The sequence below is a fragment of the Ochotona curzoniae genome, unplaced genomic scaffold (genome assembly GCF_017591425.1).
Source record: "Ochotona curzoniae isolate NIBS_2020 unplaced genomic scaffold, NIBS_Ocur_1.0 contig_3819, whole genome shotgun sequence".
In the NCBI taxonomy this organism is placed as follows: domain Eukaryota; kingdom Metazoa; phylum Chordata; class Mammalia; order Lagomorpha; family Ochotonidae; genus Ochotona; species Ochotona curzoniae.
The window spans coordinates 7,091,039-7,357,001 of record NW_024466004.1 but is presented as its reverse complement, the minus strand read 5'-3'; the positions used below and the strand labels follow the sequence as shown (position 1 = coordinate 7,357,001).

General features: G+C 48.4%; 7 protein-coding genes and 1 non-coding gene across 12 annotated transcripts; 3 read left to right on the top strand and 5 right to left on the bottom strand.

The window, feature by feature from the left end:
- Positions 1 to 29,742: 29,742 nt before the first annotated feature.
- On the bottom strand, positions 29,743 to 48,254 carry TAF8 (TATA-box binding protein associated factor 8). The gene is made up of 9 exons (XM_040983366.1): positions 48,194 to 48,254; positions 47,259 to 47,415; positions 44,385 to 44,483; positions 43,666 to 43,728; positions 42,572 to 42,696; positions 38,193 to 38,340; positions 36,214 to 36,356; positions 31,154 to 31,293; positions 29,743 to 30,880 (listed from the first exon to the last, which is right to left on the bottom strand). Exons 1-9 carry the CDS (start codon positions 48,236 to 48,238, stop codon positions 30,868 to 30,870), a joined length of 933 nt encoding a protein of 310 aa, XP_040839300.1. The 5' UTR covers positions 48,239 to 48,254; the 3' UTR covers positions 29,743 to 30,867.
- Positions 48,255 to 50,377: 2,123 nt separating this feature from the next.
- Positions 50,378 to 145,839, top strand: CCND3 (cyclin D3). 4 transcript variants are annotated; one of them, XM_040983361.1, is made up of 6 exons: positions 131,492 to 131,495; positions 139,125 to 139,419; positions 140,336 to 140,551; positions 143,413 to 143,572; positions 144,098 to 144,234; positions 144,662 to 145,839. In XM_040983361.1, exons 2-6 carry the CDS (start codon positions 139,222 to 139,224, stop codon positions 144,827 to 144,829), a joined length of 879 nt encoding a protein of 292 aa, XP_040839295.1. In that variant the 5' UTR covers positions 131,492 to 131,495; positions 139,125 to 139,221; the 3' UTR covers positions 144,830 to 145,839. The 4 variants fall into 4 exon arrangements, with proteins under 4 accessions (XP_040839297.1, XP_040839298.1, XP_040839295.1 ...); XM_040983363.1 differs by lacking the exons at positions 131,492 to 131,495; positions 139,125 to 139,419 and adding an exon at positions 50,378 to 50,549; XM_040983364.1 differs by lacking the exons at positions 131,492 to 131,495; positions 139,125 to 139,419; positions 140,336 to 140,551 and adding an exon at positions 50,378 to 50,549.
- Positions 109,533 to 109,651, bottom strand: LOC121158854. The gene has a single exon (XR_005884241.1).
- A 1,636-nt stretch (positions 145,840 to 147,475) lies between the features above and the next one.
- On the bottom strand, positions 147,476 to 159,510 carry BYSL (bystin like). The gene is made up of 7 exons (XM_040983360.1): positions 158,945 to 159,510; positions 156,018 to 156,180; positions 151,070 to 151,208; positions 150,674 to 150,807; positions 149,547 to 149,707; positions 149,265 to 149,367; positions 147,476 to 148,898 (listed from the first exon to the last, which is right to left on the bottom strand). Exons 1-7 carry the CDS (start codon positions 159,210 to 159,212, stop codon positions 148,553 to 148,555), a joined length of 1,314 nt encoding a protein of 437 aa, XP_040839294.1. The 5' UTR covers positions 159,213 to 159,510; the 3' UTR covers positions 147,476 to 148,552.
- Positions 159,511 to 159,579: 69 nt separating this feature from the next.
- Positions 159,580 to 201,426, top strand: MED20 (mediator complex subunit 20). Of its 2 annotated transcripts, XR_005884199.1 has the most exons (5): positions 159,580 to 159,711; positions 161,199 to 161,353; positions 163,425 to 163,678; positions 165,360 to 165,871; positions 201,346 to 201,426. XR_005884199.1 is itself a non-coding variant. In XM_040983365.1 (4 exons), exons 1-4 carry the CDS (start codon positions 159,698 to 159,700, stop codon positions 165,573 to 165,575), a joined length of 639 nt encoding a protein of 212 aa, XP_040839299.1. In that variant the 5' UTR covers positions 159,580 to 159,697; the 3' UTR covers positions 165,576 to 166,273. The 2 variants fall into 2 exon arrangements, 1 of the variants encoding a protein (XP_040839299.1); XM_040983365.1 differs by lacking the exon at positions 201,346 to 201,426 and having other exon boundaries at positions 165,360 to 166,273.
- A 40,222-nt stretch (positions 201,427 to 241,648) lies between these two features.
- On the top strand, positions 241,649 to 254,333 carry USP49 (ubiquitin specific peptidase 49). Its single transcript, XM_040983359.1, has 5 exons — positions 241,649 to 243,020; positions 244,486 to 244,690; positions 250,421 to 250,529; positions 251,026 to 251,231; positions 252,166 to 254,333. Exons 1-5 carry the CDS (start codon positions 241,671 to 241,673, stop codon positions 252,351 to 252,353), a joined length of 2,058 nt encoding a protein of 685 aa, XP_040839293.1. The 5' UTR covers positions 241,649 to 241,670; the 3' UTR covers positions 252,354 to 254,333.
- A 3,542-nt stretch (positions 254,334 to 257,875) lies between these two features.
- TOMM6 (translocase of outer mitochondrial membrane 6) lies at positions 257,876 to 259,205 on the bottom strand. Its single transcript, XM_040983358.1, has 3 exons — positions 259,005 to 259,205; positions 258,520 to 258,624; positions 257,876 to 258,355 (listed from the first exon to the last, which is right to left on the bottom strand). The coding sequence occupies exons 1-2, from the start codon at positions 259,130 to 259,132 to the stop codon at positions 258,528 to 258,530; spliced, it is 225 nt and encodes a 74-aa protein (XP_040839292.1). The 5' UTR covers positions 259,133 to 259,205; the 3' UTR covers positions 257,876 to 258,355; positions 258,520 to 258,527.
- A 203-nt stretch (positions 259,206 to 259,408) lies between these two features.
- Positions 259,409 to 264,396, bottom strand: PRICKLE4 (prickle planar cell polarity protein 4). Its single transcript, XM_040983357.1, has 8 exons — positions 264,220 to 264,396; positions 263,615 to 263,651; positions 262,703 to 262,822; positions 262,162 to 262,269; positions 261,487 to 261,624; positions 261,092 to 261,295; positions 260,372 to 260,570; positions 259,409 to 259,946 (listed from the first exon to the last, which is right to left on the bottom strand). Exons 3-8 carry the CDS (start codon positions 262,808 to 262,810, stop codon positions 259,582 to 259,584), a joined length of 1,122 nt encoding a protein of 373 aa, XP_040839291.1. The 5' UTR covers positions 262,811 to 262,822; positions 263,615 to 263,651; positions 264,220 to 264,396; the 3' UTR covers positions 259,409 to 259,581.
- Between the last annotated feature and the right edge of the window lie 1,567 nt (positions 264,397 to 265,963).

Sequence of the window (265,963 nt, the reverse complement as noted above, 5' to 3'; positions counted from 1 at the left end):
ACAGGGAGAAAAAGCCACCCCCACCCGAGGAGTTGACTGCTGCTACTGCTGGGGATGTGTGTTGGCGAGTCTGAGGTAGCAGGACTTGGCTAGCCTGGAGCAGGTGGCCCTACGGCCCTTACTGCAGTGATCTGGGTCAATAGACTTCCTTCCATGTTTATAAGCAGCCCTGGCTTGGATATGTGGTTGCCACAGACTTCCCAGGGGGTGGGATTTCTTGGTTTACTTGGTTTTAGATCCTGGTGGTCTGAATCCTGGAGCCAGGCCCCAGGTGACCTGAGTCAGAGTGAGGGCAGGGGAGGAGGCTGAGCAGGAAGAGCATGGGGTTCAGACGCTGGAAGGAGTATGGGGATGGCAGGTGTGCAGGTGGCCAAGGCCAGCCATCCTAACGGGGCAGGGGACCTGGGTTTGAGAAGTGAATCCTACCCCGACATAGCATGAGTTCTGTAAATGTGTATGTGCCTCCCTGTCTGTTTTATTAAAAGAAAAAAAGATTAATTTGTTTGCTGGGTTAAGGCTTGGGGGTGGTGGAGTGTGGACTCCAAGCTGTATATGGCCTTGGCTGGGAGTGGGGGAAGGCGCTGTGGAGAAGGGCTGGTGTCACTTGGCATGGGAAATAAACAGGTTGGTTTGCACTGGCCTCCAGTACTAAGGGTGTGCAAAGATCGTGGTGTGAGGAGGTGCTGGGGAAGCTGAGAAGGGCACAGCTGTTTGCAGGGTGTTGGGAACAGCTGGAGAAAGCCCAACTTTTTTTTGTTTACAATTTTTTTAAAAGAATTATTTATTTATTGGAAAGTCAGATATATACAGAGAGGAGGAGAGACAGAGAGGAAGATCTTCCGTCTGATGATTCACTCCCCAAGTGAGCACAACGGCTGGTGCTGCGCCGATCCGAAGCCAGGAACCAGGAACCTATTCCAGGTCTCCCACACGGGTGCAGGGTCCCAAAGCTTTGGGCCATCCTCGATTGCCTTCCCAGGCCACAAGCAGGGAGCTGGATGGGAAGTGGAGCTGCTAGGACTAGAACCGGCGCCCACATGGGATCCCGGTGCATTCAAGGCAAGGACCTTAGCCACTAGGCCAAGCCGTTTACAAATTTTTTGTTATTATCACTTTGTGTTACAGTTCCATAGGCCCTGGGATTTCCCTTACCCCCACCTCAAGTCCCCTCCCCACCACTGAGTTGCCCTATATTATTACTGTAGTATTGTTCTTCATAAACAGTCATATTTCCATCGTTGTGGGCATGGACAATGGCACAGAGTCCAGCATCCTATTGTCAAGATATAGTTAACAGTTTCATTAGGAGTCCATCTTTGATCTGGAAGTAGAGATGCATACTGCATCATATCCTCACATCTTGATATGATAATCTCCATTACACAGTTACTATACATCTCCTTAAATGAAAAGCCACATTACAAAATCAACAACAGAAAGAAAAATAAAAAATTTACAATGCCAGGAAGTTCTCAGAGTCTCCATCTGCCCAGATATTCACTGCCAACTGCCAACATTTGGTTGTAGTAGTTGATGGATTTGTTCTGTCCTCCATCCTCTGCCATAGTACCAGGTGTCCTCTGGAGGCTCCAATGTACTGCCATATCCTCCATGTGCATTTGGAGATGTTGTCCACTACTCCTGCACCACCGAGGAGGCCCAGCTCTGACACATGCACTCCATGATCAGACCATGGAACTTGCAGTTCTCTCTATGGTTGGGGTTCTGAGCCCAGTGGTTCATTTCAGGGGGAATTACCAAGGAGACCTCATCTGAGGTGATCCCAGACCTGATTCTTGTGTGTGCTTGTCAATACAGGGTCCGGCACAGTCCATCACCCCAATCAGCTTATGCACACACTGGTAGTTGCAATTGCAGGTTTAGGTCTGTCTCCAGCCCCATGTTTTATGCAAACCAATGGGTGTTGCAGTCCAGCTAGATCCTGCCCACCACATACTTGGCTGCCGGAGTCCAGCTCCAGCTGAGTTCGGAACTCGCAAAGGGTGTGTGGATGAGGCGCAAAGAAAGAAAGAAAGAGACGGACCACTAGGACTTCATCATCAAAATGGACCACGCACAAAAGCTGTCTGCTTTATTTATACAAAATCAGTCAAACTCTGGCTCAGACTTTTTACGTCATGGTCAAGTGGGTGTTTCTAAAGATAACTCTGCCATTTGTTTCACTTAAGGCTAGGGTGTTAACCACCTGGTGCCTGGTACCTAGCGCCTGGCTAGGAAAAAGTTCTCAATAGATGGTGCATATCAATCACTAAACACATTCCTACCACAATTACTCTACAGCTTGGTCTTGAGACAGTCAAGGAAGGAAGGGCTTCACAGGAGGGACCTAAAAGATCAAAGAAAGAGGGAAAAAAAAGATTCCACTACACCTGAAGGCAGAACACCCTTGATTAGCATAGGATCAAAAGGGGAGTTAGCACCCTTGATTAGCATATTGCCACAGGATGCAGCCATAACATCCCAACCAGCCCTACTATCTAGTCCACACTGGTGCCAGCAGGTACCACTATCTGTCTAGCTGTGTCTGCATCTGACAGAATTTGCCCCCTGTGCCAGCATCTGTCAGCTGATGCTACAGCAAAGCCCAACCCCCTCCACACACACCAACTCTGGCTTATACATGTACTAGAAGGTACAGTCAGCCCAACCTGGCTTTTCCCTGAGCCAGCTCACATGTAGGCTATTATATATTGTGGCCCTACCCGGCCTGGTCTTCCCCCATCCCAGCTCTCATGCTCACCAGTGGGATTAGTGAGTAGGGGGCTTTCCCACAGCTCCCCCCACTGGGTCTGTCCCCACCTCACCCCTCGTGTTTCACATGTGCTGGTTGGGTGCTGCAGCCCAGTCTGGCACAGTCTGCCTCACCTCATCATTTGCCAGTGGGTGCTATAGCCTGGCCAGGCCCGGCCTACCCCCAATTCTAGCTCACGCTGGTGGGGACTACAACCTAGTCCAGTCCTGCCAGCCCCCAGTCCCAGCCATTCCTAATGTGGACTGGCTGGTGTTGCGTCCCGACAGGCCTGACCCACACTCCATTCTGGCACTCAGATTTGCCAGCGGGTGATATGAACTGACCCAGCCTGGCCTGCCCCTGATCTGTGCCAAATGTATGCTGGTGGGTACCGTGTTTTGGCCTGGTCTGGGCTGCTCCCCATCTTGGTTCTTGCATTCACCTGCAGGGAGCTTGTCCCAGTAGAGGAGTTTCCAAGCTGCTCCATCAGGATCTCTCCCAACGCCAGATCTCGTGCACACTGGTGGGTCCAGGGCCAGACCTACTTAGTCTACCTCCTGTCTTACAGGAACAATGGCTGTTCCTGACTGGTCCTCATCCATTCTGGTTCTTTTTGTTGGGTGCTACAGCCCAGCCAAGCCTGGTCCGTACCCAGACACAGCTCAATCATGGCTCAGCAGGGTTAGAGACCTAGCCTAGCCTGTCCTACACCCATCCTGGTTCTCACAAACAACAGTGGGTGCTGGGGTCTAACCCAGTCCAGCACATCCCTTACCTAGCCCACACCCATGCCGAGGGATCCTGCAGCCATATCCTGACCAGATCACAGCCCCCAACCTGCCCCTTATGCTCACCGATGGGAATCACACCCCGGCATCCCCTTTGCTTCCCAACCAGGCCTGTTCCCATTCCACAGATCCATGTGTGCCAATGGTTGCTCTGACCTGGCCTGGCATATCTCCTCATCTGTCTCAGCCTTTGCCTTCGGATGCTGCAGCCTGGCCTTATCTAACCAGCCTCCAGTCCCAACTCTTGTTGGCGGGTGCTTCAACCTGGACCTGCTCAGTCTGCTCCCATTCTTGGCTCATGTAAACTAGCAGGTGTCATACCCTACCCCGGCATGACCTGTACTCCAGCCTGGTTTCTGCACTCACCAGTGGGCTAAGGTTTGCTTGGCCCTGCCCGGTCCACCCCCTTCCAAAACCAACCCACACACTTGCCAACAGATGGGGCTACCTTCCTCAGCTTGCCTGAATCCTAGGTCTGGACCACATGCTCACCAGTGGGAGCTATAACCCCGCAGGGGAGTTTTCCAGGTCCCCCTACTCAGCTCACTCCCAGACCCAGATCTCACATGCACCAGCAGGTGCTAGGCTCTTGCCCATCATAGCCTGCCCCTCCATCTTGGCCTTTGTATGGGCTGGTGAATGTTGTGGCCTGGCCCGCCCCACACCCTGCATGGAGATACCCATGCAGGTGCTGCAGCTTGGACCTGCCCAGCCTATTCCCGGCCCCAGTACCTCTGAGTGTTGTTGGGTTCCATGTTCACATCTAATTCAGTCCATCACTACCCCAACTCTTGAGCTAATCAGTGGGACTTATATTTCCACAAGGCTGGGTCCACTTATCCCCCACAGAATCTACCCTTGGACTGCATTCTCTCGTGTGCTGGTTAGTGTCATGGCCCTGCCTGATATGACCCATCCCCTGTTCCAACACTCAGTCAAGTACTGGGTCCCCTGTTCCAACACTCAGTCAGGTACTGGGATATAGCTCTGCTACACAGGCCCCCAGCTATAGCTTTTGTGTGAGCTGGTAGGTGCTAGTCAGCGATGCTCTGCGCTAACAAGCCCATCTCAGGACCACAGTTCCCATGTGGGCTGGTGAACCAGTCTGATGCATACAAATCTTCCAGTCTCTCCCCTCCAAAACCACCAGGTCTCAGTCCCCTCGCTTACCTACAAGTACAGTGGCCCTGTTGTTGGTTGTCCCTCGGGATTCATTCCTCACCTACACATATCGTGGCTTTATCCATGGATGTCCCTAGGCAATAATTCATCACCCCCAAGTCCCCAGAACTTGACAGCAGGCAGATCGTGGCGCCAGTTGGCACTCTGGCCACCCAAGCCAAGATGGCCCCAGCCACTCAGAAGCAGCCAGGCCAGGCCATGACCCCCACAACCAGCTAGAAGTGGTTGATGGGGTGAGGGGACCCATTTGCATGCCCAACCCTTCAATCCCTCCAAGCCGGGTCCAAGATGGCCCTAGCCGTGCCTAGCCTTTTATTTTTTTTCCCCTTCTCTAGACTTCTCAGGGGGAAGGAGCAGGTCTCTCCTATGGACATCATGCCATCCCTGCTAAGGCTACTGTGTCAATTCAAGGCAGCCAAGCATTTCTGAAGCAAGCACCTGAGTTAACAAGTAGGTGCCAGGCAATGTGTAATGATGTGCAGTGGTGACATCACAGCCTAGTGGAAGAGGGGAGGGTGCAAATGCCTGGTGCCGTTATCAACTCACAAGAAGGCAGGAAGGGTGGGAAGAGGGTGTGGGTGGAGGACAGGAAGGACTCCCTTCAGCAGTGTGGCTGGGGAAGGCATTCCATGTAGGGATGACGTCTGTGCTGACTGAGCCAGGGCCCCAGCACACGCCCAAACCTCAGCAGTTGCTCAACATTTGGCATCTGGGGCGGGATCCGCCCCCACGATATCCCGGAAGGCATTCTTGGGGTGTCTTGCTGATCTGCCTCTGGGCACACCTCTCATGGCTGTTCCTGCTCCAGAGGAGGAAACAGAACAGGCTGGGAGTGGCACCTCAAGGCCGGGGGAGCTTAACTCCAAGCCCCTAGAGTTGATGACTCAGTTGCCAGTTGGGCTGCCAGGAAGGGCCTCCCCAGCCTCTCGCATCTTGGAATTTCCTCATTTTCCTCTTTCTCTCCACCTTCCTCTCCATCCCCCAGCAACCCTGCCCTGGTGATGCCTTCATCCTGGTACCATGGAGTGGGGATGATGATGGCTGGAACTCCCAGTAAGACGCAGCCTTCTCTTCCCTACTCCCTCCTTTGCCTTTTCTGGACCTGGGAGCAGGGCAGCAGGAAGCTGTGAAGTTGAACCCAGGCCAGGGGAGACAGGGCGAGAGACCCTGAGCTCCTGGCTGTGTCTGATAGCTGTGTGATCTTCAGCTCATCTGAGTGGTTGGGCTGGGAGGGACTCAGGGAGGGTGAGCGAAAGACGCCCATGCGCACTTGCATGTGCAACCATGATCTGGGACAATCCAGAAACCCTTCCAGATTTGGACTTGGGGAACATCATGTTGCAAACTCCTGGTGTGACGGTAGTAACTGCCAACCTCGCTGTACTGCAACAGTTCCCCTGGTCTCGGTCATACCTGTGCCAGCCTCTAGAGCATGCAGGTCATGTCACTCCCTTGAGTCTGTTTCACAAATGACAGTTCCAAGGGGAGGAGTTGCTCAGAGTGGCCTGTCTAGGTGGAAACTGTCAAATGCCATCACCTCTGTCCCCTGCCAGCTGTGTCCACTCTCATCTGTTTGTCCTCTTACAATTACAACCACTTCCCTACCCCACCCCAAAATGAAACTTTGCAGCCACCCTCACAGTAGTTTGAAACCTAGTCAGTGTGCATGAGGTAGACAGGCGTGGGTGGGGCAGAACACCCCTGGGCCAGGTTAACCACGCCTTGGTTTCCCTCCTGGCTGCTCTCGGGGTGTGGCCTAGCCCCACTGGCCAGAACCTCGCCTCTTGATGAGGCCCAGCCTGAATCAAAGCAGCAGCTGAGGGGGCCAGTGTTGTAGGTTCAGCTGCCACTCGGAACATCCCAGATTAGAGTGTTGGTTTGAGTCTCAGCTGCTCTGCTTCCCATCCAACTCCCTGTTAATGTCAAGAGCTTGGGCCATCCATCACCTATGTGGGAGGAGTTCCAAGTTCCTGGTTTCAGCGTGGCCCAGACCTGGGTGTTGTCACCATGTAAGGAGGAAACCAGCAAATTTAAGATCTCTCTTTAACTCTCTGTCATTCTACTTTTCAAATAAATCTATCTAAAATATGGGAAGGGAAAGCTTTCTCTCACCTGAGGCGCTCGCCGTGCAAAGCTGGGGACCTGAGGTGGCTTTGGGACAGGGAGGGGTGAGGCAGAGGCCCCCTCAGTGCTCAGCTCCCAGTGAACCTGCCCTTACCTGCTTGCCCCACCTACCCACCCCCAGCAGCCGTCTCTCATCCCCGCAGCTCAAAGGTAATTCAAATGGCGTCCAGTCATGAGTCAGCTCTCTGGGCCACTGTCACCAAGCACACAGCCTGGACCTCTTCCCTTGAAAGCCCTAGGATGCCCAAAGGCTGCAGCGAGGCGCTGTGGGCCAGGAAGGTGGGAGAAGGTACAGACACTCAGGCGGAAGTCCCACCCCCAGATGTCTGCCTGGTCCTTTGCCTTTATCCATTGTGGCCAAGCCTCGGCACCTTCCTCTTTGAGGACTGTTCTCTGACTTCTGCTCTCCTCCTGGGGCTCTGCACCTGTCTTCCTGTCCCTTAGCTCCTCTGTCTGTACAGGTGCCTGGCTATGCAAAGGGAATGGTTCTTCCCCTTCTCTCTTCTCTGGGGCTGCGCAGACAGAGCAGACGGCCCCACAAACTATCTTGCTTACTACTCAGGGCCAAGCTCTTCCCCATCCTCAAGGCTGCCTCTCTTTCAAGGCCCAGCTTGAAAGATGTTTCTGCAGAAGCCACCTCTCCTGGCCCGGGTCTATAGGGACTGTTCCCTACTCCTCATTCTCAGTCCAGACATCCCTTCCACACATACCCTGGTGTCTGTTGTTTCCCCCAAGTTTCCAGCTGCTTAGGTGCTCTGCAGTGCGAGGATATTACAGCAGTCACAAAGGCGCTGGGCCAAGCCACAGTGCAATACCTGGCACCTGAAGTTTCTCACATAGGTCCTGAATGAATGTATGTGAACGCTTGGTTAGTTGAGTAGCAATAAAGCACTAGTTACATTCCTTAGGGGCAAAGGCTATGGTCTCGTGCACACCTAATGTGTAACCCAGCATTATGCTGAGGCTAGGTGGCAACCGAAAGGCACGGTTTCAGGGTTGGGTTTCCAGGGTGGCATCGCCAAAGTGCCAAGGTGCCCTTGCCAGGTGTACAGTACAGTGACTTCTGGGCAGGGACATGAGGAACACGGAAGTGGTGGGACCAGGTGAGGCCTTTCCAGTCTGTAAAGTAGGAGGGCGTGGCCATCTCAGAACACGGCCAGGCCTCTTGCACCTTGCCTGGGCACTGACCATTTGGGGCTGTGGCAGAGGCACTGTGAGCCATATGGCTAACCCCACCTGACTTCCTTGTCCTCAGCAACCTTCCTTCCTCCCTGAAGAAAGGATCTCTTCCCACTTCATTGCTGCATTAGCCTGCCATCCTGCTGGGACCCTCATGCCTTCTCTCCTCCTTTTCCTTCTTTTTTTTTTTTTAAAAGATTTATTTTTATTATTTTTTTATTGGAAAGGCGGATATACAGAGAGGAGAGACAGAGAGGAAGATCTTCCGTCTGATGATTCACTCCCTAAATGAGCACAACGGCTGATGCTATGCCGATCCAAAGCCAGGAGCCTCTTCTGGGTCTCCCACACGGGTGCAGGGTCCCAAAGCTTTGGGCCGTCCTCAACTGCCTTCCTGGGCCACAGGCAGGGAGCTGGAAGGGAAGCGGTGCTGCCATATGGGATCCCGGGCGTGCAAGGCGAGGACCTTAACCACTTGTGCCACCGTGCCGGGCCCCTCCTTTTCCTTCTTTTTCCAATCCCTCCACCCGCTTGGCTTACAACTTTCCAGTCCTGGCCCATTTGACACTGTTCCACACAAGCCCAGGAGTCAGGAGAGGTGCTCTTGGTCACTGCAGAAGGCAGACATGCACTCAAGTAACCACTGTGGGGCAGAATACAGAGCCCCCTCCATCCCCATCCACACCACCACCCCACAATAGCCTGGCGGCCAAACCCCATAGTTGACCACACTGAGTGTTGTTGGCCCAGCCCTGTGGCTGGTCACTTTCAGTTCTGTGAGCCTGGTGAGAGCATACTCCTGTCATGGGCAGGGGCAGGAGGGCTGCTATTTGTGTGTTTGCTTTTGCTACACTCAAGATGCTTGGAGCGGGGTAGGGGTTTGTTACAGCCATTAGGATCCTCCTTGGGATCTGCCGTGGCATAGCAGAGTTCCTGGACTGGAGTGCTGGCTCTGTGCCACCTTCAAGCTTGCTGCTTAACATGTGGTCTGGGAGGTAGAAGATGCTAGCTAAGTAAGTGTTTGGGTCCCTGTCAGATTGAATTTGGGTTCCTGGCTTTGGGCTAGCTCAGACCTGGCTATTACAGTCATGTAGAATTAAACCAGTAAAAGGACAGAGATCCTTTTCAAAGAAATTAAAAACAGTGCCTGGAGTGATGACTCAGTGGTTAAATCCTTGCCTTGCACACACTGGGATCCTACATGGGCTCCACTTCCATTGCAGCTCCCTGCATGTGTCCTGGGAAAGCAGTAGAGAATGGTCCAAAGCCTGGGGAACCTGCATCAGCATGGGAGACCTGGAAGAAGCTCCTGGCTCCTGGCTTGGGACTGGCTCAGCTTCAGCTGCTGCAGCCACTTGCGAAATGAACCAGTAGATTTGAAACCAGGAGCCAGGAGCTTTCAGGTCTCCCATGCAGGTGCAGGGTCTTCTTGAAGGCCTTGGGCAATCCTCTACAGCCTTCCCAGGTCACAGGCAGGAAGCTGGAAGGGAAGTGGAACAGTCAGGGCCAGAACTGGCACCCATATGGGATCCACGTGCATATAAGGCAAGGACTTTAGCCATTAGGTTACCACGCTGGGCCCTAAAATAAATCTTTTTTTTTTTTTTAAGATTTATTTATTTACTAGAAAGTCAGATATGCAGAGAGGAGGCGAGACAGAGGGGAAGAGCTTCTGTCCGATGGGTCACTCCCCAAGTGAGCGCAACGCCTGATGCTATGTCGATCCGAAGCCAGGATCCAGGAACTTCCTCCAGGTATCCCATATGGGTGCAGGGTCCCTAAGCTTTGGGCTGTCTTCGACTGCTTTCCCAGGCCACAAACAGGGAGCTGGATGGGAAGTGGACCTGCCGGGATTAGAACCAGTGCCCATATGGGATCCTGGTGCGTTCAAGGCAAGGACTTTAGCTACTAGGCCACGCTGCCGGGCCCCCCTAAAATAAATCTTAAAAAAATTAAAAACAAACACACAAACAAACAAAAAACACTTGGAGAATGAAACCTATATATGGAAAAAAAAAACACATTTTATACTTTTATCTTTTGATGACTCCCTCTTAGCCATTTAAAGTGATCTCTGATATTAACTGTCACCTAATTGTTCCATTCAGTTAGGAGGGCAGTGAGAAGAAGGCATCTGTAGTTTGCCATAGTATCCAACAGAGCGGTCTCAACAGGGTGTGCAGAATGAGCCAGTGTTGGCCAGTAGGTGGCGCTCTGCTCATAGATTCCTGAACAAATCTGTTGAGTTTATGATCACATTTAGGTTAGGTCAATTTCTCCCAGAAAAACAGCACAGAGCTTATTGTGGTCTGATACAACAATTATTCTACTTTTTTTTTTTAAGATTTTGTTTTGGGCCCGGCAGCGTGGTCTAGTGGCTAAAGTCCTCGCCTTGAACACGCCGGGATCCCATATGGGTGCCGGTTCTAATCCCAGCAGCTCTGCTTCCCATCCAGTTCCCTGCTTGTGGCCTGGGGAAGCAGTCGAGGATGGCCCAATGCTTTGGGACCCTGCATCCGTGTGGAGACCTGGAGGAAGTTCCTGGTTCCTGGCTTCGGATCAGCATAGCACCGACCGTTGTGGTCACTTGGGGAGTGAAGATCTTCCTCTCTGTCTCTTCTCCTCTCTGTATATCTGACTTTGTAATAAAAATAAATAAATCTTTTAAAAAATATTTTGTTTCAATTTTATTTGAAATGAGTTACGGAAAGAAGGACACAGAGAGAAATATCTTCAATCTACTGGTTCCTTCCCCCAATAGCTGCAACAGTTGTAGCTGAGCCAATCTGAAGCCAGAAGCCAGGAGCTTCCTCTAGGTCTCTGACGTGGGTGGCAGAAGCCCAAGGCATTGGGCCATCCTCAGCTGCTTTCCTAGGTATATAAGCAGGGAGCAGAATTGCAAGAGGAGCAGCTGAGACTTGAACCGGTGTCCATAAATGATGCCAGCACATCAGGCGAAAGCTTAGCCTGATACCCCACAGTGTTGCACGAGAAGTAGTGATTCTTAAAGTTGGGCATGCCTGGAAGACTTGTTTAAACCCAGGTACCTAGGGGCGGCACTTGGCCCAGTGGTTAAGATGCTGGTTAGGACCCCAGTACTCGCTGGCAGAGGGCCTGTGTATTACCCAGATCCTGCTCTGCACAGCTTCTGCTAGTGCGGGTACTGGGAGGCAGCACCCCTGAACCAGCACTGAGAAGTAAAGCAGCAAATGAGAACCTCTCTCTCTTTCTCTCTCTTTTTTTCTCCTTTTCAAATATTAATAATTTAGAAGTATCAAAAACATCAGAAAGTACTCAGAGGCCCTGATTCAATCAGTTTGGAGCGAGGCTGGAAATTCACTGTTAGATAATTTATTAGAGAGAGGAGACACTCCTATCTGCTGAGTCACTTCCCAGATGCCTGCAATGGCCAGAGCTGGAGGACGCCAGAGTCAGGAGCCAGGAACTCAGCCCTGCTCTCCCAAACAGGATGCAGAGCCCTAACTACCTGAACCATCACCTTACTGCCTCCCAGCAGCTGCTCCGGCAAGAACCTGGAATCAATAATGGAGCTAGGAACTAACCCCAGGTAGCAGCTTCACCATGAGGCTTTAAAAAAATTATTATTATTATTATTTATTTTTATTGGAAAAGCAGATGTGCAGAGAGAAGGAGACACACAGAGAAAGATCTTCTATTCACTGGTTCACTCCCCAAGTGGCCACAACAGCGAGAGCTGATCCAATCTGAAGCCAAGATCCAGGAGCTTCTTCCAGGTCTCCCACATGAGTGCAGGGTCCCAAGGCTTTGTGCCGTCCTCCACTGCTATCCCAGGCCACAGGCTGGGAGCTGGATGGGAAGTGGAACAGCTGAGACATGAACTGACACCCATATGGGAATGCTGGTGCTTGTAGGTGGAGGATTAGCCAATTGAGCCACCTTACTGGGCCCCAGAGAATCTGCATTTCTAATAAGCTCCCAGGAAAGTGATCAGGCCTGATACAGGACCAGCATCCCGAGAGTCATGCTGTGCAGCCACAGTCAGTCACTCCGGCTCCCTATGGATAGCTAGAGTAAAGCAAGTAAGTCCCCAGGGACTAAGTGACCTTGCCAAGACCACACAACAGGAAAGAGCACCTGTTCCCCAGCCCTCTGCCTCCAGGGCCCTGTGACTGGGACAGGTGAGTCAGCACTTCTCCAGGGTGGGAGTGCAATAGAGAGTGCAGAGTCAGGATCAGCAGAGCCCTGGGAGGCAGTCACGGGGCCACTGTTGGGATGGGGGCAATGTTCCAGGTGTCCCCTCCCCTTGACGGCTAACCTTAGGAGTAGCACAACATTAAATAACTGGATCCTGTGCCCTTACCCTGAGCCCCTCACACTTTTCAGGCCTGAAGCTCTTGCTCCCCTGGCGGCTAGCAGTGCCGGGCTAAGTCCCCCCTTTCTCCTTGCCACCCTGTCTTCCCATGTATGCCACCACCTCTCCTCTCACTCCCTATGGGTGGCCCACATTCCCTGGCCAGTCCTTCCCAGGCTCTCAGCAGCTGGCAGGTGTAGGTAGCCCAGCTTTGCCCTCAATCCCGTCCCTCCCTCCCTGCTCAGGTGTGCACCCTGAGGCACTAACACAGAGATCCTGACCAACAACAGATTTGTGGGGACCTAGCAATGTTCTAAGTGCTTGGTAGGTATTCCTTCCTGGACTGCTCCCCATAAGCCCAGAAGGAAGGAGGCGTTTTTGCCTAACCAACAGCTGTGTGATTCGCCCTCGGTCACAGACTTAGCAGGTGGAAGAGCCTGGATTCCTGTGTGAGCAGTTGAGCTCAGGGGCTATGTGTCTCCTAAAACATTCCTGTGGTCTAGGCATGCAGATGTTAAAAGGAGAAAGCAGTGACAATATGTTCAGATTTGAGGGTCTAAGAGCCTCTGCTGGTCCTAGCCGCCCCTACTGCTGGTGCCTGAACGGTCTTCGTGCCTCAGGTCAGCTCTGAGGCTCCTACCCGGGGATGCTCTTGTGCCCCCAGAGGACATGTGGCCATGTTGCATACTTTTTTCTTGCTGACACCCCCAGGGGAAATTCCAAGGACCTCGAGGAGGCAGAGGCCAGGAATCCTGCCAGCGTCCTCTAGCATCCATGGCAGCTACGCACACCCAGCCCTGAGGAAGGGGCTGTGAGACCCTGAAATCAGCTGGAAGCTTTGTGACCTGGCTGCTGCTGCTTTTTTTTTTTTTCCAATTATTTATTTTTTTCCATTTTTTTATTATATTTTTGACAATCTTCACATAGTTAGATAGGGCACAAAGGCTCAAGGGCTACAGGAAAGTGGGTAAGACTATTATTTGCACATTGTTTCCTTCATGTATCTGAGGTAAAGAGGGATATTAAGGGGAGAAGCCCCGCCCAGTCTCCCACCCACCCCCTGTCCCTGATGTGGGGCGTGCTCCGAGGGTCTTGCTCAAGTGGTTTTGATAGTTCAACAGTTATGAATTGCTGCCAATCTCACCACTCCAAGCACGATGTCTTTGAAGAATCCACTAATTGACATAGTCCATCTTAGAGTCTCCATTTGACCAGTTTTTCACTGCCAACATATAGCTGAGGTGGTTGATTGACTTGTTCTGTCTTCTGTCTTTTCTTGGTTAGGGTTCTGGGTCTGGCAGTTCGATTGGGGAGATCCCCAAAGAAACTTTGTCTGAGGTGTTCCCAGACCAGATTCTTGTATGTACTAGCAAGTACAGGGCCTGGCACAGTCCATTGTCCCGATCAGCTGGTGGTTACAATTGCTGAGTTGGTTCTGTTTCCAATCCTGTCTTCCAGTGGAACCAATGGGTGTTGCAGTCCAGCCTGGTTCTGCCCAGCACACACTTGGCCCTCACATAAACCAGTGGGAGCTGCAGCCTAATCGGAGTGACCCACAATAACCCCCACCAGGCCTGCCCCCTACCCTGGTTTGCCAGTATATGCAACAGACTAGTCCAGTCTGTCCCACATCCCATTCAGCTCTCGTACATGTCAATGGGCATTGAAGCCTGGTCCCATTTAGCCAGCTCCACTATCCAACCTGGCTGCTTCTTTCCAGTCCCGGGGTGGTGGTGAGGCGTCCCTGTGACCTGCCTTGGTGAAGGTGGTCAGACACGCCTGTGCACAAGGGTGAAGAGAGGGCTTGGAGGGTGCAGCTCCTACTCACAATCCTGGAAGAACACACCCTATGCCAGGTTGGACCCAAGGAGAGCACAGGCTCCAGCAGTTGACATGTCCCTTTTCCCTCCACCAGGTGGCCCTCCTTGTTGTTCAGCTGACCAGGCCCCAGTGCTCCCACAGATAGGTATGCTAGGCAGGGATGGGGTAGGATCCCTGTTCCAGAGCACGTGGGATAGGGCTTCCAGCTCAACCTGGTCAAGTCAGCCTATGAGATAACAGGGGCTCAGAGCAGCAAGTCTGCCTTCCCGGCTTTCGGCCCTCAAGCTCCCCCAGTACATCTCATTTCATAGTTCCATGACAGGGCCACAGGATGACGCTTCAGTGCTGGGGAAAATGGCGGTCAACACTTTTCCTTTTGTCTGCCCCACACACCACGGTATGTATGATTCAGTAAGGGTCAGGAGAGGAACAAGAGGTGCCAGTCCATGGTGGAACAAAACAAAGCCAAAGAACATCAACACAGCCTGAAGATGCAGCCATTAGCTGGGACTACAGATGCCTGTGGTTGTGGGAACCCCGGCCCACCCATCCTTCCAGACTAGCTATGATGCATCACAAAGCCAGGCCTGGAGAACACAGGTGATGACCTAGTCTCACCCACACCGAGTGACAATCCCAGTGGAACCGCTACTCACGGAAGCAGCCGTTGACTCAGCGCTGCCACATGGCCTCCTAGGGCATCTGGGACTCAACAGGTACACAGCTGAGCTCCTGAGTCCCTCTGGGCCACCCCATCCCCTGTCCTCTGCATCCTTCCTCGGCCATTCTACTTCTCAATCAGCAAGCCCATGTTTTGTTCACTTCTTTTTCAAAACAAAAGAATTGTTATATTTTCCTGAAAAGCAGAGTTAGAGAGAGAGAGAGAGAGATCTTCCATCTGTTAGTTTACTCCACAAACAGCTGTAACAGCCAGGGCTGAGCCAGGCTGAAGCCATGACCCTGGAGCTTCTTCCTGGTCCCCCATGTGTGTGCAGGATCCCAAGGATTTGAGTCATTTTCCATTACCCAGGCCAGAAGTATAGTACCTGGGACTCAAACTGGTGCCCTTATGAAATGCCAGTGCCGCAGGAAGCAATTTTATCTATTATGCCACAGCACCAGCCCCTCTGGGTCAATTCTTACATCCTTCTTGGTCTAAGATAACACTCACCTGCTCTTGCTCCCCCTGCCATGCTCTGAATCTGTTGTACCTCCTTAGGGATGCAAAGCTCACAGCTGCCTCAGGGTACCTTCATCTGCTGTCCTGGGCCACCTGTGCTCTTTCCTGCCTCTCTGAACTTAGTTCCAACCTCCAGAGGAGGACCGGCCTGCCTGTAAGGAGCAACTCACACAGTGGCCCTGAAGACTATGAGAGCCCGCCATCTTAAATACCTGCTTCCCCTAAGATTAAGGCCTCACTTACGGAAGCTTCATGCCCTTTAGATTTAAACTGTATTCTCCATCAATCTGCTGTACTTCATGACACCATATGTGACGGCCTTGCTCACCAATCCCCTGCGGCACTTCCCCCAGTGTCCACTGACAGCCACGTCTGCCAATCCCGCAGCCCCGCACTCCCAACGCCCACGTCTAGGCTGTAAAGTCACCTTCCCTTTGTTCCCCCCTCTCTCTTTTCCTCTTCTCTCCTCAAGCACTCTCTCTGTTCCCACTTTCTCTCTGCCTTGTGGCTAGAAAGAATTCTTTATCCCACTGGAATAAAGACCTCTGGTGTGACATACTGTGTATTGCCGTCTTGGGTTTGTGGTGAAAATAGCCAACACATTCTCACTGTCTCCTAGAAATAGTCTCCATTTCCTCCAGATAGCAGATTGATCTTTTTTAAAAGATTTTAATTTTTAAAATTTTTATTGGAAAGGCAGATATACAGAGAGGAGGAGAGACAGAGAGGAAGATCTTCTAGTCGATGATTCATCCCCCAAGTGGCCACAACAGCCAGAGCTGAGCTGATCCAAAGCCAGGAGCCAGGAAACTCTTCCGGGTCTCCCATGCAGATGCAGGGTCCCAAGGCTTTGGGCCATCCTCGACTGCTTTCCCAGGCCACAAACAGGGAGCTGGATGGGAAGTGGAGCTGCCAGGATTAGAACAGGTGCCCATATGGGATTCCATTGCATGCAAGACGAGGCTAACATGCTGGGCCCAGCAAATTGGTCTTAAGTGAGGGTAACACATGTGCTGGAGGGGTTGGTGCAACAACTCAATAGGCTAATCCTCTGCCTGTAAGCACTGACATCCCGTATGGGTGCCGGTTCATGTCCCAGCTGTTTCATTTCCCATCTAGCTCCTACTTATGGCCTGGAAAAATAGTCCAGCATGGCTCAAAGCCTTGAGACCTTGTACCCATATAGGAAACCCAGAAGAAGCTCCTGGTTCCTGGCTTTGGATTGGCTCAGCTCTGGCCATTGTGGCCACTTGGAGAGTGAACCAACAGAAGATGAAAAATCCCTGCAAACCTACCTTTTGGGCCCGGCAAAATAGCCTCACTTTACATGTGCTAGGATTTCACATGGGTACCAGTTTGTGTCCCGGTTACTCCACTTCCCATTCAGCTTCCTGCTGGTGGCCTGGGAAAGCAGTGGAGGATGGTTCAAAGCTTAGGATCCTGTACCCAGATGGGAGACCTGGAAGACGCTTCTGGTTCCTGGCTTCAGATCAGCTCAGCTCTGGCTATTGCAGCTACTTGGGAGGTAAACCGGCTGTCAGAAAATCTTTCTCCCTGTCTTTCCTTCTCTTTGTAAATCTGCCTTTCCAATAAAAATAAATACATCTTAAAAATTGTTTTTAAACAAAAAACATTTTTGAAAACCTTGCCTTTCTAGTAACAATAAATAATTCTTAAAAAAGAAAGGAAGGAAGGAAGGAAGGAACAGAGGGAGGGAGGGAAGGAAGGAAAAAAAGAAGGAAAGAAAGAGAAATCAGCATTGCAGGTCACCTGTTTGGAGGGAACCTGGTGTCTTGGAGTGGCCTCTCCCTCCCTGTGGAAGTGAAGGCTCTGTGTCCCATGTCCCCTAAGCCTGGAGAGAGGCAGTACCTACCTCCCCACCCCCAGTCAAATGATGAGCCTCTGTGGCCTGCTGCCCTGCACCGGGCACTGCCTGGTTAGGTGAGGGCAGAGCCAAGCTAATCAGCAGCCCAGCGATTCCATACGAGACACTTTGCCTCTAAGTCCTGGTCGTTTATATCAACAGCAACAATAAACCAGATGATCCCTGTGTGAGTGAGGATAACAGGTACACCCAGCTGGTGAGGGTCCTGGGGGACTGGCAGAGCTGGGCCATGCGGAGTGCTGCACTGGGGACCTGGTTTCCCAAGTCACCTTGGCTTCTCATCTGCCCTCCTCACCCCTTCATGAACTCTCCAGGGAGCCCACCAGGACCCTGGGGCCTACCTCCTGACCTTCATGTCCCTCGTTGGTGGGCTCTCTTCCTCTGCAGCAGGTTTCAGCCCCCGAGGTGCACTCCCTGGAGCCCCGCCTGCTCAGGAAGAGTTTCAGCTCCCTCCTCTGTGGCGGGGACAGCTCCCTGGCCTAGCCCCGTAGGTGTCATCACACCTCATGCTGTGTCCCCCAGAGCCAGCTGATGCACACAGACCTTGTTTTTCTCAGTATCAGAAATAAGAAAAACAGAACCAAAACACTTGCATCTACTATTAAACCGTATCAAGCCATCTCTTAGGGTGGCAACATGTGGCGACTTCCGAGACATGGGAGTGGTGAGGAGTCAGGGAAGAGCGTCAGCCTGGATGGATTCTGAGACCCGCGTGCCTGCCCACAGCTGGCAGGCAACACAGACTGCTATGACAAGCACAAAGCCATTATGGTGTCAAGTACTCAATACAGCAAGAGCCAAGGGGCCATCAACCGGGGCCCAGATCAACAAGCTCTGGTGGGGCCATATCATGCAGCCAGGAAACAGAGAGAACCTCTTTATTATAGACAGTGTCTGTACAGAAACTATATACATGTATTTGCATTTGATACACACAGGATCAAATCTGCAAGAATAGATAAGGTCTCACTTATCTAATCACAAGCCAATAACCTGGATGGGGTTGGAGGGAGTGTCCGAGAAATGGGACAGGGGTCAGTAGCACAGTTAGCAACATTCTCTTTTAAATGTTATACTATACACATATGTAGGCTATTCCAAATTCATCCAAATCTTTTAACAAAGAAGGAAAAGAAATACTATTCATGAAGTAGAGAAAACGAAAAGTCACATGCTCCGAGAGGAGGACAGATACCTTGGCTTGGTCTTTGTGCATGGAAACGTCCATGGGGATTCTTCCTCCGTGGGCCGCCACTTGCCACTGTGTGCTGTCAGACCACACTGGGCATTAGGAGGCTGCTCCAGCACGCACCTGGGTGAGACAGAATGGCAGACCCACCGTCAGCGGCCGGAGGCCATGTGTGTGTGAATGCACAGCGGAGTCTAGAAGAGTCAGAATCCAGGGCCCCCAGCTCTTGCATTTTGGCCCACGGCTGAGGCCTCGGGCTGGTCCTCTGTGACTTCTGGGAGTCTCGAGGGATCCTGACCCTCTGTGGAGCAAAAAGCTGTCAGAGATGAAGTGTCTGGGAGAGGAGCTGTGAGATAGGGTCCCTAACACCTCTGGATGTCAGGTGACCTTGAGTGGAACAGTGACCAAAGGAAGGTGCAGGTAGACCCCTTGGCTTCAAGGGACCTTTCCTGGAACTCACTGAAGCGAGGGGATACCCATTTCTACCTCCCCACACAGGGTACTCTGGGCACCAGTGCCTCTGAGGGGGCCTCTCCCAGCTGTGCCAGAGAGACAGCTGTGAACCACAGGAACCAAGGGGCTCTGGAAAAGCAGTAACAGGAGGGCACAGGAGTGTCCAGGGATGCTCTGGGGGTGAGTGCCAGTTGCCTTGGCTTTGCGCCTGAATCCTCTTGGGTTGGCTCAGATGATGCCCGCCTCCCCTGCTTCCCACACCAGGACCTCAGGCCACCTCTCCCTCCTTACTCACCTCTTCCCGAAGCTTCACTTTCTAATCCCTCCTTCCCCTGTTCAGGTCTCAAGCCCAGGTTTCAGCCCTGGAATCTGTAAGGCCAATCTGCTCTGGCCAGCTGTTTTCCTGCATCCTGCTGAGTATAGGTGACAGTGTTTATCTGTCTCTGTGTTTATCTGTCTCCTTGACTACTCTGTCACCTTCCCAGCGGGAAGGGAGGTATCTGGTTGTCCAGGGGTTTGTCTTTCCTTCCCCCTCCCCAGGGACCAGGCTCAGGCTGCAGGGAGCAGTTACACTCGGTCTTGCTGATGGGCTGGAGTGTCTCTGGCCAGGGCTACTCTCCCTTTAGTAGCCCCTTTGCTGACTTCATGCTTGGCTGGTGTCAACCATGTGGAACTGCTGCTGTCTCCCATATGCACTTCAGGCCACAGGGATCCTCCCATCTCCTGCTATCCCCTTGCTGCCTACCACCTTCTGAGTAACCTACAGTGCCCTCTGGCAGGCCAGGGAGGCTTGCTCAGAGGCCCTGCTCCCAACCTCCTCCTGCACCTCCTGCTCCTCCTGCTCCCTCTGCTGGCCACATGCAGTCAAGGCATGTACATGTTTCTGCCTCCTAGTAAGTGCATTCCTTTCCTCACTCAAGATGTGATTCCAGGCAGCGGAGGATGCCCCAAGACCTTGGGCCCCTGGAGCCGCATGGGAGACCAGGAAGAGGCTCCTGGCTCCTGATCGGCTCAGCTCCGGCTGTTGCAACCATCCTGGGAATGAGCCAGCAGATAGAGGAGTTTTCTCTCTTTCTTTCCTGCTCTTCATATATCTCCCTTTCCAAAACAACAACAATAATAATAATAAATAAATCTTGTGCTTGTTTCGGCAGCACATATACTAAAAATAAATACATCTTAAGAAAATAAAGAACATTCCCTGGAAAAGGATTACCCCACCCAGTCTGCCATTACTTACCCTCTCAGAAGTCAAAATTTGGGCCTGGTGCGATAGTGTAGTGGTTAAAGTCCTCGCCTTGCACGTGCTGGGATCCCATATGGACACCGGTTCTAATCCCGGCAGCCCCGCTTCCCATCCAGCTCCCTGTTTATGGCCTGTGTATGCAGTTGAGGATAGCCCAAAGCCTTGGGACCCTGCACCTGCGTGGGAGACTCCGAAGAGCTCCTGGCTCCTGGCTCTGGATCAGCACAGCACCGGCCATTGCACTCACTTGGGGAGTGAATCATTGGCTGGAAGATCTTCCTCTCTGTCTCTCCTTCTCTCTGTATATCTGACTTTCCAATAAAAAAAAAAAAGAAGTTAAAATTCATGATTTGACATTATACATCTGTTGTGAGCTAGACCATAAGCTCAGGAAAGTGGGGCTTTCAGAGGGTGTGGGGAAAATATGTACTATTTTTTTTAAAGATTTATTTTATTTATTGGAAAGGCGGGTATACAGAGAGGAGAGACAGAGAGGAAGATCTTCCGTCTGATGATTCACTCCCCAAGTGAGCGCTACAGCCGATGCTATGCCAATCCGAAGCCAGGAGCCTCTTCCTGGTCTCCCACGCGGGTGCAGGGTCTGCTTTCCAGGGCCACAGGCAGGGAGCTGGAAGGGAAGCGGGGCTGCCGGGATAGAACCGGCGCCCATATGGGATCCCGGGCGTGCAAGGCGAAGACGTTAACCACTGTGCCACCGTGCTGGGCCTGAAAATATATACTATTAAAAATATTCAAGAGGAGTGGGCATTGTGGTGTAGCAGATAATCTGCCACTTGACATCACCCACATCACATATCAAAGTGCCTGGTTCGAGTCCTGGCTATTATTTATTTATTTATCTATTTATTTATTTTTATTGGAAAGGTGGATATACAGAGGAGGACAGTAACATCTTCCATCAGATGGTTCACTCCCCAAGTGGTCACAAAAGCTGGAGCTGAGCCAATCTGAAGCCAGGAGCCAGGAGCTTCTTCCGGGTCTCCCATATGGGTGCAAGGTCCCAAGACTTTGGGCCGTCCTCAACTGCTTTCCCAGAACACAGGCAGGGAGCTGGATGGGAAGCAGGGCTGCCAGGATTAGAATCAAGTGTCCATATGGGATTCTAGTGTGTTCAGGGTGAGGAATTTAGCCGCTAGGCTATCGTGCCAGGCCCTATTTATTTATTTTTATTGGAAAGGCAGATTTACAGAAAGAAGGAAATACAGAAAGATCCTCCATCCACTGGTTCATTCCACAGTGAGTACAATAGCCAGAGCTAAACTGACCCGAAGCCAGGAGCCAGGAGCTTCTATCCAGGTCTCCCACAGGTCCAGGGTCCCAGTTGGGCCATCCTCTACTGCTTTCCCAGGCCACAAGCAGGGAGACTGATGGGAAGTGGAGCAGTTGGAATACAAACAAGTATTTATATGGGATCCTGGCACGTGTAAGGTACACGAAATTAGGTGCCAGGCTCATACTTGTTGAAAAAGTAGAATGTCGAACTATCCCAAAGAAACAATGAAGTTCGATGCCAGGTTGTACCCTGTGGATGCTGAGTGACAAGCAGAGGGGAGAAGATGCAGGTCCTCTTGCAGGGGACAGAGTGACAAATGAGACTTTGTAGGTCATGGCCCTGGGGCCTGGCCCCAGCAAAGGACCCGGCATTGGCTGCTCTCCTTCTTTCTGTTTCTTATCTGCCTAAAGTGGAAAGTGCAAGGCAGGTGTGGGATGTGTGTCAGTGTGGAGTCACACACCTGACCCCGTACTGAGAGAGTGACAAGGCACTGCAGGCTCCTGACAGCTGGCTGGAATGACTGGGGATGGAGTGTTGGGTAAAACCCCCAGAGGCATAGGCTGCAGAAAGTGTCATGGAAACCAAGATGCCAGGCTGGATCCAAGGGGCCAGGACCTGGAGCAGAGCCTGCCACTCTGCCAGGCCAGGCTGGGAGAGCCCATGGTGCAAGGTTGTCAGGCGTCAGTGTTGACATAGGACTGGTTGCCTGGCCCAGGGAGGCACTCCTGCGCATACCCCTGGTGCTCGTTTGCAGTAGACTGTTGTTCTACAGACCCACTTGCTCCTCCTTCCTAAAGCTGACCTAGACACAGGGTCCCTTGGTAGAAGACCAGTTTCCCCAATTCCTTTGCAGCTTGCCAAGGGCCATGTGACTGACAAGGTACCACCCCTGGGTCTTGCTCCCCAGGGAAAGGGGCAGGTCTTCTTTATACATACACACACCCCGGCTCCCTCCTCCTCATTGGCAGCAGCATGGGCCTGGCAGAGGAGGTGGCAACCATCTTCCACCTTGTGGTTTCAAGCAGTCTCCAAGATGACAGAGGAGCCAATAGTCAGTGTCCTGACTACAGCAAGCCACCAAGCTGGCCTGGGCCTTTCACAGCAGGTTCCTGACTACGCGGCTGCACTAGGTGGTGGGGTGACTTATTGCTGGGCAGCCTAATTCCCCTGGGGGGCATGCCACCTTACTCAGCAGAAATGCCACCCAGGCTCCACACCAATAGCTGCTCAGCCCATCTCTGCCAGGGGCAGCCAAGGGGCAGTGAGAGAAGCCACCAGCCCAGTCCTTGGCAAGAACCTCACTTCCCACACGCTAGGAAATCCTCAGTCCCCCTAATGACCTCTTACAGAGCTGTGACAAATGGGTCCAAATCCTTCCTGGCCCTTGTCTCCTCTTCCACTGTAACCAGGTTTGCATGAGGCCAGGGAGTGGCAGCCCCAACCTGTCCCATGGGCGTTCCATCCTTACATGGCTCCTCATGCTAGCTCCCCCTTTCCATCCCATGCACAGGGCCATGAGCACATGGGAGCACGGCAGGTGCCACCTCCCACACCATGGCAGGTAATGCAGTGACCAGGTGGTGGGGCCATGGGTTACAGGTAAAGAGCCCGGGGGCCGCGGGTAGACTGCAGGTGCAGGCGGGAAGATCCTCCGTTGCAGGACAAGAGCCAGCAGGCGAGGAGGTGGAGAGAAGGGAAGCTGGCACAGTTAGTGGAAATGTGAATTCACAGTCCCAACGGGGAATGACACAGAGGTATTGCAGACGACTTGACAAAGAGCCACTCTCTAACCCAGCCATCCCTCTAGTGGGTACATCCCTGGAGGGAAGGACATCAGGATACTGAAGAGATGTTTATACTCTCCAGTTTATTGCAGCACTACTAACCACAGCCAAGAGGCGGACTCTGGGTCCCCCAATGGACACGCTGATGTACATATATTGAGATAGTATTCAAGTTTTTTTTTTTCAAAGATTTACTTATTCTTATTGGAAAGTCAGATACACAGAGAGGAGGAGAGACAGAGAGGAAGATCTTCCATCTATTGATTCATTCCCCAAGTGGCTGCAACAGCCGGAGTTGCACCAATCCAAAGCCAGGAGCCCCTTCCAGGTCTCCCATGCAGGTGCAGGATCCCAAGGCCCTGGGGCATCCTTAACTGCTTTCCCAAGCCACAAGCAGGGAGCTGGATGGGAAGCAGGGCTACCAGGATTAGAACTGGTGCCCAAATAGGATCCCAATGAGTGCAAGATGAGGACTTTAGCCACTAGGCTAATGTGCTGGGCCCAGTACTCAGTCTTAAAAAATAAAATTGTGTCACATGGGACAGCAGAGAGGGACCTGAAGGATATTACTGTAAGTGAAACGGGCCAGACATGGAAAGTAGCACATGATCTCTCTTAGACAGGACTGACTGACTTTATCTTTATTGTAAAGGCAAATTTACAGAGATGAGACAGTCAAAAAGATCCTCCAACTGCTGGTTCACTCCCCCAGTGGCCACAACAGAGCTGAACCAATCCAAGGTCAGGAGCCAGGAGCTTCCTCTGGGTCCCCCATGTGAGATGGGTTCCCAAGGCCTTGGGCTGCCCTTGATTGCTTTCCCAGGGCACAATCAAGGAGCTGGATGGGAAGTGGAGTAGGTGGAACATGAACCAGCACCCATATGGGATCCCAGCACGTGCAGGGCGAGGACTTAAGCCACAAGGCTACCACACCAGGCCCTGACGGGGACTTTGGAGTTACTTACAGAAACAGATGGTAAAACAGTGGTTACCAGACACTGACCAGAAGCAAGGTGGGAGGGACGTAGTGCAGGGAGAGGTCAGTGACTACCAAGGGACACGTACCACAAATATGCAGTTAGTACCTGTCCATCAACACCTTGCACGACCTGCAAGGTGGTGCACAGGCTAAAAACCCTCTGCCTGCAGCACCAGCTTCCCAAACAGGTGTCAGTTCATGTGCCAGCTGTTCTACTTCTGATCCAGCTCCCTGCTCATGGCCTGGGAAAGTGGCAGGGGATGGCCCAAGTTGTTGGGCTCCTGCAAGCACACGGGAGATCCGAAAGAAACTCGAGGCTCTTGGCTCCTGACGTTGGATTGGCTCAGCTCTGACAGCTGCAACTGTTTGGGAGTGAACCAGCAGCTGCAAGATCCATCTCTTTGTAAATTGCTCAAATAAATAAATAAATCTTAAAAACAAAACAAAAACAAAAACAAATGGATCGACTTTTGTGGCTCGAGTGACAGCAGCCTTCCACAGTGGTGGCGACCCGCTTGCAGAAAGTACCCGAGCCAGGTCGAACCCAATGCCCGGGACTTGGCCCATGCACACCGTCACCACATAGTGACTGATTCCTGGCTGCTGGGACACCAGAGAGAGAGATTTCTCCCCCCACCCCTGTGGTGAGTACACCATGAGGAAATCCTGGGATGGGTGACAGCAGCCCTCCATAGTGGTGGCGACCCACCTACGGAGAGTACCCGGGCCAGATCAGACCAATGCCCAAGACTCGGCCCATGGACACCGCTGCCACATGGTGACCAAGTCCTAGGCTTCGTATGGCCAGTGCGCCTATATGGTACAAGACTCTGCCTGCCAGCCGCCTGGCAGCAAACTCTAGAGTTAGGTTATATAATTGCTGTCTAGGGACATCCAGGGATAAGGCTAGTGTGAGTTTAGGTGAGGGATGAATTCTGAGTAATTTCTAGCAATGGGGTCACAGAACTTGCTTGCAAGCATGGGGACTGAGATCTGAGGGTTTGGAGGGGAGATTCCATTTGGGATCTCTATTTGGGCCAGACTGATTTACCAGTCCGCATGGGAATCCTGAGACGGGGTGTTAGCATAGAACATCACTGACTGCCACACACCAGTCCACACAAAAGCTATGGCTGGGGGCCTGTCTGGCAGGGCTAGGTACCAGTACATGACCGAGTGGTAGAACAGGGGATGGGTCACACTTGGCAGGGTCAGGACACTAACAAGTCCCACTGGTTAGTTTGTGAGTTGTGGTGATTATCGGCTGAGGTAGGTGTGAGCACGGAATCAGTCATCACTCACAGGTAAATGAACTGACAACAGTCTGGCCAGGTCAAGGCAGCAGCACCTGAATGTGCATTCTAAAACAGGATGTGGGGTGGGCCGAGCTGCAACTGGAAGGGGGAGGACCGGGCAGGGCTGAGCAAACCTTAACTCACAAGGAAGAACAGAAATCAAGATGCAGCACAGGTCCGCTGAGCTAGGCTCTTACACCAATTGGTATGCATGAGCCAGGGATACTAACACACAGCAATGAAGACAAAGGCCAAGAGAGGTAAAGGTCTATGCCAAGCTGGGTCAGAGCAACCACTGGAATGTGCACGATCTACGGTTGGGAACAGGCCCAACTGGGAGCTAATAAGACACCCTAACTGGGTTGGGGTTCCCACCGGTAAGTGCGGGGGCTGGGGTGGAGACTGCATTCTGGTCTGGACATGGCTGCAGTTTCCCTTGGCACAAATGTGGACTGGGAATGAACACACCAGGCCAGGTCAGACTCCAGCACCATCTGGTGCTCTGGAGGACCAGGGTAGATGTAGGATGGACTAGGCTAGGTCTCTGCCCCTACTGAGCCATGTGTGAGCGGTGTCTGGGTATGGACGTGTTTTGGCTGGGCTGAAACATCGAACAGTAAGAACTGCACTTGATCTTAGCCAAAAGACCAAGAAGCGATGAACAGTAAAAACTGGAATGGGTTGAAGGCCAGTCAGGAAAGGCCACTGTTCCTGCTAGGACAGGAGGTAGACTAAGTAGGGCTGGCTCATGGACCCACCGGTAAGCACGAGATCTGGCAATGGGAGAGGCTGATGGAGGAGCCTGGGCAACTCCTCTGGCAGCAGATGAGTGCAAGAACCATGATAGGAAGCAGCCCAGGCCAGGCCAGGCCAGGGAAAGGCACCCATTAGCATACATTTGGCATAGGTTGAGGGCAGACCAGGCTGAACCAGTTCACATCACCAGCTGATGAACCCAAGCACCAGAACAGAGTATGGGATCGGCCAGCTATCGTTGCAACACATACCAGTGCATATTACGGCTGGGATTGGATGCCTGGTGGGCTGAGTTAGGCTATAACCCTCACCAGCGTCAGCTGGAATTGGCAGTGGGCTACAACACCCATTGCCAAATGCCAAAGTGAGGTGGGCTGAACCAGACTGGGCCACAGTGCCAATTAGCACATGTGAGAACCAGGGAGGGAGGGTGCAAAGTCAGTAGGGGGAATGCGGAGGGCTCCCCTGTTGGACAGCCACTCCCACTGGAGAATGAGAGTTGGGATGGGAGTAGACCAGACCACACAGGGCTACAACACCTGTAGGCCTCATGTGAGCTAGATGAGGGAAAAGCCAGGCTGGGTTGATTGTTCCTACTGGTGCAAGCATAAATTAGAGTGGGTGAGGGTTGGTTGGGCTTTGCTGTAGCATCAGCTGGCACAGGATAGCACTGGGGGCTAATTCTGTCAAGTTAAATCACAGAACCATCTGAACAGTGCATAATCTGGGAATGGGAGTGACCTAGTAGGGAAACAGTCTCTCTCTTAGGAGACTGGAAAGCATGAAAACCAGGATTAGGGCAGGGGTGGCTAGACAGAACAGCACACGCCAGTATGTGTGTGGGCTGGATAATAGGGCAGGTTGGGTTGCACTACGCCTCAATGCCCATTGACATGTACGAGAGCTAAACGGGATGTGGGATAGACTGAACAAGTCTGCTGTACATATTGGCAAGCATGGGAACCAGGGTAGGGAGCAGGCCTGGTGGGAGTTATGGGGAGTCGCCCCAACTAGGCTGCAGCTCTCACTGGTTTGTGTGAGGGCCGAGTAAGAAGTGGGCAGGATCGAGCTGGACTGCAACGCCCATCTGTTTGTGTGGAAGACAGGGCTGGAAACAGAACTGACCCAGCAATTGTAACTACCAGTGTGTGCATAAGCTGATTGGGGTGATGGACTGTGCCAGACTCTGTACTAGAAAGCACACACAAGAGTCAGGTCTGGGATCAGCTCAGATGAAGTTTCTCTGGGGATCCCTCCAACTGAGCTGCTGATTTCAGAACCCCAACCATGAAAAGCTATGTCAGCCAGTGGATTGTGAAGAGACTTCATCATGCTTGGAGCAGCGAGACTGGCAGCAATTCAGAACTGTTTAACTACCAAAACTGCTTGAGCAGGACAATCAATCGGAGCGTGCCCCACATAGGGGACCTGGGATGGGTGGGAGCTTGGGTGGGGCTTTTCCCTTTATCTCTTCCCTTGTCCTGGATACAGAAATTAATGTGAAAACAATGGTCTTACCAACTTTCCTGTAGCTTTTGACCCTTTGTGCCCTAATCAACTATGTAAAGATTACCAAAATAAAATTAAAAACAAAAACAAATGGAGGGGCAGGAGATACATGGATAGAGAATGGAGCAGGAGTTATCACTGGGGAAGAGAGAGGCGGATGTGGTTATAAAGAGGGCGGGTGAGAGAGCTGTGGTTATTACTGTGTCTAGTGATGGTGATAAAACTGCAAATACATACACACACATACACACACGATGGCACACACCCAATGTCTAGGCTGTGTAAGCTCTGTGGCGTGTACCACTGTCGAAGTCTTGGTTTTGACATCGCAGTACTTACGCAAGCTGCTGCTCCTGGGGGAACTGGGCAACAGGTGTATGCACGTGCGTGTGTCGGGTGTGTTTTCTCTTGCAGCATCCTGTGAATGTGACACTTCAAAACTAAAATGTGAAGCTCCATTAGAGGTGCACAGTGACACATTTCCAAGTTAAACGACACATGTCTGGGGTATGGTTAAAAAAAAAATAAAACACTCCTTATGGAACAAGAAAAGAGGTGGGGGGAGAAACAGAGTAAAGAGAATTGATAGAATATTGGTAAGTATTAAAGCTGGGTGAGGAAGACATATGGCTTCAGATAATTTCCTGTGTTTGAAAACGTCCCTCACACAAGTTTGATAAAGTTCCCAGAGGTCTAACAGAGGGGGTGAAGACTTACATTTCTGTCCACAGAATTTTACAATGCTAGAACCTTTGAAAACAAATCAAGAACAAAAGTTTACAGTTCCGTTTATTTACACAAACCATAAATTTTCCATCTGGCTGTTTATTTCCTATCCAGCAAAGTATCTCCTAAGGTTATTAAAAAAAATAGAAACTTATAAGTACACACTGAGCATTATGCAATTCTTGTATTACAAGAGCAGTAGAGTCAATGGCTTAAGCTATCTGTTTCCCAGCATTTCCCACCCAGGACAGAACTACATGGTGTGGCCTCTGAACCCTCTAGGGCGGCTGCAGCAACCCCCTTCTGCTTTTCACCTAATCACATGACACAACAGGCATCCAACAGGCACATGATGATGAATGGGCACCTGCAGGGGGTGACCCGGGCGACACATTTTGAAGACTGTGAGGGCAGTTAGCTAGGCCAGCATCTACTAGGCCCATGTCTGAAGCAAGTGGCCAGCTCCAAGGATCTGCCCAGGCCCGGCCTGACTGCTTTCAACCAGACGTTCCTAAAAGCTCCTGTTGGGTCCAGATGCAGCTGTCTCCCTGGTGTTACCTCTTCCAGTTCCTGACAAGTCATTCTTCCTTCCAGGCAGCCTGGCAGAATGCCCTAGAAAGACGGTGAGGCCGGAAGGACTTGGTGCCCATGGTCACGCCACCATATTTTTTGAGTTTTCAGTTGCTGAGAAAATGGGAACAAAAGGCTACTGTGGAACCCAAGTGGAGGAGTGAGCAGAGTTCAAAGAAGACCTTAAAATTCTGACCCAGAGAACAACTTGTTTTTCCTATGTGAATGTCCAATGTCACTGGAGTTTTTCTTCCTTGGTTTGGCTTTAAAAATTGTGTCCTTTTGAGATTAGACCAAAGGTATTAGCATGCTCAGCACTCTGTTTAAAAAACCTGCTTCCTGGGGACAGGCCTCAATATGCTTGGGATGCCCACATCCCTCAGCGGAGGGCCTGATCCCAGTCCTGGCAGCTCCATGCTTCCAGTCCAGCTTCCTGCTCATGGACTTGGGAAGATAGCAGATGATGGCCCAAGCACTTGGGGTCCTGGTCCACCCCACCCCACACTGTAGGAGACCAGGATGGTGTTCTTGGCTCCTGGCTTCTGTCTGGCCTTCCCCCTGACTGTTGTGGGCATTTGGGGAGTGAACCAGCAGATGGAACATCTGTCTCTCCCTGTTACACCGAGAGATCTTCCATCTGCTGGCTCCTCTCCAAATGCTCAGCAATAGCGAGGCTGAGCCAGGCCAAAGCCAGGAACCAGGAACTCCATTCTTATTTCCTACATGGGTGCAGAGACCCAAGCACTTCAGCCATCTTGTGCTGTCACCCCAGGTACCTCAGCAGGAACTGGACTGGGAGTAGTTGAGACATGAACCAGTGTCCAGCTAGGATACTAGTGATGCAGGCAGTAGTTGGCTCAATATTTTTTCTTAAAACATTTTTCTGGCTTGCAGAATACAGTAAAGTAATGAAATCTTCTCTCCGCAGGTGATGATGAGGTTGAGCAGATTCAGACCTGTTTCCTGAGGAACACTGGGGCTGGGCCTGCAGGCTCCTCTCCGCTGACTTTCGCTGGCAGGTAGCAACAGGGCCTTCCAGCAGACCAGCTGTCCAAGCCTGGTCCTACCCTACCCTATTCTTATTGTCTGACTCTGTGGATCTCCCGTGAATCACAGACACTACTCCAGGTTTCTGTCAGGAAAAGTTCTCTTCCCAGGAGAGAGCATGCAGTCGTTCCCAAGCCCAGGGTCTGGGGTGATGCCTGGTGATGACTGTCACACAGAGCCACGTTGCTGTCGCCTCAGCCACCCTGCTCTGTGTCAGTGGGACACTCCTGACTCCTGCCAGCCCCAGATCAAGGCTGGGCTGTGTGGGCCACCCACTTCCAGAGTGATGAAAGGGTGCAGGGTCACTCTCCATCGTCTTGCCAGGGTCCCGGGGACCCAGATGAGGTGAGCAGTCCACGTGTCCGGGATGATGAGCCAGCATCTCCCAAGAGTGAATCCGTAAATGAGGTCTAGGCATCCCGGCATGGATACCGGGGCAAAGCTCTGCTGGTGCAGTGAGGCAGCAGTAGGTCCCCTTTTTTCAGATGCCTTCCCTGGGCTTGCAAGGGATCCGGATCCTATGACAGCAAATGAAGTCTCTGGCCTAGGCTGCGTCGAGGGCTGCGGCAGTACAGGGAGGTTGACTTGGAAGCCTCCTAGGTGCAAACCTCCCGCAAGGACAGGTAATGGGAATAAAAGCGGTGATGTTAGACCCACACCCCATGACAGTCTGGCTTAGCCAGGGGGCGTGTCCTCCTCTTCAGCCCTTCAGTGAGTTTAACTCCCCAGGAAGGTGGTATCCCGGTCCCTGTACAAGCCAGGCTTCCTCCTCAGCTCACGACAGGGACCTAGAAAGAAGAACAACCATGGAGCCTGTCCGCTCTCCTCCTAGGCTGGGACCAGGGTGGGCCATGGCCCCTCAACCACCTAGGAATGCAAGGCACATGCTTGGGTTGGGGAAGGCGGGGTTCCTAGGAGGGAGCGTGGTGGGGGAAGATGACTTCTTCTCAACACAGTGGCTCTCCTGGGGTTCAAACCCCTGGGTGAGCTCTCTTTTCTGAGAGTAGAAAGATCTCCTCGGGTGGCCGCACGGGACCCCGGGGCACCTGGCTCCGACTCACTTCTTCCTGCGGATCTTGGGCTTCTTGACGGGGCGCAGGTAGGGGTTGTCGATGATGGTCTCCTCCCCGTTTCGGCTTCCTGACAAGGAGGGGGGCTGCTGCAGGACAGAGGTGTTCTCCTTCTCGGCTCCGGCATCCTCCTTGGAGCAAAATCCCAAACAAAGGAAAACACCAGCGACATGAGGAGAAGGGCTGTGCCCGCCACGGGAAGCGCATGCCTGTCACCACAGAGCAAGCAAACCTGGGGGCCACCTTCATCCAGGGTTTCTGTCTCTGCCCCAGGCAGGGGCTGGCTACGAGCATAAGGCGAGACCAACAGCTTCATTGCAGTGGAACACACAACACACAGCCATGGGCCTTCGGAGACGGCAGAGATATGAGTAAGAAAGAACGGAGAGCTGGGGGAGGGGAGGAGGGAGGGATGCTTCAGGAAGGAGCCCAACTAGGCGGGGAGAGAAAAGAGCAAGATGACCTTGGTTGGCAGAAGCAGTCACCTGCAATGCCACCTCCTAGCCCAGAAGGACAGAAACCACCACAGTCCTCCCCCGACATCTCCCAGGCTCTGGTGTTCACAGTGTGGCGGTGGCCGGGTTATCTCAACAGCAGCTAGAAACTTCTTGAGCCCTGAAACATTCTAGTTATCAACACATCACATCATCTGCATGCGTTATCTGCAACCTGTGAGCTGCATGTCTTGGTCTGCTTTTTTTTTTTTTAAGAAAAGGAGATTTTGGAGAAAAGTATTATAAATTCATGTATATTCACTATGATTCTGATTAAACTTTTTAAAATCACAAACCTGTGCAGACAGAACAAAAGGTAATATGTGGAAATTTTACAAATGGCTTGGGTGTGTGGGGCAGTGGGAGATCGAGTCTCCTTTCCTCATTTATACAATGTTTTTTAGCACGGGCAGAGGCTGCAGGGCGCTGGCAAGGTGGGGTGCAAGTCACACCTAGAACCCGATCCAGTTCAGAAGTGGCTGGGCTGCGCCCCCTGGTGACAACCCTGAGTTTGCATCAGAGGAAGAAGCCTTGAAGCACAGTCCAGGAAGCTCCCCGTGACCTCAACAACCAGAGGCAACTGCTAAAGGAGACAGCATGGCGAGGACCCCAAATTGGTCTGCCCCACCTTCTACCGTCCCTCAACTCTGTCTTCTCCAGCACCTTATCAGCGAGTGCCCCAAGGCCAGTGTAGCCCATGCCGGATCAGGCACAAACATGAACTCCATGCTCCAGGCCTGCCTTAGGTATTTGGCTCCAGAACTTCCTGAAATCCTTAAAGAACTCATCCCCTCCCCCCAGGAAGTTCACATTAAACGGGTCTCAAGTGCTTTCTGAACTCATCAGGGCTGCTGAGAAGGGACGTTGTGGGTGGGACTCCAGGCTCCCCCTTCCCCAAATAGAGTTTGTGGGAATGGCACTTGCTTATCCCCTGCAGGTACACACAGCAACAAAGTCAGGCCACAGCAACCCAGAAATCTGTCAGGAGCTCCTCAAGCCCCCCAGCCAGGCCCCTCACCAGGCTCGCTCCCATGCCACTGCCCTGCCAAGGACTCCTGCAGAGCCCTTTCAGGCCCTTGGCTCGCCCAATGGCTCCGCTCAGGGAGCAAACCAACACACCTGAACCTCCCCGAGGCAAAGGCAGCCCTAACCAGGAGCCCTCTCCGTAACAAGCAATGGCAACTCTGAATATATATATATATATATGTATATATCTGAGGGCCAGTCCAGTGGCTCAAGTGGCCAATCCTCCACGGCCAGTTTGTGTCCTAGCTGCATCCACATCTGACCTAGTTCCTTGCCTGTGACTTGGGAAAAGTGGAGGAAGGCCCTAGGCCTTGGGATCATGCACCTGCGTGGGAGACCTGCAGGAGGCTCCTGGCCTCAGACAGCTCCATTCCAGCCATTGCACCTACCAGGGGAGTGAACCATGGATGAAAGATCTTTCTCTATCTCTCCTCTCTGTAAATCTGCCTTCCCAATGAGAAAAATAAATTAAAAATACATAGTGTACCCTAATTTAAAATGGACAGTTCCAACAAAGAAAAAAAGACCCCAAATCCAAAATGGACAGTTCCGTTAAGTTCAGATACATGGAGAAACTGAAACTAGGTTAAACACGTACTGCCTAGCAACAGTCCCTGAGATACCATCGATTTCATGTGCTGCAGCAGCGTCTGTAACCGCAGGGCACAAAGTTGAGCGGTCACACCCAGACCCTGGAACACCATGGAGCTATAACAGACAGACGATCTTTATACACACATGTCAAGACAATGCCAAGATGTAGTGACGGGGAGAAGCAAGGTTTGTTAGTGATTAGCTGTTTGCATCTGCAGCAACGGTAAGAAAATCGCCTCCAGAAGGACCCAGGGAGGCAGGGGAGATGGCTGCTCCATGGGAGGAAAAGTATATTGACAAGAGACCACAGACTTGAGGAGGCAGAGTGGTCACCCCGTGTCTCTCTACATATTCTGAATTTTGAAATGCAATTCCTGGTCCAGCAGAACATTACCAAGTGAGGGGCCAGGAGGCAGCACTGGCCACACACCGGCTCACTGGCACTCAGCTCCCCGTTCTCGTTGGGATATTTGCTTCTATTCCACTCCATTTGTACTTCCCAGATGTTAGGGCTCAAAGCCATGCACCCGGAAGGTGGCTCAGCACGGATGTGAAGCAGGACCAGTGTGGCTCGAGGATCAGGTCTTTCGGTGCTATGCTGGCCGTGACCATGGCTCGGCCTCTGCATACCGAGGAGTACTGAGTCTGGTCAGCTACCCTTGTGAGCTCACATCCGCCACTAGCTGGAATCCTAGGTTACATGCGTGCAGGCCCTTTAACTATACTGCACCTACAAAGGAACAGTGGTGCTGACTGAGGAGAGGCCTCCTCTTTATGAGCTGAACCGGACCTGTCACTGTAACAGCCCAAATGAACCAAGTCCCAAACATTACAGTAAAAAGTTTCTCCTCTGCTTCAGGTCAAGCCACTGGCCCCAATTCCAGAAGGAGTAATTCTATAGTACAGATTTTCAGCAAATATCCTCTGAAGCAGCTGGCAGCCATGAGGTGTGCTGCATCCTGGAGAACAGGAAGCACACTGGGTGTGCTTTATGGCCACTAAGGCTGCGAGGCCAGCTCTCATCTCCAAGCACTCCTGACAATGCTCACCGAGGGCAAGCTCCTGCAGGCACAGAGGAAGCAGCGTGGCAGGCTCCGCAGCCTTAGGGGCAGCAGCGCATCCTGCAGATCAGTGTTGCTCTTGACACTTTCCCTGCAGCTGCAAGAGTTAGTCCTGGTGCCCAGCGTCCACACCCAGCACGGAATGCCCACGTCCCCTCCCCCAGCTTGGCCCTAATCCTATCTGGGTCTGAAGTGTCCGTGGAAAGACCGGGCCTGTCCTCACTCTTAGGCACTGAGTAGCACCATCCCCGGCCACGTCTCCCCAAGCACTAGACTCCCTCGTACCAGCCTCCCTGTGTACCACTTCCTCAAACTGTTGCACAGGTATTTGTCTTAATAGAGGAAAACCAAACCCACAGCAGACCTCTCTCAAGTCCTGACTTTCCGACAGTCACCACCCCTCTCCCCTCATCAGCATGCTGCTTCCAACAGCTGTGTTCACAGAAGTGGTCCTACAGAACCTGGGATGCCAGTGAGCTCGCTACTGCACCATCCCTGTGTGGCTCGGGGACCCCTGCGGTGTGGCCAGGGACACTGGGGAGCCGCTCTGCAGATTCACTGCATTGTAATCCAGATCGGCTGCTGTGGCTACACTTACCTCCAACCTCCAGCCCCTCAACCTGCTGGGAGCTCCGCGCAGACCTCCGCTCTTGTCCTCACTGGAACAACTCTCACCAAGTTCACAAATGGCAGTCACACCAACAAGTCAAAGGGTCTGATTCTCAGGCCTTGTCCTGTGGGAACCCACTACAGCTCTCCACACTCCTCCTGGCCTCTCCTGGCTACCCACATCCTCCTCAGCACCTCAGCTCTGAGCTGCACATCTGTCATGCTCACTCTCTTCTGGGAGAGCTCATCTAGCCCCATGGTCTTCAATACTACCCACAAACCAGCTTGTCAAAGTCCAGCATGAGCATCCAACTCCACATGGTGTGGCCAAAAAGCATCTCACAGCTAATTCTTTATCTACACCACAAGTCCTGACTTTCCCATACACATGTTCCCCCCAACAGTCCTCCTGATCCGGGCTAATAGCAACTCCATCTTCCTTGCTGATTCACAAAACCTCCTGCCATTATCTTTGGCACTCATTCACTTTCTCCCTCCGTTCCTTACACACATCTCTACTCTATCAGCTGGTTCTACTCTGAAAAGAATCAGGGCAGATAATCCACACAGCTGCATCTCGTCACCTGTTCTCCCATCACCTCAGCTAGCCTGTTTTCCCTGCCTCTGCCCAGCCCTCCCGTGGCATGCTGACTGGCCCCACTGTGAGCACAGTTGCATCTGATCCTGACCCCCCTCTGCCTGACAGCTCCCCCGGTGCCCACATCACTGAGCAAACGCCCAAGTGCTTAACACAGCTTTCGAGCTCCTGTGAGTCTCTCTCTCCTATGAGCTGACTTCACCCACTTTTTCTCTCCCCCTTGTTCACCCCACTCTGGCCACCTGGGCATCATCGCTGTTCCCTCAACCCGACAACAACCTTCCACCTCACACCCTGGCACCTGCTGTTCCCGGTGACTGTAGCGTTCTACCCCCAGAGCTAGACAAGCCTTGCTCCCTTCAGGGCTTGACTCAAATGTCACCTCCTCAGACCCTTTAGTACCATACCTCCCTCCTCTCCAGCTCCACTCCCCATCCCCTATCTGACTGTCGTTGGCTCCATCTGTGTTGCTTCCTCCTGAGTCCCCAAGCAGGAGCTATGCCTGTCCTTGGCAGGTGCCCATTCAGGACCTGTCTCCCCAGAGCACCAGGCGCACACACCATGTGGGGCGAGCTAGGGAAGGCCACATCCAGCTCCCAGCATGACAGGTAGAGAGCGAGACAGGCTTCACCAGGGGGTGCGCTGAGGCAGGCAGAGGGCGAGACCCACCGTGCTGATGTGCAGAGCAAGGTTCTCCGTGTCCGTCTGCTCATCCTGCTCCGAGGAGTCTGTCTCTTCCATCTGCTGCATCTCCAGCTCTGACGGAAGCAAGGCTGTCAGGTAGGGGATGGTGAACGGCCTGGCGGCAATCACTAGGGAAGTGCAAGACAGGCACGGTTTCATTAGCAGCAGTTCCCTGCAGCTGGTTTAGAGCCTTACGGCATACTGGTGAGCAGCACCAGGGCAACACCACCCACTGCTCCGGGCACCGACACGGTGTGCCTGCCCACGTCCTCGCTCGCACCCTGTTCGGCACATTCATCACCCCTATTTTACAGAGGAGAAATCTGGGGCTCGGAAGAGTTAAGCAACTTCCTCAAACACAGAGAAAACAGCAAAGTGGGGAGTTTGAACTCAAACAGTATGACTTCACAGCTCACTTGCAACAAATGCAAATGAAATCAGATAGAATTGGGATTTGCATCTGATTAGCTGAGATCCTAACAAGGCAGTCTGGTGATCTTGCAAGTGGGATCAGGTGATCCCTCTGAGCATCATCCAGGGAGGGAGGTTGATCCTTTCAGTACAAAGGACCCAGGTTGAAAGACGCAACTTGAGGACTCTGCCTGGAATACCTCCACTGAGCCCTAAGACATGCCTAGAAAATTAGTTTCCAGTTTTTCCAACAACAATAGCATGAGAAGAAATCAACTAAAAACAATTAGGATGTGGATACTTAGCCTAGTGGTTAAGAGACCCATGCCCCAAGGCCATCATGGTGGTACAATATGCTAATCCTCTATAGTGCCAGCATCTCATATGGAGACTGGCTCAACTACTGGCTGTTCACTTTCGATCCAGTACCCTGCTTACGACCTGGGAAGGCAGCGGAGGATGGCCTAAGTCCTTGGGCACCTGCACCCACATGGGAGACCTGGAAGCAGCTCTCAGTTCCAGGCTTCAGACCGGCCCAGCTCTTGCCATTTGGCCATAGAGAAGTGAACCAGCACATGGAGGACCTCTGTATCTCTCCTTCTCTTGCTGCAACTCCGACTTCCAAGTAAAATAAACAAATCTTAAAACAACAATAACAACAAAAAAAAGACATCCGTGGTCCACAGTGGAGTATTTGGGTTTAATTCCTGGCTCTAGTCTCTGATTCCAGCTTCCTGGGAAGGCCCACCTGAGGGGCAGCTGTGATGGCTCAAGCCATTAGGTTCCTGTCACCTGTGGGGAAGCCTGGATTATGTTTCCAGCTCTTGGCTCTGACCCCAGCCCAAGCACAGTTGCTGAGGGCACTTGGAGAGTGGACCAGTGCATGGCAGCACTCTGTGCCTCTCAACCAGAAATATAAAATGACAATAATTAAAAGGAAGCCCCTAGGTGTTCTGGGATACAATGTGACTGTAGGAGAGAGTCAAAAACTATTTTACCCACACCATGTCCTATAGTCAGACAGGGTCAGGTTCAAATGCTGCCTGCCAGCCTGTGACCTTGAATGAGCGCCTTCCAATCTCTGTGACCTGTAGCTTCCTTGGATGAGGGTGATGTCACCGTTTCTAATTCATGGGCTCACGAGACCACTAAATGAGATGACGTGTTGGAAGCAATGAGCACAGTGTCTGGGGCTATTCACTGTCGGCAGTCATTTCCCCAGAGTGAACACGCAACAGGCGTCCCACGTAAGCTGCACGAACATGCCACCTGCACCACTATTCCCCATCTATTGTTGCACGAATGGCGGGCTGTGGAGGCGGAGTGACTCAGTCAACATATAGTTCAACGAGATGGGACCTGGGAAAGGCTGTGGTGATGTCCCTGGCCCCTAGCACAGGGCTCCTTCTGCTAGCTGACCTGCCCACCTCTCCTGGGTCAGCCTGACTTTCCTCGAGGTCACCTTGATCCAGGGCCCCTCAGTGGCCCAGCCCAAGAGAAGCCATCACTGCTTTGAGTCATTAGAGAAGGAGAAGGGAGGGAGTGGCTCTCACATGGGAATGTGCTGACGTCATCTTTGAACAGGCTCTGGGTCTCGCCTGTCTTGGCCATGAACCGGGTGAGTGCCCGCTCCACGTCACGCCTCTGGGTTGCCGCCTTCTCCCGTAGGACTTGGTAGTCTGACACAGGCTCCCGGTACGTCTACAAAGAGAACAGTAGACACCAGGTCACGCTGAGGTTACCGCTCCGCTCAGTGCAGGTCCCCGCCTTGCTGTGCCATGTCCTGGCGTTCTCCAATGATGCAGTGCTGGTAGTGAGAGCAGAGACCGCCAAGACATGAGGGAAGGGCAGAAACGGACTATGTACTTACGATACTACCTCCTTCTGAAATGAAGACAAATACAAACGTGCACTATAGAGACTGACCCGGGGCCTCCACTCAGCGCCCTGATGGGTGGGAGTCCTCCCAGGGAAGCCCAACAGGGACCACTGGTTTCCATCAGTGTAATGGGACATCTCTCACTAGGTGGATTTTTTTTTTTATTTATATATTTTATTGGAAAGTCAGATTTATAGAGAGAAGAAAACAGAGCAAAGATTTTCCATCCTCTGATTCATTCCTCAAGTAGCCACAACAAATGAAGCTGAGTCGATCCAAAGCCAGGAGCTTCCTCCGTGCCCCCATGCTGGTACAGGGTCTCAAGGCTTTGGGCCATCCTCCACTGTTTTCCCAGGTCACAAGCAAGGAGCTGGATGGGAATTGGAGCAGCCAAGATACGAACTGGCGCTCACTGGGATCTTGTCAATGCAAGGTGAAGTCTTTAGCCACTAGGCTATTGTGCCGGGCCCTAGATTTTTTCTTTCTTTTTTGTTTTGAAAGGCAGAGTGACAGAAGGAGAAGAGACTCAGCAAGATATCTTCCACCTGCTGGTTCACTCTTCAAATGCCCACAAAAACTGGGGTTGGGTGAAGCCAAAGCCAGAAGCACGAAACTCCAAGCAGGTCTCCTACATGGGTGGAACAGGTGGACCACCATCTGCTGCCTTGTGAAGGGCATGAGCCGGAAGCTGGACTGCAAGTGGAGTGGCCAGGACTTGAAACAGGCACTCCAACATGGGATATGTCTGAAGCTTTGGCTTAACTTGTTGCATTGCAAAGCCTACCAAACTGGATTTGTGGATTGTACTAGCCTATTTTCTTAAATCAGCTCTCACACAAAGGGTATGTAGTATCAGAAGATTTTCCTTAGAGACTGACGGTATTATTGTTAAGTGCAAATGAACAAGAGGTTGCCATCCCTGATCCTAACTTTGAAGGTGGTGAACTTCTTAATGAAGTACACATGGTTACAATTCATGCATGAGGTGGGCATCTCGTTAAGGCACCGCTATTCCCCCAGCAGAGTGCCTGGATTTGACTCAGCTCTGCCTTGATTCCAGCTGTCAGCCACTGCAGAGGCGGAGAGGCAGCAAGCAACTGGGCTGTTGCCACCCACATGGAAAAGACCTGCATTGAGTTTCTGCCTTCTTGGCTTTAGCCTGGCCCAGCCTGTTTGGAAGACTGAGTCTGTAGGGCCCGGCGCAATGGTGCAGTGGTTAAAGTCCTCGCCTTGCACACCCGGGATCCCATATGGGCGCCAGTTCTAATCCCGGCAGCCCCACTTCCCATCCAGCTTCCTGCCTGTGGCCTGGGAAAGGCAGTCCAGGACGGCCCAAAGCTTTGGGACCCTGCACCCGCATGGGAGACCCGGAAGAGGCTCCTGGCTTCGGATTGGCTCAGCTCCAGCCGTTGCGGCCACCTGGGGAGTGAATTATCGGATGGAAGATCTTCCTCTCTGTATATCCGCCTTTCCAATAAAAATAAAATAAATCTTTAAAAAAAAAAAATTAAGGCTTTCTCTTTAAAAAAAAAAGACAATCTGTAGACAGAAGCTCTGTTTCTCAAAAAATAAATAAATAAAAAAAACATTTAAAGTCTATTAAAGTTTATTCATGAGAGGTTAGCCAAACATTTAGATTATAATGTTGTAATGACAAAGATAACATTCTAACAAGGACCAAGAAAGTAAATACCTTTCATGATATGAGGACGGGGTTTAAAAGAAGCGCTTGGAAAATCTCCCATCAGTTACTGTCTCTTCTGCTATCTATACAGATCTCTTATTTAAACACAGAAATGGTATTTTCTGGCATGTCTAAAATCCTCCTCAGATGATGATGAGCAGATATTAAACATACTTTTTTAAATTACAAAAATGAAAAATCTTGTAATTATGTTTTAGATAACTGTTTGACTTCCCCTAAGTAAAAAACTGAATAGAAAAATGGAAACAAAACTCTAATCAGTAAATGAGAAAGAAAAAAACCCTGTTTTCCAATTCTTTGATGACAACCATTGCTGATGCGTATCTTTGTGATGCAACCCTTTTAACAATGAGAGTCAGGGCCCGGTGCGGTGGCCTAGTGGCTAAAGTCCTCGCCTTGAATACTACAGTATCCCCTGTGGGTGACAGTTTTAATCCCGGTGGTCCCATTTCCCACCCAGTTCCCTGCTTGTGGCCTGGGAAGGCAGTGGAGGACGGCCCAAGGCCTTGGGATCCTGCACCCGCGTGGGAGACCTGGAGGAAGTTCCTGGCTCCTGGCTTCGGATTGGCACAGCACTGGCCACTGTGGTCACTTGGGGACAGAAGATCTTCCTCTTTCTCTCTCCTCCTCTCTGTATATCTGACTTTGCAATAAAAATAAATCTTTTTTTTTTAAGATTTATTTTTATTATTTTTTCATTGGAAAGGCAGATATACAGAGAGGAGAGACAGAGAGGAAGATCTTCCGTCCAATGATTCACTCCCCAAGTGAGCGCAACGGGCCGACACTATGCCGATCCGAAGCCAGGAGCCCCCTCCGGGTCTCCCACGCGAGTGCAGGATCCCAAAGCCTTGGGCCGTCCTCAACTGCTTTCCCAGGCCACAGGCAGGGAGCTGGAAGGGAAGTGGGGCTGCCGGGATCAGAACCGGCGCCCATATGGGATCCCGGGCGTGCAAGGCAAGGACCTCTAACCACTTGCGCCACCGCGCCGGGCCCAAAAAATAAATCTTTAAAAAAAAAAAAAACAATGAGAGTCACTGAAGTTGCCAACCTGGTGGACCTTGGAATGAGACCACCCACTCCTAGTTCACCAGACACAAAGCCAAGACTTCCACAACTCAAAGGCTCTCACTAAAGAGGCTGCTGAAATGTGAAGAATGGTGACATTTACTTAGTATAGGTTTACAATATAACAATATATACAATATATACAATATATTGTATATATAATATACAATATATACAATATATTGTTACAATATAACAATATATAAGTAAGCAAACATACACTGAAGTATTTACTTTGTATTCTTACTGAGAGGGATATGCTATAAAACATGAACCAGAGAAGCACCGGGGCTGAACGGGCTCTCACAACTGAAGGCCTAGGTTTGCTGAAGTCCCAACCTCAGTCCCTCAGAATGTGGTCACTGCAACATTGCGTTAGTTAATATGAGGTGACACTGGCTTGAGGCCGGCGAGGGGATCCCTAAATCCTGGCTGTGTGGACACAGAGCTCCCAGGGAAGCTCCGTGAGAGGACAGTCCTGGAGCGAGGCACCCACACACTGCAGCACCAGCACACCAGCAGCTGATGGGTGAGGCAGGTTCCCCTGCAGGCTTCAGAGCGGCTGTTGTATGCCAGCCCTGTGAGCTTGCACTTCCAGCCTGCACGACTGAGAAGCACCACATTTTTGCTGCTCAGAGTTACCTAGTGTATGGCTCTGACCTCGGTAGGCCCAGGATACCCCAGGGACACTGCTGATCCCAAGCTAGGCCGTGTTGTATTACACAGGCAGCCAATCACCAGCTCCTCCCCCTGTCCTGTATCCTGGGCTATGCAGCCCACAGTCCTTGCTCTGACAGCCCACACCACACAGCACCTCCAGGTAAGGTGAACCTGCAAGGCTGGAAAATCTGTCCTCAAGGACAACTCAACATCTCTTCATTCACACCCGGAGCTCAGTTAGGGTAAATTCTGTTGCCTGCGTGTTACTAAGCTCTTCTAAAGGAGATAACTACTTGGAAAAACCAGAAATGCACACACAGAAGTTACCCATCTCTGCACCAAGAATTAGCATGGACATCTGAGCAATCTCTCCCACTCTCGTACCTAGGGCGGGGGTTGGTGGGACAGGCAATAGTGAGGCTGGCTTCAATCTGACCATGCTTTTGCTGGCAAATTTGCAAATAATTGTCATTTGTCAATCTGCCTCTCAGGGGGAAGAAGACATCCTGAGCCCTAAACATTTCTCTGATCCACAGCTTGTAAGACTGGCCCAGTGGTCAGCAGGAACAGATCTGGTGATTTCCATCTGTCACGACCCCCAGCACGGCTTCATCACTCACCGGAGTTTTGATGTAGGTGTGGGGGTCGGGGAACTCTGGAAAGTGGCTGGGGATGTGCGGTGGGTGAGGCCGGTTCTGTCCTGCCGTGAGGGCCTTGGGGGTCACGGGCTGATTGGTCACGGGAGCTGCAACAGAGTCACAACAGGTTATCCTTGCACTCAGGGTCCTGCTTTCCACAAATTACAACTCAGTCCAAACCCATGCCATCTTTACAATAACAGACACATCATCACTCTATCACAGCAAGCCTTTGGGGGCTTCAGAACTTGAGAAGGTTGCCCCTGTAAGGCCCAGCACTGCCGCCAACCTCGGTTCACAGTCCCATCTGCCATCACCTGCAAGCGTCCTAGGAGGGGAATGTGGGTGGCTGTGACCACGGCAGCTACCTGAAAGAGCAGGCTGAGGAACTAAGGAAGTTGATGGCTACTTTTCTTTTTAGTGATCCCAGAATACAAAGATACTGTGAACTTGGGGAAGCAGGAGGGAACTGAAAAATGTTAACTTTGACAGGGGAGTTCTGAAAAAGAAGCCAATGAGAAAAAACTAATTTAATAAAATGTAATAAATTCTCCCCTGGTCCTATATGTCCCAGTTACTCCTTATTCAGCCTGTGGCACTGGTTTTATCCAAGGCAGAGGTCATCAAACTTTTTATATGGAAGATGGGATAGTAAACATCTTAGGTTTCACAGTCCATACATACTCTGTCACAACTATACTCTGCTACTATAGCACAAAAGCAACTAGCCATAGGGAGCAAATATGTTTTTGCTACAATAAAATTTTAATCATAAAAACAAGCAGTGGGCCATAGGCCACTGTTTACCAATCTTTGCTCTAAGGGAAAATAAGAACTTTTCAAGCATTGTCAAATATCACTGTTTGCTCTTCTGGGGGCAAAGCACAAGAATGACAGTACTGTTCCACTAGAGGGGCTACCTTCCGGCCCTGAACACCCAGATGGTATCGTGCCAGCCCAGAGAGTGGCTACACCAAGAAGAGCAGCCACCAATCCAATCCCTGCCCTACTCAACTGATACATTCCCCAATTTGGAATGGACAATTTGCTGAGCGCCTTGGTTCAATGTCACTTACGGGCGGTGATGACCATCCTCTGAGACCGTTTTGCATAAGCAGGAAGAGTGTCCACATTGAAACCTAACACACAGGAAAACAAAGGATCACTGCCAGACTGTGGATAATGAGTATGGAATGAGGGGTAATAATATGAGCAAATGGCTTAAACCCCCAACTTAGCCACATTGCTACCACTCAAGATTTCCCAACAGCGAGTTAGCAGTGTTCTTACATGGATTCAAAACCCTCTCCTGGGCCCGGCGCGGTGGCGCAAGTGGTTAAGTCCTCACCTTGCACGCCCGGGATCCCATATGGGCGCCGGTTCTAATCCCGGCAGCCCCGCTTCCCTTCCAGCTCCCTGCCTGTGGCCTGGGAAAGCAGTGGAGGACGGCCCAAAGCTTTGGGACCCTGCACCCATGTGGGAGACCCGGAAGAGGCTCCTGGCTTCGGATCGGCATAGCATCGACCCGTTGCGCTCACTTGGGGAGTGAATCATCGGACGGAAGATCTTCCTCTCTGTATCTCCTCTCTGTATATCCGCCTTTCCAATAAAAAAATAATAAAAATAAATCTTTAAAAAAAAAAAAAAAAAAAAAAAAACCCTCTCCTGACAAGTCTCACAATCAGGAGAACACAAAGCAATCGAGAACACTTGGCTGACACAGTTCGTCCCAAGGGACTCCACACACGCTTGGAACCCAACTCAGCTGCACCCACGGAACCCGAGTGGTACTCACCCATCTCAACCAGTGTGACCACAATATCTGACAGGGTGGGCTGCGTCCTGGCGGTGTGCTCACAGTAAGACTTGGCACTCCTCCCGATTTCTGAAATGTCTAGGAGGGGATCAAAGGCACAGTCTCACTCCCAGGACACAGAAGTACCCAACCTGAGGGCTGGCCACTCTGCTTCTATGGATATATCTGAACGACCCAGAAGTGCGGATTCAGGCAGACACCTGTCCACCGGTGTTCACAGGAACAGTATTCACCACAGCCAGAGACCTACTGCCCATTGGTAGTTGAATGGGGAAACAAAGGTGGCACAGACAATGGGAGACACATCCTGACAGGGTACAGCATGGATGAACTTGGAAAACATTATGCTAAGCAAGACAAGCCAGATACAAAAGAGCCAACATTTAGAGATCCTACTTACACAAGACACAAGCTACTGTTGATGGGCTTTGAGGTCTTTCTGGGACGATTTAAGGTCTGGAAATGGATAGTACTGATGGTTGCATAGCAGCACAAATATACTAACTACCATGGAACTGCACTTTCAAAAGTGGCTTAAGTGATGAAATCTGCAACACATGTTTTACCACGTCCCTAAACATCTTATTTCATGGTGGGCAATTTTTGTTTCTTTTGCTTAAAGCTGAACCTCTACTCAACAGTCACTCTGAAGCCCCGGGGGGCCCGGGTCAGGGTGTCTAAGATGGAATCAAGGCAGCGGAGCCAAGTGAACGCGCTGTGGGGATGGGGAGGAAGGATGGGAAGTGCCATGAACCTTTGGACACAGCACTGAATTCAACACACAGGAAAAGATCTTCTCTAGGAGTGTGTTCTCCATTTCATCAGACGATCAAAGGGATCCCAAAAGGAGCCCTTGCTCCAAGGACCTGGTGGCTTATAAAAGAAATGTTTGACAGCAAAGATCTACCTGAAGACTACTCCCCACTCCCCTGCTACCCTCCAGCCTCCAGACACAACCTTCAAACTCTCCAATCCAAGACCTTCTCAAGAAGTGAACTTTTTCCTTTAGGAATCATTAGTCTCTTCCTTTAAGGCCAAAGCTCTTTAAGTGTGGCCTGGGAACCCTCGGTAGTCCCCAGAAACCCCTCTCAGACTCTGAGTCTGCAGGTCACAGTCACATTCTCCATACAAAGGAAATCATTCTTTGGCTTTCCATTGTCATTCTCTCATGGAGTTGTCCAGAGGCTGCATGACTTCTGACAACAACACTGCTCTGATGAAAAGTAGAATATGTGATTGTACATTCTTATGTTTTAAAATTGAATTTTGCTTTACTTCTTTCTTTTTAGATTTATTTATTTAGTTGAAAGGCATCACTGCAAAGACAGGAGACAGAGAGCTCAATCTTCCATTTGCTGGTTCACTCCTCAAACGGCTGCAGAGGCCAGAGCTGGGCCAGTCTGAAGCCAGGAGCCAAGGAGCTTCTTCCAGGTCTACCACACAGGTGCAAGATTGGGGCATCCTCTGAGGCTTTCCCTAACCATAAGCTAGGGAGCTAGATAGGAAATTGAGTAGCTGGGACTTAAACCCTGTAACCAAATGGAATGCTGATGCTGCAGGTGGAGGCTTAACCTGTTGTGCCATGGCGCTGACCCCCAAAATTTATTTTCAAACGTGGTAAATATATACATGTGTTTTATATATATGTATATGTGTGTATGTGCTATATACAGATGTATACATATATAGTTTGCACATATGCAATAGTTCCTTGGGGTTTTCAATGTGAGTCTGGAAAGAGTTTTGAGACTAAAAAGTTAGAGATCATTGCTTTAGGAAAATATTTGGTACCCAAAAGTTCAAGCGTCAGGCATTTGCCAAAGTAGCTAAGGTGTCCGCACTCTATATTGGGGTGCCTGGGTTCAAGTTTCGGCTCTACTTGTAATGCCAGCTTTCTGCTAATATGCACCAAGTCCTCAGGCCCATGCCACTCATGTGAACACCCTGGGTTGTTTCTGGGCTCTGATTGGGCCCAGCTGTGGCTGTTGCAGGCATTTGGGGAGTGAACTAGCAGATGGGAGATCTCTGTGTTTCTCTCCTCTCTGCCTTTCAAATATATTTAAAGAGAATTTTTTTTTTTAAAGTTTCAAACATGAGCTGCAGAGAGTCCCACTGTCTGAGATCACAGCCTCCCTAAGTTGGCACACTTGGTGTCTGATTAAGACCTAAACACAAACACAAGGCCTTCTCTCCTTAGGGGCAATCATTTCTCCAGGGGTGCCCAACAGAGAGCCAGTTCTTTGGGCTGCCTTGCAGTTCGAGTTTCCCATTACTTTTCACAGGTGTGGGTCCTTGTGAAACACATGAGGAACCTCCCACCCACTCCTTATCCAATCCCACCCTTTGGGCAGTATTGAACAGATAATTGTGTTACACAAGGAGAGAAGCCCATGGGAGCCCACAAAGGGCACCTAAGCCTCAAAGTTGTTTTTCCCATTCTAGAAAATTTATCCTCGCTCCAGGTGTCACACAAAATAACATTTAATTACTCATGTGACAGCAACTGCTCCACGGGGACGAGTCCCAACCCCTCCCCTCAACCAAGGTGTAAGTCCTCCAAGAGGAAAAGCAGTAATAAGGGCACCGACAAGTCCCCAGCACTGGGCGTTTTATGTGCTCACAACGCTATGAGCGTCCAATGACTGTCCTGTTTCACACACAAGGACATGGCCTTAGTCACTAACTCAAGCTATTAAGTGGCAGCATGAGGACATCAACCCATGTCCAAGGGGGGAAGGGTGTAAAGCTGGAGGTCACTCCACCAGGTTCTCATCTCTCTGATGCCAGGGCCACGTGGTGCTGGTGGTGGTGAGGGGGGGGGACCCAGGCCTGCCCCAAAAGCCCCACACTCACAGCTCTGCAGCATCTCCGTCAGTGTCTCCACGGAGGCTTTCTCCGCGCTCTCAAACCCGGCCTCTGTCAGTAAGGAGCTCACGACCACCTGTAGGGTCCTCCTCCGGGCCAGGTGGTAGTTATCAGCAGGGTTCGTGGACTGCTTACTCCCCGACCTCTGTGAACAGGCAGCCCAGGGAGACAAGTGTCATTGAAGGGGCAAGGAGGAGGAGCAGTGTTTGTCATCCAAGGAGCAAGGTGTGTGGGCAGAGGGGGCGGGACAGCGTGGCGCTCACACAAGGCCCAGGGCAGGTACACGTCCCGTGCGAAAACACCTCCGCTCCAGGCTTTGTCATAACTGCACCAGATGACTCCTAATAGACTCGGTTCCTATAACACAACGTGGCTGGGCTCTAGTCGTGGCTGTCCCCCCACCAGCTTTCTATCATTGGTCAGATGGTATCCATCATAGCATAAGGCACACTTAGTGATACGATTGTATTAAATCTATCTCCTAGAAAACACAAAATAGGGCTTTCTATTCCTGTTCCTCCCATTTCCAATGAAAACTGTAACAACACACGAAGCCCAGGAGACAGAGGACGCCAAGGCGACAGCTTGCACAAGTAGGGGAGCTAAATATTTTGAAACCAGAATCCCTCCCTAACTTGGCCTGGCCAATAAAGAGGTGAAAACGGCCTCTTCGGGCCAATCACGAAGTGTTCCGGGGTCCCAACCCGCCCCCAACAGGGAACGACCCAATCAGGACACGGGTCCACCGACTCGGGAGGCCGCCGCCAAGTCCCTTGGAGAGGAGCGCAGACACGCTGAAATGCCCCTCCTCCACTCGGAGCCCCTATAGGGCGGGGTATCTGGGCATAAGCCTGCTGCCCAGGCCAGGAGGACGATGCAGAATACCCGAAGTCCTTGGGCGCCTCCCCGGCGCCTGCCCTTACCGTTCCGGAGGTACCAGCTCCGGCGGGGGCCGCTGTGTCGGCCATCTTGCTCTGGCGTAACGTGCGTGAGCGCGGGGCACGATGGGACTTGTAGTCGAGCTGGGGGGAGGCGCTGGACGCGCGCACGCCCCTCCGGCTCTATCCGACGCTGGGCTCTGCCGTGGCGCGGGGACGAGGGGGATGCGTGGAGGGCTGTCCCGACTCACGTGACCCTTTCTGAGGGAAGCATTCGGGTGGGGGTCTCCGTCTCTGTGAGCTTGGGCGGTAAAAGTGTGGTCGTGGTTACAGTGAGTTGCAAGAAGCGTAGTTGACTATGAAACCCTTTCTAACGAGGAAGGAGCCAGAGGTCGTGTATACTCGCAGGCGTCTTGTAAACACCTCTGATGGTAGGCCACACCTGGCTGGGCCCAGCACGGTCCCGAGTGATCCCGCTGTGGGAGAGGGGCTTGGGAATGTGTGAGGTAACGCTGGGAAGCTCCTCTGGGCACCCTCCTGACTCGCCCGGGCCCCGGGGGCGTGTCCGGCTGCCCTTTGGCGTGGCGTCCACGTGGCCGCCATCCGTTTTGTCCCCTCTGCCTTGGGTCCGGGGGGATTGCTGAGGCGAGGGGACCAGGTCGGCCTGGCAGGACACGGACGCTGAGTTTGGAACCAGGCGTGCATGCACCGACTGCGGGACCTTAACCGCTCTGTGCCTCAGTTTACTTCTCTATGAAACTGAGGTGCCACCCGGAAGAGGCTCCGGACTCCTAGCTTCGGATCAGCGCAGCTCTGGCCATTGTGGTCGCTTGGGGAGTGAATCAGCGGACGGAAAATCTTCCCCTCTGTCTCTCCTCGTGTATATCTGCCTTTCCAATTAAAAAAAAAAATCTTAAAAAAAGGAACCAACGTCATCAGAACAACGACCACGAACCACGATTTGTCATCAGAATCAGAAGAACAATAGACTTCCCTCAGAACATGGGAGAACAGCCTTTTCCAGTCCTTGCCTAGTTCCAGCTCTGGGCCTCCACCCGGTACAATGACCAACAAGGTTGCCCCAGAATCTCCTCCCCCTCAACACACCCACACACACACACACATTAACACACACACACAAATAGGAATAGATAAGCAGAGAACAATAAAGAAAGATAGGACATCAAAGACTCACACATACCCTGTTAGATAGAGCATAAAGAACAAGTACCCATCACCAAAGTTTGAGAGATTTCTCTGTAACTCCCCCCAAACCAGTTATGCACCTTAATTGTTAAAATGTCATTGGGGGTGGTTCCCCTGCTGGACAGCTACTCCCACTGGAGAGCATGGACTGGGATGCAGACCAAACTAAGCAGAGCTACAACACCTGTGCACCTCATGTGGCCTAGATCAGGGAAAAGCCAGGAGAGGTGGATTGTTCCTATACTGTCTCAACCCAGATGTTTTGAAGAATTGAACTTGCATTATTTTTAACATATTGTTTACTCAATACTATGTCAATTAATTCCATAACGTTGTATATTGATGCTGATGTTTTGTTGGGGCTTTTAACTGACCGGAACTTTACTCTGTTAGCTCTACTTTCAGACCAGAGAAGGTCTCCCCAAAAGGCCACTGAACTTATCTGGACAATAAGATACTGGACTTTATGCTAGGTATATGCTTGCAATGAAGGAATCTCAACTGAACTTGAACTGTGGTTATGCAGCAAGGTGGAGGAATCCACTATGGGGGGAGGTGTGGGGGGAATCCCCAGTGCCTATAAAACTGTATCACATAATACAATGTTAATAACAATAAAAAAATGATCCATTTAAAAAGAATAAAATAAAATAAATACTAAAAAAAAAAAAGAGAAGAAGAAACTGAGGTGCCTGTTACAGACTAGGGGAAAGGGAGACGGGGCGGAGGTGTGGGTCTGGCCCGGTGCTCACTCGAAGCGCAGTTAAAACTTCAAATCGTCGCGCCCTGGGCGGTGGGTGTCCTGAGGAGCCCCCACGGCCGAGCCCGCGCACGTGGAGCCTGCTGGCAGGGCGCACCTGAGCAGCCGACGCCGCCCCTTTACCTGGGGCGCCCGGGGTGGGCGGGATCGGGACCCAGCCTGGGCCCGGCTGTGCACCAGCCCCCTTTGTCTCCCCCGCCCCTTCTTCCCCACTTCCTGCCCAGCTTCAAACTCGGGATCCGCAGACTTTGTAAACACGCCGCGGCCGCGGGGGCGGAGCCTCGGTCTGTTTGGGCGCCTGGGGAAGGGGGTGCGCTCGCTCCCCACGGCAGCGCAAAGTCGACCACCCCATCCTGCCTCGCCCCACCGGAGGCCAGAGGCAGCGGGAAGGGGCGTCTGTCGGTCGGTACTCCACCGGTCTCACCTGCCAGTGAGGTAGGCTTGGGGGTTTGGCACAGCCGGGAGATGTGGTGTCGCCGTCCCCTCCCCGTTTAGGCTGGGCCCGAAGTGTGTGGGAGTGTCCGTGCGAGGTTTGGCTAGGGGGTCGCTCCTTGCCTGGCGGACCCTCACCCTCTGGTGAGGACGTGGACTTGAGGGAGGGTCTGCCCCGTTTTCACGTCGGTCCGTGGGTCCTCAAGGGATGGTTTTTTCGCCTTCTGGGTGCGTTTCAGAGAGCGGTACTTGAGGAAACAGGTTGGCTGAGCATCTGCCCTGTGCCTGGCCTGGGATGCCGACGGCACAGGAGCGCGTGTCCAGAGCCACTGCGGGGGTTAGCGCGCGGTGGGGACAGGAGCTGAGAGCTCGCACTGGCTGGGGAGGCGGGGTCCCGTCGGAGAGAAACGGAGCTGGGAGTTGGACTCAGAAGCAAGGATGAGTGGTTCTCCAGGTCGGGAAATTGATGGGAAGGCTTGAGGAGCAGTTGTGGTGTTGGGGCGTTGGGCTCCAGTTTTGACTCAAAAACGTCTCCTGCTCTTGGTAACGCACTGCCCAAGGTATGAAGAGGAGGTGCACGTGAATGAATCCACGGAAAGGCCATTTTCTGAGCTGGTTCCCATAAAGCCAGGAATCCCCCAGCTGGGTGCAGTGGGAAGGTTCTTGCCGTGCTAGGTGCCACATCCTGCACCTGGGCTCCCGGCTGGTTCCTGGAACAGGTCCTGGCTCTCTGCCCCTGATCTCCGTGACCCTTGGGTGCATACGTGGCTCGCCACTGCTTCCCTGCAGTGCTTTCTGCTCTCTGCTTCCTGGCACAGGCATTGGCGAATCCTGAGGGTACCTGTTGGCTGTGCCTGGCCAAGTCCAGGTGTTGGGGGGAGGGGCAGGTGACCTGGTAAACCGAGGGAGCGTCCATCCATCCCTCTGGTGTCTGAAGTTGAAAGTGGATCTAGGAATTGGAGTAAATGGCTCAACTGGCTAATCCTGCCAGCACCATACCATATGAGTGTGTTTGTGTCCCAGCTGTTCCACTTCTCATCTAGTTCCCTGCTTGTAGCCTGATAAAGCAGTAGAGGATGGCCCAAACCTGGTACCCTGTGGGAGATCAGAAAGAGGCTCCTGTTTGGGCTATTGAAGCCGGTTGTTGGCGAATGAACCAGTGGAAGACCTGCCTCTCCTTTTCTCTGTAAATCTGCCTTTCCAACAACAACAAGCCACTTCCTGCTAGCTTCTTAACAAGCTGTAGCTTAAAAAAGAGAAAGAAAAGAAAGCATCTCTGAGGATTCCAGCAAGGTCCCTGTCTGTCCCCAGGCTCAACATTCATTCCAGGCATCAGGATTAAATGCAGAAACTCAGACAGGGGAAGCTGAGTAAGCTACCTAAAGAGGATGCAAGAAATAAGTGGCAGAGCTGGGACTTAAACCCAGACCGCCCCACTGAGGAGACCCTGTGCTGATCTCTTAAGGTAGTCCACAGTGAGCCAGGGGCTTGGGGGCTTCCTTTGGGCCCCATAGTCCTTGGGTGACCCAGTTCTGTAGCAGGGGTGGGCGATGATCTTCTGGTGGCAGAGTGTGGGTGCTAGCAGTGTTTACAGAGAGCCCAGCAGGCTCTGTGCACCGAGCATTGTGTGTGTGAGCCACACCAAGGAGAGGGAAACAATGTGTGACAAGCAACCGCAGCCAAGTTCAGGAGCATGAGAGGACTCAGCATGGCTGTGATGTGCCGGGATCAGGAGACATGGGAAAACTGAACCTCTGGTTTTTTTTCATCTTTTGGTAGCAACCCTCAGAGTCCACATTCCAGGAGGAACATTCTAGCGAGGTGGCCGAGGGAGGAGGGCAGTCTGGAGAGGCATCAGATCCTCACCGACTCTCTCCTTCAGCTGTCACATCCCAAGCTGCTTTTGTGTCTGGGGCCAGCACCTCCAGCAGGCCTGGACGATGAGGAGAGCCAGACCACAGGGCCGGGACTCCAGCCTTTCTCCACCTCCTTCCAGAAACGAAGTTGCTGGCCAGGGCCCTCCTGCCACCCCTGGCACCTCTGAGAGAGGGATTGTGTTGGGGGTGGCCCCTGGAGATGTCAGGTAACAGGACAGGAAGGTCCAGCACTGTGCACAGTGCCCCTTCCCTGTGTGGGCAGGATGCACCTTTCTCGCCAGCAGGGTGGGGTAAGGGTGAACCCTCAGGTGCCTCCCACCCACCCAGGCAGTGGTGTCCCTGTACAGGACAGGTTGTACTCTTGAGAAACCGCAAGAGGAAGTTGAGAGAGGTTTGGGGTGGGGAAAGTTTTGGGGCCCTTGCCAAGTTTCCCTTTTCCTGCCGAGCAGTGGGTTCTGTTTATCTTGCCCACAGAGACATTTAAATTTTAAATCTTGAGTTAAGCTGTTGTCTGTAACCCATGTGCCCACTGATTTCAATCCCAGCTGCTCCACTTCCAGGCCAGCTCTCACCAGGCACCTGGGAAAGCAGCAGACAGCGGCCTGGGGAGTTGGGCCCCATCACCCACGAGGGTGACCTGGGTGGTCCACTGGGCTGCAGCTGGCCCAACCTAGCTGTTGCAGTGTTTTGGGAATGAACTAGTGCATGGAAGATATCTTTCTTTCTCTTTCTTCTATAAGATTTTTTTAAATTGAAAATACAGAGATACAGAGAGAAGGAGAGACAGAGAAAAAGATCTTCTATCCACTGGTTCACTCCCCAAGTGGCTGCAGTGACCGGAGCTGAGTTGATCTGAAGCCCCGAGCCAGGAGCCTCTTTCAGGTCTCCCATGTGGGTGCAGGGTCTCAAGGGTTTGAGTCATCCTTTGCTGCTTTCCCAGGCTACAGTCAGGGAGCTGGATGGATTGGTTCAGCCAGAACATGAACTGATGCCCATATGGAATCCAGATACTTGCAAGGTGAGGTATTAGTCATTGAGCAATCCCACTGGGCCCAAGGTATCTTTCTTTCTCTTGCTGTCTCTCTCTGTAATTCTGCCTTTCAAGCGGGTAATTGGAGCTTACATATTTATTTTGGCAAACCTGCATTTCAGAGAGCTACCAAAACCTGCGCTTGACTGCTGGTGGCCAGGGACACCCCTAAAAAAATGACCAGTTCCAGGAGGTCTCCCTCTCTCCTCCTTCATGCCCCCCCCCCCAGAGAGTTCCCTACAGCCCCTAAATTCAGAGGGGCTCACCTAGAGCCCCTAGCTCACCTAGAGCTGAATGGCGTTTTGCACCAACTGTGTCATTAAATGGCACGACTGCAGGTAGTAGATCCTCCAACCCCAATTCACAGACCAGGATACTGAAAAGTAGGGAAACTTATCCAGAGTGAGTGGGAGTCCAGCACATGAATCCATCTGATCCACAAGACTGTCTCCTTCCAAATGAATTCCCTGCTAATGTAAACAACAGCTTCTCTGATGTATTGTGTCTTCAACAATAGGGAGGTTGAGATCTAAAGACTTAAAAAAAAAAAAGATTAACTTATTTATTTGAAAGCGAGAGACAACTTCCACCCATGAGTTGACTCCCTAGGTGGCCACAATGGCTGGGGCTGGGTCAGGGCCAAGCTGAAAGTCAAGAGCTTCATCTGATTCTGCTACGTGAGTGGCAAGGGGCCGAGCACTTGGGCCATCTTACACTGCTTTTCCCTGGTGCATTGGCAGGGAGGTGGATTGGAAGTGGAGCAGCCTGGATGTAAACCCCGCCTACATGGGATGCTGGTGTCACAGGTGGCAGCTTTATTTATTGTGGCACCTCTCTGGCCCATAGATGTTTTTAAAATGATGCTTGTAGAAGTGGGCATTTAGTTCAGTAGTTAAGCCATTGGTTGAGATGCCCGCATCCCATATCAGCATGCTCGGGAACGAGTCGTGGCTCTGCTCCCATTCCAGCTTCCTGCTGATGCGCACCCTGGGAAGCAGCAGGTAATGGCTCCAGTGGTCGGGTCCCTGACACCCACATGGGAGACTTGGACGAAGTTGCAGGCATTTGGGGAGTGAGCCAGTGAAGGGGAGACCCATCTCCCTGCTTTTCAAATAAAATAAATGACACTGCTTGTATCGAGTGGGGAAAGCTTGGGGTAGAATTGGAAAGGACAGAGCGGTGCTGTGGTATAGCTGATTAAAAGTTGCCTGTAGGGTCAAGTTCCCACATGAGCACTGGTTTAAGTCCTGTCTGATCCACTTCCAATCCAGTCCCCTGCTAATATGCGGAGAATGCAGCAGTGGAGGATGGCTCTAGTGTTTGGGCCCCTACACCCACGTGGAACACCCATAGGCAGCTCTTGGCTCATGGCTTCCACTTGGCCTAGTCACTGCAGCCATCTGGGGATCTAACCCCCACTCCCATCCCTCCCTTTCTCTCTATAACTCTGCTTTCAAATAAGGAAAATAAATCTATAAGGATTCCTTAAAAGTTCATATATATTTTGGACCAGGAAGTTTGTTCAACTGGCTAATACTCTGCCTCTGTGCTGGCGTCCCATACGGGCACCAGTTTGTCCCGGCTGCTCCACTTCCCATCCAGCTCCCTGGCTGTGGCCTGGGAAAGCAGCAGAGGATGGCTCAAGTCATTGGGACCCTGCACTCGTGTGGGAGACCCAGGAGAAGCTCCTGGGTTCTGGCTTTGGATCACCTCAGCTCTGGCCATTTGGGAAGTAAATCAGCAGATGAAAGATCTTTCTGTCTCTCTGTAAATCTGCCTTCCGCTCCCCCCCCCCCCAGTAAGGAACATATATGTTAATATATATATATATCCATGTGAAAAGCAGATGCAGCGTTACATGATTGAAGTCAGGCTCTGGAACGCAGATGCATGTGGAAAGATTTGGGGGAACTGTCTTCAGCTTGGAAACCTCTCTGGGCTGGAGGGTGGGGGGCAATAGGAGCTGATCACACCGACTGACAGGCCGTTGCCCAGCCCGCATCCGAGATGTGAGTTTCCATCTGGGCGAGGCCAGCGCGTGTGCAGTCTCTCCCCTGGAAGCCCCTCTCCTCTGCCTCTGTCCCGTTGCTTCTCCCTTGCTCCTGGACTCGGGCCAAAGCAGCTGTCCCGTCTGCCCACCAGGGGGCGCCCTTGCCCAGTGTGTGCTCCGAGGCTGCTGGGCGGTGTGGAGCACGCCACCTGGTCCGTCCCTCGGGCGCCAGCTGGTTTCCGGAGGCCTCTGTCCCACCCCATGGCCGCGTGTTTTCACGTAGGGCCGCAAGAGCCACGTTTGGCCCGACAGCGGCCCTATAAAATGTGCTTTTGGGTTTCCTCCAGGCTCAGCCCTGATCTCACGTTCCCTCCCACACCTTGTCTTCCTGCTGCCTGACCTTCTGCTGCCCTTGCGGTAGAAGGATTCCTGTCTAGGGCAGAGGGCAAGGCCATGGCCCCTGTGGGGGACCCTCCTATGGCCTAATCTGCACCCGGTGGCATCTTAGAGCCCCACCTATTAAAAACTATTTGTTCTGTGCAGCCCGGCCGGTTCTCCCAGCCTGAATGAACTCCCCTCGCCCTCCCCCCTCGCTCCCCAGCCACCCCCAAGGCAAGAGAGCTGAGGAGGCCGTGGTAGTGTCTTTCGATCTGCTCAGTCGTCCTGGGACCATTAGAAAGAGAGAGACAACCGGCAGGATGAGGATCGATCAGGCAGAGGGCAGTTGCAAGCCCCCCAGCTAGAGGGCAGCATGGAGGCCTGGCCCAGAGACCAGGCTGCAACTAGTGGTTCCAAGGATCTAACACAGTATAATAGCTACTACAGCCTTAGGAGATGCACAGCTGTTAAACACAAAGGAAACCTGGGTGCCAAGAGGTTAAGTGGCTCGCATGCACATCTGTGTTGCTGACCACTGGCATAACTGGACCCACCACTGCCCAGAAAGTTTACAGATGTGGCCATAAGTCTGTGCTGTCATGGCGTGGCCATGAGGGTTTTGCTCTGTGGATAGATCACCTTGCGTTGGGTCCTGGGCAAAACAGCTCCTCTGTGAAGTGGGCAGAAGCGTAGTCCCTGCTTTCCCAGGACATGGCAAGGATAAGCTATAGCCCATACCAGTTGGAGGCCAAAGCTAGCTTTTCATGTCCCCATAACAGTCCTCTGAGAGGGAGCACAGGACCACGGAGTCCACACTGCCCTTGGCTCACGAGAGAACACGCCAACCCCTGCCAAGGGCCCTACATGGGTAACAGCTGCTGCCATTGTCGTCATATCCCAGGTGGCCCTCCTGGGGTAGGCATGCTCTCTCCAAGAGCAGAGAGGCAGCCCTGCTTTCCTTCCTCGCCTCCCCACCTATGGCTTCTCACGCTGCTTCTAAAATCAAAGCCAGCCCACACGCTCTGGCCTGTGGTCAGGAACTTGGATGGAATCCTTGAAGCTGGGGTTGTCCCAGAAACTCCCAGTTCTGGCCCCAGCACTTTCTGCTCCAACTCACCCTCCCTCTTGTACTCTGGCCTCTCTGCTCTCGGCTGCTCCTCCCCGTGCCCTCCCCTGGGTTCCCTGAGTTCTGGGAAAGGAAGCTGGAGCCCGGGGGGGCCCCCAGTACATGCAGAGCCTGGGCTCCAGGGGGAAGGCAGGATGGGGGTGGGGGAAATGAGACCTCCACTCATCTGCCTGTTGCTAGGAAGGTCTCACTCACTGAATCTTACATCAGCCCCTGTTTCTTCAGTAAGCTTGCTACTCAGGGCCGTGTGGAAATGACCATGAGTGAGGCCCCGGGAAGGGCTCAGTCTCCCCTGGCCAGCAGCTGGCCAGAACTATGGCTGGATCTTGGTGGAGGTGGTGAGGGGAGGTGGTGCTGCTTCCCGCAGAGCAGTGCCTGAGATCCAAGGCCGCTGTTTGCACCCTGCCTGCTTTTCTCTGAGCACCCTCTGCTATGGAGCCTCTGATGCACGCTGAGTGAAGGCGGGGTGTAGAATGTTCTGGGTTCTCCAGGCCCTCTCTAATGTTCTTTTCAATCAGCTGGTGCCAACAGGTCCTGGGGGCAGTCTCCATCTTTTCCCTGATTTGACTTCTGAGCTTAGGATTGGCTGAAGTTTTCTTGCAGGCCTCTTGATCTCCAGAGGAGACAGTCTTTTTCAACTGGCCTGGGTCTGGCCTCTGCCTTACAGCCACTGGACTTGAACCTGGTGCTTCCTGGGTGGTCCATTTTTCTTTTCTCCTGCTCCTTCCAGGCTTGTCCTCTGACCCAGCTCTGGGGAAGTCATTTTGGTATCATTTGTGGAAACTCAATAGTGTGCATTTTCTATGAACCTTCATCTCTTTTTTTTTTCTTTCTTCTATCAGATTTATTTACATGAAAGATAGAGTGATAAGATCAGGTCTTCCACACACTGGTCCATGCCCCAAATGTCTGCAACCCCTAATGCTGAGCCAGGCCAAAGCCAGCGGCTCAGAGCTCCACCTGGAATCTCCTGCGTGAACAGGGGACTGGGCAGCCATCTTGTGCTGCTTTCTCAGGCGCCTTTGTGGGGGCTGGATGGGAAGTGGCATCCAAGGTGGCGTTTTAGCCCTCCTGCCCTGTAGCACCTGCCCTTGAGCCCTCATCTGTTTCCCTACATGTGGCTGTTTCCCTAAAGACACGAGTGGTGAGAACAGCCTGTCTTCGCACCACACTTCTATGAGCCAGATCCAGAGGTAGACTCATTGTCTGTACCATTTGTAAGTAGCTGAAAGTTTATTAAAGAATATATATATAGATACATATATATATTTGTTCATTCATTTCTCATTTCTTCCTCATACGAAATCCTGTTTCCTTAGTTTACAAAGAAACTGAGATCCAAAGGCTAAGTAACTTGCCTGAAGTCATTGGTTGCGTCACAATGTGAGCTTTTGTGTGTGTGTGTGTGTGTGTGTGTGTGTGTGTGTGTGTGTGTGTGTATGCATGAGCACATGTGCAGGTGTGAGTCCGAGACTGTCCGGAGGCCCTGCTCCTGGACCAGTAAGGCAGGCTGCCAGGCCCTTCCTGCTCTGCCTCTGTGTGGGACGCGCACAATGGGAGCATTTTGATATGAGTCCACCAGCAAGCTCAGAATCCCCCTACAACCTCAGTGTCCCCCACTGGAACCCCAGGATGTTCCACGGAACCAAGTGAGACAAGAGGGAAGGAGCAGGGCCTGGCCCAGCCCTGCCTCAGCAGGCCAATCTGGTGCAGGAAGCAGCAGTGAGCGCCGGTGACGCTGGTGACCGTGGGCTTTGCCAGGTGGAGCTGGAGCCCTCACCTATCTGGCAAGCCCTGGATGAATCAGCCCGACCACAGCCACCCCAGCTGCCGTGACAGTGCAAACAAGCCTCTCCCCTCAGGCTCCCAGCCAACAGCCATTGTCCTTTCCCTGCCCGTCCCCAGAACTCCTAGCTCTGGGAGGGGTGTGGCACCCAGGGCAGCAGCCAAGGGCACAGCTCTAGAGCCAGTGGTGAAGCTGGGTCCTAGTGCTGGATCCGTGACCTTGGTCTTCAAGGTCCAGAAGTGGGCAGAGATAACCCTGGCTTTGAGTGGATGCCACAGGCCCTGGGCCAGAGGGCAGTGCTTGTCCGCTTGATGTTTTCCTGCAGCTGTGTCTGGGAGTCAGGCCCGGGGGGCCTCTCCTGTGTACATTCATTCCTTCGGTACAGCAGAGTCACATGCTATGCAGGGTTGAGTTTGGAATGCAAATCAATGTCACCGGGACAAGCTCCTTACACTGCTCCCAAAACACAATGTGGCTAAGCTGGGCGCCCCTCCAGCAGGGCCAGTGTGCACGGAGGAGTCTTGCGTTGAGCGCTGTGTTCAGCCAGGGTTGGAGGAAGGACGCCACCTCGCACACACAATGCTGAGGTGGTTGGAGTGGCTCGACCCCCACCCCTGTCGGATATTGTGGAACCTGCAGCAGTTCACTGTGTGCTCATGCGGCTTCCACCTGCATGCTGTGGGGGGCTAACCTGGCCATGGCTGAGGCATGAGCAGTAGGGCTGTGGCAATCTGGAGGGATGTGTGGCTGCTTGGGGCTGGGTAAGCCGGGTTTGTTCCCGAAGGTGCCATTGGAGGAAATGAAAGAGGCATGAGTTTGATGAGAAACTACTTAGAAGCAGTTTTAAGAGTTTTTGTGCTATTTTTGCTTCTCTGAATGTTGTGAGCATTCTCCTGAAAGCCAGTCTTCCAGAGAGTTCTTAGTGTGGGCCTAAAGCAATGGCTCAGTGGCTAAATCCTTGCCTCGAACGCACTAGAATCCCGTAGGCATGCCAGTTTGTGTCCTGGTTGCTCCACTTCCCTTCCAGCTCCCTGCTTGTGGCCTGGGAAAGCAGTCAAGGATGGCCCAAAGCCTTGGGACCCTGCACCCAAATAGGAGACCCAGAAGAAGCTCTAGGCTCCTGGCTTCAGGTTGACTCAACTCCGGCTGTTGTGGACACATAGGGAGTGATTCAGTGGACATAATATCTTCCTTTGTGTCTCTCCTTCACTCTGTAAAATCTGATTTTCCAATAAAAATAAATAAATAAATAAATATATATATATATATATTTAAAGTAGAGTTATTGGGCCTGGCGCTGTGGCCTAGTGGCTAAAGTCCTGTCTTGAACATACTGGGATCCCATATGGGCGCCGGTTCTAATCCTGGTAGTCCCACTTCCCATCCAGCTCCCTGCTTGTGGCCTAGGAAAGCAGTCCTAAAGCCTTGGGACCTGCACCAGTGTGGGAGAACCAGAAGAAGCTCCTGGCTCCTGACTTCAGATTGGCTCAGCACAGGCCATTGTGATCACTTGGGGAATAAATCAAGAGTCGGAAGATTTTCCTCTTTGTCTCTGCTCCTCTCTGTATATCTGCCTTTCCAATAAAAAAAATAAAATAAGTCTTTAAAACAAAGATAGATTTATTTATTTAAAGAGTGATAGAGAAAGATCTTCCATCCACTGATGCACTCCCCAGATGGCCTCGATGGTTGGCATTAAATTCCAAAGCCAGGAGCCTGGAACTCCTTATTCATCTCCCACTGCTTTTCCAAACACATTAACAGGAAGCTCGTCCTGAAGTGGAACAGCCAGGACTCGCACTTGCTGGACCACATCACAGGGCCTCTGGTGGTTCTTTCTGTAATTATTATATATACATATGTGTGTGTGTGTGTATATATATTTTTTAAAAGATTTATTTTTATTGTAAAGTCAGATTTACAGAGAGGGGGAAAGACAAAGAAAGTTCATCCATCCACTGGTTCATTCCCCCGAGGGGCCACAAAGACCAGAGCCAAGCTGATCCAAAGCCAGGAGCCAGGAGCTTCTTCTGGATCTCTCATGTGGGTGCAGGGTCCCAAAGTTTTGGGCCGTCCTCGACTGCTTTCCCAGGCCACAAGCAGGGAGCTCTACTGGAAGTGGAGCAGCGAGGATATGAACCGGCGCCCATATGGGATCCCAGTGCATGCAAGGTGAGGACTTTAGCCACTAGGTTACTGTGCCGGGCCCTTTAAAAAGTCTTTTGAAAAACAGCTCTGTTCATTTTATTTGAGAGGCACAGAGAGAGACAAATCTTCCATTTCCTGACTCATTGCTTAGCACCTGTGACAGCAGGGGCCAGGTCAGGCTGAGGCAGCAGGCCAGGACTCCCATGTGGGTGGCGGGGACCCATCACCTGTTCACCTGTTGCTTTCTGGGTTGCACATTAACAGAAAACTGGGATGGAGAGCACGGGCGGGACTCACACCCAGGCATTCTGATATCGGAAGTAGTTCTCTCCAAAGGTAGCTTAACTGCTACACTAATGTTTATCTCTTACTGTTATTTCTATAATAATAATTATTCTTAATATGACCACATCTTAATTTTGTTTTAAAGTCTAGCAATGCATTGAGGCAAAAAGAATACAGAATGGAGAGAACAGGTCATTTTAGACTCCATGTCTGCATAAACTGGCATGTGAAGTGTCAAACGTTCTGGTCTCAGAAACACTCTGTACCCTAAAAAATCTCGGGGATCCCAAAGAACTTCTTAAAAAACATTTATTTATTTTCATGGAAAGTCAGATATACAGAGAGGAGGAGAAACAGAGAGGAAGACCTTCCGTCCGATGATTCATTCCCCAAAAAGCCACAAGGGCTGGGGTTGAGTCAATCTGAAGCCAGGAGCCTCCTCCAGGTCTCCCACATGGATCCCAAGGCCTCGGGTCCTCCTCGACTGCTTTCCCAGTCCACAAGCAGGGAACTGGGTGGGAAGTGGGGCCTCAGGGGTTAGAACCGGTGCCCACCTGGGATCCTGGTGCGTGTAAGGTGAGGACTTTAGCTGCTAGGCTACCGTGCCAGGCCGAACCTTTGTTTTTATAGTCTTTTGCTATTGGTATTATTATTATTTGCTTATTTAAAAGATAGAAATGAGCAGACAGATGTCTCCTCTCCCTGACTCATCCCTCACCCATTCTGGATCTACTATGTGGATGGGTAGGCACCGAAGCATTTTCACCTGCTGCTTCCCGTGTGTGCATTAGCAGGAAGCTAGATGGGAAGGAGAGCCAGGATTCAAACCCAGGCCTTCCAGTTTGCAGTGCAAGTGTCCCTAGTGGTGTCTTAGCTGCTCTATCGAACGCCTGCCCTGATTATCAATTCCCTATAAAAATAAGAGAAATATTATAAGTACTTATTATTTGTTTTAACAGTAAAACATGTTGCTTATTAACATGAGCATTGGAGTTTTGGTAAGATGGTGATTCTGTTTTGCAAAACAAGAGTAATGAATGGGAAGCATGGCCTGGTTTTGCATTTTTTGCAAAACTTTTTAAGGCTTGACTTTATTGAAGATAGCTGGATTGTCCTGGCTGATTCTACTTTAGTCTGTTGCACTGCGTGCTGCTGCCTGGGAAGGCTCAGACGAGTCACTGGTAAAGGGGCACCACCAGCCTGGGGGGACATGGCCTTGGAAAGCACGTTTGGGTTCGTGATGAAAAAGCTAAATCAACGTGTGGGTTGGGAGTTTGGCCAGTTAGGAAGTGATGTGATCATAACTGTTTTAAGATGATTTTATTTTGTAAGGTTTATTTTATTTCTTTGAAAGTGAAGAGTTATGGCCAGAGAAAGAGGTCTCCCAACTGCTGATTCAGTCCCCGGATGGCCTCAACAGTCAGGGCTGGGCCAGGCTGGAGCCAGGAGCCAGGAGCTTCTTACAGGACTCCGGCCTGGGTAGCAGAAACCCAAACATTTGAGCCCATACTTCACTGCTCTTCCCAGGCTGTTAGCAGGGAGCTGGATCAGAAATGGGACAGCTGGGATTGGGACTGGCTACTATATGGGATGCTAGGGGTTGCAGGCGGCGGCTTTACCCACTGCACTGCAGTGCTGGTCTGAAGATGATTTCTTGGGCAGCGGTAGAATAACAGACTTGGCAAGAGTGAATCCATGTGCAATACCAAAAGGGCTGTAGAGGCCAGCATTGTGACAAGGCAGTTAAAGCTGCCACTTGCGACACACTGGCATCTCATATGGGTGCCAGTTCCAGTCCCAGCTGCACCTCTTTGAATGCAGCTCCCTGCTAATGTATCTAGGAAAGCAGTGGCACATTGCCCAGTTGCTCAGGCCCATGCACCCATGTGGAAGATCCAGATGTGGCTTCTGCTTCCTGACTGCTGGCTGTTGTGGCCACCTGGGGAGTAAACCAGCGAAGTGGGAGCTCAATATCTCTGTCTCTCGCTCTGCCTTTCAAATGAATCAGCAGATGGAGGATCTGCCTTTCTCTCTTCCTCTTTGTATATATGATTTTCCAACAAAAAGTTTATTTTTATTGCAAAGTGAGATTTACAGAGAAAAGAAGAGACAGAAAAATGTTCCGTCTGCTGGTTCACTCCCCAAATGGCCACAATGGCCAGAGCTGCAATGATCCAAAGTCAGAAGCCAGGAGCTTTTTCCAGGTCTCCCGCATGGTGCAGGGTCCCAAGGTTTTGGACTGTCCTCTACTGCTGGGGAGCTGGAAGGGAAGTGGAACAGCTGGGATGCTAATTGGCGCCCATGAGCGATCCTGGTGCGTGCAGGGCGAGGACTTTAGACACTAGGCTACCACACCAGGCCCTCAAAAAAAATATAACTGGGATGATACCAGGAGAAATGATCATGAGTGGGTGTTTTTGGCAAAGTTCTGTGATGGGAGAAGCAACATGACTGAGTGATTACTTGGTCGGAAGGTATGAAGACATCCGCCCTTGCCCCGCGAGGTGCCCCGCATACTTCTAGGATGAGGCGTGGGTCCCGTGTTCAGGTTGGCTGCTCTCATCCCTCCTCCTTGGCTCTGTGCCTTCGGAGATGTGTGGCAGATGCACAGAGCAGAGAATCCCAGGACTGTCCCTGAGTTGTTTTCAGCCTGAGTGACTGGCAGAATGATGGTATCATGAATAAGAATGTTTAACATCAGGAGAGAAAAAAACATCTGTTTTCAGGAGGCACCCTTAACTAAAGGACAGTGACAGTTGTCAAGCTACAGATAGATGAGAACTAGTGGGTGGACCTTGTAGTATGTCATGTCCAAGTGTCGGGCTCAGCAGGTGACCAGCAGAGGACTACCTTGAGTCCTGACCACGCTGCTCCCTTCCCAGCTTCCTACACATGTATCCCGGGAAGCCGCAGCTCAGGAGTTCAAGTCCGCGAGTCTCGGCCGTGCACAGGGGAGACCTGGCTTGCATTCCAGGCTCCTGGCTTCTGCCTGGCCCAGCCTTGCAGGCGTCTGGGGAGGGAACTAGCAAATGGAAGACCTCTCTCTCTCTCCTGCTCTGCTTTCCAGATAGATGAAGAGAAATAAACATTGAAAGGAAACATATCTTTTTCTTGGCAAGAAAGTATGTATACTTGTATTTAGTGTAGGCACGAAAGATATGGGGGGAAATACAAGCAACGTGTAGGAGAGAGAGCTCTGTTCTTCGTTTTCAATCACCTCAAGCCTAGCTAGGATTTTAGTTTTCAAAACTGAGATGTTCTCATTTTAACTCATTGTATACACACGCATACCAACACAGCAGAGCATTAAGGAGTGTTTGGGGGTAAATCTTGTGGCCCAGCATGTAAAGCCGCTTCTTGAGATACTGGCATTTGCGGCTGAAGTGTCCATCTGTCCAAGGCTGTCAACTTCTGTTCCAGCTCCCTGATGAGGCACCTGGGAAGCAGCAGATGATGCCTCAAGTTTCTGAGTACTTGGAGCCCACGTGGGAGACTAACTGGAGCCCCTGGCTCCTGACTTTGGGCTGGCCCAGCCTAGGCTGTTGGAGCCATTTGGGAAGATCTCCTTTCCTTTCTCTCTCACTTTATCTTTAATTTTTTTAAAACTATGTTTCATAAATTTGTAGAAATGGATTAGAAGAAAAGCTTCTATGGACACAAAAGTTTGAAATTCATACGTAGTTTTTTCATGTTACACACTTTGCATGAACTTTTAGCAGGTGCTGTGAGTATGCAGTTTCAGAATGTTTATACCAAACTACACCTTCGATTCTGTGTCCCGCGAACTTAAATCAAGTACCCATATGTGTACAAGTTTCTCTAAGTAGTATTTGCTCACTATTTTCTCTTTTACTCTACACTATTGTTTCATTTTTAAAGTTTTTAAAAACTTACTGGTTGGCTTCCTGACCACATGAGCCGGTTAAACGTCCCGACTCAGCAACCAGAAAATGCAAAGCTAGGCAGGTGTCAGTCTTCTCAAGGTTAGAGACAAAACTGGACCGTCCCATTTAAGGCGAAAGGAATTCACTGGGAAAAGGCCAAGAACTGAGAGTCATCTGGAAGACTGGTGAAAACCAGGCTTGGACATGGGCAGGAACTGCTGGAGTGCCTAAGGGCTGGGCAGAGGAACCGGTAGGAGGTGAAGGCAGCTAGCTTAACCCAGCTGCCCGGCTGGGCACGACAGGAACTGAAGGGCTCCGAGGAACAGGCCTGCCAGCCTGGCTCCTGGGTGTGCTCTGGGGGAAAGGCAGATTTCCCCGAAGGAAGCAGCAGTACAGTAACCAAGGGGATCGGACCTTACAACATCCAGAAAGGCACCAAGTGTGTGATAGGGCACATATATGCAAAGGTATGTGACCTGAGCCATGTCTTACACAGCAGAGAATCTGTTGGTGTTCGTGTCCTGCTGGTGGCCTTCTTGGTAGAAAGTTATAATTATGGTTTTTTGGGTTTTTTTATTGGAAAGGTGGATATACAGAGAGGAGAGACAGAGAGGAAGATCTTCCGTCCGATGATTCACTCCCCAAGTGAGCGCAACGGCCGATACTCTGCCAATCCGAAGCCAGGAGCCTCTTCTGGGTCTCCCACGCGGGTGCAGGTTCCCAAAGCTTTGGGCCGTCCTCGACTGCTTTCCCAGGCCACAGGCAGGGAGCTGGAAGGGAAGCGGGGCTGCCGGGATAGAACCGGCGCCCATATGGGATCCCGGGCGTGCAAGGCAAGGACCTTAACCACTTGCGCCACCGCGCTGGGCCCTATAATGATGTTTTAGTTAGTGAATTGGTTTGAACAGCAGAGTGACAGAGATATCTTCCGTTGGCTGGTTCAGTCCCCGAATGGCTTTACAAAGGCTAGGCTGGACCAGTCTGAAGCCAGGGAGCTTCTTTGAAGTCTCCCGTATGAATTTAGGGTCCCAAATGGGCCATCTTCTACTGCTTTCCCAGGCACATTAGCAAGAAGTTGGATTGAAGTGAAGCAACTTGAACTTGAACTGGCACTCATATGGACTGCCCATGCCACAGCCAGTGGCTTTACCCACCACAGTGCCAGCCCTGGGAAAGTCTGAATATAGCAGTTTAGAGCTAGTTGTTGTGGCACAATGTGTTAAATTGCAGCCTGCTACACCAGGCACTCATATTGGAGTGTTCCCAGTTCAACTTCCTGCCCCTGTGGCCATTTGAGGAATGAACCAGCAGATGGAAGATCGCTGTGACTGCCTTTCCGATAAGTAAGTGAAGGGAAGGAGTTCAGAGGACAGAAGAATGACCCAAAGCCTGGGGACCCTGCATCCCCTTGGGAGAGCCAGAAGAAGCTCCTGGCTTGGATTGGCTTAGGTCCAGCCATTGTGGTCATTTGGGGAGTGAACCAGAGGAAGGAAGAGCTTTCTCTTGGTCTCTGCTTCTCGCTATAAATCTGATCTACCTTACCAATAAAAATAAACAAATCTTTTTAAACGTGTTTTAAAATCATTGTGGGAAGGAAGGACATTTGGCCTAACTGTTGGGACACTTGTCTGCCATTTTGGAGTACCCATGTCCAGCCCTGCTTCCAATTCCAGCTTCCTGCTAATTCAAACCCAGGGAGGCAGCAGGTCATAGTTCCTGCACGGATGTGGAGGCCTGGATTGAGTTCCTGGCTCCAGGCTCTAGGCTTCAGCCTGGTCCAGCCCTGGCCATGACAGATATTTGAGGATGAAATAGCAGATGAGAATGCTGTCTTTCCCAGCCTCTTAAATAAATAGATACTTTTTCTTTTCTTTTAAGTTGGAGGGCCATTGTTGTAATACAGTGAGTATGCTGCTTGTGACACAGGATCTATATTCGAGTGCCGGTTTGAGTCTGGGCTATTCTGCTTCCCATCCAGCTCCCTGATACTGTGCCTGGAAAGGCGACAGAAGATGGCCCGTGTATTTAAGCCCTTTGCCATCTATGTGGGAGACTTGGCTAAAGTACCTGGCTGCTGGCTTTGATCTGGCCAGTCCTAGCCGTTTTTGTTTTTTAAGACTTATTTATTTATTTTTGTTGGAAAGGCAGATATACAGAGAGGAGGAGAGACAAAGAGGAAGATCTTTGTCCAATGATTCACTCCCCAAGTGACAGCAACAGCCAGTGCTGCGCCAATCTGAAGCCAGGAGCCAGGAACTTTCCTCCAGGTCTTCTACACGGATTCAGAGTCCCATGGCTTTGGGCCATCCTCGACTGCTTTCCCAGGCCACAAGCAGGGAGCTGGATGGGAAGTGGAGCTGCAGAGATTAGAACTGGCACCCATATGGGATCCTGGCGTGTGCAAGGCGAGGACTTTAACCACTAGGCTACAGTGCCGGGCCCTCAGTGATTGTTTTTGAGAGTGCTAGAACTAAGTGAGAGCTTTCTTTTGGTTTTTTTTTTGTTTGTTTGTTTGCTTGTTTGCTTGTTTTTAACATTTTCCCCCTTTTTCAAATGTTCCAGTTATTGTAAATAGAAAATGGCACTAGTTATGTTTCCATAAGTGCACAGGACATTGGTCTTATTAGTTTTGTAGCATCTCCTGAGAAACAGTGTAGGTCAAGTACAAGGCTGTGGGAGGAGTGCAGGGCCTGGGCCCAGAAGAGAGCTTGGTATGGTGATGGCAGAGTGGGGGGCCTGCACAGCTGCCTCTGCCCCAGTTTCCCACCTATGCCAGCCCTTTAAGTCCTGAGGCAGTGCAGAGTGGGGGGAGGGGAGACTGAGAACTAGCCCACCCCAGCTCTGTGTGTGCAGTCCTGGGCGGAGTTGGGGAGGGGCCAGGTGTCTGAGTACTGAAAGTGTGTGAAGTGGGGCAGGCATTTTTCCTTGCGCCTTGGAGCAGGGCCGGCAGTTAAGGTGGCTAGGGCAGGAAGTAGGACTGTATCCTGCAGTGTCTGCCTCCCCAGCCCAGCAACAGAGAAAGGAGGTGGAGCCTGGATGGGGCCCCCAGATAAGGCCTTCGCAGCAGCTGCCTGGGAGATCAAAATAAACAGCTGTGCCCCCAGGAGAATGAGTCCACATTCCATGCTCTGATCCCACCCCTAATTCCCACTCCATAAGGCGCCTTCCAGAGTGCAGCCCCCTTCCCCCTCCTGTGCCTGCACACCCAGCCTCCGCTCTGGCCTTGGCTTTCCAGCGCCTTCCCACACCCCGCCCCCTCAACCTGGGGTTCCAGCCAGAGGCGTGGGGAGGGGGCACTCTCCAGCTGTCTGGAAGAGCTGAGGCCTCTGGACAGGTGGCCGGAGACGGATGCAGAAGGGGCCTCTTCTGTGGTCCGGCTCCACCTGCCAGACTGGGCCACCCGCAGGTCTTCCCCCAAGGGCCACTCCAGAAAGGCCTGGGAACGAAGGAGAGCTGGGCAATGCGGGTGCAGGCTGGGGAAGCTGAGGCAGGAGCCGCAGACCGTGGGACAGTGTGAGTGGTCTTGGAAGCCAAGGCTACACACAGCTGGTCAGCTCTCGCTGTGGGTGGGCCCCACTCTCCATGACCTTGCAAGGTCACTGTGCAGCCCAGCAAGGTCACCGTGTTCCTCCTGGGAGAGCTGTGAAGGCTCCCTCCTCCTCAGGCCAGCAGGAGGACCCCCAAAGCCTCTGGGAACCCCTTGGAAGGCTCCATATCTTCCAAGGATTCAAGTCACTGCCCCAAACACCCCAGACTACTTGCTAGGCTGGCGTTTTACATCTGAGAGCTGGAAGAAGCAGACCTTTTCCATCTGCTTGGTCTGTGCTAGCTCTTCAGGCCACTTAAGCACTTAGTCATCTGCTCTGCTGCTCTCATGGCAATTCTGACTTATTTTTTCTTTAAGTTTATTTATTTATGAAAGGCAGAATTACAGAGAAAGGGGGAGTGGGAAGCATCTTGCGTATCTGTTTCGCTTGCCAAGTGACTGCAGTGGCTAGGGCCTGGAACCTGGAACTCCATCTAGGTTTCTCACGTGTGTGGCACGGGCCCAAGCTCTGGGCCGTCTGATGAGGACTTGCCAGTTGCAGGGAGCTGGGTCAGAAGCGGATCACCTGAATTTGAAACCAGTGCTCCTATGGGATGCCCGTATTACAGGTAGCAGCTTAGCCCACTTGCTACAATTTCTTTTGTTATTGTTGTTGTTGTTATTTTTTAATATTTATTTGAAAGACAGAGTTAGAAAAAGAGACGGACAGAGTAAGAGAGATCTTCCATCTGTGAGTTTATTCCCCAAATAGCCATTGGGACTACTAGGCTAAAGCAGGAACCTGAAACTTCGTTCTGCTATGTGCATGGCAGGGCCGTAACACTTGGCCCATCTTCCACTGCTTTCCCGGACACAGTAGCAGGGAGCTGGATGGGAAGTGAAGCAGTCAGGACTTGAACTGGTGCTCATAAATAGTGGCTCAACCCAGTGTACCACAATGCTGGTTCTAATCTGTCCACCAGGTTCCCACTGGATCTGGACACAGAGGGACTTGGGGGCAGTTCTGTTTTTTACCATGCACTACCTATGTCCTGAAGCTATTGCGACCCCGTCGGTCTAACTTGTGTATTCCTGGGCCCACACTTGGCCTCTGGCCTGGCATATAGAAGATGGAATCCAGAGATGTGTTGTACAGGTGCTTGCTGTGAGGAACCTCAGACACCTTTGCCCTTGGTAAGGTAGGAGGATGGCAGAAGGTGGCTGCCAAGGTTGCCTGTTTGACTGGCTGGGCAACCCCCAGCCCTAGTATCCAATGAGAGTGTGTGAGCATCTTGCTATCCTCCTCTCTGTCTCTTATTGCTAGCAGCATCCTATACGAATGTACTTAAATGACTCCCTTGGGACCCCTGAAGCCTCTGATGTCCCATGTTAACAAAATATTGATTGGATCCTACCTTGCATAGCTACTCTCAGCCAGCCAGCAGATTCAATAACCTGCACTGAAATTAGCCAGGAGCAACTTCCTAATTTGCAGAACCCTGCATTCAAAAATCACGAAGAATTCCGTAACAGTGATCCCTGGGCATTAAACCAAGTATGAGGGCAGTGGCACTGTGGTGCAGCTGGTTCAACCACCACTTGCATTGCCAGCATCCCCTTTCAGGGTGCTGAGGTCACCCCATTCTGAAGTGCTGAAACTCAGAGGCTGACCTTTTCCCCAGCGGCCTGGGTGGCAGCCCCAGCAGGAGGGAGGTTGCTGGCGAGGGCAGTTGCTTCCTGTCCCTCTGCTTCTGCCATATCAGGGACAGGAAGGAAGATGAGGCAAGATTGCTCAGCTGATGATGCAGCAACAGTGGGGGGCGCTGGCGGTGAGGGAGCCTGGCCCAGGCAGGAGCACCGGGCGGAGACAAGAGATGGGCCCAGGAATGGTGTGACCTGGTGGCAGCTGATAGACACCACAGCTGTGTCCTCCACCCAGTGTGGGCATTGCAGAGAGCCCCTTGTCCCTGCTTCTCCTGATGTCACCTCCAGCTCTGCCTCCCTCTTCCTCTTTCTGTCACAGTTGCCTCTCCCCAGTGGTCTCCTCCATCCCCTTCCCTATCCAGGGGAGTCCTTACTGTCTCCATATTCCATCTCCATGGTTCCAATGGCTGTGGTCACAGCCCCTACTGTGTGCCAGCTGTGGTTGCCAGGGACCTTACACATGTATAATTTTGAACACAAAAAACCTGTAAATGATTCCTTTAAAATTATTTATTTATTCATTTATTTATTTGACAGGCAGAGTTATAGAGACCTTCCATCCACAGGTTACTTCCCAAGTGGCTACAACAGCTGGAGCTCAGCCCATCTGAAGTCAGGAGTCAGGAGCTTTTTCCAGGACTCCCATGAAGGTCTAGGGGTCCAAGGACTCCAGCCATCCTCTGCTGCTCTTCCAGGCATATTAGCAGGGAGATGGATGGAAAGTGGAGCAGCCAGGACTGAAACTGGTACTCAGGTGAGATGCCAGCCCTCAGGCAGCTCCTTTCCATGCTAGCCATATGCCAGCCCCCTGTGAATGATTCTTACCACCACCGCTTTATAAGGAAGAATCTGAGGTCAAGGTGCATAGTTTCATGGCTGGTGGGCAGTGGAAAGATGACCCCACACGTCTTTTCCCCTCCTCCCCACCTTCTCTGTTGTCATGCAGGATTGTCTTGATGTGGTGCAACTGATTTGATGGAGCAGGAAGGTGTGGGGCTGAAAAAGGAGGGGGAGGAAGGTATCATTCCCACACTGCCAGCCACTGGAGATTGGATGGGTGGGTATGGGGGAGGTTGGGTTAAATAGCTAACAACCCCCAATGGAGTGGCTTAACTGAATGGCAGCCCTCATGTACAAGGCTGGGTAGGTGACTGACCCTCATGACAGCATTGGAAACCTGTGGGATTGCTCCTTCATGTCCTCGGATGTGGGAGGTAGTATGCCACTGTGTCTCCTGTTCAGCCAGCAGGAAGGGAGAGAGAGACAAACAGAGGAGACCCTGCCCAGCCCTTCTTCCCGGGACATGATCTCAGCATTGCCAGAGCACTTAACCTTTCCACCCAAGTTGGTCACCTGCTTTGCCTGGCTACCGGCTCAGCACATCCAGGGACCTCCAGGACAGAATGGATTGTGAGTGGCAGCTAACAGTCTGCACATGACATCTGAGTGGGGAGCTTGTGTCCAGGAGGTGAGGATGTCTTGCCTAGGTGGAGAGATTCTGTTCGGGTGCACTTGTCTTGGGTAGGCCTAGCATGCCCGCAGCCCTACTGGCAAGGCACCCCAGATGCCTTCCTGTCTCTGGCCCAAGGTGGAAGTTGTGGTGCTCACTAGCCCTGGTGCCTTGCAGATCATTCTGAATTTGAGGGTGAGGTACACTGAGAAGTGCCGTGTTCCCTTCTGGGAGACCCTGGTCTTCTCCAAGTGGACAGAGGGACAGGAAGTGAGCAGGGATTGGGGATTGTTGAGGATTGTAAAAAAGAAAAAAAAGAGGGAAAAGTTTCTATTCTCTGGACAAGACCATCTGTGGGGCTGGATGCTCCTGTGCAGTCTTCTGGGTCCAGCATGGAGCTATTTGTTCATTTATTCACTCATTCATTCATTCGCCTATCCACTCAATGTCTGTTTACTGAATGTAAGGCACTGTAGTCAGTGCACTTTGAACGGAAAAGATGGAGCCAGGTACTGAGCAGGCTATTGTAGCGCAGTGTTCCAAAGGCCCACGGGAGCCCATGAGAGCACATGTGGGCTCTCCACACCCAGTGTGATGAGGAGGATACCCAGTGGATCTTTGTGCTGCCATGTCACTTCTCTGTTCTCCACCAGCAAAATCTGTGACTGTGAACCTCGGGACAATACCCTCCATCACTCCTGCCTCCAGCCCAGCTGTCCCTCCAGTGTCCCGGGTCAGAAGCAGTTCCTCCTTCCCATTCACCCCCAAACCCATTGCCCCAGCTGCACCTGTTAGCTCCAGGCAGCAGGCTGGAGGGAAGTGACCATGTATCTGAGTGTCTCCACTTCCTCTAGGAGGCCTTTGGTGACCAAGCAAGGCTCCTTGCTGGGACCCGCCTCCTTGGGCCCTTCTTAGAGCCCGCAGGCCCTTCCACCTCCTTACGGAGCTGCCATGGCTCCTTGTTTTTTCTTGCAGCCTATTCTAGATTCCCCTCCTTGAGCCCTAGCCTTCCTTCCTTCCCTGGGACCCGCCCTTCTCCAGGGCCTGCTTGCCTCCTGCGCACCAGCTCCCAGTACCTCATGCTCTCTAGCTGGAGAAGGTGCCAGTGGCATGGCTGAGGACAAGTAACCCACCTTGTAGCTAAGGGGGTCCTGTAGTCTTACAAGATGCTGGATTTTGGGGCTGGTGCCATGGCTCAACAGGGTAATTAATCCTCTGCCTCCAAGTGCCAGCATCCCATATGGGCGCTGGTTCAAGTCCCAGCTGCTCCATTTCCCATCCAGCTTCCTGCTTGCGGTCTAAGAAAACAGTGGAGGAGTGCCCAAAGCTTTGGGACCCTGCACTCATGTGGGAGATCCAGAAGAAGCTCCCGGCTTCAGATCAGCTCAGCTCCAGCTGTTGTGGGTACTTGGGGAGTGAACCAGCAGATGCAAGATCTTTCTCTTTCTAGCTCTCCTCTCTGTAAATCTGCGTTTGAAGTAAAAATAAATCTTAAAAAACATATGTATGGATCAGCAAGTGGCATAAAGCCTTGTGGCTATGTGGTCAGGGTGGGTCCCTCATGCCTTTGCCACTTCATGCCTCAGTGCTTTTGTCTGTAAAATGGGATAACAGCAGCATCTACAGGTCAGGGCCAAGAGAAGGATCCCAGGAGTCACAAGGAGGCTTGTCTGTAGCCTGTTTTGAAGCCATGTCAGCACTGTGTCAGGATGTTGCTGTGCTGTTCACTTCGGTCTACTGTGATGTGAAACAGATCCACAAAGTTTTAGGTTCCAGTGCAGGCATATAAATGCAGCAATCCAGGCCAAATAAATGAAAGTAAAACCTTTAGTCCAAATTTTAACAATACTATAGTTTTAATGATGTGTGATTACTTTAAAGTCAACTGACTATGGGTGAAATGGTCATTTCCCGTCCAGCTACTCTCTGTAGCCCTTGTCTATATTCCCATTAAACTAGGGTCTTCTTACCTTTTACTCGATAGACTTCTTGTTAAGTGAAGCATTAAATCTTTTGACTATAATATAAATTTAAAATGATATCTCAAGCTAAAATGAAAGAATGGAGAAGAAAAGAGGATGAGAAGGAGGAAAGGAACTATTATTATGTTCATAGAATTATATCTACAAACCATATTGAGTTTGTTAAAAACTAATGAAAATTTTAATAAAAAAAACTTGGCAGAAAGAACTTGTTTTGTTTGCTTATTTAAGATTGATTGATTTGAAACAGAATGATGGAGAGAATGAAAGAGTTCTTTCATCTGCTGATTTACTCTCCCAAAATGGTAGCACCAGCCAGAGATGGTTTGGGCTGGAGACTGGAAACTAAAACTTTATCCAGGGGCCCAGCATGGTGGCCCAGCAGCTTAAGTTCTACCCTGCATGCACCAGGATCCCTTATGGGCACTGATTCTAATCCTAGCAGCTTCACTTCTCATCCAGCTCCCTGCTGTGGCCTGGGAAAGCAGTTGAGTACAACCCAAAGCCTTGGGACGCTCCACCCACGTGGGAGACGTGGAAGAGCTCCTGGCTCCTCTTCTCTGTAAATCTGACTTTGCAATAAAAATAAGTAAATCTTAGGGGGGAAAAATACCTTTATCCAGGTCTCCTGCATGGATGCAGGGGCCCAAGCACTTGGACCAACATCTGCTGGTTTCCCAGGCACATTAGCAAAGAGCTGGATCTGAAGCAGAGCAGTTGGGTGGAGTTATTAAGGTGGTCAGTGGCAGGGCTGGGGACCCTATCAGCATCCCATAGGCTTTTAGTGTGAGCTGTTGTGCTTTGCAAGTGTTCAGTAAATGGTGGGTGGTGAATGGATGAGTAGATGCCAACTGTTTTTCTTGCAGAGAACCAAAGATAACAGCTGCCCAAGCTGTGAGTTTTATGATATTTGAATACAGCCACTTCTCACCTGTGGTAACTAGTTATGTTCTATGCAGTCAGTGCAAATGCTGAGATGATAAACGCTGAGCCGTTGTTCATGGGGGAAAGTACAGGGTCCAAATTCTGAGAGCCTCTGGTTCACAACATGTTGATCAGCTCACCGTGGGTGATCAGGTTTTGTGTTTCTAAATAGGGACATCAATTTAATACATGCATTTATAAAGTTTATATGTATGTATCTCTAGTTGATTCATTAACATTGAACTTGTGATCAACAATACTACAATTCATGTCTAAACAAAACTGGTATCATCTTGTGCATAGAAGCATTGAAGATCAGGTCAGCCTTGGGCTTGGGGGCTTTTACTCATTTTTTCTTTTATTCACCTGACACACACACACACACACACACACACACACACACACACAATGTACCCATCAATTGGTTCACTCCCCAGATGCCCAAAACAGACATGAGGAGCTGGGAACTCAGTCCAGTGCTCTCCTGTGGGTGCCAGGAACCCACATCACCTGTGTGACCACCTGAGGTGGTGTTCTACCAGGAACCTGTAATCCAAGGCCATGGGCAGAGATTGAACCTGGGCACTTCCATGGGGGATGTGGGTGTCTGAACTGACGACTTCACCATTAGGCCAGATGGCTGCCTTGGGGATCATTTTAAACAGTGAAATGAACACAAAAGGCCAAATGTGGAGAAAGTGGCACTCAACAGGCTGGAGAAGGACTTGGTTATGGGATCGGAACTGGGAAGGGCTGGGCATTGCTTGCCTCCTCCAGTCTCTGCTGGGAACACACATGCTTCTGTGAATGACTAGGAGCAGCTCCAGTGTTGCTTTGGAGGGGGTCTGTTTGTGGTGAAGTGAGTAAAAACACTATTTGTGACATCGACATCCCATAGAGAGGCTGGCTTGAATTCAGATGCTTTAGTTCTAATCCAGCTCCCTGCTAATGTGCCTGGGAAAAGCAACAGAAGAGGGCCCCTGCATGAGAGACCCTGAAGAAGTTCCTGGCTCTGGCTTTGGTCTGGTGGCCGTTATACAGTCACGTTGGGGAACGAACCAGAGCATAGAAGTGCTCTAAGCCTGTCTTTCTCTCTTTATAACTCTGCCTTTGAAATAAAGTCAGTCATGACCTCCCTCCCCCCAGAAATGCTGATTTTGGCATTGCAAACAAATTGTAAAAGGTAGGCAAAGTTGCAAATATAGACAATGTGAAGAGTGAGGAGCAACTGTACTTTTTTTTTTTTTTTATTAATTGTATTGCATTATGTGACACAGTGTTATAGGCACTGGGATTCCCCCCACCCCTCCCCGAACCCTCTCCCCATGGTGGATTTCTCCACCTCATGAGCAACTGTACTTCTAACATGGGTTGATATGTATCTGCTGGCTAGGTCCTACCTCCCCAACCCAGTATTCAAGACTGACTGCCTGTCCCAGCAGGTGGCCTTTGCCCCGCCTTGTCTCTGCCTATCTCTCTGCCCTCCCTCCCGTGGGGGGGCACTGGGAGTAGGGTGGGGTGGGCGGGAGTGCTGAGTGTTGCTGCCCTGGCCTGCTCTGGCAGGCACTCAGGAAGCCTTACTTACCTTGCTGCCCTGCCCCCTTCCCCTACTTCCCCAGCTGCACGTGGGGCCTCCCTGCCAAGCCAGCCAAGCACACGCATGAGAGGAGCCGGGGATGACACGACGAGGCAGCCACCTGTGACTTCTGTAGGCCAAGTGCTGCATCAACACCTGGGGAAGACCTCCCGGCGGTTTGGGGGAGCCTGTTTTGGCTTGATCTCTATTTATCCTTCACAGAGGAAGTAAATAAATAGCTCGGTGTGTCTGTGTGGATGTGCCGGTATGCCCTGCTGGATGTGGCTGCTGCACACCGTTAAACACCGTGACCCAGCCCCAGAGGAAGTGGTCACACAACGATTGTTTGTTTTATTTTCCACTTGCTCTTTTCTTTCTTGTCCTCTCCACCTCCACCCTCTTTGTGTGTGCCAAAGTGTTTTTTTTCCCCTTGGCCAACCTGGGATCTAGTAATTGATTCATTTGCATCTTCATTCGTTCATTCATTGAGTGGGGCTTCAGCCATCTGCATGCTGCATACTGGAGCAAATGAGATGGGGAAAGGAGAGGAGGCTTTGGTCTTGGGATTCAGGCTTATTTGGATTCGAACCCTGGCACTGAGAGAGAGAAATATGTTCCATCTCATGCTTCACTCCCCAAATGCTTAGTGTCCTGGGCCTTCTCAAGCCAGGGAGTCAAGAGCTCCATCTGTATCTCTCCCATGGATACAGAACCCAAACTCTTGGCCCAAGTTCTGCTCTTTTACCAGACACATTAGCAGGGAGCTGGATCAGAATGGAACAGCTGGGACTTGAACTGGTACCCAGAGGGGATACTGGCATCCTAGGAAATGCCTTAACCTGTTGTGTCGCAGTGTTGGACCTGATACCACTCTTTTCTTGTCTTCAAGGACTCTTTAGGGGTGAAAGTTGATACAAGAGTGATTTTCTTTTAAGATTTTTTTTAAAAAGATTTATTTATTTATTGGAAAGTCAGATATATACAGAAAGGAGGAGAGATCTTCCGTCCGATGATTCACTCCCCAAGTGACAGCAATGGCCGATGCTATCCTGGTCCAAAGCCAGGATCCAGGAACTTCTTCTGGGTATCCCACACAGGTGCAGGGTCCCAAAGCTTTGGGCCATCCTCGACTGCTTTCCCAGGCCACAAGCAGGGGGCTGAATGGGAAGTGGAGCTGCCAGGATTAGAACTGGCGCCCATATGAGATCCCGGTGCGTTCAAGGCAAGGACTTTAGCCACTAGGCCACGCTGCCGGGCCGCCTTTTTAAGATTTTTTTTTATTGTAAAGTTTTATATATACAGAAAGGAGGAGAGTCAGAGAGGAAGATCTTCCATCTGATGATTCACTCCCCAAGCAGCTGCAATGGCCGGCGCTGAACTGATCCAAAGTCAAAAGCTGCTTCCGGGTCTCCCACATGGGTGCAGGGTCCCAAGGCTTTGGGCCATCCTCGACTGCTTTCCCAGGCCACAGGCAGGGAGCTGGATGGGAAGTGAAGCTGCCAGGATGAGAACTGGTGCCCATATGGGATTCTGGTGCATGCAATGTGAGGACTTCAGCTGCTAGGCTTCGATGTTGGGCCTGAACAGTGATTTTCTTGTGGTCAGCACTCAATATGTTACTCTCTTCCGTTATGATAATAATCTGGGTGGGGGTAGGCATTTGGCACAGCATCTAAGATGCTGCTTGAAACACCTGTGTCCCATATTACAGTACCTGTGTTCATCCCCTATGCACCCTGGCAGGCAGCAGCGGCTGGCTCTAGTAGTTGGTACCCATGTAGAAGACCCAAAATGAGTTGTGGGCTCCTGCTTCAGCCTGGCCCTAGTCCTGGCACAGCCTAACCTAGCCCTGTAGGTATTTGGTGAGTGAACCAGGCATGGGAGATACTGCTTTCTCTCTGTACCCCTTTTCCTCTCCCTCTCCTTCTCTCTAACCCCTACACACTCTCAGATAAGTAGAGTAAGTAAAATGAAGTCTACTTTAAAACTATAAATATAGCTGGGATGGTGGCATGTCACACTAAGCCACCAGCATCCCACATGGGTACCAGTTAAAGTGCTGGCTGCTCTACTTTAGATCCAGCTCCCTGCTCATGGCCTGGGAAAGCAGCGAAAGATAGCCTAAGACCTTGGGCCCCTGCACTCACCTAGGAGACAAAGAGGAGGCTCCTGGATCCTAGCTTCCACCTGGCCCAGCCCTGGCTTTTGCAGCCACTTGGGGAATGAATCAGAAGATGGACGATCTCTGTGTCTGTCTCCCTTCTGCCTGGTACTCTTTATCTGAAAAATGAAATGCTTTGCCTGACTGAAATGTCCCATTGATTAGGCAGAATTTTCAGAAAAATTGTTACCACTTAATATATGCTTTAAGTATTTTAAAAAGCAATGGGAAATGTCTTTTTAAAATTCGTTTTGGAAGAAAAAATTTGTTTTGGGTGTATAAATTAAAGGGAAAAGGTATTATTCTTGAATTTCTCAAATGCCTTAAAACAGCCTGTGAAATGAACATTTTATTGCTGAAATATAAAATGCTAATTGTAGCTTTGAAAAAAAAATTAAAATAGCCAGTCTTTGACTTCCGCCTGTGCAGCATTTTAATAAGATGTTTCTGCGTTGTCCCGGGAAGATCAGATTCCACCTCTTTTTAACTCCATCATCGCAGGATGTCCACAGACATTTCCTAAGCTCTGGGCCAGGTCCATGAAACCAAATGCCTGCTTTCTGGTTAGGGACTCCTGCACCCGACCCCTCCACTTAACCTGGGACCAGAGAGTACTAAATCTTGTGTCGGGTGTAGGGGGAAGTTGGGGTAGTGAGGGCTGGGGTGCAGTCAGGGAAGTTCTGTGCAGCCCAGACATTTCCCTCCTGGAAGTTGAGAGACAAGCAGGCGCTCCCCCACCAGGAGCTGGAGGACCGAGTGGGGGCTGCCAGTGACAAAGTGACTCACCATGAGCAGTCAGTCACTCTTGGCTCTGCTGGTTTGTCTCTGCTTTTCCTTTGGAGATGACAGATTCTGCGCACAAGGACTCCAGCTGTTTATCAGGGGCCCTCCCAGCCTTCGAGTGCCAGGGGCTCCCACTCCCTGCCAGAGAGGCTGTGGGGCCCTGATTAGGGAGACAGCTGAGGCAGGGAACCTCAGGCAGGGGTGGGGAGAGACAGAGAGAGGGGTGGGCATGAAGAGTTGCAGTCGGGGAAGCCATGCTGGGGTCAAGGGACAGGCAGACATGCCCTGCCTTCTGTACCGTAACACGTTCCCTAGAGGCTACTTCAGATGGCACTTCCTCTGTGACTGCATTCACCTAACATTTCCTGTTGGCATCACTCTCAATGAATTCCTCTCCTTTGCTTAAGGAGCAAGTCATTATGTTGTGGTTGAAAGAATGTGAACTTAAGGGCCCAGCGCAATGGTTCAATTGGCTAATCCGCTCCAAGCGCCAGGATTCCATATGGGTGCCAGTTTGTGTCTCAGCTGCTCCACTTTGGATCCAGTCCTTTCTTAGGGTCTGGGAAAGTGGTGGGGGATGGCCAAGGGCTGTGAGACCTTGCACCCGCGTCAGAGACCCAGAATAAGCTTTTGGCTCCTGGTGTTGGTGATCGCAGACATTTGGGGAAAGAACCAATGCATAGAACTGTCTGTCTCTCCTTCTCTCTGTGGATCTGCCTTTCCAATAAAAACATTTTTTTTAAAGATTTATTTATTTTTATTGGAAACTCAGATATACAGAGAGGAGCAGAGACAGAAAGAGCTTCTATCCATTGGTTCACTCCCTAAGTAGCCGCAATGGCCAGAGCTGAAGTGATCTGAAGCCATGAACCAGGAGCTTCTTCTGGGTCTCCCACATGGGTGGCGGGGTGGTCCCAAGACTTTGGGCCATTTTTTGCTTTCCCAGGCCATAAGCAGGGAGCTAGATGGGAAATGGAGCAGCCAGGACATGAGCTGGCACCCTTTTGGGATTCTGGGTGTGCAAGGCGAGGACTCAAGCCACTAAGCTACTGCGCCGGGCTCCAAAATAAAGAAATCTTAAAAATGAAGGAAGCCTGGAGAGGTGGCCTAGTGGTTAAAGTCCTCACCTTAAATGTGCCAGGATCCCATATGGGCACTGATTCTAATCCCAGCAGCTCCACTTCCCATCCAGCTCCCTGCTTGTGGCCTGGGAAAGCAGTCAAACATGGTCCAAAGCCGCGTGGGAGACCCAGAAGATGCTCCAGGTTCCTGGCTTCGGATCGGTGCAGCTCCGGCCTTTGCAGTCACTTGGCAAGTGAATCATCGGATGGAAGATCTTCCTCTCTGTCTCTCCTCCTCTCTGTATATATCTGACTTTCCAATAAATAAATAAATCTTTAAAAAAAAAGAAAGAAAGAAATTTGCTAAGGGTAGATTTTAAGTGTTTTCACTACCAAACAAAAATTGTGGTAATATACATGTGATTTGGCTTGATTTAGCCATTCCACAATTATTTGGAGCAGGGGTTTAACCTGTGGTTAATATAGATATGTTGCATATTGTCCTGACACCAGCTTCCCACCAGTAAGTCCTTTGGGAGGGGCAGGGGCAGGTGATGGCTCAGGGTCTTGGTTGTGATTCATGAGATGCAGCACAGCAGAAGGAAGCTTAATCCATTACACCACAGTGCTGGCCTAGAAAAACTTTTTGAAGCTCCTAAATATCTCTCAAATGTGTTTATTTTCTAAAACTTTATTTTTATTTATTTGAAAGGCAGAGCAAAAAGGTAAGGGAGGAAAAAGGGGATCAATCCTCTGCTGGTTCACTCCCCAGTGCTCTCACAGCTGGGAGTGCGGCAGGCTAACGCCAGGAACCAGGAGCTCTGCCTGTGTCTCCCATGTGAATGTTGGGGACCCAAGTACTTGAGCCATGTCCTACTGACTTCCAGAGTGTGCCTTAGGAGAAAGCTGGATCAAAGCAGAGGCAAAGCTTCCAGAAGGCTCAGCTAGGGAGCCGAAGAACTGATTAGTGGAATTATTTTGATGTGATTTTAGACTTGGGGAAAATAATTGTACAAAGGGTTAACATTAGCCTCACAGTTTTAAGTCCATATCCCAGGGGCTGGCTCATTGGATCAACTGGCTAATCTTCCACAACCAAGTACAGCATCCCATATGGGCATTGGTTCAAGTCCTGGCTGCTCCACTTCCCATTTAGCTCCCTGCTTATGACCTGGGAAAGCAGCAGAGGATGGCCCAAAACCTTGGGACCCTGCATTTTCATGGGAAACCTGGGAGAAGTTCTTGGCTCCTGGCTTCAGATTGGCTTAGCGCCAACCATTTTGACCCTTTGGGAAGTGAACCAGTGAATGGAAGATCTTTCCTTGGCCCAATGCTATGGCTCGGTGGCTAAACCCTCTCCTTGCATACTCTGGGATCCCATATGGCCACCAGTTCATGTCCTAGCTGCTTCACTTCCCATCTACTCTCTGCTTGTAGCCTGGGAAAGCAATAAAGAATGGCCCGAAGCCTTGAGACCCTGCACCTGCATGGGAGACCCAGAGGAAGCTCCTGGCTCCTGGTTTCAGACTGGCTCAGCTCTGCTGTTGTACCTACTTGGCAGTGAATCAGTGGGCTGAAAATCTTTCTCTCTCTTTTGCAAATCTGCTTTTACTATATAAATTTTAAAAATTTCTAAGAAAAAAAAGTCCATGTCCTACACCTGGTGTCTGGGTCTAATGCTGACTCTAGTTTCTTGCCAGTGGAGTCCCTGGGGGTAGCAGCTGATCACAGTTCAATAATTGAGTCCCTGCCACCATGCCATTATGGAGACCTAAGATGAGGACCCAGGTCTGATACTGTCATGACCATCGTGAGCTTATGGGGAATGAAACAACAAATGGGAGTTCTCTTAAAGAAAATTCTTTATAATTTTTATTAGGATTGTTCAAGTTGACTTTGAAAAAAAAGATTTATTTTCTTTTTATTGCAAAGTCAGATATACAGAAAGGAGGAGAGACAGAGAGGAAGATCTTCCATCTGATGATTCACTCGCCAAGTGACTGCAAAGGCTGGAGCTGCACCAATCCAAAGCCAGGAACCTGGAACCTCCTCTGGGTCTCCCACGCGGGTGCAAGGTCCCAAGGCTTTGGGCCATCCTCAACTGTTTTCCCAGGCAACAAGCAGGGAGCTAGATGGGAAGCAGAGCCGCCAAGATTAGAACCAGTGCCCATACGGGATCCCTTGGCGTTCAAGGCGAGGACTTTAGCTGCTAGGTTACATTTTTTAAAATCACATTTGCTTAATCAGTTTCTGTTTATATGTTGTTTATTGTAAGTTGCAGTGAATGTCCCTTAAGGTTAAACATACATGTGTGTATGTATTCTTGGAATAAAAGCATCTCTTGTGTAACTCAATAGAATTATGAAAACCAGGAAACTACATTGTTAATGCAGATGTCTAATCTATAGACTTTATTGAAATATCACAGTCATCCTAACAAGATCACAGATTGCATTTGATCTCCACATCTCTTCAAGTTTCTTTTAGTATAGAATGGTTCTTTCGTTTTTATTTCATTACATCTTTATGTTCATTTGAAGATTTTTTTTATTTGAAAGGCGGACTTATAGGATAGAAAGAGAGATACAGAGAAACAGAGAGAGCTCCAATCTGCTGGGTCATACCCCGAATGCTCTGAAAGCAAGGGCTGGTCCAGGCTGAAGCCAGGAGTCAGGAGCTTCATCCAGGTCTGTCACGTGGGTGGTAGGTTCCCAAGTACTTGTACCATCTTCTGCTACTTTCCCAGGTGCCTTAGCTGGGAGCCAGATAGGAAGTGGAGCAACCTGAATTCAAAGAAATGCCCTTGTGTGATGCTGGCATTGCAGGTTCAACCCCTTTGTAACCAAAGAATTCTTCTGCAAAATCTTTTTATTATTATTACTATTATCATTTTATGACACAGTTCCATAGGCTCCTGTTATTTCCCTTACCCCAGCCCCAATTTCTCCCTGCCCACACACATAGTTCCTCTATATCATTACTAAAGTATAGTTCTTCATACACAGTCATATGTCCATCATTACGGGCATGGACAATGGCACAGAGTCCAGCATCCTATTGTCAAGGTATAGTTAACAGTTTCATTGTAAGTCCATCTTTGTCTGGAAGCAGAAATGCACACTACACTGCACTCTCACATCTGGATGTTAGTCTCCATTTCACAGCTACTGTACATCCCCTCAAATGAAAAGTCATAAAATCAGCAATAGAAAGAAAAATAGAAATTTACAATGCCATAAAGTTAAATAACATGTTACTAGATATGACAGTCTCCATTACACAGCTACTATACATCCCCTTAAATGAAAAACCACAAACAAAATCAACATCAGGAAGAAAAAAGAAATTAAAAACACTATGAAGTTAAATAACATGCTACTGAATGACTAACTTGTAGCTGAAGAAATGAAAATCAAGAACCTTCTTGCAGAAAATGATGCTACTGTATGATCTATGAGTCATTGAAGAATTTAATCAGAAGAAAGTGTTTTGAAGAGATGAAACTAATAGAAAACATCAAAACCCATGCAATATAGTTTCCACTGACTTTTTTTGGTGAAATGTGTCTCTTCTAGACAACAAATAGATGGGTTTTAATCCAGTCTACTAATCTATGATGTTTGATTGAGCTTAAGCTATTTACATTCAGGGTTAATATGTATGGGTGGTACTTTGGTCCTGTCATTTTAGCAATGGGTTGTTCATTGGTTTAGTCTTCTGTTGTCATTTTACTGGGATGTTCTTCACATTTGCCTTTGGTTTTGTTCGGTACTATTCCTCTTCTCTGTCAAGAGAACATCTTGAAGTATCATTTGTAGGGCAGGTTTGGAAGAGGCAAATTCTTTTAACTTTTCCTTACTGTGGAAGAATTTTATTTCATTTTCAAAGACAAAAGAAAGCTTTGCTGGATATGTTATCCTAGGCTGACAATTTTTTTCTTTTAGAATCTGGAATATGTCACTCCATTCTCTTCTTGCCTGTAGTTTCCTGTGAGAGACCTCCTGTGAGTTTAATTGGCATTCCTTTATATTTCAATTGATTTTTTTCATGTGCACATTTAAGGATCTTTTCCTTATGTTCAATTGAAGAGAGCTTGATAATCATGTGTCTTGGTTAAGATCACTTTTGATCAGGCCTGTTGGGAGTTCTGTGCCCCTCCTGGATCTTGTTTCCCAATTCTTTCTCTAGATTAGGGAAATTTTCCCTTATTATTTCATTAAATATATTTGTAAAACCAGTTTCTCTTTCTGCACCTTCTGGGACTCCCATAACTCTTATATTTGGCCTCTTAATAGTGGCCAAATTTCAACTCCTAATTTCAACTCCTAATTTCAACTCTTAATTTCAACTCCTGAATACTGTTTTTGGCCTGATCCAGCTCTGCTTCCAGCTTTTTGTTTGCTTCCTCCTGATGACAGGAAATATCTTCCAATCCTGAGATTCTTTGTTCTGCTTGCTTCATTCAATTCTGGAGATTCTCCACTGTATTTTTAATTTGCTCTGTTGTGTTCTTCATTTCTGATATATCAGCCTAGATTTGCTTTATTGCTGCTATTGCTTGTGTAAAATATTCCTTAAATTCTTTGAATTCTTGTATGTGCTTCTCACTTTTTATCAAAAGCTTTAAAATGAGTTTTCTGAATTCTGTGTCCCCCATTTTCTTGATGTCTTCCTCAGTTAACTCTGAGGTTGGCATAGGGTTTTGCTCTTTTGCAGGGGAGTCTTCAGTAATATTGATTGTGCCTTTGTCTCTTCTTTTGCTCTTGATCATTGTATTTCTGGTTAGCAGAGTCTTCTCCTTGGGGCAGGTTTCTAAGCTGTGTCACCCACAGGTCTACAGTTCTGTTTTACTTATTGCAGTTGGTACACAACTCTTTGCTTGCAGCCACTTGTGCCACTCCCTCCAGTGAGTTCCAGGTCTGCGTTCTTAACGTTAGATTTCCACAAAAAACTCCGTAGCCCCATCTCCTGGCTCACCAATCTCCACCTCCTATGATACCATGCCGAGGCTGTATCGTTGTCTGTACAACCTTTCTCCCACTTCTGGTTGAAGCAGGTCCCAGGATTAGGGAGACACCAGGTGTCCTATATAGCTAGGTTGTTGGTGGCACTGATCTTGCTGGAACCTGTTGGACGTTAGGTCTAGGTGCCACACGGACCTATTTTGACCTGTGCAATGCTACAGTTGGTATTATTTACCTGCGGGACCAGTGCAATTCATGGAACTTGGTGAGTTCTTGCAAGTTCAGTACATTCGCAGTTCACTGTTGTCCCCTACAGTCCTAAAGCTTTTGTCACAGTGTACAAAATGGTGCCCGACGTACCACTACTAGAGTTCTTGATCTTCTGTTAGTCAGGTCTGAGGGCTATCCAGACCTGTCATGGTTGGAACCTGTAGAATGCCACATTATTGCAGTTCACTGAGTGAGAAATGAGTTCACTCCTAGCTCAGCTCAAGCTCAGTCCTTTCCCTTGCCTTTGCCTCCTTATGCAAAATTTCGCCCAATTCAGCTCTTGGGGGCTGACTGGGCTGTGAAATCCACCCTGTTCTCGCACTGTCCATCTGGGATCTGCTGCTGCGTCTGCTCCTGGTCAAATCAAACGGACCAGCAGGATGGACAGTTCTTTGTCTGGGCTCACCTCCCAAGCTCCCAGTTAAAGTCCCTTCCCACCAGTTGCTGGTGGCGTTCCGGCTGCTGGTGGAGTTCAGATCGCTGCCATTAGCTGAATGCCGCTGCAGTATCAGTCACTGAAACACCACACCACTGTGCCCGCTGCTTTCCTGTGTCTGTCAGTCTCCAGGTACCCCTCTGCTATTGTTCTATCCTCTCCTGTTTCCTGGAATGTGTCCTCTCTGCTTCATTCTGATTAAATGTTTCTCCATCTGTTTATATGTGTCCTTACCCTATTCTACCATCTTGATTCTCTTGCAAAGTCTTTTTAAAGCTACAAATTTGAGAGAGAGTAGGAGAGCCCCCCATCTGCGGATTCACTCCTCAAATGTTAGCAATAACCCGAGCTGAGAGAACTCAGTCCATGGGTCACAAGGATCCCCATTACTTGAGCTATGATCCCTGCTCTGCGTTTGTAGGAAGCTGGAATTAGGGATCTCTGTGTATGGCATCTTTGACTTCAGTTGTGTGAATCTAAATCCCTGGGCTACCTGTGTAAGGTGTTATTCGATTATCCCACCCTGGACCCGGCGCCATTTCCTTTTCCTCACAGCTCACAAAATTTGCACCAGTCCAGCCATCCACCAATCAGATGTAACCTAGCATTTCACCTTAGAATCCCACCCCAGTCTTCCAGTCCCTTCCCCAATCCCGCCCACTCACCAATCATCCCTAGGCATTCACCTGCAGGCACCAATCCCCTGGGACCTGCCCTCAATCCTTCCCCATTCCCACCCCCACACCTTGCAGACAAAAAGTCCCCCAGGTGCTGCTCTCTCTCTTCTCCTTCCCCTTTCCCCCCTTTTCCTCTCCACCATCTCCACCCCATTCCTCCCCCCGCTGGAATAAACCTCCTAGTATACTTCGTTGTGTCTGGGGTTTTCAGAACCAGGTTGCGGGAAATAGCTGCGCGTAATAATATCGTACGAACATGAACTTAAACCTGTTTTAAATAACTAACAACCTGTCCTAGTTTATTGTTTCAGTCTTACTTGGGGGGAGCATCTGGTGTGGGATCTGATACGGGATACCTGTATATCACAGTGCCTGGTTTCAATGGCTCTACTTTCTACTCCAGTTCCCTGCTGCTGCACCATCCTGGGAATGAATGCCTTAGGGCCCAGCGTGATGGCCTAGTGGCTCAGTCCTCACCTTGCCAGCTCCGGAATCTCATTTGGACACTTGTTTGTGTCCAAGATGTTTCACTTTCCACCCCACTCCCTGTTTGTGGTGTGGGAAAACAGTAAAGGATGCTCCAAAGCCTTGGGACCCTGCATTCATGTGGGAAACCTGGAAGAAGCTCCTAGTTCCTGGTTTCAGACTGAATCAGCCCTGGCTGATGCTGCCCCTTGGGAAGTGAACCAGCAGATGAAAGATCTTCCTCTTTGTCTCTCCTTCCTTCCATAAACCTGAACTGCGATTACAAGAAAAATAAGTAAATCTTTTTAAAAAAAATTAATACCTCAATTTCTTGGACCCCTGCACCTCATTATGGGAGATCCAGATGGAGTTCCAGGCTCCTGGGTTGGATCTGATCCAGACCTGGCAATTGTAGGCAATTTGGGGGGAGTGAACCAGCAGATGGGAGCTCTCTCTCTCTCTCTGTCTCTTTGGTTCTCTGCCTTTCAAAGTAAAACAAACAAACAAACAAAACCAGAAAACCCCGCATATTTTAAAAGTGATTATTTCCCTGTTCAAGACGCTGTTCCCGGTAGAATCCAAACACCCACTACTGCTGCTGTAACAAAGCACTGCAAACAACAGGAGTGTGTCCAACCCATTTTGGAGGCCTCAAGTCTAAGATCCAAGTAGCCTGGATTGGGTGGTTCTTCCTGCGCAGGAGGTAGGGGAGGACCCCACCCTTCCTTTTCTCACCCAGCTTCCGGTAGCCCCAGGTGTCGCTCAGCCCCTAGCTGGAGCTCTCTGATCTGAGCCTCTGCTGTCACAGGACACTTTCCTTCTTTGTCTCTTCTCCTTAAAGGACCCCAGCTGTGGCCGATCAAGGGCCCACTCTCCTCCAGTAACCTCTCCTCCTAACACCTGCAAGGACCCAACTTCCAAAAAGGCTGAAATCGTGGGAGCTGTATCATCAGCAGATCTCAAGAGGAACACAATTCAACTCCCAGCACTCCCCCTCCTCTTTCCAGGGTCTGACCTGCCCCTGGGGGTTCCATCCTCCCTGGGCTGTGCTGGGGAGGAGGGACTGCTGAGGGCTATTCTACACGCACTGTGTTCTCTTCACCCTATTTGGCTGGGACCATCATACTCCCCCGGCCCCCGCTCCCATTTATGGGCAGGCAGGCATGGAAAAGCCAGCTAGCCCAAGACCTCACCAGGCTCCTGTGACATCTTCCTAGCCCTTGTCCGCGTTGTCCTGAGTCTTCACTGCTTGGCTGTGGAAGCAGTCTAGGGCACTGGGTAGCATTCTGGTGGTTTGGCCTCTCCCTTGGAGATACTCGGGGTCTGCAGGTGCCTCCTCATCTCCCCAACTGTCTCAGTTTTCAGCTAGCCCATCCTCCCTGTCTATCTGCTGGTGTCCTTCCAAGGTCTGCACCCTGTTCTCCTCTCAGTGTGATGGTGGTGGTGCTGGGAGTCCTAGAGCAACCAGTGGGCCCCATTACCCAACCTGCCCCCAAACCTGCATTTCTGGGTGGGGCCCTGGGTGTCAAATGTGTCAGCATTGCCCGGAGGAGTGTGTCAAAAAACCCACAGTCCTGGGTCCCACCCCAGGGGCCTGTCTTGAGCTTGCTCCATCAGTGGATTCCCAGTGAGTGTGACAAATTTGAGCATGGCTGTTGGAGCCTTCATTGGCTGCATCTAGAATGGCTGATTGGCTGTGGAGATGAACTGCAGTTTCCGCTGTGGAGGACAGAGCCACAAGAGGAAACTTACAATTTCCTCTCCATTTTCATAGCTCAGTTTTGCTGGGAACCTAAAACTGTTCTTAGAGATGTGTAGCGTTTTTGTTTTTGTTTGTTTTTAAGGGGTATATTGTTGGGGGGCAGTCGGTTAAGCTGCGATCTTGCTAATGCAGGCATCCCATTTGAGTACCAGTTGGAGTCCCAGCTGCTCCACTTCCAATCGAGCTCCTTGCTAACGCACTTGGGAAAGCAGCAGAAGCTGGCCCACATGTTTGGGTTTCTGTCACCACATGGAAGTCCTGGATGGAGTTCCAGCTTCTGGTGTCCTCCTCCTGGCCAGCCCGGCCATTGTGGCCATTTGGGGGAATGAATCTTCTCTGCAGTAGATGGAGTATCTTTCTCTTTTTCTTTCTCTGTGTCTCTCCCTCTCTCTCTATAAAAGATGTATTGCTTGATTTAAAAGGCAAAGTGACCCAAAGAGAAGTCTTCCACCCCCTCCTCATTCCCCAAATGCTAGCAGTGGCCTGGTCTGGGGCCAGTCTGAAACCAGGAGCCAGAAACTCCATCCTGGTCTCCCACCTGGACCAGGGTGCTGGATCGAGAGTGGAGCAGCTGGGACTGGAACCAGTACTCGGATGTGGGGTTGGGTGCTGGTGTCTTAAGTCACCCTAATTCAGCCCCCCAAAGTACAGTATTATTGAAGGAGGAGGCAATGGCTATTGCCTATAGAGTAGCTTCAAGGATGTTGTGGAATGTCTGCGGCAGACGGGAGCCTCCTCAGTCTTGAGGCGGCAGTGAGATTTTAGGGAGTCAGCTGGTCTGGAGCAGGCCTCACCCGCCCCCCCTTCCCCCGCGCACACTCACAGCTTGTCTGAAGCCGGAGAGCCTGGGGGAGGGGTGGAGACCAAGACAGTTGCTCCACCCTGCGGAGGAGCCCAGCTGTTTCCCCCCAGCCCCTCAATGAGCCACCTGAAATCATTCACAGTTTTCCTGTCAGTTAACCCGGGCCCTGCTGCAGTGTGGGAAGGGGCCCCTCTCGGTAGGACGCGGCTGTGTTTCAGTACCACCGGGCCTGGTGGCTCCAGGTGCCTCAGTAAAAAGAGGACAGCTTTCCCCTAACTCCCTCCCCCACCAGGCCACACTAAAGCCACGAAGCCACGTCCCATCCCATTTCCTCCTCTCATTCAAGAACTTCTCTTCCCTTAGTTCTGCAAGGGGCAGCGCCCTATAGGCGCAGGCGCAGTGCAGGGAAAGGAAGGGAGATGGGGGTGGGGCCGAGATAGAAGTGGAGGTCCCAGGAAAGGAGGGGTGGAGAAGGGCTCTCCGGGGTCTGTGCAGACTTCTGACTTGGCCTCACACCCTCTCAGCTCAAGAAAGAATTTGGCCAACTCCTCCCCTTGCAGGTCTGACTTCTGCTCTCCTAAGAGGATGTGTGTGGTGTGTGTGTGTGTGTGTGTGTGTGTGTGTGTGTGTGTGATGGGGAAGATGAGCAAATCAGAAGGGAGCTACACGCAGAGAACCACTATCAGGCTCCCCTTGAGGTTTCTGATGGGGTGGGGCAGGGGTGGGAGCTAGCCTCTGTATAGCTGGGAGAACAGGCTGGTTCCCACTATTGGCCTCAGGCTTCAGTCTTTGTGTGTGTGTGTTTGTGTGTATCTAGAGATCGATTTGTCTGCTTGAAAGGCAGACTTACACAGAGTAAGATGAGAGAGAGTAAGATGAGAGAGAGAGAGAGAGAGATAAGGGATTTACCATCCATTGGTTCATTCCTCAAATGGATGCAATGACTAGGGCTGGATCAGACCAAAGCAAGCAATCAGGATCTCCATCACCCGTCTTCCATGCGAATGCAGGGGCTCAAGCACTAGGGCCATCCTCCACTGCTCTCCCAGGTGCATTAGCAGGGAGCTGGATGGAAAGCGGAGCAGCGAGGACTGGAAGCAGCACCCTTGTGGCAACTTAACCCCACCCAACCACAACATTGGCCCCCAAAGCTCCAGTCTCAGTCCTCCTCACTTGCAGCTCTATGGAGGCCAGCTCCGGCCTAAGAGAAGGGAACAGAAGGAAGATCCTCTGTGTGTGCCCACTGCCCCCATTGCCAGCCTCGTTCCAAGCAGTGCCTCCTGCCATCTTGGATCTTTTCCTGCCAGTTGAAGGGCAAGAGATGCATCTGTATCCTTTCAGTTGTGTGCCTTGGCACATTAGGCAGCTGTTCAAAGCAGGAGAATCATCTATAAATGCAAACGTGGGAGGGACTCTCCAGGATGTGCTGAAGAGTAAAACTACTCAACCACTAGGAGAAAATGTTCTTGGTTTTTGGGGAAACAAAATAAAAAGCAGTCATAAAGCTACAGCAGGAAATGAGATAGGTATGGAGTATTCCCATGCACATGAAGTCCAGAAGGACCCTGTCCCATGTAGCAACAGCAGTTAGCCTGCTGGGTGAGAGATTTCACGGGTGATTTTCTTTGGTCCTGCCTTTGAATACTTTCTGCACTTTGTAATTGAAGACGAGTGGCTGGTGGAAAAGGGACCCACGTGGCAAGGGACACATGGGACTGCGGGCACTAGGGACCAGGAGGCGAGGCTGAGGGCTTGCACCCTTCTAGAAGTTTGTGGAAAATGCAACGAAGACAGGTTCGCCTGCAGAGATTTTTTTTTTTTTTTTTTGGAAATCCATGCAGGCTTTTTCCCCACTCCAGGATATGTATTTCCTGTGAACTTTTTGGAAAACTGTTTAGAGGCACACATGTATGTCTGGACCACTGGAGTTTGTCCCCAGGAAGACTGTTAGGAGTGTGTGTGTGTGTGTGTGTGTGCTTTAATTAGAAAAAAAAAAAAAGAGAGAGACAGCAGCCATAAAGGAAACAGAGCAGGCTCCCCTGTGCCCTTTCCTGCCAGCCCTGGGTTTGCCCCCACCAGCTGCTGCCTCCAGCCCGCATCCTGCTCCAGCTGCCATGCTGTGTGCGCTGTCTTCATCGCTTCCTGCCACTGTCAGGTTTACCCATCGAGTGGCCCTCGCCTTCTGCCTCCATAGCCTGAACAGCTACTCTTTTTGAATCTTAAAGAAACATCACATCTTTTGGCTTCCCCCGAGTGCCCGCATTCCAGAAAGGCAAATCCCATGGACAGACCAAGGCAGTCTCGGCGAACACAGCTTGATCTGGCCAGAACCTCTCAGCTTCCCGCGGCACACGCACCTCCTTTCATGATTGTAATCTGCACAAACGCGAGTTTGTGTCTGTAGTGTTTTACGTCACCTAATTCTGTAAGCTGGGCTATGTATGGACACAGCATCACTTCTTCTCTGAATGGTGCTGTGGTCCTTTAGCCAGACACTGATTGTTAGGCCTTTGGGTGCTTTCCAATTTCTTGTTATTTATTCATTCGCCATTTAACCCCTTGTTTTGGGGCTCCAGCTTAGGCCCGTCTATAAAAATGGCCTTCTTCAAGGTCACTGCAACGGGTACTTCATCCAGGTCTAGAAGCTTCTTCTCAGTCCCTGATGGTAACTGAACTTGGCCTTGTTAGCCACCCTCCCGAACATGCACCAGTTCATCTATCAACCTCTCCACAGAATTCTAGCTTCCTTCCTTGGCTTTTTGCTTGTATTGTTCAATTTTGTTTTCACAAATACAATCATTTTTACATTTCTATTGTAAAATATAAATACAGAAAGTCTATCATATATTTTGTTTTAAATTTATTTAAAGATTTATTTAGTACTTATTTGAAAGGCAGACTAGTGAGAAAGGAGGAGACACAGAAAGAGAAAAGATGGAGCTTCTGTCTGCTGGTTCACTCCCCAAATGCCTGCAACAGCTGAGGCTAGGTCGGGCTGAACCCAGGAAGGTCCCTGGGGCTCCATTCAGGTCTCCAACATAGATGCAGGGGCCCAAGCACTTGGACCATCTTCCATTGCTTTAGAAGGGGGTTGGATTAGAAGTGGAGCAGCCAGGCCCAGTGCGGTGACTAGCAGCTAAAGTCCCTGCCTTGAATGCACCCGGAATCCCATATGGGTGCCGGTTCTAATTCAGGTGGCCTCTCTTCCCAGCCAGCTCCCTGCTTGTGGCCTGGGAAGGCAGTCAAGGATGGCCCAAAGCCTTGGGTTCTTGGACCCAGGTGGGAGACCTGGAGGAAGTTCCTGGCTCCTGGCTTTGGATGGGTGCAGCACCAGCCATTGCGGTCACTTGGGGAGTGAATCATTGGATGGAAGATCTTTCTCTCTGTCTCTCCTCCTCTCTGTATATCTGACTTTGCAATAAAAATAAATAAATCTTAAAAAAAAAAAAAAAAAGGTGGAGTAGCCAGGACTTGAACCTGTGCCCATGTGGGGTACCAGTATCACAGACAGCAACTTACCTCACTGTTCCACAACACCAGCCCCTGTATTTTCTTTTTAATATCATCTGGTTTATCTGCTTCAAATTTATTCACGTAAAGTTGTTCAGAAAGTTCTGGTCATTTAAACCTCTGCTATAGCTTAAAAAATGTCAATCCAGGGCCCAGCTTGGTAGCCTAGTAGCTAAAGTCCTCACCTTGCACATGCCGGGATCCTATATGGGTCCCGGTTCTAATCCCTGCAGCCCCGCTTCCCATCCAGCTCCCTACCTGAGGCCTGGGAAAGCAATCAAGGACAGCTCAAAGCCTTGGGACCCTGCAACGATGTGGGAGACCTGGAAGAGGCTCTTGGCTCCTGGCTTCAGATTGGCTCAGCTTCAACCATTGTGGCCACTTGGGGAATGAATCCTCTATGTTCTCCTCCTCTCTGTATATCTGACTTTCTAATAAAAATAGGTACATCTTTTCAAAAAATGTCACTTCAAAAATCTCAGACATTGGGGGCAGCTCAGTTCATACCAAGGGTGCTCTACTTGCAATCCAGCTCTCTACTAATGGCCTGGGGGAAGGAGAGCAAGATGACCCAAGTGCTCGGGTCCCTGCCACCCACGGGGGAGACCAGAAGCGCCTAGCTCCTGACTTCATCCTGGGACAGCATTGGGTGTTGTAGCTATCTGAAGAGTGAACCAGCAGATGAATGAGCTCTCTGTAACTGTGACTTTCAAATACATAAATAAATACATCTTTAAAAAAAGAGGAATGGGGCCCAGCACGATGGCGCAAGTGGTTAAGGTCCTCGCCTTGCACGCCCGGGATCCCATATGGGCGCCGGTTCTAATCCCGGCAGCCCCGCTTCCCTTCCAGCTCCCTGCCTGTGGCCCGGGAAAGCAGTCGAGGACAGCCCAAAACTTTGGGACCCTGCACCCGTGTGGGAGACCCGGAAGAGGCTCCTGGCTTTGGATTGGCTCAGCTCCAGCCGTTGCGGCCACTTGGGGAGTGAATCATTAGACGGAAGATCTTCCTCTCTGTCTCTCCTCTCTGTATATCCGCCTTTCCAATAAAAATAAAATAAATATTAAAAAAAAATGATCTCAAACATTGTTATTTCTTTGTTCCTTTTCATGATCAATATTTCCGAAGCTTTTTGTGTCCATCCTTCCGATGTCCATTTTTTTAGTTTATTGAGTTTCTCTATTGTTTTTTTTTTTCTGTTTCATTAAGTTTTATTCTTATTTTTCTTTCTACTTTCTTAGGAACCATTATTCTTTTTTCTCTGTAACATATATTTATTTTCATTGGAAAGACAGATTTATAGAGAGAAGTAGAGACATAGAGAAAGATCTTCTATCCACTGGTTCACTCCCTAAATGGCCGCAATGGCCAGAATGGAGCCAATATGAAGCTAGGAAATCACGAGCCAGAAGCTTCTTCTAGGTCTCCCATGCAGTTGCAGGGTCCCAAGCCTTTGGGCTGTCCTCAACTGCTTTTCTAGGCCACAGGCAGGGAGCTGAGTGGAAACTCGAGCAATAAGACACAAACTGGTGCCCACATGGGATCCCAGAGCTTGCAAGGTCAGGATTTAGCCATTGAACCATCATACTCGGTCACAACCATGCTTTCTACGAGATGTAATTGTGCTTTTGAAAAGGACACATTGGGCCCGGCGCGATGGTGCAGTGGTTAAGGTCCTCGCCTTGCACACCCGGGATCCCACATGGGTGCCGGTTCTATCCTGGCTGCCCCGCTTCCCATCCAGCTCCCTGCCTGTGGCCCGGGAAAGCAATTGAGGATGGTTCTGCACCCGCATGGGAGACCCGGAAGAGGCTCCTGGCTTTGGATCGGCATAGCTTCGGCCGGCCGTTGCGCTCACTTGGGGAGTGAATCATCGGACGGAAGATCTTCCTCTCTGTCTCTCCTCTCTGTATATCCACCTTTCCAATAAAAATTAAATAAATCTTTAAAAAAAAAGGACACATTAAAATGTTATTTAGGGCCCGGCGCCATAGCCTAGCAGCGAAAGTTCTCACCTTGAACGTACTGGGATCCCATATGGGCACCGGTTCTGGTCCCAGCGGTTCCATTTCCCATCCAGCTCCATGCTTGTTGCCTGGCAAGGCAGTCAAGCACAGCCCAAGTGCTTGGGACCCTGCGCCGCGTGCGTGGGAGACCTGGGTGAAGTTCCTGGCTCCTGGCTTCAGATTGTTATAGTGCTGGCTGTTGCGGTTACTTGGTGAGTGAATCATTGGATGGAGGATCTTCCTCTCTGTCTCTCTTCCTCTCTGTATATTTATTTAATAATAAAAATAAGTAAATCTTTAATAAAAAATGTTATTTAAATGGAAACTTGCAGTCTACCTCCCTGAACTATGAATCATTAAAATGATACTCTGTGCCATATGGGAGGCCACTGCTTCAGAGTGGAGAATTAACCTCTTGAGTCACCGCACTGGCCCCAGGAGCTATTCTTCTTAAATTTGTTAGCTTCCTCAGTTTCAGTGCTTAATATATCCATCTTGAATGTTTTCTCTTTTCTAATTAATAGATACTCTTAAGGCTAAGTATTTTCCCACAAATGTTGTTTTAGCTGCATGCTGAAGATGAATGCCATAAAATGCATAGCTTTTAAGACTATTTAGTCCTCTGAATTTTGACAAACGCAAACGCCCATGTTGCCACTATTTAAATGAAAATATAAAATATTTGCATTGTCCTAGAAACTTCTAAGAGCCCCTGTTGGATCAATCTTCCCCTTACCACCAGAGTCAACACTGTAAGAGTTGTAATCACATAGGGCATCATCTAAATGGAAGTATGTAGTACATTTTGTGTATAGCTCAGCAGAATTGCGTGGTATGTACTTTACATTTGCTTTCTTTTTAAATTTTATTGCCACATTGTAATCCATTTTATAGATTTACATAAACGTTTTTAAAGATTATTTTTATTGGTAAAGCAGATCTAAAATCTATTCTCGTGGATGTGTGTGGATGTGTATCAATTCATTTAACTGCAAAGAGTTCCTCCTTCTGTTGGTTCACTTGCAAAATGGTTCCCAACAGCTGAGGTTGGGCCGTGCAGAAGCCAGGAGCCAGGAACTCTATCTTGGTCTCCCGTATGTGCAGAAGGAGGCCAATTATTTGGGCCGACTTTAGCCACTTCCGCAGGTGCATGAACAGGAAGAAGGCACGGAAGTGGAGTTGTGGGAGCTCAAGTGAGCACCCAAGGACAACATGATGGCATCACAAGTGGCAGCCTAACTCACTGTGCTGCATTGCTGGGCTCACGTCTGTTCTCCTGTCAGTGGACCTCTGGAGTATTTCCAGTTCAGCTGTTAGCACCTACGGACCATCCTTTACAAGCCTTTTGTGGACTTACCTTTTCATTCCTGTTTATGTAAAGATGAAATAAGTAGGTCTTAGTGTAGACATCCTGTAAACTTTAATGCGTGGTATTTTCATTACCAGTTAGTTCTAGTTCTGAAAAACTTTCCATAAAGACTTTTTTGTTTGACTCATAAGTTATTTGAAAGTATGTTTTAAAATTTCCATAAGTGGGATTTGTTGATGACTTATAATGTAGTCTCATTCTGGCCAGCAAATACACTAATTTTACTTTCGTATGCTTTTGTACATATGTATGCTTAATAATAATGTGTGTTCTCTAAAACATACATGCACGTATAAAACATTTCTATTTACTATGTCTTTGATCAAGTTTTGTTAATAGTACTATTCAGATCTTCTAAATCTTTTTCAAATCTTGGCTGCTCAATCTAATACTTATTTAAGAGGTCGTATTAAGAAGCAACACTGTGGGGCCCGGCGCGGTGGCGTGGTGGTTAAGAAGCAACACTGTGGCATACCTGGCAAATCTGCTGCCTGCCCTTCCAGCATCCCATATGGGCACCAGTTGGAGTCGCAACTGCTACACTTCTGATCCAGATCCCTGCTAATGCACCTGGGAAACCAGTGGAAGATGGCCCAAGTGTTTGGGACTCCACACCCATATTGGACCAAGAATAAACTGTTAGCTCCTGGCTTCAAACTGGCCCAGATCCAGCTGTTGTGGGCATTTGGGGAGTGAACCAGCAGATGGAAGATTTCTCCCTTTCTCTCTCTCTCTCTCTGTAACTCTACCTTTCAAATAAATAAATAAATTTTAACTTAAAAAACTATATTAAAATTTCCATCTCAGGGCCAGCATCCTGGTTTAGTGGGTTAAGCTGTCACCCCAGTTGTTTTGGCCATCTGGGGAGTGAACCAATGGATGAAGATGCTCTCTGTGTGTGTGTGTGTGTTCTATGCGACTTTTAAGTACATAAATAGATACATAAATATTTCTCAAAAGTGTCCTTCTCTATGCTTGATATTAATACTTAGTGCCTGTGTTCTGGTGATGTGAATCCTGGGGGGGCAGTGATGGTGGTTCCTCTACTCCCACTGGGGACCCTGGATTTAGTTCCGGTCTCCTAGCATTGACCTAGCCCTGCCCTGTTTGTTGCAGGTATTTGGAGAATGAACCAGTGCATGGGACCTGTCTCTGTCTCTTTGCCTCTCAAACAAATAATAAACATTTTTAAAAATGTATGAAAGTTGGATTTTTTTTTAAAAAAAGGGTTATTGTATTTTAATTGGAAAGGCAGGTTTACAGAGAAGAGAGACCAAAAGATCTTCTATCTGCTGGTTCACTCCCCAAGTGGACACAACAGCTAGAGCTGAGCCAATCAGGAGCCAAAAGTTTTCTGTGGGTGCAGAGTCCGAAGGCTTTGGGCTGTCCTCGACTGCTTTCCCAGGCCCCAAGCAGCAAGCTGGATGGGAAGTCAAGCAGAAGGGACACAAACCAGCGCCCACATGGGATTCCAGCATGTGCATGGTGAGGATTTAGCCACTGAGCCTTCACTCCAGGCCCAGAAATAGAATTGTTTATTTATTTATTTATTTACTTATTTTTATTGGAAAGGCAGATGTATAGAGAGGAGGAGAGACAGAGAGGAAGATCTTCCATCCGATTGTTCACTCCCCAAGTAAGCACAACAGCCAGAGTTGAGCCAATCCGAAGTCAGGAGCCAGGAACTTTTCCAGATCTCCCACGTGGTTGTAGGATCCCAAGGATTTGGGCTGTCCTCGACTGCTTTCCTAGGCCACAAGCAGGGAGCTGAATGGGAAGTGGCACTACCGGGATTAGGACTGGCAACCGCATGGGATCCTGGTGCATGCAAGGTGAGGACTTTAACCACTACACTATCGTGCCAGGCCCAGAAATAGAATTTAAAAGTCAGCTTACTTTGGTGCAAAAGCATCTTTAAGTGGCTGGTGTTTGGTGCTGATGTTTGGGATGTCTGCTCAGAGTGCTTCACAATCCAGCTTTCTGCTAATGCAAAGCCCTGGGAGGCAGCAGGTGATGGCTCAGCTACGTGGTCCCTGCCATCTGTATGAGGAACCAGGGTGTTATTCCTGGCTGCTGACTTTGGCCTGGACCAGATCTGGCTGTTGTGGGCCTGTGGGCAGTGAACTGGTGAGTGGACAGAAGTGGGTCATTGGCTAGATCTCGATCTCTCTATAGATATATCTCTCTCTTCCTAATATAAAATAACATTGCAAGCAAAATTTTGAAATTCATGCTGATAATTTTTTGATGCATGAATTCTCTGTATTGTGGGAGATGTTTAGAAGTTATTTGCAAGCTAAACTCAGAAGTTGGGTGTGACTTCCCAGGGGAGAAAGGAGGCTTTTTTTTTTTTTGTAAATACTGCAGTCAGGGATGGGAGGGTTCTTCTGAAAGGACCTGTTTATTGGATAGCTCCAGTGAAGATGAGCTCAGCTGAGCAAGATGCTTTCTAAGACTTCCTGCTTCCTCCTGCAGGGCCTGATAGAAAAAGTGTCAGTCAGGGCTGAGCCGAGGCTCCACAGGGACTGGACCCGGCAGGGTCACTCTCGCCAGACCCTCTTAGCTCTGCAGGAGCCAGCAGGGCGTGGTTGATCACAGCACAGACAGCAAACAGGTCCCCATTCTAGCTTGGCTGCTTCTAGCTGTGTGCCTTTGGGCAAATTTCTTCCTTTTGTGTCAGTTTTTTCAACTGCAATACAAAGTAAACAATATCACCTTGTCTGATTTTTAAGTAAGTTCTTGGCATCAGGGCCCGGCGCAATGGCCTAACAGCTAAAGTCCTCGCCTTGAATGCGCCAGGATTCTTTATGGTTGCCAGTTCTAATCGCGGCAGCCCTGCTTTCCATCCTGCTCTCTGCTTGTGGCCTGGGAAAGCAGTCGAGGATAGCCCAAAACCTTGGGACCCTGCACCCACATGGGAGATCTGGAAGAACTCCTGGCTCCTGGCTTCGGATTGGCTCAGCTCTGGCTGTTGTGCTTACTTGGGGAGTGAACAATCGGATGGAAGATCTTCCTCTCTGTCTCTCCTTCTCTCTGTATATCTGACTTTGCAATAAAATAAATAAATAAATCTTTTTTTAAAAAAAAAGTTCTTGGCATCAGAAACACAGACCAGGTACCGGCATGGTGTGGAGAGTTAAGTTGCTGCCTAAGATGCCGGAATATCCTCTACGAATACCAGTTTGAATCCTGCCTGCTCTGTTTTCTATTCTGCTTCTTGCTAATGCTTCTGGGAAAGCCCCCAAGTCCTGTCACCCACATAGGATACACAGATGGAGCTCTTCGACCTATTTCAGTTCCGACCATTGCAACCATTTAGGGAGTGAACCGGTGGGTGGAAGTTCTATCTCCTTCTCTGTCTCTCTCTCTCTCTCTAATGCTGCCTTTAAAATGAATCAAGCAAATCTTTAAAAAGCAGTGACAAGTGACTGGCATAATATAAATGCCATACAATTGTTGATATTGTCATCATCATCAGGGACAGAAGAGAAGTGATTGTCTGAAATCCTCAAAGGACAAATGGGAAGGTCCCTTACACATCATGGTATTGAATCTCAACATCCCTTTGTGGCTGTTCCAGGTGATGGTTAGGCACATTTTATGCTCACACTTTGGCTTTTAGCTAGTTTGTAAAGGGGCTAAAACTATTATTTCTTTTTTTTTTTTTTGAAAGCAAAGTTACATAGAATGAGAGTTTGTCCATCCACTGCTTCATTCCTGAAATGGCTGCAATGGCTGGAGCTGGACTGATCCAAAGCCAGGAGACAGGAGCCTCCTCTGGGTTCCCCATATGGGTACAGGGGCCCAAGCACTTGGTTGTCTTTCACTACCTTTCCAGGCACATTATATATGTATATATGATGCTACCCCTTGGGAAGTGAACCAGCAGATGGAAGATCTTTCTCTTTGTCTCTTCTTCTCTCTGTAAATCTGCCTTTCCAATTTATTAAACACACACACACACACACAGGTGTGAAGAGGCAGGGAGCAGGGTTCCACAATGGGTAGACTTGTCTCTGCCTTGCAGGGGTAAGGGAAATGATAAGTCCCACAATTAATAAGGACACGGTTTACACTGTATCAGCTGCCAGAATAGATTGGAGTTAAGAGTGTAACCAAAGATTAATTCATGCAAACTGGAGCTGTCAGAAAGTTCCACAGAGAACTCTGTTGATGAGGATCTGGACCAAGTAGTACACATGTATTACATGTTACAGATATGTTAAGGGGCATGATTATAGTCTCGTTTTTACAATATTGACATATACCAAAGTATCAGGGAGTGTCAGGTGCCTGTTTGAGTCCTGGTTTCTCTACTTCCAATGAAGCTTCCTGCAAGTATGCATGAGAATGCAGCGAAGGATGGCTAAGGGAGACCTACATGATGTTCTGGGTTCCTACCTTTGGACTGGTGCTGGCTTGGTGCAGCTCTGGTTAGTGCAACAAGTGAATGGAAGATCTGCCCAATTCCCCACCCTCCTCAATCCATCACTCTTTCTTTTAAATGTGTAAATAAGTGAATATTGAAAAACATGTATATTTTCTGTTGGCTGTCCTGGGTCTTTTGTGCCACCATTATCAATTTTAGAATCAGTTTGTTAATAGCCACAAGATTAGTTGTTGAGTCATTGGTTGGAATTACACTGGCTATCTAGATAGAATTCATAAAAATTGACAGCTTTTGGCCCAGCATGGTAGCCTTGTAACTGAAGTCATCGCCTTGCAGGCACCAGGATCCTATGTGGGCACCAGTTTGTATTCTGGCTGCTCCACTTCCCTTCCAGCCCTCTGCTTGTGGCCTGGGAAAGCAGAAGAGGGTGGCACAAGCCTTGGGACCCTGTACCTGCTTGAGAGACCTAGAAGAAGCTCCTGGCTCCTGCCTTCGGATCAGCTCAGCTCCAACCATTGCAACTACTTGGGAAGTGAACCAGTGGATGGAAGTTCTTTCTCTCTTTCTTTCTATATATCTGATTTTCCAATAAAAATAAATATATATTTTTTAAATAACAGCTTGAACCCAGTGTAATGGCTCAATGATTAAATCCTCACCTTGCAAGTGCCTGAATCACAAATGGGCACTGGTTCATCTGATCCACTACCCATCCAGCTCTCTGTTTATGGCCTGGAAAGGAGTAGAGGAGGGCTCAAGCTGCGGAACCCTGCATCCTCATGGGAGACCTGGAAGAAGCTGCTGGTTTCTGGCTTCAGATCAGCTCAGCTCTGGCCGTTGTGACCATTTGGGGAGTGAACCAGTGGACAGAAGATCTTTCTCTTTGTCTCTCCTTCTCTTTGTAGCCATTCATTGTTGGAAAAACGAAGTAAAGCTGACACAGAAGCTATGCAGTGCAATGCTGGGTAGCAAGTGAATTAACCAGGTCTGTCTATATTGTCAACAGCATACCACACTGAGAGAGAAAAGAGGAAACCAAGATGCAGAAGTTGCAATAGCGTGGAATAGATAAACAAAGTTATTGAAGCATTGTCAGCGGCCGTTTAATTTTTTGTAAAAAATAAAAAAGTAGGGGTTGGCTCTGTAGCCTAGTGGCTAAAGTCCTCACCTTGCATGCTCCAGAATCCCGTATGGCCTCAGATTGGCTCAGGTCTGACCACTGGGGCCAACTGGAGAGTGAACCAACAGAAGGAAGATCTTTCCCATCTCTCTCTCTCTCTTTCTCTTTTTAAAAACTTGTTTTTTAAAAACTTGTTTTTAGTTGAAAGCCAGATTTATAGAAAGAGAGAAATCTGCCATCCAAATGGTTGCAGTGGTGGAGCAGAGCCAATCTGAAGCCAGGAGTCAGGCGCTTCCTGTGTGTCTCCCACATGAATGCAGATACCCAAGGACTGGGAGCATCCTCCGTTGCTTTCCTGGTCCATTGCAGGGAGCTGGATTGGAAGGGACACAAGCTGGTGCCCATATGGGATGCTGGTGCATATAGGAGGAGAATTAGCTTGCTGTGTCACCATGCTGGCCCCTGAAAGCAAACTTTATAAACTTTTTTTTTAAGATTTATTTTGTTTTTATTGGAAAGTCAGATATACAGAGAGGAGGAGAGACAGAGGAAAATCCTCCATCCGATGATTCACTCCCCAAGTGACTGCAACAGTCGGTGCTACGCCAGTCCGAAGCCAGGGACCAGGAGCTCTTCCAGGTCTTCCACGTGGGTGCAGGGTCCCAAGGCTTTAGGCTGTCCTTGATTGCCTTCCCATGCCACAAGCAGGGAGCTGGATGGGAAGTGGAGCTGCTGGGATTAGAACCGGTGCCCATATGGGATCCTGGTGCATGCAAGACAAAGATCTTAGCCACTAGGCTACCGCGCCAGGCCCAACAAACTTTATAAACCTTAAAATACCGTTGCTTGTTCTGAGCCTTCTGTAAGGCTTTGGTGTCAAGGTATTCTTCATTTAGTGAAGTAAAGTATATACAGGATATAGATTTTTCCCCTAATAGCCTGAATTGGCAGCAATCTTGCTTTTGGTGTCCAAAATTTTGGGGGAAATTTTATTGATCTTTGAAGTGTAAATTTCTGGGAACTGGGGTTGGGGGAAAATGAATAATCTGGTTAGGCTGAAGTAGGGGCCCCCTCAATCTCCTTCTGACCCCTGACTCCTTTCCTAAGATATCTTTCATTTCAGTGCTTTAGGCTGGGCTGCTCATCCCAGTGAATCAGTCTGCAAACACCAGCTTCTAGAAGTGGGACTGGGCTGCAAACTGCCTACAGGTCTCTATTATTGTAACAACTGCACTGTTCTTTGCATACATCCTCCTGGCACTGAATCAGGCTGCCCTGAGCCAAAGGCAGCCCAGGCAGACTCACATTCAAATTAGCAAGCAGGTACAATATGCCTGAAGGTGTGCTGGATGTGAAACCAGCAAGGCACCAAACCCCGGGGAACTTAGAGTCTGTTTCTATGTAAAAAACGGCTTCTTATCAGAACTCAGAGCCCAGATTTCCTCCTGTGTCTGTGAGGAGTCATAATAGCATGGAAAAGCTACGCATCCTCCCTACCTCCCTTGCCTCCCCACAGGTGGGACAGAAGGATCAGACAGAGTGGTAGATGGTGAGATCAGAACACACTAATCAGAGCAGAGCTGTAGAAGGACGCTATGACCCTGGAAGGTCAGGGAGCACAGGATTACAATTGATTGGATATTTGTATGAGAACAATTGAATGGATGCCTTTTGTATAACTGATTGGATATCATTTGTATGAGAACAGTTGAGTGGACAGCATGTGAATGGGAACACTTGGTAGAATATACAAAACAAAAGGAATTCCAAACAAAAGTATAGAAACAGTTGATGGGTTTTGCTGATAAGGTCAATACTTCCTCCCTTACCCCATATGACCCTCAGTGTATAAAGTCTGATGCCACTAATAAACTGCAGCTTTTGACCATCAGTCAGAGTCCATGCATGTTATTATTGGACCCGTGCACTAAGTCCGATGCTGGATGCTGGTTCGAGTCCTAACTGCTCCACTTCCCATCCACCTCCCTGTTTATGGCTTGGAAAAGTCTCAGAGGGGGCCTGGCACAGTAGCCTGGTGACTAAAGTCCTCGCCTAACAGATGCCAGGATCCCATATGGGTGCTGGTTCATGTCCTGGCTGCTCCACTTCCCTTCCAGCTCCCTGCTTGTGGCCTGGGAAAGCAGTCAAGGACAGCCCAAAGCCTTGGTACCTTGTACCCATGTGGGAGACCTGGAAGAGGCTCCTGGCTTCGGATTGGCTTAGCTCTGGCCATTGTGGCTACTTGGGGAGTGAACCAGCATATGGAACATCTTGGTCTCTCCTTCTTTCTGTAAATCTGACTTTCTAATAAGAAATAAATACATCTTTAAAGAAAAGAAGAAAGAAAAGAAAATCAGCACAGAATGGCCCAAGTTCTTGGGTTCCTGTATGTGGGAAGCCCAGAAGAAGCTCCTGGCCCATTGGGGCCAATTGGGGAGTGTACTGGCAAATGGAAGATCTTTGTCTTTCCTTCTCTCTGTAGCTCGGACTTTCAAATAAAAATAAATTTTTGAAAAAAGAATTCAGCAAATTCTAACAGTGTCATATGGATAAAGTCTTGGAGAAATGTATGATGCCCTGTGAGCTCTGATTCTTCTGCAAGCTGAGAACTACAGGGACTTGACAGTTAAGCATCAGAGATGTATCTGATTGGACACCCACCCCCATGCCCTTTTTCAGGGTTAAGATGATAATAGCGCCAGAGTTTACCCAGAGGGAGAGCTATGATGGGAACTGAACCATGCTGTGGTTCAACAGGTGGCTGCTTCTCTGTGACCCTCGCCAAGTTGGGCTGTTGTTGAGTGGTGACAGGGGCACTTGGGACCCTCCGTCAGGAGCCTTCATGCACGCAGCCGGAGAGTTTCCCATCAAGTTGACGAGCAGTGCACGCCACATCACGTGGCTCCCCGTACCTGGTCCTCCGACTGTTGTTTCTCCACCAAGTTACAGTGCACCCCAGCAGTGCCCCGACTGCTCCTGTTGGAGGAGAAAGAGTGCCTGGTTAATTAGTTCTTGCTGAGGATGGCACCCCCTCCCTCTTGCCATCACAGAAGCCACCTGTGCTATGCTAGATGCATGTCGAATCTGCACACCTGGAGTAGCACAGGTGTTTCTTGTCAAGGTGGCTTGGAGAGGCAACTACATTTAGAAATACTTGGTAGTAGGGGTTGGGTCAAGGGATGCTGGTGTCACACACTCTGCTGGGCCCTCTTCTCAGGGTTTCGCATGTGTTGTCTCATTTCATTCTCACTCCCCAGAAAATCCCTGAGTGGCATATCCTATTTACAGAGGAGGAAAGCAAGGAACAAAAAGCTTAGTGAACCGTCCAAGACTGGACAACTATTAGAAGATGACATAGCCGGCTTTAAGGCAGGCAGGAAGAGTGGCTGTGGAATTGGAGCTCTTGTTTCCACTGTTATCATTTTTCTGATGCACAGCCATGTGGAGAGATCTGTCAAGGTCATGCTGCAAGTACACGGTGGCTCTGGGAATCAGATCCCGCTTTCTCCCTATCTCCCTTGCCTCTCCACTGACAGGATAATCGTTGTTTTATTCCACATCCATGCTTGCCTTTAAAAAAATTTTTTTTTAACTTTATGAATGTACTTGAGAAGGAAGGGGGAAGAGGAACAAGCCAGCAAGCGCACACAATGCCATACTCCAATTCTCTCTCCAAATGCCTGCAACAGCTGGAGCTAGCCCAGGCTGCAGCTGGGAGTCAGGAACTCGGTCCAACTCTATCACCTGCTACCTCTGAGGGTGTACATCAGGAGGAAGTTGAAATTAGGAACACAGTTGGGACTCGAACCCAAGCATGCTGTTACAGGGGATGGGCACCCCATACAGCCAGCCCCAGCACCCACCCCGTGGTTGCTTTCAATATTCAATTATAACATACATGTGATTATATTCTAGTTATCTATGTAATATGAGGATACTTCAAAAAGTTTGTGGAAAATTATTCGGTTGCAAACATTTTTGAAATGTACACCTATGAGGTCTTCTAAAAGTTCATAAATAATATCTATTATGAAAAAAACCTGTCTGGGTTTCACAATTTTATTTTGGCTATTCTATGGTGGGATGTCTTGCTTGTTTCCATTTTTGTTTGTTTGCTTGTTTTACTATTATAAATAAAGGCCAAGATTTTAAATAGAGAGAAATGGCAGGGATGTCACTCAGTTTTATCAGTTTGTTTGTTTTAAAGGTTTGAGGGCAAATGAGCCAAGCTGTCCAAGGCTGGAAGAAGTGGAGGCTTCAAGCTGACTGCTAGAGCAGAGAATGAAATTCTGATTAGGAAGTGTGCCAGTGTGGAGAGCGGCAAACAGACACGCTGCTGTTCTGCTGGGATTTGGCACTGCCTGTTGGGATGCCTATCGAGATAGAGAATTTGGGATGCATTTCAGAAATATCTTTTAATTCCCACTTCAGATATTTCAGTGTTCTCCAACCCAGCCCAGCATCTCAGTGACGCTGCCCAGACACGTGTGGGTGGAGCTGGGCAGAGAGCAAGGCCGTTCGCTTCCCCAGCTCGGCCATGTGCGGCCAGCTGGAGTCCCCCTCTCCCTCGGTCCCATGGCCATGACCTGTTGCCGACTCAGTCTCTCTTTGAAGTTACCCCTTCAAGGTTCTACATCCCAGGTCCAAAATAGAGACAGAGACCAGTGAAGGTCATCTCTTGGGATTCGGGGTGCTCAGTGTGGTGCCGGGTGCTACTCAGAGCACAACAGCTCTATGTCGGGTGCCCTGTTGTGCCAGCACCATTGTATAGAGGAACAGGGCACTTCAGAGCTGAAGGACTGGCATTTAGGATCTCAGTTAAGACACCCACATTCTCAGAATGTCTGAGTTTAATACTTGGTTCTTCTCCTAAGTGTAGCTTCCTGCTGATGCAGACCCTGGGAGGCAGTGGTTGTGGCTCAAGTCATTGGGCCCCTGCTGCCCATGTGGGAGACCTGGGTTGGTTCCTGCCTCCAGCTTCAACCTGACCAAGCCCTTTGATAGATAGATAACATAGAGACGAACTTGCCAAGACCATGTAACCAAGCCTAATGCAACCATAGTTCAAAGGCAGCTGTCTAAACTGCATGGCCGCATCATGCTGACTCCTGTCTATACTTGACAGCTTTCATGATCCCCTCTCATCAAAGGATGTTGCAGCTCTGGGGAGAAAGCTCCAGCAAATCACCAAGAACACACTCAGCTACCTGCATTTATGTGTATGTGGGACTGGCTGGCTCGCTTGACAGAACGTTGGAACTGCAACAGGTCCTGAAAATGTCTCTTTTCTGTCTTATTTTTAGATTGTGGCAAATGAGGTACAGAGATAGCAACTGACTTGCCTGTAAGCCAGCTGGTGTTCCTGCTAGATTAGAACCAGCGTCTTCTGATACCTACTCCACTGGTGCCTTGAGGAGAGAGCGCTTACAACTATTGGGAGCGTTGTGGGTGAATGTGGCCATCCGTCAGGGACGCTTGGGCACAGCCAGGTAGTGCGGTAGTGCGAGGGTTCACCAGAGGCGTGGACCACAGAAGCTTCTGATCTCCCGTTCCCTCCTCTGGCACATGCCCAAGTCCGGATTCAGCCACACTGTTGGCTGGAAGAGAGAGCAGTTGGTGGAAGGCAGCGCGGCATGGGGAGTAAGGCCTCCAACCTTAGCTAGACCTTGATTGATAGATCAAACAGATCTGAGTCTTTGCTTCTTTTGCCACGAAGTGGAAATTTTGCAGATCCATCACTGGATATGGTCACTGTGAGAAGGAGAGGAGGTGATACTGCTAGGTCAGTGGACACAAAGTGTGCCAGCAGGCACGAAGCAGAGAGGAATATGGGGGTTGAGTTGATGGGGAGAAAAAGAAAACATAAAGCTGTTAATCAAATAGGTAATTTCTTTTTTTTTTTTTAAGATTTATTTACTTTTATAGGAAAGGCAGATATACAAAGAGGAGAGACAGAGAGGAAGATCTTCCATCCGATGATTCACTCCCCAAGTGACCGCAATGGCTGGAACTCAGCCAATCCGAAGCCAGGAGCCAGGAGCTCTTCCATGTTTCCCACGCAGGTGCTGGGTCCCTAGGCCTTGGGCCGTCCTCCACTGCTTTCCCAGGCCACAAGCAGGCAGCTGGAAGGGAAGTCAAGCTGCTGGAATTATTACTGCCAACCATATGGGATCCTGGGCGTGCAAGGTGAAGACTTTAACCACTATGCTATCACACCGGGCCCCAAACATAATTTCAACAAAAGACCAAAAATGTCCTCATTTCACCTGATTATTTTTCCCAAGCATGGTGAAAAGGATGCTCATATCACTTCCCATGTGGAGGTACAGAGGTGGTGGAGGTGAGGGAATACCTCCAGGACCTGTGTTTAGTAAAGAGTGAAGAAAGGGGGTCCGGCACGGTAGCCTAGCAGCTAAAGTGCTCACCTTGCACTTACAGGGATCCCATATGGGCCAGCTCCCTGCCTGTGGCCTGGGAAAGCAGTCGAGGACGACCCAAAACCTTGGGACCTTGCACCCACGTGGGAGACCTGGAAGAAGCTCTTGGCTCCTGGCTTCGGATTAGTGCAGCTCTGGCTATTGCAAGTGCTTAGAGAGTGAATCAATGGATGGAAGATCTTTCTCTCTGTCTCTCCTCTCTGTATGTCTGACTTTCCAATAAAAAGAAAATGAATATTTTTAAAAGAGTGAGGAATGGGTGAGGTGTGTTAAGAGTCAGTAATAACACTTCAGGCTTGCCTCACTTCCTCTCTCAAAAGGAGTGGAAGATTGAAAGGAAATAACATTCTTAATAGAAACTTGCAATCCAGATCCTTACCAACAACAACAACAACACAAGTTTATATTTTTGAAAGGAGGAGAAGAGATCTTGATCTTCCATCTACTAGTTCACTCCCTAAGTGACCACAGGCCAGGACTGAGCCAGTCTGAAGGCAGGAGCTTCACTCCAGTCTTCCATGCGGGTACAGGAGCCCCAGTCCTTGGCCCATCCTTTGCTGCTTCCCAGGTACCTGAGCAGGGAGCTGGCTTGAAAGTGGAGCAGGTGGGACACAAACCAGTGCCCCTGTGAAATGCCTGAGTCACAGGCAGCGGCTTTACGAGCTACACCGCAAGGCTGGCTCTAGTCCAGATCCCGGATAAAGGACATCTTATTGGCTGTCCGGCCTCAAAAAACCTCACAGTATCTAGTTGTCTCTTTACCACAAACTCATTGAGATGACCACATAATAGACACTTTACATGCAGGATTCATAAGACTGCCAAGCAAGAGAGATATTAGCATCCCACTTTAGATGCAGGAGGAAAAAAAAACTTGCTGTCCCAAGAAAGAACTTGTTTCCAGCTTCGCACCACCCAGGCAGCAAGTGGCAGATCTGTGAGTTGAGCCCAGATCAAACACCAGTGCCATGTGCTTTCACATGTACCCAGTGGAGATTCGGATGTCCTTGGGTCTCAAATTTAGGCAATTTGAAGAACACTCTCTAAATGGCAATACAAAAATAATAGAAAATCATGAATATGAAATGTGTAAAAGTGATTCATTTTTGTATATGGAGCCATTGCACAGAAAAAACAATGACTATATAGACTATCGGCAGGAGTCATCTGTTTTGTTTTCAAAGATGTATTTTTTTGTTTGAAAGGCACAATGACAAAGAAATCTTTTATCCATTGGTTTACTTCCTAAATGGCCACAATGGTCAGGCTAAAATCAAGAGCCAGAACTCCAGCCAAGTCTTCCGCATGGGCAGAGGCACCCAAACACTTGGGCCGTCTTTCCCTGCTTTCCCAGGAGCATTAACAGGGAGCTGGAGCCTAAACGGAGCAGCCAAGACTGGAACCCGAGCTCCGACATGGGGTGCTGTTGTCTCACGCAGCATCTTAACTTGCTGTGCCCTAATGCTGGCCAGCAGGGCCATCTGCTTTGACATGTGTGACTGTGGTTGCAGTGTATCACTAAGAAATGCAGTGAACATCAGGAACAGTCACACCTGAGTATTTATTTCCGGTTTTGGAAATAAAATCACAACATAGAGAAAATGTTCAAGCTAAAACATACTACAAACATCACAAAATCCAGAAATATAACTGTACTGATTGTCTCAGACCTCTCTAATACCTGTGTGTGTGGGGGTGTTTTATTTGCGGGGTTACAAAGAGATAGAGAGGGTGATATGCCATCCGCTGGTTCACTTCCTAAATGACCACTAAGGTTAGGGCTGGGCCAGGCCAAAGGCAAGGGTCTGGAATTCAATCAGGATTTGCAGACACCTGTTGCTGCCTTCCCAGGCACGTTAGCAGGGAGCTGGATCATCAGCAGAGCCACTGGGGCTGGGAGCAGAGCTCGTGCGGGGATGCGTACATCACGTGCAGCAGCTTACCCTGCTGTCACAATGCCAGTCCTGTTTCTTTTTGCATCTTTTTGTTATGTGTTCTGCAGTTGCCTCTTTGTGTATCAGTGATCTTGTAATATTTTCACTAGCATAAGATAGAATTCCTCTAGCTTAATGGATTGTAAGGAAAATTGCTAATAAAACCTTAGGAAAATTTCTTCCAGTTCCACAAATTGTCATTGGTAAAGTCAAATGAATATTAGGATTGTTGTCAAGTTTGGGAAATTTCTATTCATATCTCTTCCATGTATGAACCTTAAAATTTTAGGGCAGTTATATTTTCTCTCACCGTGTTTCACCTAACATAATCTTTGCATTGCTGACAGTTATTACCCAATTTGCAGTCAGCTAAATGATATCATTTGACACCGGTATTTTATGTCTGACCAGCAAGAAATTCTAGTTGATTTTTCAGTAGATTCCTCTTTCCTACCACTTGGAATGAAGATGATTTACATTAATAATAATAATATTTTAAAAAAGGAATCTTTTTCTCCTAAACTTCTGACCTTTTAAAGGAAATTGGGTGCAAGCAAGAGTATGCAAAACTATTGGTGCAGAGGTTAAACTCTGCCTCTATCCCCTCTTGAGTCCCTGGGTTCAGTTCCTGGCCCCCGACTCCCCTTCCATTTTGGCTTCCTGCTGATGCTCACCCTGAGAGGCAGGCGATGACTCAGGGTTGTTAACTCCCCGCCACTCAGGTGGGAAACATCCTTACAAAATTCTCAGTGTCCTCCTAGCCCAGCTCCTGCTATTGATGACATTTGGAGTGTAAAGCAGCGAGCGGTCCATTGCTCTGTCCATATCTCCCGCTTTTAAATTAAAAACAAAAAGAACAACTAGGGCCAGGCACGACGGGGTCAGCCTAGAGTCACGTCTTGGGGTGGTGGATTCCAAAGCTTTTGGTAGGGCAGGAAATGCTTCTTGAGATGATCATTACCTTAGCTTGTCATCCAGCCGTTTCATAGGATTATTGTGTACTGGGAGAGATTTGGGGGAAAAGGAGAAAGAGGAGCAGTAATTAACTTCATCTGGTTCAGAAAAGCATGCACACGTGGAAGGAGGTGCCTTGGGGACTCCACTGTCACGCGAGCATGGGGAGGGGACATTCACTTTCGCCCTCTGCCTCTCCCATGATGTTCAATGTGACTCAGCAAAGGAACTGTGGGTCTGAAATCAGAGATGAGGCAACAGCAACAGCCAAAACCTCAAAAATGTTTGCTTTTCCTGGAGAAATTTCCCTTTCATGTCATTCATTTCTCTGCCAGGAAATTCAGGAACATTCAGCCTGTGGTCAGCTGTGTCCCCCCACCCCAGTCTGAGCATTCTGGAACTCCCTCCCTCCTCGCTGTGGTTCTCGCTGGCCTGTGGTGCAGGCAGCATGGAGCTTTCTTCTTCTGTAATCTCTGATTCAGGCTGCTAAGGGCTGGCCCAGCCCTCATTTACTTTCATGTGATCATTCTATCCTGATGCTGGAGCCAGCTGATGTGGGCTCCAGTCCCGCCACCGCCACATACTAGCTGTGTGAGGTTAGCAAGTCACTTCACCTCTCTGTGCCTCCATTTCCTCTTCTGCAAAATGAGGATAATAATAAATGTGAGTATTTAAACAGTTCATCTGAGGCTGTCCTTATGCTTAGATAGCAGGGTCCCACAGCGAAGGCCAGTTCAAGTCCCTGGCTTGTCTCCTTTTGTCTACTTCCAATTCAGCTTCTTGCCAATGCACCTGGGAAGGCAATGGATGATGGGCCGAGGAGTTGGGCTCCTGCCACCCATGAGGAAGAACTGCATGAACTTCTGGCTTCAGCCTGAGTAGATGGAAGATGCTCTCTCTTTTTTTCAGTCCCTCTGTCATTCTGTCTTCGAAGTAAACAAACAAACAAAAAATCCTTAAGAAATAAAATAGGGCCCGACGCGATAGTGTAGTGATTAAAGTCCTCGCCTTGCACGCCCGGGATCCCATATGGGTGCCAGTTCTAATCCTGGCAGCTCCACTTCCCAGCCAGCTCCCTGCCTGTGGCCTGGGAAGGCAGTTGAGGATAGCCCAAAGCCTAGGGACCCTGCACCCGTGTGGGATACCCGGAAGAGGCTCCTGGCTTTGGATTGGCTCAGCGCCAGCCGTGTGGCTGCTTGGGGAATGAATCATCAGATGGAAGATCTTCCTCTCTGTCTCTCCTTCTCTCTGTGTATCTGACTTTCCAATAAAAAATAAATAAATCTTTAAAAATAAATAAATAAAATAAAATAGTAAGGACCGGTGATGTAGTATAGTAGGTAAGGCTGCTACCAAGACGCTAGCAATCCCATATGGACATCCTGGCTGCTGCACTTCTGTCCAGCCCCCTGCTAATGTCTCGGAGAACATTGAAAGAGGGCCCAGGTAGGTGGGCTTTTGCACTCATGTGGGAGACCTGAAAGAAGTTCCTGGCACTGTCTCAGTCATTGTGGACATCTGGAAAGTAACCAGTGGATGGAAGATCTTTTTGTCTCTCACTCTCTGTCTTTCCTTTCAAAATTGTTGTTGGGTGCGAACGAGATCACACAGACAAATCTAGGACATATTAGGGAGTCTTTATTTATTTATTTTTAAATATTTTTATCTTTTTAAAAAAGATTTATTCATTTATATTGTAAAGTCAGATATATAGAGGGAGGAGGAGAGACAGAAAGGAAGATCTTCTGTCCGCTGACTCACTCCCCAAGTGACCGCAACAGCTGGAGCTGAGCCGATTTGAAGCTAGGAGCCAGGAGCTCTTTAGAGTCTCCCACATGGGTGCAAGGTCCCAAGGCTTTGGGCTGTCCTCAACTGCTTTCCCAGGCCACAAGCAGAGAGCTGGATGGGAAGTGGAGCTGCCAGGATTAGAACTGGTGCCGTTATGGGATCCTGGTGCATTCAAGGTGATGACGTTAGCTGCTAGGCCACTGCGCCAGTCCCAAGGAGTATATTAACCAAGCTGGGTGATGATAACAGGGCCCACTAGAAATTAGCAGATGACAAGTCCATATGGCAATCCAGTCTGAATCAAAACCCCAAGAGGAACAAATGGTCAGTACCCTGAAGTCCATCTGTTAAACTGAAGACCTATGTCCCAGCTCCCCCAGCAATAAAAATATCCTAACAGACATGCAGCGAACAACCTGGACACACTTACACAAAGCTGCAAACATTCACCTTTTGCTGGCTTCTCTGTCCACATTCCATTACTGCTAGGCCTCACCTCTCCTAGAACTCTTGAAAGTACGCAACTTAGAAATACAACACATCTTAACATTGCTATCTGTACTGTTCCATCCCAACAGTGAACAGAGGGTGAGGAATACAGATACAAGGGCCACGCTCAGGGGATACCTGTCCTCGGAGTCTGTCATAGGAAGCCAGAAAGCAGGTGGGTACCAGGAAGGCCAAGAGTCAGAGTGCCAGAGCTACAGAAGCACATGACCAAGACAACAGCAAGCCCCTTCCTCTCATGGGCATTTATGGGGGCCCCTCTCAGTTTCCAGGAGATGATGGGTGAACATCACAGGTGGGCAGGAGGGAACAAATAGATGGGGGGGGGGGAGTGGCTTCCAAGCTCGTGACCCTGAACTAGCTGCTTATCCCACAACAAAAATAAATATCTTAAAACAAAATAAAATAAAATAGGGCCCAGCACAGTAGCCTACTGGCTAACATTCTCACCTTGCACGTGCCAGGATCCCATATGGATGCTGATTCTAATCCTGGAAGCCCCATTTTCCCATCCAGCTCCCTGCTTGTGGCCTGGGAAAGCAGTCAAGGATGGCCCAAAGCCTTGGGACCCAGCACCCACATGGGAGACCCAGAAAAGGCTTCTGGCTCCTGGCTTTGGATTGGCTCAGCTCCAGCCATTGAGGCCACTTGGGGAGTGAATCAATGGATGGAAAATCTTCCTCTCTGTCTCTGCTCCTCTCTGTATATTGACTTTCCAATAAAAAATAAGATAAAATACAGAAATGGGGCAGGAGAATAAGGAAATCTTCCATCTCCTTTGAATGTGTGAGGAAGCCATGTAGTGTAACCTATCAGGAACATAACAAGTAACTTATAGACAATAGACTCAAGACAGCATTAGATAATAGTAAAACTACAAAGACATACAGGGGGAACCAAGAGCGGTCCTAACAACCTATTAACAGGAGGTCATATGCACAAAGTAGGGGGGACCCCAGAGTGGAGCAGGAGGACAGGAGGAGTTTTGTATCCCAACCCTGGAGACTCACGGATTCCCACCAAGGACTATCAGTACGGGCACCGAGGACTACATCCCAACTGCCAGAGACCATGGGGAACTGGAGTGCCTTCGGAGGCCAAGAACTCTGAGAGCATCCCCTCCCCACCTTTGGATCTACCACATGGGATTGAAGAAGCCCGAATCCTTCCTTGTAGGATCCAAGGTCATAGGAACAACAGCCAGGAACCCTGAGCAGTCCTCAGAATCAGAAGCACAGTAAACTTCCTTCGGGACAAGGGAGAGGAGCTTTCTCTGGTCCTTACTTAGTTCCAACTTTGGGTCCCCACCCTCTCTGCAATGACCATCAGGGTCGCTCCAGATCCCCCTACCCCAAACACACACACACACACACACACACACACACACACACACACACACACTCACAAATTAGAATAGATACGCAGAACAACAGGGAAAGCTTGTTCAGCATGGCGCACATATACCTTACCAAGGTAGGACACAAAGGTTAAGTACTCCTCACCAAGGTGTTGAAGATTTCTCTGCACACTCCTCCTTAAACTGCTTTGCACCTCAATTGTTGAAATGTCAACGAAGTAGTCACAGGATGTGGTTAAGAATTTGCATTGATTTTTAACATATTGTTTACTCAATGCTATGTCAATTAATTCCATAATGTTATATATTGTTGCTGATGTTATGTTGGGGCTTTAAATTTGATTGGGATTTTACTCTGTTGGCTCTACCTTCAGACCAGAGACGGTCTCCCCAAGAAGCCATGGAACTTATCTGGACAATAAGATGCTGGATTCTATGCTTGGTATATGCCTGCAATGGAGGAATCTCAACTGAACTTGAACTGTGGTTACGCAACAAGGTGGAGGAGTCCACCATGGGGGGAGTGGGAGGGGAATCCTAGTACCTATAAAACTGTGTCACATAATACAATGTAATTAATATAAAAAAATAAGATAAAATAGCAAAAATCTCTGACACAAAGCAGCGCTATAGACCTGTTATTTGTTATTGCTATTAATGTTTTCTAAAGATTGACGTATTTAAACAAAACAGAAGATTCGTGTATTTGTTCTAAAGCATTACACAGAAAAAGGGAGAGAAGCATCCTTCATGTGCGCGTTCATTCCTCAAATGACCACAACAGGCAGGGTTAGGCCAGGCTTTGACCTGGAGCCGGAGGCTTCTCCTGGTCTCACATGTGGTTGCAGGGACCTAAGCACATGGGCCACTGTCTGCTGCCTTCCCAGGCACATTAGCAGGAAGCTGGATCAGAAGTGGAGCAGTGTGACCTTAAGATGGGCTAATAGGTAGGTAGGGTGTTGTCCCTGTTGGAATGAAGAAAGGGAAAGTTTCTTTAAACGTGTGCAAGATGCTGCTGCTGCTGCTGCTCAGAAGGTACCTTTAGCAAGGGGGTTTTTAACTTACCATGAGAATGGAAAGAAGTTACAAGTCATACCCTTTGGATGGCTTTGTGTTTTTCCTGGAACAACCTAGACAGGATTACAGCCTGTGCCTTTTGATAGGTTTTGTCCCCACCCTCTCATTGATCATTAGCTATTGTTCGTCTTAACCAAATTATGATTAAATAAAAATCGACTTAAACATCTTTGAATCCTCTCTCTTGGGTTCCCCTTCCTGAGGCTGTAGCAGGAGTTCTCTGTCTTTTTTTTTTTAATTATTATTATTGCAAAGTCACATATACAGAGAGGAGAGAGAGTGGAAAATCCTCCTTCCGTTGATTCACTCCCCAAGCGCCTGCAATAGCCGGGGCTGCACCAATCCAAAGCCTCTTCCATGCCTCCCACATGGGTGCAGGGTCCCAAGGCCTTGGGCTGTCCCCAGCTGCCTTTCCAGGCCACAAGCAGGGAGCTGGATGGGAAACAGGGTTGCCGGGATTAGAGTGGGCGCCAGTATGAGATCCTGGTATGTGTAAGGAGAGGACTTTAGCCACTAGGCTCCCGTGCCAGGCCTGAGTTCTCTGTCTTTAATAAGACACAGTCTTGTCCACCTGACCATTTTTGTCTCACATGAGACAGGACTGAAGTTACTTCTACCCTGTCCGTCGATTTCCCTATAACACTGGGACCCAAAACAGAGCCCCTATGAGATGCCTATGTCATATGTGGTAGATTTACCTGCTACAGAACAATGCAATGAAACAGTTCACCCATTCCTTGTGCTAGAATTGTTCTTTTTCCTGTTGTTCAGCGCTCACCTGGGTATTTGCACAAATTTTCAATTATCCTTTTTGTAAAGGAATCAAGGGAGCAATGGCAAATGAATGAATATGTCAGTAGATTAGAAGGCTGGCGTTGCCCTCTGAAAATGAGGTGATTGTCACATGTTGAAATAGCTTGTTGACTTGGAGATGAGCACACCCAGTCTAGGAAGGGACTGGCCTTCTGAGAATTTCTGATCGTGGGATATAGGGACCTGCCTGCGGGAGAGTTAGTTGACTGATATACTGTGATAAATTTGGTACTGAAGAGACACAGAGGAGTAGGGATTCCTAGGGTCAGGATTGTGGTTCCTTCAGAGCCTTGGACCCCACGCCGGGAGAGTTGCATGTCCAGATCTGCTGGATGTGATGTGGCCCTTGGAATTCTCAGTGTGCCCAGCGGGTGGCCAGGAGCCGCCACAGAACAGTATGCTAGGTAACAGCAGCATGCTATGTAGTGGACATCTTAGGTCTGCTTTTGCTCACTGTCATCACCATCCCCATAGAGCTATTTATAGCACCCCATTTCACAGGCAAGAACACTGAGGCTGAAGTGCTTTGGCCCCGGGGTTGGAGGGCAGAGCCCCTGTTGGAGTCCATAGGCCTGGTGGGTTTTGTCATTGCTCACAAGGCAGGAGGTCTGTTTGAAGTGATCCTCCCAGAAATTGAGATGCAGATAGTGGGCTTAGAGGTAAAGTAGAAAATCTGTACAGAATGGGTCAGAGCAAAGCTATGCAGACAGTTGAAAGGGACCCAAACACCCTGAGCCTGGGGAAGGCTTGACCTTTCCCCTCTGGCCCCTATTAACACAGCTAAAGGAAGAATGTGCCTGGGAGGTGCTCGGGTAGATAGTGAGTCCTGGGAGGGGTCCAGGCCAGCCTGGGGAGAGCCCCTAGCAGCCCTTGGGATTGCTCCAGAGCTCAGTTCAGCCTTGCCCTCTGCTCCCTCCCGCCCTCCCTGGCTGCTCTTTTCTCCTGAACCCCTGCCTCCCTACCTGCCCCGCAAACCAGGTTGTTCTCCGCCCTCCACGCTTCCTCCCGCCACATTCTCAGGGGGCAGCATCCAGTCCCAGGCTTGGCTGCCTGGGTAGAGGACTTGTCTGTCCTGTGACCCAGGGCTTGCAAAGGTGAAAGGGGGCCAGAGTGCATCCCAGCCATGTCCCTTGCTGCCTGTCCTTGGACCCTCCTCCTAGGGACTGGGCATTGTTGTGCACCACCCTCCCCCCACCTGTTTCTTTACCTGGGCTCTCCGTGAAGGTGCCAAGACACTTGGCTTTCCAAACACAGTGTGAGAACTCTACATTTGCTCATTGTGCCTGGAAAAAGCAACTTGTGAAACAGGCTCTCCCCTCCCCAGATCTGCATTCCTGGCCAAGAAAGTAGAAACACCTTCCCTGAAGTTCCCAGGGCCAGAAACCCCGCAGTCAGTCTGCACTCTGCCTCCCCATCCTCCAGACACTGAGTTCCCGTGATTCTCTCGCACCTCTCCTTTGTCACAAGCTGCCCTTGAGCTGCATACAAGGTTATGACAAAGAACTGCTTTTAACTGCTCTCTACTTGTTCACTCCCAAGCCCTCCATGCCTACTGAGCCCTTGGGTTCTGGTTCTGCTAAAACAACAACACCAACAAACCCTTCAGCAACCCTCCTAGGCTTCTGGGGCACAACTCAAATTCTCCTTCCAATGCTGACCCACATACCCCATAGGGGGCTTGTGGCTTTCTCGCTCACCCTATCCTGCTTAGGATACAGCACAGGCGGGCAGCCCCAGGCAGCTTCCTGCATATGCCTTGGCCCTCTTGGGAGGCTGTCCTTGTCCAGGTTGACATTAGGGAGGTTTTCCTGTGGGCCAAGCCCCCCTGTAAGGAATACTCCCAAGCCCATGGAGTGAGTACATCTCACTCTTCCGGCCTCGAAATGGCTTGCTGGCCACTTCCTTCTGGCCGGGCTCTGGTCCAGGCCTGAGGATATGACAGAGGAAGGAGATGAGAGGAGTGCCAGAAGTGGGCAGAGGTCAGACAAAGCCACTCTGGAAAAAGAAAGATGAGAGAAGGAAGCGGGGGAAGGGGTCCACAGGAATATGGGAGGGAAGAGAGGGCCAGACAGGGGGAATCACTTCCCCCAAGCGCAGGAAGTCGTCACAGAACGAGTGGCAGGCTCCCAGCCTCACTTCTGTGATGCTCACACTCATACTGTTCACCACCACTTGTTCCTGCTGTGGCTCAGCAGGCTGGCTCTTGGTTCATCACCCCCACCCCTCCCAGGGGAGTTTGGCTTCCTGTTCCAGGAGCAATATGAGCTGTTCCCCTGGCTTGGTATTCAGATTGGTGGCTGCTGTTTGGGTTTGTTTGTTTTTCTGGTTTACGTACTCAAGTCTTTAGCTTTCAGTCCTATGAGAGGATGCTTCTTGGGACAGGTGCTATGCCTAATTATGAGGACATTCAACATCTCACACCAGAGTCACCCCTGCTTCGGATTGCTGCTTCCTGTTAATCCTGCCCTGGGAGACTATAGGAATGCCTAGAGAATTCAGGTCCCTGCCTCACATGGACATTCTGGGCTGAGCTCTGAGGCCCTGGCAGGCCTCTGGGGAGTGAACCAGTGGATGGGAGCTCTCTGGCTATCTGGCTCAATTAAATTGAGAAGTCAAACAAGTGCACTTCTTCTTCTGCAAAGGTGAGAGGCAGCACCCAAAATTACAGCCACGGCAGCTTCCCCCTCAGTGGTCGCTTCGCCATCGGGGTGGCCTCCAGGGGCGACCACAGCCTTATCCTACCTTCTTCAGCTTGCAGCTGCAGGAGCAGTGTCACTTTGCAAAGAGGGTACTGGAGCAGGTCTTGATGGACATGAGGCATTTCAAGAGATGTGAAAATGGAGGTCAGAAGGAAGCATTTGGGGCCAAGGAAAGACTTCCACAGCCCATCAATCTCCTAGACCAGGCATGTAGGTGCCCATGTGCTGGGGGAGGGCATGTAGGCTGGAGGGAGAATTCAGGGCCAGATCATGTCAGCTGGCTCTTCATGTCCATCCCCTGATAACTGGTCAGGGTCTTATCCTGCAGCATAGGGGTTTCAAGAAGCGAAGACAGCGCATGTACATTCCTGAGGCTTAGAAGGAAAACTGCCGGCGAGCTTGGGAGGGAGGTCAGTGGAGATAGGGAGAGGATTGCAACAGACAAATGCTGTGCAGGGAGTGGGTGGGGGTGCACATGGAGTGGAGGGACGGGATTCCAGAGGCTCTTCCCAAGCCTCGGTGCTGGGCCCTGCTCCCAGGTTCACGTGGAGGCTGTTGGAGCAGGAACCAAAGGAAAGAATGATGTCAGCATATTTGACTTGAGTGATTCAGCAGATCCCAGCTTATCAGCACACAGGGTGAGGACGAGGAGGCCAGGAGTTGGAGCATCCTGGGCTAAGGCGTTGATGTATCTATTCTTTGAGTAGGCATGGGGGCTAGAGGTGGCAGTTAGAACTTCAGTAGCAACAAAGGTGAGGCTGGGGCCCAGCATGATGGCTCAATAGCTAAATCCTCACTTTACAAGCCCTGGGATCCCATGTGGGTGCCAGTTCCTATCCTGGCTGTTCCATTTCCCATCCACTTCCCTGTTTGTGGCCTGGGAAAGCAGTCAAAGGATGACCCAAAGCCTTAGGAATCTGCACCCATATGGGAGACCCAAAACAGGCTCCTGGCTCCTGGTTTTGGATTAGCTTGGCTCTGGCCATTGTGGCCGCTTGAGGAGTAAGCCAACAGATGGAGTTTTTTTTTTTTTCTCTGTCTCTGCCTTTCCAATAAAACTTTAAAAAAGGAAAAAAGAAAGAATACTGAGGCTGAGGAACTGTAGGCAGGCATCCAAGGGCTGCAACGGGGGAATGATGAGCCATAGTGTAGCTCAAAGGCGAGTGTGGAAGGAAAAAAGCCAGGGAAGGAATCACCGAGAAGAAGATGAGCAATATTGTGCTTATTTGTTTCTTTTAAAAATTTATTTATTTTTGTTGGAAAGTCAGATGTGCAGAGAGCAGAAGGGACAGAGAGGAAGATCTTCTGTCTGCTGGTTCACTCCCCAAGTGGCTGCAATGGCCAGAACTGAGCCGATCTGAAGACAAACCAGGAACCTCTTCCAGGTCTTCCATGCAGGTGCAGGGTCCAAGGCTTTGGGCCGTCCTCAATTACTTTCCCAGGCCACAAGCAGGGAGCTGGATGGGAACTGACACCCATATGGGATCCTGGCACATGCGAGGCAAGGACTTTTTAGGCTACTGTGCCGCCCCCCCTTTAAAAAATTTTTTATTCCTTTATTTGTTTTTGAGAGGTAGAGAGATGCAGAAAGAGCTCACATCTACTGGTTCACCCCCCAAACGCCCACAATTGAGGAGACTGGGCTTGAACAAAGCCAGGAGCTGGGAACTCACTGCGAGTCTCCCACATACGTGGCAGGAATCCAATGACTTGAGCCATGACTGCTCCCTCTCAGGATTGGCAGGGACAGGAAGGTAGAGTCAGGAGCGAGGGCCGGGACTCCAGGCCAGGCATTGTGTGGTGGGCCTCGGATATATTCTTCGCTAGGCCAGGTATCCACCCAGCAAGGAATGAGACAACAGCACTGGGACTGTGTGACTTGTGTCTGTGTCTCTGAGGGATGGCACAGAGTCCACCTTGTCCTGGCTATCTGCTCAGAAGCCAAGGTGCGCCTGCCTGATCTGGCTTGTTAGCTGGCTCCCTGTGGGCCATCTGCTCCCTCCCATGGGTCCATCCTCTGCTGCCTAGGAGGAGCTTTTTTTTTTTTTTAAAGATTCATTTTTATTATTTTTTATTGGAAAGGCGGATATACAGAGAGGAGAGACAGAGAGGAAGATCTTCCGTCCGATGATTCACTCCCCAAGTGAGCGCAACGGTCGATGCTATGCCGATCCGAAGCCAGGAGCCTCTTCTGGGTCTCCCAAATGGGTGCAGGGTCCCAAAGCCTTGACCCGTCTTCGACTGCTTTCCCAGGCCACAGGCAGGGAGCTGGAAGGGAAACGGGGCTGCCGGGATTAGAACCGGCGCCCATATGGGATCCAGGGCGTGCAAGGCGAGGACCTTAACCACTGTGCCACCGCGCCGGGCCCGGGAGGAGCTTCTCAAAGTGGCTGTCCTCCCTTCTCCACTCAGCTTAGCGGGGCTTGGAATGCTAACAAGGGTGCTTCAGGACGCAGCAGTGCATGGCAGCAGTGACCTTGGTCCACAGCTTCGCCTGAAATTTGAGGCTACCCTTGTCAGGGGAGCATCTGGTTTCAAGGACTGGGTATCATCGCCTCTCTGAATCTTGGGTCGCGTGGGATTCATCCAGGCACTGGTCCCTCTGCCCACCCATCCTGTATCAGCCTTCAGCCACTGTCAGTGGCTACCGAGAGTGGAGTGCTTTTGAGATGGTCCTGGGGGATCCCATGCTCTCCTGCTTTATCTGACATCACAGCAGCCCTCCAAAGTAGCCTTGACCTTCCTACCCAAGTGTGCAGATGAGGCATCAAATCATTTCCCCCAGGTCACACGCGAGTATATCCCAGATGTGGGATTCAGTTCCAGGTCTCTCTCATTTGGAAGCCACTGCATGCTCAGTCGCTCATAATAAGGCCTCCCTAGAGAGAAGGCCCCTTTATAACTTTGTTTAAAGGCTTTTTAAGGTTGTTTAAATAAACAATTATCTATTCAAAAGATGGAATGACAAGAAATAAAGAGAGATCCAGAGAGAGCTTCCATTCACTGATTTGTCTTTCCAAATGGCTGCAACAGTCAGGGCTGGGTCAGGCTGAAATCTGGAGCTAGGAAGTCCATCCTGGGTTCTCACATATGTGAAAGAGGCAAAAGCACCTTGGCCGTCTTCTGCTGCCTTCCCAGGCAATTAGCAAGAAGCTGGATTAGAAGCAGAGTAGCAGCCTGGTGTGGTAGTCTAGCGGCTAAAGTCCTCAATTTGCATGCACCAGGATCCCATATGGGCACCAGTTCTAATCCCAGCAGCCCCGCTTTCCATCCAAATCCCTGGTTGTGGCTTCGGAAAGCAGTTGAGGACGGCCCAAGGCCTTGGGACCCTGCACCCACGTGGGAGACCTAGAGGACGCTCCTGGCTCCTGGTTCCTGGCTTCAGATCAGCGCAGTACCGGCCATTGCGGCTGCTTGGGAACTGAGTGAATCAGCAGGTGGAAGATCTTTCTCTCTGTCTCTGAACCTCTCTATATCTGACTTGTCCAATAAAAATAATTTTTTTTTAAGAACAAGCAGAATAGCCAGGACTGGAATCAACACTCTGCTATGGGATACTGGCATCATAAACAGCAGCTTAAACCACTGTGTCATGATAATGGCCCAATCTAAAACAATTTATCATCTAAATTGTAACATTTAACTAAAAAAAATTGATATATATCTGATTTACATACCATAGAATTTGCCTTAAACAGAATTTGCATTTAAAACAATGTACTTGTCTCACTTTTTGCACATTGACATGGTTTTGCAGTCATCATCATAATCTAATGTTGCTTCAGACGCTGGACTCGTGCATTGGCTGTAGCACGCTAATCCTTCACCTGTAGCACTGGGATCCCATATGGGTGCCAGTTCTTGTCCTGGCTGCTCCATTTCCAAACCATCTCCCTCCTTGGGCCCTTGGAAAGCAGCAGAGGATGACCCAAGGTCTTGAGACCTGTACTCACATGAGAAACCAGGAAGAAGCTCCTGGCTCCCAGCTTGGACCATTGAAACTATCTGGGGAGCAAACTAGGAAATGGAAGATCTTTGTGTGTGTAACTTGGACTTCCAAGTGAAATAATTAAATCTTATATATGTGTGTGTGTGTGTGTGTGTGTGTAAACAAATATATGTATTTGTTTTTTTCATATGCCTTAGCAATATGACCACCACCAGCCTAACTCTAGGCATGCACTAAACTGTATTTTGTCTTTAATGGACATTTCACATGGATGATGTTGGGCTGATATGTGACTGCTTTGGCTTAGCATTAGCATTTTTAGTGTTAGCCACGTGGTAGCATGAGTCATTGCTTTCTTCCTTTTTATGCCTGAGTGCTATTCCCCTTTATGGATCGACCACATCATAGTCCTTCGTTCACATGCTTAGCCTTGGGTCTTCCCATTTTTTGGTTATTAGGAATCATCTTATTCTGACCTTTATGAAGAGTTTTGCGTAAAGATATACCTCTGTTTTTCTTGGTGTTTGCCTAGAAGTGGAATTGCTATATTGGATGATAACTGTGTTTAACATTTTGAGGAACTGACATGTTATTTTCTGAAGTGAATGCACCATTTTAGTCTCTACTAGCAAAGTATGAGAGCTCTAATTTCTCCACATTATCACCAGAATTTTTTTTCCAAACTGAGATGTATTTTAAAGACTTTCTTGGCCCGGTGCAATGGCCTACCGACCAATCCTCTCTTTGTATGTACTGGAATCCCATATGGGCACCAGTTTGTGTCCCAGCTGCTCCACTACCCATCTAGCTCTTGGCTTGTGACCTGGGAAGGCAGTCAAGGATGGCCCAAAAGCCTTGGGACCCTGCACCCATGTGGGAGACCTGGAGGAAGCTCCTGGCTTCAGTTCAGCTCAGCTCTGACCATTGTGGCCTCTCGGGGGTGAGCCAGTGGATAGACAATCTTTCTCTCTGTATCTCCTTCTTTCTGTAAATCTTTCAATTAAGAAAGTAATAAGTAATAACATGGGCCTGGCATGGTAGCCTAGCAGCTAAAGTCCTCGCTTTGAACGTGCCAGGCTCCCATAAGGGCACCGGATCTAATCCCAGTGGCCCTGCTTCCCACTCAACTCCCTGTTTGTGGTTTGGGAAAGCAGTCGAGGATGGCCCCCTGGGAACCCTGTACCCGCGTGGCAGACCTGGAAGAAGTTCCTGGCTCCTGGCTTCAGACAGGCACAGCACCAGCTGTTGCAGTCACTTGGGGAGTGAATTATTGGATGGAAAATATTTCTCTGTCTCTCCTCCTCTCTATGTATCTGACTTGCGTATATATCCTACAAAGGTGCGGGAGCCCAAACACTTGGGCCATCTTTTGCTGCATTAGCAGGGACTTGGATTGAAAGTGGAGCAGCCTGTATGGGATACTCTTGAATGGGAAGCTCCTGGCTCTCATTTTCAAATTGGCTCAGCTCTGGTCATTGTGTGCATTTGAAATAAAAATGGATAAACTAGCACCTGTATGGGATACTCTGGCACAGCAGGCAGCAGTTTAACTTACTATATCACAGCACAAGGCCCAAAAGTTATTTTCATTTACTTGAAAGGCAGAATGACAGAGAGACAGAGAGGTCTTCCATCCTCTGATTCACTCCCCAGATGCCTGCAAGAGCCAGGGCTGAGTAAAGTCAAAGTCAGGAGACAGGAACTCTATCTGCATCTCCCATGTGGCTGACAACAGCCCAAGCACTTGGAGCCATCATCCACTGCCTCTCAGGATGGGAAGGATCATAGCAAGGACTGGGATCCACGCTGTGATACTGGATGCCCACGTTGCAAGTGGCAGCTTAACCCAGTGTGCTACAGTGCTGTGCAGAACTAGGGCACGTCTGAGCATGAAAGGGTGTACAACAATAATGTCAGCACAGCTTGTACTAACTGAAACATCTTCTTACCCTATTTAGATTCCAGAAAGCTAGAAAATGAGTTCCTGATTTCAGGGAGATTTCTGACCACACTATGAGTCAAAGCCCCCAAACCCACACACTTGAGTTAGTTAAAGGACCAAGTCAAGGTAAATAAGTAAGAAGGAAAGCAAAGCACATCTTAATTCCTTCAGGAGATATTACTCTGTAAAAATAAAAGAATTGTTTCGTTTCTTTTTCTTTTTTTAAAAAAAATATTTTTGTAAGAATTGTTTTCTTTCTGTTAGTGGCCCCCAGAGTATCCCATGTTTGATTTGGATTTCAGTAAAAATCCATGGAGAGCCCAGCATGACGACTCAATTGCCTAATCCTCTCCTTGCAAGTGTCAGGATCCCAAATGGGTACCAGTTTGTGTCCCGGCTGCTCTACATCGTACCCAGCTCCCTGCCTGTGGCCTGGGAAAGCAGTCGAGGATGGCCCATGCCCTGGGACCCTGCACCCGTGTGGGAGACCCAGAAGAAGCTCCTGGCTCTTATTTTCAGACTGGCTCAGCTCTGTTCATTGTGGCCATTTGGGGAGTGAACCAGCAGGTGGAAGATCTTTCTATATTTCCTCTCCATAAATATGCCTTAGAAATAAAAATAGATAACTTTTTTTTTTTAAAGCAAAGCACAAAAAACTGTGAAGTGAATGAATGGGAGAATGAATGATGCAGCCCCTGCTGGGCAGAACGAAGCACCTGAGACGGGTTTGGGAGTGACACTGGGGAAGGAATGGAGGAAGTACAAATCTTCCCTGAAAGTGTGCCTTTCCTACTCTGTGTTGCAGCAACAGTCATGACGATGTAAACATGAAAGAGTAGGGGCAGGGTATTCACAGTGGTTACGATGCTGGTTCAGATGCCCATGTCCCACACTGGAGGGCCAGGGTTCGATTCCCAACCGCACATCCTGACACCATCTTCCTCCTAATGCAGGCCCTGTGAAACTGTGGTGCTGGCTCAAGCAAGGGGGTTGATCCCACCCCAGGGGGAGACCTGGCTGTAAACTTGAGCCTCAGTTCTTGTGGGCATTGTGTGGAGGTGGGTGAGGTAGCAGGCAGGCATTCTCTTTCTCTGTCCCGTACTTTCTCTCAAATAAATGAACGTAAGCTGGATTTTACAAAAGTGAATGTCTGAAAACAGAGGTAAGACTGTCCACATTAAATCCTTTCCAGGGTAGGGAAACAGGAGCCCAAGCCCTCACATGTATACAGAGCAGGTCTTTCCAGCAGTTAACCAAATTTGGGAATAAAGAATTCTGTGCTTACTCCCAAGAGTTTCTAGTCTTTGGGGCGAAGATGGAATTTATTAATAGAAAATGAGAATAATTTAGAATAGGCATTCACTGGCGGTGTGCCCTTGGGGGCTCCACTGATCCTTTTGGCCCTACATTTCCGTGCTCTTTCACCTGTACAGTCCTGGGGACGCTTCCTGAAGGAGGTGGGCCAAGAGCAAGGCCTGAAGGAAAAGGGGCTGGATTTGGAGAAGGGAGCAGGAGGCAGGTGGTTGGGGAGGGATAAGGCCCTGAGATGGGCTGGAGTGCTGCCGCTGAGATAACATTGGACAGGGCAGCTGGGGCCTCCAGGAGGAGGACTTTAAAAGGCAGGCGGGTTGACTTTTAAATATGACCCGATAAGCAGGTCCTTGGGCCGGAGATGAAAGGAGTGTCTATGAGAGATTAATCTGATGGCCTCGGGCCATTGATCTGGATCTGTCTGGAGACAGTCCGAAGACACCAGCTCAGGAGACTTTCGCAATAGAGAGGTAGGCCCAGCCTTTCCAAGAAGGGCCTGAAATGCCCCCAGCTGAGCTCCTTGGCCATGCGTAGGAGAGTCTTGGCTTTTGGGGAGTTCACTTCTCCTTTATCATTAATAATGGAAACCATGATTTTTTTTCTCTATTACAATCACTAGTACTTATAGGATGGACCAGAACCCAAAATGTACATACATTTCTAAGACAGACCATATAGACTTCAAGTAAGCTTCAGGTATGCAGGCAGCAGGCAATTTCAGGTGATGCTGTCTGCTTCCTTGGAGAGTTCCATCTCCTTTTTGTGGAAAAGAGTTTATTTTGCTGGCAACCTTTTAGAAATTTGCTAAAAAACCAACAAGAGGACTAGGAAGCGGAAGAGCTTAAGGACATTTCAGGGGTGGGGGGCGGGATAGTCTGATTGCCTCTAACTGGATCAGGAAACTAAAGAAGTCCAAAATGGCCCTGGGGTACGGAGTGTATAACTCTGAACAGACATGGTTCTGCTCAGGCAAATTCACAGTGGGGGCGGGGAAGAAGGTACTGGACTCCCTTTAGTGCAGGTGGCCTTGCTATCCCAGGAAAGGTGCCAGCAGACAGGAGCAGCAAGCACTGCTTCGTCTTTCCCAGCCACTGGCTTGCTGTGTTTGGCTCTTTGTTCGGCAGCGGCTGCTGCTGCTTCTTCTTCTGCTTCTTCTGCTTCTTCTTCTTCCTTAACTCTAAAAACAATGTATTTCAGAGACAGATAGATGCCTACCATGCCTAGGGCTGGAGAGGGCCAGCGTCAGGAGCCTGGAACTCAACCCAGAAAAAGTAGAAACTCAGTTGCTTGTGCTTTCATTGCATTGGCAGAAAGTTAGGAGCTGGGCTGGACCAAACACAGTAGCTTAGCGGCTAAAATCCTCGTCTTGCACGCACCAGGATCCCATATGGTTACCGGTTCTAATCCTGGCAGCCCCACTTTTCATCCAGCTCCCTGCTTGTGGCCTGGGAAAGCAACTGAGGACAGCCCAAAGCCTTGGGACCCTGCACCGGTGTGGGAGACCTGAAAAATGCTCGGGGCTCCTGGCTTCGGATTGGCTCAGTTCCACAGCCGTTGTGGTCACTCGAGGAGTGAATCAATGGGTTGAAGATCTTCCTCTCTGTCTCTCCATCTCTATGTATATCTGACTTTCCAATTAAAAAAAAATAAAAATAAATCTTTTAAAAAAAAGGAAGCTAGGAGCTGGGGTCAGAATCAAATCCAAGCATTGCGAATGTAACACATGGGAGTCTTAACTGCTAGGCTCAAAGTCTGTTCCTTATCTTGTGTACTTTAAAAAAAATATTTATTTGAAAGGCATAGTAGCAGACACAGAGAAGATCTTCCATCTGCCTTATCTACTCCCTAATGGCTGTAATAGCCAGAACGAGGCCAGGCTGCTGCCAGGAGCCATGAATTCCATCCGGATCTCTCATGTTGGTGGCAGGGCCAACATCTGCTTCCCGGTTGCATTAGCAGGAAGCTGGATCAGAAATAGAACAGCTGGAACTCGAACCGACACTGTGCAGTGGCAGCTGAACTTGCTGCACTACAAGCCTGGGCCCTCCTGGCTCATTTTGGTGTCTTCATTAAATGAGATATTTGCTTAGAAACGTCTTATGTTCAGTTAGGGGAACTCCCATGTATTCCCGTTTTGCCAAGATTTGTATCATCAGCATCATTGTTATTATTATTAATAACTATCAGCTGTATCAAAGACTTTTTTTAAAAGATTTATTTATTTTTATTACAAAATCAGATATACAGCTAGGAGAGACAGAGAGGAAGATCTTCTGTCTGATGATTCACTCCCCAAGTGACCGCAACGGCTGGCGCTGTGCTGATGCAGAGCCAGGAGCCAGGAACTTCCTCCAGGTCTCCCACATGGGTGCAGGGTCCCAAGACTTGGAGCCATCCTTGATTACTTTCTCAGGCCACAAGCAGTAAGCTGGATGGAAAGCAGGGCCACTGGGATTAGAACCCACACCCACGTGGGATCCCGGTGCATTCAAGGGGAGGACTTCAGCCACTAGGCCACCACGCTGGGTCCCATCAAAAGCTTTTTTGGCATCTATTAATGTGGCTATGTGGTTTTCTACCTTTAATCTGCTAGTTGTGTCGATTTTATTTTTCATGCCCAGTAACAAATGACCACTCACTTTGGTATAATATCAACTTAATCACAAGGTATTACCTTTTGGATATGTTGCAGGAGTCAGTTTGCCAAAGACCTGCTAAGGGTTTTATATCTGCATTCATAAACTAGTTTCCATACGCTGTTCTTGTTGGGTTTAGAAATCAACACAGTGAAAGTTAGTTGAGGCATACCTTCTGTCTGTGTTCTCTGTAAGGGTTTGTAAAAATAAAAATCAATTCTTGCCGCTAGAATTCCTCATCTGTTTGCAATTGAACGTTGTCCTGTCCTTGCTGGTGAGCATTGAGAACAGAGTTGTAACTTGAGGAATGAAAATAGCTTAAACAGTAAGAAAAACAGATTATGTGTTGAGCATCCCTAATCTGAAAAGTCTATACTGTAAAGCTTATTTCATGCACAAAGTTATTTAAAATTAATAAATTTATCTTCATAAATATTTCATTCATAAAAATGCATAAAATTACCTGCAGCCTATATGTATAAAGTAGATAAGAAAAAAATGAATGAATTTTATGTTTAAGCTCGAGTCCCCAAACATGGGTATCTGAAGTCCCAAAGCTCGTGGGAATCAGCATTTTGGATAAGGGATGTACAACCTGTGCTTCAACAGAGCACAAACAGGCCAGAGCTAGGTGGTTCAGGGCTGGTTAATTCAGCAGGGAGGGAAAGGTGGGATTGCCATTTTTAGGTGTCAGCAACTTGTTTCACCGCTGCAACCCGGCTGCAGCTGCTCCAGGCATTGCAGGACAGTGTAAGAGTGTGGGTTCCGCCCAGCAAGCACAGCTCCAAAACCCATGGCTGCCAGACAGTTGGGTAACTTACTTAACCACACTGTGAAATGGGAAAACAGCCATTTGCCTCATTCCGGAACCCCTGATATCTTGATCTTGGACCCCTCAACCTCTAGAATTATGAGCTCTTCAAATCTCTGGCTTACTTCTTCCATAGCCAGAGCTGGGCTGGTCTGAAGCCAGGAACCAGGAGCTTCTTCTGGGTCTCCTCTGTGGATGTAGGAGCTCAAGTGCTGGGATCATTATCCTCTGCGGCTTACCCAGACCATTAGCAAGGAGCTGTGTTGGAAGTGGGGTAACTGGAACCCAAACCAGTTCCCGTACAGAATGCCAGTGAGACAGGTGGAAACTTCACATGCTATGCGTCAATACTGGCCCCTGTTTATATATTTTTGAAAAAGAATCTTGATATTATGTAGATTAAATAAATTGCTTGACTTATTTGTTTATTTGAAAAGCAGAACAATACACAGAGAGATCTTCATCCATTGGTTCACTCCCTAAGTGACTGCAATAGGCTGAAGCCAGGAGCCAGGAGCTACAGCTGGGTCTCCCACATGGGTGGCAGGGGCCCAAGCACTCAGACCATCACCTACTGTCTTCCTAGCTGTGCTACCAGGGAACTGGATTAGAAGTGGAGCAGCCCGGACTCCAATTGGCAACCAAGTCATACAGAATGCCAGTGTCTTGAGCTGTAATGCCACAGGTCCCTTCTTGAAATTCCCAGAATAGTGCTGGGCACACAGAGAGCATTCAATGAAAACTCAGCAAATCTTATTGCATTCTCACACACAGCAGAAAAGTAATCGTTTGCTTCCTGTGTCCCATTTATAGAAGCCTCTTAGCAGGCTTATTTACTTATTGATCAGAATTACAAGTTCAAGTCCTGAACCAGTTGTGGAGTCATCAGGATTTGATTGGAAATGAATTGGATTCCACCTCTGAGACCACTAGTTGCCTGGTCACCTGATACCACAACAAAATCTGGCTTCTGTTCACAAGGTGGGGAGCTAGGTTGGGGTCCATGGGGGTGCACTACATGGAGCAAAGCACATCCCTTCCGGGATTTCCGCACAACCCCTCAGGTTCTCCTAGCATAGCATGCCATAGTTGACTCAGAGCTTTGTACCTCAAGCATTATCTCATATGGTTCTAGAACCACCCTCTGAGTAGCTTGTTGTCCCCTTTCACAGACCGATCAGGCTCCCGTGGCACACTCACCCTGAGTTGTATATGAAGTTGGGACATAGCCAGGTCCTGGGACTCAAATGGAGATTGTCAGGCCTTCTGATGGCTCTTGCATGAATTCCCATGTCATTTCTGTGCCACCCTCCCAGTTGCCACATCGTGTGTATTCCATCTGCTATTATCTAGTTCATGTTTAAACAGCAAAATGGTAGCTTAAGTTAAAAGGGAACTTGGTGGGCCCAGCACGATAGCGTAATGGCTAAAGTCCTTGCCTTGCATGCCCGGAATCCCATATGGGCACCGGTTCTAATCGCAGTGGCCCTGCTTTCTATCCAGTTCCCTGCTTGTGGCCTGGGAAAGCAGTTGAGGATGGCCCAAAGCCTTGGGTCCCTGCACCCATGTGGGAGACCTGGAAGAGCTCCTGGCTCCTGGCTTTGGATTGGCTCAGCTCCAGCCACTGTGGTCACTTGGGGAGTGAATCATCGGACAGAAGATCTTCCTCTCTGTCTCTCCTCTTCTCTTTATATCCTCCTTTTAATAAAAAAGATAGATAAATCTTAAAAAAAAAAATAAAAAAGGGAACTTGGTAAAGTCCCAGGTCTGGCATTCATTGGACACACTTCTCTGGTTGATATTGAACCTAGATTAACTTATTTTCCTAAGCATTTATTTACTTATTTTTTATCTGCTTGAAAGATAGAGGGACAGAAAGGCAGAAAGACAGTTCACTGCCCAAATGCCTGCAGCAGGTATGGCTAAGCCACATCAAAGTCAGGAGGCAAGAATTCCACCTATATTCCAGGTGGATAACTGGGACCCAAAGTATTTGATCCATCATGTACTACCTCCATGGATGCACACTGATAGAGCTGAGTCAGAAGAGGAGCAACCAGGACCAAAACCTGCACTGCAGTGTGGACTGGAGGGCTCAACCCACGACATCACAACGAACACTGCAGAGTCTAACCTTTTTCTCTCTTTTTCCTAATGTTGGATTGGGGGAATATTGGCACCCACACTTCTCAGTGCAAATAGACAAAGCTCTGAGGGCCTGGTCAGGAGAAAGCACTTAGCTAGTGGAATCTATGCTGATGAGTCTACCGAAGTGCTGTGGCGTGCTGCCAGGGGGTATTTGCCGTGTTGAGACACACCTCTCCTCCCACCTCCACATGGCTCAGCTTGTGTCAGCTGCCCCTGTTCTGCCTCTCCCTTTCTGCCCCTGCATACTCGATGAGCTCCTGCAATTCCATTCTCCCACTGTAGACTGTCGTGAGGAATTCAGGTGGCTAGAAACTCCAACCGCCACCACTCCCAGTGCTGCCCACCCTTCCCATCTCACACAAACCATCCTGCCTGCCTCTGGTGGGTGAATTCCGCTGCAGAGGCCCAGGGCAAGTCTTCTTTGGTCGTGACCTCTCAGCATTGCTGCACTGTGCTGGATTCTCACGGACATCTATGTTAGGTGACTGGAGGAGGTTGGTTGGTTGGTTTTTTTTGTTTTGTTTTTAAGATTATTTGAAAGAATTACGCAGAGAGGGAGAGAGAGGAGAAATCTTCCTTTTGCTGGTTCCCTCCCTAGATAGTTGCAATGTTCAGTGCAGGGCCAGGCTGAAGCCAGGAACTAGGAGTTTCATCTGGGTCTCCCACATGGGAGTCAGGGACCCAAGTACTCAGACCATCATTTGCTGCTTTTCTCACGCACATTAGCAGAGAGTTGAAGTGGCAGTGGAACAGCCAGGACATAAATGAGCACCCATATAGAATGTACATGTCCTAGGCTGTGACTTTACCTGCTGTGCTGCAATGCAGTCCTGAAGACACTGGCCAAACTCCAGAGCTCACTCAGGTGACCCACGCCTAGAACGAGGAGTGCTTCCCGCGGCCAGCTGATTTCCCTGGTACTCACCTGCTGGCCCTGCTACTCACCCGCTCCTTACCTGTGGACCAGGAATCTCAAACACAGTGACAGGGCTGGAAAGCCTCCTCAGAATCCAGATAACCAGAAAGAGGGAGAGAAAATCAGTGTATTGGGATACATAGGCTGTATTTGAATTTTCTTTCCTTTTTAAAGATTTATTTATTTTTATTGGGAGGACATATTTATAGAGGAGATAACAGAGAGAAAGATCATTCTTCCACTGGTTCACTTCCCAAATGGCCACAATGGCTGGAGCTGAGCCCATCTGAAGCCAGGAACCAGGAGCTTCTTCTGAGTCTCCCACATGGGTGCAGGTGATAGAGAATGTCTGGTAAATTGTCTCAGAAATGGTTAAGAAGAGGGTCTCCCAGACCAGGCAACAACACTATATGTTTTATAAAAACTATTTTGGGTCCAGCATGTGGTATAGCCGGTTAAGCTACCAACTGCTGTACCAGCATCTCATATCTGATCCAGCTCCCTGCTAATGCACCTGGGAAGGCAGTGAAACATGACACACATCCACATGGGAGCTCCAGGTGGAGCTCCTGGCTCCTGGCTCCAGCGTGGCCCAGCGTGGCCCAGCGTGGCCCAGCGTGGCCCAGCCTGGCCCAGCCTGGCCCAGCCTGACCCAGCCTGAGCTGTGGAGATCCTTTGGGGAGTGAACCAGGGAATGAAAGATCTCTCTCTCCTTCTCTGTCTGTCCCTTTGTCACTTGAAACCCAGGGACAAAATAAATAACAGAAGCAAATTAACCGTTTCTCCTCACAAGCAGTACCTATGTAGGAGAGGCACTAAAATTGTTGTCTTAGCAAAGGACACAGACACAGAGAGGTCGTGTGCCTTTTCTGAAGTCACATAGCCAGTGAGGGCAGAGCGGCAGCGCAGGTGGCCTTCGGCCCTGGAGCATCCTCCACGCACCATGAGCTGGGTTGCCGAAGTTTACCACAGCTGTCTTCCAATGGCGGGGCTCTTGCTGCTTCAACTTTTCCCATTTGCAGAAGAGGATGCTGCATACAAGTGCAGAGAGAGAGAAAGCAGGAGTCGATATTCAAGCACTGTCCTTTCTGGAGCCTTTGGCTTTGCATCAGGCAAGTTGCAAGACACTTTCTGCCCACTTGGACTTCAGAGACCACCCCCCCGACCCCTGCACAAATGAGGACGCAGACAGAAGGGGTAACAGCAATTCCCCAGGAGTCACATGTCCCAGAGCCAGGTCTGTAACAGAAGCATCCTGACCTCAGGGTTTATCTGTCTCCCTGTGCAAGGCTCACCCAGCCCCAGGGCGGCATGACTCCACCCATCTTCTCAAGGGGTCTGCAGGAGAGCCCCTGAGCCTTACCTTGTGGCCCTCATCTGTCACCTTGTGTGCCTTGGTCACTGTCCGATGCAGACTTCCCACGGGTGAACCACAGGTGAAGGGAGGAAGGGGAAGAAAGCATGACCATCCTTTCTCTAACCTCGTGACATCCCACCACCAGCCATTTTCTAATTTGCCACAGTTTCTTTTTACACTCAAAAAAATTATTTTTTTTTAAGATTTTTTTCTTTAAAATTAAATTTAAAGGCAGATTTACAGAGAGAAGGAGAGACAAAGGTATTCCATCTGCTGGTTCAGTCCTTAAGTGGCCACAATGGCAAGAGCGGAGCCTATACAAAGCCAGGAGCTTCTTCCAGGTCTCCCCCATAGATACTGGGGCCTAAGGGCTCAGGCCAGCTTCCATTGCTTTCCAGCATGCATTACTAAAGGAGTTGAATTGGAAGCGGGATAGAGCCGAGATTCAAACTGGCACCTGTATGAGATGCTGGCACTGTAGGCAGAGGCTTTGCCCACTACACCATGGTGCCCCTGCAATCTGCAATTTATTATCATTATTATTGAAGATTTATTTTTTAATTGAAAAGGCAGATTTGTGGAGAAGAGTGACAGAGTAAAAGATCCTTTATCCTCTGGCTCACTCCCCAAGTGGCTGCAATGGCCAGAGCTGAGCCCATCTGAAGCCAAGAGCCTGGAGCTTCCTCAGGGTCTCTGACATGGGCACAAGGTCCCAAGGCTTTGGGTCGTTCTTGACTGCTTTCCCAGGTCACAAGCAGGGAGCTGGAAGGGAAGTGGAGCAGCCGGAACACAAACTGGCACCCACATGGAATCCTGGCGAGGACTTTAGCCACTAGGCCACCATGCTCGGCCTGCAGTGTGCAATTTCAACAAGCTCTCTGAAAGATTAAAAACTCATCTTTAGATATTCCTTATATTTTTTCTAGCACTTTTATGATTTTAAGATAGGAAAGGCATTACTGAAAAACAAAAATCATGAAAGAAAATACTGGTGAATAAGGCTACAAAATATATAAACCTTATGGGGGCGGGCACTTGACCCTGCAGTTGTCACTCCTTTCCTGTGCCTGTGTTTGAGGTCTGGCTCCAGCTGCCCGTTCCAGTCCCTTGGGTGGCAACAGATGATGGCTCAGGTTGGTTGGACCTCTGCCACATGGGCTATCTGGGTTGGGTTCCACCCTCCTGGCTCTGGCCTGGTCCAACCCTGGGGAGTATCTGGGGAGTAACTGGCAGATCAGAGTTCTCTGTGTCTTTCAAACAAACAGAAATACTTTGTCATCTATAAATCCAAAATGTGTTGAATGTCTAACAAGGACATTCAGAGAAAACTTTGAAAAAAGGAGAAAAAGAAAAAAAAAAAAAACTCTTCTATTTAAAATAACTAGAACAACTTTTATTTGTAAAACTTAAAAAGTTCACCATGAGCCCCAAGTGAAAGTCAAACAGTGAACTGAAATTTTTTTTGCAAAATACATGGCAGAGAAAACAACATGAAAAAGGTAACATCCTTAAAATGTAATGAACACTTTTAAATCAATAACAAAAACATGCAAGAATGAGCAAAAGGCATGAGTAAGTTATTTACATAAGAAATGCAAATGTCTAATAATGTGCCAAAATAGATGTTTTATTACTAATAAGCCACTTTTAATCCCTGCAGTTGGTGCAATCGTTTTTTAAAAAACAGAAATCTAGCGTTGGTGGAGTAGATTGGTTTAAGTCTTTCAGCAGGGGGATTTTGTAATAAGAATTGTATCAAAAGCCTTAACATGTTTCCTAACTTCAAGTTGAGAAATTTCACTTCTAGAAATTAATTCACTTCTAGAAATAGTCATGAGTATGCACAAAGCTAATACCACAAGAATGTTTCACAGCATTGTTTCTAATTGAGCAGAACTAGGACACTGGTTTGGTACAACCTACTATGATATATTCACTTAGTACTGTCCTAAATGACCATTGTAATGTCTTAAATACTTAGGGGCACAGCATGTTAAGCTGTCGCTTGCAGTGCTAGCATCCCATATGATCGCTGGTTTGAGTCCAGGCTTGTCCACTTCTGATCCAGCTCCCTGTTACCTGGGCCTGCCACCATGTGGGAAATCTGGAAGAAGCTCTTGGCTTCTGGCTTTGGTTGTCTGCAGCCATTTGGGGAGTGAACCAGAAAATGAACTCTCGTTCTCTGTCTCTCTCTAACTCTGAGTTTCAGATAAAGAAATCTTTTTTAAGTTGCAGAATCTTTAATGATGTAGAAAATTGTTCTTAATATATGTCGTGAGTGAAAACTTGTCAAAAAGTTTGTGGTGAGTCCATTAAAAAATATGTGTTTATTCACTGAGCAAAGATTAGAAAAATAAACTGATATTTTAAAAGGTTATATCTGAATGATGAAAGTGCAAATGATTATGATTTCCCCTTTTTTTGGGCCTATCTATGTTCCCTAAGTTTCCATAATGCAAAAGAATATTTCTGTGTTATAAAAAATACAAGAAAATGTATTTGATGGGAACTGGCATGGCAGCCTAGTGGCTGAAATCCTTGCCTTGCATGCACGGGGAACCCATATGGGTGCCGGTTTGTGTCCTGGCCACTCTGTTTCTCATCTAGCTCCATGTTTGTGGCCTGGGAAAGCAGTCGAGGATGGCCAAAGTTTTGGGACCCTGCACCCACATAGGAGACCCAGAGGAGGCTCTTGGCTCCTGGCTTGGGATTGACTGGGCTCTGACCTCTGCAGCCACTTGGGGGGTGAACCAGTGGACAGAAAATGTTCCTCTCTCCCTTTGTGTATCTGATTTTCCAATAAAAATTAGTAAATCCTTAAAAAATGTATTTGATGAAAAAAGAACAGTTCATAGAGGAAATGACTAGCAGAGAACACAGGTCCGCTCCCCACACTGTCATCTCTCTGGTGGTTACTCATCTCCTTGGTGGCTCCTAAGCTAGGAGGATGCTAAAACCTTCTCCCATTTAGAACAGTTCTGGGTCCAGCATGACAGCGTAGTGGTTAAGGTTCTTGCTTTGAATGTGCCAGGATTCCATTTGGGCCAGTTCTAATCCCGGAGGCTCCACTTCCCATCCAGCTCCCCCCTGCTTGTGGCCTGGGAAGTTCCTGACTCCTGGCTTCGGATCGGTGCAGTGCTGGTTGCTTGGCCGTCACTTGGGGAGTGAATCATTAGACGGAGGGTTTTCCTCTCTGTACATCTGCCTTTCCAATACAAATAAATAAATAAATCTTTTTAAAAAAATAGAACAGTTCTGCAACAGCAACGGCAAGTGGTAGACTTCACAGTCTGCTAGGTCAGCTCTTTTAGAAAAGAGGTGGCTTCTCCTTCCCTCCCTCTCGCTCTTCTCTTTGCAGAAACTGAGGCCACACAGTGGATTTCATGGCAAGGCGGGGCCTTGAGTTCCTGGCCTGTCCACCCTGTTGCATTTCCGTAATAAGCTGGTTTGGACCAAAGCAGCTTTTCTAACTCTGAAGTGCACAGGAATGCGGACGACACACCGCTTCTTCTGTGGCAGGTGAATGCTGAGCCTGAGAAAGTCTCACCTGCTCCCGGGGATGCTGCTGGCGGTGCGTGCCTGCCACCGCAGTGTAAGGAGCAGTGGTGGACAGCACGAATGGCCTGCTTTCCAGTTCTGGCTGACTGTCACAGGGCTGTCCCTCAGTTTGCTCATCTAGAAATAAGCATAATGCCTAACTGATGGAATTTTAGTTAAGATTTGGTAAGTTCCTGGCGGCTGGTGCTTCCAAGTCCTGGCTGCACTGGTTCTGAATGTGCTCCCTGCTGATGCGCCTGGGAAAACTGTAGAAGATGACCGAGGCCCTGGGGCGCTGCCACTCACGTGGGGGAACCAACGCGGGAGTTCCAGGCCTCGGCCTGGTCCAGCCTCAGTGTTTGCGGCCATTTGGGGAATGAAGAGGCAGATGGGAAAATCCCTCTCTCCCTGTAAACTCAGCCATTCAAAGAAACAGATCCTTAAAAAAGGCATTAAGTTATCTCACATACAGTGATTCCAACAGCATGCATTAAAAACCACTCTTTCATTCCGTAGAGCGTGGAGCAAGCAGCTGTTGAAGTGGGGGGAGGGGGTGTCTGACGAATGATTGAATGAATCTCCGTTTGCAAAAAGGAAAGAAAGTTCTTTATCGTGTGAGCAGGCTCCGAGAAGCAAACTGGGAAGGCCCCATGGCTGGAGAAAGAGGCCCAACTCCCAGAAAAGTGCACTCCACCCGGGGGTCGGGAGGGCTGGTGCCCGGAAGCCGGCCGGCCTGTGCGGGGCAAGCCAATGGGGCCGCTCCGAGGGAGGGGAAAGAGAGCCTTGCCAGCCCTTTCCGTCTGGGGGGCCGGTGGCTCCGCCTTCTGGAACGTAGCGACGTCCGAGCATTCCACGGTTGCTACATCGTCGCGAGGGGCGGGGCGCCTGTCAGGGAAGCGGCGCGCGCGGGCGGCGGGCGGGCCGGGGCTGCAGCGCTCAGTGCCAGCGCCTCGCCAGCGCCAGCGCCAGACCCGCGCGCCGCGCCACGCTCTCCGGCCCGCCGGCCCCGCGTCCCGACTGCGCGACTTCGCACTCCCCGCCGCGTCGCTTCTGCCCGAAGATGGAGTTGCTCTGCTGCGAGGGTAGCTGGCATGCGCCCCGGGCCGGGCCCGACCCGCGGCTGCTGGGGGACCAGCGTGTCCTGCAGAGTTTGCTCCGCCTGGAAGAGCGTTACGTGCCCCGAGCCTCCTACTTCCAGTGCGTGCAGAGGGAGATCAAGCCGCACATGAGGAAGATGCTGGCGTACTGGATGCTGGAGGTACCGCCCGGATGCCCACCCTTCTACCCCGTCACCCCCCACCTCGACCCCCGACTCTGGAGCTACATCCCCAACCCAGATCGGGACGGCATGTTCCCCAACACCGCTCTGCAAGATGCCCCGGCGGCCACGACACCGGTCCCCCTCCCCCCCTTTTCGGGGCCTGGCCTTTCTGGCTCTCTCCGGGGTGTCCCCGTCCCCCCACCCTTCCCCCCAACCCTGATAAACGCTCTTTCCGACTTGGACGGCCGCTTGTGGGCACCCCTGACCGAGCCTCTCTATGGGCCGGCGCGGTGGCACCAGAGCCACGCGCCCGGCCCCTTCCGCGGCCCCTGCTCGCCCCACACCCCGCCCGGTCTTCTCGGTTCCTGCGTGTGTCGCGGGGTGCTGGCTGGGGGGTGGGGTGGTGCGCCCTGTTCTGGCCGACGGGGAAATGAAAAGTGCGGGAGAGAAGGCGGCGGCTGGAATCTCCTTCCTTCCCCTTGGGCGTGCGCGGTGGGTGGCGGTAATTGGGGCCAGGCTTCTCCTCTCGGGCCGCTGCGGGCGACCCTTCCTGCATGCACCCCCCCCCCCGCTGTGGGGGAGGGGGAATCACTGTTTGGGATTCCTCGCAAGGGAGGGCGCCTGGGCTTTGCCACCCCCCCCCCCCCCACACACACACAACTTCCAGATGAGAAAGGAGGGGACGACGCAGAGGATATGGAGGTTGGGGGCGTCACCGTGGGGAGGACGCATCCTCCTCCGTTACTGGTCCTTGTCACTCTAGGCTGCTCACCCTCTCTCCTGGCCCTGCGCCCCATTCCACTTCTCTTAGGCGCCCCCACCCCACCCAGCCTCTTCCTGCCGCTGTGTTTCCCATACTCCTGCACTCTGCCTCCTCCCTCTCACTCGTCGGTGACAATTCGTGCTCCGCCAGGTGTGCGAGGAGCAGCGCTGCGAGGAGGAAGTCTTTCCCCTGGCCATGAACTACCTGGATCGCTACCTGTCCTGCGTCCCCACCCGAAAGGCGCAGTTGCAGCTCCTGGGTGCGGTCTGCATGCTGTTGGCCTCCAAGCTGCGCGAGACCACACCCCTGACCATCGAAAAACTGTGCATCTACACCGACCACGCCGTCTCCCCCCGCCAGCTGCGGGTGCGTGTGTAAAACTCTCCATCTGCCCGTTCCAAAAAGCCGACTGCCTTTTCCACTTTCTGGGAGTGGGGGCGGGAGTGGGAAAGAAAGACTCCAGAGGACCTCCAGCTACTCCCTCCAACCTGGGGAAAAGAAGGGACCTTTTGCAAAAAGGAACACACACACGCCGCCCGCGGGGAGGTTGTAGGAACAACAACAACATACGATGAGGGCATGTGAGGCACTGGGGCGGTGGTCAGTGGCATTTCTGCCCAGGTTCGGGCCTGGCCTCCAGGGGGTGCCACTCCTTCCTGGTCTTTCCCCCAGATAGCAACAAGTCGAACCGCATGTCTACACTGAGGGAGTACTTTGCCTCTGGCTTTACACAGCCACCATGAGTTATTTATTGGCAACGGCAGGGCATGCCTGCACACCCCCACTGGAGTGGGGGGTGTGGAATGTGCCTCGTGTGGGGGAGGGGGCTGCCTGCAGTGAGGTGTTTTTTTTTTTTTCCCCTTCCCCTCGTGTGGACTTTGTGATAGAAAAGCCTCCTGGAGCAGATTAAAGCCAGGCCCTGATTGCTCCGAAGAGGTGTTCTTCCCACCTTCTTTCCTGCCCCTTGGGTTTCCGCAGCTGCCCCCCTGCCCTTCCCTCCCCAGACACAGCTCCCTGCCTACCCCTCCCTTCCTTGTGCTCATTCTGAGGAACTGGAGCAGCTGCTGTTGGGCCTGGTGGAAACACTCTCCCTCTCTCTCCCTCTGCTTTTCCCCCTTAGCCAAAGGCCCTAGCCCAGGGACAAGGCAGGGAGCTGAGCTGCAGCTGCTTCCCATGTGATAATGATGCCCCCTCCCCCCTGGCCCGCCCCCTCTGACCAAGGTCTTTCATAACCCTGTGGGGAGCTGCTGTCACTCGGTGTGGTTTGGGAAGTGGCTCTCCAGCCCCCCCCCCCCCCGCACTCCCCCATCCCCCTGTTGCTGGTCATCAGGAGCCTGAGCAAGGGGAGGATGGTTGGGGGGGGCCTCTTGAATCTGGAAGAGGTTATTTTAGGGCCTGCAGCTCATCTCCTAAGGGGGCTGGGGGAGCTGCTGGGGGAGCTGGCACCTTGCTCCGTGGCCAGCCAAGTCTTCTACTGACCCTGAGACGCGTCTCTAGGCCCCATCTCTCGGGGAGGAGGGCAAGCCGGCAGGCTGCTGTGATTGGCTAGCGGGGCAGCAAGGGTACTGGGGCCCCCTGACTGCTGTTGCTGCTGCTGCTGCTGCTGCGAGCTGGGGAACTGGATTCCTCTTCCTGCCAAGTAGCTCTCAGGGCTGGGAGCAGGAGGCCAGGCTTGGGAGTCCGGGAGGCCCCACGGCTCTTTGTGATGAATCTGCTTGTTTCTGGCCACGCTGAAAGGTGGAGCTGGTTACCAGAGCCAGGGGTGCAAGATGTTTTTTCCAGGGGTTTGTGGCTGGATAGATAGAAGGAGACTGCCTGGCTTCTTTGGGAACTTGCCTGTGTACGAGATGTCCGTGGTTTTTTTTTTTTTTTCCTTTTTTTTAAGAATAAGCCAAAAGTGCTCAGTGTGCCTGAGCTGGGGGTGGAGCATGTGTTCCTGGAAGGGGCCTCGGAGAACTCCAGTCAGTCCCAGATTTTTCTGTAGCAGAGAGGGTTGGGGCTGGGGCAAAGGAGGGAGGGTCTCTACCCACCCACCCACCCCAATTGGTCAATGTGTGCTAAACCTTCCTCAAGCCAGGGACTTTGCCGTCCCGTCCCCCACCACCTCCATGCCGCCAGTCCAGCGGCTGCAGCTAATCGCTCCCAGGGGCACATGTTCTCTGCCAAGTAGGCCTGGGATTCTCGGGGGTTGCCTGGAGACAGGGGAGGGTGGCCACCTTCACTCACATAGGACCTCATGTCTCGCCACAGGGAGGGCTCCTCTCCCCATTGCCTGCCGGATGTTTCCTTGGGGCTTCCGGTTTGCTCCTGGGCTAGGAGCTGAGCTCTCTTAGGATGAGCACTCGGGAATAAAATTGTGGTTTCTTTGCCTCCCGCTTCTTCTGGCTGTGGCCCAGGCTGTTTGCTGTGGCACTAACTTGAGGCTGGCACCTAAGTGTTGGCCAGCGGGGCCACGGCTGTGACCAGGGCCTGGATGAGGCTGGGTGGGGCTGCCATTTCTGCCTCCTGGTAAGGAATCAAACCCACCAGTTCCTTCCTGCGATAAAACAATGAAGAAATCCTCATGGGTGCGACTCAAAGAAACAGGGCTGGCTCTGGGAACCCCTGCCGAGCGGCTTGGGGTGGAGGCTAACAGCAGCCCTCAGTAGCACGCATTGGCTTGGGCAGGTGGGGAGAGGGTCTGAGCTCTCAGAGGTCATTTGAGTTCATCCTGTCTGACCTGACCTGCCTCAAGAGCTGCACAGCATGGGTTCCAGTTCAAGGGAGTGGAGGTGGGGTGCTCTGGCCTAGAACGCACCCCTGAGGTCCCACCAAGGGGATGTGGTTGGGTTGGGCAATGTCCCCTGTCCCCTTTGAGGAACCTCAGAAGAGGCTCAGGGGGGTGTGTCACAGGAGTGGCCTGGAGCTTGCTCCTGCTGACCAGGCTAGGATGCAGAGGTATGGAAGGTGGGGGAGGTGATCTGCCCTTAGGAAAACCCTGGTGCTTTTCCCCCAGGGAATGCAAGTTCAGGGTAATGCTGGTGCTGGCTGCTGTTTAGTCTCTGCATCCTGGTTGGGAAATGGCTCAGGGTCTTGAGTGAAGTCATGAGAAGGCTTGCTCAGTGGACATCATGGGATCAAAAAGGGGCCCAAGCACAATGCAGCAAACTGAAGTCTGGGACTTTTGGGGGTAATTTCATGGGCTGCTCTGCTCCCCAGCTAACCCACCCTCTTTTCCTACCTTCCAGGACTGGGAGGCACTGGTGCTTGGAAAGCTCAAGTGGGACCTGGCTGCCGTGGTGGCACACGACTTCCTGGCCCTGATTCTGCATCGGCTTTCTCTGCCCAGCGACCGTCTGGCCTTGGTCAAGAAGCATGCGCAGACCTTTCTGGCCCTCTGTGCTACAGGTAAGAGCCCCCACACACCGACTGGCCATATCAGGGAAAAACCACGAGGTCTGAAAAGGTGAGGGCTAACTAGAGACCCCAGTGAGCACCCCTGTCAAAAACCACGTATGAACATGACTGTCCTCCCCCGAGCGAGTCCTCTAGTCTCAGTATAGAAAAGCAGAACTGCATGGGATCTCAGACACCTCTCTCCCACCCCCTACACCCCAGGTGAAGAAGGGACTTCCAGGGCCTCAGAGTGAGGAAGTTGGGAGCAGAACCTGGGTCTCCTGCCCCAGTGTCTGTAGCAGGGAGTGTCTCCTCAATGTCCTTGTCCTTGGCCAGGACTATCCCGGTCCTTCCTAGAAGCCCTCTCCTGCCTCCTTCCATGGCCAGTGTCTTCCCCAAGCAACTCTGGGGTCTGCAGTGAGCCCCCTGCTCTAGTCTGCTCTGCCTGGCACTAACAGGAAGTCAGCCCTGGTTGCCCTGTGCCCCTCCCTGTTGAGGTTGCCTTGTCTTCACTGGTTTTCTCTCCTGCTTTGCAAGATTACACGTTTGCCATGTACCCGCCATCCATGATCGCAACTGGCAGCATTGGGGCCGCAGTGCAAGGCCTGGGTGCCTGCTCCACATCCGGGGATGAGCTCACCGAACTGCTGGCGGGGATCACAGGCACTGAAGTGGTGAGTGCTGGGCAGTTGGGCTGCGGGCTCTGTAGGCATGGGACTATGCTATTCCCTAAGCCTCCAGCAGAGGGAGGCATCTACCCCCAACCCGGACTCAGCTTCCTGGTCTTATTCTCTGTGGCTTGGGGGCTTGCTGGATGTGGAGAAGACATTCTTAGGTGGGGTGAAGTGCACTGTTCTGGGTGCCCTTTTCTTGCCAAGTGAGCTGGAGCAGGGGTGGGGGTCTGATATCAGATGCAGGGCTGCTCTCACACCCTCTTGCCACATCCTCTTGCTGGTTTCTGAGAAATGAAGACCGATTCCTGGGGCTGGGCTGTGGCCTGCCCTCCCAACTTCCCTGCTGAGGTGTCCTTTCCTTGCACCTGCCTCCAGATGCTGGGGCAGGGTGGGCCCTCCTCACCATCCCTCCTCTTCCTCTCTCCAGGACTGCCTGAGGGCCTGCCAGGAGCAGATTGAAGCTGCGCTCAGGGAGAGCCTCAGAGAAGCTTCGCAGACCACTCCAAACCCACCGCCCAAAGCCCCACGGGGCTCCAGCAGCCAGGGGCCCAGCCAGACCAGCACTCCCACAGATGTCACTGCCATCCATCTGTAGCCCTGGACAGGCCCCCTCAAGTGGCCACCAAGCAGGGTAGGGGCCACTGCCACTGCCACCCCCCTCCCTGCCTCCAGGAACGATCCATGCCATATCGGAAGCCCGAGGGGGCTCCCATTCCACTCCCCACATTATCAAGCCCAAGGGGTCAGGCCCCGCCTCTCCCCGCAGTGTGCACTAAGGGGCCTGACCGGCCATGTGCATCTGGGCAGCTGGTCGGCCCCTCCTCCCCTCCAGGTCTGAGCAGCTCAGCTCCGTTCCTGACTTCAGCCAGGGCTAGGCTGCTCAGACATCCAAACAAGTAAAGCTCTGCACCAGCCCTCTACTCCGAGGCCCATCTTCCCAGGGGGAGCTTGTGTTCTCAACTGCCAAAAAAAAAAAAAGCTAAAAACAAAAAAAAAAAACAAAAAACGAGAGAAAAATGCCTCTGTGCCTTACAAAGGTGTTACCCCTTCTAGGGTTACTGCATTTGGATTTGGGGTCCTTTGGGCATTCTGACAGACTAAGGGGCAACAGTCGCCAGTCCCTCCCAGCATATGGAGGCCTCTGTAACCCATGCTCTCTGCTGCTCCTAGAGGGAGCACCTCCTGCTTTGCTTCCGCTCAGCTTCTCTTGTGGGGTTGAGGGGTTCGGTGCTGAAGGAACAGGTTGTTTTAATTTATTAATTGTTTTGAGTACAACTGTAAGAGGGTGCCATGGGGCCCACGCCCCCCGCCCCAAGTGGGTGACTCTAGTGGTTGCTGTTTGCCTCCCCTCTGATACTGGCTAGAGAGCTTTGTGGCCCAGGAGCTGCTACAGCCTGGGTTTGGGGCCATGTCCTCCTCTCCCTTGGGCCCTCCTGCTCCATCCTCTGGCCGGGAGGAGGAAGCAGAGATGCCCTGGAGGTGGCTGAGCCCCATCTGGAGAGGGAGGCAAGCCCTGTTGACACAGGTCTTTCCTAAGGCCACAAGGTTTATTAGACTGGTGGCCCAGGACCATCATGCTACCTTAATAAAAGATTCTGGAATAAAGCTGGCATTGGCCTCTTGGACTGTTGTGGGTTAAGGGTTATTTCTGGACTGCGTAAAGTGAAGAAAGAGGCACATCTGTGCAAAGCAGCTTCCATCAGTAAGCCTTTCCTATCCAAGGATGCACAGCAAACATTTAGGCTTTCGCACTCCAGTGTGTGCCCCAAGCACAGTTGTTTCTGCTTTGTCCCTCAAAATTGCTAAGGTATGCAAAACAAAATCTCACAAGGCTTCTAGAGGAAGAAGGGGTTTGAGGCATCACCCAACACCTTGGGGTGCATGTTGTGCTGCCACTCCAGCACGCTGGAGTGCTGATTCAAGTCCTAGCTGCTGGTCTGATCCAGCTCTCTGCTAATGGCCCCCAGGAAGCCAGCAAATCATGGCCCAAGTACTTGGGCTCCTGCCCTCCGTGGAGCAGTGACCCAGCAGGGAGCCGAGCTGCTCAAACACTGCCAAGTGCCAACGCTGCAGTGTAACCCTACATCAGGAGACCTGCAGTCCAGCTGTGACCGTAGCTGTCAGTAAGATAGCAGCCTGCTTTCCCACAACCCCCAAAAGCTTCATGTGAAAAGCAGGCATGGTGTGACCTCCTGCAGGGTCCCCATCTCCTGCAGTCCTGCTCTGCTTTCCATGCAGCTCCCTGCTAATGTGCCTGGGAGAGCAGGGTAAGATAGCCCAAGTGCTGGGGCCCCTACACCTGTGTGGGAGACCTGGAAGAAACTCCTGGCATTAGTTTGGCTCAGCCATAGACTCTCGGGACTGGATCAGTTAAGGGGGAAGGGAGGCAGAGTTAAATGAGAGAGAGAGATCGATAAGTCTTCTGCTAGTTTACTCCAGCCATGATTGCTGGGGTTGGGTGAGGCTGAAGTCTGAGGTTTCCTCCCACATTGAGTGGTAGGCCAAACATCAGACTGTCCTGCACGATATTCCCAGGTTCATTGGCTGGGAACTGCTGCTCCTGTGGTATGCAGTGGCAAGGTCTTCATCTCAGGTGAAGGTGGGTGTGGCACCCAACACAGGAGATGGACTGGGCTGGCAAGGACACTGGAGATGTGTTCTGTACTTCTGCTTGGCTCCACTGCATGCAATTTCCTGCATTTACTTTGTAATTCTCAATGGACTTGTACCAAAGCACATAACAGCTACATTACTGGGGCAGGTGTGCAGTTCTTATAATACCAGCACTCCGTGTCAGTGTCTGGTTTGATAATAGTCACTGTGTTCAATTCAGCTTCCTGCTTGCTAACGCACCCTCGAAGGCAGTAGTTCTTGGGTCCTGTTGCCCACACGGGAGACCTGGATGGAGCCCCCCGGTTCCCAGTTTTTGGTCAGGCCTTCCCCTGGCTGTTGCGGTTATTTATGGGGAACACCAGTGAACAGAAGATCCCTGTCTGTCTGCCCTTAGATCAGGAGGAAAACAAATAAAAAGGAAATCAGCAGAAAATTGAGAAAGTCTGCATTACAATCAGATTGCTTTTCACTATATTAATTGAGTTGAAAAAAAAAAAAAAAAAACAACCCTTTTTAAAACCCAGTAACCAAGGTTTAGGATGAAAGTAACTGTTTTGGGGGTAGAAGGCCAGTCACAAGAATACAGAATACTGAATACTGTGCTGGGTTCCAATAAAACAGACATAGCTGAACCTCACCTAATTCTTACCTGTCAAAATGCTCCATAAATCCCCCCAACACACCAGTGATTCAAAACCACATATATTCTTACTAGGCCATAAGCTATACAAGAACATGCAATTTGGCCCAAATTTGCTAACCACTAGTCAAATGTTCATTGTTGTTGTTATGATGTGAAAGGTGGAGCATCAGAGAGGTAGAGGCAGATCTTCCTTCCACCCACTGGAAGGGTGGGTGTAACAGCCAGGTCTGGGCCAGGCTGGAACTAGGAGCCTGGAATTCTGTCTAGGTCTCCCATGCTCGTGGCAGAGGCTCAGGCACTCAGGCCACTTTCCGCTGCCTTTCCAGTGCATTAACTGGGAGCTGGACTGGAAGTAGAATAGCTGGGACTCGAATGGGACTACTCCAGTATGGGATGCTGGTATCACAATGCCCAATTCTAGTCTAAAGCTTTCATTGGTCAGAAGTCTAGGAAGGGGACCTGTTTGGGGCCGACCCTACGTTATCTATGGATCTGTCTTTCCTCTGCACTGTTGTCCTCTCTCATCCACAGCCCAGCCATCACTACCAACTGTGGGTGTCCTACTCAAAGAGCCTGTGTCTTGGGAGGAGAAAGCAGAGAATGGCCCCCTGGGGGATGACAGGAGGAATGCAGCCCGGAGAAGCAGGCTTTGGGGTTGAGGTGGGCTGTTGTGTAAACGGCCAAAACCCAGTCCTGAGACAAAACCCACTTCCTGAGGGAAGTGGAGTGACCCCTCCAGCTACAAAGAAGCACAAAGACCCATCAACTGCAGCAGGACACACATTCAATAAATACCTTCCTTTTTTTTCACCCACATCCCAGTGAACCAAGTCCCTGAGCTGCCAGGAGAGCAGAGAGTAGGAATGCTGCTCCGTTCATCTCAGCAGCTCTGAAGGGAGCAGAATGGAGAAGGGAGCCAGACAAGACCCTCAGGCCTCTCTGCCCTGGCCTGGCACTGTGTGCCCCTGTGACCTGTCACTGCCCTGGTCTTCAGCGTGACCTTTAGTCACCTGCAGGAGTCCTGGTGCTCCCCCATGCCCAGGGACATAAGGACTGCTTTCTTTAATCCATGGCGATGGGGACATCTTCCACATCACGAGGGACTGCGCTCTGAAGCTCTCGTCTGATCTCGAGGGACAGCTGTGGATGGGGTTGTAGACGGAGCAGTTCCAGTAGGGCATCTTTCTGATCTGTGGCTAAGTCAGCCTTGTAGCGCTGGACCAGTGTGAGCAGGCACTGGTGCCAGAGCACGGGCAGCTCACGTTTCTCTGTCCGGAAGCCCAGGAAGTGGAAGACAAGTGCATCCAGCACGCGGTAGGGCAGTGCGTACTTCTTATCCAACAGCAGTCGCAGGAAGATGCTGTTTGCCCCACTGTACTCCATCTCAGCAATCTTCAGCATGGCCGCACTGCGGGAAGAGCCGGCGGGGTGTGGTTAGTCTCTGGGGAAATGTTGGAGGGGTTCTTAGTTCTCCCCTCTGCTGGCCTGCAGTAATACTATTCCCCAAGGGGCCACCTCAGGCCTCCTCACTTGTCCAGCCTTCTCCACTTCTACTCTTCCAGTACCCACCTAGATGGTCCAACCTTTCACACACTCCCTTCTCCCCCTTACACCGTTCCCATGTGGCCCATTCACTCAACTGTTTACTGAGCATGTGCTACATGCCAGGCACTGGGGATCCTGTTCTCGTGCAGCAAGGACATTCCCAGTGTTCCAACAAACCACGAGCCAGCAGCTGTTGCACTCCCTCCCCTGCCAACCCCCACTAAGCTACCTGGAGTGCAGCACAGGGATGGAGCACTTAGTGATGATGCTGCCCACGATGATGGCTTCCCGGAGGGTACAAGTGCCTGACTCACACAGTGGGATCAGGATGCCTGGAGAGAGGTACAACACAGTCACTCAGTCCAGGGTGAGAAGAAAACACCTCCACCTGCCCCAAGGACCAGCATTGACCTTGGCCTGAGAGACATTTCATTTCTCAGGTGAGGTCAAGGTCTGCCTTCACCAGCAGAAGCTCTAGTCACACCCTTCTCCCTTGCCTCCAGGTTCCCACCTTTGAACCAGGCTCCAGGCTTGAACAGGGCCTTCTTGAGTGCCATGTAGAGGTGGAAGTTGAGTCGCTTGTATTCAGCAATGTCATCTCGAACCCGGGGTAGCAGAACGAGGTTGTAGAAGCGCTGGGCCATGCGTTCTTTCAGGTTAGAAGCAAAAATCCTATTAGGGGCAGGGGAAGTCCACAAGTCACATGACAGTATGGATTTGGCCCTTTTAAATGATACCGTGCGGAGGCTGCCATTATGGTACAGCGGGGTTAAGCTGCTGCCAGCAACACTGGGCATCTCATGTCAGGGCCAATCTGGACTGCACTTGTGTTTCCACTCCCTGCTATTGTGTCTGGGAAAGCGGAGGATGACTCAAGTGTTTGGGCTCTGTCACCTATGCTGGGACCCAAATAGAGGAAGGCTCCCGACCTTGGCCTTGCCTAGCCCAACCCTGGCTACTACAGCTGCTTTGAGAGCAAGCCAGCAGACTAAAGATCTCCAACTCTACCTTTCAAATAAAGTAATAAATCTTTAAAAATAAACAAAAAAGGGCCAGTACCAGTCTAGTAGGTTAAGCTTCTTCTTGCGGTACCTGCATCACCATAAGGATGCTGGTTCATGTCCTTGCTGCTCCACTTCTAATCCAGCTCCCTGCTAATGCACCTGGAAAAGTAGTAGGGAATAGCCCAAATGCTCAGACCTCTTGGACTCCTGCATCCAAATGGAAGACCCAGATGTTGCAGGCACCTGGTTCTGACCACTGCGGCCATTTAGGGAATGAACCACTGTAACTCTAGTTAACTCCCCAAGTGGCTGCAACAGCCAGAGCTCGGCCAGTCCAGAGCCAGGAGGCTCTTCTGGGTCTTTCCTGGGGCTGCAGAGGGCCTTGGGCTATCCCTTGCTGCTTTCATAGACCATAAGCAGGGAGGTGGATGGGAAATTGAGCAGCCAGATCACAAACTGGTATTCATATGGGATCCCAGTGCTTGGAGGTGGAGCATTAGGCAATTAAGCCAACACTTTGGCCACAAACCCCAATGTGAGATTGTTAATGAGTATAGCCTGGATTAGAGCCTGCATGTCCCTGGCCCAACCACATCTACAGATCTGAGACCACCCTACCGCAGAGCTACTCCACCTGGTGGCTTGGTACATGGCAGCCGCAGTCCAGGCCTCTGGCTCCGTGACATACAGGATCTGTTCCCAATTGGAGAGGGCAGGGATAATCTTAAACGCCTTGGGCAGTTTCCCGCTGCGGTACTTGGACAGCACCTGGGAGGAGGGGTACAGTGACATCAACATCAACACATCCAGTGCTTGGGCAGGTGCTCTCCAGCCCTGACACACTCACTCTTCACAGCAAGCCCGCAAGGAGGGGCTCTTCAACCAACCATAGTGTTGACCTAAGGCAGCTGACCCCAGCCCATCCCACTAACAGGTGGGAGCAGGACCCCTACTCTCCCGCCAGGTGTGGATGTCTGTTGCAAAGCCTGAGGGAAGAGCCCACTGCACCCACGAAGGTACCCAGTGTTACCTCCCGGACGCCTCTGTAGACCTCCAGCACCCGGGGGTCCAGCTGGGGCATTGGGAAGCCTGACACCTCTGACATGACTGTCTCGACCTCTGTCTGCTTCTCAGTCAGCTTCTCCATGATGATGTCAGCCAGGGTGCGCCTGAAGAGGAAGGAAGGGGGAGACAGAGAAAGGAGGGGAGCTCCAGATACTGCCACAGTCCCCGTGAGCACCAACAAACTGATCCCGTTGGACATGCATTCTCTGCACCTGCCCATTTGCCACAGAACTCGTGGCAAAAAGCAAAGGAACTCAAGAGTCATCCCAATAAGGACAAGGCTGGCAGCTCCAGATGGGGCACGGGGTGGGTTGAAAGCCAGTCAGACAGGTTTGAATCCTGGCACGTCCACTCCCTGTGTGACCTTGGGTGTGTGGCTTTACTTCTCCAGGCATCAGCCTGATTAGGTCAGAGTGGGATTAAGTTGGCTTGATGGGTGCATGCTGCTTATGGTGCGACCCGAGTTCATCATCATCAGTGGACAGTGGTGTCGCCTACCAGGCTCCACATGGCTGGGGTCTTTGGGGAGGGAGGCACAAACTTTCCCACATGGAACTTCTCCACATTAACAGCTGCCGCATCGTCTCCATCAGATACACTCTGCTTTCTCTTGTTACGGGGTGCAGCCAGGGATAGCCAGCACCCATTGACAATGGGCTAAAGAGTTGATAAGCACTGGTTGAATTGGACAGGAAGAGGAATTGGGCTTGTGGCTAAAAACACCTAGACTAATTGGATTCATCTGTACCCAATATCCTGGCTAAATTAGGATGTGGGGGGAAGAGTATATAAGGAGAGGTGAAGGAGCAATAAAGTGAAACTTCACAGACTTCTACCATCACTGTCTCCTGTTGGTGCTTCATCCCCAGACCCTCCCTGTCCACATTACTGGCTCTGCTGGTCGGAGCAATCATGGTCCCTGTATACTACTTAGATAGGACAATGGATAAAGTAATGTTGTTTCTGGTTTGTACACTATCAGGAGTTCCAGGAAAGGTGAGGGCCAGCAGTGACGGAATGTGGGCAGAGAAGCCAGGGAAAGGTGAATGTCTGCAGCTTTATAAGTATGTCCAGGTTATTAGTTGCATGTCTCTTAGGATAACTTATACTATTGGGGAAGCTAGGACATGGGTCTTCAACTTAACGGATAGACTTAAGGGTAATGACCATTTGTTCCTCTTTTGGATTATGTTTGGTTGGATTATGATTGGTTGGATTGCCATACGGACTTGTGATTTACTATTTCTAGTATGCTGTATTATCCACCAAGCTTGGTTAATAAAGACTCCTCAATAAACCTTAGACATGTCTGGTATGATCTCGCTCGCACCCCGTGACACTCTGATTCAGTACTTCGTTCCCTGGGGCTGCGGGGAGATGCAGGTGCCTTCAGAGGCTGCTGTTGCTGCTCCTGTTTTTGGAGGACCTCCTCCACGCCAGGCCCTGGGCTTGGGATACTTGAAGTTAAGTCACACTGTACAACACCTGTGTTTCTTTTCCTTATGAGAACACAGGCCCAGGGGGTCCACATCTCACCTGAGCCCTCACATCTGTCCACCCTGGGTTGTTCACGTTCTAAAATGCAGGTGCTTTATAGTATCCTGTAACGCTAAGTCACTGCTGTCTTCCTGCGGGTTTAGGCCTAGTACTTATTTTTTTTTAAAGTTTTATTTTTAAAATTTTATTGCAAAGTCAGGTATATAGAAAGGAGGAGACAAGAGAGGAAGAGCTTCCGTCTGTTGATTCATTCCCCACGTAGCTGCAAGGGCCAGAGCTGAGCCAATCCAAAGACAGGAGCCAGGAATTTCTTCCAGGTATTCCACATGGGTGCAGGATCCCAAGGCTTTGGGCCATCCTTGACTGCTTTCCCAGGCCACAAGCAGGGAGTTAGATGGAAAGTGGGGCTGCCAGGATTAGAACCGGCACCCATATGAGATCCTGGTGTGTTTAAGGCAAGGACTTTAGCCACTAGGCCACCATGCTGGGCCATAGGCTTACTTCTTTGAAGAAGTTAACTTTTTACAATTCCACTGATCCAGGGCCAGCACTGTGGAGTAGCAAGCTAAGTCTCAGCCTGCAGCACTGACATCTATGTACCAGTCCGTGTCCTGGCTGTTCCACTTCCAATTCGGCAACCTGCTTATGGCCTAGGAAAGCAGATGGCTCAAATCCTTTGGCTTCTGTACCCACAAAGGAGACTCGGAGGAAGTTCTTGGCTCCTGGCTTCACCTCAGCCTCAGCTCTGGCCATTCAGCCATTTGGGGTGAACCAGCAGATGCAAGATCGCTCTCTCTATAGCTTTGCCTTTCAAATAAAAATCAATCTTTAAAATCCCATTGATGTTTATTTTTTAATCCCATATGGGATCCTGACGCTTGGAAAAGACTATGCTCTCTGCTGATTTAATCTTCAAATGACTATCCTGGCCTGGACTGGGACAGAGCAAACCTAGGTGCTGGAAACTCAACCTAGGTCTTTCACAAGTTAGCCTAGACTCAACTTTTTTTTTTTTAATTTTCATTTTTTTAATAGCTGAGAGGGATGCATGCCCATGTGGGCCTCTGATCAGGATGAGGAGGGTAAGGTTTGGAGGAAGGTGAGTGGGACAAAGTTTTAAGATTTATTTTTCTCCTGTGTCCACATGGCAGCAGGGAACAAGGGCTGCTCCTTGCTGTCAAACTTCATTAGCATCTGGGAATGGGTGATGATCCTCTGACATCTCAGAGACCCTGATGTAGAAAAGAGTACTTGAAAGGTTTTGATAGTTCTGAGAAGTTGTTGGTTTCATTGCTTCAAGGTTCAAAAAAATCTTTCCAAGGTCTATTGGCTGACCAAGTCCACTTTAGTGTATCCACAGACCCAGGGACATGTTATGCTGCTAACCTGGCCAGAAGTGTCCAACCTGTTCTGCTTTCCATCCTCTGATGAGGCAGTCGATGAGGGACCCAACTTCTTAAGCCATCATGTGCTGACTGCCAGATTCCACACTGACCACAGGAAGCTACAGTCGAGGATGTGGGCTAGAGGTCTTAACCAGTAGGCCAAAGGCTTGTGCCTAGGCCTATTTCTTTCTTTCTTTCTTTTTTTGAAGATTTATTTACTGGAAAGGTAGTTAAAGAGGAAGGGAGGTAAGGAGGGAGAGAGACTGTTCTTCTGTCTGCTGGTTTGCTCCCCAAATGGCAGCAACAGTCAGGTCTGGGCCAGACCAAAATCAGGAACCTGGAACCCCAGCCAAGTCTTCCACATGGGTGGTAGTGACCCAAGCACCTGGGCCATCCTCCATTGCTCTCCCAGGTGCATTAGCAGAGAGCTGGATTGAAAGCAGAGCAGCCAGGATTTGAACCTGCACCCACAGAGGATGCCAGCATCATAGGTGGTAGTTTAACCTGCACTGGATCCAGGCTTCATTCCTCACGACTGCCATGAGTCTCATTTCTAATAATCTGTCCCTTCTATAGAACACAGGCTGGAAACACTTTCTGCTAAGCTCACCAGAACTTTCTGTGTAGGGCAGGCATTTGGAACAGCAGTGAAACCCCCTTGTGATGCCCATATTCTGTATCAGTGCCTTGGGCTGAGTCCTGGCTCCTTTACTTCTGATTTAGTTTCCTGTTAATGCTCCTGGGAGGCGGCAGGTAGTGTCTCAAGCACATAGGTCCCTGCCATCCATTCAGGGGACCCAGATGGAGTGTCGGGCTTCTGGCTCCCCACTGGCCCAGCTCTGACTACTGTGGGCATTCGGAGACTGAAACTAGCAGTTCTCTAGTTCTGCCTTTCAAATACCACAGATGGTAAATAAATAAAAATCTATATAAAAGAATTCTCCATGAGGGTCTGACACAATGGCTTAATTGGCTATTCTACTTCCAAGTACCAGGATCCCATATGGGAGACCTGAAAGAAGCTTCTGGCTTTGGATCGGCTCAGCTCCATCGGCTGTAGCCACTTGGGGAGTGAATCAGCAGACGGAAGATATTTCTCTCTGTCTCTCCTTCTTTCTGTGAAGCTGCCTTTCTACTGAAAATCAATAAATCTTCAAAAAATTTCTCTCAGAAGTTAGAGGGGTAAGGCTCTCTTGGGGGATGAGCACATCACCCAGGGACATCCTTTGAGATGCGTGCACTTCTTCTTTCTGAGCTCTTAAACGTCATTCAGCTTTCTCTTCTTCTTACAATATAATCGACAATGCCATACATTAACTCCACATGTCCTAAACAACCATGGATAACAACATGTTAATACCACAGGATCAGAATGAACCAGGTGAGGGCTCTGATGCTATTCACCCTTCCCAGGGTAAGACCTATGGCTCAGGAATCGGAGGACAGGCAGCCTGAAGACCTGCCTACATGTTTGGGAGCTGCCATTTATCATTGATGAAAATAAATTAATGGTTTTCCACAGAGCAGCAGGGATGGATTCTGTTAACCAGAGTTAACGTGACGACACATGGAGTCATTTTTTTGGATACCACAACAGGCATCCGGTACCTGCGAGGTAGAGGTCAGAGTTACCTGGTGAACAGCCATCAATGTACAAGACAGCTTCCAGAGACAAAGAAGCACCCCGGCCAAGATACCAAAGGTGCCCAGGCAGAAGAGCCTGGGGCAAACGAAGCTCAGCATATGAAAGGGACTCTGCTTTCACCACTAGAGCTCAGTGCATCGAGACCAGATGCAATGGGATGAACCTCCCCAGGCACCCAAAGGGCTTCTGTTTCCTTGGGTATTCTGGGCAGTTCCAAAAACTGGCTGAAAGGGGAAGAGGCATTTTCAATCTGGGCCAGCCCTGTCCAGGTGCCCCCAACAACCAGAAAGACTGAAACCTTCTCCAAAAGTGGGGGACAGCCAGGGCACTTGTTTCTCTCGGGAAACTTTTCTACCAGATCCTGGTACCTGAGTGCCCAGTCCTACCTGGCAGGAGGGTTCTTGTTCATGAACATCTCAATGGCTCGCTCGTCTTCAGGGTCTACAACCACCTCTGCATGGGGGTTCACCCCTGTCATCGTGGCCGCCTTCTCCAGGGTGGGCCACTCTTCATCCTCATCCTCTGACCCATCCTGGGGCAGGCCAGGGCCTAGAAGAGGGGAGATGAATGGAATAAATCGATGAGCAAGGGAACAAGCAGGTGAATGAAAAAACAAATGCTTATTCTTATTTATTTGAAAGACAAAGCAAGAGAAAGAGAGAACTTACATCTGCTGGTTTATTGTCCAAATGCCTGTAATTCCAGGGCTGGCCAGGTCAAAGCCAGGAGCCAGGTATTCCATCCTGTGTTTCCCATATGGGACACAGGGACCCCAGTTCTTGGGCCATCCTCCACTGCCTTCCCAGGTGTGTTAACAGGAAGCTGGAGGGCAGCAGAGGTAGGAGCCGATCCCATGCACTTCAGTATGGGATGCAGCATCCTCAGTGGTGGCTTAATCTGCTGCACCACATGCCTACCCATGGGTGGGGGGCTTGGCTTTACTTTAACCATTACGGAATACAGGCTTGGCTTTACTTTAACCATTATGGAACACAGGCTACCTCTATCTGTAATGGACATAATTGCATGCAGTAGAACAGGTGACACATAGTCTTTCTGTCCCCAGGAGCTTGCAATCTCCCAAGAGAAACAGAATGTAAAATGAGACAAAGAGCCACCGATGCCCATTCAGAACAATCACCACAGCACGCTCTGTTCTGCAGCAGCCAGCTGTCCTAGACCTTCTCTCCAAAGATACTGACTGCACAGCCTTCGGAGCCCCCAGAAGCAGCTGTGTGCAGCTGCAGCTGAAGACCCTGATGCTGGGCAGTGAAGCCTGATAGTAGCAGTCGAAGGGGTCTGGGCTGTACCTTAGTCATCACTACCACCCCCTAGTGGCAGTGTTGGAGTTTATACCACAGAGTGGCTGAGACTAAAGGCACTGGCATGGCAGCCAGGCAGTTTGGGAGCAGAAGCTGTGGGTTCAAATGAGCCGGGGATCCTGGAGGAAGGGCTTGGTTCTGAGTGTCTGATAGGCCTGGGTGGGAAAGGTGAAGTCAGGCTGGAGGACCCTGAAAGTCAGCAGTGGATGTCACATTTCAACCGACCACCATTTGAATAGTTGAAGCCTACAGCTGGCTGCACATTCAGAAGGAAAATGCTACATTTGAACAGGTTATTAAGAACAATGGTAAGGGCTAATTTGGGGAGAGGGAATGAATGCATTGTAGTACAGTGGATACCCTGGGACACCGGCATTCCAAATCAGACTGCAGATCAAACCCCACTTTCTTGCTAATGTGTACCCTGGAGGGCAGCAGGCGGCGGCTCAGGTCATTGGGTCTCTGTCACCTAAGTGGAAGTCACAGAGTTCTGGCTTCCTGGAGTTGGCCTGCAGGCATCTGGGGAGTGAACCAGCGGACAGAGCTCTCTTTCTTTTTCAAGTCTCTCTTTTTAAGATTGGGGTGGACACAATGGCTCAACTGGCTAACTCTCTGCCTGCAAGTGCCATCATCCCACGTTGCACTGGTTTGTGTCCTGGCTGGCTGCTCCATGCTTATGGGTAAAGCTGTTGTCTGCAGTGCTGACTTGAGTTCTGGCTGTTCTACTCTTGATCCAGCTCCCTGGGAAAAGCAGCGGGAGACAGTTTAAATGTTTGGGAGACCTGGATGAAGCTCCTGGCTCTGGCCTGGCCCAGTTCTGCACAACATGGTCACCTAGGCAGCCAATCAGTACATAGAGTACCTCTCTCTAACTCTGACTTTCAAATAAATAGATAAAAAAATATTGAGTTTCATGGAAGAGATCTGGGCTAGCATAAAGTTGGGGGAATAATCACCAGACAGTATTTGAATCATGACACTTGGATGGCACTAAAATAGGGAATTGTGGTTTGTTTACTTATTATAAAGGCAGATGGGGGAGGCCACTGAGGAAGACCAAGAGGCAGGAGTGGGAGGTAGTAGAGCAGCTCTCCCACTCATTGGCCCAGTCCCCAATTTCTGTAACAGCCATAGAGCCATTTGTGGGGTGAACCAGCAAATGAAGGACCTCTATCTCTCCCCCTCAAATAAATACTTTGTTTTCTTTTTAAAGGAGCTGCTTAGAATGCCCATATCCAATATCTGAATGCTTGGGTTCAAGTCCTGGTTCCACTTGCAAGGGTTCAGGTCTCCTGCTAACACAGACCCTGTGAGGCAGCAGCTTGTGTCCCTGCCACCCACTTGGAAGACTGGCACTGAGTTTCAGGCTTTGGTCTTGCAGGCATTTAGGAAGTACATGCGCGGCAGCAGTTTTCTGCCTTTCAGATAAAGGAAAATAAGAGACATTGTAGCCAGAAGACCAACTTTTAGCTGTGTCATATACTGTTTTTAGTACGACTAAGGTAAGCGCTGTGAAATAGACTAAACAACTCAGACCAACATTTTTGCCCTACCAGAAAATACTGGAAATATTTCAATTCATCCCACTCTTCCTTTGGCGCCTCAACAACATTGCTCTTCCTGTTAGGAACATTCGTTTTTCAGGTCTCAGCTTTCAAAGGTTACCTGATCTCTAAACCAACGCTGTCGACTCCAGCGAAACTGAGCTATTTCTGTACTCGAACCATCTAAAGCCGGTGCAAAGTCGGCAGCAGGCAACCCCAAAATGTTTACAAAAACCGATGGATAATCGCCCGAGTGCCCACTTCCTAGGGGACTTTGGGGACCGCCTAGAAGCGAGTGCTAAACGCCGGGAGTGGGCCTGAAGGGCTCGTTTTCCACTCCCAATACTCTCGCAGCAGTGTAATGTGGACCCGGTTTGGGATTCCGGGGTACATCCCGCCCGGCTGCCTCCCTCCGAACCCACCCCCGCCTCTCCCGCCGACTCTCACCGAGCCGCGTGGCGCGCTCGCGAGGCTTGTCGAGCCGGTCCCCGGTGCCGTGCTCGGTCTCCAGCTCCTCTTGCTGCTGCCGGGCTTGCTGTAGGATCCGTCGGCTCAGCCGGGGCCCCACATACTCTTCCTCCTCGTCCACGGTTCCGCGGCCCCGCCGCTTCTCCCGCGTGCCGGCGCGCACCGCGTTCCCCGCCAGGATCTGCTCGGCCAGAGGCGCATGTTTCTCCGAAGCCCCGGCCCCACGGGCTGCTTTGAGTTTGGGCATTTTGTTCGAAAAATCTTGCCGGGATAACACACACACGTGGGTAAGGACAGAAGCCCAGAAGGCGCTTGGTAAAGGAACGCCCAGTTCCCGTGAGGCCACGCCGCGCCCACAGCGCCCCCGCGCGTTGGGAGGCCGGCAGAGCCGCCAACACCGCCCTCCCCAGAGTTCCGGAGCCGGAACAAACCCCAGGTCTTGGACGCTGACGTCTTGAATTGGTGGCCGCGCGAGCCACGCCCGCCCGGTTTTCGGGATCTAGGCCCGGGGTGCCCCAATCAAACGGGAGCTTCCGGAACTGATAGCCCTGGGGCTGCCACTGGGGTGGTGTGGGAACCTGGCGGATGACGTCCCCGAGAGTTGCCTTTGGCGCGTCGTTCTGACGCATTTCCGGTGTTCTTCCCGCTGCCCTGCTAGTCTGTGTGAGGGTCTTTAATTCTGGGAGCGGCGGGCGAGTTCCGGACTTCGTACCAGCGTCCTGGTCGTGCGACATGGGCGTGACTTGGTAGGACGGGACTTGGGGGGCGAAAAGGGGCCGCTAGAGCTTGGAGAGGTTCGGGGAGAAGTCCGCCGTCCCCCGGCGTGCTGGGGCTGTGCGGACCAGGGGACTCTCGGGGCGTCCTGCGCCCCATTCACCCTGGGAAGCAGCAAGGAGACGGTTTGACCCCGGGACCATGATGTCATGGGTTGTGTGCCTTCTCTTTTTCTTTGCATAACTTACTGTGGCTGAAGTGCAGGGACTGCCGAAAGTGGGACTTGAGGGTGCGACATGGGGCGAGTTTGCAGACTAGAACCCTTCGGCCAGTGGGGTTGGCGCAGGTGGGAGAGAGGTCCTGTGGCATCGCGGTGGGGTGTGTGTGTATGTCAGTGCCCTTGTGTCCTGGCTGTGTGCCTTGTGTAAGTTATTTAACCTGTTTATATTTCAGAGTCCTCATTTTATTTTTTAAATCAAGCTGACAGAAGCGCTCTCATAGGACTAGTGTGAGGTTTCAGAGTTGGCTTGCTTAAGACCGTAAACTGCCTGGCATACAGTTGGTGCTTGGTAGTTCTTACCAGAGGGAGTAGCCAGTTTTTCTCACCTTAGGAACAAAATAGGGCCTGGTGCAATGGCTCCGTTGGTTCATCTTCCTCCTTTGAGTGCTGGAATCCCATAAGGGCACTAGTTTGTGTCCCAGCTGCTCCACTGCCCTTTCAGCTCCCTGCCTGAGCCTGGAAAGGTACTTGGGGACGGCCCAAAGCCTTGGCACCCTGCACTAGTGTGGGAGACCTGGAAGAAGCTCCTGGTTTTGGATTAGCTCAGCTCTGGCTATTGTGACCATTTGGGGTGAGCCAGCAGATGCAAGATCTTTTTGTCTCTCCTTCTCTCTGTAAATCTGCCTTTCCAGTACAAATCAATAAATCTTTTTTTAAAGAGGAAATTAAACTCTTGCAAATACTAGCATCTCTTAGTCTCCAGAGTTATAATCTTGAAGCTGCTTTCTCTTTCTCCTTCCCCTTTTTATTTCTGTCAACCAGGACCTTGTGTAGCAATGGGAGTGTTCTCTGTCAGCACTGTCTAGAACACCAACCCCACCCCATGTAGCTTCAGCTGCTGTACTTGATAGCTCAAGTTCAAAGAGTTGGTGAAAACCCATGAACCCCAGAGTCTTCTTGACACAGTCAAAATGGAAAGAATGGCAAAAGGATTCCATTTCTCATTGCACAGCTCAGTGTTGTTGAATGTCCAGGCTGTACCACCTGGAATCTTCTCTTGTGTGTGGGTACTCCTGTGATGATTGGGAAGTGCTGATGTGTAAGTGCTCAGACCCGTGCTCAGCTGTTGGGGAGATGGCAGGGCTGCAGGCTTTCTTCTGCCTCTTTAAATGGGAGCAAGGGGTTAGGCTAAGTCATCTCTGAGACCCCTGGCCCTGCTGAGCCTGCATCCTGGGGCTGGAGCAGCTCTGCGAATGTGTGTGTCTGAGCAATTTGACGATGCGGCACTCTCCTTCCCAGTGTGTCTCAGATGCCCGTGGCTGAGGGCAAGAGCGTCCAGCAGACAGTGGAGCTCCTCACCCGCAAGTTGGAGATGCTTGGGGCAGAGAAGCAAGGAACATTCTGTGTGGACTGTGAGACTTACCACACAGCTACCTCTACCCTCGGAAACCAAGGTCAGTGAGATGGGTGTGTAGGACCGCTGGAGCGTTCCTCGGAATTCGTGGTGGTGAATGTTCGTTGAAATGCGACTGCTGTAGTGCATTCTTGAACACATGCAAGATGTCTTTCTGAATTTGAATTCATTAGTTCTTGGTCTTTTCTTTCTTTTTTTTAAGGTTTGTTTATTTCTATTGGAAAGTCAGATTTACAGAGAGAAGGCAAGACAGAGAGGAAGATCTTCCATCCGTTAGTTCACTCCCCAAGTGGCCACATTGGCTAGAGCTGAGCCAATCCGAAGGCAGGAGCCCAGGAGCTTCTTCTGCATCTCCCACGTGAGTGCAGGGTCCCAAGGCTTTGGACTGTCCTTGGCTGCTTTCCAATGCCATAAGCAGGGAGCTGGATGGGAAGTGGAGCTGCTGGGATTAGAACTGGCGCCCACATGGGATCCCAGGCATGCAAGGTGATGATTTCAACCACTACGCTATGGCGCCGGGCCCATAATTTTTCTTTTTTTTTTTTTTTAAGATTTATTTCTTTTTATTGGAAGGTCAGATTTACAGAGAGAAAGCTCTTCCTTCTGTTGGTTCACGCGCCAAGTGGCTGCAACTGCTGGAGCTAAACTGATCCTGGCTTTGGATATGTGTCATGCATATACTCCCACACAGGTACAGGGTCCCATGGCTTTGGGCTGTCCTTGATTGCTTTCCTAGGCCACAGGCAGGGAGCTGGAAGGGAAGTGGAGCAGCCAGGACATGTACTGGTGCCCATATGTGACCCCGGAGCAAGCAAGGAGAGAATTTAGCCACTAGGCTATTGCACTCGTCCTTAATGAATAACCTTAATAAGTCTAGACATGCATATAAAGAATTTTAAGAATGTATTATGAGGGCCTGGCGGCGTGGCCTAGCAGCTAAAGTCCTCGCCTTGAACGCGCCGGGATCCCATATGGGCGCCAGTTCTAATCCCGGTAGCTCCACTTCCCATCCAGCTCCCTGCTTGTGGCCTGGGAAAGCAGTCAAGAACAGCCCAAAGCCTTGGGACCCTGCACCCATGTGGGAGACCTGGAAGAAGTTCTTGGATCCTGGCTTTGGATCGGCATAGCATCAGCCATTGCGCTCACTTGGGGAATGAATCACCGGACGGAAGATCTTCCTCTCTGTCTCTCCTCCTCTCTGTATATCTGACTTTCCAATAAATAAATAAATCTTTAAAAAAAAAAGAATGTATTATGAAAAAAGCATACATGGATTTAACAAAATTGTTTTGTACTGGATTAGACTAAAAAAAAAATAGCTTTGGCGCTGGCTTTTGGTAAAGTCACCAGGTGATACTGGTATCCCCTATGGATGTTGGTCTGAGTCCTGACTGCTCCACTTCCAGATCAGCTCCTTGCTAATGCTCCTGAAAAAGCAGCAAAGGATGTCCCAACTGGCTGGGCCCCTGAACCAATGTGGGAAACCTGGAGAAGGTTCCCATCTCCTGGCTTCAGTCTGGCCCATCCCTGGTCATTGTAGCTAACTGGTGGGTGGGAGACCTTTCTCTCTGTCTGTACCTATACTTGTCAAATAAGTAATTTTAAAAAATTATTTGAAAGAACAACCAAGATCTCTAATCAGCTAGTATATTTCTCTAACAGCCAGGTCTGGGAACTCCATTCTGGGTGGCAGAATGGGTGAGCCATTTCCTGATGCTTTCCCAAGTACACTGGCAGGAAGGTGAATCAAAAATGGAGTAGTTGGGGCTCAAATCAGTTCTCCAGGGTGGATGCGGTATTGTAAGAGGTGGCTTACCTAATGTACCCCAACAGTGGCTTCCAGTCTTCATTGTTAATTGCATTTTCTATGAGCTTTGTGAAGTACCCTCTCATGCAAAAGAGCTTATGGACATTTTATGTGATTTTTTCCCCTGTGAGAGTTACTAATCCTCATAGTGAAGTACTCCCTAAGCCCACCCTCCTCTACCCCATGCCTTTTCAGGACTGATGAAATAGTCCTCAGTTGTCCACTGGCCTTGCTGCATGCATTGAATCCCATTCCCTGGCCTGCCAGTGAAGGTGGGTGTTGAGGAGGTCTCTGTCCCTTGCAGGTCAGTCCGGGAAGCTGATGTATGTCATGCATAACTCGGAGTACCCGCTGAGCTGTTTCGCCCTCTTTGAGAATGGCCCTTGCCTTATTGCCGACACCAACTTTGATGTGCTCATGGTGAAGCTCAAGGGCTTTTTCCAGAGTGCCAAGGCCAGCAAGATTGAGACCCGGGGCACTCGTTACCAGTACTGTGACTTCCTTGTGAAAGTGGGCACAGTCACAATGGGTCCCAGTGCCCGAGGCATCTCTGTGGAGGTAAGACATTGGGGAATGAGGAGCAGATTGTGCTGAAGGATTGTCCTTCAGAGGGCGCTGGAGGTTTTTCCAGCCCAGGCCAATTCAAGCAGATGTTTGCGCCTCCATGACCCTTGATTCCTAGCATCTGGCTTCCTCAGTCAGGGACTTGAGAGCCCAGGATAGGAAATGAGAAGCTAGCCTCAGCTGAGGATGCCTGGCTTTCTGGGCAAGGGAAGCGATAGGTAAAGGAGACAGTGGTCAGGATGTACAGGGAGCAATTACCAGACCTGGGGCAGAGCAGGATAGCATTGGAGAAGTGACTCCGCGTCACATCAAAGATCAGGCTAATTAATATGCTTTGAGATAAGTCTCAGAATCTGTGGAGCAAAAATGTGCCTGCCCCCCCTTTTTTGAAAAGTATTTATTTATTTATTTTTATTACTTACATTGCATTATATGACACAGTTTCATAGGCTGTGCCTGCCTTTTGACATGCTGTCTGATTTCCTCTGTGGTGGAAAACGGAATGTGTGTAAGAGAGCTTCCTCCTTGAACACGAATATACATATTGATGGCCTAGAGGGAGTGAGGCAGTAGCTGACTTTAGGACCAGAGCCTACCACATATGCAGCATTCTGTGAGATTAAAAAATTAGTAAGCTTATAGAGCTGACTTTTTTGAAAAGCTTTAGTAAGAAAGAATTAGTAAGATTTAGAAAGATTTTTTTTAAGAGTGCAAGGGTGGAAAGCTGTTTCTGAAGTTTAATCTATGAAATGCCAGAAGAGGAGCACAGCTTTGCTCGGGGAGTTCAGACCAGTGGTACCTGCTGTCTTGGGTTGTGGTGCAGGAGGAACAGCCTTGAAGTAGGGACTTAAATCATTGAGATCTGGAGAGCAGAAGTCAGTCTGGGATGTGTCCCAGGAGGAAGAAAGGGCATCAGTGGTGTCTTCCGGTCAGGAACCTCTGGAGTGAAGGGCCCCTGACTCTCCAGCTTGTAAGACTGCTTGAGTCGCTGAGACCCAGGGAGCACCCACCACTCATCCTCCACTTCCACTGTTGTGCAGACACACTCAGCAGTGTCCCTGCTTATTTCTCTTTGGGACTACCAGTGATTCCCCTTGCTGTGCGCACAGTGAGAAACTAGGAGAGAGGAGCAGGAAAATCTGAGCTGGAGCTCCTTTGGCCCCTGCCATATTGCTTGGGAAATTTCTTGGACTCAGCATCCAGACGGGACCTGCCATGGGAGTAAAGTTTGGGCTTGAAGAGGCTTGTGAGCATCGATGTCTGCCGTGCCCTCTATTTACACCTTGAGTCCTGCTCTCTGTCTTGCTCTCCCTACACACATATTTTTTCCCCCTTCTCTCTGTTGTCTGTCTCAGATTTTTCCTAAGTTCCCCCTTCAGTCCTCACCCAGCATCACAGCAGGGTCTGCATAGGCCTGGAATCATAAGGAACCCCGATCTGCCTCTGAGGCTAGCATTGAGGGCTGCAGTCGGCACACCTCTGTGCTGAGAGTATCATGAAAGCTTAATGGGAACAAAGCGGGGTGTGTTGACCATTTCCTGCGGAGCATCTCTGCTAGCGGGTATGTTTGTGACTCGGGGCTGGGGAACATGGAGGCAGGGGGCAGCAGAGCAAGAGAGGCAGGCCTCGTCCACCCTGTCCCTTACCTTTGTTCTCTTGTTCTTTCGGTCCCCAGGTGGAGTATGGACCCTGCGTGGTAGCCAGTGACTGCTGGAGCCTGCTGCTTGAGTTCCTGCAGAGTTTTCTAGGCAGCCACACACCAGGGATTCCTGCAGTGTTTGGAAACAGACACGATGCAGTCTATGGCCCAGCAGATACCATGGTCCAGTACATGGAACTCTTCAACAAGATCCGCAAGCAGCAGCAGGTGCCAGTGGCTGGGATTCGTTAAGTGACTGGCAGCTGCCAGCTGAACCTTGCACACCAGGGACACTGCACAGGAGGAGCAGATGCTGCGCTCAGGTCTCCAGACTTCAGAAGTCTGGAACAGACAAGGAAGCTCCTCTTCTTCTCTGGTTTCCAGCTGTGGCTTTTGCTGTGGGACTCTGGACTCCCTGCTGTTGACCTTGTCCCCAACAGCTGTTCCCCCGCCTCCAGGCCTGTCCTCAGGAATGATTTGGCCTGTCTGCAGGAAGGATTATTATGAAGATTGGAATACTTTGGACCTTTCCTGCTTTAGGGGAGAAGGTAGGATGGGGTGTCCCTGCCCAGGATTGGTGGGCAACTCAGTTTGTATTCCTAGGTACTGAGGATTTGGTCTAGGCCCACATGCTCTTTGTTTGGGCTATGAGGGAATAAAAGTCTGTTCCTTAACTCAAAGGAGTAGCTGGGACTCTGTCCTGGAGGTGAAAGGGAAGCCAAGCTTGTTTGGTGCCTGGCATTTTCTGACCTGTGAATCGACTGCTGGGATGTTAGTTGAGTCTGTTGCAGGCTCTTGTTGACATTCTTCCCTCCTGTTGTATGTTAAGCCACGGGCTAAACTGCTGTGATGGAGACCCAAAAGGCCAGTGGCTCTTACGGATAGAAGTTTATTTTTCTCTCACTTGATAGTACATAGGTAATCAAATGGTCCAAAGCAGATTGAACTGTACCAGGTCATTAGGATTCGTTTATTTTTATTGGAAAGTCAGATGTACAAAGAGGAGAGAGAGAAAGAGAGACAAAGATCTTGCATCCATTGGCTTACTCCTCAAGTGGCCACACTGGCCAGAGTGAGCCCATCTGATCAGGAGCCAGAAGCTTCTGTCTAGTCTTCCATGTGGGTGCAGGGTCCCAAGGCTTTGGGCCATCCTCTGTTGCCACATTCAGGGAGCTGGATGAGACGTGGAGCAGCTGGGACATGAATTGGCACCCATATGGGATGTTGCCGCTTGGAGGAGGAGGATTAGCGAGTTGAGCCATCATACCAGGCCTCATCAAGAACTTAGTTTCTTTTTGTCTTGATGTTCAGCCACCCCCAGGATATTACCCTTAACTGACAAAGCTCAAAGCAGACTCCTCTGCTCCCATGTCCATATTTCCTGGGAAAGAGAGAAGAAAGTGATTTTTAAAAAAAACGTGTACACTGGAGTGACTCAAATCCCAGGGTCACTCTTTGCTGGAGAAACACTGGAACAAGGAACCTCAGATCCGAGCAGTCGAGGGGCCTGCGATTAGAAGATGGAGAGTACAGACACAGGGGCCCACTTCGTGGTTTTTGCTCTGTGGAGCTCCCTGGGTACATCCAGGAATGTTCTTAGCTGTTACTTTGCAGTCAGTACTGTCTGCAGCCGAAGTCTTTGTTCTGAGTGGCTTAGCATCGGGCTGATCCAGAGGCACTGTGAGCTTAGGGACAAGTCACATGAGGGGGACAGTTCGGCATTCCTCACAGAACTCTGAGCATTTCCATTTCTCATGCATGTGCAGCTCGGGATTAGAACACTTAACCCGGTTACTTGCACTGTGTGTGGTTTCCCAAGCTCTTTTTTCTCATCCATTGCCCCTCCAAGCTACTTGTTTGACCTGCACTGCCTGCCTACTCCGTCTCTGCTGCAGAGTGTTCAGCGAAGCTAATCTGATACACATAGCGGAGGTCCTAGGGAAGCGGCTCAGCTCGTGTACAAGCCATGCCTGACTCATGGCACCTAAGGAGACGTGGTTTGCAGGCATATGCCAGGACAAGTCAGTGCTCCCTTCCAGTGGTGGCCAGCTGGGAGCTCAGTTCATAACTATGGGACCTGAGGCTTGTATTTTCCTTTCTCACCTCCTCATATTTTGTTAATGTTATTGCTTTTGTTTGTTTTGCTTTTTAAAATGGCAGTATGCTGGGCCCAGTGCAGTAGCCTAGCGGCTTTAGTCCTCACCTTGCATGTGCTAGGATCCCATATGGGCTCCAGTTTGTATCCCAGATGCCCTCCTTCCCATCCAGCTCCCTGCTTGTGGCCTGGGAAAGCAGTCAAGGACGGTCCAGAACCTTGGGACCCTGCACCTGTGTGGGAGACCCAGAAGAGGCTCCTGGGCTCCTGGCTTCGGATTAGTGCAGCTCTGGTTATTGCGGCTGCTTGGGGAGTGAACCATTAGATGGGAGATCTTCCTTTCTGTCTCTCCTCCTCTCTGTATGTCTGCCTTTCCAATAAAGAAAAAATAAATCTTAAAAAATTGCAGGGGCCCGGTGCGGTGGCGCAAGTGGTTAAGGTCCTCGCCTTGCACGCCCGGGAGCCCATATGGGCGCCGGTTCTATCCCGGCAGCCCCGCTTCCCTTCCAGCTCCCTGCCTGTGGCCCGGGAAAGCAGTCGAGGATGGCCCAAAACTTTGGGATCCTGCACCCGCGTGGGAGACCCAGAAGAGGCTCCTGGCTTCGGATCGGCATAGCATCGGCCGTTGTGCTCACTTGGAGAGTGAATCATCAGACCGAAGATCTTCCTCTCTGTGTCTCCTCTCTGTATATCCGCCTTTCCAATAAAAAAATGATAAGATAAATCTTTTAAAAAAATTGCAGTGTGCTTTAGATAGCACTTATACCCAATTAAAACAATAAAGTGCTTGTTTTTCCCTTCTGATTTATGTTCTAGTCCAGATTTCCCTGAGTTTTTCTGCAGGCTGTTTCAACTCTTTGATGGAAAGAGATGAAGAATAGGCAGGAGTTGGAGCACAAGGTGTTCTTGAAAGAATGTTGAGGTGGAGTGTGGCCTCTTTGGGCTGAGGCATTCTAAGTAGGAGTTCTGTTCCCTAAAGCTGAAAACACTGATATCAACTCCCTTCTTGGGTTTTGTTCTGTATGTATAGTCTTGGCTCCTGTGTTTCTTTTTCTTTTTATTCATTTATCTTACTTGAATGTAAGAGTTAAAGAGGGAGGGTGAGAGAGAGAGTTTCCATATGCTGATTCACTCCGTACATGTCTCAGTGGCCAGAGCTGGACCAACCTGAAGCTGGGAACCAAGAGCTTCTTTTCAAGGTCTCCCAGATGGGTGCAGGGCCCCCAGCACTTGGACCATCCTCCACTGCTTTCCTGGGCACTTAGATCAGAAGTGGAGTAGCCAGGTCGTGAACAGGCACCAATTTGCCATACCAAAGCACCAGCCCCTAAATAAAATATCCTGAAGTCAGCTAGTTAGTGGAGATGCAGTGTCTTTTGGTTAAAATCTGGTATTCTTCCTTCTACACCAGACTCTTTCTGCACCTCTTGTGACCCTGAATGCTTCAGCCCTCTCCCCATCTGTAGTCACCCAGAAAGAAAAACTGGGAAGATTCTGAGACACCCCTACCCTGTCACTTTTTTGGAACCACAGACATCTGCCAGCCTGGGCTCTCAGAGAACTCCAATTCTTCCTCTCCATCATACGGGGTGCCTGTGGCTCCCACAGATTCTGAAGAGAGATGAGAGTGGAGTCAGAACACACTGCAGCTCAGGACTTGGTTGTGCTAATGTGTACTAAGAGTGTAACTAGTATTGTATTCCTCAGGAAGAGAGGGGAAAATTGGTTTTGATTCATTTTAAAAAGTTTTGTTAAGTTACAGTTCTGGTGACACAAGTGACCAAATCTCTGGGGTTGGTGGAGGGCGGCACAAATGGGGGCCTATTGTCATGCAGATTGTGTTTAATCTGGTTTGGGTGTAGGTTATTGGTTCCTGTTCTGACTGGTTCCCTCATGCCTCTCTGATGTTCTCTTCTTTGTTCCCACACTGCCGCCCCCCATCTCCTTACATTGAAGTCCCAAGGAGTCACATTTCCCCCACCATCAGTGTCACTGCTGCATTGAAGGACGTGTGCATAGAGACCAACCACTCCTTCCTGGTCCCAGATGTACACAGAAGAGTGTGTCCTGAAACTTCAGGTTGAGGGAAGAAGCTAGAAATTCTCACCTATGGACGTAAGAAGTATCAGAAGTCTCTCTCTCTCTCTCTTTTTTTTGTTTTTTGGAAACATCTTTATTTTATTTTTTATTTTTGACAATCTTTACATAGTTAATTAAGGCACAACGGTTCAAGGGCTACAGGAAAGTGGATAAGATTATCTTTTCCACATTTTTTTTCCTGTATCTGGGGTAAAGGGGGAGATAAAGAGAGAAGCCCCACCCAGCCTCCCACCCATCCCAGGTCCTTGATGTGGAGCATGCTCCAAGGGTCTTGCTCAAGTGGTTTTGATAGTTCAGTGGTTATGAATTGCTGCCGTTCTCACCACTCCAAGCACAGAGAGGTCGCTGCGGAATCCTCTGATTGACATAGTCCATCTTAGAATCTCTGTTTGCCCTGTTTTTCACTGCCAACATATGGCTGGGGTAGTTGATTGATTTGTTCTGTCCTCTGTCTTTTCATGGTTAGGGTTCTGAGTCCGGCAGTTTGATTGGGGGGATCCCTAAAGAAACTTTGTATGAGGTGAACCCAGACCAGGTTCTTGTGTGTGCTTGCAAGTACAGGACCTGGTACAGTCCATCGCCCCAATCGCCCGAGCTGGTGGTTGCAGTTGCTGGGTCGGTTCTGTTTCCAGCCCTGTCTTCTATTAGAACCAATGGGTGTTGCAGTCCAGCCTGATTCTGCCCAGCACACACTTGGCCCTCACATAAACCAGTGGGAGCTGCAGCCTAGTTGGAGCAACCCACAATAACCCCCACCAGGCCTGCCCCCAGTTTCTCTTTCTTTAACTAAATTTTTTTTTAATATTAAGATTTTCCATTTCCTGGTTCACTAACCAAATAGCTGCAATGGCCAGAGCTGAGCTGATCTGAAGCTAGGGGCCAGGTGCCCTGGGCCAAGAGCTTCTTTGAGGTCTCCCACGTGGGTGCAGGGGCCCAAGGTCTTGGGATATCCTCTGTTGCCTTCCTAAACCACTAGCATGGAACTTCTGGGAAGGAGAAGACCGGGATATGAACCAGTGCCCATATGGATACTTGCACTTGCAAGCTGAGGATTAGCCAGTTCAGCCATTGCACCACCACTTCTTCCTACCATCCCCTGCCCCCTGCTCAAGTCTCACTCCTAAAATATTAGCATATAGAAAGCCAGGTGACAGGCACTTTGAAGACATTGACAGTAGCTGTAGAGCCTAGTGGCACTGATGAATGTCCCTACTGTCCATCTCCCAGTGCATACCTGGTAACTCAACATTGCCTTGCCCTTACCACAGCCACCCTCTCCAACTCTGTTGCTTCTGGGCACCTAAGGTTACAGCCTAAACGCTCTTGCATGTGGAACAGCTGAAGTCCATTGTGACAGTCAGCAATTTGAAAATAGGTCCATTTGGCTTTTGAACAAGGTTTTCCCCTGCCTTTTATTTCTTCCCCAAAATTGGGAGGGGAACTGGCATTGTTGTGTTGGGGGTAAACACCTGTTACCAGCATCGGTTCAAGTCCCGGTTACTCCATTCCAATTCAATTCCCTGTTAATGTGCCTGAAAGAGCAGCAGAGGGTGGTCCAAGTACTTGGGACCTTGCAACCATGTGGGAGACCTGGAGAAAGCTCCTGGCTTTGCACTAGTACAACCCGGGCCATTGCAGCCATCCAGGGAATGAAGCAGTTGATGGAAGATACCTCTCTTTGTCTTTCTCTCTGTCTCTCTAACTCTGCTTCTCAAACAAATAAACAAATAAATCTTTTTTAAAAATTGGGGGAACTGGTGCTGTAGCACAGCTTGTTGAGTAAGCATTCCATATGGGTGCCAGTTCATGTCACAACTGTTCCACTTCCAGTCCAGCTATCTGGTATTGTACTTGGGAAAACAGCAGAAGATGCCCAAGTCCTTGTGCCTCCATGTGGAAGACCCTGAACAACCCCTTTAGCCTGATCTAGACCCAGTTGTTGCTGCCAATTGGGGAGTGAACCAGTAGATGCAAAATCTTGCTCTCTTTCTTGTGACTTTGTCTTCCATATAAATGGTCTTTGTTAACACTTAAAGTTTTATTTATTTATATGAAAGTCAGGATAACAAGAGGAGGAGACATAGAGAGGTACAGAAATCTTCCATTCACTGGTTCACTCCACAAATGCCTGCAACAGCTGGGGCTAGGCCAGGTTGCAACCAGGATCCCAGAATTCCATCTGTGTCTTCCAAATGAGTGGCAGGGACCCAAGTACATTGGCTGTCGTCCACTGCCTTCCCAGGTACATTAGCAGGAAGGTGGATTGGGAGTGTAAAGGGACAAAGAATAACACTTCAACAAGGGATATAGGGGTCCCAAGCTGCAGCCCAGCCTGCTACATCATAAATAACACACATCTAGGCAGGTGTATACATTTTATATTAATTTTATAGTCATTCCTGCAGGATGTCATGTCGCGCCCACGTGTCTTACCGCCCAGCAGTAAGAGGCAGACGCGATTGAAGCCTTCTGCGGTAAAGTTTATTGCGCGCACAAAGATGAGGAAGAGGAAGGGGGCGACAACCCCGGCAGGCTTTCTACTCTTATGTGCTGACTGGCCCCACCTCCGCCGATGATAGGTTGGCGTCATGATCACGCAGGGTCCTGGGCGACTGGATTCGTCAGTCCCCAGTGTTCACGTGCCGGCCACGCCGCAGCTCACTGCGCATGCGCTAGGCTACGTGACACGCACGAAGGTGTGGCTTCTCCGGCCGGCGCCATTTTAGGCACAGCATGTGGCCAGTGCATACAGATGCGGCTTGCAACAATGTCAGACAATTTCTGGGCAGTTGTGCTCTTTTAGAAATAGGCAGGGGTGGACCTGGTGGCTAAAGTCTTCACCTTGCATGTGCTGGTATCCCATATGTACACTGTTCTAATCCTGGCAGCTCCACTTCCCATCCAGCTCCCTACTTGTGGCCTGGGAAAACAGTCGAGGACAGCCCAGAGCCTTGGGACCCTGTACCTGTGTGGAAGACCCAGAAAAAGTTCCTGGCTTCTAGCTTTGGATTAGCTCAGCTCCGGCCATTGCAGCCACTTGGGGAGTGAACCATTGGACAAAAGATCTGTCTCTCCTTCTCTCTGTAAATCTGTTTTTCCAATTTAAAAACAAAATCTATCTATCTATCTATCTATATATATATATATAAAGGAATAGGTGGGGGTAAGTATGTGTTAATTCTATAGCTTATTTTGGGGACTTAGTTACTTATCCATTCTGACATACTCCATGGGATCTGAAAAATCCTGTTGTAGTAAAATGTGGCATAATGAATACGTTTTCATTTTTCAGAATTAGGTGACGGATGGCAAAGAAATAGTTCTGTGCCTTGGTGAAATCATCAAATTTAAAAAACTGGAACCTTGAGAGCAGATTCCTAATTTCCTTCTCCATTTCATTTTATAACACACCTCTGTCCCCATCAGTTAGCATAGGCCAGTTTTTAAAGCTAATGCTTACTTTGAATTCTTCGTGAAGGTTTTCAGAAGAATTTAGGGACTGTATTTATGTAGCCTACATTATTCAGAGACCAGAATTCAATTCTGGAAATCACTCCTCACGGAGGAAAGGCAAGGCTGGGTATGTAGAAGTGATAGGCATACCGAAGAGGCAGCCTGCCAGAGGAAAGAGGATGCTGCTTTTGGACACAGGTGACTACGTGATAACCATGGCCATGGCCTGGGCTTGCCAGATAACTTCCATGAGATTGGCGCTCTGGGTTTCATCAGTGTAATGACAATAATAATGCTGCCTCCCATATATCCTAGGATTAAGGAGAATAGAAAAGTGATTTGTAAACAGGGAAATGTCAAATCTGCCTTTGTATCTTTTTTAAAAAAAGATTTATTTATTTTTATTGAAAAGTCAGATTTACAGAGAGGAGAGAAAAATCTTCCACATGCTGCTCCACTCCCCAAGTGGTTCAACAGCTGGAGCTGAGCTAATCCAAATCCAGGAGCTTCTTCTGGGTCTCCCATGTGGGTGCAGGGTCGCAATGGTTTGGGCCATCCTCCACTGCTTTCCCAGGCCACAAGCACGGAGTTGGAAGGGAAGTGGAACAGCAGGACATGAACCAGCACTCGTGTGGGATGCCAGCACTTGAGGGAGAGGATTAACAAGTTGAACCATTATGCTGGCCCCCCAGAACTACCTAAATTCTGAAGATACTGTGCACCCTTTTTGGTAGGTACTCTTTGTTTCCAAACTCATGATTCTCACACTTTTTGGTGTCATGACCTCTGGATGTTTGTAAGAAGTATTGAGAGACCTGGTGTTGTGGCACAGCAAGGTCAACTGCCTATTGCTGTGCTGGCATCCCATGTCAGAGGCACGTGAGTCCAGCTGCTCAGCTTCCGCACTATGCTCCTGTGAATGCAGATGGGAAGGCAGTGGTTAGTGACCCAAGAACTTGGACTTTGGGTTCCTGGTTTCAGTCTGGCCCAGCCCCTGCCTATTGTGGTCATTTTGGGAATAAACAAGCAAATTGAAATGGATCAGTCTCTCTCTGTCACTTTGCCTTGCAAATGAATACATAAATCTTATTGAGTACCCCCTAAAAAACCTTTGTGTGATTACTTGCTCATTATGAAAGTTTGTAATAAAAAACTAAAATTCAGTCGAGGGCAATAATAAACTCACGTTAACAAGATTTTTATGGAAAAATGACTTTGTAAACAAAATTTAGTGATGAGAGATATTTATATTTTGCCAATCTCTTAAATGTCTGGCATCATAGAAGAAAAAAGCTGTATTCTCATATCTTAGGCTTTTGCATTCAAACTTGAAAGTGTTCTGACTGAAGAATATGAAGTAACTGACCTCAGAGATGTATATTTATAAAGGCGCTTGCGTATTTCTGGATCTCCCTTGATACTGCCTTGAGCCTCCACTCAGTCATTGTGGTGTAGAACCGAATTGTGTATCTTAATCACTCATTTATTTTGTACTTTGGATCTTTTACTGAGGCATGATTTTATAGCATTCTGCATGAGTTATTTGGGAACTACTGTTTATCTTGTAAATGTTGATCATTTAAAAAAATCTTGTTGGGCACGGCGGCGTGGCCTAGTGGCTAAAGTCCTTGCCTTGAACGCACCAGGATGGCCGGTTATAATCCCGGCAGCTCCACTTCCCATTCAGCTCCCTGCTTGTAGCCTGGGAAAGCAGTCGAGGATGGCCCTAAGCTTTGGGACCCTGCACCCATGTGGGAAACCCGGAAGAGGTTTCTGGATCCTGGCTTCGGATCGGCGCAGCACCAGCCGTTGTGGTCACTTGGGGAGTGAGTCATTGGACAGAAGATCTTTCTCTCTGTCTCTCCTCCTCTCTGTATATCTGACTTTGTAATACAAATAAATAAATCTTTAAAAAATCTTGTTAGGAAAGTCTTGGTACACCATCAAGGTCACAGCAGCAGATAAAAGTGTCCAAAAATTCTAAGTTTTGCCTGCAAGGTTGAGTTTTTTTGTTTGTTTGTTTTTTTTTTTTTTAAAGATTTATTTTTATTATTTTTTCATTGGAAAGGCGGATATACAGAGAGGAGAGACAGAGAGGAAGATCTTCCGTCCGATGATTCACTCCCCAAGTGAGCGCAACGGGCCGATACTATGCCGATCCGAAGCCAGGAGCCTCTTCCGGGTCTCCCACGCGGGTGCAGGTTCCCAAAGCTTTGGGCCGTCCTCGACTGCTTTCCCAGGCCACAAGCAGGGAGCTGGAAGGGAAGCGGGGCTGCCGGGATTAGAACCGGCGCCCATATGGGATCCCGGGGGTGCAAGGCGAGGACCTTTAACCACTTGCGCCACCGCGCCGGGCCCGCAAGGTTGAGTTTTATCTTTGCTGAGATGGTGTCTGTCTCAGCTTGGCTGACTTTCAAGAAAATGTTTGGCAAATACTCAAAGAACAGCTAAATTTCCTGTTAACTATTCTTTCAGGTAAAACTGGTGTTCCGTGAAGAATGCTGTCCACTTAGCCAAAACTCGAAAAATTGCCCTCCTATTTTTCCTCAAAGCACACAATCCACTTAGTAGTACTCCTTTTCTGTATATGTCCATTTGATCACAGAAGATGGCATTATTACAGACAGACCCATGTACTTTCTGAAGTGGAACACGTATGTTGGTGTGTACAGTGCCCGTGGGGGAGTCTTTCATATATCTTCACCTTGATTTGTGCTAAGGCAGTAGCAGTTTTACCCACTGTTGTTTTTTATCCCCTTGCAAATGTCCTCATAGCGACAGAGGCACATATGTGTTTTGTTCTGAGGGACTGTCATGAAGGGTCTCAGGGCCGCCCAGGCCACGCTTGTGAGAACCACTGATCTAAAAACATGCTCACCACACTGAGAACTTGTTCCACTTGGAGGACTTCTCTCGCAGGGAAATTCTTTACTCAGCAGAGCATCTTGCTAGGAAACTAACACTGAGTAAGCTACAGTCTTTCCTTAAGAATTTTCTTGGGGATTGTGGAAAGTAGGCAAACAATTTAGGAATTACACTTTAAGAATTCTTTGAAGAGAATTGATAATAATGGTTATGGTACAATAAAGGGAGTACTAGATGGTGGATCTCCTTCCCACATATTGAACCACATGGCAAATTCTGACCAAAGGATTTTGGTCAAACCCTCCACTCCACATCCTGTTCCTTCAGGCAAACCTAAACATGTCCCAGGTTAATTGTCCTTGGAAAGCTTTCCACAGCTAACCTGACTTCAGCCACTGTCCTTTTCTTTGTCGTTACTCCTTGGCTTTTGTGCTGCCCTGCTTGGTATGTATATACTGTAACCCTGGGCCACTATTGCTGATGTGTTTCTTTTACTTGTCCTTACATTTAAATATATATTGACTTGCCTTACCATGTATGTGTTGGGTGTTACAAAAGTGTGGTAAGGTTTTTGTTGTTGTTGTTTTAAGATTTATTTATCTTGGGCCCGGTGTGGTGACCTAGTGGCTAAAGTCCTTGCCTGGAACACACTGGGATCCCATGTGGGCACTGGTTCTGGTCCCGGTGGCTCCACTTCCCATTCAGCTCCCTGCTTGTAGCCTGGGAAGGCAGTCCAGAATGGCCCAAAGCCTCAGTACCCTGCACCGTGTGGGAGACCTGGAAGAAGTTCCTGGCTTCTAGTTTTGGATTAACACAGCACCGGCCATTGTGGTCACTTGGGGTGTGAATCATCGGATGGAGGATCTTCCTCTCTGTCTTGCCTCCTCTTTATATCTGACTTTGTAATGAAAATAAATAAATCTTAAAAAAAAAAGATTTATTTGTTTTGAGTGCCCAACATGGTACTCTAGCGGCTAAAGTCCTCACTTTGCATGTGCCGGGATCCCATATGGGTGCCAGTTCTAATCCTGGCAGCCCTGCTTCCCATCCAGCTCCCTGTTTGTGGCCTGGGAAGGACAGCCCAAAGCTTTGGGACCCTGCACCTGCGTGGGAGACCCAGAAGAGCTCCTGGCTCCTGACTTCGGATTGGCTCAGCCCCAGCCATTACAGCTGCTTGGGCAGTGAATCAATGGGTTGAAGATCTTTCTTTCTGTCTCCTATCTCTGTATGTCTGACTTTCCAATAAAAGTAAAATAAATCTTTAAAAAAAGATTTATTTATTTTGGGCCCAGGGCTATGACTCAGTGGTTAAATCCTTGCATTGCAAGTGCTAGGGTCCCATATAATTGCTGGTTCCTGTTCATATTACTCCACTCTTCATCTAGCTCCCTAATTGGGGCCTGGGAATGCAGTAGAGGATAGCCCTAAACCTGTACCCGCGTGGGAGACCTGTAAGAAGCTGCTGGCTTAGGATTAATGGCTCCAGACATTGTGGCTCCAGGAGTGGAGAGGGTTACCAGCAGACAGATCTTTCTCTCTGTCTCTGTGTAAATCTGCCTTTCCAGTAAAATAAAAATTTTTTAAAGATTTGATTTTTACTTGAGAGGCAGATTTACAGAGAGAAGGAGAGGGAGAGAGAGAGATCATCCATTTGCTGGTCATAGTCAGCTGATCCCAAGCTAAGTGGGTGCAGGGGCCCAAGGACTTGAGTCATCCTCTGCTGCTTCCTAGGCCATGGCCAGGGAGCTGGGTCAGAACTGCAGCAGCCCCGACTTGAATGAGCATCCATACATGCTGGCACTGCAGGTGGAAAATTAGCTTTCTACGTAAGCAAAAGAGCCGGCCCCAACAGTGTTGTGGCAAGTTAGACCAAAACAGGACACCCCAAGAGCCTGACCAGGAAGGGAGCCTTTGAACTAGTTTCAGTCCTTTCTCCCCATGATCTCTATCCCCAGGCCCCTACAAGTTCTTGGAGACCACGACCAACTCCAGCCTGGCTCATTTCCCGTCTTTCATCTGCGCTTAAGTTCACGGAGAGATCTTCGTCCTTTGGGATATTTCCATTTCCAAACAGCTGAATCCCGCTGGGGTCCTCAGTGGCCCAAGTCTGACACGTGCTGGCCGGCCTGGGAGCCAGCTTTCACCAACCGCTGTCCAAAGAAACCTCACAGTTCCCTTGGCTGTTTCTTTAGGAACCACGCTGTTGAAAATAACAAGTATTTTCTTAGAAACAGAACAAAACAGGATAGCGAAGAAGCCTTTTACCCCTCACAGAGGAAAGAGATGTTCAACAAGAGTCCCTTCCTGCAAATGAAGCGCTGGGGAGAAGTGGGCGGATTTGGTCTCTGGCATCTCTGGCCCTTTAAGGAGGAGGGGCGGACACAAGACTCTGCACCTTTAAGAGTTTCTTTGTCTGGAATCCTTATTTACCCCTCGTGTGTTTCAACCAAACTTGGACCGGCGGTTCACAGCGTCCGTCCACACCGCCGCCCCTCACGCCAGGCTCGAGTGGGCCGCGCGTTCGAGGCTGACCCTTCACTCGGGCCCCGGCGCGCGAACCCTCCGGGACACGGTCGGGGCCCTGCGCGGCGCCGTTGGCGCAATGCGGGGCCCGAGGGGCGGGGCCGCGGCGGGCGGGCCAATGGGCGGGCGCGGGGCGGGGCCGGGGCCGGTGGTCTCGCGCTCCGGTGACAGCTCGCGCGTGCTGATGATGGCGGTAAATAGAGGGGGGCCTGGGGAGGGGGCGGAGGTGGGGGACGGGGACGCGGAGGCCGCCCTGGCCAGGGGAGCCCATTCTAACGCGCGGAGGCGGGGACAGGAGTCTCCGCACTCCGGCCCTCCCCTTTAAAGAAGCAAAATCCTCACATTCACACACCGGGTGAGGGGCGACAAAGGCGGCGCGCGCCTCGCGGGCGGGAGGAGCGGCGGTGGCAGGGGGCGGGGCCGCGGCGGCGGCGGGCAGGGGGCGCCCCGGGCGAGGGCCGCGGGAGGCGAGAGCCCGAGCAGGGGCGTGCGGGCGCTGCTGGTGCCGGGGTGGGCGACGGGTGGGTAGGGGGTTCTAGCCTGGAGGCAAGAGCTGAAGGGAGCTTCGGGGGACGGCTGAGGAGGAGCCGGGCTGAGAAGGACTTGAGGATTAAGGGGAGAAGGGGCTAGAAGCCAAGGGAGAGCTGGAGTGAGGAAAAAGCCAGTTTAAGGAGGTGGGAAGGAGGGGAACACCAGGGGCGGGTGTCAGGGAAGCCCGGCAGGGAATGGGGTTAGGGAGACGCGGGCTGGGAAGCGGGCTCGGGGGTTGGATGTGAGCGCAGGGGGGTGTATCGAGGTCAGGGATACTGGGGTTGGGGAGTTGAAAGTGGGAATCGAGGAGGGGAAGCTCTGGGTAGTAGGAGTTGGAGTAGGAGGAGAGAGGCGGGAGAGAGAGAGAGTGATTAAGAGCCAGACGTGACAAGGGTGTGAACTAGTGCGGAGCGAGATGAGCTGAAGGACCGGCGAGGACTGCTGGCAAGGCTCTGAGAAAGGTATGGGTTGGGAGGTGGGGCGGGCAGTGGGCGTACATTCTGGAAAGTGAGGGAGAGCAAACGAGACCCCAGACTAGAACCAGGTGGAAGTCGGAACAAGAGCTCTAGAAGCAGGAGGAAAGACGGATGAGAGATGGGCGTTTTGTAAGACAATTCCAGGAACAGAAAGACCCAGAGTTTTTTTTTTTTTTTTTTTTTTAATGGTGTTAGAAGTGATGGCGGTCTGGGACCAGGGTAACCGGGGAATTAGGCTCATGGAAAAGGTTCCCCGAGATCCTCGGTAAAAACAAAACAGAACAAAACGGAAAACAGGCGAAGAGAGGGCTAAACCAGGCGGTGAGAAGGGGCAAGGAAGAGATTGGGCCCCCGCGTGTCAAGGGTGGGATAGAGGAGTAAGAGCAGAGGACCCGGTGGAGGGAACCTGATGGATGTCGAGTTGGGGTAGAGCGCACTGGGGAATCGAACGTGCCGGCGCAGGGAGAGGCTGCAGGAGGTATATAAGGATCAGGGCTGGAAAGCTTTAGGACGCGTCCAGTATAGGGAGCCCCTGATGCAGAGGAGGAGGAACCATGGTAAGTGCCAGGGGCCCTAGAGACGAGGAGGAGGAGGTGGGGGGGGACACTCAAAAGTGAGTGGGGCGGGCGAGGGCGGGAGACAGGAAAGCAATTCTTTGTTGGGAGCTGTGTGTTGAAACTGTGAGTCCTTTTGTCCCTAAAAGTAGAAAATTCCAAGAACTGCTTTTCTGCCTTCCAGGAATCTTGGATTCGTTTCCACCTTGCATAGCTTTTGATTTGACTTTCACGTCCACTTTAAAACCGTGAGACCCATTTTGATTTGATTTTGTGCCTCTGTGACGGTTAACAGAGTCCAGCTTGCATGCTGAAATCCACTGCTTCTCTCCAGTATTGTAATAGAAGGAAAACGGGCTGTGTGTGTCCTCACAGGGTACCTGTCTAGGGTGATAGTTGGGGTATTTTAGCGGCATTGTACCTGACAGGCGCCCAGGCCGGGTACTTTTTAGCAACAGCATTTTCATTTTCCACGGAGATCATACTTTTGTTGGGATAGGGAAACATGAGAATCTTTTTTGTTTTGATTAATCGGCCAGGTTTCTGCTGAATTGTTTGCAGTGACTGGAGAATACTGAAAACTCATTTCAGAAAAAGGGAATAACCAACCAGGGAAGTTTACTGGGGCAGAGATTTAAATCAGGGCTGGGAGGGTGTTGAGTTCCTCAGCCGCCGTTAGCTTTGTGTGGGACTTTTCATCCTATACTAGAATTAACAGAATGGAATTACGATAGGGAAAATTGTGGACTAGGTGGGAATTTTAGAGGGCTGGACTTGTCTTTTAGGTGAAGTAATGAATTTGCGGTTAATTTTTATGAGAAATCCCTCTAAGATTGCAAACCTTGTGCAAGTGGAGCCTGGACAGCTCCGCTGCTTCTCCTTGTTTTTATGGTTGTGAATAAAGAAGGCTGTACTAATGTTAGTGCTAATATTCTAGAAGCATTTTGATATTTAGGACACCTGGAAATTAAAAGAAAGATAAGAAATTCGGACAACATTTGGGTTATTCTTACCTGGAATTTAGTTTTAATGGTTTTTGTTCTGAAGCCTTTACCTTTAGCTGAGAACATTACTTTTCATTTGAAGGAGACAAAGGAGAACCTATAACTAGGTACAGAACGTGCTGCTCCCGAGGACCTAACTTGGGATTATTTCATTAGTTCATATGCCTTGTATAAATTCTGTTTTGTGAGCATGTGTGTCGATAACAAAGTTAGGTTTGCAGTGTAGTTGGCAAAGATTTGGATTTTGATTTGTGAGTATCAGAAACACTGGTTATTAATTTTTGTGTGTGTGAGTAATTGAAAATTTTAGTGAATTTTGGATTAAGGTGCTGACTGTGTTCATGGCATAGCATTCATTCATGATCTGTGTCACAGATTCTGTGAAGTGTTCAGGACAACCAGATTCATTTAGACATTTAGCAGAAAATTATTTTTAAAATTAGTAGTTTTGCTGCTGTATTTTAAAAGGATTAACCTAAAAATGCTAACTTTCAAACTTTCAAGATGAACAGTAACTTTAATGCGAGACACCTGCTCCTGGGAAATGTGTGTGCATTACTCCCTTTGTGGACGTGCTGGGCTGACATGGTAGTAGATTGTACTTCATATGTGTGGTATCGCCATTTTAAATAAGGTACTTGTTTTGAAGTTGATATCTCTAAATAATTAATATTGGGTAAAAAGAAACTTTGCGACCATCCAAAAGAGATTGGGTCCTGCCTGCTTGTTCTGTCTGATTATTCCACTGATTAAAGTTACGAATGGTTAGCTCTCAGCTGATGTTCCTAAATCTGAAAATGTGTATCATTCTTTCGTTCAGATAATACCGTTTCTCCTTAAAGACTCGAATCACAAAACTATGTTTTCATTTGTAGATGAAGTAAAAATCTACCCAAAGTAATTTAATCTTGTCTGAAATCTTATGGGCGAAGCAAAAGACCTTTCAGTATATCCTCGCACATGTGGATGGGCAGGCTGTACATAATTCAGTGCTGCTGGGGGAATCATGGAGTGTTTGGATGGAAACAGACCTTGGCAGGGTCTCTCGTTTACCTTGCAGCGTGGGTCAGTATCATGCCTAAATCATCCCAGGTAGATAAGTTTATCCTGATTTCTTATAAATCTTCAGTTGAAAATGTGGCAGCCTTTATGGGAAGCCATTCTTTGTCAGAAAAGTTTGTCTTCTTCCAGGAGCACTCACACAATGCTTTGTCTGTATTTGTTACCTCTTCCTCCATTTTCAATTATTGAGTGAAAACAAAAAAAACCCACTTACATTGGTGTTGGTAAGACAGTAGTTCTTTTTAAACTTGATAGCAAATGCTGTGTTTTATTTGAGGCACTGTTGAAATACTTTTGCAAATTGTAATTTATTTACTCCTTACAGCAGTCCTAGGAGGTAAGCCCTATCACTATTCTCCCTCCCCTTTTTTTAGATTTATTTTGATTTTGTTGGAAAGGCAGATTTACACAGAGGAGGGACAGAGAAATGTTCCATCTGCTGGTTCACTCCCCTAAATGGTTGCAACATCTGCAGCTGAGCTGCAAAGCTAGGAGCCAGAAGCTTCTTCTGGGTCTCCCATGGAAGTACAGGATCTCAAGGCTTTGGGCCATCCTCTGCTGCTTTTCCAGGTCACGAGCAGGGACCTGGATGGGAAGTGGAGCAAATGAGGACATGATCTGGCACACATATGGAATGCCAGCACTTGGAAGTAGAGGCTAGCCAATTGAGCTAATTGAGCACGTCCCACAGCAGGCAGTTCTCTAAGCAGTGAACCAAGTGCTTACTTTCCACATGACATCTTAACCACTGCACCAAATTCCAGCCCCTATGCTCAGGCGTTTTTACAGCTCCTTGTTTTATAGTTGATAATTTTTTTTTTCATTTTGTTTTATTTGAAAGACTTACAGAGCAAGGGAGAGACAGGTTCCATCTGTCACCTCTTCAAGTGGCCACAGTGGCTGCGGCAGGAGAAAGCTAGGAGCCTGGAGCTCCCTTAGGGTCTCCCTTGTGAGTTGTAGGGGGCCAAGCACCTGGACCGTCCTCTGCTACTTTCCAAGGTGCCTTAGCAAACAACAGGGCAGGGTGTGGTAGGCAGCAGTTTGACCACCACAATATCAGTTCCTAGACATTTTTTTAAAAGTCAGAGTTATAGAGAAGGCAAGATAGAAAATTCTTTCATCTGCTAGTTCACTCTCAAAACATCTATGATGGCCAGAGCGGTTTCTGGGTATCCTGTGGGGGTGTAGGAGCCCAAGGTCTTGGGATGTTTTTTTCTGCTTTCCCAGGGGCATTAGCAAGGGGACAGATTGGAAGTGAAGTAAACAGGTCTTGAACCAGCACCCATATGGGATGCTGGCACACAGATGGAGGCTTATCTTACTATACCATAGCACCTACCCCTTGTATACTTTTTTAAGCTGATGAAAAGTTTCCTTCAAAAGAAAGATAGGAGGCCCAGGAAGGAATAAGATGACCCCAAAAGCTAGAGTTAACAGTTAGGCACATAAAAATATAGGATGCCCAGTTAAATCTGAATTCCATACAAAGTATATCCCAAGTACTTTAAGTGTCCTGTATTTTATGTGCCACCCTCCATTTGGGGGTTCTGTTTATAAAACAGGAGTCCATACCAGCTGTCACATTTCAATACTCGCAGTTCTCCCAGAGCCAAGAATGAGTGGAGAAAGGCTTGGAACATGAGAGCCTGTCACTCGCCAAGCAGACCAGGGGTTTAGCACACAAGAGAATGGTGGACCAGAAGCTATGGGAAAGTTCTAGTTGGGAAAACCAGCTTGTCAGTGATGGGAAGACTTTTCTGAGCTGCAAATGGGCCACGGCTTGAACATGTAGGCCACTGAGTCCTAGGTCCCTTCCCCGGGCTAAGTCTACCTAACAATCCAACAGCAGGCCGGGGGCCGAGGCCACAGCTGTCCACCAGGTGCCTGTGCACACAGCAGTTGATAATTTTTTTTTTGTATGAATAGTGCTACTTTTTTGGTCAGGTATTAACTCAGTAGTACATACAGTCATTATTTTATTCTAGAAGTAGAACTCTACTTCTAGAATGGTATCCTAACCTTGGTGGGAATGGTATTCTAATCTTGACATTTTGCAGGGAGAGTCTGTGCTGTGGTATTACTTCTGCTTGAGTGTTGTGAGGCTAGCCCTCTGTAGTACTGCTTAGTTCATCCTCTTTGCGGACTGTTTGCCAATCCTTAAGGTTATCCCTTTGGTCGTGTTAATAGATTCAGTTAATAGCTCATTTCCTCTCTGGACAGTTTTCCTCCCAGTTCCTGGAACAAACAACATAAGGGTTTTGTATAATGCAAAGATTACATCACAGGTCTTAGATGTTTCTATCTTTATCATTTCAAAATTGTATCTGTAAAATAAAACGACCCCAGAACAATTTAAAAATAGCTTACTATATTGCAGATCATGTGTCTACCTTTCTAGCTAGTCAGAGGCACTGAATGTGTTATAGGCTGTAAGAGGTTTGCAGTTGGAAGATTATTGCTGCTTGAAAACACCCCCCCCCCCCCAAAAGGAGCAAAACCTAACCTTGGGAATCAGCAGCAGCAGGGACTTGAACCTGCACTCCAGTCTGGAATGGCAGCATTGCGAGCAGTAGGATCAACCTACCATATTGCAATATTAGCCCAGTGATTTTTTCCCCCCAATTTTCCAGGCTTAAAAAAAAGAAAAAGTTACAGAAATGATACAAGTATTCATCAGTTGTTTTCATTTGGTTCATTTGCTGTATCATTTTCTCTCACTTCAGTATTTTGAAACAAGTGAAATGAAAGAAAATGCATGGGAAGACCTTAGTTGCTATTTTTTTTTTCAAAGAGTGAAGAATCAGAAAGTGACTGATACTCTTTTTTAAAATAATATGAATATTTACTCTTTTTAAAAAAAATGTATTTCTTTTATTGGAAAGTCAGATATACAGAGAGGAGAAGAGACAGGGAGGAAGATCTTCTGTCTAATGGTTCATTCCCCAAGTGACTGCAATGGTTGAAGCTAAACCAATCCAAAGCCAGGAGCTGCTTCCAGGTCTCCCACGTGGGTGCAGGGTCCCAAGGCTTTGGGCTCTCCTAGACTGCTTTCCCAGGCCACAAGCAGGGAGCAGGATGGGAAGTAGAGTAGCCGAGATTAGAACTGGTGTACATATGGGATCCTGGAGCGTTCAAAGAGAGGACTTTTTTTTTAAGATTTGTTTATTTTATTACAAAGTCAGATATACAGAGAGGAAGATCTTCTGTCTGATGATTCACTCCCCAAGTGAGCACAATGGCTGTTGCCTTTCCGAAGCTGGGAACCAGGAACCTCTTCTGGGTCTCCCACGTGGGTGCAGGGTCCCAAAGTTTTGGGCCATCCTCGACTGCCTTCCCAGGCTACAAGCAGGGAGCTGGATGGGAAGTGGAGCTGCCGAGATTAGAACTGGCGCCCGTATGGGATCCCGGGGCATTCAAGGCGAGAACTTTAGCCACTAGGCTACACCCTCAGTCCCCCAAAGTGAGGACTTTAGCCACTAGGCCACTGTGCTGATGTTCCCCCACCCCACATACTTGATTTTAATCAAGCACTTGAAGCAAAGCAATCTTGAGATTGGATTTAGAGTGGTTTTGTGATTTGCCATCTTTCAACAGGATCTGAAAAAAAATTCCTTTACTTGTGAATGAGGAGTTTATAGACCTCCCATCAGCAGGAAGCATGTGGTCATATGCCCCTGTGGGGGCCACCTGCATCCCACCAGCCCATGTGGGGTGCTCCCAGTTAGGCCATCCTGAGGACGTGCTAGCTGTCTGTGAGGTGTAGGTCTTACTGTATGAGAAACAGGAGCCCCGGTTCTTTCCAACACATGCCAAGAAGGTTTTAGAGGAAACAACATATTTTAAGGTCTTTAGATCTTTTCAAAGAGCTTGAAAAGATCAAAGTACAAAATATCTTGCTGTTAAGAACATTGGCTGGGATTACTACAGTAGGAGTGCCTTTTGTTGAAGGCCTGAGTAACCATATTGTAACATTCTATTAACTCCGGCCTAAATGATCCTCAGTTTTGGGAGTCTTCATTTGTTAATACAAGGAAGTTGAACTCACCTTCCTATCGCCATTCATCCCCAGTCTTCATTGAATGATCATCTAGCCACTTAATATAAATGTAATCTGCAGAAGGGGCGGCCAAGGTTTAAGTGAAGGAAATACTAGCTGAATTCTGATAAATATAAAATATAGTGCTTATGGGCTTCTCTCCTCGCCCACTACACTGCACTTTTAAGTGGTTATCAAAGCTATGAAGTGTAACTCCTTATTCAAGTTCACTGTAATAATTAAAAATCTTCCCTTTCACAAGGACGAGAGAAAAATTGCAAAATTTTTGGCAAGCATTATTTCCAGTCATGCTTTATTGTGTCTGAGACATGGGACTTTTTCAAGACTCTGATATGGTGACTTTCCCACTGCTATGTTAACAGAAGCTGCAAGCAAGGCCTGCTTCTGAACTTGCCGGGACTGTTTTTATTACATGTCAAGTTGTAAACAGCGTTGGGTGACAGGTATTTTCTCTCTTTGTCTTCTGTTGAGCTAATTAGTCATTTACACTCTGGTAGCATCCCTTCCAGCCTTGCTGCTATGTGAAAATGCCTGCTATTTTGTGCTTTTCTTGTAGCCAGGGCTGGCACACGATTGGGGGGCCAGATGTTGGTTAGCACATCAGAAGGCTCAGGGACATTTGTGGACTGTGTGTGTGTGTTTTTTTTTTAAATGGAGACTCTAAGATGGACTATGTCAACTAGAGGATTCCTCAGTGACCTCAGTATGCTTGGAATGGCGAGATTGGCAGCAATTCGTAACTGTTGGAGTATCAAAACCACTTGAGCAAGACCCTCGGAATATGCCCCACATCGGGGACCTGGGATGGGTGGGAGGCTGGGTGGGGCTTCTCCCTTTATCTCCTCCTTTACCCCAGAAACAGGAAAAAAAAAGTGGAAATGATAGTCTTACCCAACTTTCCTGTAGTCTTTGAACCTTTGTGCCCTAATTAACTAATTAACTATGTAAAGATTGTCAAAAATAAAAATTTTAAAAATGAAAAGTTTATTTTTATTGGAAAGTCAGGTATATAGAGAGGAAGAGAGACAGGAAGATCTTCCGTCCGTTGATTCATTCCCCAAGCAGCCACAGAGGCCAGAGCTGTGCTGATCCGAAGCCTGGATCCTGGAGCCTCTTCCAGGTCTCCCACGCCGGTGCAGGGTCCAAGGCTTTGGTCTGTCCTCGGCTGCCTTCCCAGGCCACAAGCAGGGAGCTGGATGGGAAGTGGGGCTAATGGAGTGTGCAAGGCAAGAACTTTAGGTGCTAGGCTACCACACTGGGCCCTGGGCTATGTTTTAAGAATGTGCTCTCAAGGCTTTTGTATAAGTTGTTCCCCTTCCCCATCAACTGCCTCCTCGTTTCAAGTTGGAGTGTGGTAACCTTCTGTCACCCAGCGCTACTGTCCTTGATTCAGTTTGGAATTGTTTTCTGTTCTGTCCACCACCCCAGCGTACTCTACCCCCACTCCTGTGGTGTGGGATTTGGGGAAGATTAGCAGGGTTCACTGCTACCACCCACTGTGGGCTAGGAAGCCGCAGTCATTGTGCATGGAAAGCAGCCCAGCCTTGCTTGCCTCTCCTGAGGGACAGGAGGGCAGCCGCTTTGTTAGTGAGTTAGGAGGATCTTGCCTGTGACGGTTGCCTCTCCCCAGAGGAAGGATGAGCTCTGCCACTGTTGTCGGCTACTTCAGAATGCAGAGTGGCCAGAAAGTGAGTCGAAGCCTGGCTTTAACATTTTGTCAGTTGGGCTTCCACTCTCTCCTACCTGGTCTATGTCTCTGATGTGAGGAGGATGTGCAGGATCTGTCATGTGTTCCCATGGATGGGCCAGTGTGACTTTGAAATAAAATCTCAAGCATTAGTTTGCTTTATAAATCTAAATTTCAGCTGAAAATATAAGGAAGTATAGCTAAAGATTTACTGATTTGTCAGCTTTGACAAGCCAAAAACCTTTCTAGCCTAGCCAGATGATTTGTGATATTTTTGCAGTTCTGGATACTAATTTATCAGGATGATAAGGTCAGAGTTCCTCTTAGGGCTAATTAGATTCTCCCTGAGAAAAATTGTCACCTGAAAGTGGCCACAAAGAGAATTGGGTAAGAAAGTGTGAGACTAGCTCTCCATTGGCTGTCGTTGCTGAGAACAGTGCTTGTGGGCTTGTGGTGACATTGATCTGCATTCGTAAACAGAAGTTGGCTTACTCGTGTATGAATTCATAAACTAGGTGAAGCTGTACCATTTTTTTTTATAAACTATCTTGAACATCCCCACAAACGGCCATTGCTAACATTTCTTTCTCTTTCCTGTTTCTGTGTCCTTATGCAACACCTATACCAAGTGTCTTAATTATATCAGATGCTCATAGTGAGAACCTGATTGCCTAGTTGTAATTTAACATCTAAAAGTAGCAAAAGATCAAATTAATAAATATTGAATATGGAAAAGTAAAGTGGCAATAAAGTGATAGGATTAAAGGGCCCAGTGTGATGGCCTAGCAGCTAAAGTCCTCACCTTGAACGTGCCAGGATCCCATATGGACGCCGGTTCTAATCCCAGAAGCTCCACTTCCCATCCAGCTCTCTGCTTGTGGCCTGGGAAAGCAGTCGAGGATGGCCCAAAGCCTTGGGACCCTGCACTGGCGTGGGAGACCTGGAGGAAGTTCCTGGCTCCTGGCTTCTGATTGGCTCAATTCCAGCCATTGCAGCCACTTAGGGAGTGAATCATCACATGGAAAATCTTCCTCCCTGTCTCTCCTCCTCTCTGTGTATCTGACTTTCTAATAAAAATAAATAAATCTTTAAAAAAAAGTGAACCGATTAGAATCATAAGCAAAGATGAGAAATCATAGGACAGCAGAATTGAATGTGCCTTTAAAAAGGAAATGTGTCTACAATGTAAGGCATAGCTTGACGGTCTTATAGTAGTGCATTTCAAGCAAAAGTTAAAGTGTTCCTTCATGAAGAATAGATTCTTTTGTGGTTAGCTTCGCTGTCATCTCCATGTCCAAATTTAAATTGGTTAAATGCTACCAGTCTTCTACTTATACTTTTAATGTAGTTCTTGATTTTTTCCCTCCATCTGCAGTTAAGGTTAGCCTATAGCTAATAATAAATTAATCTATTTGAGCTATAAAATCAGTAATCTTAGTCACTTAAATAAGTATAAAATAAAGCATATAATCACTACTTTTACCTATTGGATTGACAAAGATTGATAAAGTCAATGATAGCCAGTAGTAGATGGATAGCTGGAACTCTCACATACTGTAGTAGGCAGGAATGTAAGTTTTCTTAGAGGCAAGTTTGGCACTGTCTGTTGGAATTTAAAATGTGTGTACCTTGGGTCTGGCACAGTGGCCCAGCAGCTAAAGTTCTTGTCTTGAATGCACCGGGAACCTGTATGGGCACCAGTTCTAATCCCGGCAGCTCCACTTCCCATCCAGCTCCCTGCTTGTGGCCTGGGAAGGCAGCCAAGGACGGCCCAAAACTTTGGGACTCTGCGTCTGCGTGGGAGACCCAGAAGAGCTCCTGGCTCCTGGCTTCAGATTGGCTCAGCTCCAGCCATTGTGGCCTCTTGGAGAGTGAATCAAAAGATGGAAGATCTTCCTCTCTATCTCTCCTTTTCTCTGTATATCTGCCTTTTCAATAAAAATACATAAATCTTTAAAAAAATGTATGTACCTTGAGACCCTGCAATTCCATGTCTTAGCATTGTTGCTTTAGGGGAAAAAATGAAGGTTTGCCATTTAGGACTTAAGGATGAATAATATATGATAGGTTCACATAGTGGAATACCATTTATCTGTTAAGAATACATTGGCTATCTTTACTGATGTGGAAATATGTCTGTTGTTAAGTTATAGAAAAAGTCATGTTATGGAATAGTATGTTTAAAATATTATTTTAGGGGGGTGGTTGGTGTTGTGGCACAGTGAGTTAAGCCATGGCTTGGGAAACTGACATCTTAAATCCCAGTGTGGGTTCAAGGCTGGGCTCCTCTGTTTCTCATCTTACTCCGTGCTGATACATCTGGGAAGGCAGCAGATGATAACTTGAGTTATTTTTTTTTTAACTTTTAAATATAAAAAAATTGTTTGATGTTGTTTACATAGTTGAGAAGGATACAGCCCGCGTGGACCACTGATTAGGGTGGGAAGGGTTGAGGAATAAGGGAAAGTGGATGAAACGATCATTTCCAATTTTTATTTCTTCTTCCTGTATATAGAGCAAAGGGAAAGAGAAAAGAAGAGGGCAACTTCCAGTAGCCTAACCCTATCAGTATCCGGGGATGGGGTCAGCTGCTCGATGTCCTCCTAAGGTCCCCAATGTGGAGCATGTTCCAAGGGTACTGCTTATTAGTTTCAATAGTTCTGAAATGCTGTTGATTTCATTGCTCCAAGGATGAGGAAATCCTTCCAAGGTCCATGGGCTGACACAGTCCACCTTAGAGTCTCCATTCTCCAGATACTTGCTGTCAAGGCTTGGCCAAGAGGGCTGTCCAGTTTCTTCTGCCCTCCATGGTACTACACAGCCTCTGCAGGCCTCAATGAACTGTGATGTCCCCCATGTGCATCTGGGCATAACGCTGAATGCACAGGCTTCAACAACCAACGAGGCCCAATTCTGACACATGCACTCCCTGGTCAGATCACAGATCCTGTGATTTTTTTTTCCCCCTAGTTGGAGGTTTTTTTTTTAGTCCAGTGGTTCAGTGGGGGTCCTCAAAGAACCTTGCAAGAGGTTACCCCAGACCTGATTCCCGTGTGTACCAGCCAGCGCAGGGTCTGACTCAGACCTTCACCCACATTAGCCTTCACACACACTGGTGGTTGCAGTCATCTCGTCAGTTCTGTCCCCAGCCCCATCTCATGTGCAAATAAAAGGATGCTGCAGCCCAGCCCAACCCTGAACACCCCACACATGGCTGTCAAAAATGCCAGCAGGAACTGCAGCCTAGTCGGAGTGGTCCCCAATAACCCTCCCCAGGCCTGTCCCCAGTCTCGGTTCCTACACGTGCTGGTATGGGTAGCAGACTGATCCAGTCTGTCCCAGCTTTTGAATACATCATTGAGTGCTGCAGCCTAGCTCAGTCCAACTGACCCTACTGTGCAGCCCACATTTATGTCCAGCCAAGACCTGGTTCTCATGCTCAGCAGTGGGAGCTGAAACTTATCAGAGAGGGAATGACCTGAGTGCTTGGGCCCCTGCCATCCATGTAGGAGACCCAGTTGGAGCTCCTGGCTCCTGGCTTCAGCCTAGCCCAGCCTCAGCCATTATGACCATTTAGGGAGTAAAGTAGTGGATGGAAGATCTGTCACTCTTTCTGTATCTTTCCCTTTACCCTCTAATTCTGCCTTTCCATATAAAGAAAAAAGAAGCAGAACAGCTGGGACTCAAATCTGCTGGCATTGGAGATGGCAGTTTAACTCCCTGTGTCACAACACTGGCTCCTCAAATGTCGTTTTTTTTTTTTTTTTTAAAGATTTGTTTTTATTTCAAAGACAGAATTACAGAGAGAAAGAGGGAAAAACAAACATCTTCTATCTGCTGGTCCGCTCCCCAAATGGCTGACATCCTGGAGCTTTTCTGAGTCGCCCACATGGGAGTGCATGGGCCCAAGGACTTAGGCCATCACCCACTGCTTTCACTGGTCCAGCAGGGAGCTTAACCAGAAACAGAGCTGCCAGCTTTGCCTGTCCTACCACAGCACCAGTACTCAAGTGTTCACTTTTCACTCCAGCTATTCATTATCTATAGTGTTTAATTTTTGAAAGTATGTAACAATAGATCAGTTTAACTGAGAACATTTTTTATGAAAGAATATTTTGTAATAAGGGAGGAGGAGGTTAGCCTAAAGAGAAAACTGTTTCATTCATGAGATATTTGAATACAAAATGAAGTTTGAGCTAGGGTTAGTTGGTGGAGCTTCAAAATCAATGGTGTACAGGCTGGCATGTGGCGTAGTAAGGGAAGCCAGTGTGTGTCCCAGCTGTCCCACTCTGCTCCAGCTCCCTGCTTATGACTTGGGGAAGCAGTGCATGGGCCCCTGCACCCATGTGGGAGACTCAGAAGAAGCTCCTGGCTCTGGCCTCTGATCAGTTCAGCTCTGACCATTGCAACCATTTGGGGAGTCTAGCAGCAGACAGAAGACCCCTCTCACTGTCTCTCCTCTCTCTGCTACTGTGTCTTTCAGATAAAAATAAATCTTAAAAAAGTCAACAATGAAGAACATATATTTGATTTGAAAGACGATCTGTAAAATGGAGATGATAATATTACCTAGTTGTTATAAGTACTAAAAAGCACCTAAGTGCTTGGTATGAGTTCTTTTGTAAACCCGTATAAATCAGGGTGTTGTCTCTTACATGTAGTGGTGATTGCACAGACCTCATAGAAAGAGGTGTTTTCAGTGGGGGTAATGGTTGACCCAATCCTTCCTGTGCTTCACTTTTGATCCTTTTACCCATTGATGCCTACTATCAAAATCTGAAGTACTATGGGCAGGCATTGAGCACAGCAGCGGACTTGCTGCACATCACAGTACCCTGCTTCTTGGCGCTGGAGCCAGCTTCCAGCTAATGTGTACCCTGAGAGGCGGCAGATGATAGCTCAAGTATTTGGATTCTTGCCACCTCCATGAGATGAGTTCTGGCCTCCTTGCTTCGGCCTATCCAAGCCCTGGTTATTGTGGGCATTTGGAGACTGAACCCGCAGATGGAACAACTTTCTCTGTCTCTCTGCCTTTAAAAAGGAAAAAAAAGTTTTCAAAGTTAAAAAAAAATCTGACGTGCTGTCATGTATACTAATTAACATTATTTAAGATGTGTGGCATTTCATTCTGAGACATTAAAAAGGGAGGGACAGTTAATTCCTTTTTTTAAAATGTCATTTTCTGTGCCTAGGGGATATGAAATACACGTCACTTGCAGTGAATGTGTTAGTAAGTTTTTGTTAGCAGTGTGGCGTAATGAGCATATTAGCTACAGCAGCTCCACTGGCAGCCTGCAGTCTGTTTGTGAAATCCTTTAGAGCACAGACAATCTGGTGAAAAGTATCTGAGTAGTTGAAATGTATTGGAGATGGTTAGATTACATAGAACAAATAAAACAGAAAAACCTCTCCATCAAAAAGTAATGTTGCAACACTTAGAGCCTCAAGAAAAGTTGTTTTACCTGGGCTGTGACAGTGGTTTATACAGGAGTTTGCAGTTCTTTTGGTATTTTTGACTCATCATTTAAAGAATTTCTAGATATATTTACAGTTCATGAAACCATTTTTAAGTTATTATTTTATTTTGATAATCTTTACGTAGCTGATAAGGGCACAAATGATCAAGGGCTACAGGAAAGTGGATACATGAAATCATTTTTATGAAAATATTTTAAGAGTGCTGAGTTTCTGGGACAGGTGCTTGGTGTAGCGGTGGACCCCACCTTGGGATGCCCACATCACATACTGGATTTCAGCTCCCAGTTCCACTGCCGTTTCTAGTTTCCTGCTAAGGTGCGTGCTGGGAGGCAGCAGTGAATGGCTCAGAACTGTCACTGCTCCATGTGGGAGGCCTGGATTGAGTTCTTGGCTTATGACTTCAGCCTGGCTCAGCTTTAATGCAGAGGAGTTGAACCAATGAAGGGGAACTCTTTGTCCATCTGTCCCTCTCTCTGCCTTTCAAATCAATATAGTCAATAACTATTAAAAGTTATGAGTTTATTGCTTTTAAATCCGTATATATGTTTATATTTTAATTATTTCTGTCTTGCACCTTCGATTAAAATGTTATCATGAAGAAATTTTTAAAAGATTTATTTATTCTGATTTATTTGTCTTTATTGTGAAGTCAGGATACACAAAGGAGGAACAACAAAGAGAAATGTCTTCCGTCTGATGATTCACTCCCCAAGTAACTACAACGCCACAGCTGAGCCTATCCGAAGCCAGGAGCCCAGGACTTCTTTCAGGACTCACACATGGGTGCAGGGTTCCAAGGCTTTGGACCATCCTTGACTGCTTTCCCAGGCCACAAGCAGGGAGCTGGATAGGAAGCAGGGCCGCTGGGATTAGAACCAGTGTCCATATGGGATCTTGGCGCGTTCAAGGCAAGGACTTTAACTGCTAGGCTACTTCACCAGGCCCTAACTATTTGTTTTATTGCAAAGTCAGATATTCAGAGAGGAAAAGAGACAGAGAGGAAATCTCCCATCTGTTGATTGACTCCCCTAGTAGATGCAATGGCCAGAGCTGCACAGATCTGAAGGACCCTGGAGTCTCTTCCAGGTCTCTCATGAAGATACAGGGTCCCAAGGCTTCGGCCATCCTGAACTGCTTTCCCAGGCCACGAGCAGGGAACTGGGTGGGAAGCGGGGCTGTCGGGATACGAACTAGCGCCCATATGGGATCTCAATGTGTGCAAGGCAAGGACTTTAGCCACTAGGCGACCGTGCTAGGCCTAAGAAAACTTTTTCTTTAAGCATATTTCTTGGAATGTGAGGTAATCAGTAAATTTTTATTGACGAGATGAATATATTCATAAGTGGAAATGTTCTGACTCTGGATGTCATTCATCCGTGACTTGGGCACGAATTTGTGTACAAATGTTCCTGTGATCAGCACTCATTGCCTTGCTCAGTTTCCTATCCCCTGCTTCGTGCACCTCTCATATATTTCTAATGTATGTCTTTAATTATGCATGTTTTTATAAAATATTTAATAATTTTTACATATTTTTAATTACAAAATTTTTCAGTACATCACACTATTGCAGAAATTAGCTATAGCATTCTGCCTGTAAAATGCTGTAAATCTTACTCTTTTTTTTTTTTTAACTATTTTAAGTAAACAGCACATGTTGAGGTGTATTTATGTTCGATGTAGATGTAGTTCCTTGCTCTGAACTGCAGCACATCCATTCCCATGGCAGTGGACACTAGACTACCAGTGATTGTCCTGTCCGTGTCCCTGATGGCCTGCCCACGAGTGGCCTGTCAGGCTGCTTAATGGTTGCATCAGTGCGCAACTCATGTCCCATTCCTGCAGCTTCCTCAACACTTGGCATTGTCTACATTCTAATTAATAGTGTATCATCTTAATTTTTATTGCAAATGGCTTGTGAGTTATTTCCTTTCTGTGAATTGCAGAAATTTTATTAGACATAGGTATGTATTTATAATTCTTCATTAATTTTGGACCATGCAAACAAATATCATCCTCTGGGGCATCATTTGTTAATTATGTCCGTAGTGTTCTTTATTAAACAGAAATGTTTGCTTTTTAAGTATCTTTTTTAAAAAATGTATTTATTTTTGTTGGAAAGGCTGATTTACAGAGAGAAGGATAGACAGAGCTAAAGATCTTCCATCTGCTGGTTCACTCCCCAAGTGGCTGCAATGGCCGGAGCTGAGCCAGTCCACAGCCAGAAACCAGGAGCTTCTTCCGGTTCTCCCACATGGGTGCAGGGTACCAAGACCTTGGACCATCATTCACTGCTTTTCCTGGCCCCAAGCAGGGAGCCTGATGGGAAGTGGAGCACTGGCGCTTGAAACTAGTGCCCATATTGGATCCCGGTGTGTTAGGCCGAGAATTTAGCCACTGAGCCATTGTGCCAGAGCCGAAATGTTTGATTTTGATGTAGTCAAATCCATAATTTTTTAGTTTTAATATGTCCATCATATGAATGGTTATATGACTTTGATCACGTAAAACATCTTTCCAAATTTCTTTCAGCTTTATGACTGAGATGGTGTGAAAGTGGAAGCTGGCATGTAGACAGAGATCTCCTACCTACTGATTTGCTCCTCCAAAAGTATGCAATAGCTCCTGGCTGAGGCTGACGCTGGGAAGCTGGAACTCAATCCTTCTTTCCTGTGGGTGACAGAAACCTATTGCTGAGCCATCACCACAGCCTCCAAGGTTGCACCAATAGGAAGCTGAAGTCAGGAACAGAGGCAGAGGTTAAACTCAGACTCTGCATTAGAGCTAGGCAAGATAACCCCACTATGCATTAAGTTTTTAATGTTTGTGGAACAGTCTATGATTACAGTGCAACATTTGGACCCAGCGTTATTTTTCCCTGTCCAAAAAGCCTGAATTCCTAAGACTCACTGCACTTCTGGCTGAATTTGATTTGTGGTAACATCTTACATTTCTAACTACACGGTGTCTGTCTCTGTCCCCTGTATGACTGGGCTATTTATCTCAGTTTCCAAATTGCACACAGTGGTTATTGTGGGCATGTTTATTATTGCTGACCCTATTCTCTCAGTGCCAATAGTACTGCCCAGTTATTGTGACACCCTGGTGTCCCCCATATTTCTTGGACATACCTTTTAGGCTATCGCACCAGGCCCCATTTGTTCTTTTATTTAAAAACTGGAGGAATTTCTGGTATGCTTTGTATGTTGTAAGATAGTAATATTTTCTAGGGCCCAGCGGTGTGGCCTAGTGGCAAAAGTCCTCGCCTTGAATGCACCGGGATCCCATATGGGCACCAGTTCTAATCCCGGCAGCACCACTTTCCATCCAGCTCCCTGCTTGTGGCCTGGGAAAGCAGTCGGGCATGGCCCAAGACTTTGGGACCTTGCAGCAGTGTGGGAAACCTGGAGGAGGTTCCTGGTTCCGGGCTTCAGATAGGCACAGCACCGACCATTGCGCTCACTTGGGGAGTGATTCATCGGACGGAAGATCTTCCTTTCTGTCTCTCCTCCTCTCTGTATATCTGACTTTATAATATAAATAAATAAATCTTTTAAAAATAAAATAAAATAAAAAAGATAGTAATATTTTCTCAGACTATAAACCAAATATTTTAAAACATACAACTTGAAAACTGTAGAATCTGTTGTAGTTTTTATTCTGTTCTGATTGGCTTCATTTATGCTGAAGAGCGTAGATTTGGTTTGGTTTAGTTTTAGCTCAGTTTAAGAAAAAATCTCCCCTATTCAGAGATCAATAAATTGTCAAAACATGTCAATATTATCCATTTTCCATGTTTATAGTTCCCCAGATGTTAGAAAACCAAATGTTTAAAATAGGCAATACCTATCTATGAAAACCCAACACTTGATCAACAAGTAAGTATAGTTGTAGCACTCATTAATTCTTAGTAGATGACATTAAACCTGATTAGCAAACTGTGTATGGTACAGAGCCCATTGTGCTATGAAAGGACAATGAAGTATGAATTTTAAAAAGACTTGGAGATAAAGAAAACCCCTTTTCCAGGCTGAGCTTTGGTATGGTCTAGAGAAAGTTGGGCAGCGGCCTGCTACTACTCAAGTGTGCCTGAGCGGCCTGCTACTACTGCTTCCTTCCGCTCTTCAGCACGGGATGAGTTCGTGCGACAAAGGATGCTCCTTGCCTGTGCCAACAGATGGACAATATTTGTGCTTTGTTTTCCTGAAGAACCAAAAAGGTGTTTATGGCCACAGTGCGATATGATCAAGTTGTTCTTTTGATTTTTGTTCAGCATCTGAATGAAAAAGAATTTAATTTTTCAAGTGATTGACATAGCCATCATGTCTGAACTTTTCCTAATAATGTGATATGTTAAAAATCTTTTTTCCAGGGCCGAGCACAGTAGCCTGGCAGCTAAAGTCCTTGCCTTGCACATCCTGGGATCCATATGGGCGCCAGTTCGAATAGCAGCAGTCCTGCTTCCTATCCAACTTCCTACTTGTCGCCTGGGAAAGCAGTTGAGGATGGCCCAAAGCCTTGGGACCCTGCACCAGCGTGGGAGACCTGAATGAAGTTTCTGGCTCCAGGCTTTGGATTGGCTCAGCTCTGGCAGTTGTAGTCATTTGGGGAGTGAATCATCAGACGGAAGATCTTCCTCTCTGTCTCTCCTACTTTCTGTATATCTGCCTTTCTAATAAAAAATAAATAAATCTTTTAAAAAATAAAAAAGCAAAAATATTTTTTCTAGCCTGATGTGATGACATAGTGCCTAATTTAGAATTTAGAACTAATTTAGAATTAAGCACTAGTGCCTATACAGAATTATATGATAAAATTCAAAACTTAAAATAAAAATTAGAAATAAATAAAAATAAAACTTTAAGAGTAAATAGATAAAAAAAAAAAAAAAAGAAAGAAAGAAGAGCATCAGAGACTCAAACCCAGGCACTTGGATATGGAATGTGGGCATCTCAAATTGTGTCCTAACAGCTTTGCCAAAGTCCACCCCCAATATGTAACATTTTAAATTTGTAAGCTGTATTTTTAAAATATTAAAATTACATATATCTGTTTAATAATAAATCTTCTCTAATTATTAGGCTGTAAGCACATTTTTTTAAGATTTATTTTTACTTTCTTTGGAAATGTAAATTTACAGAGACAAATATCTTCTTTCCTATGGTTCACTCCTCATGCAGACACAACATCCAGAGCTGAGCTGATCTGCAGCCAGGGACTAGGAGCTTCTTCCCAGACTTGCACGCAAGTGCAGGGTCCCAAGGCTTGGCCCATCCTCTGCTGCTTTCCCAGGCCACAGTTGGGGAGCTGGATGGAAAATGGAGCAACCAGGACACAAACTGGCATCTGTATGAGACCCTGGTGTGTGCAAGGCAAGGATTTTTCTACTGGGCCATCATGCCAGGCCCTGTCTGAACTATTTTCTATATTTTCCTAATATTAAAATAAGAGAACTTTTAAGTGGTGTCACCTGGTCGTTAGTTTTTCTTAAGCACAAAAACATATATTTGAATCTTAGTTCTGTACTTATTCTCTATAGAATTTACTTGTGCCTGTTCCTTGGCTGTAAAACGAAATAAAGATAATGTCTGCCTCATAGTTGTGAGGATTGAATGTGCTAATACATGGAGCAGCGCTTGGCTGGCACACGTGCAAGGCAGTGTAAGTGTTATTATCATCATTGCTATTATTGTTTGGCTGCATAAGTTGGGTAGGGCGTCCAGCATGAATTTTTCTCCTATTCACATCCCGAAAATTGCACTAACAGTAGGAAGATCAAGGAAGAAAAACAAATCTTTGTTGCCAGGCAATGTGTTAGTATTTTGTCTGCATTCTCATTTAATCCTTACTCCAATACTTGTGGTCAGTTAGAAAACCAAGTCAGAATTTAGTACAATCTGATACTAGAAAATACACTCTGGTGGTAACTGCTCTCTGTCACTCCACATCCCAAGCTGGAGTTCACCAGTTATACCAACAGGTAGGCTTAACATACGTTGTCCTGCCGGTTGGGGGCTTTATTGACCCTGTTATCCACATTTTTTGGTTCCTACTTATTATAGCGATTTCTTTTATGTATGTATAATTCCATTCTCTTCCCATTCAAATGTATATTTCAGTAATTTAAGCGGTAGATGTGGGACCTAGATGAAAAATATTTGTGTAATGCATATTAATTTTTAGATTTCGGCTAACTTACAATTTCCCAGTTTTCAAAATCACTGTTACAGTTATTATTTTCATCATACTTCAAAGTAAGAACTACTTCCTAGCATGTTAAGTCTAAATTCTATTTGGTCACATATCTTACTTCTTTACAGAACTAGATACTGTGATCTGGTTTGGGACATCATTCAAAGTTCTTAAAATAGCTTGGATTTAATGTAATTTAACTTTTGTGTTTTTTACAGCTTTAAAATTGAAACTAGAGACTTCTTTATAGAAAAGTAGAACATTTTGTGACTGTGAAATCCCCCTCCTGTGGTGCTAGCTTAGTTTTCCAAGGTTACCTAGGCTTGGGTTTCTTGATCTTGCAATCTCCTTTGCCTCCTGGGTCTGTGTTTTCTTTCCTTGTGCCACTGATTTGCATCACAGTGCAACCAAATATGAAACTTACATTTTTTTTTTCCCTTTTCTGATTTTCAGAAGGGATCTTTTTTTCTCACAGGGCATTTGTACATTTTTGTATACTGAACTGAAGAAAGGGGGGAGTAGAGGTGGGGTGGGCCTTGCTTTGCATTGATGCAAATAACTTCCATGTAAAGCGTCCCCATTCGTACAATGTTTCCAGACCTCCCTTGACCTGCGAGCTTCACCCCCACCTAATCCCAGCTTTGCTCTATTATACTAACTCTTCTTTTCTTCTCTCTTTTCCCTCTCCTCATCATTCTTCATCCCGTTCCTTTCAGAGATAAAACAACAAATTCTTCCCCTTATCTAAGGCAAAGCAATTTCCCTTTCTTGACAACCATTCTGGTGTCTTGACAGCCATTCTGCAGTGAACCACCCACTCCAAGAGGACTGGGCAGGAGAGTGGGGGGCCTGTCTCAAGGGAACACACTTTCACAAAGAGTTTCTTCCAAGAGGAATTCTTGTGTAAGTTGTTAGGATTATAAAACAGAGCGTTTTCCAACCTGTTCAATGGCAGCTGAAACTACCAATCTCAAGGTTTGTTAAGTCCTGCTTTTCTGCATAAAGTATCTGATACTTAGGAAAAAAGATTGATTTTGTAATTTATCCAAATAATCAACTAGCTATATTTGACTAATGTCTAATGTGCCGCGTGTAAAAGTAGATTGCCTACAGACTGCTTTTAAAGATGCATGCTCTTGTATAACGGTCATTGAACTCGCTCAGCACAGAGAATTCCCAGTGCCATCTTGCATTGTTATGTATTTCCCTTATTCAACTAGAATTTTACCTTTTGATACTCAAGTATTTTTGTTACAACGAATTTGTGAATTTGATATTTTAGGTTTTTTATGACTTTAGGATACATGCAAAGATCATTTGTAATCATTAAACCCTAAAATAAATGCATAGATGCATTTTTTGGAGAATAAACTTTTTTTCTAAGATTTATTTTGTTTTTATTGGAAAGGTGAATATACAGAGAGGAGAGACAGAGAAGAAGATCTTCTGTCTGATGATTCACTCCTCAAGCAGCCACAATGGCTGGAGCTGAGCCAATCTGAAGCCAGGAACCTCTTCCAGTCTCCCACGTGGGTGCAGGGTCCCAAAGCTTTGGGCTGTTCTCAACTGCTTTCCCAGGCCACAAGCAGAGAGCTGCATGGGAAGTAGGGCTTCTGGGATTAGAACCGGCACTCCTATGGGACCCCAGAATGTGCAAAGTGAGGACCTTAACCACTATGCCATCGTGCCAGGCCCTGAAGAATAAACTTTTAATACTTCCGTTTATGCATTAGTCTACTCATGGTAATTGAATCTTTGCTATTTGCTTCAAAACAACAATAAAGCTTTTTTTTTCTCCCCACATGTTTTACTTTTGCTTTGAGGACTTGCAAGGCACTTACTGCATTGTGATTTACTAATTATTTTCCGGATTTATATAGAAAATTCACAGACTTGTTTTTTTCTTGCCATGTATTAGCTCAAGCTTACAAATTGCTTCCCTTAGGTATTAGAGAAGAAGAAACCTAACAGATGGCTGTGGAGTAGAATGGAAGAAGACAGAAAAAACTTGTTTAATGGGTAAGAGATAAAACCACAATAAAATATTAATGGGAACTAGTCATAGGTAATGTTCTCTATGGCCGGGCTGTAATATCTTAGCCCTGTTCTGAACTTTTATCACCTACTTTTGTTTTACCCTTGTGAGCTTTTTGGTGTCATGAATTATGCTACGAAGGGAACACAGCTGTTTTTATACGTGGAGACCAGCAAATGTGCTAAAACACATCTAGGAAGTGTCTGGAAGCTTGCTGGAGGTTGGCTAGAGACCCTGTCTGTCATGACCTGTGGAGAGGAATGCTCCACCCCGTTTTCTGCAAACACTCAGCTGCTTTCATGTTGGGTTCGCTGTGGGGATCCTGTTCATTTGAGCAAGTGCAGAGGTGGTAATCAAGCAGTTTCACAGGAACTCAAAGACTTAAGTTTATGAATTATAAAAAAAAGTTTAGTCATGGTAAATCCATATTCTTGTTCTCAGTAATTCAAACATTATGGAAAGCCAAAACTGTCTCGTTGAATCTTAGTCCCCCAGAGTCGATATGACATATATTTGTACAGCTGCCTTCTTTGCAAAGTGATGAAAAATGTGAACTTTGAAGCCAGGATGGATTTGATCAATCACTATCAATATCTGAGTGTGTTAGTCTCTCTATGGCCAATTCCTTGAAAATAAGGTAGGGACATTAAAATGCCTATCTTATATTGATGTTGAGAATTAATAATAGTAATGTTCTCAAATGTTAGCTATAATTTGCATATCTATCCCGGTTGGCATTTTCAAAAATCCATTCATAAAGGCAGCATGCCAGAAAGACAAGAAACAGAAAGAGAGGACAGAGCAATCGAGCCTTTGTCCACTTGTTCACACAGCTGGGCTTGGTCCAGGCTGAAGCCAGGAGCTAGAAACTCCATCCAGGTCTCTCACGTGGATAGTAGGAACCCAAGTTCTTAGGCCATTACCTGCTGCCTCCCGGGAACATTAGCAAGAAGCTGGATAGGAAGTGGAAAGGCAGGCTCTCTGATCAGACACTGCCATATAGGACATAGGTACCCCAAGCAGTGTTAACTCTGCACCCCAATAACCACTTCCTACTTAGCGGTTTTATGTAATGAACTGTCCACACATGAATCTTCCTTTGATACCATCTAAGAGTTAAACTGTCTCAAATAAGGTTAATCCTGGTGGCTGAAGGTTTTTTAAAAAAAGTTTTTCATGAAGGTCTTCTTTTTGGTTTTAAGCTCATTTTTCTCAAAAATTGTTCATGGTTGTGCCCAGTGCAATAGCCTAGTAACTAAAGTCCTTACCTTGCACACGCCAGGATCCCATATGGGCACTGGTTTGTATCCTGGCAGCTCTGCTTCCCATCCAGTTGCCTGCTTGTGGTCTGGGAAAGCAGTTGAGGATGGCCCAAAGCTTTGGGACCCTGCACCCACGTGGGAGACCCAGAAGAAGCTCTAGGCTCCAGACTGCAGATCAGTTCAGTTCTGGCCATTGTCGGAGTGAATCAGCAGACAGAAGATCTTTCCTTTTCTCTGTAATTCTGCCTTTCAAGTAAAAACAAAATGCATCTTTTAAAAAAAGTCAGCGCTTACTGAATATTTGTTGTGAGCCAGACAACATTTTAAGTGCTTTCTTCCTTGTTCCATTCCTGATCTCATTTCATCCTGTCATCTACTTATGAAATAAGTACCATTTTTTCTTTTTAAAGATTTATTTATTTGAAAGGCAGAGTTGCAGACTGGGGATGGGAGGGGAGAGAGAGAAAGCAAGAGAGTGAGAAAGCAAGATCTATTCTGAGGTCACTTCCCAAATGTCCACAATGGCCAAGGCTGGGCCTGACTGAAGCCACTTTGTGGGAGCTTTATCCAGTCTCCCAGTAGCACCACAGGAGACCAAGCACTCAGGGCTTCTCCCACTGCGTTCCTAGGCAGTCGCAGAGAGCTGCATTAAAGCTGGAACAGCCAGGACTCAAACCAGCACTCATAAAGGATGTAGGCATTGAAGGTAGTGGCTTGATGCACTGTGCAATAATACTAGCCCCCCTAATTTGTTTTTGCTTGTCTATGACAAAAACTTTATTATTTTTTTTAAAGATTTATTTATTTTTATTGCAAAGTCAGAGAGGAGAAGAGACGGAAAAATCTTCCGTCCGATGATTCACTCGCCATGCAGCCGCAATGGCTGGTCCTGAGCCAATCCGCAGGAGCCAGGAGCTCTTCCAGGTCTCCCAAGCAGGTGCAGGGTCCCAGAGCTTTGGACTGTCCTTGACTGCTTTCCCAGGCCACAAGCAGGGAACTGGATGGAAAGCAGGGCCACTAGGATTAGAACCGGTGCCCATATGGGATCCTGGAGCGTGCAAGGCGAGGACTTTAACTACTATGCTCTCATGCTGGGCCCTGTGATAAAAAATTTAAAGTCATGTGTCTTAAGTCTGGGGAAAATGTGGATATGAAATGATTGTTCATGAATGTTTTTCCTGACTACGCTTAAATGAATGAACTGTTTTTGCTTCATTGTGAATCATAGGTAATAGATAGAAACTGCCTGATCTAAGGAACACCACATGCTTAGAAAGGACTAGAGTGGCCTGATGTGTAGATTACCACGTAGCTGCTATTCATAGTAGCATGCAGCCAGAAAGATTGAACTGCTCAGCAGTTTGGAACTGATTTGTAATTGGAAAATACTCTTTTTGTCCTGTTAAATAATATTTGAATGGCAGTCAGCAGAAACTTTAGCAAGAGAAGAAAAGCTAGGAGAAAGGTGACTTATGGGTCTCATAATTAGAATGTCATTTATAAGAGATGGTCTAAAAAGTAAATGTGCTTGAACAATTGACATTTACATAGGCACTGGGATGGCTTATAATATGTGATTTCTGTTCTGAGCCTGTCTTGTCAGAAGCATGGCTTTTCTTCAAACAGGAAGTCATTTCCTGTTTAAATAGGTAACTGCTTGAAAAAGGTCATAGAAAGCATTATCTTTTAATTCCATTTTCCATAAATTTTCAATGTCTTGTGGTGAAGTACAAATATTAAAGAACATTAAAGTTACGACAGGGTGGCATACGTTGCCACTCAGTAGCCCTGTATATCATGTTGGAGTGCCTGTTTGAGCCCTGAGTTCATTTCCAGTTCAGGTTCCTGCCAGTGTGCACTCTAAAAGGCAGCAGATGATGGCTCAAGTACTTGGATCCTTGCCACTTCTGCAGGAAACCAAGACTGAGTTCCTAGCTTCAGCCTGGTCCAGTCCTAGTAGTTGCAAGCATTGGGAGAATAAACCAGCAGAAGCTCTCCCTAACTTTCTGTGTGTCTGTATTTCAGTTTTTTTTTTTTTTAAGATTTATTTATTTTATTGAAAAGTCAGAGAGAAGGAGAGACAGACAGAAAGATCTGCGATCCACCGGTTCACTCCATAAGTGGCTGCAATGGCTAAAGTTGAGTCAACCCAAAGCCAGGAACCAGGAGCTGCTTCTGGGTTTCCCACACAGGTGTAGGGTACCAAGGCTTTGGGTTGTCCTCAATTTCTCTCCCAGTCATGAGCAGGGAACTGGATGGGAAGTGGAGCAGCCTGGATACAAACTAGCGTCCTTATGGGAATCCAGCACATGTGAGGCGAGAAAGTTAGCCACTAGGCTCCCACACCAGGCCTTCAAATACATTTTTTTTAAAGGTGTGGTACAGGTTGCAGCTTGAGACACCTTTATTCCTTAGCAGAGTTCATGTCCTGGCTGGCTGTGTGTTCCAGCTTCCTGTTAATACAGATCTGAGAAGCAGTAAGTAATGTCTCCAGGACTCGGGTCTCTGCCACCTACTGAGGAGATCCAGATCCAGCTCCTGGCATCAACCTAGTGCGGCCCTGGTTGTTGCAGGCATTGGGGTACATATACATGGGAAGAAGGTCTCTTTTTTTTTCCTCTGCCTTTCCAATAAAATGAAGATGAGGGCCCGGCGTGATGGCACAGTGGTTAAGGTCCTCGCCTTGCATGCCCAGGATCCCATATGGGCACCGGTTCTATCCCGGCAGCCCCGCTTCCCATCCAGCTCCCTGCCTGTGGCCTGGGAGGACAGTCGAGGATGGCGCAAAGCTTTGAGACCCAGAAGAGGCTCCTGGCTTCAGACCGGCATAGCATCAGCCGTTGCGCTCACTTGGGGAGTGAATCATCGGACGGAATATCTTCCTCTCTGTCTCTCCTCTCTGTATATCCACCTTTCCAATAAAAATAAAATAAGTATTTTAAAAAAATGAAGATGAACAAGTGAAGGTTTTTTAGAAAGGAAAATTCATAAACAACAAACACATTGATGAGATGTCTTGGCTTTCCCATGTTAATAGCATGTGGTCAGTGATATTCTCCTGTCTTTTTTTTTAAGCACCCTCTTTTATTATCCCTTCTGTGTATTGATCAACTTTATGGGTCTTGGTGTGCATGCCTTTTTTTTTTAATGCTTAGCTTCCTGTTTTACACTGCTGCAGGCATAGGCCTGCTGTACATATCTTTTAAAGCAATGTCTTGGGAAGGTAGTCCAGGGATCTTCAAGACCTTTTAGGGCTGATAACAAATCAAAATCATAGTATTGGGCCCGGCGCGGTGGCGCAAGTGGTTAAAGGTCCTCGCCTTGCACGCCCGGGATCCCATACGGGCGCCGGTTCTAATCCCGGCAGCCCCGCTTCCCTTCCAGCTCCCTGCCTGGGCCTGGGAAAGCAGTCGAGGACGGCCCAAAGTTTTGGGACCCTGCATCCACGTGGGAGACCCAGAAGAGGCTCCTGGCTTCGGATCGGCATAGCATCAGCCCGTTGCGCTCACTTGGGGAGTGAATCATCGGATGGAAGATCTTCCTCTCTGTCTCTCCTCTCTGTATATCCGCCTTTCCAATAAAAAAAAATAATAAAAATAAATCTTTAAAAAAAATCATAGTATTTTCATTATACTAAAAAGTTATTTGCCTTTTTCATCCTCATTTTCTCATGAATGTGGGATGAAGCTCACATAATGTGAACTACATAATGTGCAACTTACTGAATACAGAAGCAGATAGGAAAATCCACCTATTTTTCTTAACAGCGACATGAAAGATTTACATAGCTGTACAGTGAAGTTACTTTTTTCATTGAATTTGCCATGAGAAGCTCTGTGGGTTTTTTTTACATCAGAACATTAAAGCAACTGCTGCTGAGACCAGGAACCATGTTGCCTTCTCCCACTGATCTATACCAAACTTAGAAATGTTCCCCAGTTGGAAAAAGACCTTTCAGGAAAGCTTTTTGTATTGCAGCATGAATAGTAACTGAACGTCTACTGTATTCCAGTCCTGTTCTAGGGGCTGCAAACTAGGCAGTGAACAAAACAAGAGTAAATGTTCTCTGCCCTCTTGGAGCTCACCTTCCAGCCTCTATTCTAGCTTTCTAATCCTTTGCCTTTAGTCACTGCTCCTTTTGCGGGGGGTGTTTCAGATCTGATAGCAGCTGTGGCTCTTAAATACTGACAGGTGTTTCTTAGTTTGGTGTGCCAAGGATGACATGACTTGAAATTTTGTGGTGTTTGATTATGGAGAAAGGCATGAATTGATTTTTCTTTTTCAAATATTGTATGAAAACCCCATGAATCAAGAAAGATGGACCTAGCCATTCATTATTGTTGTGGTTGATTTAATAATCTTACTTTGTCTTCAGGGTTAGTACCAGTTTCGTCAAGAAATTAAAAAAAAAAAATTAAATACCAACTGATGTTAGGCTGTTTTTTTTTTTTTTCTTAATTTGAAGAAAAATGTTCTCGCGTGCCTGAGCTTTGCCTGGTGAATTGCTCTCAAGACCCTGTAATTTGTTTAATAGGCTTTCATACAGAAAGAGATTACTTGGTTCATTAGATTGAGTCACTTAATAATGACTTGAAGGTTAACTCATACAGCCATCAGACTTCTACTCCCCAGCTAGGTGTCTGTCTTATCATTCACTTACTTCAACCATTTCTTAGTTCATACAATTGGAAATATGATTAGAATATTAATAGAAAAGGAAGCTGACATTCAAAATGTGAATGACCAAAAATTTTTTCTAATGATTATTTTCACCTTAAGATAGACTTTTAATAGAAGCTCTTTTAAAAAGACTGTTTTTTTTTTTTAATTGGCTAACATTTTGACCTTCCCATCATTCAAGACAGGACAGAAGCTTTTTAATCAGAATAACCAAGTGGCTTTTGAGGATTCATTGTTACTGCCTGCCAGGCAACCTATTCTCACTGGGCCTAATAGACCAAAGACCAGAATGTCTTGAGTTCAGATAAAATCCTAGTCTTCCGTCGAGGGGGAGTTTGGCTTTAGGCTTAGGAGGGGGAACTATGAGGGATTCTACAAACTTACCTCTACTTTGAGAACCTCAAATTCCTGAGCCTTTCCAAGTTCTGAGGTTTTAGCCAGCTTGTATCTTGTTCATTTCTTCTTGATGTAGGTAACATTTACATTTTAGTGTGCTCTTACACAGTGATTTTAATTCTTTGATTTGTGTTACAGCTTCCAGAATTTTCATGAAACTTCTCTTTTGCTGTTGTCTCCCTTTTTCCCATTGTCTCTGTCTTTTGGAAATGTATGACTTTTTCTTTTAAACCCATTAATTGTGATTTGGTGGGAAGGGTTGAGAGGGAAAGGAAATGACTATGTATATTCCTTGTGTTTTACTGGTAGCCCAGAGTTTAATATTCATCGTTAAGCACAAGTACTATACCAAGAATTGTGTTAGATACTTAATCTTCCAATTCTACTGAGGTCTACAAGGTCATTCACATTAGTGGACTTTTTGAGCACTTTTTATATTCAAGGCATCATCATATAATGATCATATCAACTCTGAGACATTTACATAATTATACTTGATTTAGTGAGTAAAGAAAGAAATTCAGAAAAGTTAAATAACACATTTAAAATCACACAACTAGTAAAAACTCATGCCAGATTTGAAATAAATACGTGTTCTTCTATACCATGCCTATCTCAGTTATCTGTTAGCTTTTTGGGTTTTCAGGTAAAGGAACAATACAGTATGGGATGAAAGGCTGCTTTTTGTGTAATACAATGACAAATTTTAAGATTTACTATAGAAAATAAGTAGAAGGTATCAAGATCAACTAGCAGTTGAAGTAGTAGTAAGGTGAGCATACAGTTAAGGGTGGGGGAAGAAACTGGGGGAAAGGGAAGGATAGCAGTAGAGATGGGAAGAGTCGTCAGACTCTGAGCCCTGGATCCCGTGCATGCCAGCAGGCAGTGGCCCTGCTTGCATTGTTTGCCCTCAGTCCTGGCCTTTGCCATGTGTGGCCAAGTGCTGCAGCCTGGCCTCAGCCTGCCTTCTCCCAGCCCCAACTCCCCAAGTCAGATAGGTTCAATTCCATGGAACAACCTGGCTTAGTCTATCACCACCCACACCTCTCTGTGTAAATCAGCGGGTGCTGTAGTCTAACAGAGGTGAGCCTATAAGTCTCTTACAGAATCTTCCCCCACATCTGGTTCTTTCATGTTGTGGTTGGTACTGTGCCTCAGATTGCCCATCAGCCTGCTGCAACACTCACAGGTGGTTATTGCGGCCTGCCCAGCCAGGCATGCCCCACCTCCAGCACCAGCACCAGCTTTTGTGTGCATCAGTGGGTGGTGGGTGATACTTTTTAGCCCAGCACAGGTCTTCCACGTGTGTGGGTGCCTTGGTCTGACCCAAACATGCCCTCATGTTTTCCCCCTCTAAGCCACTCTGTCTCAGCTCCCTCACCTACCTGTGTGTGCAGTGGCTGTTGCAGGGTGAAAGAGAGATCATGCCGGACAAGTCTAGGATGTATTAAAGAGTCTTTTATTAACCAAGCTTGGTGATGATAACAGGGCCCACTAGATATTAGCAAATGAAGTCAGTATGGCAATCCAGTCTGAATCAAAACCCCAAGAGGAACAAATGGTCAGTACCCTGAAGTCCATCTGTTAAACTGAAGACCTATGTCCCAGCTCCCCCAGCAATAAAAATATCCTAACAGACTTGCAGCGAACAACCTGGGCACACTTACACAAAGCTGCAGACATTCACCTTTCCCTGGCTTCTCTGTCCACATTCCATTACTGCTAGGCCTCACCTCTCCTAGAACTCTTGAAAGTACACAAATTTAAAAAAAGCATCTTCGCATTTGCATCTTCATTGACTCACCCAAGCCGTGAACAAAAGGTGAGGAATACAGATATACTTGGGAGTATCTGTCCTCAGAGTCTGTCACAGAAGCCAGAGAGCAAGTGGGTACCAGGAAGGCCAGGAGTTGGAGTGCCAGAGCTACAGAAGCACAAAACCGAAAGAGAGCCCCTTCCTAACTAACATAAGCGTTTATGGGGGCTTGGGAAGGATGTGGTTATGCAACAATGTCATACTGCTCTCTCAGGTTGCAGGTGATGATGGGTGAGTGTCATTTGACACACAGGTGGATCATGTAGGTGAGGGAGGCCTGGATTCCAAGCTTGTGACCCTGAACTAGCTACCTAAGACCACAATAGAGGCTTGGTCTATGGAAGCCCCCCAAGGTCATTCTTCCTCTGTGAAACATGCCTTCAGCTACTCTCACTCCAGTACATCTCCAGACCCCCTTCCCTTTGCAAACTGCAGCACCCCTACCCCGACCTGGGTGCTGGGTAGTGTGCCTTACCTGGCATTCCCTGCCATCCTCACTTATCTCTTAAAAAAAAAAAAACTATGTTGGCACATTGCTGTAGTTATACAAATTTGACATTAACTAGTCCCAGAGTGCCTGCCAACCACTAGCTGATTTTCTCCCAGCAGTTTAACACTTTCCTAGATACAAGGAAACCTAGGCAGTTGCCTGTAGTTGGGGTGAGCCATTAGTTTTTGAAATATTTGTATATGGTATAAGCCAGTTTATATTAAATATTGTGTGTCTTTTTTTGAGAGATTTATTCTTTTACTTGAAGTCCGTTACAGAGAGGGTAAGAGAGAAAGAGCGGGCTTCCATCTAGTGTGTACTTCCCAGATGACCACAGCAGCCAGAACCAGGCCAGGCCAAACTCAGGAATTTGGAATGCCATTTGGGTCTCTCATGAGCATGCAGGATCCCCAGTACTTGGGCCATCTTCTGTTGGCTTTCCAGGCACATTAGCAGGGAGCTGGATTGGAAGTAGATTAGGCAGGACTCAAAATCAGTTACCTGTAAGGGATGTCAGTATTGCAGGTGACCCACTGAGTCACAACAGCCCCGATATTTTTCAAAATGCATAAAATATTACTGGAACTGTGAAGGATGCTTTATGAACAATAGTTACCTCTAGATGAACTACTATTTTGGAAAGCAGATGACCTAGGCTGTGCTAGTATATTTCTGGACCTTATCATGCCTGAAAGTATTCTGATCAAAAAGATTCTATTTTACAAAATTTCAGATTAAAAATTACTTTAAAAAAAAAAAGGACTCAGGGGCCCGAAGAGGTAGCCTAGTGACTGAAGTCCTCACCTCGAACACGCCAGGATCCCATCTTGGCACTGGTTTGTGTTCTGGCAGCCTTTGTCTCTCCTCTTTGTATATCAGACTTTCCAATCAGAATAAAATAAAAATCTTTAAAACAAAAGGATTTATTTATTTTTATTGGAAAGGCAGAGGAGAAACAGAAAAATCTTCCATCCGTTGGTTCATTCCGCAAGTGACCACGACAACCAGAGCTAAGCCAATCCAGAGCCAGGAGCTTTTTCCCAGTCTCCCACGTGAGTGCAGGGTCTTAAGACCATCCTCTACTGCTTTTCCAGGTCACAAGCAGGGAGCTGGAAGGGAAGGGAAGCAACTGGGACACGAACTGGCACCCATACGGGGTCCCAGTGCATGCAAGGTGAGGATTTAATCACTGAGCCATTGCTGCTTGAGTCAAGTGGCCACTGAAGGGGGGAAAGCAGCAGATGGAAGATCTTCCTGTCTCTCCTTCTCTCTATAAATCTGGTTTTCCAATAAAAATAAATATTTTTTTAAATTTATTTTTATTGGAAAGGCACATGTACAGAGAAGAGGAGAGACAGAGATGAAGATCTTTCTGATGGTTCACTCCCCAAGCAGCAGCAACAGCTGGAGCTAAGCCAATCTGAAGCCAGAAGCCAGGAGCCTTTTCCAGGTCTCCCATGCAATTGCAGGATTCCAAGGCTTTGGGCCATCCTCAACTGGTTTTCCAGGCTACAAGCAGGGAGCTGGATGGGAAACAGGGCTGCCGGGATTAGACCGGTCCCCATATGAGATCTTGGTGTGTGCAAGGCGAGGTCTTTAGCCACTAGGCTACTGTGCCAGGCATGCAAATCTCTCTTTTATGACAACTTTGGGGAAGAGGTAAGACTGATTACCCCCATTATGAAAGATGAAAGTCTCCCATTTTAGGATGATTTTGGTTCTGCAGGCTCTCCTGAGACAGACTGTTCAGCAATTGGGAAAATATCTGAGTGATGGGACAGCAATGCAAAGGTAGATATAGATGAAGCCGTGAGGAACCTGAAAACTGCTCCCTCACACGCATTACTGTTGTGCGTACTAAGACACGCACATCCCATTTGCATTTTGCCCTTATCCTCAGTCTGAGATGCCTGCTACTTTCCTGATTAATGTGAAAGTTGTTGAACAGGAGACCAAGCTGCTTCTACTGAGAGGTTATGACTGAACTAAACAGCATTGCTGGGATTCATTTGTTCACCAAATTCTCTCTTACTGACACACCAGGAAATCTCTGCGATGCCTGGGGTATAAAAATGATAGTAATGGGCCCGGCGGCGTGGCCTAGCGGCTAAAGTCCTCGCCTTGAAAGCCCCGGGATCCCATATGGGTGCCGGTTCTAATCCCGGCAGCCCTGCTTCCCATCCAGCTCCCTGCCTGTGACCTGGTAAAGCAGTGGAGGATGGCCCAAAGCTTTGGGACCCTGCACCAAAGTGAGAGACCCGGAGGAAGTTCCTGGTTCCTGGCTTCCGATCGGCGCAGCACCGGCCATTGCGGCTCACTTGGGGAGTGAATTATCGGATGGAAGATCTTCCTCTCTGTCTCTCCTCCTCTCTGTATATCTGACTTTGTAATAAAAATGAATAAATCTTTTTTTAAAAAATGATATTAATATGGTCTCAAAGACCTCAGAGTGGAATCAAGTGGATTAGGATACTAGGGAATTTAGTTAGACATGCCACAATGCTGGGTGTGAAAAAGATATAGGTATACCAATGAGGAGTCCTTCATGCTATAGGTTAACTTCTGAATTGTGGCCTTTTTCGTTCACTGTTGAACATTGTGTGTCACAAGCCCTTCCTCCTCTGTCTTCTCAGCCCTCCAGGCCCATTTCCACAGGTCCCTGCTTGCATTTCTCATTTTTCCCGGCATTCAGTAGATTCTCATAACTGGAAGGGAACAGCTACCAGGTCAGTTAGCAGAAGGAAAACAATAAAAACAAATTCATATATGGTTTATTTTCTGGTATCTTAGAATTAAAATTAATACTGCTGTTACAATAATAGAACTACATTTATGTAAGTAATATTAAAAATACACTGGCTTTTATTCTGTCGAACACTATTTCTGAGATTATTTCTGGTAATATCTCTCGTTAGTGTTTTTCTGTAGGCCAAATTTTTATAAGCTAAAGTCTGTTCGAAACTCTTGCTTTTATATCCACAGTTAGAGATTTTGATATTTTATAAAACATTAAGATAACATATGACTATCAAATTTTAAAAATTATTCCTGGAAGTTTCTGTTCTTTATAAGAAAGAACCAGCATGTGATATAGCAAGTGGGTAAAGGTGCCACCTATGACTCTGGTATCCCATATGGATACTGTTTGGAGTCCTAGCTGCTGCACTTCTGGTCTAGCACCCACATAATGGCCTGGGAAAAGCAACAGAAGACAACCCAAGTGTTTGGGCCCCTACACCCAAGTGACAACCTGGAAGAAGCTCCTGGCTCCTGGGTTTCCTGGCCTCGACCCAGCCATTATGGCTCTCTAGGGGAATAAACCAGCAGATGGGAAACCTGTCTTTCTGTCTTTGTATTTCCTTTTCTCATTGTAACTCTATGTCCAAATAAATAAATAAATCTTTAAAAAAAATAAAAGTCACCCCTTTGTACCTAGTCTGCGGCTGAATGCTACTAAGAACATAGCAGTTTGTGAACTTTGAAAAGGGAAGTAGTTTTGGGTGGATTCAAAAAGACCAGGATTTGAAGTGCTTCCAATCCACCCTGGGGCTTCTACCTTTTTTTTGTTGTTTGTTTGTTTGTTTGTTTTCACTGCCCTCTAGCCTAGAGTAAAGGTAACCCAACCCGGAGATGAGCACAGGTGTGGATGGAGAGCTCAGGATAAACCCTCTAGTCTCTTCTGTTTTCTTGCTTTTTCTTCCTCCTCCTTGCTTCTCTGTTCTCTTCCTCTTCCCCCACCCCTCCACTTATTTGAAAGGCAGAGCTACATGGAGTGACATGGAGAGACAGAAAGAGAGATTGTGCATCTACTGTTTCATTCCCTCAGCTGAGAGTTGGTCAGTCCAAATCTAGAAGCCGGGAACTTCTTCTGGGTCTCCCATGTGGATGCAAGAGCCCAAACACTTGGGCCATCTTCCACTGCTTTCCTAGATCATTAGCAGGGAGCTGGATTGGAAATGGGACAGCCAAGACTTGAACCAGTGCCCATGAGGGATGACAGCACCATAGGCAGCGGTCTGAAGCCACTGTGTCACAGTGCCAGCCCTGGAAATTGAGTTCTAACATCCAGGGAGAGAGAGGCGCCTCCCTTGGGAGCCTTGTTCTCTCTTGTGCCATAGTGCCAGGGAATCGTGGTGGTGGAAGCCGTAGTGACAGCGTAGTAGCCCATGGCTACTGGGAAACCCTAGGGCAGTTGGAGAGGCTGCACACCTTAAAATTGGAATAAATCTTGATCACTTTTTCTTCTTTCTATCCTCATCCTGTTTTAACCCCCCAAAATATTGCCATAGTTGGGTAATTAAAGCCCTACGTTTCTGATGGGATGACAGAAGAGGAAAGTGTACCGGAAAGAAAGTGGAGAGGGGAAAGCTCAGGAAAGAGAGACCTCCTTAGTTGTCTTTCAACCTCTGGGCCTGCCCCCAGACAACACATGCGTGGATTTGATCCTCAACAGCAATCCCAAAAGACTTTGAGAATTAAATGGATTTGGCTACCCTGACTACTGGGTAGCACTCATACCAGACAAATGTGAAAAACTCAGCATAACTGGTAGATATGTCAATTACTCGCGCAGACGTTTGATTGGAACTTGGGACTTGAACAGGCTGATTGCTTTACCCAAACTAACTATTTTTTATAAATAAGACAGTCTTATCTTCAAAATGTCCAGGATACAAAATTAGTAAGGACCAGAACAACCTTACCTCATGTGGAAAAGACAATCAGCTGATGCTATTAACAAGTTAATTGCTATAACCCTGCACTTAGATTGTGCCTGGAACTGGTTTGCCAAGTGTAGGCTCTATCATGTGCATGGCTGGACCAGTGATCTTTGCCAGGGAAGCTGGTGCATTAACTGGCGCAGATCTCTCGGAGCTGAGCTAGTGCTGAAGAAAGTTCTTCCTGATTCACATGGACCTGTGGAAGAAGAAGAGATAGTTACAGTAAAAAACAAACCAAAAAAAGGTCCTACTCAGACTTCATAAAACTTACTGTGCAAGTTCTGGTAAAGGGACTTTGCTCCAGTGAGGTACAGAGTTGAAATAGCATGTCATATGACTCAATACACACTTTGTTAAGCTCTTTGTATGTTTTTACTTTTCATATGATTCTTTCCATTTTTATTTTTTTAGGCATATGGTTAAATATGCTTTGAGGCTATTATTCAATGTTAAAATAGTCAGTTGAACAACACAGTTGTGGAAAGCCATCCCTGATCCTTTGCAGCTAAAAGAGAACTGCTGGAGAGCAGATCGCCCACCAGCTGCAGGCACTGGCCCGTGATTTGTAGCTGCAGAGAATGCACAGCGTATGGCAGAGTTTGCACCTGCCATCTTCTTAGAAAGCATCTAGAGACTCCTCAATTTTCCCTAGCTTATTTGCCATTATGATTTCTTCAAGGCTCCAATGATGCAAATGAGGTGTCCTGTGCTTTAGTGTATCTTCCACATGTTTATTTTGCAAAATCTTCTTCAGTTATATCTGTTGAGTTTATCAAATAGCAACTACTTGGGAATTTAAAGCAGAGAATTCCAGTAAACATTCCTGACAGAGGCTGCCCAAAGTGTTGGAGCTTGTATTATCACAAGTCAAGTCCTTAAATCCTTAAGTGTGTCAGGTTTCCAGTTGTGCATATAAAAAAAAAAAAATACAGAGGTCTGAAAGAAGGTAGTTTTGAATCACAAACAAACCTAATACATTTGAATAGCAGGACCAGGTTGTGTGAAACTACGCAGTTGATTTCTACTTGAGGAAGTGAGTAAGACCCTGGCACAGTAATATGCCCAGAAATGCCCTGTACATTACCTTTATAACATTTGACCCATGTGAAGGGGAATCTGTGGGAGTCTGATGGAAGGATCTCAACAGGGGAATAAGTTTGTCAGAGTCTTAGTTTTGTTAACATTTTCAGCTTGTGATCTGGGACAAGTCAGATCCTTGTATAATGATTGGCGTTTCTTAAACTCTATGCTCTGGGCATTGCTGTACACATTTTATATCCATCCATCAATTTAATATTTACAACCCTATGTAGTAGAAGCATTATTGTTTCCATCCTACAGATAAGGGTACTGAAACCCCAGGGGATCACATACAGCTCCCAAGTCACACACAGTTAATAAAGAGAGAAGTGGAATTATTCCATAGGCAGCTTGGCTTGACCTTGCTATGCTATTTTTCAGTTTATTTTTAAATGACAGATTTTCAGTGTTTGCCTTAACTATTTTATATAGTTGTCAGGAATAGGAAAGGAAATAATAAGCATTTTTAATAAGGAAATAGTACTATACAAAAGAAAAATAAAGTGGAAGAGTCACTGTTTGATAGTTGCCATGAGGATCTCTTCTTTAGAGAGTTCTAAAGAAGGCTAAAAGGCTCTCCAAGGCTTTGTTCTAAGTGGATTTGATCTAAAACAGTAGTTCCCAGGTTTTTGTGATGAAATGGATCTTAAAATACACTTGTGGGGCCCGGCACGGTAGCCTAGTGGCTAAAGTACTCACTTTTCACACGCCAGGATCCCCATATGGGTGCTCTACTTCCCATCTAGCTACCTGCTTGTGGCCTGGGAAAGTAGGAGAGAATGGCCCAAAGCCTTGGGACCCTGCACGCATGTGGAAGACCCAGAAGAAGTTCCTGGTTCCTGGCTTCAGACACCTCAGTTCTGGCCACTGCGGCCACTTTGGGAGTGAACCAGTGGATGGCAGATCTTTCTGTCTCTCCTCTCTCTGTAAATCTGCCTTTCCAATACAAATAAATGAGTCCAAAAAAACAGATATGTGAATGTACTACTGCCCCAATGCAAACAGCCATCCACTGTTTTACCATGAGAGAAAGAATGTTTTAACATCAGGAACACTGGAGAGATGAATCAACCTAACAAAGGACCTATGTTTCCAAGAACAAAACCAGTGGAAATCCGATCCTCACCAGTAAAAGGCCTGGTCTGAAGATTAGTAGTTGGGAAACTTATTCTTCTAGCCTAGTAGATCTGGATTCTGTTTGCGGTTATGGTAAATTCTTGGAATAAAATGAACTTATAAGTGATATAATCTCACCCTTTGAGTAGTGTATTCAGCCACATGCTTGTTAAACTACACATACCTGTAGCTAATCCTGCTTAGGCTCTTATATTTGTCTTGCACCCTGAGATGGCTTACTTATGCAAGTTCTCTGTGTATTTTCGTCTTCTTTTTTTTTTTAAGATTTATTTATTATTATTTTTTCCTTTGGAAAGTCAGATATACAGAAAGAAGGAAAGACAGAGAGAAAGATCTTCAGTTCACTAATTCATTGTCCAAGTATCTGCAGTGGCTGGAGCTGAGCCGATCCAAAGCAAGCAGCCAGGAGCCAGGAGCTTCCTCTGAGTCTCCCACACATGTGCAGCCTCCCAAGGCTTTGGGCCATCCTTAACTGCTTTCCCAGGCCCCAGGTAGGGAACTGGATGGGAAGCAAGTGGCTGGGACATGGAACAGCACCCACAGGGATTCCAGCATGCAACGCAAGGACTTTAGACACTAGGCTATTGTGCTGGGCCCATTTTTCATCTTCTATATGGATTGTAAACTCTGTGACGTACAGATCTTATTTGTATTGAACAAAAATGTTAATGCTAGCTGCTTTTCTTTATTGTAATAAAAATGTATGCCATACAATTTACCATCTTAATGATACTCAGTATATATTCTTGCTATAATATTTGCGTTACTTAAAACAGATGTTCAAAACTTTCATGGGTCTGGCACGATGGTCCAGTGGCTAAATCCTCACTTTGCACATGCTGGAATACTGTGTGGATGCCAGTTCATGTCCTGGTTGCTCCACTTTTCCATCCAGCTCCCTGCTTGTGGTCTGGGAAAGCAGTAGAGGATGGCTCAAAACCTTGGGACCCTGCACCTGCCTGGGAGACCCGGAAGAAGTTCCTGGTTCCTGGCTTCAGATTGGCTCAGCTCTGGCCATTGCAGCCACTTGGGGAGTGAAGGAGAAAACAGAAATCTTTCTCTATGTATCTCCTTTTCTCTGTAAATCTGCCTTTCTAGCAATAATAAATAAATCTTTAAAAAAAAAAAACTTTTTAAATTTGCAAATCTGAAATGATATACCTACTAAACAACACCCCTCCATTTTCCCCTCTTCCCAGCCCTGAGCAATCATCATTCTATTTTCTTGTTTCTATGAATTTATTTGTTTCTTAATCTGTTTTTGTTATTATTCAAAGTATTTTGAGATCTGGTGATTGATGAAGAGTGAAGGCTACCCAGCTCACCGTTCTGGAGGCTGGGAAGTCTCTGGGCATGGAGGACCGTGGAGTGAGGGCCTTCTTCCTCTTCCTAAAATGCTGGACAGAACGGATGCACCAGGACAGGTCTCCCTTCCTCTGCTTGTAGATCTGCTCATGCCAGTCTGATCAGCTCATCTAATCCTAATAACCTTCCTGATACTATTAGCGTGTGATTTTGGGGATGAAGTTTTCAATCCATGAATCCTGAGTGATGTACAATCTTAGCACTATATAAATGGAATCATACAGTATTTGTTTTGTGCCTGGCTTCATGTAATGTCCTCTGATTCATCCTTGTTGTAGCATATCAGAATTGCTTCCTTGTTTGCAATAGATAAAAATCATTCTCTCTCTCACACACACACACACACACATACACACATACACACACCACATTAACTTCTGCATTCATTCACTGATGGACATTTTAGTTGATTTGATTTCTTGGCTCTCAGAAATAGCACTGCTATGAATATTGGTGTAAATATCTCTTTAAGTCCTGCTTTCAGTTCTTTTGGCTTTGATCCAAGAATGGGATCACTTGATCATGTGGCAATTTTTTTTAAGGTCTGTTTTCTTTACTGGCATAATGACATCTCCATATTGTTTTCCATATAGTTTCATCATTTTCCAATCCCTGCCAGCATAGCACAGAAGTTCCCATCTCTCCATAGTTTTACCCACCCTTGTTACTTTCCATATTTCAGATAAAAGCCATCCTAATGAATGTGAAGTGAAACCTCTTTGTGGTTTTGATTGGCATTTTCCTTTTGATGATGATTTTGAACATTTTTTCATGTGCTTGTTGGCCACTGATATAACATATTTACAAAAATGTCTAGCCAACTACTTTGCTACCTTTTTAGATATTTTTTAAAAGATTTATTTTAATTTTTAATTAATTTATTATTTTTTCAAGTAATGATTACATGGTTGATCAATATGGGAAGGATCAAGGTTTAGGGAAATTTGGGTGAATTCATTGCTTCCAAATAGATACTTTTTTTTTTTTTACTTATTTATGTTTTATTTCATTGCAAACATAGGGAGAGAAAGAGAGAGAGATCTTTTCATTTCTCCCTAAGTACGTTGCTTCTAGCTAGGACTGGACCAGGTCAAATTTCCTATGTGAACAGCAGGACTCAAGTATTTGAACCATCATCTTCTGCTTTCAGGTGCTCATTAGCAGGAAGCTGGAATCAGGAGCAGTCAGGAGTAGAACCCAGGTGCTTCAGTTTGGGATGTGAGCATCTGAGCCACTGTGCCAATCACCTATCCTTTTGCCAAAAAAAAATTTTTTTTTGAAGCTCAGCTTCGGCTGTTGCAATCACCTGGGGAGAGAGCAGTGGATGAAAGGTCTTTCTCTCCGTCTCTCCTTCTCCCTGTAAATCTGCCTTTCCAATAAAATCAATCTAAAAAAGAAAAAAAAAACTGCAAGAACATGTCAGCCTTTTTTTTGAAGATTTATTCTTCCATCCACTGGTCCACTCCAAAAATGAACACAATGGCGAGCAGTAGGCCAGTCCAACTCAAGGAGACAGGGAGACAGAAGGTTCTGTGAATGCAGGGGCCCAAACTCTCAGGTCATCCTCTGCTGCTTTCCCAAACCACCAGCAGGGAGTTGGATCCGAAATAGAATAGTGGAGACATAAATCAGTGCACCGCAAGAAAAGGCTTAACATTCTGTATCGTGGCACCGCCCCTATAGTTTTATTTCTTATATTTAGTCCTCCATCTATTTTGAGTTAATTTTTGTATATAGTTTAGAGTAAGGGTCCAGCCAAATTATTTGAGCTTTGGTGTCCAACTTTTGAGCAGTATTTGTTGAAAAGACTGTTTCTTCCTCCACTGAGTGACCTACCTTTGTCAAAGATCATTTACCATATATATACCCAGAGTTTGTTTGGGACTCTGTGCTAGTCCATTGATCTGTTTGTCTTTCATTATAACCTTACCTTAGTGTCCTGATTCCTATCATCTGTAATATGTCTTGAAATCAGCAAGTATAAATCTTCCAACTTGATTCTTCTCAAAAATTATTTTGAACCAATGAGGTCATTTAACATTCCATATGATGTGCCCAATGTGATAGCTCAGTGGCTAAATCCTTGCCTTACATGAGCCAGGATCCCATGTGGGCTGGTTCATGTTCCAGCTGCTCCACTTCCCATCCAATTCTCTGCTTGTGGCTTGGGAAAGCAGTAAAGGATGACTCAAGGCCTTTGGGACCCAGAATGCGTGTGGGAGATCCAGAAAAAGCTCCTGGCTCCTGGCTTCAGATCAGCGCAGCTTCGGCTGTTGCAGTCACCTGGGGAGAGAGCAGTGGGTGAAAGATCTTTCTCTCCGTCTCTCCTTCTCCCTGTAAATCTGCCTTTCCAATAAAAATAAATCTAAAAAAGAAAAAAAACCTGCAAGAACATGTCAGCTGCAAAGATAATCTTGCTTTTTCATTTCCACTTTGAGAATAATTTTATTTAATTTTTTATTTATTTGTATAGGAAAGGCAGCTCAGATTTATAAAGAAAAGAAGAGACCAAGAGAAAAATCTTGTACCTACTGGTTCAATCCCCAAATGGCACTAATAGCTAGAGCTGAGCCAATCCAAAGCCAAAAGCCAGGAACTTCTTCCTGGTCTCACACATGGATGTGGGACCCAAGGTTTCAAACCATCCCCCTCCACTGTAAGGAGCTCAATCCGGTCTCCTAAGTGAGTGACAGGCCCCAACTGCTTGAGCCATCCCCACTGCCGCCAAGGTTTCTTGTTAGCAAGCAACTGGATTTGGGAGTCAGAATCAGAAAGTAAACCTACACACTACAGCATAGAACAGGTGCATCTGAACTGGTGTTTTAAGTACTAGACCAGATTCTAGCCCCATCCCCCTCACCCTTCCATTTTTCATACTTGAGTAACCCAGCAAAATTAAACTGTAATCAATTTGGCTTTCATGAATGCATTTCAGAATCTTGTAATGGAAATATTAATAGCATGAGCATTTGTTTGAGTTGCCTAAAACCTGCTATGCATACTAAATGTGTATTTGTCATCCTTCCATCTATTCATCCATCTTTCTGGAAGGCATTTTAAACCCTTGCCATTTTGGAAGGCACCAAATAAATGCAAGATATTGCTATTCAGAAATAAACTGTGTTCACTCATTGAAGAATTACCCTTTGATGCTGGGTAGGAACTCAGATTGAAGATTTTAGTGGTGACTTGGTCTTAGAATGATGTATCCCAACATCTTGCAAACATCTCCCCATTTCTATTGTTATTTTTTTCCCCTTCCTGTCTCTTAAATACAACCAAGTTTAAATGGTCCCTGAAGTACTTGGGAATCTTCAGCTTGCAACGGTCCATTCAGTAGAACACTGCTACTAACTTTGAGTTTTGATTTTTTTTTCCAGAGTAGCAATTTAGGATGTTAGGCAGCAACTCAGCAATAGTTTTTTGTCAAACACATGATCTTGAGAGTTAGCAACCGATGCCCAAACTGTGATGTTTGGTAGATAAGGTGTTTTAAATGCACTTGAAATGAAGCACTGAAGAACCTGGGTTAGGTTAATAATTGAGGCTTTCCAGGGATTATCCATCAGCCCACTCTTCATATGAGGTAGGAAGTAGAAATCTTCCTGCTATTTCCCGTGTGTCCTTGGAATCCACACAGTGGTTATTTCACCTACCTCTGCTTTGTTTGAGCATAGATTTTCAAACCTGTGATGTATAACAGGTTTAAGAGAGTTGTCACCTTACTTAGGAGAAGTAGTGAGACAGAAGCCCTGGAAGGTGTTCTACCTGGAGCTTTTTAGATGCTTTCTGTTACAAACTGAAGTCATTTTTTTTTTTGGAGGTTTTATATAGAGTATGGAGGAAGTCTTTACAATAATGTTGCATGTCAGTGGTTAAACATTTCATCATTTATTCCAGCTAGGTCAACAAATAGGATATGTATTTGTTGAGTAGCAACAAATTTATGTCCTTTAAGTGTATCTCTATTTTTTATTGCTTGAGCCATCACTTCCTCCCCAACACACACACACACACACACACACACACACACAGACCAGAAAAGTAGCTAAAAATACTACAAGATTTTCAGTCATAAAATAATAAAATATTGAATGATACTAGTGTTTTGAGACATCAAATTAGTCCTTTATTTTAGCTAAGTGATAACTTGTCATGTTTCCTAATCCTGTGGTGGTTTTCATGGCTCAAGCATAGTGCTTGGTAAGTGAGTTATCAGTAAAATATTAGGCCAAAATTAATCCCTAGTGATAAAAAGCTTCTTACAAAAAAAAGTTCAATGAAAGCTGATATCTTTGAACATCATATTCCTTCCAGTTGGAAAAGAATAACTTTGTTTAAATGTACTATGTTGTTGGGAGCCATTAAAAGTGACATCCTTACTGAGCTTTTATTTTTTCTTTCCAAGCAGCACACAATGTGCATGAGCCAAGCCTTTTTAAACATTTGCTTTTTTTTGCCAGCACAGATTTGATTTGGGTAAACTAGGGTGTAGAAATTGGCCAGTGCATCCATGTGTCATGAGGAAAGCTGACAGTCCTGTACGGTGCTCTGCACCAGAGCCAGGACTGGGAGGAGCAGGTTAGTGAGCAGCCAACACAGAATTCCACAAGGTAGTTATCTCTTTCTGATGCAAAATAGTTCCATTTATTATCCAATAAAAGTATTTCATGTAGGATGAAAAGTCAAGACTGGGAGCTAGGGGCTGGTGCTATGGGAGAGCAGGTTAAGCCACCACACGCAGGACTTGCATCTTGCATCTTATATGGCTGCTGTTTTGAGTGCTGCCTGCTTCATTTCTGTTCCAACCCCCTGTTACTATGCCTGGGAAAGGCCCGAATGTTTGTTCCCCTACACATACATGGGAAACCCACATGAAGCTCCTGGCTCCTGATTTCATCCTGGCCCAGCCTGGCTGTGTAAGGTCATATGAGGAGTGAACCCGCAGATGAAGATTATCTCTTGCTGTTTCTATAACTCTGCCTTTCATATAAATAAATAAATCTAAAAAAAAAAAAAAAAAAAGACTAGCAGTTAACAAGAGTAAAACATGTCCAGGAAGAAATGGAACTCAGCTCTTTGTTCTTTTTATTTATTTATTTTTCTAATTGGAAAGTCAGATATACCAAGAGGAGGAGAGAGAGAGAGGAAGATTATCCATCCGATGGTTCACGCTCCAAGTGGCCGCAACAGCAGGAGCTGAGCTGTTCCGAAGCCAGGAGCTTCTTCTGGGGCTCCCACATAGGTGCAACCTCCCAAGGCTTTGGCCCACCATCTGCTGCTTTCCCAGGCCATAGGTAGGGAGCTGGATGGGAAGTGGGGCTGCTGGAACACAAACCGGGAACCCATATGTTCAAAACAAGGACTTTAGGCATTAGGCTACCGTGCTGGGTCCTATTTTTTTTTTAAGATTTATTTTATTTTTTAATTGGAAAAGCAGATATACAGAGAGGAGAAAGGTCTTTCATCTGCTGATTCACTCCTCAAGTGGCCACAACACCTGGAGCTAAGTCAATCCAGAGCCAGGAGCTTTTTCTGGGTGTCTCACGCAGGTGCTGGTTCTAAAGCATTGGGCCATCCTTGACTGCTTTCCCAGGCAAAAGGAAGGAAGCTGGATGAGAAGTGAAACAACCAGGGTACTAACCAATGTCCATAAGGAATTCTGGTGCATCCAAGGCAAAGATCTAGCCACTCGGCTATTACACTAGGCCCCAGCTCTTTGTTCTGTAAGAGCCCTGGATAGGGAGTGAGTGGTAAAAAGCATTTAATTATAGCATCTGCTGCAAGGAGCTTGGAATGTGGTTAGGAAACCAGATAAACAAGTATGGCTTTGGGCAACAAGGTGTTCTTTGAGGGGGAGATTCACTGTGTGGTATAGTGGTCAGCAAAGGCTTTATGAAATTAATAGGACCTATACTAGACTCAGTATTAGCATGGAAGGGGGAGGATACTATGTCAGGGAAGTTTCCTGGGGACTTTTGAGGAAATACTGAGTAGCCATTGGTTGGTTGCATGCAAAAAATAATAATAATAATAATAATAATAATAATGGGAGATAATCTTACTAGCTAGTTTGGATCCAGCTCCCTAGATAATCATGAAATGCTTTTATATGTCTGGCTAGGGAAAGTAGACTGGACAAGGCTGAAATCAGGAGGCAGGAACTCCCCCCAGGTCTCTCATATGGATAGCAAGGGCCCAAGCACTTGGGGCATCTTCCAGTGCCTTCCTAGGTACATCAGCAGGAAGCTGCCTTAGAAGCAGAGCAACCAGAACTTGAACCAGCACTCCAATATGGGATGCTGGTGTTTGGTGTTGTAGGTGGCAGCTTAACTTGCAGTGCCCCTGTGTTAGCTCCCACAAGTGGTGTCTTAACAGCTAGGCCAAACTGCTGCTCTAGTGGCACTACTTTAAAAATGATAATACTGGTAATACTATAAGGAGGTACCTAATCTTGTTTTCAAAAAAACTAGAGAAAAAAACCCAAATATATAAACAACCCAAGGGTGAACTTTAAAACTTTTGGAAGAAACGTAAGAGACTATATTACTCTGAGATAAGAAGGGATTTCATGGGCCCAGTGTGGTAGCCTAGTGGCTAAAGTCCTTGCCTTGAACACGCCAGGATCCCATATGGGCACTGGTTCTAATCCCAACGGCCCCACTTCCCATCTAGCTCTGCTTGTGGCCCGGGAAAGCAGTCGAGGACAGCCCAAAGCTTTGGGACCCTGCACCCATGTGGGAGAGGTGGAGGAGACTCCAGGTTCCTGGCTTTAGATCAGCACAGCTCCAGCTGTTGCAGCCACTCAGGGAGTGAATCATCAGACGGAAGATCTTCCTCCTCTCAGTCTCCTCTGTATATCTGACTTTCCAATAAAAATAATTTAAAAATAAAGAAGGGATTTCATTGGGACCACTGTATTGGCATAGGTTACGCCTCTGTCTACAATGCTAACATCCCATATGGACACTGTTTGATGTTCTGGCTGTTCTGCTTCTGATCCAGCTCCCTATTAATGACCTGAGAAAGCAATGGAGAACGGATCAAAGTCTGGGGATCCTATAAATCTTATGTATGACAAAAGTTACCTTGAGCAGAAGACAAGCAATAGGAGATATTATAACTTGTCCTACTGGCAGGGACTTTGTATTCAGAATATATAAAGAACTCTCATCATTCTATAAGAAATGTTCAACAGCCCTATCAAAATGTGGATGAAGTTTGAGCTCTTAGAAGATGTAGTGTTTTTGTTTTGTTTGCCAGTGTTAAAAATATTTCTATTTTTGATGCCTTCAGAGCAGCTCAATTCTTTAGTTCTGATGTGAGCAGTTAGTGATCAATGTATGTTTTGTTGGTTACTCAGAGAGAAAGGAAAATGGGCAAAAATATATGTAAAGTTATTTGACTTTACTGTTATAATCCAGAAAATTTTTTAGACATTTTAAGTTCTGATAATAGACAATCCCATTTGGCTATAAAAGCTGTCTCACAGCTCGGCCATGTCCCAGCGGCGCACCCTTAGAGAGGTTTTAGAGTGACTGATGGACTCAGGCCCTCATCTGATGGCAGCCGTCTCAAGCAGTTGTGTTTGCAAGTTGTGCTCCCTTTCAGCTCTGTGGGAAGAGCACTGCCCAATTGTGCCTCTTTCTTTCTCTAAGCCTACTTGTTCTGCTTAAAATGCACTTAAAGTCACTAGCTCATCAGATTGTTGTGGGAAGTAAATGATATACACTGTTCTAAAATAGCATATAGATGTGGTAAGCGTTCAATAATTTATGATTGATGCAATTATTGATTATGTGAATTGATGTGAAAATTATCTCACCCAGCCAAATTTTGTTGGCTCTATTTTATTTGGGAAGATCTTTAAGAGCTACCTAGCACTACTGTTCCCACTGCATTTTGTCATAGATGGTTGGTTGCAAATGATGATCCAAGTGTTTGGGTCCCTGCCATCCTACGGGGAAACCCAGATGGAATTCTAGGATGCTGGTTTTGCCTTGACCCAGTTCCGGCTGCTATAAGCATTTGGGGATGAGCCAGCAGATGGAAGACCTCTTGCTCCTCTGCCTCTTTCTCTGTCATTCTGGCTTTTAAGTAGATGGGATGTAAACATCAAACTAAATAAATAAATAGAATGGTTTTGAAAATACTTGCAGAGGTGACTAGGATTTTGATACTTAAACAACATAAAGTTCCTTGCCTGGGTATGTATTGGCCCTGTTTCTATGGTGAGCCAGTTTTATTCTTGCATGAATTAGGACTCAGTCCTCGCTCACCTCTTGTGCCTGCTTGCTATAGCTGTTCTCTTACTATAGAGTTCCAGAAGTACTTCTGCTTTTCTTCTTACACAAGAGATGCGGGTTCATCCACAGTTCACGTCTTTGAAATGCCTTCTATGCCTTATTTGAAAGAAGGCTCCTTTTATATTTTTGCCACACAGCAAATTCTGTTGGACCTGTAAATATTCAATGGGCATACCCCCCAGTGGAGAGCAAGCTCCAGCTGATTCTGATGCTGCTGCTTCAATTCAGCTTCAGTTTATGATCCTCTTGGTTTGTTTTTAATGTCTTAATTGGATTTTTACTATCATTACACAGTTTTTAAAGACCCAGGAAAATAGATTGTATGAGGAAAAACCTTTCGGTTTGCTTTTAGATCATAATTTTTCTCATGTTTAACATAAAAAGTACCCTCTGATTTTTTTAAATTCTCAGACTGACTTATTAGAAATGCCTTAATAGATTAAGACAGTTACTGTAAGAGGTTCAGCTAACCAGCCTGACTTTGGCCCTTTAGACCAGAAGATAATTGGCCCCAGCAGCACATCTTCAGAGGGTGATGAGATTGGCCAGTATTTTGGTTAAGCTGTTTTCACCATTGATGTAGTAGTTGGATATCTTGTCTGAATCTGCCTCAGAACAATTTTTTAAGAGATCTGTTGTTCCCCAGGTTTACAGACTGAGAAAATGTGGCTTGAGACATCAGAAAGTTAAGTGAATATAAGAGGTCCTTGAACTAAATGTTTTGCATCAAAGTAAGCTTATCTTGAAAATTTGTAATTTATTGGAAGTCAGAGATCTTTCATCTGTTAGTTCAATCCCCGGGTACCCACAACCCCAGGAGCAAGCATCTCAGTCTGGGTCTCCCATGAGGGTAGTAAGAACCCAATTTCTTTATTTTATTATTGATAATGTTTATATAGTTGATCGGGGTGGAAAGGGCCAAGGATCAGGGGATAGTGGGTGAGACCCTTTGTTTACACGTTTTCTTTTTCTTCTTCCCGCATATGAGTGGGGGAGTGGATTCAAAAGGAGAAACCACACCCAGCCTCCCAACTGCCATATTACCTGGGGGATGGGGAACTACCCCCCCTCGTGTCATCCCAGGTTTCCCATTATGGAGCATTCTCTGAAGGTTTTGTTCATGTGTTTTCCATAGTTCTGAGAGGATGCTGATACCGCTGCTCCAAGGATGAGGAAATCTTTCTGAGGTCAATTGGCTGTCATAATCTGCCACTGAGTCTCCATTGGCCCAGAAACTTGCTGTCAAGCTTCACTGGGGTAGTTGATCAATTTGTTCTGCCCTGCATCTTCAACAAACAAATGGGTGCTTTGGCCAAACCCAGCCCTGCCCAACACATGCTCATGTATCAGGGGGTGTTGCAACCTAGTCAGAGTGACCCCAGGTAACCCCCACTCAGCTCTCCCCCTGCCTCTGGCTCCTGTGGAAACCCAACTTCTTGAACCCTTATTGCTGCCTCCCAAGACATTAGCAGGGCGCTGCATTGGAAGTGGAGTCAGGATATGAACATGCAGTGCATAAGCATTGCCCCTAGACTTATCTCTTAATTCCATTTTGCCATGAGCTTTTTGAGTAATCTCCTAATACTTGGGACAATATATACTGTCCAGCTGATTTCCTTTATCATCCACGACCACATATACATGCAATTTCTGTCTCTGTATTTGCCTCTTTTTCTCTCCCAAATGTGATTGGACGTTGAGAAATGTGTTTTACTTATTAATTGTGATGGTGAAGGAAAGATCTCTTGAGATTTGGAGAAGAGAATGAGTTTGCCCACAAATTCACTTCCATGGATTATTTCAGTAGTAGCCCCTGGGGAAGAAAGGCAGAAATTATCTTTGTACTTTGGTTGATATTAAATATCAAATGATTGACATTGAGATTCTGCTCTATTGCCACTCTGCAGTGAGCTGAAGAGGCATATACTTTACCAGTCATAAACTCATAGAGTGGTGATTGCCAGGCGGTTCATTCTGCCATGACTAGTGATACTAGCATATAATGTCTAGGATATACTGAGTGACATCAGACTGCTTATCCTTAAATCATATTTCCTAATGAAGACATAGTAGATCATATTTGTTATGTGCTTGCAGATGTTTGATTTTAAAAAGATTTATTTTTATTGGGAAGTTAGGTTTACAGAGAGGAGAGATAAAGATCTTCCATCTGCTGGTTCACTCCTCAAGTAGCCACAATGGCCAGAGCTACACCATCTGAAGCCAGGAGCTTCTTCTGGGTCTCCCATGCAGGTGCAACATCTAAGGCTTTGGGCCATCCTCAACTGCTTTCCCAGGCCACAAGCTGGGAACTGGATGAGAAGTAGAGCAGCCAAGACATGAACTGGTACCCATATAGAATGCCAGCACTTGGAAATAGAGGATTAGTGAATTGAGCCATAGCACTCCCCATCCCAAGCAGCTTTATATATATATATATTTTATAATATATATAATATTAATATATATTAATATTATTATGATGATATTATATATTATATATTATATTATTGTATAATATTAATATTATATAATATATAGAATTTTTACATAGTTGATTAGGGTGTGAAGGGTCAAGAGCTAGAGGAGAGTGGATGAGACCATTGTTTTCACATTCTCTTTTTTTTTTTTTTCCCCTGTATCTGGGGACCAGATCTGTCCAGTTTTTCACTGCCAACACATGGCTGGGGTAGTTGATTGATTTGTTCTGTCCTTCATACTGTCAGGGTACCAGTGTCCTCTGTAGACTCCAAAGTATTGCCATATTCTCCATGTCCACCTGGATATGCTGTCCACTGCTCTGTCTAAGCCTCCTCTGTCAGAGGAGATCCAGCTCTGACACATGCATTCCATGGTCAGACCACAGAACCTGCAATTTTCTCCATGGCTGGAGTTCTGAGTCCAGCAGTTCAACTGGGGAGTTTCCCAAAGACCAGACCTGATTCTTGTGTGTGCTTGCCCAATATATGGTCTGGCACAGTCTGTCACCCAGATCACCTTATGCCTATGCTGGTGATTGCAATTGCTGGGTCAGTTCTTCCAGCCCTGTCTGCTACACAAACTAATGGGTATTGGAGTCCAGCCCTATCCTGCCCACCACACACTCAGCCCTTACACAAACCAATGGGACCTGCAGCCTAGTTGGAGCAACTTGCAGTAACCCCCACCAGGCCTGCCTCCTGAACTGGTTCCCGTGCTTGCAAGCATGAACAACAGACTGGTCCAGTCTGTCCCGCAACTCATTCTGCTCTCATACGTGTCAATGGACATTGAAGCCTAGTTCAACCCAGTTAGCCCCACTATCCAGCCCACACTTACACTGGCAGGTGCCACTCTGTCTAGCCATGCCTGTTTCCATGCTCACCAGTGGGAGTTGCAGCCCATCAGAGAGGAACCCACAATTTCCCTAAAGGGCTCACTCCCACTTCCGAATCTTGCACTCTCCAGGTGGTTCTGCAGTTTGGCATGACAGAGTTTGTCCCCCCGCCCCATGCCGACATCTGTTAGTTGATGCTGTGGCAAAGCCAAACCAACCCATACCCACTCTAGCTTATGCATGTACCAATAGGCACAGTCCACCCAGCCTGGCTTTCCCCCGATCCAGTTTACATGAAGGTCAGTAGGTGTTGTAGCCCTCTCCAGTCTGGTCACTCCCTATCCCAGCTCTCACACTCACCAGTAGGTGCTAAAGCTCAGCTCACCCCTGCTATAGCTCAGCTCACCCCCAGTTCCCAGCTCACGCTGGTGGGAGCCACAGCCTAGCCAGCCCAGCCAGCCCCAGTCCCAACCCTGTTGTGAACTGGCTGGTATTATGGCCAGACCTGGCATGACCCGTACACCATTCTGGCTCTCAGATTTGCCAGCAGGTGATATGAACTTGCCCAGCCTGGATCGCCCCAGACCTGAGCCAAATGTATGCCAGTGGTCTGGGCTGCTCCCTTTCTTGGTTCTTACACTTAACTGCAGGGACTGTGTCCGAGAGAGGAGTTCCTCAAGCTCCTCCATCAGAACCTCTCCCAATGCCAGATCTCACACTTATTGATGGGTCCACGGGCCAGCTCTACTTATTCCACTTCCTGTCCTAGTAGCAACAGTGGCCTTTCCTGACTGGCCCTCACCGATTCTGGTTCTTTCTTTGGGGTGCTACAGCCTAGCCAAGCCTAGTCCACACCCAAACACAGCTCACGCATGGCTCAGCAGGGGCAGAGACTTAGCCCAGCCAGTCCTACACTCACCCTGGTTCCCACGAGCACTAATCTGACACAACCCAGACCCAGTCCACACCCATGCTGAGCGACACTGCAGCTATGTCCAGACCAGATCGCAGTCCCCACTCTGGCCCCTGCACTCACCAGTGGGAACCACAACCCAGCTAGGGCATCCCCTTGGCTCCCCAGTCAGGCCTAATCCCAGCCAGAGAACTCACTTGTGCCAGTGATTGCTCTGACCCAGCTTGGCATAGCCCCTCACCTGTCTTTGGACATTTGTCATCTTTGCTGTTAAAATCAAATGCTTAATAGTTGTCTCCCTATTTATACAAAATCTGATGGGCCTCCTTCCTGAGAGGTAATCTTCAGTGTGCTGCGGGGCAGGCATGGCACTAAGTGTGCTGCTGCCATTTCAGGACATGGGGACAGCCACTGAAATAACCAACATCAGCATCCAGTTTTGAGGTTCCATTTGTAAACTCTAGTCAGATTTTATTTTCTATTCACAGAAATTGTTCTTCTTCTCTCTGCAGGAAGTTCCTAATGTATACATGGGGCTGTCTTCCATACAAATGACCATATGTGGAAAGCCCTTTTAAGCCATGTGAAGAAAGAGGGAGGAGGGGAAGTCCCATTTCACTGCCTCGCCTGCAGCTGGAAAAGCAATTCTTAGCATCTCCAGTTGCAAGTTTTAATTACTTTTCTCAGAGAAAATACATTTTGGTAGTTAGCTGCCGTAGTGATAGCAGTAGTATGCTAGTATTATATTGTAGATGTATTTTGGGTTCAACATGCTTTTTAGTCCAAGTACTATTCATAACTCAGTTTCCATGAGAAATACACCAAAGTCCCAAATGGAAAAACTGTTTGTTTGTTAGTGTTTATGAATGTTGTGCTAGATCTTTGTGGCCAGACTGTGCTTTCAAAATCAAGCATCATGTGGGCTGTGAGTAATTTTTATGTGACTGGGGTGGCAGGAAGAGGACTTTGTACAGGCAATGCTGCTGTAGACCTCATGCTGCATCATGTCAGGGAGGTCTGGTTGTCCTACATTTAGTGTAACATTAGTAAGTGCAGTCAGATGGTGTCCACCTTTGCCACCTTGTTACAATTTTCTGTTTCTCTCTCTCTGTAACTCTCTTTCTCTCTCTGCAACTCTTTTAAGTAAAATAAAGTTTCTTGTTGGTTTTCACAAAATAACCTAAGAACTGCTGTTGAGACCTATTTATTAGGGATAAATTCTTCACTTGTATATGTCTGTGTAATTTTTAATAGTTGTATTGAAGCATACTTTATATGTAAGAGATATATTTATTTTTTCTAATTTAAAAAAATTCCCCTACTCTTTAAAGTGTATTTGCAAGATAGAAATACAGAAAGAGACATATGTAACTGCTGATTAGCTCCCAAAATGCCTGCAATAGCTAGGACTGGACCACGCTAATGCCAGGAGCTTGGAGCTCAATCCAGATCTCCCATGTAGGTGGCAGAAACCCAACTACATGAGCTATTCCCTTCTGCCTCCCAGAGTACACATTAGTAGGAAGCTGGGTTAGAAGCAGAGCCAGGACTTGAACCCATGTCCTCCAGTTTGGGGTGTGAACATCCCAAGTGCAATCTTAACTGCTGTGCCAAATGCCGATCTCATAAACATTATGTATTTGAAGGTCACAATTCAAGAAGTCTTGACAGACAAGGACTTTTTTTTTTAGGATTTACTTATTTTTATTGCAAAGTCAGATAGACAGAGAAGAGGAGAGATAGAGAGGAAGCTCTTCCATCCAATGATTCACTCCCCAAATGACCTCAATGACCAGTGCTGCTCGGATCCAAAGCCAGGAGCCAGGAACTTTCTCCAGGTCTCCCACACGGGTGCAGGGTCCCAAGGCTTTGGGCCGTCCTCGACTGCTTTCCCAGGCCACAAGCAGGGAACTGGATGGGAAGCGGGGCTGTTGGGACCAGAACGTGCACCCATACAGACGAGGACTTTAGCCACTAGGCCACTGCACTGGGCCCTAATTGATTCTTAGGGTTGTGAGAATAGATAAAATCCTAGTGAAGACAGCTGAGAACAGAATCTTAAGGCAAGCTGTTGTTTTTGTTTGTTTGTTTTTAAGATTTATTTATTTATTTGAAAGAGTTAAGAGCTACACAGAGAAAGAGATCTTTCATCCACTGGTTCATTCCTCAAATGACTGTTGTGGCCATAGCTGGGCCAGTCAGAAGCCACAAGCTTCTTCCCAGTCTCCCACATGGGTGCAAGGCCCCTATCCTTGGACATCTTTCACTGCTTTAAAAGACCATTAACCTGAAACTGGATGGGAAGTGGAGCAGCCAGGACTCCAGCACTGAAGGCAGCAGCTTAACATGATTTACCAAGGTGCCAACCCAAAACTGTCTCTCAAGGAAAGAGGGTCACAGGAAAACAAAGATGTGACTACACAGAAAACCGGAAAAAATCACTAGCCTAAAATTCAGCTGAGGAGACGGCATTGCTGGACTGTCACCTATAGCTAGCATCCCGTGTCAGAACACCGGCTGCTCTGCTCCTCATTAACACACCTGGCAAAGCAGCAGAGGGTGGTGGAAGAACTGGGGTCCCTACCACCCATATGAGAGACCTGGAAGGAGTTCTTGGCTCCTGGCTTCAATTTGTTCGATCCACAGCTATCCCTGTTCAGCCATTTGGGAAGTGAACTAGCAGATGGGAGATATTAGGTCTCTGTGTTTCTCTCTCAAACAAATAAATGCATATTTTAAGAAAATACCAAAATTCAGGGGAGAATGATTGTTGAATGTCAAATACAGAATGAATATGAATGGAGATTGAAAAAAGGTTAGTTAATTCTAAGGAAATTGCCATCAACCTTTAAGAAAAGTCTCCATGAGATGAAGGTGTTAAGGAATGAGTTTTGAGGGATGTGAAATTGAACACAACTCATGCCCAGAACAAAGCAAGCAGGAGAGGAAGGGCATGCTTGTGTGTCTGTGTCTCTTTTTGCACAGAAGACAGTTGAAAATAATGGTAGTGGCAGGAAGGAGGTAAACAAGACAGCAGAGAATGAAGAAACAAGGACCCCATTCTGGCTCTTTCTGTGGTTAGAGAAGTTGGTATACAGTGTGAAACAAAGCATCTATACCCTGCCAGTTGATGTGTCTTTTGTCAAAAAGCTGGGTTGGCCCTTCCCATAGGCAAATCAGTGTGTGTGCAGGGCACGGTGTTCTAGGTGAACTCTGCTGCATTCTCACTGTGGACAGCAGATCTCAGTGAAGTGAGACGTTGCTTCGTCAGGATAACTCAGCATTAGATGCACTTGCTTAGTAATGACAGATGAGTGAAGGCACAGCTGGCAAGAGCTCTGGCACCTCTGGCACGGGAGGTTCTGTCTCTGGAGACCTGCAGCCCCTGCCTGGGGGAACTTTCAGCTCTTCTGTCAGAGCTCCAGGAGCCCTCTCCGAAAGCTGAGCATCTCCAGAGGCCTCTACACCAGGCCCTTCCCCAACCCTTAGGGAGAGTGATGAAGAAGGGAAAAGTTGAAGTTCCGCAACCTGGACAATATGCCACCTGCTCAGCGATTCCCCAGGCTCCCATGCTCCTGTACCAAAGGACTTCTGAGCAGTTTCTTTCCCTGAGTCCACCCTTCTCAATGACTGCCTCTACTTTTATGCTTTTGTTTTAGCTGTAAATATAAAAATGAAAATTCAAAAGGCCAGTGTTACTGCACTTTTAAAGGTCTATACAACACTCTAGAATGTGGCGTTCTTGTCTTTTGAGTTATTAACTATATATGTTTTGAAGCTTTGTTTGTTTGTTTGAAAAGTAGAGTTACAGAGAGAGGGAGAGACAAAGATCTTCCATCCACAGATTCACTCCCCAAATGGCAGAAATGACTGGGAGTAGACTAGGCCTAAGCCAGCACCCAGGAGCTTCTAGGTCTTCCGTGTGGGTGCAGGGGTCCAAACACTTAGGCCATCCAGCAAGATAGAACAGAAGTGGGGTGCCAGCACTGCAGGTGGCAGCTTAACCGTACCATAGCGCCAGCCTCTTTTAACTATATCTTAATGTGATTTCTATCTTGTTTTTTTAAAAGTTCTTTTTCATAATTACTTACATTAAATCATCTTTCCCCATACTTCTTGGAAGTAAGGCACTAGCAGAAAAGAAATTCACTTCTAATACATTATTTGCAAAAAGAACGGTTATTTGTGAAAATAGCAGTCTTGGCAGATTGTGTGGTTGATGCAATTCTGAGTACATTTAGTGAACTAAAGGGTTAAAATACCCCGTGCTGTCGCATATGGCAGTGAGCAGAATCACAGATGTTGATGATACCACATAATTAGTATTCTTTTATGTAAATGACGGCTGTCAGCATGTTACCATAGTATCTTCTCTCTCTGAAGCTGGATTTTTATGCCACTTGGTCTCACCGAGATGAGGCAGACTTATTCCATGGTCCTTAGTTAAAAACTGAGAAAAAAAAATCAATATGAGAGAGAGAGGAAATGGGAATCTCCCTTGATTCCCTTTAATTTTTTTCTGTTTATTCCCTTTTCAACTTTTTTCTTTAGAAATTTTATTTCTGGTGATACAGTTATGCATTTAGGATCCCCCTAAGAAATTTACTATTTGTGAATAATTGAAGTACTACAATTAGAAAAAAATATCGGGCCCGGCGCAGTGGCGCAGTGGTTAAGGTCCTCACCTTGCAAGCCCGGGAGCCCATATGGGTGCCGGTTCTAATCCCGGCAGCCCCTCTTCCCATCCAGCTCCCTGCCTGTGGCCCAGGAAAGCAGTCGAGGACAGCCCAAAGCTTTGGGACCCTGCACCCATGTGGGAGACCCAGAAGAGGCTCCTGGCTTCAGATCGGCATAGCATCGGCTGTTACGCTCACTTGGGGAGTGAATCATCGGATGGAAGATCTTCCTCTCTGTCTCTCCTCTCTGTATATCCGCCTTTCCAATAAAAAAAAATAATAATAATTTAAAAAGAAATAATATCAAAATACAGATTATTAAATGTGATCCTAATGGCTTATTTTATTTTATCATACAGATGTTTTAATAGATGATGTAATCATTTAGAAGTTTTTCTGAACAACTGATAGAAATTGAAAAAATTCCACTATCTTCTTACTTAACAATGATAGTTATCTAGGGTAGAATGATTTTTTTAAAATAAATCTTTTTTTTAAGATTTATTTATTTTTATTACAAAGTCAGATATGTAGAGAGGAGGAGAGACAGAGAGGAAGATCTTCCATCCTTTGATTCACTCCCCAAGTGAGCCGCAACGGCTGGTGCTATGCTGATCCGAAGCCAGGAACCAGGAACTTCCTTCAGGTCTCCCACACGGCTATAGGGTCTCAAGGTCTTGGGCCCCAGGCCACAAGCAGGGAGCTGGATGGGAGGTGGAGCAGCCAGGACATGAACCAGCACTTAAATGGGATCCCAGTGTTTGCAAGGTGAGGATTTAGCCATTGAGCCATCACACCAGGCCAGGATATTTATTTAAAGCTGAGAGCTTACTGTCAGTTTTCTTAGCTATGTCCTATCTTTTCCAGTTGCACTGCAAGTTTACCTGTTTTGGATACTGGGAACCTGCTAACTTAGATGATTTTTTTTGTAAGTGGAAATAACACTATTACTATTAACTTTGAGAATATTAAGGGAAAATCTGTGGAATGGTGTTCCTCTGTCTGCCAGGGGTTTTGAGCCTTGTTCTGCAGCACAGCAATCAGAGTGTGTATGAGAGGTTGGTCAAGCATGTTATCTTCCTTGAGCTGAGCCAACCTGAAGTTGTGTTCTCCATTGACTCTAACAAGTGCTCTTTTTATTGTATCTCTCTTAGGAGACTCCCATTTCATGGTCAGATGCGTGTGCTGTTTGTCTAGACAAGTTGGTCGGCCTCCCTTAGATCAGCATGGTGAGGTGCAAAGCAGCCCTGTGTCGTGCTGAATGGATTTACTCTGCCATCTGGCAGTTTAATGACGTATCTGTAATGGGAAAAGGACTGTGCAGGAAACAACATGCTTGGTCAGTAGATTTAGAGATCAGAAAATGAAATCAGAAGCTAGATTTTGCAGAGCACCTTTTCCATTTGACAGTTTTCCTTGGGGAGGGTGTGTGGAGTTAGTACATCTATTTCTAGTTGTTGTTTTTTTTTAAGATTCATTTATTTTTATTACGTAGTAAGATATTCAGAGAAGAGGCGAGACAAAGAGGAAGATATTCCATCCAATGATTCACTCCCCAAGTGGCCGCAACGGCCAGCGCTGCGCCGATCCGAAACCAGGAGCCAGGAACCTCTTCCAGTCTCCCACATGGGTGCAGGGTCCCAAGGCTTTGGGCCGTCCACGACTGCTTTCCCAGGCCACAAGCGGGGAGCTGGATGGGAAGTGGAGCGTTGGAACTGGAACCGACGCCCATATGAGATCCCAGCACGTTCAAGGCGAGGACTTCAGCCACTAGGCCACAGTGCCAGGTCCTAGTTGTCCTTTTGATTGTTCTAGCAGATTGGTTCTAGCACAGCAGATGATTTTGTAAGGTACCAATGTTCTGTATGTGGTGTTGCTTTATCCCTGTTTACAGCAGTATTTTATCTTTGCATGATTTGAATCTGTGCTATATTTTATATGATATAATCTCAATAGCAGTTAAATTGCTGAACACATCGAGGATAAAATGGGGATTTTTTTTGAGATATAAGACCTATAAGGTTTTGAGCTATAAGAGAAGATAGTTCAGATTTTATCCAGCAAGTAGTACTATGTCTATAGAAAGAAAACAGGAAGAAAGGCTGAGTGAGCTGAATATTTCCAGTGTATTTAAGCCTGTCTTATTTTAATATGGTAGCCATTGGCCACATACGACTAATATTTAGATTTCAGTTAATCAAATATGCTTCAAAATTCAGGCCTGCATTCTCCATAACCACATTTCAAGTATGCTGCAGTCACATGTGACTAGTTACTGAGGTACTGGACAGCACAGACAGGGAATAGTTCCATCATTGCAGAAAACAGTCATTGATATAAGCAAGGAATTAAATTCTTTCTCTGGTTTCTGTAAGGAATTACTCATTTCTCTAACGTTCATTAGACTAAAATGCAAAAGAATCATCATCTATGGCATGTTTAAAGTGAGTATTTTAGCCCCCTCTCCAGGCTCCGAGCCCTTCTTTAGAGTAGTCCACCACTACCACTGCCACCGTGACACTGCAGGTTAAAGCCACTACCTGCAACCCCAGCGTCCCACATCAGAGTGCTGATTCAAATCCGCACTGCATCCAGTGTCTTGTTAATTCACCTGGGAAATTTACAGCCATTTGGGGAATAAATCAGTTGAAGGAAGACCTCTCTGTCTCCCTTTCTGTCACTCTGCCTTTCAGAGAACTAAAACAAATATTAAGGGGGAGAGGTGGTTCAGTGACCTGCAGTGAAAAATAAATATTGAATGAGAAATATGGAAGTTGCCGATCTCTTGATTTCCCATTCATTTCATTCCTTCATTGTTGATCTTTTTATATCCCAGTAATTGAGTGTAAGCATCATGTGTACCCAACTTGTACTCTTAACTGATATCAAGGAGCAATATAAATATGTTTCCATTTGACTATGCCCTAAAAAAGGGAATAAAAATGATCATTTCACTACCATCCAAGACTGTGTGCAAGGGTAATTCTGACAGAATATTTTTATTACTAAGAACCAAGCACCCATAATCCTGACATTATAAGAGTAAAACCATAAAAGATCTTTTTTTGGGAGGAGATTATAACTAGTCAGAGAATGGACACACACATCCAGAGAAATGATGAAAGGACACTTAGCAACAAGTGAATGGGGACATAATAATGAAGGGGGCCAGCACTGTGGCGTAACAAGTAAAGCCAACACCTGCAATGGCAGCATCCCTTAAGGACCCCGTTGGTTCCAGCTGCTCCACTTCTCATCCAGCTCCCTGCTGGTGGCCTGGAAAGGCAGTAGAGTAGGATGGCCCAAGTCCTTGGGCTCCTGTCCCCATGTGGGGGACCTGGAAGAAGTTCTTGAATCCTGGCCTCAGATTCCAACCATTGCAGTCATTTGGGGAGTAAAGCAAAAGATAGAAGATCTCTCTGTCTTTCTCTGAAACTCTCCCTTTGAAATAAATAAATCTTTCTTTTTAAAAGCAATAACTAGAATAATAAAAACATAATATAGTAGAAACTAAATCCTGGCAGTGTTCAAAGGGAAAACAACCTTTAACGAGATGGGTGAATCTGGGGTGTTTTCTTTTGTGTGGTCTGAAGGTTTCCTTTACACAGATGGTAAGAAGGGGAAGCCCCTAGAGTTGGCCCCTGTAATATACTTACTTTGTGGGTTTTAGTAATAGACCAGGCCAAAAGGGCATCTGAACAACAAAGGGACAGCCCAGAGTATGCAGGGTTAAGACTCTGTGGCTCACCTGGCAATCACTGAGCTGCATTTGCTCAAAGGAAGCTCAGGAATCACCTTTTTGGGATTTTAAATACTGATATTGAAGGGGGAAAGAAATAACCAGGGTTCAAAAGAATAAAAAGCTTTCTTGTAAAATAGTCATCAACAGAAGCCAACATTGTGATATAGTGTGTTAAACCACCCTCTACAATACTAACATCCCATAAGGACACTGGTCTGAGTCCCGGCTGCTCCACTTCTTTTTTTTTTTTTTTTAAGATTTATTTTATTTTTATTGGAAAGGTGGATATACAGAGAGGAGAGACAGAGAGGAAGATCTTCCATCCGATGATTCACTCCCCAAGTGAGCGCAACAGCCGATGCTATGCCGATCTGAAGCCAGGAGCCTCTTCTGGGTTTCCCACACGGGTGCAGGTTCCCAAAGCTTTGGGCTGTCCTCGACTGCTTTCCCGGCCACAGGCAGGGAGCTGGATGGGAAGTGGGACTGCCGGGATTAGAACCGGCACCCATATGGCATCCTGGGCATGCAAGGTGAGGACCTTAACCACTGCACCATCGTACCGGGCCCCCGGCTGCTCCACTTCTGGTCCAGCTTCTTGATAATGTACTTAGGAAAGCAATGGAAAATGGCCCAAGCTTTCGGGCTTCTGCATCCACATGGGAGACCTGGATGAAGCTCTTGACCACCAAAACCAGCAGATGGAAGATTTCTCTGTGTAACTCTGCCTTTCAAATATGTAAATAAAATCTTATAAAAGAAAACAAAATAGTTATCCAGAAGCCAACATTGTACTGGACCACAACACCGTATGTTAGGATGCTAGTTTGAATCCCGGCTACTCCATTTTCAGTCCAGCTTCCTTTAAGGAAGGCAGCAGGAGGTGGCAGAAGGCAGCCTCTGCCACCCAAATGCGACCAGGATGGAGCTCCTGGCTCATACCTTCAGCCAGGTCCAGACCTAAGCTGTTACAGCCATTTAGGGAATGACCCAGTGGGTGAAAAACTATCTTCTCTCTTCTTCTTTTCCTCTCTCTCCTCTCCCTTTCTGTCACTCTGCCTTTCAAAAAAATTAATCTTTTAAAAAATTAGTTTTCTGACTTATTTCCCTTGAGAAGTTACCAGTGGGAATTCTGTCCACTAGGGTTCTCACAGATACTGAAGAAATGTCTGGGGTGGGGGGAGAAAGCTCACTGTATAGCAACATTGTTTTTAAAAGATAAATTTATTTATTTACTTGACAGGCAAAGTGACAGAGGGAAATGGGAGGTGGGGAGAGATCTTCCATCTGCTGGTTTACTCCCCTGATAGCTGCAACAGCCAGGACCAGGCCAGACTGAAATCAACAGCCAGGAACTCCGTCCTGGTCTCTGGAGTGAATGGCAGGGACCCAAGCACTTGGGCCATCTTCCACTGCTTTCCTGGGTGGCTTGGCAGGAAGTGGGACTGGAACCAGAACTATCACAAGTGGAGGCTTTATATGCTTTACTACAACATGGGTCCCTGACTACTGTTTTAAAAAGCATTTTCACATGGCTCATATGGCAGATTTGTTGCTTTTTTCCCCCTTATTTCTCAGTAGAGGCTTTAATACCATCAGTCATTGCTCTTCTCATCCTAACTAAAAATTTTAACTCCTTACTTACCCATGCTTTTACTATAAAGAAGGTGCACACACACCGTTTTTATTTATTTTTTTTTTTTAAGATTCATTTCTTTGTATTGGAAAGGCAGTTTTACAGAGAGAAGGAGATACAGAAAGAAAGATCTTCTGTTCACTCCCTAAGTGGCCACAGTGGCCAAAGCTGAGTTCAATAGCAAGCCAGGAACTACTTCTGGGTCTCCCACGCAGGTGCAGGGTCTCGAGCATTTGGTCCATCCTTGACTGCTTTCCCAGGCTACAAGCAGGGAGCTGAATGGGAAACAAAACAGCTGGGACACAAACTGATGCCCTTGTGGGATCCCAGTGCTTGCAAGGTCGAGATTTAGTCACTGAGCCATTGCACTGGGCCACAACCACACTTTCTACAAGATGTAATCGTTCTTTGGAAAATGACACATTAAAATGTTACTTAAATGGACACTTGCAGTCTACCTCCCTTAGCTATAAATCATTAAAATGATACTCTGTGCCGTATGGGAGGATCTTTTTCTTATCTGTCTTATCTGTATCAACTCTGCTTTGAATACATCAGAATTCATGTAAGACTGCCTTTTTATTTGAACCTCTTGTAAGCCTTTTTCTAAGAAAGTATTTCACTAAAAGTTTTGTTTTTTTTTTTTTCCTTTTTTGGGGTCTCTATCGTACCAGGTTAAGAGCGTGGCAACCTCTCTAAGACATGGATAGATGCAAACATGTAGGGCGGTTACGGCTCGCCCAGGACCACTCCATCCTGAACCCTCAGAAGTGGCGCTGCCTGGAGTGCGCCACCACAGAGTCTGTGTGGGCTTGTCTCAAGTGCTCCCACGTGGCCTGCGGCCACTACATCGAAGACCACGCCCGAAAGCACTTCAAGGAGACGGGACACCCTCTGGCCATGGAAGTACGGGACCTGTACGTGTTCTGTTACCTGTGCGAGGACTACGTGCTCAATGACAACCCCGAGGGGGATCTGAAGCTGCTGACAAGCTCCCTCCTGGCGGTCCGCGGCCAGGAGCTGGATCCGCCGGTGCGACGCGGACGGACGCTGCGGTCCATGGCTGCGGGTGAGGATGTGGTCCCGCCGCAGCGCGCGCCTCAGGGACAGCCGCAGATGCTCACGGCTCTGTGGTACCGGCGCCAGCGCCTGCTGGCCAAGACCCTGCGGCTGTGGTTCGAGAAAAGTTCCCGAGGCCAGGCAAAGCTGGAGCAGCAGCGGCAAGAGGAAGCGCTGGAGCGCAAGAAGGAGGAGGCACGGCAGCGGAGACGCGAGGTCAAGCGACGGCTGCTGGAGGAACTGGCCAGCGCCCCTCCGCGCAAGAGTGCACGCCTGCTCCTGCACACGCCACGCGCCGCCAGCGGCCCCGCAGCCCTGCCTACCTCACGCCGAGTGACCCCCGCCTCCACGGTGCTCAAACCACGTCGCCAGCCAGCAGTGGCCCCGGGCGTCACGGGCCTGCGCAACCTGGGCAACACGTGCTACATGAACTCCATTCTACAGGTGCTCAGCCACCTCCAGAAGTTCCGGGAATGTTTCCTGAACCTCGACCCTTCCACAACAGAACACCTGTTTCCCCAAGCCACCAACGGGAGGACTCAGCTCTCAGGCAAGTCGGTCAGCAATTCAGCCACTGAGCTGTCAGCGCGCAGCCACAGGGCCGAGGCATGCCAGCGGGAGGGCTTCTGCTGGAAAGGTGGCGCGTCCATCAGCCGGAGCCTGGAGCTCATCCAGAACAAGGAGCCCAGCTCGAAGCACATCTCCCTCTGCCACGAACTGCACACGCTCTTCCGAGTCATGTGGTCGGGGAAGTGGGCCCTGGTGTCACCCTTCGCCATGCTGCACTCGGTGTGGAGCCTGATCCCTGCCTTCCGTGGCTACGACCAGCAGGACGCACAGGAATTTCTCTGTGAGCTTCTGCATAAAGTGCAGCAGGAGCTGGAATCGGAGGGCGCTACGCGCCGGATCCTCATCCCCTTCTCCCAGCGGAAACTCACCAAACAGGTCTTAAAGGTGGTAAACACTATATTTCACGGGCAGCTGCTCAGTCAGGTAGGTGTGTACCCAGCCGACAAGGGAGAGACTTGGGTGTCAGCCTGGGCTCCTGGCGAACCCCATTTGGGAACATTGGGCCCATCTACGTAGCCAGTGTTAGCTGGGAGTGTGTAATTGAGGCTAGCCCTGGTGCCTTTCGCTGAACTGTGCATTGTGATGGCCTTGTTGGTGAACGTAAGGGCTGTTTCTATCCTGGTTCATTTGACCATTCAGCTTTATTTTCAGCGCATGATAAGTATAGGTATATAATATTTTTATTGTTATAATAATATGATATATAATTATATAATATATAATTAAACATAATTATATAATATATAATATAATATTGTTATTTCTATGTCATCAATGTTAGAAAACAGAATAGTTTATCTGAAATCCTAGTCTCCCTAGTGGTTTAAAATAGAGTTCTTCCTCCATATGTACAAGGAAGGGAGGAAGCCAGGAACACAACAGAGACCCTTTTCATTTCCTGGGTCTGTAGCCACACAGAGCCCTAGGCAAAAAAAAAAAAAAAAAAAAAAAAAAGATGCAGACTGCACATCTTTCTAGCAGGGCTAGCAGTTGGGATGCTGGTGTCCTGTGTTGGAGAACCTGGGTTCAGGCCTGATTAGTGTCCTCCTTCACTGGGAGGCAGCAGTTAACTGATTGCTCAGGTGATTGGGCTCCTGTCACTCACAATGGAGCCCCAGATGGAGTTCCCAGCACCTAGTTGAGGCTCTGCTTGATGTAGCCGTTTGGGAAGTGGATCAGCAGATGAATGTCTGTCTTTCTCTCTCTCCATCACCAATAAATGTTTCCAAATGTGGTTGGGGAGCTAGCAACTTAGAAAATTCAAGTAAACCATCTATGCTGTGCTAATCAAGTTTTATGTCTTGGTTTTTAGATTTTGAAAGAAAAGTGGGATGGGAAGAGTTTTTTTTTGAAGGTTCCCCTCACCTACTCCTGCACCCCCACCCCACACAGAAATGCAGTATTTCCCAGCACTGCCTCCGCATACTCTCCTTGGGAAGAAAGGTGCTGGGGGAAGTGTATAGTGAGGTGAGGCGTCTAACACAGCACTCTGAGACTGTGTACACGGAGGGATTAGTACAGAGCCTTCAAGAAACAAGGGCAAAAATGGCAAGATGGGCAGTGTGGAAGCAGAATGCAGGGGTGACAGAAGCTGCCAGGGACCTGTGAATTCTCCATCTCCGCCTAGGATGCCATGAAGGCACCGAAGGCCAGAGCAGACTTTGGGAGAGGAGAAAGGGTGGATATAATCTCTTGGTTGTGTGGTTTTGCATTCCCAGCCAAGGCCATGTGTTCTAATTCTTCTTATTAAAATTTGGTTTATTTGAATACTAAAATTTTAAAATCACAGCCTTTAGTTTTTACAAAACTATGTATCTTATTTAAAGCCAACTAAAATGTGTGTGAGAACTAACATTTATAACCTATAACTCAAATCTTTTCACTGTAGGTCACTTGTGTATCATGTAATTACAAATCCAATACCATTGAGCCCTTTTGGGATCTTTCCCTGGAATTTCCAGAGCGCTATCACTGCATGGAAAAGGGATTTGTCCCTCTGAATCAGACAGAGTGCCTGCTCACCGAGATGCTGGCCAAGTTTACAGAGACGGAGGCTCTGGAAGGGAGAATCTACGCTTGTGACCAGTGTAATAGTGAGTGCCATGTGGAGGGGTAGGGGCCGTGGGTAGTGGGGATGTGTCAATTGAAGGGGATTCTTTCGCCCCTCAAACCCAAAGTAGTGTTTGAATGATTTTAAAGCATTTTTACATTTTTAAAAAGGATTTATCTATTTATTTGAAAGGCAGCTATAGAGAAAAGGAAAGACAAGAAGAGAGAGCAAGTGTGCATGTCTGTCCACTGGTTCACTCTCCAAATGGCTGCAGGAGCCGGCAAAGGGCCAGACTAAAGCCTGGAGCCAGGAGCTCATCCATGTCTCCCACTTGTATGCAGGAGCCCAAGTACTTTGGCCATCTTCTGCAACCTTCCCAGGCACATTTATGTCTGTCTGTCTGTCTTTCTTTCTTTCTTTCTTTCTTTCTTTCTTTCTTTCTTTCTTTCTTTCTTTCTTTCTTTCTTTCAAGATTTATTTATTTTTATTGCAAAGTCAGATATACAGCGAGGAGGAGGAGAGACAGAGAGGAAGATCTTCCGTCTGTTGATTCACTCCCCAAGTGACCAGTATGGCCAATGCTGCACCTATCCGAAGCCCGGAGCCAGGAACTTCCTCCAGGTCTCCCTCATGGGTGCAGGGTCCCAAAACTCTGGGATGTCCTCGACTGCTTTCCTGCAGCAGGGAGCTGGTTGGGAAATGGAGCTGCTGGGACTAGAACCGGCACCCATATAGGATCCCAGCATGTTCAAGGCAAGGACTTTAGCTGCTAGGCTACTGTGCCAGGCCCAGCAGGCACATTTCTGAAGCCAAGAGCCCAGAGCCACTTCTGGCTCTCCCACACTGGTGCAGAGTCCCAAGGCTTTGGGCCATCCTCAACTGCTTTCCCAGGCCACAAGCAGGGAGTTGGATGGGAAGCGGGACTGCCAGGATTAGAACTGGCACCCATATGGGGTCCTGACACTCTCAAGGTGAGGACTTCAGCCTCTAGGCCATGGTGCTGGGCCCATGGGACTGCTCATATATTTTAAAACAAAGGCCCATGAGTTGGGCCGTGTTTGACTCCTTCTGGTGGTCATTGCTTGATATGTAGAGGCAGTTGAAACTGTGGCTCTAGAAAAGCATGCTTTTATATAGACTTGGGAAATTATTCTTTTAGCAAAAACATCTGCCAAGAGTTAGGCTAAAATCTGTTTTAAAAATTTTCTCACCGAAACCCAAGTTTTGAAATACATTGTTAAGTGGCAGCTTCAGGGATATTTTCTGCATTTTCCCCCTTTTCCATGTGTCTGAAATGTTCATATTTAAGAGGGAGTTATAAGGGCAGACTTTCTAATGACTTTCATCTTAAAGTGGAACCGTTTTCATATGGTTTCATGGGCATCATGTACAGGAGCCCTTCTGTCTGGTCATACTAACACCAGTGCTTTCACTCACCCAATATGTACAGAAGAAATTCAAAGCAGATATAGAGAAGCTTCTGTTTGGGTTTTATGGCATATAAAAATTTGCAAACCAAAGTTGTAAAATGGACAGTTTATGACACAGCAGGTAAAGCCACAACTTGGAACCCCAGCATCCTATATTGGAGTGCTGGTTCAAGTCTTGGCTGTTCTGCTTCCAATCCAACTTCCTGCTAATGTCCTAGGAAAGTAGAAAATAATGGCCCCGGTGTTTGGGCCTCTTCCACTCACATGAGAGCCTAGGATGGAGTTCTGGGCTCATGACATGGTCCTAGCTCTTGCAGCTATTTGAAGAATGAACCAGTGGGTGGAAGAGGGATCTTCCTCTCTTTCTATGTCATCTGTCACTCTGCTTTTAATACTAAATTTGATACTAAACTTGATCTTAGCCAAAAGGCCAAATTGTCACTCTGCCTCTGAAATAAATAAATCTTTAAATCACAGGCACACATTATGTAGAGTCCTTGAGATAAATTTACAGCTGTGAAAGTTTGGACTACCAATTTTAGCAGAAATTATAATAGACCTTTCTATATATTTTACTCAGGTTTTTCTTAAATAATAAATTATGGGAAACCTATTCTGCTCTTTAAAAATTGGACAGAGTGCCTGGCATGATGGCTGACCTTGTAAGCCCCAGGATCCCATATGGGCACCATTTCATGTCCCAGCTGTTCACTTCCCATCCAGCTCCCTGCTTATGGTCTGAGAAAGCAGTAGAGGATGGCCCAAAGCTTTTGGACTCTGCACCTGTATGGGAGCTCCGGAATAAACTTCTGGTTCCGGGCTTCGAGTCAGCTTAGCTCCAGCTGTTGCAGCCACTTGGGAAGTAAACCAGAGAACAGAAGATCTTTCTGTCTCACCTTCTCTGTGAATCTGCCTTTCCAATAAAAATAAAATATATTTTTTTAAAAAATCACAACAAAAGTCCAATTCATACTTGATACCATTTTTTCCACTTTAAAACAAAAATTTATGGGGCCCGGCACAGTAGCCTAGCAGCTAAAGTCCTTGCTTTGAACATGCTGGGATCCTATATGGGTGCCGGTTCTAGTCCCAGCAGCTCCATTTCCCAACCAGCTCCCTGCTGCAGGAAAGCAGTCGAGGACATCCCAGAGTTTTGGGACCCTGCACCCATGAGGGAGACCTGGAGGAAGTTCCTGGCTCCGGGCTTCGGATAGGTGCAGCACTGGCCGTACTGGTCACTTGGGGAGTGAATCAACAGACGGAAGATCTTCCTCTCTGTCTCTCCTCCTCCTCGCTGTATATCTGACTTTGCAATAAAAATAAATAAATCTTGAAAGAAAAAAATTTATGGGCAGACTTTTGGCTCAGCAGTCAGGAGGCATTTGACACACTTACATCCCAAGTGAGTTCCTGGGTTTGAGTCCCTCCTTTGCCTCTGATCCAGCTTCCTGTTGATACACACAGTGATAGGCAGCAGGGGAGGGCCCAAGGAGTCAGATCTGTGGTTGGAAGATCTGGACTGAGTTCCCAATGCTGACTATTGCAGGCATTTGGGCAATGAATCAGCAGATAAAAGCTCTTTGTCTTTCTCTCTTTCGGTCACTCAAATAAAATAAAAATGAATAAGAAAATTTGAAATCTCTTGACCTTTTCCCATTTTGAGATACAGAGAAAGATGAGTTAAATAGTATGATTAGAGCAATATCTGTATTTTAACAGATAAAACTATATCAACTACTTTACCCTTCTTGGATATGATATATTAGATGAAAAATGTTTTTATTTTTTAAGAAAATACTTTTTTCCGGTTGCCAGATGTGCCAGCGTGTCGGAATTTCTCTTGGCAGGTGCACATGCTGGCAGGAAAAGAAGACTATAGTGAAGGGATGAGATGCAATGATCAATTGCTTGTGAAGTTGCAGAACTGTCTTGTCCGCCTGTCTGTGTGGCCAGCTTAATCAGACAGAGACAGAACTGATCAATCCCAATCAGATCATCAATTTTCTTTGTGAATTTCATTTACAGAAACAAAGCCAGACCCTATCTTGTCTTCATCTTAGCTCACATGCTCCCTCTGCTGAGAGTGGCAGTCACTGCCAGTCTTCTTAGACAAAAATCCAATGAAGAGGCATGAAAAGGGGGCCAGGCTTCTCTTTGAATTCTTTCTGTTCATGCCCCCACGAGCTGCAGCCCTGCAGTCCTATGAGACACCTGTTCTGATACAGTCTGTTGGAGAAGCACCACCACATCTCATTGTCACATGAAGCTGTGTGACTCACTGCTCTACAGTGGCACAGCAAGACTTGCAATTAGATGCCAAGCTTTTCAGACACCGAGGCCGTGGTGTTAATGGCTCAGGGACAATTAGCAGGCACCACAAAGGACCACTGATTTTATATTTCCATCCATTTACTAGTTTAATTAATGTAATAACAGCAGTCATCAGCAAATGGACTGGGGAGAAGACTTCTGAAAGAAATTTAGAGAAATTTATTTTCATTAACTATTTGCTACAATTTAGAAATGCACTTCCCCCACAATTCAGCTGCTGTAAAAACAAATTAGAATCCACTGGTTAAATTATGTGGGGAAAAAAATCTTTCAGAGACTCATGTTGTGGCACAGTGGGTGAAGCCCCTGCCTGTGACACCAGCATCCAATATCAGAACACTGATTCCAGCCCCGGCTGTTTCACTTCCCAACGAGTTCCCTGCTAATGCACCTATGAGCGCACCGGCAGACGTCCCCAGTGTTTGGGCCCATGCCGCCTACATAGAGACATGGATGGAGTTCTAGGGTCCTAGCTTTAGCCTGGCCGAGCCCCAACTACCACAGCCATTTGGGAAATGAGCTAGCAGATAGATTTTTTTTTCTCAGTTTCTTCCACCCCCCCACCCCCCGCCGTAACTCTGCCTTTCAAGTAAATATCTTTTTCTGAATTTGTTTATCCTCTAGTAATACTCTCCTTTTATCTTTTCTTTTAAAGACTTATACTTTATTTATTTGAAAGGCAGACTGACAGATAGGGGGAAATATAGAAAGAGATCTTTGATCCACTGATTCATTCAGAGCCAGGAGTCTGGAATTCCATCCAGATCTCCCATGTAGGTAGCAGGGCCCCAGGTATTTCAGTCATCTTCCATTGCTTTCCCATGTACATTAACAGTGAGCGAATCCAAAGGCAAGTAACCAAGATTTGAATCATTTCTCTGATATGGGATGCCAGTGTCACAAACGGTGACTTAATCTGATGTGCCACACACACCTTTATCTTTTTCTTAAGCCTAAAATAAGTGCATTATCCCCCATTTTACTTGTGAGGTTTAGTGTTGAATAGCTTCTCCATTAGCGTACAACCATCTGTGAGCAGGAAATAGATTAAGGCCTATCTAATGAAGTAAAGTTATATTATGGCGCCTCAGAACTTGTAAGTCCATATCTAATGGCATAAAGTCCTTACTGTACCTGTACTCTGTGCACAGGCTGCAGTTAAAGTTACAGTGTCAGCAGTACATCATCCTCAATCCATCAGACAATTCTGGAAGTTGATGAGGTCAAACACTTGAAAGCAGAGGTGTCAAGATTAGGTTTCATTGCTTGTAACAGTCAATCCAAATAACAGTGACTTAAGATGAAATATTTGCTAATGCACACCCTGGGAGGCAGTAGATGATGGCTCAAGTGCGTGGGCCCCCACCACTCACATGGGAGACCTGGGTGGAGTTCCAGGCTGCTGGCTTTGAATGAATCTGGGCATTTGGAAAGTGAATCAGCAGATGGGAGATAGATTTCTCCAACCCCACCGCTACCATGCCCCACTGCTCTGCTTTCAAGTAGGTGAAAGTAAGAAATAAGTATAAATATTTTTTTAAATGAGACATAGCTTTGTTGTTCTATTATATAATTGCTGTCTGAAGGACATTCAGGGACTAATGTGGTAGCTGCATGGTCATCAGGAACTCAGACTCCTTCTTTCTTTGAGCTTGACTGTCCTAGCACAAGGTGCCCGGCCACAGGGTCACTTCATGACCTAAGAGGAATTGCAAACAACAGTTGCAGATGCTGGGAAGGCCAGAGGGCTGCAGCTCATCTTACACTCAATCAGCCCTCCGTAAGCAGCCAACCTGAGAGTTGTCATTTTAGCCAGAACTTCCCTGGCCGTAGATGCAGAATGGGAAATACAGCCTCACAGAGACACCACATTGCTGCCCCAGACAAAACTGAAGCTTAAATACTGAGAAATAAGGAGAATGCCTGTTGAGTGGTAAGCCACTGTCTGTGCCAGACTAGGAATGAATGAGACTCTTCACAACCTGTATCTTCTATCTTCTCAAACCATATAGGCAAACGACGAAAATCCAACCCCAAACCCCTTGTTCTGAGTGAAGCTAGAAAGCAGTTAATGATCTACAGACTACCTCAGGTCCTCCGGCTGCACCTTAAAAGATTCAGGTGAGCTTCAGAAGGTGGCTTGCAGGGGGAGGTGGACTGTAGCACACTAGCCCATTTCCTTGAGACCTCACTCCTCCCACGAAGTTGAAATGGTTTCCCTCAAGAAAGCCAGCTGATGTTGGAGCCCAGCGAACCTCACTTGTACTCTCATGCCCTGGCTAGCTGCATCCTGGGTCTGTGCTTCAAGATTTCCCAGCCTCACTGGGGCTTCTGGGGTTTCTGGGGCTTCATCTTCACCGTGAAATGTCAAACAATCAGCTTAGCGCAGGGCAGGCAATAAACCACAAAAGGGTGGTTGCCTGATTTGCTTGTTCAAGAATCTCTAGAGTTCTTCATGAAACTCAAAGCAAATACAGGGGGGCCTTGACTTCCACCTTAAATTAATGAGAATACAAAAGCTGCAAAGTTCTGCGTCATCAGTTCCCTGCCTTATCTAGCACTGCCTGTGGTCACACATGCCAGTTTGTCTAGTAAGGAGTGTATGTCGGTGTTCCAGGTGGTCTGGCCGTAACCATCGAGAGAAGATTGGGGTCCATGTCGTCTTTGACCAGGTATTAACCATGGAACCTTACTGCTGCAGGGACATGCTCTCCTCTCTTGACAAAGAGACCTTTGCCTATGATCTCTCCGCAGTGGTCATGCATCACGGGAAAGGGTTTGGCTCAGGACACTACACAGCCTATTGCTACAACACAGAGGGAGGTGCGTGCGCTTGACTCTGTGGGGTGGGGGACACGGAAAAGGGTTGGTTTGTCCACAGTTGATTGCTTTCCTTTTTATCTTCATCCCACAGGTCATGTAGGGGGAACGTACATACATACTATGGAAAGAATAATGAAAATTAGATTCAGATTTTGGACAATGCACTAGAGAACAAGGTTGCTCTTTGAAAGTAACTGACATGTGTAAAAGTGCTTAAAACAGCGCCTACCCCATAGTGCTTGCTAAGTCAACAATTAGAGATCATTGTGGTAAAGGCAAAGTGTTGGTTTTCCTGACTGCAGGGAGATACTGATGTCCCTCATTAGCCTTGGTGCATAACAAAGCTGAGGGCATTTAATGAGCACTTGTTGTGTCCTTACAGCTTCCCTCACCATGGGAAGTGAGGGACGCAGGGACCCCTCCAAAGGTATTATTGGTTCTTGTCCTCCTGGACGCTGCATTGAGGCAGATGGCTGCAGGTGTGTTCACAGCCATGCACACCCTCTTAAACCCATCACCTAGACAGAGGAGTGGCCATACTGCAGCCTCTGGATACATACATGATTCCTTCCAAATTTCCCTTTATCGCCCTCCACTACTTCCAGGTCTCCTTTCCTCCATGCCCCCTTCCCATTGTGTAGGCCCTGATACCTTGGCCATCTTTGTACAAGGCTCTAAAGGACCATGAAAAGCCAGAGTAAAATGAGGGCAAGTGTTAGGGGATACAGCAATGTGCTGGGCGGGTTGGTGCAGCCGAAGCCAGTGGTCATGGGGAAGCCTGTTGGCCTCACTTGTCCCTTCCCTGACACCAATAAGTAAGGTGTGGCACCTTACAGAACAGCTCTGTCCCTTTCTTCATCTCTTGGTTTTGCTTGCTGACAAAAAATAGAAGTTGAGTAGTCATTCTCTCTCTCTCCCTTCTTTGATTTCCTAGGTTTTTGGGTCCACTGCAATGACTCAAAGCTGAATGTATGCAGTGTCGAGGAAGTATGCAAAACCCAGGCCTACATCCTTTTTTACACTCAAAGAACAGTGCAGGGCAATGGAAGGCTCCCAGAAACCCACCTCCAAGCTCAGGTGCAGTCCAGCAATGGCGAAGGCAAACCCCGGGCGTTCCCCTGAATGGGAGGCGTGTGTCAAAGACTGTATTGCTTTCAAACTAATGGTGTCTATACATTGCTCCTCATGTAGGAAATAAGGCCTGCTGCAGGAACAGCTGACTGGGTTTGCCTCCCTTGGTCTAGAGTGGAAGGTGCCAGGGGATCCAGGGCCTCTCCTGAGATTTGGAGCTACTTTCTTTTGAATGGATTTGGGAATAACTTCTATGAAGATCCTTTCATCTGTCGCTTCTGAATTTAGAAGGATCTGGGTAACAAGGGAGCAGCATGATCGTGTCCAGCCAGGAGGGCTGGATCCAGCGTGCGATTCCCCTGCTCATCAGGACCTCCCTGCAGCACAGCAGAGCCTTTCCTGAGTGAGAAGTCCTGGCCAGAGCGTAAGGAGGGCCCTGGCTGGGAGTGCTTCCAAGGCGGGCAGTGAAGTGTAAGGATTTATTCCCACAAGACTTGAAGACTTCCTTTTATAGAGGATAGCAGTTGAAGAATGAGAGGCACTGAGCAAATTTCTCCATGAAAAAATGGGAGGTTTTCACATGCCATTCCTTCCCTACCTGGTGCTATTACTTTATCATTCCACATTTCTGAAACGGGCATGACCATCCCTTCATTCTAAAGGGGCAGTTCATCTAAGGAAGCAGAGTACAAGTACTAGTCTTGTACTTTGCTGTGTGGTGGGCCATAGGGCACTGGCTCCTGATTCTCCCTGCTCTATAGCAGATCCCTGATTCAGGTCTAGAGCAAACATATTGTCTGGTTTAAACTTGGCCTTAAGCCTCTTAAGGTTTTCTCAAAACTCAATTGAGTGTGGGCGGGGACAACCACTGATCCAGAGCTTACCTCAACGTCTGTCACCTCTGTTTATCTTGGTGCAGCATGCAGCGTCTTTCTTGTACCTAGACAGCTGAAACAGTCATGTTCTCAAGGTCCCCCAGCTATTGCTGTCCCAAAGCAACCCACTCCATCCTGCCCAACAGTCTATTACTGATGGCCACCACTGGTTCCCTCCCAAGTCTCAATTCCACCTGTTCTCAGTCCTTCAGGGAAAAAAGCAGGAGTGCACCGCCTTTTATCCCAGTGCTAGTAATGTGCATCTGTTTAAGTCCAGATAGTTTCTAAGTGGGATGAAAGTGTCCAGACAAAACCAACCCCTCCTCACCATCAGGCACCACTGCGATGCAGGTGCACCAGGCTGGCCTGGGCTTGCTGCAGGGAGGCTCAGCCTGCCATGCATAGTGCTCATCTCCTGACTGAGTGTACCATGTTAATGTTTGAATTCAGGTAGAAGGAAGTAGTGTGGAACAGAGTTGGGGACAGGGTGGGCAGTGGGGGAAACCAGGCAAAAGTGAGGGCTATAGCTTTAGCAGATATTGATGAGCCCGTTTCCCAAACAGACCAGTAGCATTTGCTGTTGACCTCTTTTTGAAATGAATTCTCCCATAGGACTTACCAGACAGCACTGAGACATGGAAGAAATTCAGACAGAAACTAATTCACCCTGATAGGGAAGGAGTGACTATGTTTTAAATTAAACTTGCTTTTTCCAACACTGTGAGGTTTCTGTAATATTTAGCTTTTATTTGGAAGCGATAGCGTATGGCATATTTTATGCTGTTTGGTTTATATTATCTACTGCAGGATTCTTTATATAAGCTTTGCCTGGGCTCACCCTCTCCAAGACACTGTTTTAAAGTGTCACAGCTGCCCATGCTGCCCAAGGCTCTCATAGGACACTGTTCTTAAAACCCGCATTTGTAAGTCAGCAGGACTAGTGATGACTTCTTGTGGCAACTGAAAAGCCCATCAACTCAGAAACACCAAGAAGAATGAAGACAAAAGCAAACCACGAGTTGTGCCTCATCTTTCAGTGAACCCTACATTTATTACTCTGAAAAAGGAGAACTTACCAGAAAGCTAATAGAGCATCTGCTTCACCCTTTAAGCTGTCCAAGGGGAAATACTAAGAAACACAGGCGTTTAATGGAACACTGGAAGATAAAATGACTTTTACAAATAGTCTTAATGCCAAATATTATGACTATTAAGCAGATTAAACATATTGTAAAATGAGTGCTTAAATTAGCTGAGTGCCCATGTATCAGTTAAGCCAGTGAAATGTTTTACATCGAGTTGGAATAGAAAGGACAGCAATGTCGCCAACAGAGCCCACCCTGTGAAGATCCCACTGCAGTCACAGACACCTCAGGTCCCCAGAGGCAGCAGCACCAGACACTGTTACAAAGTTAGTATTTAAGGAGATGTTTATTAAGAGTTCCCTGCCACATAAGCCAATGACTATTGGTAGGGAAACGTCCCTTTGCCTTTAATTTATTTACATTCTGAAGTAGATGAATGTCTCAGTTGCATCTTAGGTTAAACTGAAAATAGTCTGAAGAGCTGAACATAAGAACCAGTTAGGAGTTGACTGTATTCTGCCCATTCAACCCCAGGATCACCTGATGAACCTCAGCAGGCCTGTCTCTCCCCCAGGGCAATGAGCCAGGAGTCCTGTTCCAGGAACCCTTGGCAATTGGCTGGCATGTTTACTGCTACTGTGACCAGCCCAGATGAACGCACCCTGTCCCTCCCCATCCCCCAAAAGCAGTTATACCTCAGTCCAGCTTGATCCTCACCCTTGTGGGTTTTGCATCCTGGAGGGTATCCAAGTTAATGTAAAACAATAGGCATGAGCTCGGCAGCCAGGAACCGAAGCTCATGGTCAATGGACAGGGCTCTTGCCAGCTTTGATCCAGCCCCTTATGCTGAGGGTGGAGGTAACACCACACTGGGAGGAATTCCAAGATGTCTCTTACAAGGTCATGAACAAAACTGGAAACCTATGTTAATGTGTCCTATGGACTCAATAGCAGAGTTTATTTTTGTTTTTAATGGCAAGGCTCTGGAGCCAATGATTGTATGAGTTTCCTACTCTGGCTCTGCTTACAGCTCCATCCAAGTACCAAGGAAGAACCAATGAGGTGGCTTGGCTGGCAGTGGGGCGTGTCCCAGTGTAAGGCCAAGAGGGCAAGAGGGGTGCAGAAGAAAACTTGGCTGGGGGTGGGGAGGGTGGGGGTAGTGGAAGCGGAGGCGGGGAGGGGGGCAGGCAGGGAGCAAGAAATGGAATTTTACTTATTGATAAAGCTTTGTGAAATAATTTTATACAATTCCTAAAATTTGGTGCCTTGTACCCAATTATGGTTTGCATGGGATTGAAAAGATTAAGGAAAAGGATTCCTTTCTTTTGTCATTTCAAGTGGCAGATGAGTCTGTATAGTGTTTAAAGGACATTTGGTGTCAGAAACTTTTTGAAAAGTATTTCTTAACTCTGTGTGTGAATGCAAAATTATTCTTACCAGCAAGTTCTGCAGTGTCATTGTGATCCCCAAGGTCTTTGTCTTTGAGATTGGTCACCTCACGGCTGCTCTTCTAGGCAGACCGTGGACCCCTTATCTTTCACAAGCCTTTTTGTTCCACGTTAGCTCAGGCCCTTTTTGATCAGCAAGGGAGGCCCTTTCTAACTGTAGACGGCATCTCTAGCTGGGACTGTGTCTTGCTTCACCAGCTGGTTGGAAGAGCACAAAAAAAAAGGCTTTTTGGTTTTTATGCAAATGATAACTGATGCTGGGCAACTTAGGATAGAAGACAGACACAAAAGGGTACCTCTGAAGTTTTGCACAAAATGTCAGGAAGTAGTGTAGAAAACAATCCCCTGTAATGTGTGAACTTTAGATTGTAAGGAAGCCAGGGCACTGTGATCTGCAAAGGTGACCATGGGAGGGAAGGCGCAGGCTCTGACTCGCCCCCACAGGGGCTCCCTAGGTGCCAACAGGCTTTGCGAGGTGCTGAAACCTGGTGTGCTCTCACTCACTGCAGGGCAGGACGCAGCCTGTTTTTTTTCTATTCCAACCTTGAGTTTTGTACCACACACCTGACTTTTTCACCTAACGGTGTATACGGAGCGCACCTCTTAAAAGCACACTTGATAATTGGGTCCCTCGGCCTCATTACTGCCCAATTAGACGTTTCTCCACACGGCCACTTGGGTTTTGGTTGTGGAACCCGGTAAGTATGCATCCATCTCCCTTCTGACTTTATATTCCTGTTAGGGATCACGAGTTTGTATCTTCCATGTCTGACAACCACTCTGCGACCCCCAGGGACTCAGCCCACATACCTGCACACATCACACCTGTTCTAGCACCAAGGCAAGCACTCATTTTTGTGGGCTCTTTCTGTCTTTAGCTTCTGCTTAAAATCTAAGTAGCTCAAGAATTTTCACACTGTGCTTGTGTTAACTAGCCCAGGCTGACAAATATTGACAGGATGTAAAACTGACTTCCCATGGGGAAAATGTCATGTTGGCCATGATGAAAGCCAGCACCTTCACTTTCATAACTGATTATTCATCAAAAATATTGACTCTTGTTAGATTCAAATTACTACATCACCAAGGAATTAAGTCAGTAAATGAAACATTAGCCAAACCAGCATTATGGCTTTAAAAACCCACCGAAAACACTAGCACTTGAAGCTAAATCATTGCATTTTGAGAAACTTGTATTGGGCTTTTGCAAACTGCTATGTCCTTCCTAATGCAGGCTGGATTTGCATTTTCAGACTTGGAAATCTTACTAAATTAAACTTTTCACACCAGGGAATAGATCAGGAAAAAGACCTGCAGGATCTAAGTTTCCTTGCTGTAAGGCCTGGGAAGTACTGCTATTTCTTGTCAGTAGTTTAGCATCTATGCCATGACTTGTAAACTTCCTTCTGGTCACCACTGGAGGGGTTGAGGGCTTCAAGTGTAAGCTCTGTGGTCCCGCATGTGGACAGTTAGCTTGGACCCCTGTCTCCAGTGTGGACGGCAGAGGTCCTTCAGCCTGAAATGACAGAAGCTCAAAACTCCATTCACTTATCAGGACAAATCTGATACAAATACAAGAGAAAGGTGGGTTTTTTTTGTTTTTGTTTTTAACATATGTTAATCCAATTCTCAACTTGTTTAGTGAGATCTATACTGTTTGGTGAGTACACTGGGAGAAGCAGCCTCTGTCAACTGTAATAGTAGGCTGCTGAAAGGAGCCCAACCTGCCTTCCAAGTCATGTCCTTTAACCCCGCACCAGCTCTAAAGAGCTGGCACATAAAAACTTTTTTAAACACCTACTAGTAGAAGTTCGTGGGGGGAGGGGGGACCTGCCCCAGGGACCCTGTCTCTGTCTTTCTAGAGCTTTCTGAGTCTTTCCATGTCAGTCCCTTTACATTTTTAATTTCCAAAGACTGCAAAGCCTCAGGTAGTGGTACTACCTAGAACTTAGGGTTAAAAAACACCTAAGTGTTGGCACAGGAGGCAGCCTCCTCAGCAGTGGCACTGTATAGCCACTGCCTTCTGCCACACCTTTCTCTTGCAGCAACGAAGCCCCCGTGCACTTACAAACTATGCAACACCCAACGGTTGCTCCCCCCAGCACCACCCCACAGTGCAAACGTCTCAAGGACAAGCTCCGTGCCCAGGCAACATCAGCACAGGATGTTTTACCATTTCCGTTTCGTCTTTCTTTTTGAAATGAAGCAAACCATCTCCATTACAATCCAGGTTTAGATCTTGTCCCTGATTGAGTATGAAATATAAATCACGTTTTTATGATTTTTGTAAATCTTGACTTTTTACACCTTGTTTTTTGTAAGCAGAAGTTTCTTATTAAAAGAAGAAAACGGCTGTCCTTGTACGCAGTCTTTATTTCACATATTGGTTAAGACACCATCATCACTCCTCAAGACGAGGCGGTGCAAAACCGCAGGGACCACGTCCAGGATGTTACAGAGCAGACGCAACACCCTGGCTGCAGCCTGGCCGCCCACCAGAGAGCAGAGTGCTGAGTGGACTCAAGGAAGAGCAGGCAGGGAAGGGGAGGCTCCCCACAGCACCCAACCTGAGCTGCCATCCAGGCGTGTCACAGATGGCTGACTGTTTCTGGAAGGTCCGAGTACAGCACAGCAATTCCATTTGTCTGCAATCAGACAACAGGACACAACAGGCGATATTAGGCAAGTAAGGCACTGGAGGGAACTGGTTAAGAGATCTTGAAATAGAACATCAAGTCTCTCCTACATGTTTTCAGCAAGCCCCCGTCTCTAGGATTCCTACAGCATGCAGAGCTGTCAGTGCTTTTACCTGCTCAGCTACACCCCTGGCTGGGGTGCCATGAGGTCGATGTCACTCAAGTTCCTGGCCAGCCACACGCCTGCAGCAAAAAGTCCCAAGTTGAGGATCAAGTTCCTGAAAATAACAATGTGTTCCATTATTCAGCAGCTTTGTAGCTGAGCCTCACCTCCTTCCTGAGGTGTTACAAGAGGTCGCCCAAAACTCACACGGGAATCTGGAGTTCATTTCCATGCCTACCAGGGGAACGATCAAACGCAGAGACCAATTCAACCCTAGGCCAGCACCCAAAAGTCTATTTACATATTCCCGTGCCTTCTCTTACTCAGTCCCCCTAATTAGTTTCTTACCAAGTATGAGATTGCTTTAGCCCCGACCCCACAAGGGAACTCTCGGTCAAGGACCCCAGGAAAGGCCACCATGTGGGCAGTGGGTTGAGCCAGCCGAGCAAGGAAGGGGAAAGGCGAGAGACGCACCACGACACCTGGCTCAATTACCTCCGGAAATCATTCCTGTCAGTAGCGAAGCGGTAGACGCCCCGAAGCCAGTCTCCCACGTTGTCGGGGATTTCGGGAGCCTCGTTCGCGGACCCGGAGGGCTTCCCAGCCCCGCTGCTGGAAGCCATAGCAGCAACCTCCGGCACGCAGCCCTGGCCCTGCAGCACTGCGCTCGCTGCAGCGGCGCCACCACAACGCAACTTCCGGCCCCGCCCTTCCGCCGGCAGAGCGCGCGGCCCATGTCGGACGCCCCGCCTTCCCGGGCTCCGGCTCTGCAGCCGCCGGCCACCACACGCGCTGAGGACGATCGCTTCCCGAGCTCCGGGGTCTGCCCCGGCCTCAGGGGGCTGCCCGGAAAAGCGTAGCTTTGGGAGGCGGAATGGGGTTCCCAGAAAAAGTCTCCATCGAAAGTCGTAGAACGCGCGGCGCTTACAGAGGGCGCACCCCAAGTTTGTAAGCTCGCCGCCACTACTCCGGCTTGTCTCCGAATTCTTTCACCCTACGAGTTTACTAAGGGAAGGAGCGCCTTTTTCTCTCGCCTTACAGGATCGCTCCCACCCTATTCTCTGCTGGGCCACTAGGAAAGGGTGCAGTGCTTCCTAGGGGTGTCGTTGTCCCTCGCTTCGGGGCGTCCGGGGGCATTTCGGGACCGGGGAAGAGGCTGGCCGAAGAAAAAGCCTTCTGGTTCTGAGTCCGAGGAGGAGGAGCAGGTGGAGCAGGGGGCATCCTCTTTGGGATCACGGGGCATCTGCAGTCGGTCTTGCCCCGATTTTGAGGGTCCCTCGGCCCCAACTTGGCACTGTGGCTCTTCCGGGCAGGATCCTAGCAGCCCCTGCTGGGCCTCCAGGTTGGAGCTGGCGACGAGAAAGGGTGTTTCGTGGCTGCTCAAGGCGTCCAGCGAGGTGCCATCCCTCCGTTTGCTCCCGTCGGGTCCCGCCTCCCCTGGGGAGGGGCAGGTCAGAAACGCTCACCCCTGGGACTGACATTTGGGGACCCAGCCTCCCGCCCCGCCCCCGCCAGTCCTCTCGGGGGGTCCCCCGCCTCTCCCGCTTCCGCCCACCAGAGGGCGGCCGCGTCCCCCTCCCGGGAGCCAGCCCGGCGCCGCAGCCCCGACCGCGGCGTGGGGTGGGTCCGGGAGGCCCTTGGAGCGCTCCGGCCAGGGACGCGCGGTGAGAGCTGCGGGCCCGGAGGCTCGCGTCCGGGGGAGGTGGGGGGCACGGTGGAGAGGGAGGGGCGGGGGGCGCTGCTGGAGGGAGGAGATAGCGTGGGACCAGGGCGAGGGTCTCAGCTCAGGGCGACCCCCCACCACAACCCCAAACTACCCCCACTGCGGCTCGGATCTGCACCTTCTTCCCACCCCCCCATACCAAGGGTCGCCAGCCCTTCCAGGGGCCTGCTGGAGCCCGCATCCGAGTAACGGCTCTCAAAGCAACTGGGACAACAGGGGCTGCCCCCCGGCAGGGCATAACGGCCTCCACACAGGGGCCCGGCGCAGTCCTGGCAGCAGAAGTGGTTCTCGTGCCAGTGCCGTCCCTCCGCCTCGGTGCAGCGCCGGGAGAAGATGAGCTAGAAGAGGGTGAGCCGAGGGGTTTGTTCATTCATTCATTCATTCCCTCATTCATTCATCCAGTAGCCACGCCTTAAACCCAGTTAACGCCAAAGCACGTCTACAGACATCCCCATGTGATCGGTTGCTCTCAGGCGCGGGGAGGGCTGAGTGGCTTGGCTAGGATCCCACAAGCGACAGGTGGCACGGCCCCAAATGCCTGCGACCCTGGCTGGTGACCTTGGCTGCTGCCTCTTACACTGACAGACAGAAATGGGTCTTCCAGCCCCATCCCAAAGACCAAGTGGAATTCTAAGAATCCTGAGAAACTGCACCCAAGAACTTGGAAGGACTCTGCTTGCAGTGAGAGAGCAGCAGAGTAGGGAACAGTCTGCATGCCCAGAGGACAGGCTGGGCCCTGAGGCTGGTTTTTACTCCTTTCTTCCTTGCTCCCCCATACAGCCTAGGAGGCCACCCCATAAGATCCTGCCCTGCTGGATGGTGGCCCACCCAAAGCTCTGCCGCCCACTCCATGCTGGACCTGGTCACAAGCTGGGCAGCGTGGTCGCAGCAGTTCGGCGTGATGTCGGCCACAGTAGAGATGCCCATCGTGGTAGAAGTAGATGAGGTTTATCAAGGCCTGGCCGCAGACCTGGCAGGCAAAGCAAGGCCGATGCCAGCAGTGCCGCTCTCCTGCCCGGGCCGCAAACACCCCGTAGTCCCCTGGCTTCAGCTGCTTCCTGCACTGTCGGGTGGCCACATGGGACTGGTCAGAGCTGGAACCCTCCTGGCTTCCTGTTCCCCGCCCGTACCTTTGTCCCTCTCAACTCCAGCCTGTCCACCAAAAACTCTCCAGGTTGGTGCCCCTGTTGCCAATAGCTGCCACAGTCCCAGAAGGAGGGCCCAGACTTGCTTTGGGGGGGTGGTTCTCCAAACCTTCTCACAGGTATATCCTTCCAGCTGGGGAGGGACCAGGCGGGCCACTCCCTGCCCCAGGGCCTCCTGTTTCCGCTGGGCATGGAAGAGCTGCAGCTCAGCCTGCTCCTCCTTCCCAAGGGCCAGGCAATAGCGCTCCTGTGGGACACAAGCCTTGAGCTAGCAAGCATGGGGCCGGCTGAACAGAGGGACTTATAGCTGCTTAGAGAAAGGCCACAAAACCCCAGGGAAGTGAGGGCACTAAGCGAATCATGGAAATGAGTGCTCCAAAGGCCACCTCCACCCCACCCCACCCCACCCTGGTCTCACCCAGGGTCCAACACTCTGAGCACTTGGCCCTGTCTCCACATTTCTGGTCCTTGCACTCAGTGACAGAGTCCGGCATCAAGTTCCACTCATCTGCTTTCTCTAATACCTCCCCAACTGAAGCGTGAGCCTTGGTCTGCTCAAACCACCATGCTGCACATCAGAGCATCCCACAGCCAGGCACCAAAGCAGCTCACATCCATTGCCCATTTGCTCGAAAACAAGCCACCACAGAGTATGCATAGCCGATGTGACAATGCCAATTGTGCAGATGGGACATCGGGGTGACTTTGGGACCCAGGTTCTTTCCCACAGTGAGGGAAGCCAGGGCCAAGGGAGAGGAGACAGGGCAAGTGGGATGGGACCCACGTCACTGTCTTGTGGGGGCAGTTGTTGCAGGAGGGTCCGGAGCTCGGGCCAGCTGCAGGCTTGGTGGGTGTCCAGACCACGGGGACCTGAGCTCAGAGCTGCAGCAGCCTGAGGAGACAGCAGACAGGGAGGGGTTGCTTGGCTCCCCTGCACGCCACGGCCACCCTCCCCTCCCGTGCAGAGCAAATTCTGAACATCCATCTCTCCACCCCTGTCGGTGTTGGGAGGCTCTCCCTGCCTTCCCTGATCCTTGCTGAGTGCAAGCCTTGACCCCTGCCTACACCCCTGCTTGCAAGCAGCCTCCCTTCTTATGCCCCAAACCACTCCTAGCTCCTCAGAATCAAAGCTTTGAAGATGTAGCCCACCCCTCCCCCCTTGGAAAGTTCAGGGTCCTCAGGAGGCGGGAGAGGAAGGAGCTCCTGAAAATCAAAGGGTGCAAGGGCATGGTGCAAGTATAGAGGCAGCCACCTCCCAGCAAAGGGCAGGGAAGAAGAGAGGCAGCACCCTGAGGGCCTCAGAACGCCCCCAGCAGCCCTCTTACCGCCCCAGGATGGTCCTCAGGGTCAGGTCCTGGGAGTTGGTCCAAGTCACTGTCCCTGCTGACTACTGGTAGGCCTGGCTCCCCAGACATCAGGCTGGCCTCTGACATTGCTGGCAAAGGCTGCTGGAGCACCAAGAAGAATCCTTCCTTACCAGGAGCACTGTGGAGGCCTTCCCAGGCACTGCCTGTCCTGGTCCTCCCAACAACCACACAGTCTACATGGCATTGTGCCCATTTCCCAGGAGGGTAAGCTGAGGACCAGTGAGCATGAACTATACACCCAAGGTAACAGAAGCAGAGCTTTCAGCCTGAGAGTTTCCAAAATTCAACCCTCTGGGTTCTCCCAAGAGTGAGATGGAGGTGGAGAGGAGGCCTGCAACAGGAGAGCCCCTGAACTGCCTGTCCTCCCCCCGCCCCTGCCTGGTCCTCCCCTCCCCACCCCAATGACCCCCCAGGCTAGTAGGTAGGAGGGAGAGCAGGCAGAATGGGACCAGAGCTCCTAGCAGATATACACACATTCTGGCAAAAACAAAAAACCCAACCCCAGCAAACTACTCTATGAAGCCAGGGACTGGGCTACTACTTTATGTACTGTAGGCTGTCCTCCGTAATCTCCATTCTCTTCTGCAGTTGAAATAAACTGGAATCCACTGACTTGCCCAAGACCACACTAGACCACAAGGGGAAGCAGTAGGAAGAGGGTCCCCCTGCCCCTCCCCAGCAGAGATGTGGATTCTGACAGCACTAGGCACTGGAGGCCATCTTCAAACCCCTGGTGCCCTTGGGCTGGGGCCAGCATTGCACCCTAACAGTTAATACTCTTTGTTTCCCCAACTCTGAACCTCCCACCCCACCCCTGCCGCCCTTCAAATGTCCTGTGCCACCCTCCCTCCTTCCTGGCTCCACACCCACCTGCTTCCTTCCTGTTCTGTCCCTCAGGTCAGGTTTCCTGTGGAAGGTGGCCAGGATGGGCTGCTCACTTGCAAGGCTGGGAGTAGCCACTCCGCCTAGCAAACAGCACTCTCCCTGCTCCAGGCAGCAAGGGAGCTGGTGTGGCATCTGAAGTCCCACGGGGCGATCTGCACCCTCTCCCAGCTTAGCTCTAGTTTGCAATCCAATTGTCCACCTGCCACCCTGCACCCTTCCGCCTTCTCCGCCCCCACCCAGCACCCCTCCTTCCTTCCTACCACACCCCCCTCCTCGCCCCCAGCTCCCAGCGACTGGCCTGAACTCCCTCTCCCTCTCCAAACAGGTGCAGCCGCGCTCAGGGGCTCCACCCCCGCAGCCCACCCGCAAGAGGAGAGCCCTAGGGGCCAGAGGGACTGGGGCTCAGGAGGTGCGGGAAAGTTCCCGGGGACAGCAGCGAGAGAAGCGTGGGCAGCACCTGGTCCCGCCAAGGACTGACCCTTCCACACATTTCCCAGAGTCAACAACTTGGGAGGGTCCACTTTCTGCAGTGAATTTCTCGTTCCCCAGGGGGAAGGGGCTGGGTCTCCGCTGGGCTCTTATTCTCTTACCCTCGCTCTCACGGCGCGGCCCTTCCTTCCTCCACACCCACAGCGGTCCCCGGCTGCTGGGGAGAGGAGCTTGGAGCTGCAGACGGCGGGAAAGCAGCCGTGGGCTCTCAGGGTGGACGCGCAGGGCTCCCCTGTGTCTCCGCACGCACAGGCCGTGGCCCAGGCTGCGTCCGCCGCCTCGCGAGCCGCCTGCAGCCCCTTCCCGGCGCTGGTCCCGGGGTCCTTTAACCCCGTCTCCTCCCTGTTTCCTCCAGTTCCGCCCCTCCCCGCCCGTCCACAGGGTTTCCCACACACACACACACGTCTTCCTCTTTCCTCAGCCCGATTCCAGGGTCCCCCGATCCTGCCCTTCCCCACTTCGGCCCTTTCACTGCCTCACCCCTAATCTTTCAAGCTCCCCGCCTCTCCCAGCCCCCTCTGGGATCTCCGGGCAAGCCCCGCCTCCCGTCCGCTAGACCCCGCCCCCGTCCGCTAGGCCCCGCCCCGCCGGGCTGGCTCAGCAGCTGGCCCGGAGCGCCCTCTGGCGTCTGCGCATGCTCCCTGCTGCCGACTGCAAAGTCCTCCAAAGGGACCTTCTAGGCTGTGCGCCGGTCGCCCCCGCTCGGGTCCGCCCGCCCGCCCGCAGCGTCTCGTTGGTGCTGCCGGTGACCTCCGACCCCTCGGCCGCGGGGCGGGGCGGGGCGGCCTTGGCTCCGGGCGGGCGGCGGCTGCTGCAGCGGGACCCGGGAGCGGGGCCCGGCGCCGCCCGGGCCGCGGGGCGATGTGAGTCGGGGCGCGGCGGGGCGGGGACGAGGCGGCTCCACCGAGGCCGTGTCGCGCCGCAGTCTCCGCTCCCTCCGTGGAATACCCGGGCGGGCGGGCGGGCGGGCGGGCGGGCGGACGGTGGGATCCCCGGGGGCTGGGGGCGGAGATGCCGGGGGCGGGGGACTAAGACACGCTGCTCCGACCTTTCGATTCCTTTATGGGTGTCTAGAAATCCCCCTCCGACAATCCTGCAGCCTAAACCTGCCTCTCGCTCCCCAAGCCCCGTGCTCGCTCTCCTTTCCCCCTCCCCCCCTCCGCACACGTCCGCATCCCTCGGAGTCCTCGAAGCCCCCATGCTCACCCTGCGAACCCGCTTCTCTGCCCAGACTCACGGTTCTCTCCCGGATGCCTCAAATGCTTCCACCGCTTGGACACTCCTTGTGCTTGCTGTTCGTATCCCTCGTCCTCCTTGCACCTTGCCCAGATCTATAATTATTGCCCACGTCACCCCAAGTTCCCATAACCCCCTCTAATTCTTACCCCAGTCTGCACCTATCGCAGACTGGAGTCCCTATGGCTCAGTGTCACCCCATGGAGTCGCCCTACCGTGGGCCTTCTGGCCCAGTGTCTTGCATACAGGACCAGTGCACCTCCCCCATCTTGCATCCTATAGTGCCAGGTTTCAAATTCTGGATCCACTCCTAGTTCCCAGACACCTGTCTTTGAGTCTGCACAGCCTACTTCCTCTTTCCAGAGAATGAGCCAGGCCCAGATTTGCAGGGGCTTGGGGGTGTCATTTGACCTGGGAGTGGTCCAAGACATCGGGGACCCTGAGGCACATTGCTTTGCCAGTGCAGGAGAGTGGGATGGCAGAGGACTCCAGAGCCCTGGCTTATCCACCCAGGAGCTCAGATGGCCTAACTTTGGGGCATAGCAAGAACATTCATGTTTGCAGTTCACCCTTCAGTGCTTGGATGACAGAAATTCTAACAAGCCTCCT

Excerpts from the sequence above, each read along its gene's own strand:
- PRICKLE4 (XM_040983357.1), bottom strand. The coding sequence starts at position 262,810 with ATGTCAGAGGCCAGCCTGATGTCTGGGGAGCCAGGCCTACCAGTAGTC. Across the intron at positions 262,270-262,702 it reads CTGAGGACCATCCTGGGGCG|GCTGCTGCAGCTCTGAGCTC; the intron begins GTAAGAGGGCTG and ends CTGTCTCCTCAG. Across the intron at positions 259,947-260,371 it reads GGAAGGGCTGGCGACCCTTG|GGGAGGCGGGACCCGACGGG; the intron begins GTATGGGGGGGT and ends GCCCCTCCCCAG.
- TAF8 (XM_040983366.1), bottom strand. The coding sequence starts at position 48,238 with ATGGCCGACACAGCGGCCCCCGCCGGAGCTGGTACCTCCGGAACG. Across the intron at positions 36,357-38,192 it reads TGACGTCAGCACATTCCCAT|TGATTGCCGCCAGGCCGTTC; the intron begins GTGAGAGCCACT and ends GCACTTCCCTAG. Across the intron at positions 31,294-36,213 it reads TTGCTCTGCACATCAGCACG|GAGGATGCCGGAGCCGAGAA; the intron begins GTGGGTCTCGCC and ends TTTTGCTCCAAG.
- TOMM6 (XM_040983358.1), bottom strand. The coding sequence starts at position 259,132 with ATGGCTTCCAGCAGCGGGGCTGGGAAGCCCTCCGGGTCCGCGAACGAG. Across the intron at positions 258,625-259,004 it reads GACAGGAATGATTTCCGGAG|GAACTTGATCCTCAACTTGG; the intron begins GTAATTGAGCCA and ends TGTTATTTTCAG.
- USP49 (XM_040983359.1), top strand. The coding sequence starts at position 241,671 with ATGGATAGATGCAAACATGTAGGGCGGTTACGGCTCGCCCAGGACCAC. Across the intron at positions 243,021-244,485 it reads ACGGGCAGCTGCTCAGTCAG|GTCACTTGTGTATCATGTAA; the intron begins GTAGGTGTGTAC and ends TTTTCACTGTAG. Across the intron at positions 250,530-251,025 it reads CTGCACCTTAAAAGATTCAG|GTGGTCTGGCCGTAACCATC; the intron begins GTGAGCTTCAGA and ends TCGGTGTTCCAG.
- MED20 (XM_040983365.1), top strand. Across the intron at positions 161,354-163,424 it reads CTCTACCCTCGGAAACCAAG|GTCAGTCCGGGAAGCTGATG; the intron begins GTCAGTGAGATG and ends TGTCCCTTGCAG. Across the intron at positions 163,679-165,359 it reads CCCGAGGCATCTCTGTGGAG|GTGGAGTATGGACCCTGCGT; the intron begins GTAAGACATTGG and ends TTCGGTCCCCAG.
- BYSL (XM_040983360.1), bottom strand. The coding sequence starts at position 159,212 with ATGCCCAAACTCAAAGCAGCCCGTGGGGCCGGGGCTTCGGAGAAACAT. Across the intron at positions 151,209-156,017 it reads AACAAGAACCCTCCTGCCAG|GCGCACCCTGGCTGACATCA; the intron begins GTAGGACTGGGC and ends CTTCCTCTTCAG. Across the intron at positions 149,708-150,673 it reads GCCATGTACCAAGCCACCAG|GATTTTTGCTTCTAACCTGA; the intron begins GTGGAGTAGCTC and ends TGCCCCTAATAG.
- CCND3 (XM_040983361.1), top strand. The coding sequence starts at position 139,222 with ATGGAGTTGCTCTGCTGCGAGGGTAGCTGGCATGCGCCCCGGGCCGGG. Across the intron at positions 139,420-140,335 it reads TGGCGTACTGGATGCTGGAG|GTGTGCGAGGAGCAGCGCTG; the intron begins GTACCGCCCGGA and ends GTGCTCCGCCAG. Across the intron at positions 143,573-144,097 it reads TCTGGCCCTCTGTGCTACAG|ATTACACGTTTGCCATGTAC; the intron begins GTAAGAGCCCCC and ends CTGCTTTGCAAG.